The sequence below is a fragment of the Sciurus carolinensis genome, chromosome 1 (genome assembly GCF_902686445.1).
Source record: "Sciurus carolinensis chromosome 1, mSciCar1.2, whole genome shotgun sequence".
NCBI lineage: Eukaryota > Metazoa > Chordata > Mammalia > Rodentia > Sciuridae > Sciurus > Sciurus carolinensis.
In genome coordinates, this window is record NC_062213.1 from 20,491,809 (window position 1) to 20,729,141 (window position 237,333).

Below are 237,333 nucleotides of genomic sequence, written 5' to 3' on the forward strand. Positions count from 1 at the left end.
AGTTCTGCCTCACTTGAAGTTCAGAGTTATGGAGTTTGCTGATCATGGACTAAACCTCTGAAACCTGAATCAAAATTAACTTTTTCTCCTTTAAATTTTCTTATCAGGTCTTTGGTCATAAAACAAAAAGTTAATAAAACACTTTCTGTCCTATGGCTCTACCCTCCTACAAGATCTTGAAGTCTTCTATATGCAGGTGTCAATGGGAAATGTCTCAACTTTCTCCATTTAGAGGACATTTACCAATTTCACTGTTGAGAACATGGCATGCAGGCATTTGGAAAAGAATCTAATTTGTAACCCAGAAATTTGGCAGTGGCTAGCCATTCTGACACAGCAGCCAATATAAAATTCTCTGTGACTTGAACATAAGTCTCTTTGCTCATACCCAAGTTAGGGAGATGAGAATCCAGACTTTCACTGAGTTGAGGAAAGAATGTAGGGACAGCAGCTTCAAGCTAATAGAGGTCCCTAGCAAGTAACAAATCAGGCAATTGCTTTTAAACACATTAGCAGTACCTGCTTTGATAGGCATAGTATCTATCTTTTTTTTTAAGAGTTAATGCTCAGATTCAGAAATGATGTACAAGCTACAATCTTCTTAGTACCCAGAATGTCTGAGTTGAGCTGTCTAGACAGGTGACAGCAGAAACTGTCTGCCTATTTCCACACTGCCATGCTGGTCAATGAATGGGCTGCTGAGTTAATGGTCATTTTTAATCACTCCCCATCCTTGAAAGCTATCTTCAGTATGCAGTTTAGACCCAGTTCCTTCAGAAAGCATTTGCAGAAATGGACAATGCGTAGCTGTTTCAGGAGAAGAAAAGTAAACTTCCCCAATATACCAGCAAACTGCCATGGCTACCTGTCGCCACCCTCGGCAACAATTGCGCAGGTATTCATCGGAGGGATCTGGAAATAAACTATTTTTCCTATATTCACTAATTTATAGAGGAAGAGAGACTTTAAGAGAAAGATAGGCTTTACTTAGAGGAAGAGAAACTTTGCTTATCAGGAAGAGAGAGTTTGCTTAGAGGAAGAGAGACTTTGCTTAGAGGAAGAGAAACTTTGCTTATCAGGAAGAGAAACTTTGCTTAGAGAGAAAGTTTTAGAGAAAGAGGCTTCTATGCTTATCAGAGATCTATTTATTCTTAAAGTTCTGCTGCTTCTTGAAGGTGCGTCCTGCATCCTGTGAACTAAAGGTGCATGCTAGGAGTATGTGCTAAAGGTGCACTGCTTCTCTCTGCTTGCCACTGCCCCTACTCGCTGCTTCTTTTCTTCTTGCCACTTTTCTCTGCCTACTGCTGCTCCTACTGTCGCACCCCCACCCACCGCCCGCTTATATTCCCTCCCCGCGGAGGGCGGGGCCACGCCAGTTGCGATCAGGCGAGGAGCCAGCTGCCCCATCACTGCAAGGGTTAAAACGAGCAGGCCCGAGCGCGCGCTGGGGAACACCTGTGCACACGTTGTGTGCGTGGACTTAACTGAATATGGCCAGTGATAAATCACCTGAGTGTGCTTATGTTAATTAACCTCCTCACTGCCGATGTGAGCATGGCACAGTCCCCAACAATTCCCCCTTCTTTATATAAAATGAAAAGAAAGCTGGCAGGGCTCGTGTCTGTCTTAGGTTGTCCACGGCAGAGGAACATCCTTACCCGTCATTGGACAATGAGGCTCTAGCCCTCATTTCCTGTCTTAGGTTGGTATGAGCTCCCCATGAATCTTACCCGTCTTTGACTACCGATCCAGCATACTAAGCCATATACTGGGAGATTGTTCTGCTTCAAGGGCGGCCATGGCCTGTTTTATGGTGACATAAGCCTGTTGAGGCATTTGTAGATGTAAGATAGAATTAACACAAGCATACCCAAGCCTATTAGTGTAAAACCTAAAAATCCCCAAAATTTGGTGCCAAATTGTGCTGAAAAAACAATCGTTTCACCCTCTCTACATTTTTCAATATTAACTCCACTAACTTTCTGATCAGTGCACTTCCCTTTACTTATAAACCCTCCTTAAAGGTGAGGTACCAACATGAAGAATTAAAAAGTGAGTTACACAGGATGAAAATAAGCAACTTGCTTTACTGAGAGAAAGATGAAAATCATCTGTGTGGCTAAATCAGCTTATGAGGGGCTATGGGTCCAACCAATTCCAATTTGGGAATTGCCTGAGTGCTGCAATCACTATCAGCAAAAAGATCTGTTACTCCTTAAACTCTACAAGGGCTATGACAGCTGCTTCCATTTTATGAGCCTTGAGTTGAAGAGTCCTATGCCTTGTTTCTTAAATGATTTGGTAACATCTTGCCCTCAACATCAATAATTTGCACTCGTTAACCCAATGTTTTCCTTTTCTGCACTTTCGGCAAAGACTTGGGGCATAAGGTGTAACAGATTTTACTATAGTTATCTCTTATCTTTTGTTAGGGCATTGTCTCTTTGCTGCTGTATATCTGTGCATACACTCCAGGATCATATTGATTTTGAGTATCATATTAGCCTTCTATTAGCATATCAACATTTCTACCTTGCTACTGCGTTTCTGCAAGCAGTTTCAACAGCTATTTCTTGCCACTGAGCTCTCCAATTAGACATTGTCCTCCAGAAAACACTGCTCTGCATACCTGTTTCCAATCAGTCTTAACTGCCTCTTTAAAGTTTTTCTAATGGTTGATGGTATCTCTATTTTGGTCCTCAAATACGAGCAGGTTCTACAAATTTTGAAGCTCTTTGTATTAGGTTTAGCTTTCTCCTACCTTTTCCCCTTGTTCTTAAGTTTTCACTAGCACTTGGTTATTCCTTTGGGGGGTTCTTTGTATTAGATTTAGCTCTCTCCTTTTTCCCTTGTTCTTAAATTTTCTGAGTAATTATTTTCTAGGTTTTACTACCACTCAATCCTTCCTCGCTTTGGTCTCTTTAAGAGTTCTTTTCTGTTGCTACTAGATCCTGTTTATGAAGATCCCCCTGTGGCACACTGAGCAGCTTTTCTTCTATAAACCCTGGGCTTATTTCTGCTAGAGTTTGAACATATGATCATGCAGTGGTTTCCTTATTTTCTAATTCTTCCCCAGTGTTTCTTTCCTCCCCAGAACTTTCCTGTTTTTGGTTACCCCAGCTAACTTCCTTCTTAATCTCTCCCAGGACTTTTCTCCTTCTTGTAATATATTTTTCATGCCTCCTTTTTGAATTATCCTTTCAGACTGATTTCATGATATTTCTGAACCCATCTTTTACTGTACAAAGGCCACACTAACAGCAGTACGAACAAACAAGACTAAATACACATACTCCGGAGCTCCTTTATCATCCTCTTTATATTTCATCACCTGGCCAGCTATCCTGAGTGCCTAACTGCCTTAGAAAGACAGGGCCTCAGCTTACCTGAGTTCCTAACAGCCCCAGGGACAGGGGTTAACTGCCCTAGAGACAGGGTCTCAGCTTACCTAAGCGCCTAACTGCCTCAGAGAGAGACAGGGCCTCAGCTTACCTCGCTACTGAGAGCAAGACTCTTGAATTTGACAAACACAAACAACACAAAATACACGCATTTGCACTTCACTGTCGTGTCCTTTGTGACCTTTAGTTTTTGATTGACCCTATTTCTTTTTACTATCCCTTGCCCTTAAACTGCTCTGGCCAGAAACTCCTGTGAGGTTCCTACTTTCCCTGCCATACCTATTCCCGGAGGCGGATTTCGAATTTTCCCTTGCCCTATTCCTGTGAGGCTCCTCAGTTTACTTTCCCCACCGCTCTGATTTCCTTTTTTCCCTTTCCCCATATGCTCCCCATCCCTGTAGGGGCCACCATTTGCCGCCGCCCATGGCAACAATTGTGCAGGTATTTATCGGAGGGGCCTGGAAATAAACTATTTTTTCTATATTCACTAATTTAATCAGGCGAGGAGCCAGCTGCCCTATCACGGCAAGGGTTAAAATGAGCAGGCCCGAGCAGGCCCGAGCAGGCGCGCTCGGGAACACCTGTGCCCGCATTGTGCGCGTGGACTTAACTGAATACAGCCAGTGATAAATCACCTGAGTGTGCTTATGTTAATTAACCTCCTCACTGCCGATGTGAGCATGGTACAGCCCCCAACAGCTACCTGCACAACTAGCTTTTGAATTGTATCCATGTTCTAGCTATTTTGTTGCTCCAAGTCTCCAGAGTTGTGGCCCTCTGCTGTGTGATAAGACTTGCTCACATTCGAGAGTGGAAGCAACGATAAGACCTGAAGCCAGACTCCATGAACACCAGCAGGCAGTCAGAGACGATGGAGATGTAGTTAGCAGGACTTCTATTGTGGTATCCAAATCTGATACTGGAATATTCATAAAAAGAACTTTGTGAAGTCCAATCCTTTTAGGCTCCAGACTTCTCAGTTCAAAGCATAACATAAATGTGCATTTGAAAATAAGACAGGTGAAGTGAAAACACATGAATTTTTGAAAAACTAAATTCTCTTCGACATGTCTACTCAGTAATTGAGCACTTTTAAACATTAATGATTTCTCATGGTGAAAGCCAAGCCAATTAATGATTTTATGACATGATTTTTAAAGTATAATTAGTATGCAATTTTATCAGGATTCACTGAATTTGGGCCAGATGACAGGACACTGAAAATCAGAGAAAAATGTCTTCTGTAATTATAAATCTTTTTTCTCACTCTTATTTTTGCTTTGTTACCATACAGAATTCATTTTAGAGTTTAGAAAATGTTTTTACTGCTCTGGATTCCATTATAAAATGTCTTTTAAGTTAGGCTAATAAAGTAGGATTTTACTAGATTGGTCATGGATTTTTTAATCAATAAAATGAAATGAAACAAAGAAACAAACAGTGAAATATGGTTACTCATGTCAGCATGTGTTTCTCATTGCATAGTAAGATAGAGAAAAATCAAACCACCAGCAGCATTTATGCATTTACAAACGCTACCAAAATAAGCAAATCATTCCACTGCTCCATGTAGTACATTTAGCCCCTTTTAGTCTGCTTTTCATATGAACATTTATGTTTTAAAAGATAGTAGGCAATGACCATTTTTCTTCACTTATTCTGTATCATTAATTATGATAATATAAAGTTAATAGATTTTTTTGTAAAGGATTTTATTCTAAAATCTTTTGTGAAATCTTCTGATTTTTCCAGTAGGGTTGGGCTTCTGAGAGCACACACTTGTTGTAAAATATTTTTCAAACAATATAGAATATTAAATATTAACAGTTAAGGGAGATTAACACTTTCAAAAGTAGACATTTCACACAATCCCAAAATTGGTAGGTAACCACCATTAAGTATTTGGAGTTTATTCATCTCAACTTTCAATATGGAGAGAAGAACAAAATAATAAATAAATATGCATACTCTCCTGACACTTGCTCTTTCATTTAATAATGTATTTAAATATTTTGTCATCCAAGTTTCTAATGTTATTTCATCAAATGATATAAAAATTACTGCAAGTATTTTCATTTACTTGATTATTGGTAATATTGTTATTCCACAGAGTGTGGAAAAATCAGGACTTTTGGGGAAAGGAATTCTCTAAACTCTGAGTTTGTCTGGCAAAAATGAACACTTTTCACCAGTGTTTTCAATGCCACATCAAATTAGAATAAAACGTTATGATTTCTTTTTAAACTAAATATTTTGGTTCAGACCTTGGAAACCTCCATCCTGCATTTGAGCAACACTTCTTGGTGGGGACAGGCCCAAAGGGAATAAGCCCTGACTGGCTGTCATAGCCTAATGAGTCATCCCAAATGCTTTATTTTTTTTTAAAGTCTCTATCTCTGCTAATAATGCACTTACTCTGCAAAAAGCAGAAAAACCCTCATAGATAATATTCCATTCTATAAAACAATTCTCTCTCCCTGATCAAATTTCAATCTCACTTGGTGAAGTTACCATTCACTCAATCTCCCAAACTTGAAATCTTGGAACCATTCTTACATTCTACTCCACATCCCATTACTCTGTATCAGTCACCAAATCCTGCCCATAGTTCTTCCTCAACAGTCTTGAGACTGGCTTCCTCTTGTTCCACCACTGCACTGCCGAGGGTGAGGACCCTCATCTGCAGATCCATAGTACCAGGCACCATACTATATAGAGAGAAGGGCTCATAAACTTTGGAAACAAACCAAACAATTAAAATTCCTGCTTTGCCTCTTCTGTGTATGTGTGTAAACTGAGCTGTTACTTCCTTTCCATATCCCAACATTTGTGATAAAGCAAGACTTACCTTAATATGTGAGACTCAACTTATGTAAAGTGCCAAAAATAGAATCTAGCACAGGTCTTCATTAAACGTTTTTTCTAAACCTATCTTGTATGCCAATCAAAATCGTACTCCCAAATAATAATTACAATTAGGTCACTTATCTGCTTAAAAATACACACTGACTTACTGTTGCCTTCAGGTATAAATCTGAACATTTGGAATGGGAGAGAAAATCTTCCAGTATCTGGTCCAAGCTATTTCCAGCAAGTTAGGAACTCCTATGATATATTATTTTTTCTCTTCTCCAGAATCTCAAGTCATGACTGAACCCACATCGGGTGTTATTAAAAGTCTAATGGATGGATACATACAGGTATGGAAGACAAATAAATCTGTGAACACATGAATGAATAAATTTATGGGAAGACAAGATTTAAATGCTTCCTTCACATTCTGATATATTTAATAGCTATGAATTTGCAAGCTTCTATAGAAGTTGATCTTTTACTTCCAGATGTTTTTCCTGTCTTCCAAATTTTGTTCCTTATAACTAGAGAAAATCGTGCTTGATAGAAGCAAAGTATATGATCTGGCTTGGATTATGGATGAAAATATTCTGTGATGAGATACTTAATAGGACTCTCCAAACATTTATGCAGAATTGTCAAGCAACAAGCACACTCTGAGCATTCTCAGACATATTAAAGATTGCACACTAGATAGGAGCCCAGGGGTTAAAGAATTAGCTAGCGAGGAAAAGTCTGGGGCCATGGTTGTCAAGGTGGTCATGGTGGGGCTTAGGAAAGGCATCACGCAGGAAGGGGAGCCTCGGGAGTGTCTTGAAGGTTGTGTGTGTCATTGAAATGAGGTGAGGCAGAGAAGGGCTTTCCTGCAGAAGAAAAGCATGACAAGGTTACAGAAACAAGACAGAGCATGATTTTAGGGTTAGCAACTGGTTCAACATGACTGTGACTTGTAAAATATGTGGTTGAGATATAAACTTAAATGTACTTAATTAAAAAGTATGAGTAACCAAGTTGGAGAATTTGTGTAAATACAAATGAAAGAGGAACTGTAGAAAGTGAGAAATCCCTGCCTCTGGTGATCACTCATTCCACCTCTACCCTATGGTCTTGAGCCTTCAAGTACTACCCAAAACTGTTTTATTGCTCTTCACCCTGAATTCTTTACCAAGCGCCAACTTGCCTATTTGACACCTCCCACAGAACTTATCTCTTAAACTCTTCAACCTCCTTGCCCCACATTTGTAATTCCCAGAGGGATCAGTTTCTCTCCATGCACCTTGTCATTTATGCTAAAAAGCTGGGTTATCTAGGTACATTCCAAGTCTCCACTTCTAGTTGATTCATAGCTGTGCTCCCACTGATTTACACAGTCCTCATTGTCTATCCCTGGGCCACCACAGTGCTGTCACTGATGTGTTCTCATCTACTAGGATCCCATCCATCCCATTCTTCACCACACAATTAGAATGATCTCAAAATAGTGTTTCTTGAGCTGAGATTCCCTGATCTCCTGAGGTGCTTGGTTGGAAAATAAAAGAAAAAGCAAATAATCTGTTCTTAACTCAGACAACTGAAAAAGAACTTTGGGAATTCTTCAGAGTCTAGGAATCTGCACATGAGTAAGCTTTTGACGACTCCTCTTAGCCATTAAAATTGAAGTCACCAATATGTGAGGCTGAGTATACTAGAGTGGTTATCTGCAGTCAGAATTCCTAGATTTGACTACAAACTGTGAGACTTCAAGTAATTTAACCCGTCTGTGCTTCTGTCTCTCACTGGGAAAATTAAGATAATAATGAACTAGGTCTTGGGCTATTGAAAGGTTCAAATGAGGTAAAATAGAAGTGGGAGTTTTTATGGCTTCTCACCAGTATTTCTGGTTCCCTTTTGCTTTGTAGCAATGGGAAGATTGACTTCTCCACTTCTGTGACAGTAAGTGTGTCATGAGGTTTCCTTGGGCCAAGGACACATGAATGGGAGCAAACTACATTACTTCTGAGAGAAGCCTGGGGAGATGATTCTCCACGTTCCTCCTCTATTGCCAAGGTAGTCATGGAAGTGCATGTCCCAGACAGAAGCAGTGGGGAACACTGAACCAAGACAGCTGCTCTGATCTCCTGTGTGAGGAAGAAATAATGTGTATTGTCCTGAGATTTGAGGGATGGTTGTTGACCTGGCCCAACTTTATAAGTGAGACAATTTTGAAGTCTTTGGAGTGGGCCTGGCCTACGGTACTGCCAATGACGGTTTTTGAACAGAAGTCCAACAGTGTGGCTGCAACAGTGGAAGAGATCCTTTGCCTCCACTAACTTCAAACATACCCAAGATCCCGTCACTGTTGACAACCCTTCAGTGGCTTCTAATGGATTTAAAATGAAACCCAAATCATAAACACCCTGTGCTCTTCTCCAGCCTCAGCCTGGCCCCTCTTCCGTTCACTCTCCTGCCACCAGCCTTCTCTAAGTTCCCTGCATATGGAAGCACCTCCTCAACTGAGGACAAGCCAAGGGCCAGAAGTCTCCTCCACACCTTCCCTTACCTTCACAGTTCCACTTAAATATCAGCCCCTCAGAAGGGCATGTGGTATCCACCCAATTAGAGTTGCCCCTTATTTCCCTTCCTTCTTTCTGCCTTGGCATCTTCTCTGTGTCTTTCACATAATTTATAATGATCTATAATTAATTTTGCTTCTCTGTCCCAACATCTTGGTCTTTCTCCAGCATCAAAAAGGAAGCTGCATTAGGTCGCAGTGCACATCTCTCTTGTTCATGGTTTTATCCCCATAAAAACAGTCTCTGGTGCACAGCAATATTAGATATAGGATTGGGTAGGGCAGAAAATTAGAAAAGGGAGCAGGAGAGAGGGCTGTCCTGGAAGGAAGTTAGGGCCTTTCTGAGCATAGAATGACTCTAAAATACTCTAAAATGGCTATTCCCAAAAGACATGGAGAGTCTCTAACAACAGTGATGAAAATTTTGAAGAGTAATGTCTTTTTCCTGTGAAATGATGCCTTCTTACTTTAAGAAAACAATATAAGCTATGAATTAAGACATAATTCTTGCCAAAATAAGCAAGTCAATAAAAATGTATTTCAAAATCAGTTTTTATTATAGACAACGCATTGTAAACACAAATCCAGAATATGAGTTGCACCTTTTATTTTGAACATTTCACTCAATAAAAATCTGATATACTGGGTCCAAGCGATGACACATTCCAAATTAATGAAACTTTCCTGTAGCTTAAGTAAACAAATTTAGATCACCACGAGAAATCAAAGCCAAATGTATTTGTACAACTCGAGAATGATGTGAAGAGATTAGAACCTCCAGTGGTTTAAATTTCATCACTTATGACAAACTAGAGAGTCTTTGGAGTGACACAATATTAAACTATTTGTTTACAAGGACACCCTAAAATATATAGACTGTCCTACTCTATACTCACTCATTAGGTGTCATAGATAGAAATCTGAAACATAGGCTGTGGAGTGACTAATCCCACACCCAGGAATTTATGTTGGAAGAGTTCTCTCAGAGGATTCTGGGTCAGGCTGTTTTGATTGGCCTCATGCAACCTTTCCTTCCCCCTCATTGGTCCTGCTTGCTAATGTGGATTCATACGCCATAATGGAAAGAAAATGGCTATTGGTTTTTTACTTATTATCTATTTTCATCTCCTGCAAAGACTCCAAAAAACTATTTACCTGGATCCCCAAAGGCACACAGACCCCAAATATTGAACCCTTTGGAATGCAGAGGTCTTCTACCCCGCTGTGGGTGGTGGTGGGAGTAAAAGATCAGGAGACACCATCCTTCTAATGAGTCTTTTCCCAACCCAGAAGAAACACAGCTTCTGGTTTTAAATGACCCCATTCCAGCTCCTTAAAAGAATCAGTTACCAGGGAGATGTTACAGAGGAGAGAGCATACATAGTCATGGTTCTCTTTCATTTCCATTTTCAACTAGCAAATAAAAGAACTCAAATCTTCCTCAAATACTTAGATTTTTTTTCCCTCATAAGAAAAAGATAGGTTCAGTTGAGGACTAGAGTCTCTTAGATTAAATCCATTTCCACTCTGTCTTCTAGAGTTTTTCAGGTTTTTTTCAAAACTGGAAGAGAGAGGGCTCCCTTGGTCAAACGTGGCTAAATGTCGACTTAGCAGCACTCACACATTACCACTGCCTTGACTGTCTCTTTGTCTTACATCCACTGCTTCTTCTGTTAAGCTTCCAGGGCAGAATGAACGAATGAAGGAGCAAGAGCTGGAAAGTGCACCTAAAGCAGGGCAGCTCTTGTCCTTTGGGTGGCTGGACTCAACTAGGGCCATGAAAGTTTAAGGTGACGTTTAGAAAGGCAGTAAAAAGACTCCACGTGCGTTGTTTTAAATTTTTATTTGCTTACAGAAAAGAATAAAAACAGATTTGCAAAAACATATCTGCATATACAAAGTAATCCCTGGAGATAAGGAGAGGCAGGCCCTGGAACATACTGCTCAACAAATCCTTCATCAAAGATAGACTGCTTTCCACTAGAGCTGGTGAAAAGTCATTATTTTACAGAGTCTAAAACCACTGAAAAACTGTTTAAAATGGTCAAATCCATTACAGTTATATTCTAGCATTTATTTTTGGATACCTGTGAAACCAGTCACTGAGTGATCTCAGAGCTGGACAGATCAATTAAGTAAGAGGTAGCTTCACCAACAATGATCCTTCTTCTTATCAGCAAGGTCACTCCCACAGGGCAGGGTAAGTGGCATAATCTGTGAATCTCTTTGAATTCATTCTCTTTGTGCTAGAGCCCCATTTCCCTCCAACTCAATCATACTTCTCTTGCTCACTTTAGAACTTGGGATCATCTCACAGAGAAAAGATTCCAGGATTCAATATACTTTTTCCTAATTCTTCTTTGAGAACTTTTCTCTGAAAAAACAAATTATCTGGCAGGTCATTAAGACAGCCAGGGGAAATTATTTCTATGTTGTCATAGATTAAGGGAATTTTTCCAAAAAATCCGTAATCTTTGTTAATAATAATTCTAATATAAATGCTATCCAAGAAGGAGATTTTGGGATGCAGAAATGAGCCCCTTCCCCAAAGTAGCATACAAACCACTTAACAACATTTTCATGAATAAAGGTCCTTAAGAGGTCTTGCAGTTGGTCTTCAAATATCTCCTGAGGCCATCAGATCCCGGAGCCCCACAGTTCCATGGCTTCCTGCTCATCTTGGACAGGGGTGAATTCAGGCTGATCCGGATGGGAAGCTAAAGAGGAAAAGTGGGGGTGGGGACTTGATAGGACCCAGGAACCATGAACTGATATTCTCCCTTCATAGGGGTCCTTGGAGAGAGAGATTTGGTCAGTAAACTACAGAGATATCCTGCTTGGGTAGAAAGCTATAGCTGCCTAACCCACCACACCTCTTGCACCTTCCCCATGAGGTTTCATTGTTAGTAAAAGGAGGAACAGGAAGATATGTTAGAGAAATTGTTAGAAAACTAGACTCATAGCCAAGTGCTTAAATATTATATGTTTTATTTACAAAAGGAACCCTGAAATGTCACAGAATCATGAACAAAAAATAAATTTTAAAAACCAATCTCATGTTAGAAGTCCATCACCAGGGTGAGTGCGGAGGGGAGGTGGTCAAGGAAGGAAGGGAGAGTGGAGTGGCCAGAGAGAGAGATGCTCATCCATCTTGTGCAGGATCAGGGAAGAGGAGAAGGCACAGTTAAGCAACTTTATTACAGAGCCTTCACACAGAGGAGTTTGGGATGAATCCTTGGTACACAATCATAGACCTCTATCCAGGCTGACCTGAAGCAGGCGGTTTCCATTACAATGGACATATAGGATTTGCTTAAGTTCCAATGTTATCACTCCATCATGTTTGGAGCAGAGAGAGCAAGAGATCTGAAAGTGGGAAGGCAGGGAAGCAAGTAAGGCAGGAAAGGGGAGTGTCCATTATTAGGGGTCAGGGCTTAATGGTGGTGGGCAACAGGACAGTTCTGTATTCACAGCCAAATGCCCAGGCCAATAGAACCAGAGTGGAGGATTTCCATTTTAGTGCTGGTAATCATTGTAAGGAATCAGATCTTAAAAAGGGATGGGGAAATATGAGAGAACGGGGAGGGAAAAGATGAACAGAGAAAAACACATCAGCAAACTTTGACCAATGCCTCTGGCAACTAAGGTTAAATTTCTCCTAAAGCAGAAATTTAAATTCGTTGACTAAGAAGTTTATTTGCCCCAAAGCTATCTCTGAACCTCTCTCTTGAACTGTTAAGAGTAATTATGTCAGAAAGGTCCCCCCTGCTCAGCATGCCAGCATGCACTGCAGATGTTTTTAGGAAGCATAATCTTTCAGAATCTCAGTCTAGTAGTTAGTGATGAGGCTAGGACAGCATGGCCAAATTTGTTTCTTCTTAAGACTATCCTTGGTCACCTAAAATGCATGTGGTAGACAGGATGTCACCTGAAAGAATCTGACAGGCCCTGTTAATTATGGGGGAAGTCATAAGTTTGGGACTTCCCTAAAAATACGAGTAAATTTCTATAGGCTATCATGGTCACACCCCAGCAATAACAGAATGACACCCCTCCAAAATGTTAAATCCTAACCCCCAAATAATCAAATGTGAGGTCAAAGGCTAAGTCTACATAGATCACCATTTGGAAGCAAGGAAGACTTAGATGTGCTGTTATTTTTAATTTCCTCTTAAGGGTTCTATAGAAATACCTGTACAGTAATTGGAACTTTCTAGAACATGCTTCTGAGCTAAGGTAGGATTGTGAGGCGTTCGTGCTCTGTTCCCCTCTCATAACTGTTCTGCTTTTCATAACCCCCTCCCCATTTGGGTCCTAACCATAGTAAACCTGCTCAAAGCCCACAAGAATCTGCCACTTACCTCCCACGCCATAGGCAGAACACGATGATGGGTCACAATATCCAGGCTGGCCAGAAGGACCTTGTGGTCCAGGTACCCCCAGGTGACCTGGTGGACCTCTTGGTCCAGGAGAGCCAGGGGGCCCAGGGCTACCAGGCCGACTCTCCCCCGAAGGTCCTAGGAAGCAGTCACAAATGGAAAGAACAGTTCTTTTACCACAAGAGGGTGAGTTTTGAGATCACCATGAAGTCAACCAATCCTTATAATAAGGAATCTCACACGGTCTTAACAATTGACTTAGCTTCTCCCTACTCTCTCAGTTCTTTTTCCTAAACTGGATTCCCTGGGCGAAGAGCATACAGCTCAGGACTGGAAAGCAAAATGCGCTCTTTTCTGTAGCATTTAGGGCATTAAATGGAAAGGAGCAAGCTACTGTAGTCCCTGTTTTCTCTATGGGGCTTTTGTTTTTCAGTATAGCTCCTTCTGAAGCCAATGTATGGGCACGCACACGTCTGTATGTGCACACACATGATCTCTCGCAAATCTCCACCTCATAATCCAGTTAGAATAGTCATGCAAATTAGTGCTGGCTTGTGGCCCCAGATAATTAAAATAAATTAGTCTAAGTCTGAAAGAAATTACCTGAAGGAATAAAAGTCTGAAATTAGACACAACACACCATCCTAAAATTTCTTTTGGCTATCTTATACCAACTGAGATCTTAGACTGAATGAAAATTGATAGGGGATTAAAATTTTTTGAATTTAAGAAGTTCGTCAGGCTGAATTTTTTGGTTTAGGTTCCTGTTCTTTAGGCTTGGGTTCCAACAAGGTTTAAATTTCTTCAACTAGAAATAAAACTATTCAGTAAGAACTGAAGTGAAAAGTAGGAAGAAGTGTCACCTTGTATTTGAATCATGTGCTTGCTCTCAGATACCTTTAGTTCTGTTCATTCAATGCTCACAATTACCTATTCAGTGCAATGTATGATGCTAGATAAGGTCCCATCCAAATCTCTAGGAACAGAAGTTATTCCTGATGCAATGGACCTGTTGCATCAGGAACATCTTTTAGAAGTCTATTCCCCGCCCAAAAAATGTGTATTCCCAAACATTGTTAGATTGAAAAGAAAAATCAGAACAATTTTGATTCATTGTGGCTATGATTGAGATTGTAAATATATAATAAGAAGCAAAATTATAATTCTAATAGCAGGTCTGATTATCTGGAGACCATTCTGGGAGCATGGGATTTTGCACATAAAACTCTAAATTTCCATGAAACTCATCTGGTGAGACTACCATGGCAGGAGTTACTGCTGCTCATGAAGTTCCCTCATGTTCCTCTAGATTCTATGCCTCCCTGTCAGTGTCTCTGGAGCTGTGTGACTAGTTCCAGCCAGTGATACAGATACATAATATGGCCACTTTCTCACCTGTGATATCAAGTGAATATAAAGATTCATATCTTACAGTTTTTTTTTGTTTTTTGTTTTTTTTTAAATTTAGTAGCAAGACTTACCTGCTGGTCCAGGAGGGCCTCTTGGTCCTTGAGTACCAATGCCTGGATTTCCTTTCTCTCCCTTGATACCAGTTAAACCTTTAAAAAAAAAAAAAAAAAAAAAAGGAAAAATGTTCTTTTTTAAAATCAAATTTTTATAGGTTTCAAAAGTACCTTTCTGATGACAATAGTGAAGTAGGTTAGTTATGGGTATCATAGGACTTTTAAATTAAATGCTGACCCTGGTAGCTTATGCAAAATCACATTACAGTAGGCTGGTTCTGGGTCTGAGTGTGTAGTCTGCATATTGCAAGCAAGTGTCTCTTGCTCCTTCTTCCTGAAATGATCTGGCCTGCCAAGAGCTGGCCTGTGTCTTTGCACGAAGCAGGCCATTCGACGTATGCAGCTGGCACTCCACAAGTAGCACAATAGAAATCACAAGTGGACACATCTAACATTTTCCTTTTGGTCCACCCTGTAATATATCTGCAAAAGGCATGAATTATAATTAGGCAGCAAAGTTCTGAAGAGCGTGAGTTTCCATTAAAAACTTGGAAGCTTCAGGAAAGCCTGTGTTTGATTTGGCTGATTCAGCCCCATAAAAATCTAAACCTATTCGAGTTTCTTTTCCATTGAGCAGAACTCTTATTCCAAGTAATTTATGGTACTATTAACAAACTATACATTTTCACTGGCAGAAAACAAAGAAACACATACTCTGACACCTCATCATCCAAACAGGTCATATCACAAGATCACTGGACAGTGACGGCACCTGTTTGAGTCCTGACCACTATAGTCCATGATGGGATTGCATTAGACTGGAATCAGGTAACCCTATTTCATATCATGGAAGGTCTCTGCTGTTCACATCCCAGAAACAAGAATGCTTTGAAAGAGTAGAATATAGAATCACATCTCTGATTAATTAGACCTACTGACAAAGCCTAGAAGAAAACAGAAATAAATAAAAATAGTCAATTCAATAGATAGCAGTCATGCAGGGAATTTAAAAATTTTTAATTACAAATAATTTTATTTTTTTTACTATAAATATAATTCATATTTACTGTGGACAAATTAGAAGTTACAACAAGTAAGAATTCCAGCACTTCAAAATATGCACTTTCAACATCTTGGTTTATAAGTTCCAGAAAGAAAGGTATTATTGCAATAATTGTTCTGGAAAGAGTTGGTAAAGTAGATATGGAGCAGCTGACAGTTTTCTTTACAATGCACATATAATTATTGCCACTACATTGTGGGCATCTTCTGTGCTCCCAGTAACCACCTTCTGGGATCAAGACAGTGTGGCATCTTTGAAATAAAAATGCCCTCTTCCTTGCTTGCAGTGGTCCAGGCTGGCCCACCACTGCTGGGCTTCCCACAATCCCAGTTCTACTGGGTGATGTTAAGGCCAGTGCCTCAATAAGAGCCCAGGGAAGACCACGCACCTGTGACATCCTGGTAGGGCCCGCCTCTTCTTTTAGGAGCCCATAAGGAAGATGGTAATTTCTCAAAAGTCAAAGTACCTCTCCTTTGAGTTTTAAAAGCACATGCTTAACTCAGACTAGTTACCCTTTAATGCTTGATTGCTAGTCAAGTTGTTCAGACAGCTGCCTGGGTAAGTCCTTGAGGTATTGGTTGAGAAACTGAGCTGATTTTTTCCTGCCGATAGTGTTCCCTCACTTGTCACGCCAGCACCCTAACATGCAACAGGGAATTCAGCAAAATCCCTCTTTTTCTATTAGAATTGGCATTACTTTCCCCATGGGAACTGCTAATTTCAAAAAAATTAAAACATAAGAAAATAAACTGATGACTAACACCAAGCTGCTCCTCATTAACTATGTGGTGACTCAGAAGCCTCTCACAACCTCTCAGTGCCACAATATCATCTGGATTTTCCACCAGTATGAACAGGCAGGCTGCAAGGACAACCAGGAGAGTGGTCTTGGGATCAACCACCAAGTTTCCTGACTTGTAAGAGAGTCTTTGCTGACTTACAAGAAAGCAAAAGGTGGGTAAGGCCCAGAATAGAAAATCTGCTTGTTTTAATTTTCTAATTATGAAGAGAAAAATAAGTGGAATTTGGTACTATCTGTAACACAAGTCAAGTCAAGTAATAAGGAACATCACAAAAATAGTCTAGCTCCTCAAAATGTCTCTGAAAAGGAAAAAAAGATATCTAAAGATATAATTATTTATTAACAGGGAATTTTAGATTTTATAGTCCTTAAATTTATCATGTGTTCCAAATATTTGTTCATGTGTACACATATGAGTCTCATGCCAAAGGAATATTCATGTCCTTGACATGTGAATTTAGCTGTATGTCTGCTTTTGGGAGTTCAATAATTATATTTAAAATCATAAGGATTGAAATTAAAGTCTAGGTTTAAATAATTCAGTACTCCCAAAATAGATGTGGATATATTTTTGATAAGTTTTGTAGGCCCCAACTGAAAGGTAGGAAGTCAAGGGTCCTAAAAGTCAGCCTGTGATTATTCATAAGATGCTTAGGGGCCTCACAGCCTGGACATAAAGTCATTCTTTACACACAAAATAGTCATCGCCCATAATAAATCTCTGTTGCAAGGACCCAAGGTGGGAACCCTAGGTGCCAAGGGGTCACCAGAGCAGGATGCCAGAATCCTTTCCACAAAGGCATTCAGACTCAGGAGACACGTGGACTCCGAGTGCAAGAGGGATTCCCTCCTGAAGCACCCTCTCACCTTGCTTTTCTGCATATGTGCACATTATTCTTCAAGATGCTGTTCCAACCTTCTCTGTGCCCATTATAGGCAGAGACGCAGTGGATTCAAAAGGGCAAGGATTATCTATCTTATTACGGCTCTATCCATAATACTGTATGTGATATGTCACTAACAAATACTTGTTGAGTGAACTAACAAAAGAGTGAATGAATGACTTCTGTTTCCGTGATATCTGAACCTCCTATGGCACCATGTATCTCATTGTATTTCTTACTCATGTCCATCTAGCCTCCAAACCATAAGCCCATTGATGGAGATGCCTTACTTATCTCTCTAGTGTCAGAGTTGAGAAGGATCTCATAATAGGTGGCCCTGTAAACACAGGAAGACTGACTGAATGAAGAGGCCTAGATTAACACTCAGCTGCCCCTCAGAAGCAGGTATAACCTTGGGAGGATCTAGAGACTGAAAGTAAAGCCAGAAAGCACTCCTGGTTATGTGTACACTGCTTTTTAAAAATCAAGTTCCTTGCATGGGGATACTGACTCGAAGGCTTTTTATAGATGAACTTAATTAGTTCTGATTAAATTTAAGATTCTGCCACCTTGAAAAGCAGTGTGGAGATTCCTCAGAAAACTTGGAATGGAACCACCATTTGACCCAGCTATCTCACTCCTCAGTTTATATCCAATGGACTTAAAATCAGCATACTATAGTGACACAGTCACATCAGTGTTTATGGCAGCTCAATTCACAATAGCAAAACTATGAAACCAACCTAGGTGCCCTTCAACAGATGAATGGATAAAGAAAATGTGGTACATATACAGAATGGCATATTACTCAGCCTTAAAGAAGAATGAAATTATGGCATTTGCAGGTAAATGGATGGAACTTTAGAGTACCATGCTATGTGAAATAAGCCAATCCCAAAAAACCAAAGGCCAAATACTTTCTCTGATAAGCAGATGCTGATAGATAGTGGGGGGTGGGTAGAGAAGAATGAAGAAACTTTCTATTGTACAGAGGAGTGGGGTGGGTGGGGAAGGAAAGGACAGTAGATTATGAGACAGACATTATTACTCTATATACAAGTATAAAAAGAATTTTTTAAAAATTTATCACTGTCAAAAAAAGTTAATGACAATAAATAAAGTTTTAAAAAATAAATTTAAGGTTTTGCAATGTTTTATGAGCATAGTTAATATGAATGAAAATCTAATTTACCCCAAGTATAATTTAAACAAGATTAAAATACCCTTGATTTTCTGTAGAGTTATCAAAAATGTTTAGGATTATCAGAGAGAGCACTCCTCTTCCCTGTTCTTCTTTTGTCCCACTCCGCCCCTGCTCTCTCAGTCTCTCATTATTATACTTCTAACAGACTACATTTCAGAGCAGTTTAAGGATTAAAGCAGAAAGGATCACAATATGCAGAGATCCACATGCCCCCTGCCTGCACACAGGCATACACCCCCATTATCGACACCCTCCACTAGAATGGCACATTTGCCAAGTCATTCATTCTTAAGATTCTCATTAGAAGCATTTAAGACTACCCGACTCTCCCTTACCACTAAGCTAACACTGACCCTCCAATATTTTCCAGGAAAGCAGGGATCTGTTTGTCTTAATTCTTCACTCCATCCTCAGGACCAGTCGCCTATCAAGCACTGAAGAAATATCTATCAAACAAATGGATGGGTGGATGGATGGATGCAACATAAAAAGGTCTGGTGGCAGACTTGGGCAAAATATAAAAAGTGACCCATGGTGTACCAGCTATGCCTATAAGCCACTTCACGAGGTTTTGACGTCAGATGCTCTACACGTACAAATTCTGTAAGTTTTCATAGGAACGGAGAGGGCAGGTACTGTCATGAACCCTGAAAGAGAGCCGTGATACAGAGGCCAAGTCACCTGTCCCTAGCCAGGAAGAAACAGAGCCAACATTTCGACCAAGGAAGATCAGCGCCGGCACCTGGTGGTAAGCTCTGTACTCGCTGCCTCTTTGCCAGAGGCTGGGCCTGCGGGCTGCGCTTCTTATCTTGCTTGGTGCCATTGTGGCTTCCTGAGCTGTCAACTTGATCTTCACAGTTCTCTCTGCATTCACACTCAGCAATCAGTCCCGTGTGTGACACCCCATTTCTTCAGCTGCATCCCTGAGTTTGCACACTTGTCCTCAGCTATGATAAAGATCTGGGGTTGAATTTAGGAGGATTTATCCTGCTCACACTGACCACATGTCCTGGGTCTGGCCCCTCGTTGTCTGTTTCCTATTTTCTTTGTCCTGTTGGCCTCCGAGAAGGAAGATCTTACTCATCTCGATGGCCCCCCAGCCATGCCAAGCACTCCAGGCTGAAGTCTCTGCTACTCCGCAGAGCGGTCACTGCTTCCTGATCCCAGGCATTCTGAGGAACTCCCAGGATTTATGCCCAGGCAGAGATGCAAGGCCTTGGGAATGCTTTCATTGTAATTGTACCAAAAAGTCACAGAGACTGTGGAGCAAGGCTTCAGCTGTGTTATATTTGTCTGTTGCCTGGGAAATGCTGGCAATGAATTTCAAGTTCAGTCTGTTCTTCATGCAGTGAATGCTTGAATGCCTACTAGGTACAATGTGCTTAAGGACCTGGTTACAAGGAGGCAAAGGATCTGGACTCAGTTCAGCATGTATTTTATGCCCTTTGCCAAGCTCTGCTCTTTCCACATGTCTGGTCCACAGGACTAGTACCAGCACATAGGGATCCATGCTTTGTACTACAGTGGCCCAGGGTAGAAAATATACAGTTGCTTTAAGTATAAATAAACTCTGATAAAGGTCCCTCCTCCTGTTGCTCTTTTCATATTAACAATTAGCCATGTACTATAATTCAGAGCTGAGCCAGGGAAATATTTAACCACTCTAGACCTTTCAGGCAGAGGGAGTTTCACAGAGACTCAATTAGATGAATAGATGGGTTCCAGAGCCAAATAAAGATGAAGGTTATAAATTAACAATAGCAGGAAGCCCCTATCACCCCTAGGAGGACAGCAGGAACAACAGGATAAAATCATGTGACTTGACTGTAGAGCCCAGGCCTCCTGCTAGGATCCAGAAGCAGAGAGACAGGCTGCCCAATGGAATCAGGAGCCACAGAGGGTTGCAACTGTAAGCTGAGAGGCAGAGAGGCAGGGGTGGGTTGGGGAGAGAGGCCAGGTCATGTCAAGTTTTGGGGGCCAGACTTCAGGGTGTGGATGTGGACCCTTGCCTGCGTGGTCCCCCTTCAACACCCTCTACTTGTTTCATGTTCATAACTGGGTTCTTATGTTCTGAAAGAGGAACCCCAAGTTAGCTAAGTTTCAGGTCCCACGAATCCTGGAATGTGCCCTTCTGGGTGCTACAGAGCAATACAATTAAGGCAGATGGGAGTCCTACAGAGCTCAAGTCATCCTAGAAAACACTGTGCCAGCCCCACAGAAAAACCAGAGGAAAATGTGTCAGATCACGAAGCAGGCCTACTGGGTGGTCAGAAGAACCCACTCACTGTGTCTGAGTCAAGGCAACAGGACAGTGTGCACTTCAGGTTTTTCCATCAGTTTCTATCAGGCAAGACACTATAGGCAGAGGATGCTTTGGTGTCCGTCCACACACTCACTCAAGTTTGGGCAGAGAAAGGGAGACAGCAGGGAGAAGGGAGGCCAGCAGGGGAGAGAAGAAAGAAGATGGGGCACGCAGTGGGTCAACCTACACCAGCCCACTCTTATCTGCAGGCTGACTGTTCACAACTGCAGGCGTGTGGCTGGGGGAAACGGGATTGTGTCAGGCACCAGGAATCCTGGTTTTTGGGTTTTTTTCTTCACTCAACTTGGGCCACTGACCTCCTGGGTACAATAGAATGCAGGCCAAATGCCACTCTATTTCTCTCAGCTCCAAACTCTCGACTCTTTAAATGCCATCTTGTATTACCTACAATGCTGATTATTAAGAAAATTATTCAAAACTAATGGGAAGATGAGTCAATTTCTTTGGTTTAAGAAAATTAACATTTCAGGTTCAGCATGAATATGGAACCAGTGGATGATACTTAAATTACAGGTTGGTCTCGATTCCTTGTAGAACTGAAAAATGAGATGGGGACTAGGATAAGGTCAAGTTCTACAGAGGTTAAAACAAAATGTGTTATGACCAACAGTTCTTCAAAACAAGCAAGAGGGACCCCTTATTTAATAAGCACATCTCATATAGAGGATCCTTCTCATGTTTTTCTAAATTTTCAAAGAATGTCAGAAAAATCAAACTACTTTGCTACATTTGCCTAGTAATTTCATGTCAAAGTTAAACCTAGAGCCATTGAAACTGGAACAGACTAATGCATATATCTCTTCTCTATATGTTTTTCCCACCTTAAAAATGTATTTCAGCATATTTATTTATTATCATATATTTTTTGCTTTGATAGCCAGGTCAAAAAACCCACTGAAAATGGTTTATCACAGATAATATAAACAATTTTAGTTTTATCATATAAACTAGTACATGTTATATTTCTACTGCACTTATAAGAGATGGCCTAGAAGTTCAGAAAATGAAAAATATTCCAATATTTTTTCCATATTTATTACCAGTTCATTATAATTATTCAGAAAGGTGATATTCTTACATTTTAAAAAAGGTGTTCTGTCTCTCTCTTTTGCTAGCCTGCATAACCAGACCTCCTACTTAAACATCTCAGCCTGGTTTTCTGACCACGTGTACATCATGATGATTGGTGACTGCCGGCTCCGAGGACTTGGCAGTACTTGGTTGTTCACACGACATCTCAGGACTCAAGAGCTATAACAATAACATGTGTTTTGGCTCTCATCGAGGCACGAGGGGGAATGAGGAAGAGCGGTAAAGATGCCAGCCAAGAGTAATAAATATCACTTACAATCCATGAAATAACGAATGTATCTCAGGTATTATGAGGAATGAGAGAAGAATATATGATAAACCTGGTCTTTGCAGAAAATGGAGCCTCATTGGTGAAATAGGACGAAGTGAAACCATGAGAGGCCAGTTCAAGAAAGGGAACTCCACGTGGGTGCTAAGTAGCAGCCCCGGATGAATGGGCTGGAATGGGTCCAGAGCTGATTTATCAGATTTCTGTTCATAACTAACATACAGATGATACAGACTCTCTATCCATGGTTTTAATTTCTTTCTTCTTCTTTTTTTTCACTTTACCACTGAGCTATATTCCTAGCCCTTTTAACTTCTTTAGTTTGAAACAGGGTCTCCCAGAGTTGCTGAGACTGACCTTGAACTTAGAATCCTCCCACGCCAGCCTCCTAAATTGCTGGGATTAAGCTACAGGAACAAATTATATTTCCATGGCAAAAAAAAAAAAAAAAGATTTTGATAAATACCAGTTACAGATTTTGGTTATTGTAATAAAGTCAAATTTTACTCATTACAAGGAGTGAAGACAGAATTTGATTTTGTCAACAACTTTCTTCTTTTTTTAATCATTCTTTGTGTTTATTTGGAGAATGATTTTGTCCTGATGACAATGACTCTCACAGACAGGAATATAAAAGATGCCAGTATTCTACAAAAACATTTTTCCAACATATGCTACTTTTTTTTTAGGTGTTTAAACTTGCATCTTATATTTCCCTCTAAACAGTTTACATCTGGCATTGAATTGAAAGCTTAGAGAGAAAAACACACATGGATAGTGAAAACAGGCAGGCACAGGGTAGGTCAAACCTTCCCAAGTCCCCTCATTCTTCAGTGTTCCGGAAGTCACACGTGCAGGGGTCACTCTGATGAACAAAAGCTGCCCCAGCTTGCACTGCAAGGCCAGAAGACCTGGGTGTGATTTAGAGGTAGATGATGGCTTAAATACGTGCTCACAAATTCTTCAGTACACCTCACTCTAAAATGCACAGCACAGCTCCCCTCTACTGAGTGTGGGAGATGCTCAGTGGCTCCCTTCAGACAAATGGAACACAGTGAAAGGAAAGGCCTGTGACTCCTGAGACTAGCTCTGAAAAAACCATTGAGAAAAACAATGACTCCTCCCCCTCCTCCCCCCTCCTCCCCCTCCTGTTCCTCCTCCTCCTCCTCCTCCTCCTCCTCCTCTCCTCCTCCTCCTCCTCCCTTTCAGCACTGGTTCTGAGCAAAGCAGAGTAGAGGGACCCATCTGGAAGCAGAGCCTTTAGCCCCAGTCAAGGCTCTGGTTGGCTACAGCCCTGGATGACTAGACTTCAACTTCATGAAAGACCCTGGGCCCAAAACACCTGAGTAAACTCACATCTCTGACCCACAAAAATGGAGGCCACATACATTCACTGCTTTAAGTCACCAAGTTCCAAGGTAATTTGTTACACAGCAGCAGATTACTAATGCATGAAGTTTCTGCAGCTATGATCAATGTAATGAGTGACTTCACAACTAAGGGGGAAAACCCTAAAAAATGAAAGATGATGTAAATGAGGAAAATGGAAAGAGCATTCGTTGCCAGTGCATTACGGTGAACACAGGTTAGGAAGACCCAGCCCAGCTTCAGAAAAAGGTCTTATCTAAAGGGCATTTGAATTGGACTTACTACATGAGCATTGGAAGAATAAAAGGAAAACACTATCTTTACTTTTCTCTCTAGAAATGAGAGGCTGGGATGGGGCCTCAGGGGAGAAGAAGGAAAATGTATTTCAAACAGCAACGTAAAGAAAGAGCACAAATCAGGCGACTGAATATCAAGCATCGTACAAAATCACAGCAAGACTTACAAATATTAAGTGCCAAGCAGCGAGTCATAATGAAAGCTCTACCCTGCTCTACCTTTAATCAAGCTGACCTGCCCCAATCAAACTATTTTTCCAGGGATAAATCAGGATACGTGGGGCATTAAGAAGTTTACAGAAATGATCCCCCCCGCCATGGCGGCCGTCCTGGCTTGGAGATGATGTGCCTTTATTTTGATTTCTTACTAAATTTTTCTGCTAGATTTATCTCCAGCCCTTCTAGCTCTTAACCACAGGAATATTGAACAGAAGAAACCTACTTCTCTCTCCTAGCTTTAAATCTATCCAGGACTCGGTTTTCTTTCTCTCAGCCCTGTTGTCTGGGTTTCTCATGAGCACAGGCACACAAGGTTAGCTTTAGTGGGGGGTCACAGTTTGCGGCCCCAATGCACCCTGAAAGGGACTGTCACTTATTTATGGCACCAGAGCAAGGCATCTCCTTTTCTACTTGTTTCCCTGGGGCAGCTTTCCTTGCCAATAAGCCTGTGGGTTAAAGAGGCAGAGGAGATCATTTACATTTATTTGCATAATGGCAATCATGCATCTGCCGTATTAGTAGATCTTTGCTGTGAACACAAGAAAGATAAATGCAGACGGCACAGTCTTTATAATGACATTCTGAAGGAGAAACTGAGAAGTTTCTGTTGCTTTCAGGACCAAGTTCAAATTCCTCACCCAGACGTACTGTTGGTTACTTCATGAGGTCACCATCTGCCCCTCTCTTTTCTTGGGTTCTTAGTCTCCTCACTCACTAGGCTTTGTCTGTGCTATTCTGTTTCCTGTTGTTCAAAGCAATGGGTCTTAGTAGGGGCAAATGTCTAGGAGACATTTTTGATACTTTCAGGGGAATTTTTGGATGATGAAATACAGGGCTTTTTGCACTTAAGTAAATAAATTATCAGTACATTGATTTCCTTTTAGTTCCCTTTTATATTAAATAAGAAGACACTTTGTTACTTCAGTATTATTTGTGTGTGTGTGTGTGTGTGTGTGTGGGTGTGTGTGAAGATAGGTTACATTTATTACCTATGAATCTCATTTTGGAAAAGTAAAAGATGTGTCACGAACATTTGTTGTGAAGAGGGGACAACGTGTCAGGTAGGATTGAGAATCATGGCTTTACAAGTTTGAGGCCGTTTCCTACCTCAGGACCTTGGCATGTGATGTTTCCCTGCCTAGAATGCTTCCTTGACTCACTCATTGATATTTCAAATTCCTACCAAACTCTCAGTTATTAGCTAAAATATCACTGACTTTGTAGACTAAGTCAGAGTTTCCTTTGTTCAGATTGTATCCTGCAGTTTTTCTTAGCACTTAACACAACTGAAATAAAATTATTCACATATCATTTGTTTAATATCTGTCTTGCCCATAGTTAGCAAGGTGGCTTGGGAAATGCATGCGCACCTTACCACCATGCTGTCAATACCCAGTACCCTGCCTGACATGTAGTAGATGGTCAGTAAGTACTGGTTGAATAAATGAAAATTCTGAGAAATTAGTATCTAAGCTTAGGGAGTCAAGATCACACAGCTAGTAAGTTGCAGAGTTAGGATCCTAACCCATATGTGACAGAGGCCCCAAACCACATTCTTTTCAAACTATTGTGCTACTCTCAGCTAGTGCAGCATCATGAATAAGAGAGGTGAAATGATTTCTCTTCTAAAAAGGATTGACTTCTACCATTCCAAGTTTCTCTCCAAATCAAATATCCTAATAGAAATCTAAATTCTGGAGTTGGACTCCAAAATGCCAGATTTGTGAGCAATTTCTCTACAGGTAATTCTTCCAGATGGGCTCTATTATGTGGCCTTGAGTATTTGCTAAAATTTTGGGAGAACTGTCAGGTGCCAAATGGTATAACCATGCAAAATGATTTTTATCACATTCATATTTGCTTAATGGATCAGTCACAGATGCCCCAATGCCATCCAAATATAGCAAATCAGAGTGCACAAAGAGCTTGCAAATAGTGCAACCACAACCACCCACCAGGACATTCTGGTCAATCCAACAGTTTGCATGTTTTGAATTTGTGGTTATTAGGAGTCATCCTGAAAGAGGGCTCATCAGACTCTGCACAGCTCTGATCTCTCCTTTATGAAGCTCACTTAACAATTTACAGGCAGAAATAGGGCATAGGAAAGGAAACACAGCCTCAGTTTTCTCACCTAAAGACAGGGCTAATCCCGATCTCATAGATTTTTATGAGGGTTACATAGCATGCTAAGCAACTGACACCCAGTATTTGAACCCTGCCTTATCAAAGACCACAATGGCATCTTCCTCTAAATTCTGAAACCACTTATTTTCTATATAATTCACGTAGCATTTACTATCTCCCATCTTGGACATTCAGAAACATTTCATATTTCTTCCTTATCAAACCACATCTTTTATTTACTTCAAATGAGATAGTATGAGCATAGGATTGAGTCTAATAGTTGGCAGATGCATTTGGTGCCTAATAAGTGAAAGCCACAAATAATGGTATTATCTCACATATGGCCTAGCCAAAAAGCCTTACATAAGCCTTCCATTCAATACATATTTGCTGATTTATTGTACAAAACAAACCAGATATGAATTCCAGCTGTTATGGGTGGACAACCTAAAAATGAGAACCTTTAGTTGCTTGGTGCCTCTGATCCAATAATTTTTGAACAATCATAGAAACCAAAGGAGCTGCATGAAGACAGAAACCAGGAACATTTTCTTATTCTTTTCAAGTCAATATAAAGAAAGTTAATTTTGTGAGCTATAGACCAACAAACTCATTGTCAACTTGGTTAATTTTGGTTCAAGATACTAGTGTGGATGATGAACATTTAAATAAACAGTGTAAGGAAATGAACAGATGAATCATGTGGGAATGATGTGTAGAGTTGGAATTAGAAATGGAGCTGTTCCAGTGGGGTAAAGGAAGGGAACCAGGGAGAGGGAGGAGAGGAGAGAAAGGGGAAATACTGCAGAATGAAATGGACCAAATTACATTATGTGCATGTATGAATATGTCACAACAAATTCACTATGATGCATAATTTTAATGCACCAATAAAAAATAATTTTAAAAAATGGGAATGAAATTATGGCATTTGCCAGTAAGTGGATGGATCTGGAGATTCTTATGCTAAGTGAAATAAGCCAATCCTCCCAAACCAAAGGCTGAATGTTCTCTCTGATATGTGCGTGCTAGCACACAACAAGGGTGGGGGGAGGAGAATAGAAGTTCATTGGATTAGACAAAGGGAAATGAAGAAAGGGAGGGAGGATGGGAATGGGAAAGACAGTGGCATGAATTAGACATAACTTTTCTGTGTTCATATATGAATTCACGACCAGTGTAACTACACATCATGTACAACAAGAATAGAAGCTACACTCCATGTATGTATAATCTGTCAAAATATACGCTACTGCCATGTATAACTAAAAAAAAAACCACAAAAATACAAAAACATTGGTCTGTTATGAAGGAGATCGAGTTAGGATTATCCAAGGCCATGACTGGAGAAGGAGCTGAGGTCAGAAGTGCCAACACTGGATACAAGGAACAATGAAGGAACTTTAGGACTGATCCTACCCTTTTTCTGAATTTTGAGATAACAAAGATCCAGGGATGAAAAACCATACATCTGACAACAATACCAGGTTTAATAGGAAGAAGTAACCAAACAGTAATCCCTGGAGGAACTTAAACTAACATGACAAGAAAAAGCAGGTCAGAAATGGAGCTTCATCACATGGTAATATGCAAATTGGAGCCTCTTACATTCTGAGCACCAGCCATTAGGTAAATCCAAGTTGGAGTTCAAGTTTTAGACAGAAAACTTGACCAGCATGAGCTACAAGGACCCTCTGAGTCCTTCCATTCTAAGGATTATGTACTACAGTCTCAGTGAGAAGATAGCTGAGATTGTTCCACACAAACATATAAACAAGACTTTATTTAAATTAAAGAGCCAAAGGGTTGATGAGGAGAGAAAAATCAGATGGCGCAAAACTCTATTTTCTCTTAGGTAATAAGGAGAGTCATGAAAAGCCATCTGTGTCACATTGCTAAGATGGAAGGGATACCTGTAATTTTTCTTCAGTTCTCTAAATACATTCTTAGGCCATTTCTCTTGTAAAGATGGAGTTAAAGTTATTGCACCACGATAGTGCTTTTCAAACCAAGGTCATAATATTCAAGATCTCCCCTGAAGCTTTGACAGAAAGAAGAAAATAGGAAACAATAATAGAATCTTAGTTCTTTTGCTTTGGTTAAATATGTTTACACGCACGCAGATTCATAAACATTATATTTTTTACTATATATCAAGTTTTTAAAAGTTTGAAAAACAATAGCAGAGAAACCAGCTGGTGCATTTGTGATGAAAAATTGGACAATGCAAACAGTCATGAGCTTCTTCAGGGCAACTAGTGTAACCCATGAAGCCTCAGCAGAAATTAAGGTCCATGTGGGTGTTAAGCTGCACATACAGCCAGACTCCTTTAAATCTGGCTTTCGTACTTCATCGTATTGCCTAGTAATAACACCTGTATTTGCTCATCACAATGGTGTGTCCTTTAAGACTGTTTATATGGCATCATGATAATCATAGTTTACACAGCAGAAAAAAACACGGTCCTGGTTCTTATTTCTAGTCCTGACAAGGGATTGACTTTGAGCCTCTTTTGGCCTCGATGACTTCATCTGCATCCTTTTATGTAAAATGGGAGCATCAAAAGAACAGATGGCTGAAGACCTCTGTTTGTAAAAGTCTATTGTTCCGGCTAAGAGGAAAGACAGATCTTTTTCTCTTTCAATCCTTCCTGGAGTGTTTGAAGCACATGGTGAAGAGCAAAACATCGCTGTGCACCTTGCAGGAATGAAACCCAACTTTCCTGGGAATGAACTGCCCACTGGACACTGGCCTATCAACCCCAACCCACACCCTCTATCGGCGATCAATTAAAATCACAGTCCCCACATTCATCTCTCACTTTCTGTCACCTCTCTGCATCTTAAGGAATACTTACCTACATGTGGGTAAGAAAATCACATCACAGAAATTCCTATTTCCAGTGGTTGTCTGGGCCACTATTTGGGAAGTAGTGTGTGATTTTCTCAGGTATAATCACTCAAGTAATTTCACAGAGCAGGGAAGACTCAGTTTGGTGAGAACAGGGCTGCAACCTCCAAAAGGAACAAAGGCAGCATGTGACTAGCCAGGGGTGACTCAGATGCTGGCTCTGTGCTTTCTGAGTCCCAGCTTCTCCATCAGAGGTGCTCTGCTGACAGAGGTGGCCACCTGCCAGGCTGCCAGATCCTTGGCATGTTGTGAGGGAATTATGCTCTTCTCTAGTGTGCTGATTTTGTGCCCTAACACTAGGGGAAAAAAACCCCTCCATATCTAGATCATAATCAGCAATAATCATCTAGCAAGTGCCTATTAAATGCAAAACATTGTGCAGAGAAATTCACATTTTGTGGGGGGATACCAGAGATTGAACTCAGGGGCACCCAATCACTGAGCTACATCCCCAGCCCTGTTTTGTATCTTATTTAGCTACAGGGTCTCACTGAGTTGCTTAGCACCTCACCATTGCTGAGGCTGGCTTTGAACTCACTATCCTCCTTAGTCACTGGGATTTACAGATGTTTCCCCCAGCAACTCACATTTGACCCCTGCTCAGCAATCTAGCTGTTCATTACCACTGGAAGCGGGGTGCTAGATTAGAAGGAAGAAACAGGAAGTGCAGCAGGTATTCAGGGTGGAGGTCTCCATAGACTGGGGTGATTAAGAAAAGCATGAGACAGGGGTTAAGCTGAGCTGTGAACTAAGAATAAGATGTGTATGAGATAAAGGGAGGAAAGGACTTTTCCCACGGGGAAAGACAATGTTTATGTTATGGTTTGGATGTGAGGTGTCCCCCAAAAGCTCACATGTGAGACAATGCAGGAAGGTTCAGAGGAGAAATGATTGGGTTTAAGGGTCTTAACCCAACCAGTAAATTAATCCTTGATGGGATTAACTGAAGTGGCAGGCTGTAGCTGGAGGAGGTGGGAATTGGACCTGATTATGGGGGAGATATTTTGTGTCTCTTTCTCTCTGCTTCCTGATGACGTGACCTGCTTCCTCTGCCATGCTCTCCCGCCATGATGTTCTGCCTCACCTCCAGCCCTAAGGAATGGAGCCGGCCTTCTCTGGACTAAGACCTCTGAAACCGTGAGCCCTCAAATAAACCTTTCCTCCTTCACAATTGGACTGGTTGGATCTTTTTAGTTGCAGCAGCAAAAAAGCTGACTAAAACTGTGTCCAAAAAAAGCAGAGGCAGAAATGCACAGGGCCTGTGGTGCAAGTCAAAGATGAATGTGAGATACTGTCTTTGTCATCTCCAGTTACATCCCAAATTTTATACAGGGAATTAACTCCACTCCTCCCACAAACACAGGATGACTCTCCGACCAGAGAGGCAACAGTGAGCCTTCCCAGACCTACATCTAGAGATTGTGTCTTAGACCACACTTCCATCTCTTGACGATTTTGCTCATCATTTCTTCAAGGTTAATGTTTTACCCCAACTTCCTACATCCTTTTTCTCTGTTTCTGGAATGATCAATGAATTTTACTAGGTGAAATTCAAACAGAGGAGACTTATTGTTGTGTTTCATAATACTTTTAAGAGCCATCAATGGTAGAAGAGAAGGCAAAGTTGGGATCTCTATTTTACAGAGACTTTAGTGGGAAAGACAAAGCACTGGCCAAGAAACTATTAAATAAGTGTTTCCTCATATTATAGGAAGATCAGCTGTACATGGCATTTAATTTGAAGTTCAGAGCTGCATGTTCCATACAGGGATGTATGAGTCACAAGTCGATATGATTTGGGACTCTTCTCAGGATTGCCACTGGTTTTTGCCCAGTCTGTGCAGTGCACACACACAAAGCACCGTATCTGTGCACAGAGAGAGCTCTCGGCTCACCATAACACACCCAGGATGCCATATCTGCCAAGAATGAGGGAGTGTTTTCTCATTCTTCACCCTTAATTCATCTGTCTAGTGGGGACATCTCTTTTCAGGAACTCAAAAGCCTCTTAGAGGTAAGTTGGGGTTCTGACCCTACTGTCATATAAGCAGATGTGGCTCCTGATGAATGTGTTGTATACTGCTCAAGTTTCTCAATCTTGGGGGCAGATAAATAAGAAAGTGAAGAAGAGATGGGGTAGAATGAATTTAGGCCCATTACTTCAGACTTTATCATCATAAGAGCACCACTATCAGGCTCTGTCATCGTCCCCTTCTCAGGAGAGTTCCCACGTGAACAGTGGCCCAGCTTACCTCGTTCTCCTGGGGATCCTGGCACACCTGCATTTCCTGGGAAGCCTGGTGCACCCGGGGGTCCTTGCTCACCAGGAGTTCCAGGTGAGCCTGGTCTTCCAGGCTCCCCGGGAGGCCCTTGGACGGTCCGGATAGATGAGGAGTGGCTCGGGATCTGGTTGAGGAGGGCTGTGTACCTCGCCATATGACCTGAAGTACGAAGCAAGAAAACAGCACTCAATGAACAATCACAAGAACAGGAGGATGGGGGTACTTTCCATTAAGGCTCCAAATGATTCTATTCAAAACCCACCAAGGGGGAAAAAAAAAAAAAACACCCCAGAATATGTTGATTTCCAACTTAGGATTTTTTACATTTTACTTGGGATGATATTAACGGCTGGACTGTATTCGAGCCACATCTCATGTGTTTGGAATTCCAGAGTGCACGTCAGCATTGCAGCAAGCATCACTGAGCAGAAATCATAAATTTTATCTTCACCCCAACATTTATCTGACCCCTAAACCCTCTCCCAGCTGCCTTTTCCTACAGCGATTCCCCTTCCCCTTGTTATTTGTCTTTTTTCCAGCCCACAAAGCCTGCCCCACCCGCTTGCTCACAAATCCCCAGACAAGTCCTATGTCTCAACTCATCTTGGTTGCCAAGCCTTTTTTTCAGGAAACTTTACTTGGGTCCCAGCTGCAAAAACTCCCACTAGCTTTATATAATAAAAACCTGGCACTCTCTCCCATAGTTCCTTAACCCAGCTGTGCCTGAAAGAATGCATTTTAATAATTAGAATAGATTTGCAAAGCACTTGACACCAGAATGCCTCTTTTCTCCAACATCATCAGGAGATGGGATCGTTGAAGTGATTATTATTCATAGCCTTTTCAAATATTTAAAGCTAAGTAAAAGACAGAAACCACTTTTTGAGGAAGTATTTCTAAAATGTTTTCAATGCCGTCTTAAGCCTTGGACTGTGAGGGCAACTAGGGATCCTCTCCTGGAGACTCAAGGACTTTCTGTAGGCATGCACACTGGCAGCAGGTAAGGGTGCCCACAGCTGCTTTCTCAGCTTCCTTCACTGACAAGGGCTGTCCTTTATCACATCCCCAGCTGTTGTCACTTTGGCCTTGCGCAGTTTCTCGAGTCTTCTTAGCATAATTCTTCTGGTTAATGGAAAACTAAAAAGCAGATGAGTGAGCTTGTAAGAAATTATATACTAACTGATAAATCAAGTTCTGAGTAGGAGCCTAAGAAATAAAATAAGGAACCCAGAGGAAGAAAAAAACCATGTTAAGGAGGATGACTGAATTGCCAGAAATACAGCCTCTGAGTAGTTTGCATACAACCTCTTTGATTTACAGGCTGCGCCAACTGGCAGGGCCTCCCTGTTTTACAGACTTGTTTAAATTTTCTTGTCTAAACTCCCTAACTCTACTTCCTGCAAGTCATTCACAACAATCTGAAAATTCCTAAGGGAGAAAAATCAATTTTAAGCCCTCCATTTTTAAATAATCACATATTATACAAGGCTTCATTTTATTGTGGAATAAGGCAACAAATATTGTGGAATTTTCTTCATGTGTTGGTTAGCAAGTCATATAAGGTTTCTGATTGTAATGGTCTATTCACTTACACTGTATTAATATGAGAAGTCTATAAAATAATGCAGGAAGTGGGATGGTTTTGAATGAATTCTATTCCAGTAGAGACTTAAGTTCAATTTCCTTTTTCTACATTATCGGTTTTAAAGAACCTAATTTGGCACAAAACTATCATTTAATTGGTAAGCTGTCTCTTCGGTATACATTTAGTTTGGGCACTATAATATCAAATCAAATTAAATTAAAACTTAGGGAGCAAGACTGTGTCTGAAGATAGTAGCTTTTGTCCTGGGTTTGCCCTGATATTTTTGTCTTAATGGAAGCTCTTCCAAGCCTGTGCAGAGCTTCATGCCACACCTCCCTCAGGGTGAGATCTCAGAATTCAGGTGGAATTCTGAGACTTCCTTGGACATTTGTAGGGCTCCCCTGGCCTAATTCCCTAACTTTTCTGGATGGAAATAATTATAACCCTGAGGCTGACGAGGTAGCCACTCTGCTAATGTTGGCCCCAGAGAGGAAGGGTGCTCTCCAGGTCGGGTGTAGATGGCAGAGCTAGGTGGGTTTGAAAGGAATCATGTCTTTACTTGAGCTCTGATCTGTCAGTCATGTTAAATCCATATGGGCAAGCCCATTGTTCTTGGACTGATGACACAGGAGTTTGGCTCCTGGACCACGGATGTTGAGTCAAGGGTAGTCTGCAAGGAGATCTTAATGGACCAGTAGTGGCCATCTGAAGCTCACAATGTCTTCATCAACACAAAACTTCAGAGGACTTCTCCTGGGTTCACAGTCACAGGAAAGACAAACTCCGTGTGAACAGCAAGGGGGCACAACCTGGTCAACTATGACACACTTACTCTGGATGAGCTGTTCACATACTTGACGCGCCACTGCCCTCACCATGGCTTGAGACTGCAGGTCACCCTGGATGAGAAAAAAGCACACTTCTAAAGCACAGCCACATGCCAGGTCTACCAGGATATGGATGACTGGACCTACTGTTCCCACCAGGGCTCTCAGGCTCCTAGCAACAGGACAGACTGACCACCATGGTGCATGCAGAGCAGTAGGCTATGTGCACTCAGGGTTCAAGGTTCCCGAGGTCCTTATTAGGTTAAGAAGCTCGACTAAGCATTTTTGGTCCCAGGTTCCAAAAATTTTAATAGTTTAAAACAAACCTATATATATTTAATGCCTCATTTATATGTCTTTAGCGCTCATAAAATACAGCAATTTCTCAAGTAATGGCTCCTTTGATACTAATAACAACTCAGAGGAAAGACGATAAACCCATTTTATAGCTGACCAGCATTAAACACATTTCCCAAGATTCATGGAGGTAATCAGATGAGCCTAAGTCCAGTGCTGTTTCTATTATAGTCAATAATACAATTATATCATCAACTGCACAATTTCTGAAAGAAGCCCCTAAAAACAAACTGATTGAAGTTTGGGGGCCAGTTCTTTGATTCCATGCCTGTTGCTGTCTTCCTGGATGTCAATATTGGACTATCAGGAAAACAGTTCAAAGCTATTACTTGGACTTTGTATATACCTATATTTCTTTGGAAGTTCTTCTGCATCATTATATAATTTCCTTGTCAAATCCACTTTCTGAGTTAAATGAGTTTGATTCTGCCCATTTTATCCTTGAAGAATGGAACCTAACATCATTGAGCAAAAAGGCAACCAGAAATTAGCTCCCCTGACCTCTAGTCCACAGGGCTGTTCCTACTGGGAAATGTGCTAACAGTCAGAAGTAGGGCAGAGGGAGGACGAGGGACTGGTATAATAACAATGAGTAACCACGAAGGTACTACCATCCTTTCAGCCCCTCAGGAAATGGCTGGTTCAACAGCTACAGTCCCAAACAGCCAGGGAAACTTACCCGTTCTCCTCGCTCCCCCTTTGCTCCAGGAAGACCCTACAAAAATGAAAAAAATAATCAAGTTACTTATAATGCTGCACGCAGCTTAAAGTAATGGTAGTGCATCTTTCCTTATTTGATAAAGACATTTTTCTTAGCTTTGACAAAAATAGTTATGTAACATCAAGAATAAAATAGACAGTGACTTATAATCCCATCAAACATAAACATTTACTCCCCAGGCTCTATTTCCAGCAGAGACATGGTATTTTTGGCTATGAAATTGGAGTCATGCAACAGTAATGTTTTGTAACCAACAGATTCACTGAAAAGGTCCTTCACATTTTTCTACATGAAACTTCATATTGAACTCTAAGGAGGTTTTGTAACTGATTTCAGGAATCTCTTCTATTAGTTAAACTGTTTACTTTTAAAGGTGCATCTCCAAAGAGAAAGGAAAAGATCTCTTCTCAACCTGGGAGCTCAAGTTCAAAATGAGAATAGGAAATTCCATGGTCTCTCTCTGCTTTCTATCTAGCACAATGGCACACAATTTTCCCTAATTCTTCATAATACAGGCTCTGTACATGAGTTCTCAGCTGAGTTATTATTTAATAGTGTGGCTTAAGCTACTCTTTGACCCATGAGAAATTTTAAAATTATTGTAAAAAGTTACTGGAAAAATTGTCATTTTCAGTGTTTCTGTTTTACACTTAAAATGCAAAGCAGGTTTCTTCAGGAGGATGTCATTTTTTTTATTATTTGGGAATAGGTACCACAAGAAATAGAAACAAAAAAAAAAAAAAGAAAAAGAAACTGATGAAAAATGCAAAGCGTGTGCTTGAAAGAGAAGTCCAACCTCTACAGATAAAGTAGGTGCTTCTTAGCGCGTGAGCTCCTAGGGCAGTCTGTGCCTGCTGTGGACTTCCCTAGCCTCAGCTCTCAAGACTACCTGATGCATGGCAGGCACTCAAAAATATGTGTTCACCAAATGCATGAATGCTTGAATTTTACTTCAAGTCTGCATATCGAGCCAATTTATGCTTCATTTCAACTACCTTGATTGAAAAAAAAAAAGAGAGAGAGAAAGAAGAAAAATATCTAAGACATACTGCAGTGAGTTTCTAGAGCACTAGAAAAAAGTGTTGATTCTGCTTAAAAAGATATTTAATTTCCACTATAAAAACTTTCTTTTTGCCAAAATAAGATTTACATAGCACTCTCCCCATATCAGCTCAACTTCTTTTTTTGGAAATAAATGTACTGGTTGTGTCCTCTCCCCTTATGCCTTAGGTTTTCACATATGGTAAATCCCCAGAGAGACGGCAGTGTCCACTAGTATAGGTCCAGCTGGAGATTAGAGCTATTTATGTCATCATCAAGTAAATCCTTAACAGAAATAGCATTTCAAGCAACAAATGTAAAACAAGAACAAAAATCAGCAAACAAAAATAAGCAAGCATTCCACATTTTTAATATATTAAGACACCGTACATTCTAGTAATTAATACTTAAGCGACTTTTACTACCTTCCAAGGACAGCTCCAGTGCTTTCAGTTAACCCTTATAACTGTCTTATAAGATTATTCCCTAATCCTTAAAATACTCCCATGAGAGTAACTTATGTGTTCTTTATAGCAGCTGTATGAAAGATTATTTCCATTTTATATATTAGGAAAAGATGCACCATGAACTTCACTATGTACCATGAGATGCACCATGACCTGCCCAAGGTCACATCAGAAGAACATGGAAAAGCAGGAAACGGAGCCCAAATTGTGGGCTTCAGAATCCATGCACTTCAAGCATAAGCGGCACTCTGATGGAAGAAGGCACTAATCAGCACATCTGCTAGTCAGTATCTTCCATTCCAGTGAAGAGGATATTTTCCTAATTAAAATAAAACTAAACTGAAAACAAACAAGCAAACATACCATCCACTGAAACTAATTCCAGGAACTCAGGATTAGGTTTCAGCCTGAGTTATTTTAAAATCTATTTTACCTTGAATATTTCTATTTTAATTTTACCTTGAATATTTTTATTTTTGAATCAACACAACCTTTTGTTATTTCCATTGCTATCATTTATTATGTTGGCTTGTTTGGAAATGTTTCAAATTTAGAGAAAGAAATCACAGTGTCAAGCTGATTGTAAGATCAAGAGCAGCATCAGCTATTGACACTTTCTGGTATAGATGGACAATCCTTATTATTAAGTAGCCAAAGGACACAGTAGGCAGTCTCAATGAAAGATCTTTTTAGTGAAATATCAGTACAGCATGAAATTATTTTTTATTCCAACTTCTCTGACATCTTTCCTTTGATTTTTGCAAGTAAAACAAAAACAAAATAAAAATTCCTGAGCAAGTGAAGGCCCATAACTCCACCAAGGTATGCTTTGAGGGAAAACACACAGTTCCTGTAGATGTAGGCAGGAAAGAGTGGCACATTTTCCTTTAATTTCAGGAACACTTGCAATGTAAAGAAAAGAAAATACAGTAGCTACATTCATAGATTCACAGAATTTTAGCACTGGAAGGAAGAGAAATGATCTCATGGTTCAAGTTCCACATATGAAAAAAGCCTGCTAAACAAAACCAAAATCTCCTAAGCTGGCTTAGAGGTCTTCAGTGACCCCTCATCTGTAAGAATAATCTAATACTCCCCTGAATGTCAAACTAACTAGAACACAAACATACGGACATTCATCTCTCTCTCTCTCTCTCTCTCTCTCTCTCTCTCTCTCTCTCTCTCTCTCTCTCACCCTCTCTCTCCTTTTCTTTTGTAGTGCTGGGGATTTGAACCCAGGGCCTTGTGCTTGTGGGGCAAGCACTCTACCAACCGAGTTATATCCCCAACCCTTCTCTGTATCAGAGTTTGAGCTGAGGTCTAGAAATATGAACATGACAAAATTCCTGTCATTAAGGAGCTATCACTGCTGTGCAGAGACAGACCTCAAAGCTGGAGGAGATACCAAGAGCCTGTGGAGGTGAGGGTGGCTTCCTACAGGGGACACACACACACACACACACACACACACAAAGACAGAGAAGCCGGGGGCTCACCAGGTGGTAACAGGACAGCATCCCAGACAGCAAAAGCATTCCCAAAAGCAAAAAGTTATGGGACACAAAAGCATATATTTGGAGAGCATTCCATAGTTGGGTGTGACTCAACTCCAAATGAAGGGACAATGACAGATTCAGTGGGAAAAGATGGTAAGGGCTGTGGAGAAGACCAGGTGCATGACACTGAACACGTGGGGCCCAGCCTCTGAGGATGGCACCCAGTGAGGAGAGGCGGGCCAGGGAATGGCACTTCAGAGTTGTCCTAAGCAGCTGGGGGATGGACCAGGTCCCATCAGAGCTTCCTCCAATGGACTTGGTGGGAAATGGGAAGAGCCTGAAATAAAACCTTGGAAGCTGTGACGGAGCTAGAGTCAAAAATGACAAGTGCAAACAACAGGGGGCGCCCTGTTTGCCTTGTGTTTTCCTCATCCCCACCTACCTGTCTTTGTGGGTGGGATTCCACCCACATTTCAAGATCCCTGGACACCTGCCGCCGAGGGCAGTCTCCCCTCCCTCTCCCCTCTCTCACTTCTCTCTTTCAATGGAACTTTCATAGACTCCCCCTTGTCTTTCCCTTAAGGTACTTCACCCTTTCTGCCTTGTACTATAGCTTCTTATATAAAACTGTCCTTCTCTCTCTAGACTTTCCACGATTTTTTTCCATGTAGAAAAGTCTTGGTCACCTCTTCTGCCCTTCAAGACTCCTCTGCACCATGTCATCCTGCACACAGTGTACCTACTCATCACATGCTTTAAACGAATGAATTAGGGACCTGATGTTTAGAAAGACCGGGTGATTTGTTTAAGTGATGTACCTCCCATTGTCAGATGGGGTCAAGTTAGATCCACATCTAGAACCCGTGCATCCTGACTTCTAATTACAGAGCTTTTAAAAGATTCGCCTACATTGAGGTCAAGCTAAGCACCTGGCCCCAGCAGCAAGGAACACTTTCTGTCATGGCCCCCATTCTGCAGATGCAGAAAGGCACTAAATTCAAGCCAGTGCTTAAAACTCAGCAACAGTAATGCACATCTGCCCTGGGGAGCCGGCAGCTGGAGGCAGAGTACAGGAAAGCAAACATTTCTGGCACCAACTGTAGGAAGCACGTTGCTATTTTCAGTGGTACAGTCTGTCCCTCTTGGTCTCTTTCCCTCGCCTTCCTAGACAGACGTCCACAGGAAATCAATCAAGGTCTCAGCACCATGACACAGAGCCCGCTTTAACAGTGTTCCAGCCTGGCAGCCAGCAGGCATGTGAGCAATGGCAGCCCCAGGCAGGGGAACGCTGGCTGAAAGGTTCAGAGAACAACTTGCTCCTGACGGGAAATCCTACTATGGATCCTCATCCACTATCTATAGACCAGTTTCCACCTCTGACAATTACTTTTCTGTTGATTTATAACAAAAATGCCACTAACAAATGTTTTATTTATGAGAAAAAATTACAGTGCTGGGCATTGAAATCAGAGGACACTCTACTACTGAGCTACATCCCTAGCCTTTTTTATTGTTTTTAAAATTTTGAGACAGGGTCTCACTAAGTTTCCCAGGCTGTCCTCCAACTTGTGATCCTCCTGCCTCAGCCTTCTGAGTAGCTGGGATTATAGGTGTGTGCCACTATGCCCAACCAGGTTTTCTTTATGCCTCATATTTTGAATCTAATTCTGAACCACAAAAGGTCAGGTGGGTCTGTGAGGTGATAACACACTTATTAACATATTCCAGGTCTTACTCTACCACTCCACATCCCACTAAAATGCCCCTAAAGCACCCAGCTCCTGCTCCTCATTCCTAAGCCCTTTCCTAGTTAATTCCTCTTGCGTCAGGGTCTTTGCTAGCTTAGTTTAGGGAAGTTAGTTCTAGGAGATACCAGTAAGAACAAGAAGATCTCCTGGGGTACAAAGTTTACTATCTAACAAAATTAAAGTGGTGCTTTGGGATTTTCTGGTTGTGCTTCAGAACACCTTGAAGGCTTTGCTAGTCTAATGATTCCTATACCTTTCTTGGACTATACATGAACTGCCTTTGATAATTCTTTGACCAGAACTCCTTGGTTCCTAAGCTGGCTGACAGCTTCTGGTACTCTAGTTCCTGGGAGCAGTTTGTAAAGCATATTGAAACCTGCTTCAGAAAGAACATTTTTAAGTCTTTTTCCTAAAAATGAATAGCCTAGAATCAAATGAAAAGATAAGCTTGTAACGAAAGGATAACAGAGCCAGGAGCATGTGTGTGTGTGTGTGTGTGTGTGTGTGTGTGTGTGTGTGTGTTTTCAAGTGCACACATGTGGGTATCAGTGTATGTTTCTTTGTACAGGATCATGTTTAATAACCTCTTTTTGAATTAAAAATAATAAGATGTCTGAAGATAAAGGAATTCGGTTTTCTTCTGTGACCTGATACTACTTTGAGTTGGAAAAAGGAGATGTAAAAATGTCTTGGACAACAATTCAGTTGGAGTAAGTACACCACTTTGGAAAGTGACCACTAAGGATAGCACTTATTTGTATGTACAAGTTAGGATGTGTCTGCTGAAATCCAGATGCATTTTTCTGTGCATACCTTGTGTGCGTGTGAGTACGTTTCATGTGAATCATAGCCTTCAAAGGTCTCTGAGGATGAAACCATTTTATTGAAATGAATTTCAAGAATAACAGGACTAGCTGGTGGAGAGGGGAAGAGAGACTCCTTCTGAATCAGAGCCAACACTTCTATTAAGTCTTGTTCACCATGGCAGACAGAAAAGGCTCCCCCAAATGTGCACATTTAATTCCTAAACCTGTGAATGTGTCACCTTATGCAGCAAAGGGACTTTGCAAATGGAATTTAATTAAGGATTTAAGGATTACCTGAGAGATGATCTAAGATTATCTGGGTAGGCCAAATGTAATCACAAAGGTCCCTAAAAGCAGGAACCTTTTCTCTGTGATCAGAGGGAGATGTGACTCTGGAGGAAGGATCAGAGAGAGGCAGCTCTGTCAGCTTTGAAGCTGGAAGCGGGCCATATGCCAAGGAATGTGGGCAGTGCTTAGAAGTCAGAAAGTCAAGGAATTAGATTCTTCCCTAGAGCTTCCAGAAAGGAAATACCAGCACCTTGCTTTGAACCCAGTTGAGACCAGGGCCAGACTTGTGACTTAGAGACCAGTAAGACAGTAAATCTGTGTTGTTCCAAGCCATGGAGATTGCAATAATCCATCAAGAATCAATAGAAATCTAACTCATCTCCCCTGTCTAGCCTCATTCATCAGATTTCACTGTGCCACAACCTCTCAGCATATCTGCTACAGTACATGCCTGTATTTCAGTTGCTTTAGTTTATGGACATGGACTCTGTACAACACAGACACTATCAGAGTGATAATACCTATACCTGGAAGGAACTGCTTGCAAGTCACAGGAGATAAGAAGTGTAGCCTCAGAGGACTCAATGCAATAACCTCATTTACAAATAAGGAAACAAACCCAGATGTGTTCACTGGGCTTTCCATCTCCCCCATCCCATCCCCTCATACTGATTACATTTAAACACCAACCTAGGAGTCCAGAAGCACAAAAATGGGAGGTAAGGAATTGGCCATTGTGCTTCCATTTATACCACTGATCATTTATGTGTATGTGTTTTAATGAAAAGCTTGATCTTTCCGGTAGAATTTAGTAAAGCTAAATTTATTCCTACTTTCATTAAACCTTGAATTCCTTGAGCTTTGTGTTTTTTCCCTTGGGAAAAAATTAACACCTAGCTATTGTACCAAATCCTTGCACGGATAACACTGAGTTAACTTAGACAAATACAGAATAACAAGCAATACAAATATCTAAGCAAAATCATGATTGATTATTCCATTAGGATTGTTTAACTTTGACCATGACATATGCACAACTCAAACTTTATTCTAGGAGCTTCTCCAGTTTCCTTTGGGAAATTCCATAGAGTCCAATACTGAATGAATGTTCCTGACCAATGGAAGTGGTGGTAAATTTAAACACATAAATAATGTGGTACAGGATGCGTATCCTGACCAGCTACTACCACATACTCACAGGTGGCCCCAGGGCGCCTTGTGGTCCCATGCTGCCTGTGATCCCTGGGACTCCAGGGGCTCCAGGAATGCCCTAAGAGAAAGGCAGAAAAATGCAACAAAGGTGAGGACTCACACATTCTCATCTCTGATAGCCAACTTTCAAGCAGCAGTAACAAATACATGACAGCCCCCTATCCCTTATCACCAAGGCTTCTGAACTCTGTTCAGAAAAGATGGGAAGATGTTGATTAGGTGTCTACTATTGGCCGGGTATGGTTCTTTCACATTCAAGCCTTACCTGTGTCTAATAAAAACTAACTCAATAAAGGTGGCAAAATGGCTCAGAGATAGAATAATCAAGTCATATAGATATATTATTTTTAAAGGATGCTATAGGGTGAGCTCTATACCAAGGAACAAGTTGTTACATCTTAGCAAAGAAGGCTACTGAGTGAAGGTCTGGCAGAAAGAAAATTCTCAAAAGAAATGAAATGCTTTAAAGAAGAGTATATCCAGTAGTATATCTGGAAATACTTACAATGGGCCCCGGTGGTCCTGGAGGGCCAGAGGAACCATCCTTTCCAGGAAAACCCTGGGGAAAAGAAACACATTGTGTCAACTAAGTGGGTGCTTTACATGACTTTCAGAATAGGTTCACCTAATTCCTTTTAATATCTAGGGTGGACACTGGGGCAACAAATTCTGCTGCTTGCTCTGGACTACCAAGGATTCACTGTTTTCAAACTCTTCATGGGAATTGTTCTTGGCGAGACTTTTGTGTTCATTGGCTCCACAAAATTGTCCAGTGCAAGAATTTCAGGTGTAAAAAATGCCACTTACAAACTTAAACAGGAATTTGTTTCAAGAAAATGTTTTTATTAAACCATGCATAACAAATGAGGAAGGTCAATTCTTTGTAGTTAAAGACCAGACAAAGAGTTGATTAGTGTCTTTCATGACCTAAGGGTCGTAGGCAAGGAATATCTACCAGAAATCTCTATTGCAACAAGAGAATTACAATACTGAAAACTCTGCAACTCCAGGAGCAGATGTAGGGAGAAAATGGGGGCAGGGGAGGCTTTCAGCTACAAGGATAGGATATGGATCTGACATTGAAAAATGTCCATCATCATGGGCTTACAAATGGGGACATGTGTGCTTCCATTCCATGCTGGACGAGAAAGAAAATGATGGATATTCTAAAAGTACCTTCTAAATTAGTGGACGCGCGCGCGCGCGTGTGTGTGTGTGTGTGTGTGTGTGTGTGTGTGCTTTTTATGAGTGTATAAGAGCTGGAATGACTTACTCTTAAATGATTTTAGTTCTTAATTATGACTGCTGGACTTTCCAATGCAGTTACCATAAGATGAGATCTTCTATTTAAATTTTGTAATACGTTCATAACATTTTGTTCAAAATACCACCTCCTACTAGAAGGAATGATAGACTTTTCACTATGGGACTTGTCTTCTGTTGGAATCATCATTACACATGTCATATCAACTCAACCTGACCTTGTCCAGTTTTCCTAATGCCCCTCCCAAACTTCCATTCTGACATTCCTCTGCTCTTTTTATAAGCTGCCCTTTTTCTTTATCTTACTAAGAAAAATGCATATTCTTAGGGCACCCCATCCATATTCTCATTATTTCTCCCACCATGAGATGTCAAGCAGAGGGTAAAGGTGAGGCTGGTAAAAAGAAGTGAAGTGAGGACAGGAGAGGCAGTGAGAGCTAGCATGGAGCAGGGGAGGATGTGGGTGTATGAAAACTGCTGGTTAGCAAAGCCCTTTCATCACTTCCAACCTCAGGCTCATGGCCATCACTCCAGAGAAGGCAGAGGAAGCTAGAGCCCTCCCCCATGCCTGGCTTCCTTGGTCATCCAGGGTACGTTGCTTGGCTAGGTTTTGAAGCCTCCTCACAATTAGGTTGGAGTCACATGCATGAGCTCTGGCCAATAGAAAGGAACCACTTCCAGTTCTGGCCATAAACATTTCCTTGAGTGATTTTCCACTTTCCTTTCTCCTTCTATAGCAAATGTAGAGGTCACATGTTGAAGATAAGTCCTTGAATGACTGTGTGGAGCAGAAAGTGCCCTCCCTTCTCCTCCACCCAGTCTTGATGACAGTACTAGACAGTCAACAAGCAATAAACTTTTATTTTATTTTATTCTATTTGCATTTGTACTACTTAGATTTCAGAGTTATAGTGTTATCCAATATTGATATAAAAGCTAGTGCTATTTTGTTCCTTTTTTACTATCTCTGTTCTTTTGCTATAGTCAAAAATATTAGTAAATCTGAGAAGTCTCCAGGGTTAAGCCTTGATACAGATTAACCTGCCTTGGATCTTCTAATAAACAACAGAAATTAATCTGACCTTAGTGGAAAAAAATAATTTTAAAGTGAGTGTAAATATAGTATGTCCAGGAAGAAAGGCAAATAAAAATCAGAATATGTGAGAGATGAACAGAAACTTAGAACCCATTCTGTCCAACTTCCTCATACTCCATGTAAGAAAACTTGGAGCCAAGAAGAGGTTAGGAAATCTAGCTGGCAAAAAAAAAAAAAAAAAAAAAAAAATCTTTTTGACAATGTATTCCTTTTTATTAGATGAGTTTCTCATAAGAAAAAAAAAGGCCTCTGGACACATATTCAATACATTAAGAAGGCATTATTAAAAGGGCTTCTTTGCTTCCTATCTTGAAAGTTTTCTAGTACCAGATGAGGAGGGATCATGCACCCACATTTTTGAGCCCACACATGACACTCAGTCACCGAGACTGCCCAGCAATCAATCAAAACTGTGGCACAGCTGCAGAAGGGAAAAACTCATATACAAACAGGGACAAACTTATTCACAGAGGGAAGAGAGCCATGACAGATTTCCTTAAAAGAAGACTGCAGAAAATTGCATTGTTCCAAGGAAGATGTACAGGAAATAACACATTGACACTCCTCTCCCCATCATGTGGGAAGGAGTTTAAAAAAGCAACATCCCTCTGTGCTCCCATCTATCATGACACTCTAAGCACACTGCTGTTAACAGGTTTCAATTCACCTGATTTACAGACCCTGCATTTTTCACCTGGAAGGGAAGATGATGCAATGTCTTCTTACATAGGAGCTTAATTTGGAGGAGGAGGAAGAGCTAGTATTTTAATGTGAACAAACTGAGCTTAGAAAAGATGTCTGCTCTGTGTTCTCCCACCTCGGCATCCCCAGAAGCTGAAATTTCTACTTCCTATTTTTTAGGGCAGAAATTATGTGTTATTCTTTCTTAACATTCATAACACCTTCCTAGCACACTTTTGGCATAAAATAGGTACTAATAAATGTTTAATGTGAATAAAATTGAAGTTCCTTGAAGAAGTGTTCTGCTTATCATGTTGAATAAATAAATGTTACTTGAGATATAATGAGTCTGGAAATACATAGGGCTGGGGGAAATGCAGGCATAAATCCTCCTTGATCTTGAACCCTCAACAAGCATGTAGGAAAGATATCAGGAATCATCTGCACTCAGAAGCCAAAATTCCATTTCAGTAAAATCTTAGGGGCAGTTTCCAAGGAGACATGGATTCTTGTGTAGCTGATTTTTTGCAGGAGTGTTCTTGGGAGAAACCTGTAACATAGTGAAGAAAGCAGGAGAGGACAGAAGAATCTAAGTGGAGAAGTGAATTATTTCAAGTTTGGTCTCAGTCCTATGCCATGAGAAGCTCTGGAGTGTGAATTACACATCAGAGCTGACCCATGGAAAGTCACTTCCAGGGACCAATACGGCATTTCCAAGGGTGATTCTTTTGGGAAGGGGACAATTGATAGTAATGAACACCCACAGAAGCTAGGGGTTGCTGCCAGATAAAGGGGATCTCATCAGAGTATCGACATCATCCACTATAGTTTATTTTATTCTGGCGCTTTCCTTCTTGGACCATCAGAAACAACTGAACATTATTAGATATAAAAGTTCAAGAATAAAGTTGTTCTTAAGGCTACTGTGCATTACCTGTTTTCATCAACCCAATTTAAAATTTATGTGTTATAAAATGTCATAATTGAGAGCATGTGAGCCTTAATGCTACAATCAAAGCCATTTTTTTCCAAAATTCTCCCTTTTCCCAAAAAAAAAACAAGGCTCATATTTTGCATCTTATAACATAAATCAACTTCTTAATTTCTGGATCATACCAGTAAGTTTACCTTTGAAATATTTGTCTCTATAAGCCAAATTTGTCTCATTACTCAGAAATGCTTGCAGAACTACTTCATCCTGGGTATTCTGCTAGGTTTTGGGTTAATGACAATAAATAAGACACTCACTTCTCCAGGAGCACACAGTTTTGCAAACAAACGATGAACAGAAACCCACAAGGTGATATGACAGTAGACTAGAGAGTTCCACAGAAACATATGGGAAGAGCGCATAACCCAGACTTGGGGATGCAGTGTTCACAGAAAATGTGGCATTTAAGTCAACTGGCTCAGGATGGCTTGAGGGTGTCCCCAAAATGCATGTTCTGGGCAAAAGGACCTTTGAAAGAGGTGCCCTTGTGACTGGATTAATGCTGTTGTCACGGGAATAGTCTTGTTAGAAAACCAGGTTTGACTGTGTCCTGCTCTCTTGCTCCCTACGTGATGCCTTCTGCCATGTTATGACACAGCAAGAAGACCCTCACCAGATTCAGCCCCTCAGTCTTGGACTTCCTAGTCCCCAGCACCATGGCCCAACACATTTTGCTCTTTGTACATCCCCTAGTCTTGAGTGTTTGCTAAAGCAGTACAGAATGGACAAAGACCTGCTCATTGCATGGGTCTCCCCCCTCATGTACCACTGAGTTCCTGCAGTGCAGCCCACGCTGGGCCACTGGGTCAACTCCTTCTTGGGCTCAGGCCCGCTTTCTCACCTCTTCATCCCTGAGTCAGCAGCAATAGCAGAAGTTTTCATATGAAAGCAACAAACGTGATGAAAAGAAAATTTTGGTAAAATATGTGCATTTTTCAAATATATGTACATTTTATAAGGAAAAATAAATGGCAAATTCAAGTTTTATGACATAGTAGAATTGCAACCAAAGTATATCAAATGTTTTTGAACCATTAACAGGTAAAAATGTATTCAGATTTCCCCCAAACTTTCCTTTATCTATAAAATTTCCTTTTCACATCAGGAAGCAGTCTGAGAAATGTGTTTATGGAATTAGTATCCTCATAAAAAGCAGAAATCCTTAATTAACACAGAACGAATATTAGGAAATAGAAACTTCATAAGCATACTATGGGAATGCACTTAAGCTGACAAATATGTATTTTTAAAATGCATGAAATCAGCCACACACAGGGATGTTTTATAACACTAACAGCTCCAGGAATTTTTTTCACTTTTTGGAATTCCCACCTCAAAATATTAATATACACCCACAGCCCACATTAAAAATAAGTCTCCTATAAAAACTTGAAAGGATTTTTATAATTTATTTTTTAAAACATTTGGCTATGAGTAAATTAGTTATGTTTGGCTGCAATTTATCAGCAAAACAAAATTTACCTATAATTTACTTTCAAAATCACTAATGTTCTAATAAACACTAATGGTACCTATGGCTGAAATTGGCAAGGTGGTGTTTTATGGAATTAAATGTGTATTGATTCCCATTTTCAGTTTTTCTTTTCCAGACTCTAGGGCAAATATATATGCTTTTTTCCAAGTTTCAAAAAAAAAAAATAGGCTTTTTTTTGTAGGCTCTTGGAAAGTTTGTGGTTTGGGGGTTCTATGCCTACAGCATCTAAAAGATAAAACCCACCTGCCCACAACTAGTGTTGCAACTGAGATGGAAGTCAGAAGTCAGCACACTTATGTCTATGGTATTAGAAATAGCAGGCAGAACTCCTGACTCAATATTGGTATTCATCACCATCGCCTTCTCTGAAGTCGACAATGGTAGGTTGTGGATATTAACCTCGACATTCTGGAACAGGGTCAGTTGTGAAGGTCCTTCAACTGGCGGAGTGCGATCTGCAAGCAGCTGGAATCTGAAGAGTTGGTGGAAAGGGGCCAGACTTGAGCAGTGAGGGCTACAGAAATGCTTGAAGAAACCCCTGATGCCTAACTGCAAAACTGTGACATGACTGTGTACTGCTGTGAGCAGACCAGGGTGGCAGTCAGCTAGCAGAAGTGAGCCTGCTACTTGTAGCACAGGATTAAAACCAACACCAGATTAAGAGGCTGAGCAGCAAACAGGCAGAGCCTATAAACACTGACCCAGACCAGAGATCCAGGATTGACCCTTATGTATGATACCATGTTGGGTCTCTTTGGGAAATTTGCAGTGACACAAAGACACACCCATTAAACATGTATGTATAGGGTACATGTGTATGTATGTATATTTTAATATGTGATATTTATATATAATTTAAATAGATAAATAAAATATAAACATATATTTTCAGCAATCAGTAGTGATGGCCTTGGAGAATTAAAGCTAAATTAAAACACAAACATCAACTATATTCCACCAAAGAAATTACTTTGACAAACAATGGGCCTTATACAATGTACTAGCCAGCAATTCTAAAACCTAGTTATCAGAATCATTCCGTTCTTTTAAAAATATCCATTCCTAAGTCATGCCTAAGACCTTCTCTATCTGAATCTTTGAGGATGAAGTCCAGGAATCTGTATATTAAACAAAACATAACATAACATAGCAAGCTGCTGACTTAAGTGGTAGAATTGCTGATTTCCAAATATAAAATATCTGGCCTGGCCTTGGAGAACAGCATTACGACCAGAACACACAGTAGATGTTGTTATTTCTGCTATACCTATGACCCAATAGAAGTATCTCTTTTATTCATATTTTATTGGTGTATTATAGTTTTACATAATAATGGATTCATCGTCACATATCCATACATGCATACAACATAACAAATGCAAAATCATTGCCCCTCCCTTCTTTAGGTCCCTTTCCTCTTACTCTGTCACTCTCCCTTTGATTTACATTAGTCCTGCCCACTCCATCTTTCTTTTTCCACCCTAGCTTCTACATATGAGAGAAAATAGATGACTCTTGACTTGCTGAGTTTGACTTATTTTTGCTTAACATAATGTTTTCACATTCCATCCATTTTTCAGGAAATGGCATAATTTCATTCACCTTTAGGCTGAATAGAACTTTATTATGTGTGTGTGTGTGTATATGTGTGTGTGTGTGTGTGTGTGTGTGTGTGCACATTTTCTTTATCCATTCATACACTGATGGTCTTTAAGGTTGGTTCCACACTTTGGCTATAGTAAATTGTGCTGCTGTAAAAATAGGTACACATATATTGCTATAATATGTTGATTTTAATTCTTTAAGATATTAAAGAATTTAATGGTCTTTTGGGAAAACTTCATAATGATTTCCATAATGATCATACTAATTTACAATCTCACCAAGAGAGTAAAATGTTCCTTTTTCTCCATATCCTCTTCAACATTTATTATTGTTTTATTCTTGATGGTTGACATTCTGACTGGAATGAGATGAAATCTCAATAGTCTTGATTTGCATTTCCCTAATTGCTAATGATATTGAACTTTTTCATATATTTCTTGTACATTCGTATTTCCTCTTTTGAGAAGTGTATGTTTAGTTCATTTTCCCATTTAAAAATTGTGGTGTGTGTGTGTGTGTGTGTGTGTGTGTGTGTGTGTCTTAAGTTTAAATTCTTTATGTACTCTGGACATTAATCATCTGTCAGAAGAGTAGCTAGGCAAAGATTTTCTCCTATTCTGTAGGTTCTCTCTTCACATTCTTAATTATTTTCTTTGCTGTGCAGAAGTTTTTCAATTTGATGCCATCCCATTTATTAACTCTTAGAATTATTTCCTGAGTTTTAGGGATCTTATTAAGAAAACTGTTGCCTACACCTATATGTTGGGGTTTTGCTCCTACATTTTCTTATGGGAGTTGCCTAAGTTTCTAGTCTAATTTCTTCATCTTTGATCCATTTTGAGTTGACTTTTGTGCAGGGTGAGAGATAAGTATCTAGTCTCATTTTTCTATGTATGAATAAACAGTTTTCCCAGCACCATTTCTTAAAAAGTCTGTTTTCTTTCCAAAGTATGTTTTGGGCTCCTGTGTTAAGGATCAGATGACAAGGATCAGTTGTGTTTTTGTCTCTGTGTCTTCTACTCTCTGCCTATGTTCTATATATCTGTTTTTATGTCAGTACCATGCAATTTTTGTTACTTTAGCTTTGTAGTATAATTTGAAGTCAGGTGTTGTGATATCTTCAGCATTGCTTTTTTTGGCTTAGAATTTATTTTGCTATTCTGGGTCTTTTGTACTTCCAAATAAATTTTAGGACTTCTGTCCTTTTTTCCAGTTCTGTGAAGAATGTCATTGATGGAGAGTGCATTGAATCTGTATATTGCTTTCGGTAGTTAGGCCATTTTAACAATATTAGTTCTGCCTGTTTATGAACATGGGAGGTCTTTCCATCTTGTGTCTTCTTAAATTTATTTCTTCAACTTTCTTTAGTTTTCATTGTAGAGGTCTTTCACCTCCTTAGTTAGACTTACTTCCAGGGTTTTTGTTGCTTTATTTTGTTTTGTTTGAGGTTATTGGGAATGGAGTTGTTTTCCTGATATTTTATTTTGGTATATATTTTGATATATATTTATTATTGGTACATAGGAAAGCAGTTGATTTTGTAACCTGCTACTTCACTGTCTTTGTTTATTAACTCCATCAGTCTTCTGGTGGAGATTTTTAGATCATCTAAGTATAGGGTCATATCATCTGCAAACATTGATAATTTGACTTATTTTCCATTTTTATCCTTCTTATTTCCTTCTCTTGCCTATTTGCTCTGGATAGAATTTCTAGTACTATGTTGAATAGGAATGACGAGAATAGATATTCTTGTCTTATTCCAGATTTTAAAGGGAATGATTTCAACTTTTTCCCATTCACTATGATGTTGGCCTTGGGCTTTTTGTATATAACTTTTATGATGTTGAAGTAGGTTCTTTATATCACTAGTTTCTTCAGTTTTTCTTTTTAAAATCATGAATGGGTGCTGAATTTTGTCAAAGGCTTTCTCTGCATCAATTGAGATGACATGTGATTTTGTCCTTAATTCTATTTTTGTGGTGAATTACATTTATTGATTGAATATATTAAACTACCCTTGCAACCCTGTAATACAACTTGTTCATGAAGTACTATCGTCTTAATATGCTGTTGAATATAATTTTCTAATATTTTATTGAGGATTGTTGCATCTAAGCTCATCAGGGATATTGGTCTTTAGTTTTCTTGATGAGTCTTAATTTGGTTTGGCAATGAGAGTTATATGGGCTTCAAAGAATGAATTTTGAAGTGTTCCATCATTTTCTATTTCATGGAATCATCAGGAGCATTGGCATTAGTTCTTTTTTAAAGACCTTGTAGAATTCAGATGAGAATACATCTGGTCTTGGGTTTTTCTTTTTTGGAAGGCTTTTTATTGTTGCTTCTTTCTCACTGCTAGTTATTGGTCTGTTTAGGTTTTCTATGTCCTCTTGACTCAAATTTGGCTGGTCACACATATCCATTTCCTCTTGATTTTCCAATTTGTTAGAGTATAAGTTTTCAAAATAGTCCCTAATGATCCTTTGGATTTCCGTTATGTCTGTAGTGATTTCTCCATTTTTCATCTCTAATTTCAGTAGAAGGATCTCTAAAGCTAGTGAGAACATGGAACTAGAGGTTCTAGTAGCTATGCCCTTCTCAGATGTATACAAATATGCTCCTATCCAGGTAAAAGTACAAAGTAATAAAAAAAAACTGTGTTTTTATTGGTGAAGCATCAATTTCTACTTAAGAAAGTTGTACAAACATAATTCTGTGGAAAGAAACAGTGTGATGTTGGAGTCAGAGAGATGAATTAAAATTCTGACTCTGACACTTCCTAGCTGTGAGGCATTGTCCAGTTCCTTCAACTTTCTTAGTTTCAGGTTCTTTCTGTACAGTAGGGATAACAGTGACTAGTGTTTGTGGTTATCCTGAGCATTGATGGACATAACTCTTGCAAAGCACTTGCATATATTCAATACTTAATGGTCAATATCCTGAGAATTTAATGAACATAACTCTTGCAAAGCACTTGCACATATTCAATAATAACAGTTGCTGTTTTTATTAAAATAATCTGTCAAGTCCCAATTGCATATACTATTACTGCTGCTGACTGACGCAGTATTTTCCTGGGATTTTATGAATGTCCATCTAGACTCACAAAGAAAAAAATTAAGTAGTACAATTTTTGTGATAGTATCTTACATTTTCCTTTCTGAAGGAGGAAGATGCTCAAGGGGATAATAATCATGAATCTTAGTATTTCACAAAATATCCTGATATCCTGTGATGAATCTTTCATCACTGTCTAACACTTATGATAGGAATGAAATCCAAAGAGTTGACTCAAGTTCAATTTCTCAAGTGCATTTTAAGTCCAACTCACTTTTAATGTAATGGGACATTCAGTACAATATGGCCTCTGTGTACATCAAACCCACATAATTAGGAAGCATGTTTCAAGTGTCATTTCAAGACAGAATCCAAGAATATATTTTAAAAAACCAAACTTGCATTTCTTCAGACGTTTTGTATTTTCTTTACAAACTTCTAAGACCTCTTAAAATATCAAGTATAGGCATTATAAAATGTCCTGGCTCTCTAGGTTTACCATGAAAACACTGCTAATATTACCTAAAATCACATTTTATATGGAAATGCTTTATATACATTAATCTTCACAATAACCCTATAGAGTCAAATATTATTTTTTCTGTTTAGGGCTAATGAAAGTGTCTTGGAAACAGTAAGTAACTGGTCCAGTGTCATGAGCCAGCATTTAAGCCCAGGTCTGGCTAGGAGTAAAGTCTAAGCCATCCCCCACGGGGCTATCCTGCTCCTCGGTAACCTCACAAGTTCTGCAGCATCCAGAAGCAGAACACTTTCCACAGTATTTCATCTTTTATAGATGCGGAAGGCAGGCTGTGGTTATGGCACAGGTATGCAGGGAGCAGTCACCAGGGGGCAAAGAAGCACCCGAATGAAGCTTACTTGTTAAGTTAGAAGCTAGCACCCTGTGCACAAGGGAAGGACTACTACCTTCCAGGTGCCATAAAAACATATTTGTTCCTCACTTTTACTTCTCTTCTCTCTAACTTTTTAAAGAAAATTTTTGGAATTGGAAATTATAAACATAATTTTAAAATTTCTATTTAGATTACTGGCCAGAAAATTGGTAATCTTGGAGGAAGTAAACTTCAGAACTAGAAAAGAGATTGGTTTTTAATTTTCATTTATTTTTTTACAGTTATCTATCTATCTACCTATGTATGTATGTATGTATGTATGTATCTATCTATCTATCTATCTATCTATCTATCTATCTTGTCTGTTCTTTCTGGTTTCCCTATGGGCCATCTGGATGCCTAAGGTGGAGGCTGAAAAGTCTACCACATACCAGAGGAACTCAGAAGTCACCAGAGAGGCCCTGAGCTCACAGATACTAAGACAGAGGGAAAGGATATTAAAGGGAAATGACAAGATTTACAGCAGAAAAGAAAGATAAGATCAGAATGTTTTTAGTTGCGATAACTCGGAATGAACACTAGACACAGAACTGCATTTAGAAGTTAAATGTGAACTTGCACTGTTCTTTTCAGTGTGGCCTGGATGGTGCTTTTCTGGCTTCCCAGCCAGAGGCGGAAACTTGCTGGGTGAAGAGGTCCAGCTTGTGCTGGACTTGCTTATGGCCTCAAGCCCGGAGTTGAATAAGAGCTGACTCTTAGAGTCCAAGATTCCCCTTGGGAAAAGCCAGAATAAGCTAGAAATATTCAAAGAGGAGATGTTTCATCGTCTCTTTTTTATTATTTGTTAAGACCTCCCACCTTTCAGGTAAATTCCGGGGTAACACTGCTACCCACTTCAGAAAGGAGGTGCTCACTTTTTCCAGGTTACCAGTCAGGGCGATGGTGGGAGGCTTGGACCCTGAGTTTCTGCCATCAGCAAGAGAAGGAAAAGATTGAAAAGAAAGATTGTGCAGTGAGGAATGGCCCCACCACCGTGCAGAAACCTCTCTCACTGACTCTCCAGACTCTCCAAGGAGCTAGAAGCACTCACTGGATGTCACCAGGAGTCCTGTGCAGCTCTCTCCTTCTGTGCCTAGGGTAGGCCTTGCTCACTCAGGATTAGGGGAAATTAAGTACTGCTCAGTGATTGAAGTTTTGGCAGTGAAGGAGAAAAACAGATTTGCTTCCTGATTCCTTGGAGAGTCAAGCTGTCCTTGGAAATTTTCTGGAAAGTACTTTGCAGAAGCAAGACTTGTCATTCTGCTAGTGCTCAGTCTGTCACATGTCACGGTTCCTGCTGTTGTGCTTAGAGGTGTAAGGCAGGAGAGTAACCCCAAGGTGTTTATTCTTAGTACTCTAAGCAGCCTGACCTGTCCCTTCAGCAGAGGACATCTTCTGAGTGGTTCTCATCTAAGCTTTGTTCACACCCATTAAAGCTGACCCCAAGCCTTCTGCCTTACAACCCTGCTCAGTATCTATCTCATTATTTTAGACTTTTACTATACTTAAGCCCTTTGATTACTTGACTAAACAAGACTAACTAAGAATGTTTTCACCCTGTCTTTCATCATTCCTTCTTCATGATCTCTGAGAAGACCCATTTGTTTTCTTGGCCCACGGGAAGAGTCATGCTCTAGACCCAACCCCATCCTCCCATCTCCTCCAAGTAGCTGGTCTACAAATTGCTTCCTTTAACTACTGAAATGATCTCTTCTTCTCTATTCTCTACACTCAGTAATGAGCAACTCTTTGCAGGCTGACTGTAGTCAATGGCACATTATGTGTGCTCAGTTAAGATATAAAGCTAACTGAAAATTATGTGTGGTCCAAGTAGAGTTGCCATGTTGCAAGTTCCAGTGTCCCATTTTGTGGGGATTACATCCCCTTGAGTTGTATACCAGAATGGTGTTACCCTCAAATATATCTTTGAAACAATCACCAGCAGATTACACAATGTATTTTAAAAATATGGCCCTATAATAAATGAATATCCTCTGAAAATCAGATTTAAAAAGGAAACCCATTCCTATCCAAGTTTTCAAAGTAGAAATTAGACACACCCTCAAAGTTTTACTTCCAAATTGAGGAAGGGAGGAAAATAAAATCCAAGTAAAGATATCTTATCACTTTATTACAGTTCTAAGACTTTTAGTCCTATAGGAGAACACAACATGTTTAGAGGAATAGCAAAAATATTTATTAAAAACTCTGTGCTGATATATTGGTTTTAAAAGAAAGAATTCTAAAACCAAATGATTCAAACACTAATCCAACATGTTTGACTTGGGAATTCTTTGCCAAGACTGGACTCTACACATAGATAAATCAAACAAACTCACTCAACCAAATCTTTGGACTTGCCATTTCCAGACCTTCAGGAATCACGAAGGAATCTAGGTGTGTAACCACACAGGATCTTAACCGAAACCCTGTGCCAAGGCGTATAAATACTTCTAGACACTCCCTCCACATGTGCAAGAGCCCTGCATAAATCTGACTTTCACAGAATGCCTTCTTTAGACATTCATTTAAACATGTTTCACATGCTAATTCCACTGGATGAGCAGAGACTACTCAAAGATTTCAGATAAATAAAAGTTTCATATTAAAAAAAAAAAAAAACAGAAGGGACTTAAGAGCCTACACTGACATTTCATGAGGAGACAGGAATCAATCTCCAGATTCTTGAGCAGCATAGTTGCCCTGATCTAAAGGCAGGCTTTGATCAGAGAAGTGAGTCTTCCTACCAACTATTTGCTAGTCTCAGAAGTTGAACTGAAACCCCAGTGAACACCAAATGTGTTGTCCTTTGTTGGAGAGGCTCTAAGAGGTTGCCATTCTCTATAATTCAGTCTTGACAGAAACTGTGGAGCTATTGAAACATGTGTAAACATGTGACAGATTAAGATGGTCCTTCTCTCCCTTGCTGAAAATTTAATGACTTGTTTTACATAAATCCTTAGCAAAATAGATGCTTAAAGTGAATTTGTGTTTACCTCTCCAGCTTCATCTCTTGACAGACTCCTTATATCTAAACATGTGCAAGTCGATCTGCAGTCACATTCAGCTATGGGCAATGTTGGGAATGCTTCACCTTCTCCTCACCTCCGTCCTAGTCTGCACTGTTTCCTCTGTTTCCAAGTTTTCCTTTCCTCACCACCTGACCACCTTCTGTCTTTCAATCAAGACTCAGCTTAGATGGCGCCTCCTATGGGAAGCCTCCCTTGACCAAGTCTGGCCTAGTTATGGATAATCATGGATTCTTTGTGTCTTCATAGGTCCTAACCCCATCATAGCATATGATATAATTTCTTATGTAGTTGCATTTCCTGCCAATATGCTATGTACTCTTTGAGAACAAGAACCTCAAGCCTGGCTCTGGGCACATTTGTTGACTATGCAAGCATCAAATGTTAACCCCTTTCCTGACCATTTTCATACCTTATTTTACTGCTGTCCACTTGAACAGATCAAAAGAACAGATAATTTAAGTACACTAAATAAATGGAGATTTCCTTATAATCCATATTCCTTACATTTCAGTGAATGATTATTGATTTCCTTTAGGTTGATGCCTTAAGGATTTGACAGAATTGAAAAAATCTATTAAATCAGTGAATGAAATTCAGTGCAAACTATGCTCAAGTTTGGGAGCATTCAGAAAAGGGTGTTGCTAATTTGGGAAAGCTTGATGGAAGTAATGGACATAGAAGGCCTTAGTGAAGGAAAACGGATGCACAGTAGGTAGAATATAGATTGACAGGAGAAAACCAAAAACAAAACCTGGATTGACTTCCTTACATAAGAACCTGCCAGCAGTAGAGCAACTTGGGAGAAGTCACCTTTGCTAAGAACCAACCTTAGGCAAATTCTTACCCTCTGGCCTGGTGAGCCATCACGTCCAGGTGAACCCACGCTTCCTGGGATACCCTAGGTAGAACGTGGGCAGAAGAGTCAGATTTACAGCATGAGTTACCCTAGCACCCAGCTTCCATGAAATGGAATAAGGCCTCCAAACAAATCTATGAGCAAAAAGAGGAGCCCTTGGTGACTTAGAATTCTACCCAGAACTTATTCCCCAGAAAGAAGTGTCCCCACCAAGGGTCCACTTTGAGAGCACCACCAATGGCTCTCAGAAGGGGCTTAATGTAAATGAGCACTAGTCAACATCTTTGATATGGGAACCACCATCAAGGTCACAGGTGACTTCAGAAGCCCTGGCCTTTCCTCCTTGGCAAAGTTCTAGACCTGAGAGCAACAGAATACAAACACAAAATACCTGTGGACCGGGAAGGCCAGTGTCTCCTTTCTCTCCTTTTTCACCTGGCATCCCCTGAATAGCCGGAAGCACAAGGAGTTAGTCTTGTCTTTTCCTCCCTCACAGTTGGAATATTTTCAATATTAAACTGCTTTCATGCTAACATCCAAATAGTATATTTCACTGCTCACATATGGTAGGGCATCTATGTAAACCTTTCTATTGAGCTGAACATTTATACACAAGAATAGCTTCCACACAGAATGTACAGTCCCATATGGTTAAGCTGAGACTGTAAATATATGAAGGGGAATGTTGAATATTTCAATATGATTTGTAGTTTATATTTTAAGATCTCATATCTATTTAGATTTGGATTTGGCTAGAAAAGCACAAGCATGGAAATGTAAAAACAGAACCTGGCAGATATAGTAAGACCACAACAAATATTTACTATTAATATTAATGATTATACAAATTAGCATATGAATACTTTCTAAAGTATGAAAACAACACTGTAGGGTAAAACTTTTCAGCTAGGGAGACACAAAAAGAGACTGCTAAAAACTGTGCCTCAACTATTAATTAGAGATTAGTTTTAGTCTTCAAATCTAGATTCCTATAGTAAGATTAAGGAAGATCAGTGGACAGAATTACATGTGTTATTCAATGGTATAAAATAGCTTCTTAAATAAAAGCAGCTGTATAATATATACCATCTAAAATGTAAAACTCTGAATGGATTGCACTTTGATGCCAGTTGAGATAAAGATCATAATTAAATGGTTTTCATGAATCTTCATCCACAATTACTACAAATCAATAACAGATGCTTACATTTGTATGACATTTGTTACTTTCTGGTTGTTATCACATCCACTAAGAATTTAGTCAAGCAAGCAACATACATACATTAAACCCTGGTTTTCCTTTGTGGACAAAATGCTTGTAGACATAGGTATTCATGGCATGTGTACCTATTTGTTAAAAGACGCCCATCACTGAGCAAAAAATTGACTGTAGGCATAACTAACGAAGGAACTCTGGGTCAACTATTATTTTCAAAGGGACTGAGGATCATCATTAAAGTACAGAAGACAAAATTTCATTCTTTGTAACTTCACGGAAAAGTGATGACAACAAAACCCATTTGAATATTTGCACACAACTCACGGGCATTCCTTGAATGGACAGACCACTTGGTCCCTGGGGCCCAGGGGGACCCTGAGGTCCTGGAGGGCCTGTTTCACCCCGAGGGCCATCTGGTCCCTGGAAGGCAAGAGAGAAAAGTCATCCTAGAAGTATCTTAGATCCTCTGATACCTAAAAGGGATTTCTGCTTACAGCACTTACAATTTATCTCTTTATATAATTTTCCCAAGATATAAAATACTCATAAGAGAATGAAAAACAAAGACCAAATGATTTACCTTCCAGGCAAAATGTCATCAGCACACCATAAAAATAAACACAAGGGGCTGCTGCAACTTCATTCATTTATTTATTTGCCTCCACAAATGAGATCGCTGTGCCAATTATGGCATAATTATGATGAGAGTAACCAGACCCCCCACACTCCATAACAAACTCCACAGGGCAAGAGCTCCAGGACCAGCCTCCTTGGCTGCGAAGCTTCCGCTTCCAGGTGAAGCAGGGAGGTTGCTCCCCATCCACCTCACCCCCGTCCACTCCCCTCAGGGCGCTCCTCTGCACCAGGATTTTGCACCTACCTCTGTTTTCTTCCTCATTCTGATTCTACCATCAATGTCCACAAAGGACCCAAGGCTCAAGATTGTTTCATTTCCTTTCTTTTCAAGATCAGGCATCTTTTTCACTTCAGCAACCCTTACTTCTGTAAGTTAGGACCTTGGGGTTTAAACTGCACCGTCTTTATAACTCAGACCCAGAAAAATCTTCTTATCCTCAACCTCATCTTCTTCCTTATCTCACTCTGTGACTCTACCTAAAGCTATTCTTTTATTAAATTCAGACCCCCAAGATGAGTGTATCTTATTTTTTAATTGGAATATTATAATTGTACATATTAATAGGGTACCTGAAATGTTTTGGTGCTATGTAAAGTTCAAATCAGGGTAAGCATAGCTATCTCCTCAATACCTATCATTTCATCATGGTGAAAACAGTCAAATGTATAACTATTGTTATATATAGTCACCCTACTGTGCAACAGAACTTGCTTTTCCTGTCTAACTGTAACTGAGTAGCTGTTGACCAATCTTTCCCCATTTTCCCTCCTCAGTACTCTGCTCACACCTTAGTAACCAATATTTTACTCTCACCTGCCCGGATTATTTCATTTAACCTAATGAACTCCAGTGTTCCATCTACACTGTCATCAATGAGAGGCTCCTACCCACTTTTGTGGTAGAATGGCACCCCATGATGTATAAGTACCACATAGTCTTTATCCGTTCATCAGTTGATGGACACTTGGGTTCCATTTCTTTGCTACTTGGGTATCATCTTAAATGTGAGATTAGTGAATCTATGGCTCATAATACAAAATAAAAAGCACAGTGGATAAATATTGAGTGCAGAATGAGTTTTGTTAAGATTCAGGAACATGGGGATAAACACAAGGAGATGCCCAGTGGTCTGGGAGTCAGGCAAGATCTGAGCTGGAATGGATTTTGGAGTAGCTAAAGGTCTGTTTACGGTAAGGCTACTATGGAGAACATGTTGATAGAGTGAAAGAGCAAACGGATGAAAATTATGTAGAAGGGAGGGGAGGAGAAGCCTGGGAAAGAATCTGGAAGGAGAAAGCCTAAAATTAGGAGAAGAATGAAAATTGCGTGGTGCAGAAAAGTCCCAAGCAGGAAAAGATTCAAAGAGAGATGTGTCCGAGCAAGTCAATCACTGTACAGATCTTAAGTGACATAAGACTCAAAGGATAGCCTATTGATCTGGTAACAAGTGGGTCATTTGTGACTTTAATGAGAGCAATTTCACAAGACCCTTAGTGGATCAGAATTCATATGTGGGTTAGAATTATTTGGAAAGTGAAGATATGGACACACTGAATGATAACTATTATTACATGGTTTAAGAGAAATGAATCTGGATTTTAAAAAATAGACTGGAGGAGAAAGGAGGTGACATGAATATTACTTAATATTTATAATAGTTTAGCAATATATTGCTTGACTATTATTAAGGGATGGAGAATAAAAATATGGCAGAAAGAAGGTGGTCCAACCCATTCTATAAAATATGAGACAAAATTGACCAGAATATACCAGCAGCAAGGTTGCTTTGGGCTTCCAAATTTCTACTATTTGCTGCAACAAAATAAAAAAGAATACATATTGGGCCTTTCCACATTGAAGGTAAAGGCTATCTGTTCCAACACTGTCCACACTGGTGGATATGTGGTCATTCTCTGTCCAGTAAGATTTTTCTAAAACCCTCTACATTCTAGTATCTGTGATTTGTCAAAATTGTCATAAAGAGATAACCGTATCAGTAGAAGTCCTATGGGAATGAATTATAGGAGGAAACAGGTGGATCACCAAACATCTACAGGTAATTTATCTTCATGATTGGAACCACTGTCCAGTGAAAGTCTAGAAAATTAATGAAATGGGGCTGAGAGAGGTGTTGGGAGGAAGAAGCCAGAATCCATAAGAGCTCACCTGCCTGGGGGATTCTAGCCCTGCCTGGGGGTGAAACAGAGGAAGATCCACAGGCATCCTTGTTTGAGAAGAGGCCTCCAACCATGGACCTTTCTTACAGTACCATAAGCAATGGTACCAGGTTAGACTATTGGCCTATCTCCGACAGTGAAACAAAAAGGGAAACATCGTATGATGTGAGCTTTCAATTGTCTAGGAACTTATCAATTATTTCAATTTACTTCATTTATTTCTTTTTTATCCCCACATTTTCTCCTACCTTGCTGCATCTGTTTCCAATTTATAGTAAAAAATATTTGTAATGTTCTTTTCTCTATGAATAAATGTTACGTAAATTTAATAAGTTACCATATTGAAGCAGTAAATCAAGCAAGATGGATGAAGAAGAGATCATGTGGTACAACATCACGAAAATGAGATGGGAAGTCAAATTAAAAAGGACCTTCAATGTCATGCCAAAGAGGGTGCATTGTATCCTCAAGATAATCACACATGACTACAGGTTTTTAAAGAGAATGATAAGATCCAGCATAGACTTAAGGGAAATTAATCTGGGGGCAGATGTGAAGAATCAATCAGAAAGTCAAGCCACTGGAGACATGAGACCAGTTAGAAGATTTGCCAAAAGGCAAAGAGAAGAGGATGAGACCTGAAATCAATTAGTGGTTGGGCTTCTGCCAGTCCTTAGGACGCCTTTGTGCAAAACAGAAAAACATGTTTCTTGACATGGTTTGGCATGGCCTGGTCCTTTTGGTTGGTGCTTTTGTACAGTGTACAACCTGAACCACCACACTTAGTGACCTTGGGAAAGTAAGAGGAAAATAAAGCTGTGTATTTGATACACACAGTGGCAAAGGAGGAGGAGGAATCTAAGACCTGAGAAATTATCTGAAAGGGAATGATGTCAAATTGTGATTCTGCACAACTCCTCTTAAGATACATTTTTGTTATAAATGGATGAAGACACAAATGTTCCAGACAGAGAACTGCCTTGTAGATTAGACCACTCAGAACATGAACACTCTTATTTTTTGACTCAGAGATGATTCATTTCACTGAATTATTAAATATTTTTATTAAAAAGCACAAGACTTACAAAATAAGAAAAAGGGACTAGATGCAACTTTCATAAAAATACAGAGAGCTTTAGATCATACAGATAAATTGGCTCATACTTAACTCCAAACAATGGCGAGTTCAGGCAGGGGGAGAAGGGAGAGGGGAGAAGGTGGGAGACAGAGAGGTGTCACACATTACCTTTGGGCCCTGTTCACCTTGTTGGCCCTTTGGTCCTCGGAGTCCTGGACCACCCTGGCAAACAGATGTTAAGTATTAGCTCAAAGAAAAATCTCAAAACAGTATATTTCATTCATTTTTCTTAATAATATGGGATTATGTCATTATTATTTTATATAAAGCCCACACATTGTGTACGGGTATATGTTCATCATGCTCTATAACTGGAGCTCTGCCACCCAGCTCCAGTCCTCCCTGCGGATGATTTCATAGTTTGAGGAAACTTTCTATGCCAAATCCTTCTAAATCCTGGAAAATTATAGGTTTATTTATTTAGCGCTTATATGAGACTACTGTTACTCGTGAATAAAAAGAGTAGGATATTTGTGGGTCTGAAATTATGTATGCTCTATACTACAACTCTGAGATTAAATTCTTCAATTAAATTGTAAAAAGTCCATGAAAGTATCAATAATTTAATTTTCTTCACTTACACAGAAAATAAAGACAATTAGATTAGTTGTTTCTGAAACTTTAGTCATTTGCAGTTGTTCCAAGATTTTTGACTTATTAATGAACCACCTAAACTATTTACCAGTTTATTTATATAGATACATATCTACCTATGTAATATATGTATGTATATTATTTGTATATATGCTTATGTGTCTAAACGTATGAATAAATGTGTGTATAAAGCCTCTGAATATTTTGACTACTACCTTTAAATAAATTTATTTTAAAATCAAATATGATATTAGAGTAAATGGAAAAAAGTATCACTTGCTAAACATAAATAAATATAGTATAAGTGGTGTTATTAAATCGAGCTAGATTTTGCTGCTATTGAAGTCTGAGCCAAGAGTTTGTTCTTTGATAAAAGGGAGGTGATTGTATTAAAAGATCCATGTGAAACCAGACAGAATTTCTCATTTCACTTGAACAGAAGGATTGACAGATCATTTAAGACAGGATAACTTTCGCCGTGGGTAATTTCAAGATATTTCATGCAATGTCCAGGATTACTGAAGGTAGTTCTGTACCGCATCAGCAGAACACCCAAGCTGCCTGGGAACACCCTGCTCCAGGTGATCTCAAGACCTCTCTCTGCTCTTTTCAACCACTTAAGTCCACTTCTCCTCCTCAACATCAGTTGATTGCTCATTTTCAAGATATGTCAAACATAAAACTTCATTCATTATATGTATATGTGTATCTACAGCAAATGCTTTCCCTGGTATTACTGTGGTATTATTTAATGTGTACAATTTAAACATATAATGTCACACTTTTTATGTAGGTTTGAATTTTTTAACTATGTTTTAGAGTTTTTTATGCATTATATCATATAAATATCTAACTCGTTCTTCTTAACCCCTGTATATAATCATTGTACAATCATTGTATAACATTGTACAAATGTTAAAACATGTAATAGTTTATCTAGCCATTCTTTCATTATTTGAGTTACATAGTTTCCCTCTCCTCCCAGTTTTTTACTATTTAAACAATGTTTCTCAGAAGAAGATACCAAGAAGTAAAATTGTAGGTGAAGCTTGATGGATATGAAGATATATTATTAAACTGTATTCTGAAATAGCAGTATCAGTTTTTGCATCTACTGATAGTTTAAGGGGATCCCTGTTTCCTTAAATCTTAACCAACAATGAAGAGTATCAAACTTTACATTTTAAACAACCAAATTAGTAAAAAAAGAAATCTTATTCTTATTCTCATTTTTGCTTTCCAGAAGTCTGCTCAGTGATTACATATCTTTTCATAACATTTTTCCATCTGAATTTTATCCTCACAGTGACTACCTGCTTATACACTTTACCTTTTTATTGGGTTACCTGCACTTTGCTCTTTCATGTGTAGAAATTCTTCATATATCTGAACACTACACCTGTGTTTAAATATGAGATACACATGTGTGCACAGGCACATGTACATGTGTTGTGTAGACACGTGCCTGTGTTATTTATGTGGTAAATGTTTTTACTCAGTACCAAACACTGTTGGATGGTTTTGAAAGAGCCTTTCCTGATCCTCTTTCCCCTTTTTTGCCTGTTACTAGAAAGACTAAAAAAGACACATTTGCTTTCTCAGTTTTCTTTGCAAGCAGAAGGATGGTCACATTCAATGGCTTTGTCTAATTGGACGAAGAAGCCAAGTGCAGGCAGTGGTATGGAAGCTGGCACACGCCAGGTCCTGCAGAAGTTGAGGAGCTTTTCTTGTTTGGGGTCATTTACCTCCAAACCTTTTGCTGAGCAAATGACAAATGCTGTATTAGCTATCTTGTTCACACCACTACATTTATCAAAATTTCTATTCCTTGCAGTGAAATACATGCCAATTAACATAAACATTTATCACAATTCTTAAATTTTGCATCATAACTGGTTGGTTTGGCCTGAAGGTTTTATCCAAATGTGACTGTCTCTTGATATTTATGCCAGAGGTATCTTTTCTCAAAACCAGGGAGAATTTTATACTCCTAGCTTATTTTCTACCTTATCCCTAACCCTAATCTTGACATTGAACACATGACAAGAATTCATTAAGTATTTGTGGATGAAAACATCCACCCTTTTAGTAAGAAAGGGCTAGTCTAGGCAAAGGGAATGCCATTTTCCACCATGCCTTCCTATAGATGTTTTGGTTTAATGGACACATCGTACTTCTGTGCCCAAATTCTTGATTGAGAACATAATCAAACCATGTTCAATTCATCAGATGGGATTTATTAAATATTTACGTATCTGATCTTAAGTGATTTATTATTCTTTAATCAAAACATCTGAAAGTTTCAATTGCTTTTCTCTTATTTTATTACTTTTTTTTCTCAAGTCAGAGTTCCTTTTTCACTTCTCTGTTGCTACTTTCTCATTTGACTCTTAGGTCATAAATATTTCACAACTTGTTGCAGCAGTAGTACAAAGGGAAACTTGAAATCCCTCCAGGTACAGATGCTTATTTAATACTGGTTAAAATAAAATATGCATTCTTATAATTAAGAACTGAATCCTTAAGTGCCAAGAGTAGAGAAGAAATAAAAAAACTACAGCAGACATGAGCACTGAGATTGCCCTCAGGGAGGATAGAGAAGAAGGTCCAGGCATGCAGCAGAGCTGGGTTTTAGAGCCCACACAAGGCACCGAAATGGGAATTTGGGTCTATGATGGGTGGGGGAAGAGCTGAATGGGAAATGTGTTTTTAAAACTGAGAAACTTGAAAGGCTATGTTCTGCATGAGTTGGGAATAGCAATGGGACACTGTCAAATAGATGATCAAATGTTCTTTTTAGAGTAGCAATGGGAGCAGTGCAAAAATCTCTGTAATAATAACATATTGCAACCTGAAATCATCAAACTGTCTGCTGACAACATTCTGGATGCTCTCAGAAACCAACAAAAAAATTCAAGTGAACAAAACTAAGAATTTTCTACCAATAGTTTCTCTCTGAAGACAGATCCAAAAGATATAATTGAGATAAAGAAAAGTAATACCAGCAGAAATTGTAAAAAAAAAAAAAAGTTAAATAATGTAGACAAGTCTTAATTAATTTGTAATAAGCAACAATAATAATTTAGATGTCTAATTGAGATAGCAATACTAAAATATTGGATCATAAAACAATATGAAAAAAGCATTAAAATAATGGATAGCAAAATGATATAAATTACAGAGAGGATGATCCAAGATGAAAGAATTCCAAGGATATCATATTGGTTTAAAAGAGTCTATAAATATTCTTTTAAACTCATTAAGTACTCCTGCTAAAATTTCTAGGCTAATGATTAATATGACAGATATAACACATAATTTTCTAATTTAGTGGACTGTAAAGAAAAAAATTGAGAATTTCAAAAATGTAGGTAAAATCTCAATCATTTATGTTAGTTTAGACTGAAAATTTTAAAAGTTCCTTCTAGAGAAATCATGGGTAAAAGAAGGGACAAAGAAAAATATAAACACAATAACAGCAATATTAAATTTCTCCACATTAGAATTAAAAATTGTACAGAATACAAATTTTCATAATCAGCCACATGTAAATCAGAGACCTAGAAAAGGTATTTGTAAACCCTATTTTTAGGAAAAAAATTTGTGTTTGGAACACTTAAAAAAAAAACTTTCATTGGAAAATAACAATGTAGCACATCGGAAAACTAAAAATGTCTTAAATAGGTATCTCTACAAGAAGAAATTTAAATGGTTTATAGATAAAATGAAAAATTATTCCATCTCATTAGCACTGAGGGAAAGTCACACTTAACATAACAATGACATTTGAAATAAGAAAAAACTTGTCTGACAAAACCAGCCAGAGCGGTGAGGATGCAGGGAAACCAGACCTCTACCATGGACTTCTGAGAGGGAAGTTAGGACTGCTCTGGAAGAGCAATTTGGGGCTTCTTATGAGGTTGAAGATGCATCCTTCTTATTCTCCAACAAGTCCGAACCTAAGTGCTCTTTCCAGAGCGCTCACATGTGTGCAAGATCTACAAACATGCTCACTGTACCATATCTGCACTAGGGTAATATTCTACTGCAATGAGTCAATAAAATGGAGTTTATAGAGTGGGATGCCTGACAGCAGGTCAACTGATGAACTAAAAAAAAAAAAAATGATAAATATTGACTGAGATACATTTCAGATGAGATCAGGCTTGTTCAGGGTGGTATGGCCATAGACATAAGCAAGATAAATTTCAAACACATACTTCGGTGAAATAAAAAAGTCCACCCTGATAACATTTATGTAAATCTCTAACAAGTTACTACAATATGTGATATATTTTAGAAATGTTTACTTATACAGTAGGAGTACAAAAACATTTCTAGTAATGAAACTGTCAGTGCTAAGAGAAGGAAAGAAAAGGGAGGTGGGAAGAGAAGCAATAGAGCTAAGGTTTCAGATATATAGGTAACTTACTGCAACCTGAAACCACAGAGTGATCTGAACAAACAAAAGCAGAATGATTAATCTTGCAGGTGGGTACAAAAGTACCTATTAAGTTATTTTAAAATATACTTCATTTATTAGGTTCACAAAAAACTGAACAACCCCATATAACCCCCCTTCTTCATAAACTAAAAATACATGTGGATTTTCTCTGGAAAAAAAAATGTGCTCTCTGGCATATATATAGGTGTGATGAACAAATTTTGGCCACAAATTAGTAAACTTCTAATGTTCTAATGAAAAGCATTCAGCACTTTCCGTGTTTTTTGTATGCCTAATAATTATTGATTCCCACACTGTAACATTGGAGTCTATAGATTCTGACAAATGTTATACTCTAATAAACTGTAAAATAATATTGCTTCATATTGTCCTGAAATCTTAAGGAAAATTTGGCACAGAGTTGAAAATAAATCTTTGTTTCCATCTGTAGATTAAATACAACACTTGATGTTTGATTAGCATTTTATAATGCACAGAGTACATACATACAGATTATCTTGTATATTTCTTATAATACCAGTTAAAGAGGTGGATATTATTTTATACTTGTGAAAATAGGAATACAGGTGGTTCAGTGACTTATGATTTAAATTTAATGCTTCTACCACTACTCCACTTCTTTGAGAGTCTTAAAAAAAAAAAAAAAAAAAAACAGTGTTTGGGTTCTACATCCAGGGTTGAAAAAACATTCTATGTGCCAGAGAGATAAGACGAACTTTTGAGATATATTTCAGATGCATTCAGCAGGATTTCTTCCCTTTTGCTCAGTTCAGGAATCATGGTACACATGGTGAAGTCAACCAGAGGGAACCTGCCTGCTACAAGTCAGTTGACAGTTGGGCTACCTGCTGTACGTGAGCTTACTGTGACAGGCCACCTCTGGCAATCAACATGTAAGGGCAGGTCACACATGAGCACACTTTCCTGCAAGGCTGGGGTTTCTTCATTTGCATCTTCTCCCAATTATCTATGTCTTTCTGCTTGATACTTAGTCATTTCCTGACCACAGAGCAGATATATCATTCTCATCTTAAAGAAACACCAATAAACCCAATTTAGCAGGTGAGAAATAGAATGAGCATTAAACATAATACAAAAAGTTTATCATAGTAAATGCAGAGACCTAGAGAGTGCAGTTATTTACATTTTCTATTTTACAAAAATATTTTCTCTCTATTGCTCCCCTTCCTTCCTTCCTTCCTTCCTTCCTTCCTTTCTGTAGGAAGTTTATTATAGCAGGAAGTTCATTCTCAGATGGGTCTATTTCCTGGTGAATGAAAAATCACCCCTTCACATATAAATTTTGATATAGAATGGACGAAAGGGAAGGTATGCAAATCCTACAGGAACAAGTAAAGGCCCAAGAACTGAAACACTCATACTAAAGATAAGTCACCGTAGCTTAAAGGAAAGATGCTGAACATTCATTGACTTGGATTTGAAGTCTAGCTTCTCCAAGTGGCGTTCTTTAGCAGAGTTACTAAACCACTCTGTATCTCAGTTTACTCATATGATTAAGTTGATAAACAGTCAGGTAGTATATTAGTCAGCAGTGAGCTGCTAATATTATTAAAAACATCTGAGGCCAAATTAGCAAGACTTACTGGTGGCCCAGCTGGTCCCAGAGCCACTTCGTTGGTTTCAGAACAGGAGCAGGAATGTGGGAGGTCTGGACAGGACTCCTCATCCCTCTGAGGAGAAAATAGATAGCATAATTGTTAACAAGACAGTCTAAACAAATGACTCTGTTAACCCAAAGAAAACACTTTAAGGCATTTTTTAAAATTTTTAAGCACGCACTTGGCCAGAAAGGCAGTGATCACACCGTTTCTGTTTAAAAAAAAAAAAAAAAAAAAACAGCATGAGGGCCTAGTGAATCATTGACAATCACCACTGTGAAAGGATTTCTAAAGCTGGCTTGAGAATCCAAGGGAAGAAAGTGAGTCAGAAGTGGATTCAAACTATTCCTGGTACTCTCTAGTTCACTTGGAATAATAGTACTCCATGAACTGAAAACTTCCTTTAAGCTACAATATTTTTCCACTTCAAAGGATAAATGAAAACTTGTTAGAAAACTCAATCAAAACAGTCACATCTGTACTAAACCAAACAAAGAAATAAAACAGTGTTTAAACACATCATCAATTCCCCGGGACAATTTCATCGACTGCTTACATTCTTTGGCTGAATGTAAGAAAAACATGTCATGGACTTCAATCTTTGGGATAGGCAGCCATTTTTCTTCTCTCTTGGAGAATTTTGTTGCCACTTGACCCTTTAGGATAGATTGGTGACATCGGGCTCAATGTATCTAAACCTGTTATGGAATGTAGAGAAAGAGCACCTGGGAACAGTTATTGGACAACTGGTAAATATCCTGTTGGGAGAAGTCACCAAAATGAACTCAGCATTGGGTTAAGAAACTATTGAACTTCATAAAGTCCATTAGTCCCTTTAGATAGAGAAAAAATGAGCTTTACTATTTAAGACTTTGGGGCAGTAAGGTTAGAGGAGAGTACAAATTACCAACATAAAATAATTTGAGTCTTTAAAATATTCATGACAAAAGCCAAAAAATGTTGAACGAATGACCTGTGTATGCTGAATACACTTTTCTCTGAATGGTTGATTATAGGCAAAGATTTCAGTTCACACTACCTGCTAAGTATCTCTAGTCTGATATCTGGTGAGTCAAACTAAAATACGAGATTAACTCTTCTGAAGTATCCCCAGATAAGGCAACCAGCAGCCCATGGGACCACTCAATGATGGTTCTGCCATGATTGCTGACTGCACCTTCACCTGTGTCTTCCTACTATGCAATTTATACATCTTCAGTGATAGAAGTAAAAAGAAAAACAGTTAGGGCTGGTCCTTCCTGGGAGAAGTGGTAATCTCATTTTTGCTTGATACACCATTAGATTCTGAATGATTCCTCTTCCATTTTCCAATCTAACTGCTCTTAACATCAAGGTGTCTGATTTAATTCCTCACTAGAGTGTATTAGAAACTTACTTTGGTGAAGAAAGAATGAGTTATTTCCTTTTCAAACACAGGCTGCCATGAATTTATTCCCTGATCTGGAATATAATCTTATAAAATAGAATCTTCAGATTTCATGAATGCCTATCCATGCTTGTTCTACAAATTGAATTATTAGTAGAAGCAAGTTTAATTTTTAGTAGACTAATAATTCTATCTCACCCTGAGGATCCTAAGAATCTATCTATTTTTATACATAAAACTATGTCCCCATATATGAATAATAAAAAAGGTTTAGTTTACTAGTGACATCACATGGGTTATATAGATTATAACTATAACTCCAAAAATGTGTATCAGGATGCCCTGGTACTATATTAAGTTCACAGGGTTGCAGTGAATGCTTTAAAAATCCATGGGAAACAGCAATATTTGGTACCCATTGGAATTCATGTGAATGACTACTTAAAGGTAGTTCATGGATTCAATCATGTATTTTAAACACTTTTTAATATTCTGTATTTACTGGATTCTTTAGTAGTTGCTATGATGAAAAGCAGGTACTATGGGAAAAAGTAATGTGGAAGAAGCAGCAAGGGAGATGCTTTACCTGTTTCTAAGATAGGAAGATACTGGAATCCTTGAGGTACGCACATTCCATTGGGAAATAATTGTAGTTATTTAAGAATAAAATACCACTATCAATTTTCTTTTCAATTCATGTGTATTATTTTTACATGATAATTGAGTTGTTAGGAAATAGTAAGATGTTTAGAGCTAATTATTTCATAAATGCAACTGTCAGATATTTCCTTTGACCTGGGGTACCATGAAAAAATCTGAGATGTCAGGGGCTCTGTGAAGCAGTAAACCTGGAAACAGTGGACCACGTGTCAACAGTAGCCCCAGGTTGTGCAGTTCATGCCATCTTGGTGATTTCTTATTTTTTGTCTCCTCCTTAACCACTCCCTAATTTTGATTATCATCACAATGAATTATTTATGAGTGCTGAGAAATAGCGTCTCATTTTCAGAAAAACAAAAATTAACATGATTTTTTAAAAAATTTCAATAAAGATGAAAGAATTCTTACCAGGCCTGGAAGTTCACAGCATTTGTCCCTATTGGCCCATGATGTGGAGCAAATGATGTCAAACATCTGTAACTGGAACTACAATTTAAAAAGGAAATGGTCATTCAATAAAACAGATGTAGATAAATGGTGATCTTGTAATAATTTCATGTTATACACTGACATATTGCATAACAGCAATACACTTGTAAAAAAAAGTATATTGAAATCCAACAATATCAAACTAATTTTGTTCTTTAAATACAATGATATATGATTTTGTCTCAAATTATTCCAACCACCATTCAAACCAGCTTACTTATCACAACTTCCTCCTCCCACTTCCACCTCGAGTAAGCTGAGCTCCTCTGTGAAATCCTTCCTTGTGAAGACCATGGCAGCCACTTGCCACCTTACAGTGCAATTATTCATGTTGCCTCCTCCTTAGACTCAAGGGGCAGGAAAACACTCATTTTTGTACCAAGTATCATATGAGGCACATAATAAGCATTCAGGAAAGTCTTTTGAATTAATTCTTCATTCTTTTGTGCATATACTCGGCAAATTTTCTTCAGTGCCTAATGTAAACCAGATATGACGTAGCCTTTTAAGATATAAAAATGGGGGAAATAATACCAGCTCTGCCCCAGAAGAATTTACAGAGAGTGAGAGATCAGTGCATAAATACTATATAAGAACATTGTTAGGAACCACAACAGATTCATACTTGGTATTGTGAGAATGTGAGCTAAGTATATTTTTACTTAAGCCATTGATCATGCTGGAAACATTTAGAAGTCCTTCTTCATTCATGTATATTGGTAATAATGTATATGTTGAAATACACAGAAACATCTCTATAATATCATTAAGTGCTAACACTATCTTAATGACCCAACCATTTCTAATTTATTCCTTTCTATATCATTTCCAAATACTGAAAGTGTCATCAATTACACTGCAGGGATAGACATGAAACTCTTTTCATTTTAAACCTACAACCTTCCTTTGGCTGGTGATGTTTTCAGCCAAGACTGGAAACTTCCAGTGCCTTATTTTCATCTATGAAGTGCTATTCCTCCCATTCCAAGAGCCCTCTAGATGAAAACAGAATGTCCCACAGATAACACCATGGAGCAGGTTACTAAAAATGCGTGCAGTATCACTAGAGAGCCAATTCCCACAGTAAAGAAAATGAAATCAGGCTTTCTGTCATTAAGCACAAGAGTAACTATGTGATTTATTGCAAAGTTTTATTCTAACCAATCATCAAAGTGAGCCTTTGTTTGGAAGCAGATAGATGAATTGTACTTTCTTGATTCTGTGAACATCTAATGCACTCTTTGCTGAAATATCTGCAGTGTTTACTGCCTTTTTTGTTTGTTTGTTTGTTTCCTAGATGGCTTGACCCCTACTCTCCTAAGAAGGGAGTACATGAGCCACTACAGTAAAACTATAAAATAAAACTATGACCAATAAAAAAATCAAGTTTTTAAAATTAAAACATTTCACAAAGTATGCTATAATTGAATGCTATAAAAAAGAACAGTAATAAATATTTCAAGAAGCACAGGGATCGGGAACCTATGGAACTAACTGCTGGGTCTAGTCACTGATTTTTCCACTGACAACCTGAGCTATTCTGAAGAAATTATTTTGTCTTGGACTCAGTTTTTCATCTGAAAAAGTAGTGTAGTAATACAGCTTGAGCCACTGCTAACTTGAAAAATCTCAAATCTCAAACTTTTTAAGTGCCAATGTGATGTCACAAGTGGGAAATTCAACACCTGACTTCACAGAGAGGGTCTCAGTCAAAGTGCCAATATAATAGAGATAGTGTATAAAATTACTTTTGGGGCTATGTGTATAAAGTAAACATGAAACAAATGAATAAATTAATAAACAAATTTCATATCTAGACTTGGATAGTCTCTCTAAAATATCCCAAGAAGTGTATTCAAACATTTCAAAATCTGAACAAATTCAAAATCTGAAACACTTCTGGTTCTGAGTATTTCCAATGGGGAATACTCTACCTATAATAGCTATCCTTATGTTTCTTGTGAAGAATAAGTGAGTTAGCAAAGAGAAATATCTAGAATGGTGTTTGGAATGTAATTGTCATAAATAATAAATATTAGCTTAAGTTCTATTAAGTGTATATATATGTGTATGGTACATTTATATACACTTCTAGGACAGACATGAAAGTCTTTTCATTTTAAACCTACAACCTTCCTTCAGCAGGTGATGTTTATATATATATATATATATATATATATATATATATATATATACACACATATATAAAATACAGAGGCCAAAAATATATATACATAATCAAAATGAGTGACAGTATTGAGGACAGAAATATAATAGTTGTATGTTTCCACAATATTGTCTGCTAAATATTCTGATTGAGAAAAATCTTAGCAATAATAACCATAGCAACCAACACTTGTTGAAAGCCTACTCTGTGTAAACATTGTGTTTTTATGGTTTAATCCTCAAATCATCACTGTGAGGTATGTTAATATTAATGTCCCTTCTGTAGAACAGGACTTAGGATGAAAAAGCTTAAATAATTAAACCACATGTTGAAAGCTCAGTTCTGGTTGGGATTTTAACAGTACAACCAATGTGTGGTTTAAACTATGTGTGGTTTATTTTGCAAAAAATTAATCTTTGCTCTGTTTAAAATGCATATAGCCCAGTCCAATTTTACAATGCCATTTCATCTGGAGACATTTATTAATGGGTCCCATTATGAGAGCATTTGATAGTGTCAGCTAAGTCAGCAAATCATTCATCCATTAAGAAATTTTCCACTTCTGAACAGAGACCCCAGTGTAAAAACATTTTCGTAAATGGAAAGGCTGACTTCAAGCAAAGGTCTTTCATTAGCCTCAGTGTGCACCAGGCTTTCTTGAAGTTTTTCAAATAAATATTCACCACCTAGTCATCTGACAGAGCATAATGCCTACATATAAACCTTTCACAAGGCTTCCGCCCTATGAAGTTCCTGGGATTGCTATGAGTTCAATTCATTTATTCTAGGGGTTGAGTGCCTACTAAGTGTCCAATGAAATTGCTATCATTTGAGGAATGCTATTATGTGGGCTGTCTTTTCTTTTGCAAGTTAGATGAAATCAGCAGCTTTTTCTTTGAGGACAACAAATTTATTCATAATTGTTTTACATTTGTAATAGTTTAGATTCCTGAACCAGTATTTAGGAACTTCTTTTCCAAGACACATTTCTGGGGATTAATTAAAAAACAAAAAACAAAACCCTCTGACTTCTATTCCAAAGCAAAAACATACACATGTGTACAAACTATACAGGAGATAGAATACAGAAATAACATATCAAAGTATCTCCATATTTGAGGGCCTTTTTTTTTTTGAGGGCTTTTTAAAGGCATGACCATGTGGCTCAAAATAAATCATGCTTCAGGCAAATCATGCACGATGCAACATCTTTTTTTACTTTAGTGACTTTTTCTTTTGTAACTAATTGAATACAAAAAAAGATATAGCTATGCCAAAAGAAGAAAGAAAAAAAGAGAAAGAGACACAAAACCTCTGCCTTTCACTTTTTAAAATCTCTTTCAAGGGAATACTTAGTCAATTACAAATACTCGTTTTTCATCGTTGGACATTTTTGTCTGTGTGTTGCACAAAAGGCAAGTCATTTGGGGTCAAATGTTAACATGGAAATAAGATTAAAATATTTTTCAGCAGTTGAGTCATTTTGATCTGTGAATGGGAATTAAAATGTACTTCTGGCTCCACTTTCCACTCAGCACCAGATTTTATCTTCTGATCTTTTTCTAGCACAATACAACTAAGTTTATGATTCGAAGCTAAGCTATACCTGAATTCATAAAAATAGAGAGTTTTCCATGGCACAAAAATACTATAGAAACTACCAGGAACTAAGTCACCTTCTGTTTTTAATTTGGTGTCTAACTTTGGTTGACTCCATTCCAAAACCAAGAAGTACTGAGCACATAGCATTTGTCAGCTGTTGAACTGAGTGTTTTAACTTGTTCTCAATTGATTAAGTTTTAGTAAAACTATGAGGGTTCTCAATTAAATTAGGAAATGAAAGTTAACAACTGTTATACTTGTTGGTAGGAATTAAAATGTTTATAGACACACTATGGATAAAGTTTGGATCACATTTATTTTCAAGGTTGTAATTCAAATAATGATGAGTTTTTGAACCTGTCAATGGATGAACAAGCATGTGATCACAGGTACAGACCAGACGGCCTTCTCAGTCTAAAGTTCTGTGGAATCCAAATCTGATCCCAGTGGGAAAAGGAATGGAATGGAAGGCAGGTGACCTCGTGGATGTCAGATAGTCTCCTATTTCATTTTTCTCACGTTTTGAAAGAAGACCCTCCCTATGTTCTTCAAGCCTTCAATTTTTAGACTGAGGACAATATAAGTATCTCTTCCTAGGATTATTAGAGGATTAAATTGATAAACTCAGAAAAATATACATTATGTAGTCCACAGTAGGCATATGTATTAGCTGCCATTACTATTTTAAGGATTTAAAGAGATAATTCATGTGAAAATATTCACACTATCTTTTTTATAATTTAACATTTGCTTTTTATAGAGTTACTGGCTAGTCCTCTATTGATTTCTACATAAAAGATTCAACTCAGTAAATAAAATTACAGATGACTCCATGACATAAATATATTTCTTTTATAGGGATAGCAGAGAGTTGAATAAATTTCAATTGAATAATCACCTGTTAGTTTTGAAAAAGTAGAAGAGCGACTCTAAAAAACATGTTCTATGTTTTAAAAATTCTAGAAACATCTCATTAGGTATCAGGAAAGGTAGAGGAAACTTCTTAGGAGGAAAACAATTGGAAAGAAGAGGCACAATTGTCAAGTGTCTTTCCACTTATGTTTTGACAGATAAATTCAGCCTGCCTATTAATTTAGTCCCAGGAGAGAATACTGCCAACTATAAAATCTTGCATGGTTGAGTACAAGTTGTTTTTATTAAGAATGTGAGTAACTTATGCAGTAGTTATTGTATCCCCAAATCCATTCATCTACCTTCCACTCAACTATGGTTTTAACTTAAGATACTCTCTTTAAAGATGGAATCTTTAGATTCTCCCACCAGGGGCTGGGGAGATAGCTCAGTCGGTAGAGTGTTTGCCTTGCAAGCACAAAGCCCTGGGTTCGATCCCCAGCACTGCAAAAAAAAAAAAAAAAAAAAAAAAAAAGAAAAAAAAATAGATTCTCCCACCATCTGGCACTTATTGAGTCATTTTTTTTTAATTTGGCAGCTAATGTTAACCTGTGAGCTACTATTCTCTCATACAATAAATATATTCCTGGAATAATCTAAAATTTGTGTTATAAATTCCCTTTTGACTGTTATTGAAATACAGATGTATATCAAGATGTATACATTTCTAAATTGAAACAGAAAACCAGAGTTTCCGTGACAATTAAGTCATACCCCAAAATGTAAGTCTGAGTTTCCAACCACATTCTTGAGATCTAACCTAATACCATCCATTTCAATATAATCAAATTCTTTTATAAGTGGGCAAGCTGAAAATCTGTTTAGTAATCCTTTGTGGACTTCTAGATTCTAACAAAAGCTGTGACTTTTTCCTACCAGCTTTACAATGAACTCTTTAGTCATCAACTTCTATAAATTCCCCTTTGTCTACACTAGCTAGAAGTCATCATAGAGGGTGCTCTGTTTAACTGCATTTCTTTCATGGCCCAAAGTAAAGATTGATCATCAGTAAACCTGAAACCTACAAGCATTTTGCTTTCAGAAACTGATTCTTTGATTTTCATTGGTCATACATTTGGAATACAAATATTACATATAGTGAATCTGAAATCCAATTATTGTCATTGTTATTTAAAAAACTGCAATTATAAAGTATGAATTATGATTAAGAGAATGTGCTACATATTACTGGATTGCTATCATTGTCACACATGGGATAAAATATAGACATAACAAAATTCTACAAAAAAACTGGATACTATCCAAACAACTTTCTATTTAATTTCTATCAAGTGTTTCTTGAATACTTAGTCTGTTACAGGAATTTACTAGATACTGTAATATAGGGTAGATCGGGGTGGTTTTAAAGGAAGACCAAGTCATGATTTCTCTTTTGGGGAATTTGTATTCTGGCTAGAGGGGTGAAATGAGGATTATGAAAGAACATAAAATATATATGATTATCAATAAAGGAGTTTTAAACAAGCAGTCGATGTCTACAACAGATGGGATAGATGATGGAGAAGGCCTTAATGACTTCATTCATTAGTAAGGTAAGAGCTTCTTGTCTTTGAATGCCTACTAAGTGTCAGGAACTTCATAATAGCACTCAGTGATTTGAACCTAGAATCTGATATACTTAAACTTGTTTCTGACCCTTATCTGACCATCCATTCATCCTTCTGATGATCTATCTATACATCCATTTTTCCATACAAGATAATTCTTATAAATTCCTGTGTATATCTTACATTAAGCAGAAGTTGATGTGTTTCTTAATCAGTATGAAATATCACACAGTAAAAGGACAAAAGTCCATAATATCAGGTAAGCAGTCTTAACATCCCTCACCATAACTGAAAACAAGATGGCCTTCCATTGGTTTTACATTCTCTTTCCAAACATCTAAACCATAGTTCCCCAAGGCAAAGTAAAAACAAAGGGATTTTAAAGGTACTTCAAAACTAAGTGTTAAACTAATCAGTGTGCATCTACTCTCAAGGTCCTAAAGTGTCAATGAAAGGTATCATGGTAGTTCAGTGAAAAAGAGTGGTAGACAATTTGAACTAAGTTGTTCAACAAGTTACAGCATCTACACTGGAAGCACAGATTGCACAAAGAGAAATGCCACAAAGTAGCACAGTGCCTCCCGATAAGTCACTCTTCACTCAAGGATTGTTTCCTGGTACAGAAAGTGAACAGACTATAATTAAAATTGCATTCCTTAAAGGGGCCATTGGAGAGTGAAGGTACATGCCACCTCATGTCCCCTCCCAATCAGCATGAGTCTGTTACAATCTTATTTATTTCCTTGACATAGCACAAAACTTCATTTGTACAAGGTTATCATCAGTTTAAAAAGACTTTGAGAACTACCAGATCTTTCTAAATTTCCATATACCTGGCTAATTCTACAGATCTATGAAAGTGGAAGACAATAGTAATGATTCACAATTATCTTAATTATTCTATTACATGGAAGTGAAGCCTAAATTAAAATAGTAGGAATTGTTTATAATAAAACATACCTTTCTAATTATAGAATGATCCAAATCACAAAATGATGCTAATTAGCTGTGAATGCATGGTGTTAAAACAAAGACCTGTATAAGCTGCTCTTTTATATGGGTAATAAGCGAATGGAATGTGATTTCTTTGCCAATTGGCAGTCTCCCAAAGTTAAGCTCCATTTTGTATGATGAAAATATTATCCTAAAATGATACTGTTATACAAATAACTATTGCTGATTAAAGGGTAAACTTCACATTAGCGATAGCAAAATTTTAATTTTAAAATGTCCAAATCTAAACCAAACTAGATACCTATACCAATGTCCTATGTGTAATATTCAAAATTTTGTATGGATTTATATTTCTTATGTAAATAAGGTTCTTTTACAATTTTGAGTCCCAATAGAAAAACTGCTTGTGCCATAATTCAGATGGTGAATATTATACTATCTGAATTTCAAATTGCCTTAAGAAAATAAACTAGTCAAGTTCCAGGAACACTTTTCTTATAATAGAGCAGAATCCTACTGCCAGGAGCTTTGTTGTTTGTTTGTTTGTTTGTTTGTTTCAATTTGTCCTTTCTAGATACACATGGCAGTAGACTTCCAGGAGCTTTGAAGGTACATATTTTGGTTCACTTAAAGAGTTCCTTATCTATTTATCCATCCACCCATCCAGTCATCCCTTCACCAAACTTTCCCTCTGTAAAATAGCTAAATGTATGGCAATTGGGGTTTTCCCTACAACAGTAACACAATTTTGTTTTTCATCTACTTACTGGTGCAGAATTTCCACTAGGTCCTCTGGATCTAACCATTCTCCCTAGGACTTCTACTCCATCAGATGTGATATTTGCCGATGCATTTATTGCCTTCTCACCTACTTGCTTGCAGTCCACAACCACTTTGGCCAAAGTCTTGCTGACAACAACGTGTAGCTAAAGTAGGAAAAGTCAAGACATCTTAGGAGGTAAGATGAAGATACAAGAGGCAGTATCAACCAAACCCATATAACTGTATGGTTCACCCTAAAATAGTATGAAGGAGAACAGAAGGAATTCTGTCACCAGGCATTTTTTTTTTTTCATAAGAGAATATTTTTCCTTTTACCACCTCCATGATTCCTTCACAATTAGGAACCGCCTCCATTCTTATTTAATTAACTGTCTTTTTTTCAAAACACTTTGAAAGGATCTACCTTTTAAGATCTAGTCTTACTCTAAAGCAACATCATCTTTCAAATCACAAAATTATTATTTAGTTATATATATATATATATATTCTAGATGTATATTAAAATAAGCACTACCTTACTAAAATTAAAAGACGCTTGTAATTTACTACCTAAAGTTACCAAAGGTACCAGCAGCAGCTGTGAAACCACACTAAGTATTTATTTAAATAAGGATAGGAAAGGCAAGCTAGATTCCAATGGGATGGGGGGATGCTTCCTAATGACTCCAGGCCCAAATGAAATCAAACCTTTTGACTTAATGTCTGATATACTTTTCTCAAACTCTCAGGAATCTGTAGGAAATATTTTCAGGAGTGTACACATTCTTTGTGAGAAATTTGAAAAACTCGTGTTATCATTCAGGTCATAGACAAAGGTAAGTTCATCTTTGAACATTGTAACCAAGTTCTGTTATAAAATCTCCATGCTTATAAACACATTTTGATTTATATGGCATTTCCTTCATGAGTGGTACTTGTTTGTGGCAGGCTTATAAATGAAACAGTGAAATTAATAAGGAAATAATGACTTTACTGCAAATGAAAGCAAAATGAAGTTTGAATAGTTGTTTTAAGGCAAGGTACCCTGGTAGCTCAATAAAAAAGAGTATTGGACAAAATAAACCAAAGTCTGAGAGTTCTAGCAGCTAATAGTACATTCACAAAGAAGCAGAGGTTGGATGTCAGTGGAATAATATCATCCTTTCTATTAAAATAATATTACTTTTAAGTTTACTGGTTGTATTCAACTTTTTTTTGTTGTTTTATTGTTACATGAGCACATGAATTTGTACCAATAATTATCTAATGTTTTATTTAAACCGTATCAGGATTAAAATAACAGTGGGGTTCCTGGGAATCTTTCTTTCAAAAAGGAGTTAACCTTTATTCAAGTGAGAAACACCGCTGCAGGACACCCCGCCACCCCCCTGCTTCTGACCAGCATTATAGTTGTGATCATTTAGCAAGGCAGAACCGGGCTCCTGGGTGGTTTTGAACCTTGGAGTACTTTTCATTATTATAAAACCCAGAAGTTTTTATTCTAGGTGTTAGTAAACCTGGGATATAATACCCAGACTTTAAGAATGGTTAATTTGTGGGAAGATTATTCACATGTTAACAACAATGACAATAAATCTTTTAAGAATAAAATTATGGCATTTACCAGTAAATGGATGGAATTGGAGGATATCATGCTAAGTGAAATAAGCCAATCCCCAAAATCCAAAGGCCAAATGCTTTCTCTGATTTGTAGATGCTAACTCAAAACAGGGGAGGGGAATAATAGAAATAGATTGGACTGGACAGGGGTTAACAGAGGGAGGGGAGGAAGGAGGGAAAGAGGAAGGACAGTAGAACTAATTGGTCATAACTTTTCTAGTCTTGTATTTGTGTACATGTCCAGGGTAACTCCACATTATATATGACCACAGAGTGGGTACCTAATAAACATGTTATACTTTTTGTATGTATATTCTGCCAAAATAAATTAATTCTACTGTTGTGTAGAACTAAAAATAAAAAAAAATCAACAAATCTTTTACTTTACAAAAGGAGCCATGGAAACAATTTCAAAAAAATATTTTGCTTCTTTGGATGTACTTATTTGAAGAGACCCTGGGGCCACACTTCATATTCAAAGCGTGAAAAACAGAGCCAATTAAAAAACAGTGAGAAAAAACATTGCCAAAAATTTTGATAATTATTGAAGCTGAGTGATGGGTAAATAGGTAGTCACTGTATTTTCTATTTTATATGTGAAAATTCTGTAATCAAAATACATTATTCATTTTTGTAAAAAAAATCAATGAGAAATGAAGGTATGTATTCACCCATAATGCAAGTTTATGAACAAGCCAAAGCTCTAAAAAATGAATTTGCATGGAAAGTTTTTATTATTAAATCTATTATTAAGCAGTGTATTACATGATGAACCTTTCCTTTCCACTCTTTTTTTCCTCCTCCTCCTCTCTTCCTCCTCTTTCTCTTTTCTTATTTGGCTGTTTGACTTTATTAACAAAGTGAAAGTGTTTCTTCATATAATTTTTTAAAAACTTGAAGGTTTATAAATTTAGAACCAATTTTTAGTGAACCTTACTTCTAGGTCTTTGAGCTCTGGTAAGGTAAATAAAGCTTGACATTCACCTAAGATTCATAAAGTATTCTTTGGAAGAAGAAATGCAAGTTCATGCCAAAACCACAGGGTAAGATGACAATGTTTCTTTTAACACTCATGAAATTCAAATGCTTTCATCTCCCCTACAATTTTTCTTGACTGTTTTGCAACAGACTCTGCATAACAAAGAAAAGAATCATGAAGACCTTGATGAGTAAATGATATTAAACCCAAGGAGCTGCTAATGGGACCATTTTGAACCATGAAATAATAAATTTCCCCAGGGTCTAATGTGCTTTTCTGATATTTTAGTCCTATCAAACATGAAAAAGTAAGTTTGCTTCTGCAGTGGCTTTTATGTAATTATGTAGTATGGGATTATGACATTCAAACCCACAGAGAGCAGCAACATTGTGTAAATTAGATAAATTTGAGCAAATGCTAAGAACAGTTCTAGCACAAGTGCCACGTTATTAAAATAAGAGTAAGTAAAGTAAAGTTTGACAAAAATTTTCACCTGGGTGACTTTTACAATGGCAGCAATTGATTCTCCCTGTACATATGTAACAATGCCACAGAATCAGTTATCTGTAGCTTCATTCTCTAAGATGGTTGGTTGATTATACCTTTACACCTTTCTACATCACATCCTGTGTAGCAACAGTCTGTTTAATAATACAGTGCCCTCCCCTACATTGTTCCTCAAAGGCAGAACCTGGACCACTTCTACAAATATTTCCTGGAATTCGTGCTAAAAATGAATGTTTCAGGGTCACATCTCAAAAATACCCAATCAGAATCTCTGGGCATTGGTAACAAGCACTGAAGGTGGCAACTCTTACTCCAGTTGAAACTTGAGATACAAACATCAAAGTCTATAGCAGCTCAATTCACAATAGCCAAGCTATGGAACCGATCTAGGTGCCCTACAACAGAAGAATGGAGAAAAAAAAATGTGGTATATATACATAATGGAATATTACTCAGTATAAAGAAGAATGAAACTATGGCATTTGCTGGTAAATGGATGGAACTGGAGAATATCATGCTTAGTGAAATAAGCCAATCCCAAAAAACCCAAAGGCCAAATGTTTCTCTGATAGGTGGATGCTAATCCACAACAAGGGAGGGTAGGGAGGGGCAGATTAGAAGTTCTTTGGATTAGGCAAAGAGGAATGAAAGGAAGGGAGGGTAATGGGAATAGGAAAGACAGTAGAACAGTAGAATGATCAGACTTTACTTTCCTATGCTCATATATGAATACACAATCAGTGACACTGTACATTATGTAAAACCACGAAAATGGGATCTTAATTAGAATAAATTGTATTCCATGTATGTATAATATGTCAAAATACATTCTACTGTCATGTTTACCTAAAAAGAACAAATAAAAAAGAAAATAAATAAAATAGAAAAAAAGTTTCATGGATTTTTAAAAAATATATCTCTGTTGCTTTTCCCAACAGCAAATAGAATAAAAAACATACACATACAAAGCCCTACTAACCTTGTGAAAACTTCCATAGAAAATTTTCCTAATTTCAGGTCCTTCAAAAGTAACAGTTTGAAATTCCCCACTCTGGTCATAGTTGAAATAAGTTAGGGTTTTCCCACCATCTATTCAAATGAAGAAAAATTTAAAAAATTTAGACAGAATTAAAATTAGTGAAGACTTTTTTTTCTAAAATACAAAATATAAAAGACTGAAAGTAATGCATCCATTATTTTGAGACCATGTTTAAAGCAAAACAACCGGTCAAGAAATGACTGACAGCTCTCAGGCTTTCAGCTGTCTAAACTGACTAACTGCGGTAATGATGGGGAGGCAAGGAACCTACACATGCTTCTTTTTTACTTCCTTGCCCACACTCTCATCCCCATCACTCCCTTCACACCGGTCCAAAGCTTGAAGTGGAAGTGGACAGCAGGAAGAATAAAGTTTACCCAATCTTGGGAAGGAGAAATTAGACTCTTTGTCTTATTAACCCACTGTGTCAACCAACTTTGCCCAGGACAGATACATCATTTATTATGAACAAACACATAAAAACTTCCCTAATCTTGAAGGAATATTTTTAAATAGTAAAGTATTCCCCACTAATACATTCTTACATTGCAATTTAATTCTTCATTCTGCTTCCAAAGAGACAAGCTAGCCTTAATAATGTTAAGAGACTTCTTTAAGTGCATGATATATATGGAGTTAGTGACTTACACCCTTGTAAGTCTATACTTTTCCTTTTTTTACAATGTCAATGCAAAATGGTTTTACCATCTCCTAATTAGCTGTTAATTCCTTTCCATATACTGAAAAGTTCATTAACAAATATGAGTTGGAAATAAGCCTAAAATGCTCTCCTCATCCACTGTTTTAGTTAGTACTAAGCAATACCCTCCAATTTTTGGTCCCTAACTTCAATTCTAATCTTAATATTTAGAAAACTGAGTGATGTTAACCTCAGTCATCTGTTAAGTGATCATCACCTGTAACATTCCAGAGCATGGTACTCAAGAGTTTCCTTCACTGGTTCCTCTTCAACTCTCTAACCTACAAACACTGGAGTTTCCTAGTCCCTAGATCTCTTCTCTTCTCTTTCTAGAGTCACCTTCTCAATGATCTAAGCTAGTGTCATGGCTTATATATCTCTGTCCCAGAATTCTCCCCAAATATCATGCTGCCAATCTAATATCTGCTCTGAGATATCTAATAGGCATTTCATATTTATCATATCCATGTCCAAAAAATGAACTTCTGGTCCCACCTCTCCCAATGGACCCCCCCACCCACCATCAGCTTTTCTCTTTCTAAAGTAATATTTATTATCTCAGTAAAAAGTTTTCCAAAAAAAAAATTTTAAATAATAACTGTCTTCACCTTGCTCACTATTGTATCCTAGAACTAGTTCTGCCACAAAGTAGGAACTCAAGAAATATTTGTTGAAAGAATGAGTAGATAAATGAATGAATCAACTGTTACCTAATTCATGTTGAGTATTTAAACATTTCATAAGCAAGTTATTTTGCAATATACATGAAACAGGCAAGATGGCATGCCCCATACATTACTCACACATGTATGCTCAAATGTTATGTACATAAATATACTTACTGTCTAAAATAATCCCAACCAGTGGATCAGAATTTTTATTTAAAATCTCCCAAAGAGCAAATGGTTCTTCTGGAGTGTCAGGAAGAACCCGAAACAGAAAACTGATGGTGTAGTCAGAAGGCAATCCTTCTGGGTGCAAATACCTGAAAGTGTAAAGAGAATAAAGATTTAATCTATCTCTGATTATCAAGTAAACCCATTTTCATTAGGCATGCTGCCATGAGCTGAGAAGCTTTACTCCACCATGTTCTGCCACAGTGCTGTTTCTGGTAGCATCAGCCAACCACGGACTGAGACTTCTAAAATTGCAAGCCAATAAATCTTTCCTCCTTTAGGTTGCCCTTGTCAGGTATTTTGGTCACAGCAATGAAAAGGTGACTAATACACAGGCATCTCTTTTCACTGACCAGTTTACACATAAGGACCAGGACCTTGCATCCCAGTGGGAGATAACTCTGAAGGATCATCCCATGTCCAGAACTCCTCTGGATACTCAGCTGAGAATTGCATTGATATTTTTGCTTCACAGCTTGATGACTCCTGCTTCCCTGTCCTGCTTTCTGCTGTTTCTTTTCACAAGAACACACTGTCATTCATCACCTTACACACTAATCTCATCTCCTGGGAATCTGCTTCCCGGGGAATCAATCCTCTACAAAATCGTCTCTAGCAACTAAGCACATACTTATTGACTTTTAATCTTCCCTCAAGCAAAAAAGAAAGGAAGAAAATATCCCCACATGCAATAGGAACTCCATAATGGTTATTAATTGAATAAATAAAGTTATGAATACCTGGGGATTTAGCACAAGTTTGAAAATGAACACTAAGTCTACAGAGAAAGAAAGAAATGTTTCATTCAATCATTTATTTATGTATTAGTTAATCCATTTATTTATTCATTAAGTATTTGGGGCTTGGGAGATAGATCAGTGGGTAGAGTGCTTGCCTTGCATGCACAAGGCCCTGGGTTCAATCCCCAGCACTGCAAAAAATAAATAAATAAAAAATAAATAAATAAATATTTGGCTGCCTACTGGATGTCAGTTATGTTCTCATTAGTGAATAAAACTGACAAAGATGCCTATTCTTATAGCACTCAAATTCTAGTAGGGATGATGATACACTACGTTAGAAGGAAATAAGTTCCATTAAAAGACAAATAAAATACCAGAGCATCTTAATATAGACTGGGGCAATTGGAGGAGGATTATGTAACCATTTTAATCCTAAAGTAATCAGGGTTGGTTCACTGAAAAGCTTAAGTTTGAGCAAAGTTTCATTGAAAAGGTTATGTTTGAGCAAAATGAAACAAGACAATTAGCCAGGTAGGTAATTGAAGGAAGGCCATTTCCGGCAGAGGAAATGGCCAATGGAAGGATACCAATATGGGATGTGCCTGGTGTGTTTTGGGAATGACAAGGAAGCCAGTGTTGCTGGAGAAGACTGAAAGAGATAGGAGGTGTAAGGTCTTGTAATAAGGTAGGGCCTTTCAGGAGCTCTGATGTTTTCTGTAAGGGAAATAGGAAATCAGAAGATTTAGAGTGACGTGCTCTGACTTAACATTTTAAAAAAATCATTCTAACTGCTACTTGAAGAATAGAATCCAAGGGGGCCAGGGTAGAAGCCAGAGGACCAATTAAGGGGCTGTTGCAGTGACAAGGAAGAGACAATGGTGGCTCAGATTGAGGTGACAGCGTGGAGGTTGTAAGAAGGAGCAAACAAGAGAATTTCCTAGGAGAAGAGATGGGGGGCTTGACAGAAAGAGAGGAGCCAGGCTCTTTTTCCAAAGAAACTAGTTTAATTGCAGAAGGAAAAAAAAAATAGGAAATGAAGTCAGTACTGGAGGGGAGTCAGGAATGTAGACCAGATGAAGCTTTGAAATAAATGATCAGAGGTGAGATGATGAGATTATGAGAGATGTGACCTAAATGGTGGATTAACCCACTGAAGGCTTAACTGGGTGGTAATCGTAAGCAGGTCGGGTGTGACTGGAGGGAGTCTGTCGGTGGAGGTGCACCTCTGGGGTTTATCTTCCGACCCTGGCACCTCTCTCTCTCTCTCTCTGCTTCCTGGCAATCATGAGAAGCTTTCCTCTGCTGCACCCTTTCACCATGATGTTCTGCCTCACCTCAGGGCCAGAGCTATGGAGTTGACCATCTACAGACTGAACCTCTGAAACCGTGAGCCAAAATAAACCTTCTTTCCTCTAAATTGTTCTCATTGGGTATTTTGGTCCCAGCAACGTAAAGCTGACTAATACGTGTGCTGACAAGTCAGGTGAGATAAGTGTTGAGAACTGATGATGGGAAGTGGAGGCCCTTGCTGAGCCATGAGCAATTTCAGTGGAAACAGCAGAGGGATTTTCTTTAGCAATTCTCATTTATCTCAAGCTGCCAAGGTCTACTCGCTTTAATATTCAACACTAGACAAATGTGGGGAAAAAAACCTGACAAGAGAGAGCAGTAGATTTTAGACTTATATAAAACCACATGTAGTCTATAGGTCAAAGTCATTTCTAACATCTTGTAGAAAATAGAACCCTTTCCTATAACAATCAATATTTTAAATTAGTAGAAGAGGTCTACTTAATTCAAATATTATTCCCCATAATAGGGTACAATAAAATAATTTGAAGAGTACTAAAATAGGGTTTAACAAAAGATATTTTAGAAGAAAATTTAAAAGCACTTATTTTAAATAAATTGGAAAGAAAAATTTAATGATCAAATGTAATCTCTCTTACTATTTTATGTCCATGCATGTAGTACACATCAGAATTTGAATACTCCAAAAATGTTTCACATGAAATACTAATGGCATTTTGAGAAAAACAAATCCTGCTTTGGAATTTAAATAATAGATGACATCTTGAGAAGTAGATGAACTCTTAAACCAAGAAATCCCTAAAATAAAACCTAGGGGAACTGTGGAATCTACCAAATTGCTGTAAATAGCCCTGTGTCCCTACATGCACTGTCTTCTGCAAAGAGGCTGAAGAGTGTGGTTTTTATATAAACCTAACTTTACTCTCAGTGCTCTAGGGTTGTTACTGCAACTTCTCAAGGATAGAAACCATCTGAATCATGACACCATCATGTAATGATTCAGGTCTTGGGCTCTGGAACCTGACTACTGGGAGCAAAACCCAGCATCAATCTTACACTGTGATTTCACTCACACCATTAGCTTCTTGGTGCTTCCATTTCATCATTTGTAAAAATGAAGTAGTAGTTGCATCTACTTCATAGAGTTGTTTGGAGGCTTGAGTGAATTAGCATATGTATATACTTAGGAATACACCAGGTATATTGTACCGTATAAATATCAACTATTTTATATATTTTCTCAGATGGATAGATGCTAGATTTCAGCAAGCATTATACATGAGTCAGATGTTTTTACACAGAGAAATGTGAATATCATCTCTTCAAAACCTTATAAAAAATCCTACCAGGAAGTATCACAGCATTTCTAACTGACATTGTTTTCATTCTGAGATATAATAAACAGAAACATACTTTGTTGGCTGGGATACCAGGGCATCTTTGTGGAGTTGGTAACAGGGATACACATTGAAGGTACCAGGCTCCATAGAAACCCCTTCCACTGATGAGAAATCCTTTTCAACCAAACCAAACATTTCCATCATTTTAAATCCTAAGGAGTAAAAAATAACCAAGAGAGAGTGAGGGAGAAAGAGAATAAGAAGAAATAAGTATTAAAGAAATTTCAAATTTCAAGTTTTTTTCTATGAGGGCGTTTTTAAAAAATCCAAAAACAGAAACCTAAACTCCAAATGGGAATTATTTAATACATTAGCACTTTTAAAATTTTTGATAACACATACCTGCAAGATCAACACCATCCTTGTGCACTATTGGGCAGGCTGGAAAACAAAGTAAGCAATATAAAATCAAATTTAGATATTTTCCAAACATACTCTTTCCTCGTTTTAAGAAGAGGAAACTAATATAACCTTTCTGGAAGTGTATGTGGAAGAACTCCAAATCAGATGTGGCTAAGGTTTTCTCTGGTTTTGTAAAGTCCCCTTTTAAAACCAAAGGGTCGCAGCTCCCTTTCTGACTTCTAGGTCCATTAAAATCAACGACTGTGCTTGAGAACTTGTGTGGGAACATGTCTCACTCCTAATATGTTGCTCTCATCAGCAGTTCATTAACACACTTTTGAAAACTATTTCCTATAGTGGCTTTTAAACATAGATTCTCATCTGCCTAAGGAAGATCTTTATCAACCTAAAACTCTATAAACAGAGGAGAGGGGAGGTTTTCCCATATGCTCAAAACCATAAAATTTAATGTCTTTCTAACAAACAGTTCTGGAAGTTAATGTTTCCCTCAGTTCAAGATGGGACTCATTACTTAACCAGTATTAAATATTTATTTCAGACCTTAAACAACATGAGTAAGTACAAATTCCAAAGAACTAACTTGCTGATGCAGTCTCACAGACAAAAGTAATTAATTCATCTTCGATTTTCTTAAAGGCGTCAAAGTCATCCACAAAGAAGACGTGGCGTGAACTGGGCTTACTGCCAATGCTAACCAACTCTGAGTAATCTGCATCAGCCACACCAATTGCAAAAATGTTGTAGCCTGTGGCAGAAGGAAAACAGATTTTTGATTATTTTAAATTACCCAAAATACAAAACAAGAATTCAAACATCCAAATGTTTAAAATATGTTTATTTAGGAAGGCCATTGGGGGTGCATAATTTATTCTTTACATTTCATCAGAATTCTGCATGCACATATTTCATTAAGTGATAATCATTCCATCATTCCCTAAAGAAACTTTCCATTTTAAAGAAATTCAATAATAAGGTCAATGTTCCAATTAGTACTTAAGACAAAATAGTTCCCATTTGAGTAACATCTGTATGGCTGCTTATTTTTTAACAGTTATCTTAACATTCATGGGATGAGGTGTATTTGAAACAGAAAAATTGAATTTATCTCAGTGTTTTCTTCAGAAGTAGAAACTAAGATAAGCCTACCAGCTCTGGACCTGTCATCATGTAAAGGTTGGCAAATAAATGTTAAACTCCTAACTGTCAGCCATACTTTATGTCATTGAGTCTTCACAAGGGTCCTGTGAGGCTCTCCATTTTACAGATTAAGAGGCTGAGGAATTTCTGTCATGTGGTTCCCTCTCTGGCCTTTTACAATGGTCCTTTTCATAGTATTGCACTTATTTGTTGGAGCTCCTTATCCAGGGCATCCTGACATAACAAATGTATTAGAGACAGTTACAAATGCTCTCTAGTAAGAGAGTATAATTGAAATTTGCAAAGCAGAAGATATTTTAAAAATCACATTGTCTGGGAGGGGTGGAAGGGGAGAAAAAAATAACAGAATGAATCAAACACCATTACCCTATGTAAAATATGATTACACAAATGACATGCCTCTACTTCATGTACAAACAGAGAAATAAGTTGTACCCCATTTGTTTACAATAAAAAAAAATCACATTGTCCAGTTAATGAAGAGTTGGAAACATTTAAGTAAAACTGATGTAGCCTATAGATTTGGGTTTAGCAAAAACAATGCTAACATGATTATTGGCATGGCCACTTTTGTTTACATAAACTTACCATCTGATTGCATCTCCCTGGAGATTTTGTTTACATCATCTTGTGACCTTCCATCCGTTATCACCACAATAACTTTCGGGATGCCTCTTCGTGTACCTGATTCTACGGTAAACAGGTTATCTCGAACATGCTTAATTGCTTTTCCTGAAACAAAGGAAGGCAACTGTTCAATTTCACTCCTTCTCATTTTTGTTTTATTGGAGGGACAAAGTTCTTAAATCATGAAAAAAAATTTTTTTTAAATTCTTATACCTCAAAAAAAAAAAAAGGTCATTTCAGTAGTTACCAAGAACTAATTATTTTGAGCTTTAGCTGGGCTTTTTTTGGTCTTACCTGTCTTTGTATTTCCTCCTTTGTATGAAATGTGTTTAATTGCATCAAGAAGAGTCTCTTTGGTTTTATAGGCATTTAGTTTAAATTCTGTTCTGGGGTCATCTGTGAACTGAACCATGGCCACCTAGAGAGAGACAAGAAGGTAAGAAGGTACATTCATTTTTACACATGTGTAGACTTCCACTGGGTCAGAGAACACATGGTAGCATGGAATTAGCTATGATTTTCTTTATCTTGGTATGGGGGACTGAACCCAGACCCAGAGGTGCTTTACCAAAAGGGTACATCCCGAACACTTTTTTTTTTTTTTTACTTTTAGATAGGTTCTTACTAAATTGTCTTGCTGAGGCTGGAATTGAATCTGTAATTCTCCTTCCTCAATCTCCCAAATCCCTGGAATTACAGGCAGGAGCCACCCATACCCAGCTATCACCTATAATTTTAACCTCTTCCCTAACCCATTCCACATCCTTCTTGGATTAAATTTTCATCCTAGCTACATTTCAAATTTGAAGACAAACTAAACAGTCTCTTCTGAGTACTTTTCAAGAACTAATTTTTAAAAAATTTTTTCTGAACTCTGGAAAACCTTTACCACCTCTTTCACAAGTGAAAAATGGTGTCCTAAACCTGGTAACTGAACAGATGTCAGAGAATACGAGCTGAATTCTTTACAAGGGTTTCCTTATGAAGCAAACCTACAAAGTAATTGTTACTACTCTACCAACTTGATAGATGAGGAATTTGAAGCACATGAAGTCAAACGATTTGCACAAGCTCACGAAGAATTAGTGCAAGATCACTGACAAAGTTGATAGGTGAAGTCAGGCATTTCAAAATCTGTAACCCTAACCACTATAATATAAGCCTTCCTAGTTTCATTTCCTATAACTTGCTTTTGTTCCTGTGGAACTTTCAGATCATTTTTAATTACTTTTCAGAGTTGCAAACTGTAAATGTTGTTGAATGAATAAATTAGAATCATGTTTTGATCTAGAGTGATGTGTAAACCTAACTGCTCCGTTCAAGATTTTAATGTCCTTAAGGGCAGGGAAAATATTGTGTGTAACATTAAAGGAGACACTCTCCTAGAATACAAAAGAAAACATGTCCTGACAAGTCCTGTCTTAATTTGCTGAATTTAAGAGCTGTGAAGGATTAGCATCTTCTTGTTATAGTTGTTTACACATATTCCCTGACAAATAATCAGAGTAAGAGCTTAAGAAATAATTGTTGAATGCATAAAATGAATTAGTGGTTGGTCCGTCAACTCTACCTGAGTTCCATCTGCTCCGATCTTGTCCAGGGCTCCAACAGTGCTATACAGGAAGTTGATGATCTTATTGAAATTATCGTCACCAATGCTCCAGGACCCATCCACCATCAACACCAAGTCCGCCTTGGCAGATTTACAGACTGATGATCAAGAATACATTTTGAATCAGAGTTAAAATCAAAATATAGCAGCTATGTGCCAGTAAAAAAAAAAAAAAAAAGATAATGGTTTGCCCTCTAGTATTTATAGCTCGTTCTCAAAACAGAGGTTTAAATCTGTCAAGGTCCATCTTCTGCTCTCTTGCTCATCAAGCTTCTGCACATCATTTCTCTGTTATAACCAAAGGTCCCATTTGCAACTAAAAAGTTTCCACTGGGCACATGGAAACGGGGAGAAAAGAAGTCCACCAATCTAGGCCCCAAAGAATGAAAATGAGGATAGAGGAGAACGTGGGACTAAAGGGACTCAGAGACTGAAGTATCAGCAAACGAGGTCCCCTGCCTACAGACTAGAAGGAAGGCAAGCCACCACTCTTGCTTTGTCCTCCACTTCTTGAGTCAATAAGTTAGTGTCAGAGAGGTCGAAGTACAGAAGGAGGCATGTGATACAATGGAAGCTGATTAACCTACCATTCAATGTACATTTCCATTGAGACCATAAGCAAACATTAATTTCAGCCTGGTTCAAAAAATCTTTCTAGGGCTGGGGTTGTGGCTCAGTGGTAGAGCACTTGCTTGGCGTGTGTGAGGCCCTGGGTTTGAGCCTCAGCACCGCATATAAATAAATATATAACATAAAAGACCCATTGACAACTAAAAAAATAGTTTAAAAAAAGGACTGTATGATTCCTTTAAAAAAAAAAAATCTTTCTATGCCCTTCTACCACACATTGATACATGTCAAGAAATGTACAATGAGCTGGGTGCGGTGGCGTGCATCTGTGATCCCAGGGGCTGGGGAGGCTGAGATGGGAGGATCACAAGTTTGAAGCCAGCCTCAGCAAAACAAGGCTCTAAGCAACTCAGTGGGACTCTGTCTCTAAATAAATATAAAATAGGGCTGGGGGTGTTGTTCAGTGGTCAGTGCCTCTGAGTTCAATCCTGGTACCCCCACCCCCTCCCCCCCACACACAAAAAAGAAATGTACAATGGTGCTAGCAAGGGAAGCTCCTATCAGTAGGTATTAGGAATATCAACCAACAAGCCAAAAGCAAAACCAAAACCCTTGCATAATACCAATAAAAACCTAATCCATTAAAAGCATTCTTTCAAAGCCTTTTTTTTTTTTTAAATCATAGGCCGTTTTGGATCATGTATGCTCCTCTATCCCTTTATTAGTGTAGATCCTTGTGGTTCACTCTGTTTTATGATGCAGTAAACAATTTGCTCTTCAATAATATGTCTTTTAATGTTACGCCAGTTGCACATGGTATTCTATGAGATAATAGGGCCTTCTCCTTTCCTTAAAAGAACAACATACAGCTTCTATCTTATTAAATGCAACTTTATTCCCTTACAACTATTTATAGTGTAAAATAAACCATATCCAAGTGAGTTAATACAGGAAGGACAGTAGGAACTGGTGGGGTTGCTGTCATGAGTTCTGTGATTTATAAGATTTTATAAATTTGTAGTTTGTATTTAAAGTTGAAATAATCACAAGATTTGTTAATTTTCACCTTTAAAATAGGAGTAAAATCTAAGAATTCACTAATGAAGCACTTAAAGAGAGAAAATAAATCAACATTCATGAAGAAATGATCTCAAGGACAGGAGATGTGTTTTTAATTTTTTAAAACTTTTTTCTACTTTTCAATGTTTAATAAGTTCAGTATTACTTTAATAACAAAAATGTACAGACTTTTAAATTAAATACATTCAGGACAAATACAGCTTAAAATGAATAGTACATTTAAGTTGCAAAAAGTTCTATCACTAAAACCATCATGATGAAAAATTCAAGACTAATGTTTCTACTTTGTCAGTCCTTTCGTCTACCGACCTTTCCCAATCACTTATCTTCAAGGAAAATTTTTGATTATTTATTGAATGATGTCCATGCTCAGATATATATAAAAATGATTTTCTGACCTCTGAATATTCTGTAGTATCTACACCAGAAATGCTTAATTAGTAAATTATTCATTAGGATTCCGTCTTCAGTTCCAAGCATGAGAATAATCATAGATACTGAGATTAAAGGTTAGATGTGAAGATGGAAAAAGAAAAAGGCATCTCCAGAGAGAGAGAGCAACATTAAAAGATGCAGGACAGCTGGGCATGGTGGTGCATGTCTGTAATTCCAGCAATTTAGGAGGCTGAAGAAGGAGGGTTTCGAGTTTAAATCTAGCCTCAGCGACTTAGTGAGGCCCTAAGCAACTCAGTGAGACCCTGTCTCTAAATAAACTACAAAAAAGACTGGGGATATAGCTCAGCAATTGAGTGCCCCAGGGTTCAATCCCCAATAATGAAAACAACAACAAAAAAGATGCTGGATAGCATAAGTCATACACAGGAAGCCCTGAGTCGTACATAAATAACCTCGTTGGGAAATGATGCCGCACAGTTGGTGCCCAGTGAAGACTCTGCCTGCTGTGCCAAGACAGATGCTGAGATTTATTAGAATTGCTCATTGTCCCTTTAACTCCCCGACCCTTCCAGTCTGTGTAGCATAGGACCCCACTGACTTTAAGCTCCTGTACCATTGGAACAATTTATTTTTCACTGTATTCCTGGCACGTAACAGCACTTTAAAACGAGTGCTGAATACAACCTTCCAATTACATGTTCTTTCTCCTCTCCTCACTCTGCTTCATCCTCCCAATTCCACCAAAGTTCTCTTCCTTAAACAAGGATTTTTATCAGGTCACCCTCCTGTTTGCTTAAGCAAACTTCTCATGGCATGCTAGTTCCCATGGGATGAAGCCCACCTCTTTATTCCGGCACACAAACCACTTCTTACTCCACACCCTCTCTTGTTTTCTGTGTCACACTAAAGCATTAACAGTTCCCCAACCACTTGAAGCATGTGGATCGCTCTCTGACCTTATTCATCCCACTATCTATTGCTTAAGCTTGTTCTTCAAATGTAGATCAAATTCCTCCTCCTTTATGAGTCATTACCTGAATCAGTATTAATTATTTTCATTCCTGGGCTACCACAGTATAGTCTATTCTATAACTCGTATCCTTGACTGGTAATTACCTATGAAAGCACCTATTTCTCTTATTATACTGAAAATAAACAGAGGTCAATTGTGCTTTTTTTATTGTGTTCCCTGTGCCTACTAGCTTTGAGAATTAACAGTAGGGAATAAATATCCATTAGTGGAATGAAACAAATTAATCATCACTGCTTTTTTAAAAAAGATTACCTTAATAACTCCAGGAAAAGGTGCCGAGGAACTGTTGTAGTAAGGACAGAAGAACAATTGCAGCAAGGACAGAAGAACAATTGGGAGAGGTATTTCAGAGATAAACTGGAAAGCCATTCCTCTTGACTTCACAATAATAAAGTAGATTTTCACTTACAAAGTGTATAACTGTTCTTCCTTGGTGCTATTTGCTACTCTGATATTTTTAGTGAAACCCATATTAAGCAATTTGGTTTTGTGTATTATTTATTATTAAATGGCTACTTTAAAAGAAAGTCATACCATAGTTTGACAAGCATTCATATTAAGGGGAAAATCAGGTACATACTAAATAGCTTATGTTACTAGCCTGGGTTTTTTAAAGTGAATGAACAATAAAAGAAGCAGAACTCCTAAGCAGGAGTACATTGGCCATGTATTATTTTCTTACCTTCTTTTGCAGGTGGAATGGTTGGAGGAAAGGTTGGCGGTTGTGTGGGAAGTGACACTGTGGAAGAAGGAAGGATATCAGTCAGTCACCCCATCTGCATGGAAGATGGGGAGTGGCAGAGTAGTCATTATTCAGGGGCGTCAATGATTTTGACAACTGTCTTTGAGAATTTAATGTCTCCTATAAATCAGCCACAGCCTGTGAACAGACTCCATCCATCCTCTCAACCTCAGACCAAAGGCCTGACATGCCTTTTGTCACAATTCAGCTTACCCAGCAGGAGTCAATGCAATCAAACTGTCAACTACAAAGTGGTCTGCATGCTGATTTAAGGCAGGAATCCTGCCAACCCATTTCAGAGTTAGTCTTTGGCTGCTTTCACACATAATTAACTTCATTTCTATTCCACCTAAGGACTGACCATTCATTCTTGTTCCATGGCACTTCCCGCCCCCATTCCCACCCTGTTTCCCTCATGATGTTCATTTCCAGTGGAATCTGATTCATCCTCCAGTCTGCTCAGCCTGAATCTGGAACATGTCTTTCAATTTTGAGGACAAAATGTAAACACCAAGAAGCTCCTGTGTGTTCAGATCTTTTCAACCTGGTCATGTGGGATAAGAATTCTAGATACTATGCAGAGGTGTAGTTTGGCTAAGTTACCTGGGGACATTTAGATTAGAGGAGCAACTCATGAAAGTTCACGTGGCAAAGTACCAAAAAGTCAGGGAGCCATTAGGTAAATATTAAATATTATTTTAGTGTGTCTTCATTTCTATTCTTATCTGACACTAAAGATTTAAGAAAAACTGAGTAATTCTTTTTATTATCCCAATTTGTATTTGGGAAAACCCTCTAAAAATCATAGTCATTCACAAAGGGGATGTCCGGTCTCAAGAGACAGTAAAAAACAAATAGTTGGAAGGATTTAAGGTCTGGCAGAATGATAATTTGCCTGAAATGTAATAAAGGGAATTCCTTCATTGGCAGGAAGGTTGGAAGAAATGAATTTTAAGGTGTCTTCCAATTCTAACATTCAATAAAATAAAATTATTTTAATCAAATGATTCAACATTAAAGGAATGCAGTAACAATACATTACTGATCTGGAAAAATGTCCAAATTAATTATTATATGAAATAATGCAAGTCATAGAATAACATGGGGTGATCTCATTTGTGAAAAAAATAACAGAATTCTCAAAGGAAACAACAGTTGTAGAAATGTATTTCCAGAAAGCAAGAATGGAGAAAGAGGGAAATCAACAATATACTTTATCCTCTTCTATTATGCAATTATGGATAGATGTATCACTGATGTTTTTCAAGGTGGCTTTTTTGAAACTACAAAGTCCAAAAATAACAAAAAATAAATTTTTTTATCATTTAAACTAGGATTGTAAAACTTTCTTGAAAGCACTAAAAAAAAAAAAAAAAAAAAGCTTCTGAAGTCAGATTTATGCATCTTAAAATCTGTGGAAGTAGAAAATCATCTTTAAAATGTGCCTCCTTTTTAATGTCAAAATTTGAGGCATATCCCAAAATCAGTCAACAAATCAACAACCAAATCAATGGGAGGCTATGGCAGCTATATCAATATCTTGGGCAGAACATTTGGCCAAAGGCCTTCCTGGGTAAGAACCACAGTGCTGGTGACACACATCTATATTCTATGTGTGGCATACAGATGGCTGCTGTCTTCAAGTATAAGGGACCGTCACATGGTAGAGGGAACTGTCTTGGTTTCCATTGCTTCAAAAGCCTGGACTGGAGCCAAAGGGTAGAAGCTACAATGAGACAGATGTGTCCAACATCAGGAGAACATTAACATCAAACGAGCTATCCAAATTGGAATGAACCTAGGCTGACAGTTAACAGTCATGGGATAAGGTTAGGGGAAGTTGAAGTGGCCCAGGGAACCCAAACTGAAATGTTTGAGAATAAAAACGAACAAAGAACTTAGCCTATAAGCCTGCTGTATATGCACTAGAGACAGTAGTTAGTTGGTTCCAGCACCATGAGGATACATGGGCTCTCTGCTCTAAGATGTTCTGGGTTTTCAAAAAATAAAATATGTCTGGTAGTGAGATCTAGCACCATGGCAGTCAGTGTGTGACTTCTGAATAGATAATTATGGTAATGATAAAAAGTTCTTGTTCAATGAGATACAGTTGGAAAGCTCTCCAATAGATATTCTTTATATTGGATCTTTCCTGCCACCACTGGAGGTAAGAGAGTAGATATTTAACTTATATTGACCAGCAAATCAGCTCAGTGGTCTTGAATTGCCAAGGTCTCGATGCTAGAAAGGGGCAGAAGAAGAGACCCAATCAGCTGTTTGACTTTAAATCTTGTGCAATATCAAAGCTCTATTAATTTAAAAATTAAGTGGTATCCATTCACAAAATAGAATTCTCAATGGAATATTACTCCGCAATGAAGAATGATAAAATTATGGCATTTGTAGGCAAATGGACGAAATTGGAGAATATCATGCTAAGTGAGATAAGCCAATCTCAAAAAACTAAAGGACGAATGATCTCGCTGATAAGCGGATGAGGACATATAATGGGGGGTGAGAGGGGTTAGCATTAGGTTTAGGGTTAGGTTTAGGGTTAGGGATAAGGAGAGCCGTAAGAATGAAGGACAGAAGGACTATATAGAGGGAAAAGTGGGGTGGGAGGGGTGGGGGGGAAGGGAAAAAAAAATAAACATCATTGCCCTATGTAAACGTATGATTACACAAATGGTATGCCTTGACTCTATGTACAAATAGAGAAACAACATGTATCCCATTTGTATACAATTAAAAAAAAATAAATATATATAAAAAAAAAAGAAACGACTGGTAAATTCTACAACATGAATAAGTCTAAGATAGATGCTAAGTGAAAAATGTACATATACCACAGTTTCTTTATCCATTCATCTGTTGAAGGGCATCTAGGTTGGTTCCACAATCCAACTTTTGTGAACTGAGCTGCTATAAACATTGATGTGGCTGTGTTACTGTAGTATGCTGATTTTAGGTCCTTTGGGTATAAACCGAGGAGTGGGATAACTGGGTCAAAAGGTGGGTCCATTCCAAGTTTTCTGAGGAGTCTCCACACTGCCTTCCAGAGTGGCTGCACCAATTTGCAACTCTACCAGCAATGTATGAGTGTGCCTTTTCCTGACATCCATGCCAACGTCTATTATTGTTTGTGTTCTTGATAATCACCATTCTAATTGGAGTAAGATGAAATCTTAGAGTTGTTTTAATTTACATTTCTCTAATTACTGGAGATGTTGAACACTTTTTCATATATTTATTAATCACCTGTATATCTTCTTCTGTATAGTATCTGTTCAGTTTCTTGGCCCATTTATTGGTTGGGTTCTTCATAGTTTTGGTGTAAAGTTTTGTAAATTCTTTATAAATTTTGGAGATAAGTGCTCTATCTGAAGTGCATGTGGAAAAGATTTTCTTCCACTCTGTGGGCTCTCTTTTCATATTATTGATTGTATCCCTTTGCTGAGAAAAAGCTTTTTAGTTTGAGTCCATCCCACTTATTGATTCTTGCTTTGATTTCTTGTGGTTTAGGAGTCTTGTTAAGGAAGGCTGATCCTAAGCCAACATAATGAAGATTCCGGCCTACTTTGTCTTCTTACCGTTCAACAGATGAATGGATAAAGAAACTGTGGTATATATACACAATGGAATATAATTCAGCCATAAAGAATAATTTTATGGCATTTGCAAATAAATAGATGGAATTGGAGAATATCATGCTAAGTGAAATAAACCAATCCCAAAAAACCAAAGGCTGAATGTTTTCCCTGATAAGTGGATGATGATATATAATGGGGGTGGGGAGTGGGGGGTGAGAGAAGAATGGAAGAACTTTAGATCATGTAAAGAGAAACGAGAGGGAGAGGGTTATGAAAAGTGGTGGAATGAGACAGATATCATTACCCTATGTACATATATGATTACACAAATGGTATGAATCTACATCATGTACAACCATAGAAACAAAGTGATGTACCCCATTTGTGTACAATGAATCAAAATGCAGTCTGCAAAAAATAAAAAATAAATAAATAAGTTTAAAAAAAGAAAAATATAAGATGCAGAAAATTACCTATATTTTACTTTATATGCAATCCCCACAAAAGGCAAATATATGATAAAATAAAGAAGATTGCCTGGAGCTGAGGGTGGGAGCAGGGAAAGACTGTACGTGGACAGAAAATATTTCTATGGATTGGAATCCTTCTAAAATTGGATTGTAATAATGGCTACACAACTCTTTAAATGTACTAAAATTCATTGAACTGTACACCTAAAATGTCACTTATATTTTATGATATGTAAATTATACCTCAAAATACACATGCAATTGAAAATATTATATCAGTGTTATGAAATGAAGTCTCTATACAAAGAAAATGAGATGACTCAATTAATTATATTTTCACCTTCTGCTTTTTAATGTCACACACTGATAATGATTTCTTTCTGTAGGTCAGAGAGGCTGAAAAATCCATAGATGGTGGGAGTGCTTCATAAACACCATGGATATGCTAGATGGGCTACCACGAAAGCCCATCTCCCACCAAGTTTAAGACACTGAGTTAGACACACGTGTCCCCTAGAATTCAATAAAATTGAAAACATTTTAATTTTTGTGGCCTCCAGGTCAGGAACTCTTTATTAAAAGTCATTCCAAGAGGTTGACACCCTCCTTTGGAACATGTAAAAAGTGCTTTGTTTAATTTTATACGTTGCCTTTCCCTTTGGTGCATCAGATCTGCTGCCAACTTGAAAAAAACACAAGATCCTCTTAAGCAAGCAATAACTCGAGGGTCAGCCAGTTGGAACAGCTTGGCTCCATCCCCACCCTCGTGGCGGGGTAACGGGGCATTGTTTAAATGTCAGGACCCAGTCCTTAAACTTCATTTTCTGCTCCGCACACCACAGACGTGCCTTATGGAAAAGGATCACAACATCGGTCATTGTGTCAAGCACTTTGCCATCAAGTGGCTTTTGCAGTCCTTTGTGGAACATATGTGGAGAATGGGGGAAGAAATATACCGGTGACATCAGTGGGCCATATGCAAAGAATTCTGGGGTTAGAAAAGAGGAACAAAACTTGGGTTACATGTATTCCTGGGCAGGGATAGCTTCTATTTTTCTAAATGGAACAAGGTTTTAGATCCAAAACAGGATGCCTAGAATCGTGTTGGTTCACACTGAGGGGAATCCAAAGACAGGCCACCAGACTTACGTGTTTTTTCCACTATGCTCACGCTTGGTCCCTCCATCTCCTGGAGCTTGGTGTAAACACTGATTTTATATTCCGAATCAGGCTGAAGTCCATAGAAGCAATGCCTGTTTGTGCCCCCTCCTACAGTAGATTCTTGCTTTTGTGTATCTATAATAAAAACAAAGCAAAACATATATATATATAAACATTTTTTTCAAAAGCCATCCGTAGATGATTTGCTTCCATAATGTTTAATATGCATGATATCAAAAATATCCAGCATGAATTACACTTGTGTGAAGTTTTGAATCTTTTTCTAAATATTTTATATATCCACTGGGGTTTTCCATCAAAAATCACATTTTATATGTACAAAAATAAAACTTAAAAGATGCCTGGGCTGGGATTGTGGCTCAGGGGTGGAGTCCTTGCCTGGCATGTGTGAGGCACTGGGTTCAATTCTTGGCACCACACATAAGTAAGTGAATAAAATAAAGGTCCATCAACAACTAAAAATACATATAAAATTTTAAAGAAAAAGATTCCTGAGGTCAGCCCTCTACCCTCTAGTGAATGAAGAACTATTAATATACATAATTATATGCATACATTGCATACAACTTAATTGATCTGCTACATGGGATGGATATGAGTATATTCATTGTTTAAAATCTGAACTCCCTTTTTTTCAACATGATTCTTCAGAACAGTAATGTGATCATAAAATGACATTAAAGGACACATACTTTTAACTCCTTATAACTTACTACCATTCGATAGGGTATCCTTCTAGGCAGTAGCCTAAGATGTGGGTAATGGAGTTATACATTTTAAAGTTCTAGGCAGTTCTCAGGCTTTCAGTCTAGGAGGTGGGCTTTCAGGCTCTCAAAAATCTTATCCAAATCCCAGCAGCTAAGGGGGGCTGAGGCTGGAGGATCATGAGTTCAAAGCCAGCCTCAGCAAAAGTGAGACACTAAGCAACTCAGTGAGACCCTGTTTCTAAATAAAATACAAAATAGGGCTGGGGTTGTGGCTCAGTGGCTGAGTGTCCTCGAGTTCAATCACCAGTACTAAAACAAACAAACAAACAACAACAAAAAAAATCTTTTCCAAAGCTGCCTAAAATACAAGCAAGAGCCGGAAACTGACATAGGAAAATGAAGGAGTCCCCAGACTGCCTAGTTTCCTCTCTCTCTCTCTGTCTTGATTTTTAGTGGACATCCATGCTTTCTTTCCATCATAAAGTAGACTCTTAGAGAGCTCTGAGGGGCTTCTACAAAGTCCCTGTACGCACTCTGAAAATTCTTTTCTATTCTTTTAAAATCTTAATTGAGGAAACAGGACATGGTACTTAAGTGGCTTAAGGCCAGACATACTTCAGAGCTGCCTCCCACTTCCTGGTTACCAGGTCCTTTTAGTTCTACCAAGAAGTAATGTCACATCATGGCACCTTCTGCCACCTTCTCCACCATGAGGCACAAAGAACTGGAGGCTCCACTCACTGTTAGCACCTTTCATCATCCCTGCATCCACAGCAAGTTGCTATGCTTCTCCTGAAAGAATCCGGGTTGGTCTTTGGGGCCTGAGCCTGAGGACGTTGGATTAATTGTGTTTATTCCTTGAGCGCTTATCAAACCAGGTTCTGTGCTCGGTATTAATGATAAGAGCAACCACAAAGATAAACAGAGGCACCATTTAATGAGTGCTTATCATGTACTAAGCAATAGTGTAAGGACTTTATTTGTATTAACTCATTTGGTCCTTACAATATTTATAATTATCCCCAATTTAAAGACATGAAATTGGAGGCCAGAAAAGTTAGTAATTTTCCCAGTTCATAATTAATTCAGTAGAAGTGAGAGCTGCATTCAGTACTCTAAAATCCAGTGTCAGAGGGTATTGCTTTCATTTCCACTGAAGTATCATAAAAAAATGTAAATTAAATGGGTAGATTTTTCACAATGAAACCCTTGAGAAAGCTCTACGTGCATGTTAAATGCGCAAATACAACAGCTGGAGATCAGGCGACTGGGCCTCGGGACTCAGTCTTTTATCACTCATTTGGACATGGTTTACTCTGGTGGTTCTACTTACTGAAAAGTTTCATATACAGTTTCTTCTAGGCATAGTGTTTATTTTTGTCCATAATGGAATAACTAGCTGAAAGGAAGAATCACTGCTGCCTTGAAAGAACAATTATTCAAGTCTCTTTCTAGAGTGATTTTTCTTTTTTTTTTTTTTGTACTGGGGATTTAACCTTACCACTGAGTCACATCCCAAGCCCTTTTTATTTTTTATGTTGAGACAGGGTTTCACTAAGTTGCTTAGGGCTTCACTAAGTTGCTCAAGCTGGCCTTGAACTTGTGATCCTCCTGCCTCAGACTCCAGTCACTGGGATTATAGACATGTGCCACCTCACCCAATTAGAATGATCTTTTGATACACAGTGTTTAATCAACACCTTATAAAGCTTTATTTCCACGAATTTAAAAACACTCTCAAAACCACATTGGTTAAATACACTAGACATATATTTAATGGTTAAAAAGAAATATCCACTCCTCCAAAATTTTATTTGCAGAAGAATTATTGAAATAAAATACAGAAAATCTAAATGCAGACTTGTTGCTTTAAGTGCATATTGTGAAATTGTCAAATGATTTTTGTTTGTTCAGAAAGTATAATACTAGATGAACATCCACCTATATTTTAATGTATAGATATTGGTACAAAGCAGATGTGTATTTCAATATGTATATATTGGAATAAACATGATACATGTCATTTTAAATTTTGTCTATGGAAAAATCCTGACCTTTAAAAATCTAATTACATTAAATCTATTTCATGAATGAAATTCAAATTTTTTTCCTTATATATTGTGAATATTACAGGTTTCCAGAAGTAAATTTTATAATGCAACCTTTATTAACTTGTTTATAATAAAACATTGTCTACCCCAGTTTTTAAATGTTATAAAAATGATGAAATAAAAACTGTTAAGGCGTTTATGAGATTATATTATTATTCTGAAGGAAATCTGAGAGTAAAATTTAGAAAATCCAGTGCTCTGCTTTGCTGAAGTCCAAGTTCAGTCTGTGGTTCCCAAGCTTGGAAACCCATAATAACTCTTTCTTTCTTACCCTTAAGCACCTTTTGGAGTTTTCTGGAAGCCCCTGTGAGCCACCCAGAATACAAACACTTCCTGAATCCTATGCATGGATTATGTTAATCTATGTCCACAAAAGTTTTCCAAGAACTCTCCAAGGAGTCAATTCTACAAATGTGCTTTTCTGCCATTTCCTATTTCTTATAGATATCAATGTACTTGAAAGACCTTTAAAAACAGAATATTAATGGGCTTTACTGCTAAAAATAATAAATCTATAAGCCACTGGAAAACTGGAACAGGCACTATAAAATCAATGGCAAATAATATCAGTTTGATTCCCAATACTAACAAAGAGAGGTTCCATGAAGAGAACCCTATCCATGCTGCTTTTGGCATGTGCAATTCAAGTCCAGTGGCTTTTCTTTAAAGGAAAATAAAACCTAAACTGCTCAGATGATGACTAATTTCTTCAACTCCTTATGCCAAAAGCAGAAAATTAATTTATGTTTTGAAACATGGGAAAAAACTCTGTCTATATTTTCTTCTATTCATTTCTATGACACAGCGATAAATACTACCTCTGAATTATCATCATGTTGATACTGATGCACCAACTTGACTCCCCAAAATGTAACCAGAACCGTTGCTGAGAGCCATGAAGGATATTTGGAATGCAGGCTGGCATTTTATGAGATGAATACTCCCACTGCCCAAGTCTCTCAAATACCCGGCTCCCAAATCATAATGTCACTGTTTCAAAAAAGTACTGAGAATAAGTTTTGTTTCACATGATCTTTTTTTCCTGGGTCTCGCCTTTGGAAAGACAGGCTCTTCATTACAAGACCTCTCCATCCTTATTAGTGGATGCTACTGCAAAATTGACATTTCAAGGAAATAAATACAAGTAAAACAGCTTCTGAACTCTTTTCTGAGTAAGCTACAAAGAAGTTCACCAAGTTGTGGGGATTAGGGAGGGAACACAGTATTGGGGCCTTTGAGGCATATAAATACATGAACTTGAAAGTGCTAAGTCAACTCAAAAACAGATGGAGAGAGGGACTGAGCCCCAGAGCACCCACCAAATTAATGGGATTTCTCATGGGGTTGTGAGTTACCAAGTCCAACCAAAAGCCTTTTACTTAATCTGTCCTAGAATTACCCAAAAGTCTATAATTGAATTTGGCAAGTAGATGACTGCCAGATTTTATTTCAGTACCTTCTGAGAGGACCTGGTCATTCTGGTAATCTTTTTCTTTTTCCTCTTGGCCCTAAAAATGCTGTAATATTTACATAAGTAGAGGACATCTGCAGTTTCTGCCTGTCTTGCATTTAATCCCCCTTTCTTTGGATCCATTCCTGTCCACTCTTGGTCTGTATGATTTGGAGAGGACTAAAGTCCACCCCACCCCTCTTTACCACCACCACCAGATACAGGGTGGAAAGCAACCAGGACCAACCAAGTCAGTTTATTTCATGCCTGTGAATTCAATGACAGATTTGGGGCATGTGACCTACACCAGGCCAATATGACTCAGTTCCTGGACTTCTGTTGGAAATATTGAGAAAGAGAATTTGGGAAGATGTAATTCTGGAACTTACTGGGGCCCACACAGAGCCTGACTGAGAAAGAAGGCAGAGAAAAGGATGGAGCAAGACTTTATAACATGTCAACCACACGAATGAACCCTAATTAGAGTGCGTCATGGTCCATGTATGTACAATATGTTGAAATACACTCTATTCTCATGTATATCTAAAAAAGAACAAATAAAAAATTTCAAAAAGATTTCATCTTGATGACTCTGAAGGCCTAGATAAAGACATGCCTGGTTTTGGATACTTCTAGACTTCTCAATATACAAGCCAAAAATTTGACCCTTTTGCTTAAGTGCCTTTTATCTGGTTTTCTATAAATAAAATTAACAAATGTGAATGACACAGCCCAGAGACCTTATTGACAAAAGCAATGTGCAGATAATTGCCTTAGTTAATGACTTCAAATGAAGTAATTTTTAGAGAAACTGAAGCCCATAGAAAAGAGTTGACCAGCAGTTGTGGTTACAGCAGAGAATTCTCTACACTGACTTCATGAAAAAAAAAAAAAGAAAAAGAAAAAAGAAAAAATGTACACATGATCAGGCCATGAGAAAAAAATTATCCATTAAATTGAAGGAAGCTGTTGGAGACCTTCAGAAATAGGTCAACCTGGAGTAAAAACTTTTCTCCAACACCTGGAGGAATTGGGTCCCATTAACCCATAGTACCTCCTCTGGCTCGGGTAGAAGAATAACAAAGTCTCTACAGAGGCAGCACATGTAGTCAATGAAAGGCATCACAGAGCCAGAACTCCTGGGCTGTGGGACTCATCTGCCCTTGGAAGAAGGGACATCGTGAGATGTCACAAGTCCCCCAGAGACAGTGAATCAAAATGGCGGTCACATTTCTCTGTAAAGAAGCTAATTCTTCCCCACTCCCAAGTAGAAACACTATTCCTTGATCTAAACTGTATACATTAACATCTACATGTTCCCTCCTGCCACCCCCATGTTCATACATCCACCAATGTTCCTCTTTGAAGCTGTAGATTTAGAATCTGTGGCTGATAAGTACTATTCAGTTAGACAACTGGGAGAATGAGGCACAGGCTAATTTTGCTCATAAATCTCTCAGCTATAAATGTTGCTGAGAAGTAAATTGAACAGCACTTTTGCACACTCTTATTCAATTGAGACTGTAGAGACTCAGCTGAAAGTTCTCTGGCAGCCTGAACATGATACTGAGGGAGCACAAGCTAACTTAACTGGAAGATTAAAACAATACATATATGGACTCAGCTTTTGGCCAGCAAAGATGTTGGCTCCAGAAATAACTTATTGTGGTTTTGGATTACCAGATCAACATTATCACACACATTAATCATATCCTCTGATAAAGAATCACAATGCTGCTTGCAAATATGCCACATTAAAATCACTGAATTAAAAAATACATACATATGTTACCCGTTCCATTGATAAAGGTAGTTTCAATACATCAACCTATATAGTTAAAAATTTTGATGAAAAACAATGAATATCTGCAGGAGTTATGTTTCCTCCATTTCAACTTTTTAAATCATGTAAAATGATAAAGTATTAAGGGATGGTTTGGGACTGTGATTATTCTGCTTAGTATTTTTTAAAAGCTTAACAAACACTATTAACTGTCAACCCTTATATATCAAAGTGTGACATATAAAGATAAATGAAATATGATTTGAGATTTTTGGTAGTTGTTCATCAAATAGTTGTATATCTTTCATCTACTTCTGGCTAAGCATTCCATAAATCAGATTTAATGCACCACAAAATTCTTGTCTTCTCCTTTCTTTCCTCACTGTCTAGCCCATATTAAACCACTCCCATAAGCAGAGCCAGCGACAGGCTTAGACACATGGAATCAAGGAAGTGGGGGCACAACAAAGCTATTGAGACAATATCTGGGCTGAGACCAACAGGAAATTCTTCTAGAATGTTCTTCCTACTTCAGCTTGTATTCTGTTTCCAATGACCTCAGTGCTCTTCTGAATTGTCTTCCCCTTTATAGGTTGGTTCAAAAGTGGGACTTGTAGATTTTTTAATGTCATTATAGTGAGAGATAAGGGCTAGTAAACCCAGTCTTATCTGAACCTGAACAAATCAACTCCTTCTGTTTTTTAGAAGTGGGAAAACCAATGTCATTTGTCCAGAAAGAACAGGCTACCTTTTCAACAACTTTGCTATCAAGTTTGGAACATAAAAAAAAAAAAAAAAAAATTTCATCTGGAATTCTCTAGTGTCTTCTATAATCCCCACAAAATAACAAGACATTTCTACAGTTTTTACAAATCAAATTAATTTTCATTATTTCACTTTGAATACTATTCATGCTAATACCATGAAAACAGGGTTAGCAGCCCTCGCCATCCAGTTTGGGGGAATCAGACTTTGGTTGCTCTTTTGTCAGTGTTTCTAAGGAAGAACAGTTTCTAGTGTTTCAACTTTAGGATTACGTTCTGAAGACCTGATATCCTTCAGTACTAGGATACTTGTTCATACCCCTTCAGAAAGGGAGTGTGTTGATCATCAATTATCTCAAAAGAAAAAGAAACTAAGAAAAACATTAAACGCAAGGCTGGTCTCCATGGAGTGAATAGCGAGACTATAGCACCAGGCAGCTTTAACAGTTGGCTATTTGTTTCTATATCTCACGTGCTTCCTGTGTGCACCTGATTGACACAGATCAGCAAATACCCTCATACCCATGGACAGCTGAGAAAAATGGAGGTGCAGAGAGGGCAAGGGACGACATGCTGGTCAGTCTGCCCACATGCTGCATGGCTGACCACCACACAAACAGATCCTCAAGAGGACTGTCATCTCAGGTACCATGCGTGCTGCTCACAGTGATCTGCATGGAACCAAGTTCACAAGTACTCCATGACAGTGTGTGTGAGGGGCTGTACTCACCCTGGAGGGGTTCTAGAACTATCCTGTAGGCCGTGGCGTGACGATGCACCTGCCACCGAGCACAGAGGCTGGTCATTTCAATCTGGGTGACTTGGAGATTGGTCACTCCCAAGAACACTACAATGAAATAGAAAGATAATTGTGTCACACTGCAGATGATGCCACAAATGTCCCCAAGATTAAAGATATTTATAGTAAAATTATTTTTTTTAATTTATTTTAATCGTAAACAAATGGGATACATCTTGTTTCTCTGTTTGTAAATTAAGTAGAGGCATACCATTTGTGTAATCTTACATTTACATCGAGTAATGGTGTTTGATTCATTCTGTTATTTTTTCCTTCTCCCCCCACCCCTCCCACTCCTCTTTTCCCTCTATACAGTCCTCCTTCCTCCATTCTTGCCTCCCTCCCACCCACCCCCATTATGTGTCATCATCCGCTTATCAGCGAGATCATTTGTCCTTTGGTTTTTTGACATGGCTTATATCTCACTTAGCATGATATTCTCCAATTTCATCCATTTACCTGCAAATGCCATAATTTTATTATTCTTTATGACTGAGTAATATTCCATTGTATATATATACCACAGTTTCTTTATCCATTCATCAACTGAAGGGCATCTAGGTTGGTTCCACAATCTGGCTATTGTGAATTGAGCAGCTATGAACATTGATGTGGCTGCATCACTGTAGTATGCTGATTTTAAGTCCTTTGGGTATAGGCCAAGGAGTAGGATAGCTGGGTCAAACGGTGGTTCCATTCCAAGTTTTCTAAGGAATCTCCACACTGCTTTCCAGAGTGGCTGCACTAATTTGCAACCCCCCCAGCAATGTATGAGTGTACCTTTTTTCCCACATCCTCTCCAACACCTATTGTTGCTTGTATTCTTGATAATGGCCATTCTAACTAGCTCTATCCTGAAGTGGGAAATCTATCAACTCACAATAAGTTAGTGCATAAAAGATAAATATGCTATAACTTGAGAAAACAAGCTGCAAAACATTATGAATAGTACAGTTTGTCTGGTATTTGTAAATGAAAAGGAAAACATACATTCACAGGAAAAAGGCCAAATACTATGGGGGTTAGAGTTCTGGGTGGTTTCTGATCTTCTTCCTTCTTTCTTTATTTTGTATGTTTTCTACACATTCCACAATTAACATGTAATGCTTTTCTAATAAAAATGTAGATACAATATGCGTTTATCAACCAGTGAAAATAGCCATGACTTAAATAAAAGGGAAAAATAAAATAGACACAATGGAACTGTTACACAAACAGTCAATTTCACAAGGATTGGCCTTCAAAAACAGATCTGAGATCATGCAGTACTTGTCTTTCTGTGCCTGGCTTATTTCACCCAGCCTAATGTGGCAAATGATGGGATTTTATCATTTGTAATGGCTGAATAATATTTCATTGTGATCTCACTCATATGTGGAATCTGACAAGGTTGAGCTCAAGAAGTAGAGGAGAGGGGTGGGTCAAAGAGGCTGGAGAGATGAGGAGCAATGGGAGAGCTTGGTCAATGGGGACTAAGTTACACTTAGATTGGAAGAGTAAATCCTAGTGTGAGCACAGGAGGTAGGATGACTATAGCTAATACTAATGCATCACATATTTCAAAATATGCGAAGAGAGGATTAGAAGAGAGGATTTTGAATGTTACCACCACAAAGAAATGATATTTAAGGTGGTAGATCACTAATTACCCTGATTTGATCTTTACAAAGACTGCTAGTATTGAAATAGTGCATTATACCCCATAAACATGGGCAGTGATTATTTGCCAATCAAAAACAAAAGCAAAACAAAATGTGAATGAGAAAGAACACATTTTTGAAAAATTTTAAATGGAAGAACTTACACATATAATACAACTTGCTTAAAAACATAGATTCTTATTACTCTTAGAACACTGATATGCAAAAGTGATTATTTTGGCAATCCATACAAATACTGTTTCTCTAGGACAAGATAAGAGTAGGCATCTTGGTTTATCATTTAGATCTAAACAGAAAATTTTAGTACTGTTTACTTTCCTAAATGGTCTAGACTACTTCCATCCATATCATTTTCTCTGACTTCTCCCTCTCTTAGCTAACTCATACAATAAAATTACCTTGTAATTATCTTTTTCAAGATGATAAATTAATCATAATTTATATCTGAATATTGTTACTTCCTGGAAAGATTTTTTCTAAAGCCAACTAAACTAGTACTCTCCCTGCACCACAAAGGGAAATTAATAATGGTTTCTACATTAATTTCTAAAAAAAATAAAATTTACTTATGTGCCATTATGTGAGGTTTTGTTTTTGCTGCTGTTGTTGTTAGGGAGGAAGATAATAAATAATAAGCCTATTTAATTCTTACTTTAAGGACAAGAATATACCATACTTTAACACTCCTGGTTTTTCACAATAAGTTTGGAATATTCAAAGTGTTTATTAAGGGAGAGAAAGGGGAAGGGAAAGAAAAAAGAGGGAGTCACAGAAAGGAGGACAGAATGAGAGAAGAAAGAATAGGGAGAAACCCAGGGAAAAAATCACAGACACAGAGGAAGTGACACAAAGAGGGTAATCCAAGGAGGAAAGTAAACCAGAGAAGGAGCGAGGTGAGAAAGATTGGACAGACGCACAGCAGATTCGATGCTGGGCTGACAGAGGATTGCGTGCTGTTATAGAACAACACAAAAATATAGAGAGGTTTATGTCAGGGCCCAGAATATGTCACTTCAACAGCCAAGTTCAAGATCAGCATCACAGACCAAAGGCTTCCCAGACCTTTTGAATACAGAGACCATTTGAGGTTGAACTTTATTCAGCATCTAGCCTGTAAGACCTCAAGATATTCCACAAGGAGAATTAAGGAAGTCCCCTTTAAAGAAGGGTTGTCCTCTCTGAAATCCAGGGAGGCTGGGGTCTGGTTTAACAGAGGCCCGTTCTCGTTTGACATTGTCTATCAGGTAAGTTATCTTGATTAGGGATGAGGGTAGGTTCTGTGTCTGGCGTCTAAAGCACAATTATCACAATCATAAGAGTGGCTGCTTCCAGCGCCTGCCATTGTAAGCACACCTCATCTCCTTCATCTTCGCCATACACTGCAAGATGGTCATTGTCTTCCTTTTAGAGTTGAGCAAGCTCGGACTCAGAGAAGGTAAGTAATGTGCCCAAGACCACAGCTAACAGGCAGCACACTTAAGGGCTATTCTCTTGATTCTGCCGTGACTATCCATTCTCAAGGATGGAGCAAGTGCTGTCCACAGCACTCGGGTTATTTTAATCAGCATGCAGTTGAACCTTCTGTAAGGCGATCATTTCTGTGTTACTTTTAATGTGTGATTTAAAATACCGATAATCTGTTTAGAGTAAATATATGGATCCTGAAAAGTATTTAGGTCGAAAACTTTAAGTTGATTTAAAAGAAATGTATTCCCCAGATGGTGTGGTGGTAGAACACACTTGAGGAATATGGACCGTACATGCTGGAATTTGGAAAATACTGCATATTCCATGGGTGTCTGTTGTGCTGTGTGCCAACCGAGAAGTCCCAGACAGTGTGCAGACAGCATAAAATCCCATAAAAGAGAAAGAAGTTCTTAGAGTGGAGCGGCATGTACTTTTAATAGATGGTGTATGGGGGCGGGGGGAGCAGGGGCTGGAAGGGGAATGGCTTTGAAAAAAAGCAAAATTTCCCTGGCCCAACGCTGACTGGCATTGGCCATGCCGGGTTACTTGCTGTTTGGAAAATTTCATTTATTTTGAAAAATGCCAGCAAAGACTTTCCAGAAGGAAATCCTATCTGCCATCATGGAGCCAGTTCGAAAGCCAGGTGCTGACATCCAGTCTGCCAAGCAGGACTGGGAACTCCCCTGAGGAAAGAGTAGACCTCTCTTTCCAGGAAACACCATCCAGAAAGGACAACACCGAGGAAAAGAGAAACCAACCGCCATGCCGAAGCAGGGGTTGGGTTACGAGCAGCTGAGCCCCACGCGGGGCCCAGGCGAGCGGAGGGACACCAGCCTTACGTGTCTTCACCAGGCCTGTCAGCGCGTCACTGAAGCCCGCCGCCTGGGAGGCGAATATCTTCACGTTGTAGTCCATTCCGCTGAGGAGGTTGGTGATAAGGATGGTGTTAATGTCGGCGCCCACGAAAGTCTCCAGGGTTGGGCCAGGAACTGAAGGAGAAAGAGTAGATCTTTCAGCTACAACAGAATGTGGGAAATGCAAGAATCCCTGGAGTGAGTTGTACTCAGCTGCTTTCAGTTGCCCAGGTTTATCCAGCAAGCGGACAGCAGGGCTGAGTTTTGAACCCAGTATATCTAGTTCTAACACCTGTATCTGACCATAGCTGGAGGTTATTTTAAGGCATCTTGTTCTTTTTCCCTTATAGATGTTCCCTTTGTGCTTACTCAAAACAAGTGAATCCTTGTTGGGAGGTCCTTGCCCAGTTGAAGAAAACATTCTCAATTTCTCAGATACCCAACTTTGTCCTCAGCAAGCACCCCAGTGGCAGGAGCAGCTGATTTTGCACACCAGACCAGACCCTGCCACGTGGGAGACCAGTATGAAGGTGGATGCTACAGTTTCATTTACCCCTCATAGTATTTCCAAATCCTGGACAGATGAAGCTTTTATTCCAAGGCCCTGGATCAGCTGGCTTCAGGCTTTTATAACTTCAACTCTGTTTCAACTCAGTTACTGGCTGGTGTCTGATTTCACATTAAAATCATTTTTTGCTTTTACACAAATTTATTGTGTGCTGCATCTTCCCATATGTGCCTATCCTTTAAGAGCTTTGAGTGAGAGCAAATTCCTAAAATACTCATCACATTCCTCCATGAAGCCCCTTCCAACAATATGTTCATGTGTTTGTTTGTGTGTGTTAACTCAGTGGCTATTTTCCCATGCCCCATATGTGCAGGTCAAATGGCCACGTACAATTCTCCCACTAAGCCTGGACAGGATTTCTCAACCTCAGTACTATTGACACTTGGACTAGATGCTTCTTTATTTGGGAGCAGAGAGTACTGTGAGGGTAGAATGTTTAGCAGTACCTACCAAATGCCAGTAGCACATCCCTATACCCCCAGCCATGATGATCAAAAATGCCCCCACTGGGGGCAAATTGCATCAATCGAGAACCACCAATCAAAACCAAACGTATTTGTACTCAGAAAACCTGATAAATATTTATAAAATGATCCAAAGAATAAGTTGGGAAAGATACCTTGCAAATTAACACAGGCTTCTAGCCTAAAGCAAAGAGCGAGAGAAAGAGAGGGAGACCCAAAGAATCAATATGAAGCAGGCCAGTATATGAACATTATAGCCTTTCTACTTTATTTTCATTGATCATAAAAGTGCTTGTCTGGAGAAACTTGAGGTGAGACCATTTTAGTTGTATAGGCCCCATGACTATAGCTCCTTATAATTCGTTGAACATAACAGAAGAGGTTGAAAATTAATACAGGGGCCAGAGCAACATCTCAGGTTAATCTCACCATTATATCAATACTCATGGAGTGTTCAAAGGCAGAAAGCATTTTGTAATAGCTCAAAGAATGTTTCCAAAATATTCCTGCCAAGTTAAGAATAATTGGAGAAACACTTTCTGCTGATCAACCAGAGTTCTGAAGGCCCAGGTCTAGAAAATTGGAAAAAATCTTTATAATAGGCTTTCAGTTTCCAGCTTAAACTTCCCTGAACATGCTCAATGTACAGAGATGACACTGAATGGTGGTCACGGTCTCCTGTTCACAGGCAGATGGGTAAGGGCACAATCTCCCCCTATTTGCCTCATTCTTCTGCCTTCAAGATATAATGATGTAGGAGGCAGAGGGCAGGGCAATCTAGCAGTTGGCTCAGAGACTGCTGTCAAAGCATCTCTCTGCTTTGATGAGTTTTATCCCCCTACTTTCCAGAATAAGAAGACTGAGAATTTGATCAATGATATTCTTCCAACTAATCTGAGACAGAAGAAAAAAAATCAAAATTAGAGATTTCAAATGTTTAGAGCTTTCACATCCATCGATCCATAAAGCTTCCTATTCCTAGAGAATGAAGGTTTCTTAGGCCTCTTCCTTGTCTAGGCTGTGAGTAGGTCAGGTGTACATCATTACTGTGCCAGGTAGCTTTCTGTGAGGTTATAGCTTCACCCTTCCGATAATATCTGCCTAAACACTGCCCATGTTAGAAAAAGCTTTATTTCTGAAAAACAGGTAAGAGGTTCTTCCTACTTATTTTTTAAAAATATTTTTAGTTTTAGATGGACACGATACCTTTATTCATTTATTAATTTATTTACGTGGCTGAGAATCGAACCCAGTGCCTTTTCTGGCTGAAAACTGGAGTTAGGCAAGTACTCTACCACTGAGCCACAAACCCAGCCCATATTCCTAATTCTTTAAAACATAAAATCAAGCGGTTATAGAAACAGAACCAAAAAAATTATCTTAAAATATACTTTAGATCCCTGCTCCTGGGGCTGAGCATTACTTACCACTGACAGGTTTGTAGACAATCCTATAGCCTTTCACAGGGGCAGATGGAGGATCCCACGTGATGCGCAACCGGTTATACCATTCTTCTGAGACCCTTAAGTTTTGGGGACCAGAGGAAGGCACTGAACAGGAAAGAAAAGGAGAAACAGAAATTCAGTGAAGTTTCCTTCTTTAGGACCTATGCTGTTGTCAACAAAAACTAAGATATCATCCCACAGGGTTAAAGACACAAGGGCGAAGGGTCAAAACACACTGGCAGGAAGCCTTTGAATCTGCGGTTGCTTTAAATATTAAATATATGGAAAATCACTTTTGTGAGGAAACAGTTCTGTCTGAAATTCAGAAATTCATTCAATATCATGCCGGTTCCCTTTTCCTCAGTTAATCTGAAGTAAAATCAAGTTGGAGAGTGTTATTAAAATTTACTATCTACACAGTGCTCTCTGCTCCACATATATCAAAATGATATTGAGGATGCTGCTCACACAATGTAAATAATTATTATTCTTGGAGGCAAAAGTCTGATGATTTCTTTGTTTTACTATTCATATTGCCTACATTGTTTGAAATTCTCTATCATTGTTTATCAATTTTTATAAGTCATAAGTGCAGGAGCTCTAATATGCATCTTGATAGTATATTATTTCATTGTTGATAGAACATAATTGTTGTACTGACTACTCTTAAAATATGTGGACCATTTACTCACACTCTGAAATAATTTTACTATCAAGAAATTGCTACATGTAATGGTACTTTTGTAATGAGATTTAAGTCATGTTTCTACAGTAATTGTCTATTTTAGTCTTTATTTGTGAGGTAAATACGGCTTGATTTGTCTTTTTTTAATTTTAAATTTTATTTGTTCTAATTAGTTGTACATGACAGTAGAATACATTTAGACATTTTGACAGATCACACATAAATAGAGTGCAATCTCTCATTTTTCTGATTGTTGTTTAAGTCTGTGGGTTCCAAATATTTATTTAGCAGCAAAATACAAAAACATAGTAAAAATCCCAATGTGTAGGTCAAATGCAGATGTCACTATAGGGCATCTTGACACATATGACATATCCAGTGTAGATGATGGATATCCACACTGTGGGTACAACGTAACCAGTGGAGACAATGCACCCAATGATCCAATGTAGGAGACCAAATCCAGATGCTGGTCCTGGCAAAAGTGGAGAGCCATTACTGCTCTCCTCTTCCCATTGCCCTCTCTCCTTCCACATGACCCCTCAGGGGAAATAAATACAGAAGGTCACAACACTCTAGGTGATCTTTAGCAAAATACGCCCGGTTGGATGAAGTCTAGGTGGAGGCACAAAGCACAGACACAGGGATGAGGGACAGATGCTAATGCTGTTAAGTGGGGCGGTGATAGCTATTTGCCCAGCTGAGTAGAACGAGGACTCTGGGCTGAAGAATTTTAATGACTTGCAGAGACTCGGTTAGAAAAAAAGCCACACTCAGGTGCTCCAGGCACAGAATTCAGTCTCTGACAGGACTCTGCACTTGATCCTGTGTAACTACTTAGTATTCATGATGGACTAAAGATGGTCATAGATTTTTTTTGATCCTCTTTCCATTGAGAAGTGGAGGCCACAGCTCTCTCTTTGGATCTGGGAGGGCTTTATGACTACCTTGACCAATACACTGCAATGCAAGTGACACTTGTTCCAGGCAGTCACTTGAACTAGTCCAGCAGTCTCCACTTCCTGCCTCTTGGATATCTTGTTCTTAGAGTCCTGAGTTGCCATTTAGGAAAGATGGCCATTTTGGTGGAAGAACCACATGGAGAGGCTCTGACACTATTGGAGAGAGAGAACTGAGTGGAGTTGTCCCCACTAAGATGCTAGGTTAATAAGTAAAGTTGTCATGGACCTTCCAGACCAATGCATCCACCAAGTGAATACCACTGGGTGATGTTAATTGATACTTGTGGAGCTGCCTAATTTCCTAATTCATACAATTAATTATCAAAAGGTCACTGTTGGAAACCATCATGCCCTACATTAGTCTTCATGCAAGTATAGATATTCACTACAGTGATGGAGACAACCAAGACTTGGGAGTATTTTAACCAAGAGTTTTCACACCCATTCCTCATTTAATTATTAGGGTCAATTCATCTCAACTACTTCACGATGTCTCCTCCATGCCATACACGGTTGTGGAAGCTTCACAGGCAGAAGTGAAAGGCATGGATGAGCTCCGAGGCTCTCGTGATGCCTGCCTTCCAGAGATGGGAGGTGGACAGTGAAGAAATCCATGAACAAAACAGAGAACACGAGGCAGTAACTAGTGCCATGGCATGATTGAAAAAAAAAGGCCAACAACAACAACAACAACAAAAAAAAAAAACCCAGGACAACATCACAGAGTGGAAACTAGTTTGCATGGAATGTTCCAGAAAGGCTGGGGCAGGGATGGGGGCAGGTTTGATATTGAACTGAAAGCAGGTTCGATATTGAACTGAAACCATAGTGAAAAGGTAAAAGCAGACTTGGCAATTTCTGGGAAAGGATGCTCCACAGGGAAGGACTGACTAGTTACAGCCTAACACTGGAACAGCATAGAGTCCAAGGCCGGGCAGGAAGTGGGCTAGAGCTTGGACTTGTGAGGAGGTGAGATCAAAGAGATGGGCAGGATCCAGCCCATACAGGTGTGTAGAGCCATGGGAAGGACAGTGGATTTATCCTGAGAACAGTGGGTGAATGAGAGTACATTTTGGTGAATCCTCAGGGCTTGTGATGAGTCAGATGCTGAAGGACAAAGATTGTTTTTCAAGTCTTAGTTTTCATAGAAAAGAAAACTTAAGCCCAGAGCTGTTGAGCAACTTGCCCAATGCAAGACAGCTTGTGTGTGAAGACGAGATTCAAACGCAGATTTTCTGTTTCCCAATCACTTTTGCTCTTCTCATTTCACTATACTGTGTCTCTCAGGGTTCATTAACATTTCCAATGTATGAGTCGGTTCATATCTAAAAGGAGAAAACTTCACTTACAGGTTCTTCCAGGGGCAGAGACGCTGACACCTTCTCCGTCAGTGTAGATAGGAGTCACTGTGACCTTGTACTCAGTATCCGGAAGGAGAGGCTTCAGAAGGAGGTTGTTCTGGCTCCCGGGCACCATAACCTGAACAGAAAAGCAGAGACCATTGTCCTAGTAAGACATCCTGTTCCCACTGACCTACTAATGGAGACATTTAGAAATCATCAGAGACTGTAGACACTCTGAGATTGTCAGAGCAGGGGACATGCTGAGGGCATGGTGGAAAAAGAAAGGGCGTGCGTGCAAGAGCATTTCTGTGACATTCCCCTTCCCAGTTACCTTTAGTCTACACCCACAGATACAGAAGGTTCAAACTCAAAGCTCTTAAGCTCTAAGGAATATTCTTCTCTCAACATCTCAGCATTTGTGGTCTTCAGAAGACAGAATAATGGCCTATTTGCCTAGCAGGTGTTTATGGATTAGGAGTGTTCCTTTTATAACTCAGGCTGCTGCTTATCGGTTTGGGTTCAACTTAAGTATCCTCTTGCAAATTCAGCCTCCCCTGCTTTCCTGCTTCAGAGATAACCTGACCCCAGCATTTTGTTCTTTCAATTAGAAAGAATGGATGCTAGCCAAGAGCAACAGAGCCATGCATGGGAGCCAAGTTTTCCAAGTTGAAACATATTTACCAGCAACACTAAAAAATGCTGCAACGTTTTTTATTTCCAAAGGGAGTCGTCTTCCTCAATCTGCAATCACGATCCCTCTGTCTCTAAGAAGGTGCCAAAAACAGAAATGCAGCACCAGGGTCAACTGCTGAAGTGTGAGTGCAACATACCATGGAGCACAGCAGTGCAAACCTGGCATCCCTAAGAACCTAGTGTGGGCCAGAAAACCCACATGTGCTCAATGCCGAAACTACAAAACTTGCAGCCTGCGCTCTAATAGTTAGATGCTGGCACATCTCTGGACCATTTAAGGAAAATAATCAGGCCTGGAAAAAATGCTAAGATGTAAGAACTAACCCAAATGGGTTGAAGGGAGTCACAAGACCAGAACAGCTGGAGAGACTTTTCCATTCAAGGGCTGGGTGAAATGCCAGCAGGCAAAGGGCGGTGCTGTCTACTTCTGGATGAAGGAAGGAACCTATAAATCATGGAATAAGCCTTAGAAAGCCTCCAGTTGAACCCAGAAAGCAGCTGTTGCTAAGATATTGCTAAGCTCTAAAAAGCAATGTTTTTAATATGAAAAGGGAAGTCTGAATTAGGTGATTTTATATTAGATTAATATAAATCCATTCCTCATAGGAAGGGGCATTGAAAGGTACCAAGTTGCATTGATGTGTGTATGTGGGGTTCTGGGAAGGAGCAATGAAAAAGAGGGGCTCTGCTTTATTCTAAAGTCAGACAACCCTGGCATTAAGGACTTTAAGGAAGAATTGTGACTGTGGTGCCCTGACTTGTATTACTCTGTCAGTGTAACTTCCTTAGGGGTGTTTCTCTTAAATATAACTCTTTTGGAGCACAGAGCCAGGGCTTTCATTCCAAGCTGTCTGTCTAGCAAACCACCCATGTGGATGCTCCTTAAATAAGGTCATCTTTCATACTGAAAAACACATGACCTTGCAACCAATCAAGTTCAGCCTGTGGTGTATTGAAAAGTGGTGTGATGGTTTTGGAGAACTTATCTAGCTTGCCAGGAAGTAGCTGCTGTGACTTATAACAATAGCTCTCACTTACCTACCTAGAAACATATGCTATTCAAGAATTTGAATACAGTTATTCACGTAATCTTTATCACCACCTTTGGAGGTAAGGGGTGTCATTACATTCATTTACATAAGGGGAAACTGAAGCCCACCCAGTCAAACTGAAATGCCAGGATCTAGTCCACACCTTGCTTCAGTCTTGGCTCCCTACTCCACACAAGGCTATTGCTTTAAACTTTTTACCCTCATGATATTCATTCCTAACAGTAAAATGGAAATTTCTGGAGTATGCACATTTCTTCCTGTTTGGCCTCTGCTTGTTTAGGCAAAGTGGAGTTATATATATATATATGCCTGTACTAACAATAAGTGTGGCAGGTCATAGCAGATGGTGGTTTTGTTTCTAAAACTAATCTATAAAAGATGCTCATAGTTAAACATAATGAAAACATTACAGTAAACTTCATGTTTTTCATTTTTGCAGAAATGCAACTTCATTTCTGGTTCCATTACTACGCAAATTTCTTTAGAGCAGCCTGGACCACAGGCAGCAAGTTGTTGCCTGAGGTAGAAAGAGAATCCCCTATATCTCACTGTTGTCCCACCTTACAAAGTTGTGTTTTTAGACAATGGTTCTCCAACTCCCTGTGATTAAAGACTAAGAGGTAATGGTGGTATTGTTGTTTTAATTCCAATCCACTGTAGACCAATATCTGTATAAAATACACTGACACCAATTTGCTAGAAAAGTGATCATGATTTTGTTCTTGGATTGTTGCAGCAATATCAAATGGCTATCCACATTTTTAAAAACTTAACCTTAAATCTGGACTTATCATGTAGGAAACCAAGCCCCATTTTGAGTAGTTCAACTCAAGAAAATGCCTTACAACTGAGAATTCAGGTCACAGTTAATGCTTTTGACACCTAGGCTCTACAGAGTCCAGTATCAAGACCAGTTTTTTTTTTTTTTAAATAAATAAATAAGAGCTCTCCCTGCTCTAACACAATTGAGGCAATGTCACAGTCACTTCTTCCAATTTCAAAGCAGAGTTGAAAGTCAATCCTTATGAAATATTGGCAGGCAGTTTTATTTCTAAGAGTTCAAATTTTTTTCTTGAAAGTATCCAGTAGATTTGATTACACCTAGAAAGTGTATAAATAATTTATATATCTTAACTGGTAAATTTAATTACCCTGTTTTCTTTGGTTTGCAATACTATATACCGGTATTATTCTCCAAAACTCTTATTCTTTCCTCATATAATCATTGTTTATAGTTAAGGAAAATTTGGAAACCTGTTAAGAGTCATGCCTCTTCACTGGACCCATTTCCTTTTGCTTTCATAATATGTGTTAGTCATCTGTCTTTCCCTGCAGTCACCATTAGTTGAAGATACCATTTGGTCTGTGGACCTTTGGCATAGCTCCACATCTGATGGTCCTACCTTAGCTTCATAATCTCAACTTAGATGCACCCCACTTTCTATTTCTAGTAATAATACTAATACATTTATATAGCACTAACACTTGAAGAAACATAAGTTCTTGATTGATCCTCAGGTGAGACCCTAATTAAGAAAGTGCGTGTAAGTTGTCTGTGCAAATCCAGTGTAATTAAAATGCACCAACGAGATGGATGTTTAACGAATTCTACAGTACATTTTTTAATACAGCAAAAGCAAAATACAAAAACAAATACATCTGCATAGTAAATAACCACTACCAAATGTATCAATATTTTTCATTTTTATTAAAGGTTTGTTTAACTGGTGCAGACTAACACTTTGATCGTTTTCCCCCTTCATGAAGGTGTCCAAGTGTTTCAAAAATAAACAGAACTAAATGAAAGAAACTAGCAAAGGGAAAATCATCTAGAAACAACCCAAAGTAAATATTATTATTATTTTACCTTGGCTTGTGTAGCTCACAAGTGCATGTGTGAGATTAAATTGTTATTGTTTCCCAATTAGGAGGAATAATTCACCAAGAAGCTAATGTGTTTCTTGGAAAGAGTAAGAAAAATCCACAAAAACAAAACAAAACAAAACAAAAAAAATAGCCCATAGGCTGGGAAGTTTCTATGGCTCTCCCTCTTAGGAACTGAACTATGATAGGAGAACAATGATAGGAAAAATAAAACACTCCAAATTATAACATTAACTGCCATACTTAGGTACATGTTTTAAAATGTACTTAAGTCATGAATCATTTGAAATGTATGATGAGAGTGGATTTTCTTTGTGTCCATTAACTTTCCACAAGTACCCCCAGACCAATTTCATGGATCTTCTGGCTTAGACAGGGTTCTTGTTGAGGTCACCATTGTGCCCTATAAGGTTTCCTCTATCTGTTAGAGTGCTCTCCTGAAAGAATTTTGAGCTCAAATAATTGTTTACATATCCACATAAATAAAAATGATTTTCCAACCAAGATTTTTTAAGTAAGAAAGGGAATGAAAGAATAATGCTATTCTTGAGCAGTGATGGATTTTGAAAATTTCTTTCTTAGAGTGTCAAAAACAATGCAGCACAGGACCAAAAGTTCAATTAATGAAGCTCACTAAATCATATTGCATGATGAAAAAGACAAACTTCTTCTGGCTGAAAACTGGAGCTATCTGGTTCCTAGACCCACATCTACAGAACAATTTCAAGTTAAGTACTATGACATAAATTAAGAAAACATGGGGAGGCCAAGATAAAGAGGGTGACAGGTTTACCATATAAAAAAAAAGAAATAAAGATAGATCAACTTAAAGAAAACACAACATATAAAAATCTAAATCCCTGAGGAGAGACACCCAAGATTAAGAATATACAAGAAATGACTGTAAATCTGCTTGAAATGAATTGGTATCAATAAAATAAAAAGTAACTATTTGTTAAACAGATGACATTTTGTTAGAAATACATCAACTAAGAAAGAAGACCGTTCATGTGCATTTTGTTTTAAAAGTTTTTTATCAGATTGCCAAGGGCAAAAAAGTTAAATTCCTGTCTTACATTTTATCTACCTATCTACCTACAGATATAAGTATGTGATGGGCCTTTTATGACCCAATTTTGGTGTTCTAAGTAGTCAAGGCAGCAGAAGCAATGTTAGAAACAAGATTCAGAGGTTTTATAGTTCCATTGTATATGGAACAAATTTTGAAGATAGAAAGGTTATCAGGAAACCAGCAGTAAAGTTTGGGTTGACAAAGAACATTAGTTTCTGGAGATGGTAGAGTCACCAAGCAATGAGCAGTAAATCTTGCATTAGTTCCTGGAGATTGCCTCATTAGTTCTGTTAGGAAAGTCTGTGGAGTTTCTATTTAGCTGTATTTATACAGACCGTTCCTACCACTTCTTCTGCAGGGTCCCCTTGCGCTGTCAGGTAGGTCACCCTAAACTGCTCCACATTGCTGTCAGAAATGTCCCATTTTACCCGCAGACTAGAAGTGGTTTCATCATCTACAACCAGGTTTCTGATTCCTGTCTGGAAAGCTGGAATAAACACAAGGGAGGATTAAAGAATTTTCAACCGGTTGTATTCCAAAATGAGCCATGGAGATTATTTGTGGAGTGGCAAAGAGCATCATTTAAGACAGCTCTATGATACAGATCCACATGAAGCAAGAACAGCTGCACTTCAGTGGTTAATGGGAAGTCAAGATACCTACAGGTACAAAGGAGCATGGGTTTAGAGACATGTACAAGGTGAGGTCACGGACTACTCCCGATTATCAGCCCTGCATACACACTGTTCAGTAGACCCTGGGGTAATCTCCTGGACTAAAAATTCAGCCCATGAGCCCAAAGGGAAGCATGGTCATAAGCAAGTCACACGACTGCTGTGTTGGAGAAGTGGTTAAGTGGAATCAGATCTCATCACCCTTCATGTGCAATCAACATCCAACACACATTCCATCTACGTGTCCCCCAATTCTGTTTTAACACTTGTCACTCAAGAACAACTCTTCCACCCAGGGTGCCTCTATCCTTTCAGTTCACGCAGTTATTATCTTTTTTTCTCTGACATTTGTCCAAACTCCCCCACCAGTGTTCTCATCTCTGGTGGTGCCTGCTCCTTCATTTGTCCAATTGCTTTTCTCCTTTCTCCCTTCTACCCTGACTGCCTTTCTTCCTGTCCATCTCTACTGCATCTTCTTTCTCTTCATTCATTCACTCACTCATTCTGAAAACGTTCATTGCATTCCTCCAGTGTGTCCGACTGCGTTAGGTCTTTGAGATACACAGTGACATAACCTTGACAAAAGCAGTGAGAATGTCGCAGAGGAGGTAAAAGATGGACATTTACATGGCAAAACTAGGGCAGGATACCAAGTAGTGGGGATGGGAGAGAAGTCCTCAATTCAGGACAAGGAATTCTGGATGACAGGAAAAAATGGGGAAAGAGTAGGAAATACAGTTGAGGACAGGAACGGAAGCAGGAACTATCAGGAAAGATCTTGGATGAGGGCTCAGTAGAGATTAGTTGAAGAGGAAATGAATGAATGAGTGAATGAATGGGTAATGGTGAACCACTGACATGAATTTATATGTCACCTATTCAACTCTGACAACTAGGTGGGAGGTGTATTGCCATGGAGATAGAGTTAAGCTGGGAGAGGAAATAGCTGGTGGAGGAAGAACAATAGACCAGCCAAAAATCAGTTACCCACAAAAATGCACGAAACCATGACATGCATAATTCTCAACAGAGCAATAGGACGTGCCTTAGAGATTAAAAGGAGGGCAAAGACCCCCAGGGATGTTACTACATTTACATGCTCCATAAGGTGAATGGGAATCTAAGACAAAGATGGAAAAGGCAGAGATGTAGCAGTGAAGCTGGTGGACTAAATGGCTGGAGTTAAACAGTAAAGAAAATATTGAGAGTTGGAGTGGCGTGACATGTGAACTGGTTTGCCAGAGAAGAAAAGGAGCAGCAACTCTTTCCCAATTATAAAATAAATTAAACTGGGAAATGTAACTTCTGTGTGGGAAAATGGGCTCCTGTGAGTCCTTACCTGAAGTCACAGGTCTGGTAGGTTCTATGGTTGTGGCTGCTTCTGTCCAAAAACTATCAACTAAAAAACAAACAAACAAAAATTCATTATTTTAAAATTTTGTAATGATAATACCTCGATAAATTTGCAAAAATCACTTAATAGCTTTTGAAGAAAATTTCATCTCCATTATCTTACTTTCTTCCCACAAGAAGCTTGACTACGGTTGGAAGACAAGAAAAGTGAGTTCAAGTAAAGCAGGCACATCTGTTCCATGAATAAGGAAACCAAAGCCCAAAGAGGCTGGTTTTGCATCACAGATACCAGACTTCATATAAACATCAGAGTTACATCCACAAAATTATGAAACCTCCCAATTATTTTGAAATAGAGGCATAGCCATGATAATTAAAGGAAATTAAACAGTGTTGCGAGACCAAGTTGTGAAAAGGTTGCCAAACAAGACCACCAAGGAGAGCAATGTGCTCAGGCAAGAAGTGCACTGTCTCTTTCCTGTATCCTCCCTGGGTCTACCGAGGAATGGAGCATCAAGGAGGAGCTTTGCACTCAAGCAGATCAACACACCCCTCCACCAGGGGCTGGGATACTGGCTTCCAGGTCTCCACAGCTCTAGGAATTGCCTGGCTAAGGTTCAGTGCAACACCAGTGACTGGTGATATGGGGGTACAAAGGCCCAGCTCCTCTGCCACAATTTGGGGCAATTCAAAAGAGCGATTCCAACCTTAGAGCTGCTAACAGAATTAGCAGAGGGCTCAGTTTCAGCTTCTCCCTATTCCCTATCTGACAGTTTTCAGTTTCTTACATAAGTGTCTCCTAACTGCCCTCTTCAATAAACCCTCTGGATGCAATTTTCTGTCTCAAAATCTGATTCCAGAAAACCCTGTCTAAGATAATTTAATATGCAGTTAATACCTCACATTTTTAAAACGAAGGAATAAATCAATCAATGAGTGAATTTTGTACAAAACTCTTGGAACCATGATCAACTTGGAAAATTCCAGAAACTCTTGGACCTGTTAACCATAGGTATATTTATTTGCCAATTTCTTCATTTAAAAATTATTCCATCCTTTCTTCTACCCACCCACCCATTCACTCATGCATCCATCCAATGAATATTTATTGCACAGGGAAAACAAACCAACTATTGTGCTAAGTATGGAGAATATAATAATGTACAAGACAGATATGATCCCTGTCCCCATGGTGATGAGAATTTAGGATGTTAAGATTCTTCACATGTCAGTTTCATGGAAGGTAGAGATATATGGAGAATTCTGAAGAACAAAGAATAATTGAAGTCTATGTAGTCAGGGACAAGGCTGACGGAGGGGGAGCTGGGCGGAGTGAAGGGAGGGCCAGTGTGGATAGTGGGGGCTGCTGAAGTCTGACTTGCCCAGAACAAGACTTACGTGTGGTCCCAACAGCAGTCACCACCTCACTCTCACTTCCATCGTCAAGTACGGCCAACAGTGAGACTTCATATTCAGTGCCAGGTTCCAGACCCTCAATAACGTATGAGTCCTGCTCTTCCTTTAGGTCAACCTGAAAAGTAGATGGCCTTCAGTAATCAGGTTTAGTTGAATTACAAAGAGGGAAAAGAAACTTTTTTTTAAAAAGGGAAAAGGAAAAATGTCATTCTGAGTGTAATCAAGAAAGACTGAAGCATAACGAACGCCAAGGCTTCTGAAATCAACTTTAAAGTCCAACTAGAGACCTTATTTCTTTCAATTCCCTCACTAAATAAATTATTCCTATTACAAAGGTGGTACTCTGAAGTTTTATTGCATGGTATGTATGAGAGTAAAAGAATCTAAAAATACATAAGATACATAACTGAAGCCCTGGTGACAATGCATTTGAGTCTTAGAAAAATAATATGATTTGACCTTTATGAAACACCATGCCTTGCACAATATTAAAGACTTCTGGAATTCCTAATCTACTTTAAAATTGAAGAACAACTCCAGTGCAGCAGAGAACATGCTCCAGATCAATTTTCATCATTTTCAGATGACTTACCTCTTCGGTCTTCCCGCCATAGACTGGAATCCACATCAACTTGTGTTGCCCTTCCTCAGCAGAGAGGGGATGCCACGTCACTCGAAAGCTGTCTGTCTTCACCTCATCAATTTCCAAGTATTGCTGGGCTGGAACTTCCTCTGTAAGCACAGGGAGATTTTGTTAGGGAAATGAAAGGGCAAGAAAGCCAAAACTCAAGCAGCTCCCAGGGGCTGTGGGAAGAAAAGACTCCATGAGGAATCTTTGGCTTTTGGAAAACCACAGAAGAAGGAGAGGCAGCACCCATCAGTCCAGTGGGGCATTAAATTACTATTCCAGCATCTGCCAACAGCATAATTAAGAAAACCATGGAAATAACAAAATTTTAACTTTTCTCCCAGTAATTCCAGAACTCTTAGTTTATTTGTTTCTTTTAAGTGTGAAAAAATTAAAATGCCATATTCTTAATTTATAAAGATATTATCTTCCCTGCATTTTGAGGAAATTAACAAAACGGTGCCCCAGAGATTGGAGAAGTGCTCCCTTTTAGGTTTTTTGCTTCAGTGGTTAGATCATTCGCTGGAACTAAATTCTGGGAAAGAACCTTCGTCCTTCTAATGTGTACACAGGGATGTCATCAGAAGTGAAATGTGATGTCTCAGACCTTCCAGTGCATTGCAGCTTACACACTTTGGGGATGTACAGTGAAAGCAAAACATCCAACTACACCCAAAATAAAATTCCAAGTCATTGGTTTTAGTATTTCAAATGAGGGATTTTGAAACTCTAATAGGACATGAGGAAAATTCCAACCAGAGTTGACCTCACAAGACTTTGTGAAATTATTGCATCTTTCTGTAAACATTTCTAAATCAATACTCTCGTTTCTCTCTAAACTACCTGTCTTTTCATCAATAGAGAACTAAATTTGTTTCTGAGTGCAATTGACAAAATCAGAAGGCAAACAACACAACTGTAGCACCAAGAGGCAAAAAGTTTTATGTTCGTTGGGCAACTACTGGGTAAATATGGAAAAGGAAAATAATGTATGCATGCCTTCTATTGAAGTATAGTATTTAAAACATTCTTTGTTGTATTAAGATTTTTAGGTTCCGTGAAAACACAAAAATAGCTGTAATGATGCATTAGGTTAAGTAATAAGAAATTTCCATTTTTCATTGGCCAAAAATGATCCGATATCAATATTTGGAAGTGCAACTTAAGACACACACATGAATGGAAGAAGGAAGCAAAAAGTTTACATCAATGAAGAAAAGAAAAAGGTGTGAGGTTAGAATAAGAACAATGTACATGCTTTTTAAAACTTAGCTATTCTGAAGGTAGATCAACTTCTCTCTCTTTTCCTTGCTCAGGTTTGAAACCATTAGTCAGTACATATGTTAGTTATGAAATTGTTCATTTGTTAATAATACTTTAAAAAAATTAAAATGCCATATCTTTAAAATCACAAGTGAAGAAGCTGCTTCAGGTTTTGATTTCTACCTGGTTACTTCTGCAAACCTTCCAAACCCGAAGGAGGCTTACCTGTGGTGAAAACTCCAACCAGAGGCAAAGACTGCCCTTCCTCATAGATGGAGAAAATGGCAACGGAATACTCTGTGAGGGGCGTCAGACCTTTCAGAGGGAACGTAGTGATCGGATCGACCTCAACCTGCAGACAAGAATCATCACAGTAGTTGCAGCCGATTCATTTTATTATTGTCTGTGGTTTACTTGGCAGACAGCGGGGCCATAAAATAGTTCAAAAAACCTACTGAATTATAAGACCAGTCAGTTTATATATACACTATTCTAACTTTACACCCTTAAATAGAATTTGTGCCAGTTAATTCCCAGGACAATTTTGAAACCAATATCATTTCCATTCCTGGAGGATATTAAGTGCACACAACCTAAGAAGCTGATATAAATACGTGTGATGTTTCCAGATGGATCAACTAGAGCAGCCAGCTTTGGGTTCACTCCTGGGCTCTGCTGGGTAATGTACAGTAACTCCCGTAAGAACCACACAGGAAGCCAACCAGGCAGAGGGAGAATCAGGGGAGCATTAACACTAAAAGCAGTAAAAACTGGAGAATATTTGAAATATCCTTTTATCTCTCACAGAAAGACCTATTTTGGTAAATATCTATGAATCTCTTTGGGATACATAAGGGATGAAGTCCTGAGGTTAAGGACCAAGGGTGTAAGAAGAGGGGAGGGTTAGAATAAAGATGACATATAATGGAGATGGGGGTTGGGGTGAGAGAATAATGGGGGAATTTTACATAGAGGGAAATGAGAGGGACGGGGGCATGAAAGATGGTGGAATGACAGACATCATTACCCTATGTACATGTGATTACATGAATGGTGTGAATCTACATTGTGCACAACCATAGAAATGAAAAGATGTACCCCATTTGTGTACAATGAATCAAAATGCAGTCTGTAAAAAATTTTTAAAAATAGATATTGAGGAAACAAAACATAAAGAGGAGATGATAGGAGGATCTCTACAGCAGAGTCCTAATCAAAGTCACCCTTGAGAAGAAAGAAAGAAGAGCCCACCTACTTTCATCACCAAGAGGCTGGGTCTTGGGCTGCCGAGGAGCACAGGATGGGACCATGCTGTGGAACCTACCCAGGACTTTACACACCTTCTCACAAAGCTTACAATAACTTAAAATAAGGTACCTTAGCTCTGGTGATATTCTAGAAAATTGAAACAATGGTCATATTTATCTGAGAGTAGACTTCAAAATTAGGTTCCACTTAGAATGATTCCAAGGGACACTGTTGAGCAACACCAATAAGAGCAATGTCAATGAAGTCTCTAGTTTCAGTGCTGTCAATGACTAACCTTGATGCCAACCAAGGTTGGCACCCTTTGGGTTTGCTCATGGCAATCAAAACAACCTTTGCCCACTTGAACCTTCACTGGCTAACCATTGCCTCCAAAATCAAATTCAAGCGCCCTGACTTTGGGTTTGGATGTCCTCTCAGCCTTGCAGAATCTGGGGCACAAGTCCTCTCTGCCATGATCCTAATGACCCACTGGGTTCCAGCCATAGCAGCTGATGTGATGTTCTCAACCTTCCTACCTCAGGGCCTTTGCACAAGCAATTCATTTTGTCTGTGACCCTCTTACTCAGTTTTTTTCAAAATTAGTTCTTCCTCATCTGGCAGACTGCCCCTAAATATGACCTCCTCAGAGGGTTTAGGTTTCTGTTTCCATATTTCTCAGATGGTTATTCTCTAACACTGCACTTTTTTTTTCCTCCCTGACACAAATAACATTTGAAAGCATTTTATCATCTTTTTTATTTAATGTCTGTCTCCTGCTGAGCCCCTTGTGGGCAGGGCCTCATTTAATTTCTTTGCCACTGTATGTTTAATTATATTTTTTTAATGAATAAAATGAGTAAATGAAAATGAAGATAAGAGGCTCCAAAGAGCTTCTTATAAAGAGATAAGAAAAGGTTTCTCTAAATTCAGAGTTAGTCCAGAGACCACTGAGGAATCAACTGTAGGTCCAAAAAGGTACTGACCTGGAGAGCGGAGCTTCCATTTTGTGGAACTAGAACCCTGAGACACTCTGCTAGAAAGCCAGTCACTCCTACCTTCCGGGTCACCCCAGTTGAGATACCAGACTGGAGAGATGTCATCTTGACAGTTCCAGCCCCCAATCCAGAGGGATTCAAGGGTCACCTCAGCTGACACCACAGAGTGGAGACCAGCAGTCCCTGCTGAGCTCTGCCACACAGCATGACCATAGGCTGCAGTTTAAACTGAGTTTCCGTCATGTAGCAATAGTTCACTGAAAATATGCATTATCTTCTCCTGAACCAGGGATCAATAACTTTATAGCTCATTCTTAGCAATTAGTGTTCGCCCCAGTCTGTTATTATCTGCATGCTTTACATGCACAGATGCACTTGACCCTGATCACAGGCTGCGGGGTCACTGACTGTCACCCCCAATTTGAAGATGGGAAAAGTGAGTAAGGATCCTGTCTCAGAGGGAACCAGCTAGGGCTGAGGACTTAAACCCAGGTGTTCCCCACTCTAAATCCTATTCTCCTTTTACAGTATGGTTTTATTATTTAAACCCGCAGAGAACACAAATCCTTATTCAAAATACGAGTTCCAGACATTTTCCAAAATTCTATTTAGATATTGCTTTCTACTGCTTCGACTCATCACAGCTAAGATATATTGAGCACTGAGTGTCAAGAACTTGACACATTATTTTATTTAGAGTTTCCTCCAACATATAAGAATGGTTTTCCAAAGAGGAACCTGAGGTTCAAAGAGTTAACTGAATTAATAGTTATAAAACTATTAAATGGAATTCCCTTAGTCCTTGACTACAAATTTCTAAGTATCAAATCTGAGACAAATAGGAAGGAAAATACATCCATCATACACAAAAGCTGTTAAAATCAAATCTTTTAGGTATACTGAGAGACTAAAAGGGGGAAAAAATGTGTATCAGTATGCACCTTTTATTATACTTACATTTATATAGTCTATTATATAGATGGTCTATTTAAAAGGATCTAATTTATTTAATAAAGCATTTTATTTGATATTGAATAGACTATTCTATACAATTCAATCATTGATTATTTCATAAAGACTTGGTATCATTTTTATTAATTATAATGTTAGGTTTTAAAATATTGGTTCTGGAACTGGTTTTGCTGGTGGTGTTTTAAAGATGTAAGAGAAGAATCTGAAGAGGTGATAACAACCATGATCTCACTTTTTTGCAACTATTTTTGAGAATAATTTTCCAAGTTCAGCTAAAATCTTAACTTCAGCCTAACTTGGGCAGGATGAAGAGTCCTCAGGGAGCAGTGAGGGACTTGGGTTGCTCTCTGGGCTGTGCAACCCAGTCATTGCTGGCAGGCACCAGACCCTCAAGGGTCTAAAAACTGTGGCTTTACATTTGTACATTTCTGGTGGAGTTGCAAATTGGTACAGCCACTCTGGAAAGCAGTGTGGAGATTCCTAAGAAAACTTGGAATGGACCCACCATTTGACCCAGCTATCTTGCTCCTCGGTTTATACCCAAAGGACAGTAAAGCAGCCACATCAATGCTTACAGTAGTTCAATTCACAGAGTGGGAGAAAATCTTTGCCACTCATACTTCAGATAGAGCACTAATCTCCAGAATCTATAAAGAACTCAAAAAACTCTACACCAAGAATGCAAATAATCCAATCGACAAATGGGCTAAGGAAATGAATAAACACTTCACAGAAGAAGATCTACAAGCAATCAACAAACATATGGAAAAATGTTCAACATCTCTAGTAATAAGAGAAATGCAAATCAAAACCACCCTAAGATTCCATCTCACCCCAATTAGAATGGTGATTATCAAGAATACAAGCAACAACAGGTGTTGGCGAGGATGTGGGGAGAAAGGTACACTCATACATTGCTGGTGGGGTTGCAAATTAGTGCAGCCACTCTGGAAAGCAGTGTGGAGACTCCTTAGAAAACTTGGAATGGAACCACCATTTGACCCAGCTATCCCACTCCTTGGCCTATACCCAAAGGACTTAAAATCAGCATACTACAGAGATACAGCCACATCAATGTTCATAGCTGCTCAGTTCACAATAGCCAAATTGTGGAACCAACCTAGATGTCCTTCAATTGATGAATGGATAAAGAAACTGTGGTATGTATATACAATGGAATATTACTCAGCCATAAAGAATGATAAAATTATGGCATTTGCAGGCAAATGGATGAAATTGGAGAATATCATGCTAAGTGAGATAAGCCAATCTCAAAAAACCAAAGGATGAATGATATTGCTAATAAGTGGATGATGACACATAATGGGGGGTGGGAGGGGTTAGTGTTAGGGTTAGAGTTAGGGTTAGGGAGGGGGGCAAGAATGGAGGAAGGAAGGACTGTATAGAGGGAAAAGAGGGGTGGGAGGGGTGGGGGGAAATGGAAAAATAACAGAATGAATCAAACAACATTACCCTATGTAAATTTATGATTACACAAATGGTATGCCTTTACGCCATGTACAAATAGAGAAACAACATGTATCCCATTTGTTTACAATAAAAAAAAAAAAAGATTCTCTCCAGAACACTTAGTTACAGGCTCGTGGTAAACACCCAAGTGGTAGCTGCCATGATCAGCAGCACTATCCTCACCATCATCATCATCATCGGTTTATGCGTCCTGGTTTACTTTTCTTTCCCCGTCTCCAAAAAGTTGGGGAGGGGGACAATACAGAAAAGAGAGAGAGGGAAGAAGAGAAAGTGAAGGAGGAAAGGTGAGAGGAAGGGGAAGGGAGACAGGGAAGGTAGAGGAGTTGGAAGTAAAGCAGAGAAATATTAACTGCATTTAAAATAAAGCTTTCATGTTATCTTCAAAGTAGATTTGAGTTGGAACTTTCTAAAGTTCATTCCAGAATGTTTTGGGGGAATTTCCTAAATTCCCAATTGTTGCATTATTTAAACATAGAAGCATAAATTCATAGAAATTAAACAAAACTGCTAGAAATATTCACTCTTAAAAATCACATATTCTCAAGTCAGGTAAAATAATACTGCATTTAAGTAAAAGGCACTTATCCAGCAATGTTGGATCTCAACTGCATGATTAAAATTCAAGAAATAAGGGCTGGGCAGGGTGGTGCACTCCTCAGTGCCTTGGGAGGTTGAGGCAGGAGGATCACAAGTTCAAAGCCAGCCTCAGCAATTAGGGAGGCCCTAAGGAACTTAGTGAGACCCTGTCTCTAAAATAAAATACAAAAAAGGGTTGGGGATGTGGTTCAGTATTTAAGCATCCTTGGGTTTAATGACCAGTACCAAAAAATAAAATAAAATAAAATAAAGAAATAAGAAAACACAGGCACCAGTCAAAACAAATGTTAAAAAATACACACATTTATGCAATTCTATTAAAATAAAATTTTCTCAGATCTTCATTCAGAGCCCATTGATTCATATTGTAAATTCAATTTTAACATAGTTTTCTAATTTCCCAGAAAAACACAAATTAGAGACACAAATTAGAGATAGCAAATGCTAAAGGCATGCCTAAGGTTGAACGGAACTACAAAAAAAAAAAAAAAAAACAAGCAAACATTCTCAACAATATATTGTTTGGGGCTATTCTCTGCAAAGATAAAAAAAAATACAAAATTCTAGATGAGGTCCTAACTGCTAGTAGGGTCTGAATCTTTGTGCCCCCTCCCAAATTGGTGTATTAATATTAAGAGGTAGGGCCTTTCAGAGGTAATTAAGTCATGAGGAATTAGCACCCTTGTTAGAGAGATCTATGGGATTGTCTGCTCCCTCCGCCATATGAGAACGCAGGTAGTGTCCATGATGAGCAATATGCCCTCACCAGACACTGAATCTGCTGGTGCCTAGATCTTGGGCTTCCCAGCTGCCAGAGCTATGAATTGTCAATGTCTGTTCATAAGTTACCCAGTCTAAGCAATTTGCTATAGCAGCTTGAATGTTCAAAGACAACATTCTTTTTTCATTATATACTTATGTTACATATAACAGAGCCATAAATATAGCCTGCCTATGTGCAAGTGTAGTTCTATTTTATTAAAAGTTATTACTAAAGAAGCATACCAGGAACATGCATTGATTGGTGAATATAGCTGTCATGTTATTTTGTTTGTTCAATTTTTAATTGGTAAATTTTATATAAAAATAGAAGTCTGTCTTATCTCTTCAAGAGTCCTGTGATCTGGCAGCTCCCTGGACACTAGGAGCTGAGACTCGATGCATCTTGAATGGCACATACTCTTCAAAGTCCACTGTCTATTATCATTTATCACTGGTCTCAAATTGCCCAGTAGAGAATTTCTCCTACATCTATGTCCCCAAAATGGGAAGGCAAAATATACCATAAGTTAACTTCATGTTTCAGGAAAAACAGGTGAGAGTGTGTTTCTTTGCAGGTGTATCTGTTTCTGCGCATTTATTATTATTTCTACTCATTTACATTATCCACCTGATCCTCCTACAGGATTAAGTTTGCAACTCTTGGGAAAGTGGTTTCTTTATTACTGGTGAAAAAGAGACACTATCACTCAGTGATTTTATTTTAATCTTTTACTGCTCCAGGTTCCTGTCTTCAAAAACAAAGCAACTAGTCCCAGTGACCCCAGACTCATCAGAATTATTTACTCTCAGGATTTATGCAGGTTTAATGAGAGATGTTGAGTTGTATTTCTGTAGGTTTTAAATGTGCATTTACGAACCATCCATTATATATGTTATACTTCCCTTGTAAAGGTACATTCTGTAAACTATTGCTTAGATTTAATTGTAAGAAAAATTTTGTCCCTATATATGAAAATACTTGCTTTATTTGGTGAGAAAATACAAGTGATGCAATCCAACATATTTTTCTCTTCATCCTAGCTTCCTGGACCAAGATGAGGAAAAATAAAATAAAAATAACCTTGCTATCTTACCAAAACATATTTCCAAGGAAAGAATTTCTGAAAGTATTAGTCATTGCATGCATGATTCTGCTTCTTCATGAGTTTAATAAGTTCTATTATTTGAAAGCATCTTTCTACACAAAAGTAGAATTATTCATCTTTTTAATTTTGTCTCATCTAATGAGGCTCAGTTTAATCAAAAGCAGAGATAAATTGGATGAGGTTGACATTGTTTCTAGTCTGATATTTCCATGAAAGTATACACTTCCCAGCCCCACCCACCGTGGTAGACAGCAGTTTCCCAAGATGGTCACGTGTACATCTCCCAGCCTACATGTTCCTCTTGTGTGACTGACAAGTCTCCAGTGGTAGGTGGGATCTGCTTCTCTGCCTTGTATACAGGCAGGAGCTTGTGACATCTCCTATTGGCAGACTGTGGTGGAGGTAAGATCAAATGACTTCTGAGCCCAGGTCATTGTAACCTCCACTTACCACACTCTCTCCTTAGACAGGTGTTGTGGGCTTCCAGGCCAACTCCCCAGAAGCTGCATGCTAGAAGCAGCATGTGAAAACTTTACTTAGAGACACAAAGTTTAACTCCAGCTATTCCAGTCTTCCCAGAGTACCAGGCATATGAACTCACAATAGCTAAGCTATGGAGTCAACCTAGGCATCCTTCAACAGATGAATGGATAAAGAAAATGTGGTACATATACACAAAGGAGTATTACTGAGCTATAAAGAATAATGACTTTATAAAATTTGCCAGTAAATGGATGGATCTGGAGACTACCATGCTAAGTGAAATAAGCCAGTCCCCAAAAGTCAAAGGTTGAATGTTTTGGCTCATATGTGGAAACTAACCCACAATAAGGAGGGAGGAGAAGAATGGCTGTTCAGTAGATTAGACAAAGGGGAATGAAGAGAAGGGAGGGAGGAGAGGAAAAGGAAAGACAGTGGAATGAATTCAAAATAATTTTCCTTTGTACATATATGAATATACCATAGTGAATCCCACCATCAAGTATATCTACAAGAATGGGGTCCTAATTAAAATAATATATTCCATGCTTGTATAATTATATCAAAATAAATTCTATTGTCATGTACAACTAAAAATAACAAAGAAAAGAAAGGAGCCATTGAGGTGAAACCAGCTCCTGCCAGCATCGTGCCTTAACTATACATGTGACGCTCCAGCCAGAACTGCACAGGTGAGCCCCAATTCCTGACCCACAGCAACTACGAGAGAATATAATTAGTATTGTTTTAAGTCACTAGGCTTTGAATATGCACTTAGAACTACACACAATGACCTAAAAAATACACATCCTGTTCGAAACTCACCTCATTGATTTCAGTCCCATCTGCACTGGTATACAAAATCCGGTAACCATGAATCTTTCCTGATGTTGGTTCCCAGGTCAATCGAGCACTATTAGAGCCAATATTGGAGATTCTCAGGTTTCTTGGTGGAGACAAAGGCACTTCACAATAAATGGAACAGAAAATAATGAGAATTTTAAATAATATAAAAAAGAAATTGCATCTTTGACTTCTGAACTATTTCTTATGAAAAATGTCACCATGATAAAAACTTATAATCCAAAATAACCAATGAATTGTCTAATTAGCAAATAAAAAGTTTTCCTGATAGAGAAAAACTGCAGTAATAAGATACACCCCCCAAAAAAAATATAAGATGTAAGTAATATTTTGTAGCTTTTTCCTCTGGTCAGGCTAGTGTAAAATCAGAATCCTGATGGATTAAAAACAAGAACACTGAAATCAAATCTTAGCTATTTCACTCCACTATCATGTGACTCTGGCAAAGCCACTTTGCCTCTCAGCTCCATGCTTCCAACGTGTTAAAGGAGGAAGAGCCACCTGCCATTTCCACGTGGGTGCCTGTTAGGCCTCTCCAACTAATATCAACACCTGGCCCACTGACCCAAACTTCTCCCTCTGTCTTTCCTTCTGAGCAAATGGAAACATTACACTTCCTGTCACTCAGACCCAAACCCTTGGGGTCCTTCTGGATTCCTTTTTCTCTCAAAACCCACTTTTAACCCACCATCAGTTCCTCCCAGATTAAGACCATCTCTCCACGACTCGCACTGGTACCGACTGGATGGACGCCGCGCCCCGCTCCTGGCTTGGTGATCTCCGGAATCTCTAACTGCTCACCCTTAGCGCCGGTGAATCTCTATGCCATAGACGTTTGCTCCTCTCTGCTAATCTGCCCAAATGGCTGCCCACTCCTTAGTTCTTCCAGTGGCTGTTCTGCCCCTACTTAACTGGCCCACTGCCATCTTGCTGCTGTCTCTCCCACCATCCTGCCCTTGGCTCATGCCACTTGCTGCGACCCTCCCTCTCTGGTGCAGGGACCTCCAGGCACGCTCAGACAGGCCTCTGCGCTTCAGTCCGCTACGAGGCTCTTCCCCAGGTACCTGCGGGGCTGCGAGCCTCACCTCCTTCAGGCCTGGACATATGCCTCCTTCGTTATGAGTCTTTCCCTGGTCCTCTCGTGTAAGATAACTCCTCCACCCCAAGGGTCCCCTAGCGATTTTCTTGCTTTATGCCTTTCACCACCCATTTTGGGTTGATTGTCTCTCTCTCCCCTAATGTATTGAAACCTCAGGGGATTGAGGAATTTGGTTTAATTTTGTCCCCATCTCTGTCTCCAGTATAGAATATACTTGATAAATACTCAAGGAATCAATGAATAATTACCTGCCCTGGACAATCACATTGCTTTTGTGACACTAAATAAAAATGAACAGTCTCTTACTCTGTTGTTACTGTAAAATTATTTAAAGAGGTATTTCTGCAGATTCCTGTCAGTTCCATAGATTTGTTAATTTCTTCAAGGAGCCCCTTCTGATTCAACAGACTGAAAATTGTCCATAATTTCTAGAGTTTCATGAGACTTAAAGTACAGATTTATAGTATCAATAATTGTTACCGTTTATTGAGTACTCTCCATGGGTGTGACATATAACATATGCTATCCCACTAAATCCTTACATTAGACTGCAAGGATGAAGTTGTAATTATCCCCATTATGTTGATAAAAAAACTGAGGTAGTTTGGTCAAAATCACTGTTACTAGAACAGAAGAACAATAAGTTTAACCCAGGAAGTTGATTCCAGAGCTGGTGATATTAACCAGTATGCTAGCTAACTTCCCCCACCCTCTCTCTGTCTCTCTCATTCCACAATTTCCAACAGTGCTGTTAGAGCAAAAATCTTGAAAACAAATTTGCCAATTACTGGCCATAGCCACAGGCATAATACTCCCTAACCTAAAGGCCAATTCTTTCATGAATTCAGAACATACTGATTCTCTGCCGATAAAGAGCTTATAGGAGTTAGTGACCTTCTTAATACTTAAGGAGCTAGAGGGAAAGTATAGGAAAGAGAAAAGCAACCTAACAAGTATTCTGCACATTTAGCTCTACATTTTTCTGTAATTCAGTTATATTTGGAAGTATGACAGAGCAAAGTCCAGTTTCCTTAATGAGTGAAAATGTCAGTCTCAGGGATTGGTACCCAGAACATCACCTGTAGTACCTCTTTTTTTTTTTTTTTTAATCAACTGCTAATCCTAAGAATAGTACATGATTTTTAAACTTTATAAATAAATGAACATTTTGAGTTAGAGAAGAAAGACTTTTCTTTCAGACAGTATCCCAAAATTCACTTAAGTCAAGTGGTAATACTGGATACTTTCTAGTAAGATTCATTTCTTTTCTTCCATTCCAGTTTTGTTTGTCTACTGTTTTAATTACTTGGTCTTTCTCTGAAGTGTGAGAACAATACAGCTTCAATTAACAAAGAATGGAGGCGTGAAGACTTCTTTCCTTAGTGTTAAGCTTCAGTTATGTATTTGCCAGGTAGAATCTGGAAGGTACTATAGAAAGTTGTTACTCATCTCTTCCCAAAGCTCAGAGTGGTGGGAAAGTCCTCTGAACTTTCCTATGTTTCCAAAGATCATGAATAGAGTCACACTTTTAGTAGTCTACAGGAAAACATATTAATAAACCAGGATAGTATTTCACCTATTGACATATTTTTAAAATATAGATAATGTATACATTTCCTAAAATTTTTATGAAGTCCCTGTATTTAGTCAAAATTAGCTATAGGACTGGGGATGTGGCTCAGTGATAGAGCACTTGCCTAGCATGTCCAATACAGGGTATGATCCCCAACATGGCAAAAATCAACCAAACAAAAAGTCAATATTAGCCTTGCCAAAAATTTTTTTAGTCCATGAAACAAATATAATAATAGGCTCAGATAAAAGGATAGCAAAGATTTTTTAGAAAAAAATTATTCATCTTGATGAGTGGAAAACAAACATTGAGTAATTATGTGCTAAGTGCTTTCACATGTAGCTATGTATTTAATCTCATATCAACCACATGTTGTAAGATATTGTCCTTTTAATAGTTACAATACTTGCCCATTGTCACCCAGATAAAATGACCTGAGCTGAGATTCCCATCCCAGCTGCTATGATCCTAAGCCCTTACAGAGCTCTTCCTTCTCCATCCAAATGGAGCAATTGAATTCAGACAGAGACACAGTTGGAATTATTTGGAGGATGCTCTTACATTCATATTCCTCATTATAATGCAGGACAGAAGAAATGCACTTCCTTCCCCTAAATAAAACGTGCATTTTTCTATATTATAATAGGTTTCTAAAAGATTTCAACCTTAAACTGGTATTTCCAATCCTAACATTTATTTGGACTTTATCACCATATTTCATCTGAATGACTGAAATGCTCACATGTTGTTTCTTGTCCTGTAGCAGGATCACTGGCCTCTTCTCCAAACATAGCATAAACTGTGACTGTGTATTCGGTATTGGGGACCAACCCGCTCAACTCAATGTCTGTGTGGGTCTCTCCAATTTTCATCTGAAAAGAACACACATAATTAGATCATTGGCCGATGGGTTTATTCCTCCTGAACCAAGTGGCACTTTCAAACAAAGGTGAGACTTTGTGGAGTAAGACCCTGTGTCTCCACACAACCTCTTCGTCAGACAGGTTTCTGTCTTCAATTTTTAATTGTTTTGCATTTTATATTGGGAACACATAATATGGAACTACACAGAATTGAATGTACCCATGCATGCTGAATTAGGATAACTCTTTGCATCTGGATAAATGGCAATTGCAACCAGAATAACAATGTTGGATGTTTAGGCCCCAGAATAGTGTGGGTGGAACTGAGTCAGAAATATTCTGTAGAGATATGAACCCAGGCCAGCCTGCTAGAGGCAGTGCTAAGTGGGCATCTGTCACTACTTGCTAATTCTAACCAGCGTTTTGGCTGGATGCCCAGTTTTTGCTTCAAGCTCAATTGAGCTGGGCTAGTTTTACCACCCCATTCAACAGGGGGCCTATCCGGTTGGATTGCAGGTCCCTTCTAGTGTTCTGAAATGATAAGCCTACCTTGATACTTGAATTAACAATTTGCTTCTTGATTCTGAGATACTATTTCTAACCTTTGGAGTTGGTCAACTAGCCAATAATCTCAGTTGTGCAACAACTGAGAGCCAATCGTGTAACAGGTTAGTTTTATGCTTGGAAAGGATGAAGAAAATCTCCATAAACTGTCTCCAGTCCCACAACTACAAGTGTTACTGACAAGTTAGATTTTTAAACTTTGAAATATTGCATCATATAACATGAGTATATAGAAAATAATATAACATATCCCTATATTTCCCTTACTCAAATTTAATATGAAAATTTTTTCATATGTTTCATATCTTACTTTAGAAAGAATTAATATATTCAGATAAAACAGAAGTTCATTCTCATTCTTTTGATTCACCACCTCTACCCTAATATTGATATACATCTTACTGCTTCATATTTTAATTTTGTACATATATGTATAAAATCTGTTACTAATCTTTGGTCCTATACATTTAACAAAATACACAAATGAGATGCTATCAACATAATCTTTTTATAATTTGTTCTTCTTTCTTCTGTCCATAAAATGTTTCAAGATTCATGCATATTGATACACAGGGACAAGTTTACATGATTAGTTCTCTTCTGAGAGTCTTTTCTATAAATATATCACTGTTTTCCATTCCTCTGCTGATGTTATGCTAGTTGCTTGCAGTGTTTGTCCTGACCAAGTAGCCTCATTGAAAAATCCCTTTCAAAATGTTTCCCTAGGATACATATCTAAACAGTATGTATCTTCAGCATCATGATGAATCTCAAGGTATTCTCCAAAGCAGCTGCAGCGGCTTCCATGCCTGCAGCAGTGGAGGTGTGACTGTCCCCCACGTACTCACTGCTGAATGCTATTATCAGACTCAAAAAATTTCACTAATCTGTTGGTAGGAATCACTTTAGTTAGAAATCAGTATTTCCTTCAGTTATTATTTTCCTGTTTTCTAGTGTGGCTCAGCATCTTTCCAGGATCATTTGTAACTTTTTCTTCTATCAAAACAATCAAGATCAACTTGACATCTGAATGGAAAAAAGCTTTATTAGCCTTAGAAATAAGAGAATGCAGGTCACCAATGCTCTGTTCTTGATACTCAGATTCACCATAGCTTTCACTGATGTTTGCTGATTGCAGTCAGCAGAGGCAGGTTTTAAACAATGTTAGAGAACCAAGTTCTAAACTGCCTCTCTTCTCCACTCCACAACCTGGTCAAGATACTTTATCTTTTTCTCATGAATGTTCGCATTCTAACAATTGCCCCCTGTACATTTAAAACGAGTACTGAGTATTGAAAGAAATAATTTGAAAATCAAATATTCATGATTTAAAATAAATGCAAAAATTCATATCAATGAGATGTTTTTGTCTATGTCTCAAATTAGTAAAAAATATCAGTACTCATGGGTGAAATAACCATTTATGAACTGTATATGATAAAAGAAATTATATACACTTCCTCTAGAACCATCTGGTAATATCTAGAATAAGCTTTAATAATTTGCATACTCCTTTCACTAAAGAAACCCCATTTCTGGGAATTTATCCCAAGGAAATAACTGGACAATCATGCAAAAATACCCAGTAAGAATGTTAAGAATTTCAAGCATAGTTTATACAAGTTACCCTTTATGTCCAATAATATGAGTTTAAATACAACCTATACAAACCAACAGTGGAAAACTATACTACAAAATGACTATGTAAAATAGTCTTTAATGGTACAGACAGATATTCACAATAAATGAGATGAAAATGGCAGGCTATAAAACAGCCTTCATCTGTTGTATTAAAAATGCATTCATGGGGCTGGGGAGATAGCTCAGTCGGTAGAGTGCTTGCCTTGCAAGCACAAGGCCCTGGGTTCGATCCCCAGCACCGCAGGAAAAAAAAAATGCATTCACGCCAGGAGTGGCGGCACAGGCCTGTCATCCCAGTGACTCAGGAGGCTGAGGGAAGACAATCATGAGTTCAAACGCAGCCTCAGCAACTTAGCAGGGAACTGAGCAATTCATGGAGACCCTGTCTTTAGATAAAATACCAAAAAGGGCTGGGGATGTTGCTCAGTGGTTAAGCGCCCCAGGGTTCAATCCCTAGTCCCCCCTTCAAAAAAAAAAAATCATTCATAAAGACTGTTAGCTAAAGGTTACTAAATCATTATCTTTAGGTGGTAGGATTATAAATGATTTTTTTTCTTGTCAATCTGAATTTTCTACATACTATTCATTCAATTTTTACATTTTATATATATATATATATATATATATATGTACATGTGTGTGTGTGTGTGTGTGAGAGAGAGAGATATAGATATATACGTCTTTAAAAAGTCAAAGACTCTTAGGAGTGCAGTAGGGTGCAGAGAGTTACCTCTTTTTCATCCCCAGCCAGGCCCTCTGTGAGAGGAGCGTAGAGGATCAGGTATCCTGTGGCCCCAGGAACTGCATCCCATCTGACTCGCAGACTATTTTCAGTCACATCATACAGTTCAAGGTCAGAAGCCATGGGTAAAGCAACTGCAAGAGGAAATTCATTTTAATGTTCAGTCATTTATAAGTGTCCTTGAGAAAAATGGAACAACCAAGAAACAAAGTTGGCCATGTTTAAGGGGGAGGCAGAAAGGGATTAGGATAAATTGCAAGTTCCTAGCTTAATGCAAATGAAAAACAGGAAACATTGTTTACAAATATAATTCTAGATCCTTCAAAATGTGACCCTGCCTGCTCTTCTCATACATAGGCACACTCAAGACTTTTCTTACACTTGCAGACTTCTGTTGGTGTGTCTAAAAGACTTCATTGCACGAGTATGTTTATACGTCCTTGGTTTGCACGCCCACTCCTTACTACACAAAAATATCCTTGAGAGTAAGGATGGTCACTCAAATGTTTCTGCAAAGTCAAGGCATTAACACCCACCTCACAGATTCTTGTCAGTCATAAATCCAAAAATGTATAGAGAATGACTACCATAGTGCCTGGAATATTGTTCTCAGTGTTTTTTAAATTGTTATTGCTCTTTCAGAGGTAGATATTCTGAGACAAAAGTTTCATAGTGTCTAACACGTAGTAGAAACTCATTATTTGAAATTATGAAAAGAATGGTTGATCTTTTCAAAAGCGGTTCTCTCTCCCCATGATTCTCTGAGTGTGTGTGTGTGTATGTGTGTGTGTGTGTGTTGTTTATGTGTTATCATGATCATACCCAGGGACGGAATTGCTAGCATTCAGAAGCTGATTTTAATTACAATCATATGAACAATGAAGAGACATGCAGCAAAATCTTCTTGATTGTCTACTGGACACAAGAGCTACAGAGCTCTTGCTCATCTCCTACTGACAAATTCTAACACAGTTCCTGGCTCATAAGAGGCATTTACTGACTATCTGATTAATAAGCAATGAGTGATTCTGCACCCTTTACCACCACGGTTGCTCTCTCCTAAACGTTCTAGAGATTGATAACACCCATTTCCACATGGAGCACTGAAAATCAGCAGCTACAGCATGGGACCTGCACCACGTGAGGCGTGAGTACTATCTCCTAGGAATTTGCCTTAGGATGTATATCAGTACAACCAGAGCAACCCGATTTAGGAAGTGCCACCTAAGCAGACTGCCCAAGTCAGAAGTGGTGTAGAATTAAATACGTACGTGTGGTTTCCGTTCCTCGTAGGCCTTCACTAGCCGTGTGAGCATATATTGCAAATACTGCTACTTGATATTCAGTTAAAGACATCAAGTTTTTCAACACCGTGGAAGATATGCTTCCATCCACCAGCACCTGTGTGAAGAAGGGTTTGAGGAATGAGTATGGAACATGCATATGCAGAACTAGGCAAAAGTTTCCCCAGCACGAACATTTCATTTGCTATTTTATTATTTGCGCCACATCCTCCTTTCTCATGGCTACCAATTCTCCTTGAATGGCCACATAAAGTGATGTGTCTTTTATGGAATGCAGCCAAAGGCATTTATTCATTCTTATCTAGTGGAAATTGTGTCATTCCTGAGATAATCATTATCCTACTCGTGTCCGTTTCATAATAGTAGACAAATGATTTTTTTCCTTGGAAATCTGGGGAGCATCTGAAAGGTTTATTAGTCATAAAAGAGAACGATTAAAAAAAGAATGATTGGAAGCACTCTGATTTTTTTTGTCCAACTGATTAAAAACTCCATGATTTACTTCTTATTTTTAATACTTGAAAGGAAAAATATTCACAAATTCTGCCATAATAATAGTAATACAGAAGAAAATTGTGAAACAGGCCGAGGTCAATCAGAGGTTAGAACAACAAAAGGAAATGGGGATTTCATCAGGTTTTAATTGATTCCCTGTGAACAGATGTATCAAAAGTGGGGACTGGGAAGGACCAAATCATCTGGCAAAAGGTGTTCTCTTCTGTGTTGGCCAAACCCTGAAAGATGCTGCCTGCAGCTGCTTTATTATGACTTTTCAATTGCACTAATCTTTACAAATATTCAGGAAACTTCAAACCCTGGAGGACTTGTCCATCATATCTCCACATAATTTGAAACACACAGACTTCACTAAGACAGAAATCTCACCACTCCCAAGTAGAAAAAAAAAATGAATAAATATCAAAACAGGTCCTGACCAGATAATTGGCTACTGATAACTTTTGCTTTAGAACTCACTAACTTTAAGAAGAAAAATAAGCTAAGTTAGACACGCAGACCTGATCAGTCCTGAGAGTTATTTGATGGAGGGACAAGAGAAGACGATGCAACCACCATTATTCAGAGAGATGGAAGAATAATATAAACACACAGAAATGTATTTCAAATGATTTAAAATACATGTGGCAGAATCATCTCTCATATACACATTGGTCTTATTCTCATTATTATGGAAGACTTCAGAGAATTAAAAGTATCATTTAAAAACACTGTCTCCTTCTTACCTCTTGTGGTTTTCCACCTCTGGTGGGATAATACACAACTCTGTATTTTTCCACTTTTCCTGGGGCATGAGTCCAGTTAACCATAAAGCTTCTGGCAGTGACTTCAGAAGTAATCAACTCTGTAGGTGGTCCAATGGTGGCGAGGGCTGAGGCTAAAGTGAAGAAATATATCAAATAAAACTTTTTCCCAAAGTTATCCCTGTAAACCTAACAAATTTCATTAGTCAGAAGTGACTATTGCTTTTATACTACCTCTTAGATTTTTTTTTCTCTAGGTAAGTTTATTCAATTATTAATGTCTGGAATAGTTCATTTAAGCATTTTAGTGTCCATTAGATACCATGCACAATGCTAAGTTCTAGGGTACAAACTTAAATAAGACATAGCCCTTAACTCCCAGGAATGTTCTTACAGGCATTTAAAAACTTTGTTAAAAAACAATAAAAATAAACATTAATTGAGCATGTGTGCAATCTAAATATATTCTGAATTCTTTATAAGTATTATCTCATTTCATGAGTAGCTAGTAATATCATTCACTTTTTGTAGGTGAAAAAACTAAGACACAATAAAACTAATGAATTTGAAGAAGGTCTCACCAGTAGTAAGTCTGAAAGATGAGATTGACATCTAGGTTTCCTGACAGAGCATGTGGTTTTTAGAATCAGATAGTATAGGCTCCATAATAAAGGCTTCAACAAATGTCCGGTATAAAAATTTAAAAAGAAGACAAAACAACTAATACACGTTGGATGCTCACTGAGTCAAAATACCGTCTAAGCCTTTTTTGTATGTTATATACGTGTTAAAACAAATAGTTCTATAAAGACATTGGAAGTGTAAAATTCAAATGGAGAAGGAATAAAAGGTGGAAACGAGAATAAAGAGTTTGGGTTTTAGGATTTCTCAACCTTTAGAAGCATTTATCCAAGGGACTTTAATAACCACAAAAATAGGGAAAATTTTTGAACATTAAGTATGACCTGAACTGTACTGCATGCTTTATTGTCAACCACATGTAAACTTCTTTTGTGTGAGAGAGAAGCTAGGATCTAAACAAGTCTCACTCTGAAGCCCAGAGAAGTTTGTTCAGGATCCTACTGTCTGGATACCCAACCCAATCCCAAGAGATCTGACCCGGAGAAAATGAGATGATGGAAGAAAGAATGACGTGAGCCAAATGGATTCATGTCACACTCCTGGATACAATAGAGGCAGGAAACAAAATCAGACTCCAAGACTTCAACATTGCCCCCTCTTCCCAGATCACAAAAGCCAAGTACGACCTGCAGGTCAATGATACCGTGAGGAGTGTTAAAAATCCGTGATGAATTTGTTCCTGGGAAGACAGAGCAGATGTAATTTTCTCTATTTCTCCTTCTGAGTATAATTAAAAATTCTGGAAATTATATGAAAGACCAGCAGAAGAAGACACTGAAATTAGAAGGAAGGAGGCCGGGAAGGGGGAGACTGTAGGACTCAAATAATATCCCAGTGGTGAGTTTCCTGTTTCTTTTTTATTCACATATTCCAGACATGGAACTAAAGTATCTGGCAACCTAGAAGCATCAAAAGATAAAGACGAAAGAAAGATGTTGCAACAAAACCTTCTCTCCCTCGCCAGAAGGCCAGGAAAAAGCCAACCTCTCAAGACAGAAAATTTTTAGGCATTAACTGCTCTATTCCAGAAAACACAACAGAAAAAGCTGTGGTCCACACCACCCGTGACAGCAAAGGCTAAACAGGAAGTCAGTACTTCTACCCTTTCTTGGCAATAATCAACATCACCTCATCCCTTCACCCCAGTAAGCGTGGTCCAGGGAGTAATAAATCCTTCCTATCTCATACCCACCGTGACATCAGTGGAGACCACACTAAAGGCCAGCCTGGTCTTCTAACCAGGGCCACTTCTTCACTCTGTGAGAGTGTCAGGGAAGACCCAGTGGTGACTCAGAGCTTCCACCACTGTTCGGCAGTAAGGAGGTCCTTTCATAGCAGTGTTTGTTGGTGGAGGCTATCTGGGGACCAGTAATGAGGGATTCCTACTCCTCTATTAGGGTGGTATGAGTGGAAGGCTAGTTAAAGGAGACCAAGTCAGGAAACTGGACTTCTACCCCTACCTAGTAAGAGTGAAGCAGTACCCCTACCTCCCTTGCCAGCATAATACCAGAGAAAACCAGATAAATCAGAGTACAGTCAATGCACAATTACAAACACAATGGAAACAAATGGAAAAATTAAAACTCTCAACAAAGAAATAGAAAGTCTTAGCAAAAAGTAAACAATATAAAAAGAAACCAAGTCAAAATTTTAGAAATAAAAAATATAACAACCAACATTTAAAAAAAAATAACTTAGTGAACTCAACAGCAGAATGGAGTAGACAGAGGAAGAATCTGTAAACTTGATTGATAGAATGACCTGATCTGAACGTTTAGAGGAAGAGTAGACTTAAAACATTAACAGCCTTAAAGACAAGTGGGACTATAATGAAATACCTATGATTCATATCAGAGTTCCACAAGGAAAAGAGTCAGGGCTGAAAAAGCACTTGAAGAAATAATACCCCTCCAACACCCCCAATTTGGCATATCACACAAACCACAGGTTCAAGAAAATGTACCCCCAAACAAGACAGACTCAGAAATTCATACTAAGAAATATCACAGTAAAAATTCTGAAAACTAAACTCAAAGAGAAAAATCTTGAAAGCAATGTGAGAGAAATGACACCTTACCTAGAGAAGGAAGATCATTTGAAATGACACATTTCTCATCAGAAACCGGAAGGAAGAGGCACAACACTTCTCAAGTATTGAGAAAAAAGAACTATCAAACCAGCTCTCTATACTGAGCAAAATATCTGAAATTAGGAGAAAACCAAGGCATTCTCACACGGAAGAAATTTAAGAGAATTTTTCATTAATGGACAATTTATCCCAACAGACATATTCTAAAAGAATGGCTAAAGAAAGTTGTCTAAACAGAAAGAAAATAATTGAAAAAGAAGGAAACCTAGATCCTCAAGATGGAAGTAAAATAACAGAAAGTATAAAAATAAGGAAATATAATATATTTTACTAAATTATTGGGTTTTCTAAATTATGTTTGATGACTGTAGCAGAAAATATAAACTTTCTGATATGGTTCTCTGTGGGTACAGAAATATTTAAGACAATTATATGATACACAGATGTGGGGATAAAAGGACTTGAAAGAAGGTAAGGTTTCTACACCTATACCAGAAAAGGAAAGGAAACAAGGACAATTACTATAGGACCTATAGACATCAAAGGAATAATAAGAGAATACTATGAAGAACTCTACACTCATTAATCCTACAAGCCCGATGAAAGGGATTAATTCCTTGAAAATCAGAAACTTTCCTTCTACAATGGAGAATAAAGCAAAGATGTTTGCTCACAACTGTTATTTTCAACTTAGTATGGGAAATTATTATAGCAACTGCAATAAGGCAAGAAAAGGAAATAAATGTTATAGAGGTCAAAGGAAATAAAAGTTATGGCAAACAAACTTCCATATTTGCAGATGATTTTATACATAGAAACTCTCCAAAATTTAGATAAAACTTCTAATTAAAAAGTACAAATCAGAAGAGCATAGTATACAAAAATCAAGTTTATTTCTACTTATAATCAATAAACGTGTGGACACTGAAATTAAAAATACAACCAAAATCACTCAAATAAAATTAAATTCTTAGGTGGACTTCTAACAAAACCTATATATGACATAAGTATATGATACACCTAAGTCCTGAGAATCATAAAAAGCTGATAAAAGAAATCCAAGAATGTCTAATTAAATAAAGAGACAGAATGGTTTATGGGTTGGATGAGTCAACAAACTAAAAATGCTTCTTCTCCCCATGTTGATATTTGGTGACTGATATTTGATAATTGATCTTTGATTTATTGCAATTCCTATTGAAATCTTAGTAAGATTTATTCGTAAAGATTATTCTAATATATAATGGGAAGGCAAAAGAACCAGAAGGGTAAAAATGGTCTTTAAAAAGAATAATCAAGTGGGAGAAGTCAATTCTACCCAATTTCAATATTTACTATGTAGCTATAGTCATTCAAGATGGTATCGGAAGAGGATTAGACAAGTAGACTTAATGGAACAGAGCAGAGAACTGTGAAATATACCCACATAAATTATGCCTACCTGATCCTTGACACACAAAAGTAGTTCAACTTGAAAATGGACCAAAGACGTGAAGAGACATTTTACCAATGAGTACATACACACAGAGAAGTAAGTATGCAAGAAGATGTTCTTTAGCTATGAGGGAAATGAAAATGGAAACCATAGTGTTGCACCACGGCACAGCTATCAGAATGACTGACATTTTAAAAATAGTAGCCATAACAAATGTGTGGCAATACACAGAAAGAAACTGGGTCACTCATACACGGCTAGGGGGAGCAAAAATGCTGCAGCCATTCTGCAAATAGTTTGGCAGTTTCTTAATGAAAACTAAACTAAATATGCAAGTAGGAAATGGTCCAGCCATTGTACTCCTGGGCATTATTCCAGAGAAACAAAAAACTTATGTTCATGCAAGGAACCAATATATACAAGTAAATAAAGAGACACAATGTATTCATGGATTGGATGAGTCACAAACCCATACACATTCACAGCAGCTTTATGCACAGTAGCTAAAAGCTGGAAAGAATCCAAAAGTTCTTCAGTGCGAGAGTAATCAAACAAACTGTGACACATCCATACCATAGAATATGAGGCTGCAACATAAAGGAAAGGGTTGTTGACACATGTAACAACTTGGATAAATCTCCAGGGAAATATACTGCATTAAAAAAAAAAAAGCCAAAGCCAAAAGATTATATATTGCATAATTCCACTTACCTAATTTTTGAAATGAAAGAAAATCAGAGATGGAGAACAGATTAGTGGTTGTCGGGGTTTGGGGAGAGAGTTTGGGAAGGACATTAGTCAGGATAGTTGTAAATGGGCAACAGGAGTCGTGCTTGCTGTGACGGAAATGTTCTGTACTTAGACTGCACCAAGGCCAAGATCCCGCTTGTGATATGGTGCCACGGTTTTGTAAGGTACTACTATTGGGGGAAACTGGTAAAAATACTCTATGTATTACTTCTTGCAACTGTGTGTGAATGCACAATTATCACAAGATTTAGTTTAATTTTTAAAATATGGTGGTCTAAAAAAATTAAATTAGAAAACCATGATGGATGGGCTAGGGTTGTGGTTCAGTGCTAGAGTGCTTGCCTAGCATGTGTGAGGCACTGAGTTCGAATCTCAGCACCACATAAAAAAATATATAAATAAAGAGATCATGTCCATCTACAACTAAAAATATCAAAAAAAAAAAAAAAAGAAAAGAAAAGAAAAAAGAAAACCATGATAGTCTAAATGGAACACTATGGAGAAAAAAAATCTAGTGGTTAAAGCGTTCCTCCATCACCCCCACAAAGTCTGCCAAGATGCTCCCCTTTTACTCTGATGGTGTACGAGAAAAAGGAGTCTTAGGAACGTTGACATTAGGAATAGCAAGAATTTTTATAGTCCATGGAGACTTGGTGCTTGGTGCCACCCACATCCGGGGACTCGCCTTTAATCTCCCGGTCCTGTTCTTCCACCCTGGAGCACACGGTCCTGGTCAGGCTCTCCACCACCGTGTGCATCAGATCGAATTCGGCCACGTTGTACACGTGCGTGCTGTCTGGTTCGGAGGCGATCTCCTGCAGCTCATTCTCATCAGCGTTTTTCACCCCTGGCATGGAACACAACAGGGACATTGGTGACACTCACGCCTCATTGGAAAAGCAACTGCAGTGGGCTTGACCTGTTCAGCCATTCTCCACTGCTGCTTGGTTATTCATTTTGATAAATAATGAGATTTTTTTTGAAAATTAACCCTAACCCTAACACATGCATGCTAAGTGTGGTGTGGCACACCTAGAGTCTCAGTGACTTGGAAGGCTGAGGTGGGAAAATTCTCTTGAGCCCAGGAGTTTGAGGTCAGCCTGGGCAACATAGGGAGGCCCCCCTACTCCTGCCCATCTCAAAAGAATGAATGATTAATGATTAAATTATTAAATAAAGACATAATAAAGATATACACATGAAATAAATTGACAAAAAGAAAAAGATACCTAAATCTTCTATTTCATAACAGGAAATAATAGCTCTGATTCTAACAAAGTATGTATATAGAAAGAAAATAAACAAGACAGGGCCAGAGCAAGAATATGGATTGTTGACAAAATGAAAGCTATTATGTGCCTGTGTCCTGATAAATGGCAGCTGGGACTTCTATCTCAGTTTCTGATGGTTACACTTCCCCTGCTGATAGACCTGCCGTCTTGGATTTGGTGGAAAGCATCTGCTACTTTAAAGAGTCATGTTTCATGTCAGATAGTTTTTGAAAAGTCAGCTTCAGAAGCCTTTTGCGCAGTACATCCTAGCAGGGAGACCACTTAATGAAATGAACTTCTGTTGGCATGAATAATGCAGAAACAGCAATAATTAAACCAGGACTCTATACTATCAAAGATTTTGGTTTAAGTTTGTGTGAAATAAGGTGACTTAAATTGAGAGATATTCCTAGAATGCAAATCACATATATTTAAAATTATTATTATTATATAGAGTGAGCCAAAAGAAAGCCAGGGAGAATTTGTTTCTAGAATACACAAATACAATTTGCACCCGAATAACCGCTGAAATTTTCCTGGTGCCAAAAGGAAGTTGCTTTCCTTCCACAATATCTATTGAATTCCGTTATCGCAGGCCAAGCAAAATCCTGATTCTCTGTGACTTAGCAGGGAATAAGAAGGACAGAAAGCAGTGGACACTAACACTTGAAGAATGTGCCCAGAGCACTGTGGCATTTTATGTATATTAATGTGTTGAACCCTTAAACCAAAGCTAAAGCTGTGAGTTTATACTATTGTTTCTGCCACCTTCCAGATGAATAAATATGCACAGAGAGGTTAATTTGCTTGCTCAAGGATACACAGCTAGTGAGTGTATATCTTGGATTTTATTAGAAGAGTGTATGCTAAAATTAGTCAACTTTTACCATTGAAATTTGTGGTAGGAAAAGAGAGGGCCAAGGTTAGGTTTTATGGGTCTTAAGGTAGATTTCTCTTCCTCAAACCAGCAGATATGGAGGGTCTCTTTATAAGTCCCTACCATTTCAATCATCTGGAGGTATTAAAAGAAGGTACTTTGGAAGCAAGGAAAAGAAATGACCTGGAGCAACATTTATTATTTCTTAGATGCCTGGCCGTGCCAATTAACTTAGCTGTCAATCTCTACATATTGAGTAACAAAGCATTAGTTGTCTCTGAACTTTTCTCTTTAGGAGGATTTAAGATAATAAATACAGCAGACATCCAGGTAATTTCCAGAGCAAAAAAAAATCCATGTCATATCTGGATGAATTCACTTAAAAGTTTTCTTTAAAAACTCATCCATTCATTATTAACAAGAGCTGAGAATGGAGGGTAAACACACAAGATAATCCCCCATTAGTTTAAGTCTTCTGTAGAGATTTCCTTTATTGGATGAAGGGATAAGAAAATAAAAAATAAATCTCTGATGTTTCCTGCCTAAGGATTTCTTTTAAAATGCACATATGATTCAATGTTAATTGAGTGAACACCAAAGCAATCAGCTTAGTGCCAATGATGCTTTCTCATGACACTCGATTGAAACTGACAAGTTTGAACTCTCAAGAATATTCTAAGAAACACAGCCTGAAATTAATCAATCTTCCTTTCTGAATAAAAGTTTGCCTGTTACAACTGCATGGAAAGGAGAGGAAATGGTCATTACAACTTTGAAGGAATTTATTTTGTAAGCATTTTGCTTTGCTCATCTCTGCGCCCCAGCACACACCACAAAGCATTCCAAAATTCACATTTTGAGCAACTATCAAATAATGGGTTAAAGGAAATATTACTTTCATTGATAACTCTGAAAGATGCTTTGTGTAACTTCAGGGTGACAAATGTTAATGCCAAGAAAGTTTGAATTAATTCCCAGGACCGAATTTCACATTTATCTTAAGGATGAAAGTTATCATATAGTTAAAAATCACTTAGATTATTGTCCACTTCAGTTCCATAAGTGTGCTGGTAAATATGGCAAATATTTAGCAGTTATCTTCCTGCCTGAGTTTGCAATGTTTGCCAACGGCTGCAGTATAAATACCTAACTGACTTATTTCAAACTATCCATGTGAGGTCACAAGATGCAGATGTGGGAAAAGATGTGCACAATTGACTCTTGCAAACTGGTCTGAGCTGGGCCCTGCATGCCACTGAGCTATAACACCACCTTCCCCTCCACAAATACAAACACATATAAAATAAGTTTATAATTTACTAAAACAAGTTTGAATACAAAATATTCTTTTTCCCCCTAGATTTCTTTTATTCTTTGTTCTATGAATGGAAAATATACCATGATAACTGTATTACTACAGGATAAGATGCCTCACTTATTTGCATAAAAATAATATGCTTCTCTTATAGGTATCTTTCATGAGTATTTGGATTCGTTTTGGAGCATTTGGATTTTTAATACTAAGGGTGATATTGCTATCTTAGAAATCTTTGGGCCTTCAAATCATTCCATAAGCATTTACTGGACACTTGTTTTGTGTCAAGCACTGGATTAGGTGATAGGAATGAAGAAGATGCAATCTTCCCCTGTAAGGAACTCATTGTGTAGAAATTTTGTAGAGATAAGAACAAAAAAGAGAGGAAAGAACACAGTTTCTACAGCTTCTGCAGCTGTTCTCAGACTGTTCTTGGCTGGACACTAGTGAAAAATAGGTCCTGAAAAAAATGACTAACCAGAAACATGCTCTAATGAAATAAAATGCATTAAATAGGGAAACTTTTAGGATCTTTCTCAGAGAGAACCTTACCAACACACACAGAGAAGAGATGCCAGTGGGTTTACCCGTAGTTCTTAACCCTGGAGGATGCTTTCAAGGTACAGATATTTAAAGTACAGATTTCTAGGCCCTTTCTTCCTGGACATTTCAATTTAATAGGACTAGAACAGGACCTGGAATCAGTATTTTTTATGCCACACCCAGGATGTCTCTCCTAATTGATATATAACTCCAAATGGAGAGTATTATCTTCTGATAGGAACACCTCATGCACAAATATCTAACAAAAAAGTCCTATAATTATTTATAACTATAATGCATCAATAAAAATGTGGAAAGAGAAAAAAAGAAATATCTCATAGAAAATTCATAAAGAGAAGACTGAACCACATTCTTGATAAATGCAAGGAGATAAATGCATCATAATTCAACTAAAGATTATAGCAAACTGAATAAGTGAATAAAACATAATGAAATGAACAATTTATAACAAATTATTTTAAATGTCTGTGAAGCCCAGTTGAGGCATTTGCTATAACATTTTTATTTATATTTCATTATTGTTAAGGAGTCAGTCAGGTTTTTTTTTTTTTGGCTTAGAAAATTGTTGGTTTCTGCTAAATAAAAGACTTTCCTTTATCAATAAAAAAAGTAAACATTTTAATCAAGAGCAAAGTTGCATCATGTAACTATTTTGCAGCTATTCTGAAAGTATGTCATATATATATATATATATATATATATATATCCTTTTCTATAATAATGATACAGGGATAGTATTTTTTACTTTTATTACATTTATTAAAACAGCTTAATTGCACAAATTAATGGGTTTCACACCACATTTCCATATGGAAGATATCATGCTTTGGTCATATCTACACTCCCTTTTACAGGGTTAGTTTCAAACCAGTAATACTGCATATCTCAATTCCAGGCTTTCTTTAAATAGCAGCAGGACATTAATTCCTTGAAAATAATAAGTTGGTTTTGCTCTATACAATTAGAAAAGAGATAAACTGACCCTAAAGAGAATATCCTAACTAATTAATAGGTAACAGACATGTACTTGACCTTTCATGTCAACTTCATGCCTTTCATTGTTCTGGTCGATATCCCATCTAGAGATCCTGTCACTGTGTGATACATGACAGTTGGCAACACTCTGATTTTAAATGCAAGGAGTTGGGCTCCGAGAACAGCTGGCCGTGAGAACCAGGACTAGAAAGCCCTGGAGTTGATGGCTTTCCAGGAACTGACCCTTGCACTGCATACCCAATGAAGCAGTGGGTGTCTGTCCCCAGGGGAAGAGCACATACCTATGGCAAACAGTTCTACGCCGGACTCACGAAGGTTTCTAGATGGTGGAATAATATCATCTTGGGATTTTCCATCTGTGATTAAGATGCCAATTTTGGAAACTCCAGTCCTTGATCCTGCTTCTGGTTTAAAACTGTTTTCAAAAATGTAGCTCAAAGCAAGACCTGAGAAGAAAATAAAGAAAAGTAAACACAAAGCTACCATCTCTAATAAAAAGCCTTCTGATTGTGAAGAATGTAACTACATGATGCATAACTTATTGAGCTAAAAGAGTTTTTATTAGATGAGAACCTTTATTTTCCAAATGACTTGTGCTTGACAGCTCTGAAGAAAAACTAAAATCTATCAGAGTAAAGGTACTAAAATAATTGAATATCACATCTTTGAGATGACAATAGATGATTATACATCCTTAACTGACCATTGACATAGAATGATACACTTCATTTATTTGAATGATAACAAAATACTTCTCTTACATGTGTCTTTCATGTGCATTTGGATTTTTAGTACGAAGTGTATTGTTGCTATCTTAGAATGCCTTTAGACTATCAAATCATTGCACAACCATTTGCTGGAGGCTTGTTCTGTGTCGAGCACTAAGGATAGGAATGAAAAATGAAGGTGACACCTGACCTGCTTCTGGTCAACAGCTACGTTCAAAAAGTAGTTCAAAGCAAGAACTGAGAGGAAAATGAGGAAAGATAAATGCAAACCAAACATCCTAATGGTTTCATCCCCAGATGAGAGGAATGCAAAGGGAAGATTCCTGGCCTCTGCCTACCTCTGTGGGCTTTCACAATATTTTACTTCATAGCTGTAGATGCAAAGATCCTGAATTCATGCCAACAGATGCTAACAGAACTTGTGTTCAATAAAACCTAAGTATTTATAATTTATGATGAAACAATAACTCCCACACATTAGTGACTGTCCCAAATATTATCAACTACACTTTGAATTTCGTTCATGATATTTTAAAGAACTAAAAATTCTCTTTCCTTCTCTTTCTTCCTTCCTTTCTCTCTCTCTCTCTCTCTTCCTCTCTCCCTCTCTTTCTCTCCCCCCCGCTCTCTCTCAGTAGGGGGAACAGATCTAAAATCATATTTATACTCCTACCTTTTGAGATAATTTCCATCCAGAAAGAAATAAGAAATCCTGCAATATCATTACAGCATTTGTCCTTAATAAATTTTCACAGTATTATCAAAAATTCTGCTGAATTTTGCATCCAAATAGCAAGGCAATTATCAAAATTTCAGTGGTTTACCAAGAAGTCAGTAAGAGAATCTTCATCATTGAAGTTGAGCATCTGTGTCATGGTTCAGGCAGTAACTTGTACTAGGGTTAAAATAAGTGAGAACAGACCTAGAGGTGCAGCTAAGTGGTAGAGCACTTACCTGATATGCACGAAGCCCTAGGTTCAGTCCCAGCCCTCACAAAAAAAGTAACAATAATAATAATAAACACAAACCATTTGGCTAATTGTAATGCCAATATTATTACATTAATCATTTTTCAAAAATACTAGTGAGCCAAAAATCTATAAATATTTTCTCGATAACTACTGATTGCAGAATAGGGGCCAAAAAAAGTACCTTCTTTAAAAACAAGATAGAAATTTGTTTTAAGTGACAGGACGAATATACATGAAAAGAGAGGGAAAAAAGGAAAATGAACTAATAAAGGTGAGAAGGCTGCTGACCTGGGTGATTGTTTTGTTTTCTTCTAGCCCAAGCAACCCCTTCCTGGGACATGAAGTTCCTATAGCAGAACAAATGAGTAGTCTGGAGTTTGACTCTTCATGCTGAGTTTAGGTAAAAAGCTATCTAAGGATTGTAGGTGCTACTTGGTTAACAAAACAGTATGCTAACTCATTATAAGTAGCAAAATACGATAGTATGTCTATTCTTTGGAAAGATACACTGCTTAAAATGTGGACTGAGCAAAACATACCTGTTAGGGTATTCCCTCCCTTGTATGGAAGGTTCCGGACAGCTTCAATTACTTCATCTTTTGTGTTAAAGGCATTCAAGTGCCATTCTATCCTGGGGTCACCACTATACTGTGCAAGACCTGGAAAAGATGAGAAATCCCACAAACAATGATATGTTACTCAAGAATATCATAGACTAACCACTCAAGAAACCATAATGCATGAGGGCCTAATGTTGTAACTTTTTTTTTCTTTGCTTGACTATATACTTTCATAAAGAGTCCCTGACATCAATTAAAGATATTAAGTTGACATATGCAGGGTTGGAGGTAGTGTACAAATTTTCTAATCCTTTAGAAGTTGGCACCTAATTAGGTGTTTGGCACTTAAAAGAAAAAAACATTGGTCACATATGTAGATAAAAGGTCTAGATTTATTTGTTGATGTTAAATCTCAAAGCAATGATTTTCCTCAATTGCTATTTAAAAGTGAAATTATGAGACTTTATATTATAATAATGTTATTTTATTACTTACAATATTACTCAAAGATTTATAATTGTTTTTTATCTTGGCTAGCATTAACTTAGCAAAGATTATCTTGTACAATAAAACTGTTTCCAATTTTTTTTAATTCAACATTTCCCTGGATTCAGCTATTTTTTCTTTTAAATAAAGACTGCTATGTGACAAAATCATAAACAGGTTATAACTTTGAAGTTTTATTATTATTATTATTATTATTAACAGAGAAGATTTTGACTTTTCAGAAAATTAAAATGTACTCAATAATTAATTTAATGATGTTGCCACAGTAAAAATTAGTTAAGAATAAATTTTTATTGATCCAAACATGGATCAATATATCAGTATAGTTGCTACTGTAATTCTAAAAGGCAGTTGTAGAGTTTCCCAGTTGTTTTACATTGACAGCTGACTATTGTCAGTAACAGGAGATATACCAATTCGTGTCTTCTCTGAGCCCACATTGAATGCTGTAACCAGGTTTTCCAAGAAAAGCCGAACCAGTCTGAAGTTGAATCTTCCAATACTCCAAGAACCATCAACCAGGATTACAATATCAGCAATTGCTGGAGTTTCACAGAAAAATTTCACTTCTGTGAAGCAAACACCAGAAAAGCACACGTGTTACTGTTGGAACCTCTAAAAGACTTACTTTTAATGTCTCTCAAATAACAGTATTAAGAATACAATAAAGTTCCCATTAAAGCAGTCATCTTTTTATAACCCTGCCCTTAGATGCATTCTTACTTGGAAAAAATTGTGGTAACGATTGGCAGCAGAATCAGTGTTCTGGAAATAGTTAGCAGAATACTGGCAGGTTCCTGCCAACCTGGCAACTCATCCTTCTGAGTGTTTTAGAAAGTAGTGTCTGTACGAAATCATCCAGCTTTGGGCTTTGGCCTGCAGATTCTTTCCAGGAAAGGTCTTAGCAACACCAGTGTAGGTCAGTCAGCCGAGATGGGAAGATGGCCAGGAAGCCAAAGGGCGGCTCTCCTAGTTGGGTAAGTCTATGCTGGAGGAAGTGATAGGAAAGAGAAACAGGGGCTTCCCGAATTCAAGGAAAAGTGAAGGCCAAGTATTTAATCTAAGAAAGGTACACAGACCTCTGCTAAAGTAGAAAGCTTTTTGGGAAAAAGAAAATTGGAAAATGACCCAAGAATTTCCTCTAATTAAAAAAAAAAAAATTGTATATTGTCCATGCAAGATTTTCTCCTCGATAATCATCTAAGTAATGGACTTTTTAAATGACTCTTAGGACTCCAGATAATGATCCAGAAAAGGATGCCCAGTGATTGGAGTGGTACTACATAAGCTTGACCATCACAGAAGGTCCCCCACCCACAGGACTCCTGGGAGACGAGAGTCCAGCCAGGTTTTTGCCACAAGGAACAGGCTGCTGGGGAAAGGTCAGGCTTGTGCTTGACTAACTGAAAACCACCACTTCTGCTCACAGAGCGCCAGCATACTGGAATATTCTTGAAGTGTTGTACAACTCCTTTAATATGTCATGGTATTTTTAGTGCCTTTAGGAGCATTGCTTCATACTCTAGTCTTTGCTTCCAAAGGAGTTGCTTGACTTTGCTGCAATTTCATATCAGGAGAGGAGATTGTGCTTTGTGTGTATGTGTGTGAGTGTGCACAGGTGTGCATGTGTGTTCATCCACTTTACCTTTTAAAGGACCAGAAAATCCCTACTTAGTTTCCTCAGTATATATACAAAGGACTTAAAATCAGCATACTACAGTGATGCAGCCACATCAATGTTTATAACAGTTGAATTCACAATAGCTAAGCTATACAGCCAACATAGGGGCCCTTCAACAAATGAATGGATAATGAAAATATGGTATATATACAGAATGGAATATGACTCAGCAATAAAGAAGAATTACTTTATGAAAATTGCCAGTAAATGGATGGATCTAGAGACTATTATACTAACTGATGTAAGCCAGTCCCAAAAAACTGATGGTCAAGTGTTTTCTCTGATATGTGGAAGCTAATCGACAATAAGGGGGTGGGGATAGAAGTTCATTGGATGAGACAAAAAGGAATGAAGGGAAAGGAGGGAGGACATGAAAAGGAAAGACAGTGGAATGAATCTGACATAATTATTCTATGTACAAAAATGAATACACCACAGTGGATTCCACCATTGTGTACATCCATAAGAATGGGGTCCTCATTAGAGTAAGAGAAAGTCTGTGATTGTATACTTATATCAAAATGGATTGTACTGTCATAACTAAAAGAACCAATAAAAAAAAGAAATCCAGTGTTATACCCCACTGGAAGATGGGCATTACTCCCAAATTTCAAACTGCACTTGTTAAAAGCTATAGTTTATCATGTGTGTCCTGCTAATTAAATTTATAGTACATAAAAAGACAATCAAACAATATTTAAAATATAATTTATATGTTGAAAATCAAAAGAGATGTGTTCACAAATAAAACAAATATGTTTATAACCCAAAGAAAAATAGCTGAACTATTATGGCTGGGATAAGTAGCTTTAATATGCCTTTGCACCTACCACACCATGTTGGCTTAAAGGGTCTTGATCTTTTTCCAGAAATAAATATGCATGAAACATCTAGATACTTTTACCAGATGGGGGCAGGAAATGTATTTGCCAATGAAATGCTCCAATCTCCTTATGGAGTTCAACAGTACATCTCAATCCAAAAGTTTATAGTTAATATTTTTTGGCAATAAATTCCCCTTCTATAATAGAAGAAAGCTACCAGCTTTGTATCTGGGAGTCAGCCCTACTGTAACAAACCAAGAAAAGTCTAAAATGGAATACTTCCATGAATCATGGGATAGAAATTAATGTGGGTTTTGGACATAAGCAGGGAAAATTGAGGTCTGATTAAGCTTCAAGGACCCATTTCTCTTGGTTTTTTCCTGGGGAAAGACTACTCCCAAATGAAGAGTAGTTCTCTTCCAAAACTGCTAGGAACACTTACATGATTGTTAGGGAACAATGCAGAAAAGATCTCAGAAAGGAACACTTTCAGTTTATGTAGAAGACATTTTTGAAAATTACTTCCAATAAGAAAGTCATAAGTGACTCAGAGATATAAATAAGATCTAGCCCAAATAATATATAAAATCAATTGACTATAAAACAAAAGATTATAGCTTTAATGATTCTAAAATTTTAAAAGTTGTTCATCAAAAACACCTTAAAATAAAAAAGATAAATTCAACTGAAAAAAATACCTGAATAATATGTAAAACCAAAAAGGAATTTATATCAAAAACCATGAACAAATTTTATAGAGAATAGGAAATATGGTCAATAAATGAATGAAGAGGGTTTTCAAGATGGCAGAATAGAAAAGATCACTTTCCTGGCTGCTCATGGCATGAAGTCAAGAAAGCAGAGAAGCCAACTTCTCAGCAAGGTGGGTGAACAAAAAAAGTAGAGGGGGGATTTTTCTGGAATTTAATACTGGACATTCAGAGCAGATCAGAGACTCAGAAGGTTGGATATAATAAAATTAATGAAACAAGGAAGCAATCCCCAGCACTACAGCTGCTGCCACAGTTAGAGGCACCAGCCAGAGTGGTCCCTCTGTGAGCAAAGTGAAGGAATAAGGGAATTCAAGGAATCCTATTTTTTAGGAGGCCTGAGGCACATCTGGGTAAGGAAAGTCTAGTGATCAAAGACAATGCCTGACTAAACTGAAAGGCACACTGCACGATATCCTCGTGTGGGGGAAAATATCCCCATTTCTACTGGCTGTATGTGGAGGACAGAGGAAGGAACCATTTTGTAGCCACTGTGTGGGGGCCAGAAACTGGGAGAGCCAATTCCTGGTGAACCCGAGTTTGGCCCCATGATCAGGCCTGGCAAACCCACACTGTACAACATAGGACATGCCTAAGTAGCCAAGAGAAAATCAAATGGAGAGAGGTTTACACAGGGGACAACTGGTCATGGAAACCCACCTGGCTTTCCCCTCCTCCTCTAACCTGGCTGCTTGCAGGAGCAGCTGGTCAAGAATTTGAAAGGGCAGGGGTGGAAGAGATTGAGTTTAGAGACCAGGAAGCAGGGTCCACAGGTGACCTAATGGACTAAGAATTGGCTCCTCCACCATACCAGTAGAACCGAGGAGGTGATCCTTGGGGTGCAGTCCTCCAGTGTGCACTGACAACTGCTGGACCATGGAGATGTGTGGATTTAAAATCTCCAGACCAATTGGCATTCCTTGAAGAACGTGTAGCCCACCTAAGCCTAAACCCTGCCTCCAGGAGTTCCATTTACAGGATTACCTCTCTCACTCCTAAAACCCCACCCTGAGGGTGGAGCCGGCATCACAATCCCGGGCACCTCATCTAACACTGCTGAGAAAAGAAGCTGAGAATCCTTTGAACTCCAATGGAAAAAATTCTTTAACTTTTCATCAAGGTTATTTTTTTTCCTTTTTCTTTTCTCTGTTTAATCATGACCTTAATGATTCATGGCAATTTACACATATTTACATTTGGTGGTTTTTTTTTTTCTTCTTCTCACTTCTAGAATTTTTGAAGCCAGTTATTTTTATGGATCAACTTTTTGAGGACTAGGAAGTTTGATTAGTATATTTCAGTTTTCTTGAATTCTATTATTTTTATTTTTATTTTTAAAATGTTTCTATATTTTTTCTTCTCATTTATCTCTTTCCCTTCATTCTCTCTTTTCTGTTGTTAACAATCAATCTCTATTGTTCTTTCACTCTTCCTTTATTTTTTACTTCTATCTTCTCTCCTCCTCACTCATAATCATCACATCCTACACCACTTCTGTTCCCTCCCTGTCCATCATTCAAAATTATCAATCCATTTGTGAATTTCCTGTTTTTAGCAATAACTGATATCATTTCTGCTAATTGTGATAATTATGATTATAGGCATCATAGTTGGAGTAGGAACTATTTGGATGAATGTTGTATATTGTTTGTATTGGTTGTAATTATTTGTCTCTCCCTATACAGCGAAGTCCTGGAAACTTTCAGAGATATGATAAGTCCACAGGGTAGACTCTCTACTGCCTCAGGTCCATACTGTTAGATGGGTAGACACACAAACAACATGAAACATCAAGGAAACAAATCTCCCAAACAAACCAAGTTACTTCAATAACAGACTCCATTTACATAACAGTAGGAGAAATGTCAGAGAAGTTTAGAATGTACATACATAAACTGATCTTTGAGGTAAAAGACAATGTAAGGAGTGAAATCAGAAAGAAAATAAAGGAAGTAAAAGAACACTTCAATAAAGAGATAGAGATTCTGAAAAGAAATAAAGCAGAAATCCTTAAAATGAAGGAATCAATAAACAAAATTTAAAATTCAATAGAAAGCATCACCGATAAGACTAGACCACTTGGAATACACAGTTTCAGGCAATGAAGACAAAATATATAATCTTGAAAATAAAGTTGGCCATAGAGAAAAGATGTAAAGAGACCATGAACAGAACTTCCAAGAACTATGGGATAACATGAAAAGACCAATTAAGATTTATCAGAATAGATGAAGGATTGTAGATATAAACCAAAGGAATGTACAATCTTATCAATGAAATAATATCAGAAAAATTCCCATTCCTAAGGAATGAAATTGAAAGTCAAATACAGGAAGTTTACAGGACCCCCAAATATACAAAATTACAACAGACCCACATGAAGCACATTATTATAAAAATGCCTAACATACCAAACAAGAATAGAATTTCAAAGACAGCCAGAGAAAAATGACAGGTCACATTTAGAAGGAAACAATCCAGATCTCAGTTGATTTTTCAACCCAGGCCCTCAAAGTTAGGAGGTCTTGGAATAATATATACCAAGCTCTGAAAGAAAATGGATGCCAACCAAAAATACTATACTCAGCAAAATTAAGCTTCAGAATTGATGATTAAAAAAAATCTTCCATGATTAAAAAAAGTTTAAAAAATTCACAACTAAAAAGCCTACACTGTAAAACATACTCAATAAAATATTTCATGAAGACATGAAAAATATAAGTGAAACCAACAAAGGGAGGAACTACACTAAAAGAATAGTCAGTCAAAGGAGAAACTAATTTAAATTAAAAACCAGAAATAAATCAAAATGACAGGGAATAAAAATCATGTCTTGATAATAACATTGAATGTAAATGGCCTAAACTCATCAATCAAAAGACATAGACTGGTAGATTGGATTAAAAAAATCTGTTTCCAAGAGACTCACTTCATAGACAAAGACATCCCCAGGTAAAAGGATGTGAAAAGACATATGCACATGAATCTTGTAAACAAGTAGGGGTTTCTATCCTCATAACATCGGATAAAGTGGACTTCAAGTCAAAGTTAATCAGAAGGGACAAAGAAAGACATTTCTTATTGCTTAAAGGAATTATACATCAACAAGACATAACAATCATAAATATTTATGCCACTCAAAATGGAGCATCTATGTACATCAAACAAATCCTTCTCAATTTCAATAATTAAATAAACCACAACCAAATAATACTGGGTAACTATACCACACCTCTATTACCACTGAATAGATCCTCCAAACAAAAACTAAATAAAGAAGCTACAGAACTAAAAAAACACAATTAATAATTTAGACTTAATAGACATATGTAGAATATTTCATTCATCAATAACTGAATATACTTTCTTCTCAGCAGTACATGGATCCTTCTTTCAAATAGGCCATCTTATAGGCCACAAATCAACTGTTAGCAAATAGGAAAAATAATGGAAATAATACTTTACATTCTATCAGATCATAATGGAATGAAGTTAGAAATCAACAATAAAATAAAAAATAGGAGCTATTATAACAACTGGAGACTAAATAATACCTGTTGAATGACAAATGGATAGCAGAAGAAATCAGGGATGAAACAAAAAAGTACTTAGAGGTAAATAAGAATAGTAATACAATATATCAAAATCTCTAGGACACCACCATGGCAGTTCTAATAGGAAAGTTAATTGCATTGAACTCATTCATTAAAAGAATGCAAAGGCAACAAATAAATAATCTAACATCTAAAAGTCCTAGAAAAAGAAGAACAAATCAACACCAAAGGCAGTAGAAGACAGGAAATAACTAAAATCAGAGCTGAAAGCAATGAAATTGAAACAAAAAAATCCAAAAAACTGACAAAACAAAAAAGTTGGTTCTTTGAGAAAATAAATAAAATTGATAAGCCCTTAGCCACATTAATGAAGAGAATGAGAAAAAGAGAAAATTCAAATTACTAAAATTTGTGATGAAAAGGAAATATCACAACAGATACTATTGAAATACAGATGATAATCGGAACTACTTTGAAAATTTATATTGTAATAAAACAGAAAATCGTGAATACATTGACAAATTTGTAGACATATGACCTACCCAAATTGAATCAGGACAATATAAAAAATTTAAACAGATCAATTTCAAGCAATGAATTTGAAAATGCCATCAAAAGGCTACCAACCAAGAAAAGCCCAGGATCAGATGGATTCTCAGCCTAGTCCTACCAAACCTTCAAAGAACACCAAACCTCCTCAGATTATTCCATGAAATAGAAAAGGAGGGAACCCTTCCAAACTCATTCTATGAAACTAGTATCACCCTGATAACAAAACCAGACAAGCACACATCAAGCAAAGAAAATTTCAGACCAATATCCCTGATGAACACAGATGCAATAATTCTTAATAAAATACTAGCAAACTGCATACAAAAAACATATTTAAAAAATAGTGCACCATGATCAAGTAGGGTTCATTCAAGGAATGCAAGGTTGGTTCAACATACAGAAATTCATAAATGTAATCCATCACATCAATAGACTTAAAGACAAAAATCACATAGTTAGCTCAATAGATGCAGAAAAGGCATTTGACAAAATACAGCACCCCTTCATGTTCAAAACACTAGAAAAAATAGGGATAGTAGGAACATACCTCAATATTATAAAAACTTTTATGCTAAACCCAATTGAGAGCAATCCTTCTAAAAACTGGAACAAGACAGGTATGTCCTTTTTCACTACTTCTATTCAACATAGTCCTTGAAACTCTAACCAGAGCAATTAGGCAAAAGAAAGAAATTAAAGGGATAAGAATAGGAAAAGAAGAACTTAAACTATCCCCATTTGCATCTGACATGATTCTATATTTAGAAGACCCAAAAAAACTCCACCAGAAAACTTATAGAACTCATAGATGAATTCACCAAAGGAGCAAGATAAAAAGTTAACACCTATAAATCAATTGTGTTCCTATACACTAATGGTGAATCAGTTGAAAGAGAAATTAGGAAAACTATTCCATTCACAATAGCCTCAAAAAAAATATATCTATGAATCAATCCAATAAAAGAGGTGAAAGACCTCTACAATGAAAACTGCAGAACTCTAAAGAAAGATAAATCAACCCCATCAAAAAAAAAATGCTTCTATTCTGGGAAAGCTCATATGAAGAAGATGAAAAGACAAGCTACAGTTTGAGAGCAATATTTGCAACCAACATCCAAAGAGGATTAGTATCAAAAATACATAAAGAATTCTCAAAACTCCTCAGAAAAGAAAAATCCAATTAGAATGGACAAAGGATATAAATGGACTTTTATACACAAGGATGTACAGATAGTAAATAAGCACATAAAAAATGTTCAATATAATAAGCCATCAGGGAAATGCAAATTAAACCCACAAAAAGACATCACTATGTAGCCATAAGAATGGTTAAAATAAAAAATAATGACCACCATGAATATTGGTGCATATGTGCAGCAACTGGTTCACTGATAGATCTCTGATGAGAATATATGATAGTACACTACTCTGAAAAACAGTTTGACAATTTCTTAAGACACTACACATGCAAATACCATAGATCTAATAATTACAACCTGAGATATTTATGTCCAAAAAGGAAAACCGATGTGTACACACACTCACACTCAAATGGCGCATCAACTTTCAAAGTACCTTTATTTGCAATAGTCAAAAGCTGGCATCGATCCAGATGTCCTTCAACAAATGAATGATTAAACATTCACACTACAGAATACTCCTCAATGATAAAAGGAACAAGGTATTAATACACACAACAACTTGGATGACTCTCCAGGGAATTATCCTGAGACAAAAAGCCAATCCCCAAAGATTACATATTGTATGATCCCACTTACTTAACATTATAAAAGTGAGAAAGTTTTAGAAATTAGGGACAGATTTGTGGTTGCCAAGGGTTAGGGATGAGCAGTGGGTCTGTGGAAAGAAGGGAGGTATGGTTATAAAAGAAGGAAGCAGAGCATCTTTATGTTGATGTCACTGCTGAGCATACTGGCTACAGATGTGTGTGCACAAGCATAAACATATGATCTAATCATCCAGAACTAAATACATGCACTCATGTACATGCACTCATGTACATGCATGCACACGCACACACACACACACACACACACACACACACACAAGAGAAGACAAGTGGAAGTGGGGAGTCTGACCAAGTCAGTGGGCTGCACCAATGTTGGTGTGATAGTTTGACATTGTCCTATAATTTTGCAATTTTGCAAAATACTACCAAAATACTTCTGGGTAAAAACATACCTAGGATATTTCTACATCATTATTTGCAGCTTCATGTGAACCTATAATTATCTCACCAAATAGTCCATTTTAAAACATAAATAATAAGCATTATCAATTATTAAAAAGTAACAAAATAGTAAGTCTAATAACCCTAAGTGCAGGAACAACTGATGGCGCCTGAGGATCTCTTGTACATTTTGGGTGAAAATGTAATGTGTTGTAAATTCTTTGGCGCATTTTTGGCATTTCCTTCTAAAGTTGAATATTCAACCAACCTTATCACCCAGAAATTCCACAGTTAAGTCTATAACAAGGGAAATTCTTTTGCACATACAATAGGAGGCAAGTAGATGGAGTTTAACAGTAGCACTGTTCACAGCAGCAGGAAGCTGGAAACAGCTCAAATACCATTAATTTGAGATAGCATCATTAATTATGGCATTGAATGGAATGTACTACGACAGCAAAATTAAATGAGGTATTTCACTGAAATGCAGCAAGGTGAAGGAACCTCAGCAACATATTGGCATTTGGGAAAAAGCAATATTTGGTGGGGGGAAAAAGTAGGTACAAGAACATTACATTTCAGTGCAATGGTAGACCTAGGTAAAAAGGAAAGCAAGGGACCAGGGAAGGCGGGATCCAAGGTGAACTGTTTGGATTAGGGGACCACAGATTTGGGGTGGTGCCAACACCATGTGGATAGATATGGGTGGTGGTCAACATCTGAGATCTCAGGGGAGAAAGGGTGGGGTGCTTATTATGCTACACACACACAAATACCCAAACTAACTAAAAGTGAAGTAACCCCATCTGGTATGCAGAAGATACTATCTAGGAAGATACTTTCATGTTTATGTCACACGATGCAAGCACCAAAAATCCTAAACGCAAACTATAACTCAACACATTGTATTTGAAATTGAGACTGGTGCCCTGTTTCCTAAGACCAGCATCTATTATGTCAGACTAGCATCTGTTACCTCAGCATCCTTAAAAACATGCTCTTTGAAAGGACTTCAGAAGTCAAAATCTATTATTGGTTTTGCATTCTGAAGTAAGTACACACTCACAAGGGAACTATGAAAACATTTTTTTCCAAATGTCCTAAATCCAGGTTATTAGTTCTAAGATACATCCTAATACAAGGAACCCTAGTGGCTATTTTCCACGGTAGCAAGCACAAATTCAATGCATAGGTCTTCAGGCTGGTTTAGTCGGGGTGAACCTGCCCATAGATGAGGTGCCACAATTGTCCTGTTAGCAGGTTTGCCTTTGCCAGAGGCATCCAGATGTCCAAATACTTGGGACAAAGAACTTTAAAGCTGCTAAGATCAATTTCTGTAATTACAAATCTCAAACACAATTCCAACTGCTGTAGTGAATATTTTGAGAAATATATTTAAACTCTTGTCTTATTAAAATTGGCCCAGATTCAAAACTGAAGAAAAATACTATCGGCTTTCACTGGCAAACACCTTATCCATCTCACTATTCATTTAGGAAAAGAGGCCAATCAAAAAGAAAACAGCAGGAGCGAGTCAGACATGGTGGTGCACGTCTGTAATCTCAGCGATTTGGGAGGCTGAGGCCCGAGGACTGCAAGTTGAAAGCCACCCTCAGCAACTTAGTGAGGCCCCAAGTAGCTCAGTGAAATTCTGTCTCTACAAAAAATATTTTTAAAGGGCTGGGATGTGGCCCAGTGGTTAAGTGCCCCTGGATTCCATCTCAAGGAAGGAAGGAAGGAAGGAAGGAAGGAAGGAAGGAAGGAAGGAAAGAAGGAAGGAAGGAGGGAAGGAAGGAAGGAAGAAGTAAGGAAGGAAGGAAGGAAGGAGGGAAGGAAGGAAAAGAGAAAGAAAGAAAAAGAGAGAGAGAAGGAGAGAGAGAGAGAGAGAAAGAAAGAGAGAGAGAGAAAGAAAGAAAGAAAGAAAGAAAGAAAGAAAGAAAGAAAGAAAGAAAAAGATTTAGACCTGTGATCCATTTCCTAAGCAACTTAGTGAGAACCTGTTTCAAAATAAATAGAAAGGGCTGGGGATGTAACTCAGTGGTAAAGTGCCCATGGGTTTAATCCTAGGAAGGAAGGGAGGAAGGGAGGGAGGAGGGGAGAGGAGGGAAGGAGAGGGGAAGAAGGAGTGAGCTTCTAATATAAAGCAGTGTCTCTGCAGAGCTTGCTCTGCCGTGTCTGCAGTAGATAAGTCCTGTCTGCAAACATCTCCAACGGTCTGTACAGAACTGGTTTTCCCGTCTAAAGGTATGCACTTGGAGATGAAATAGCCTGTGAACAGTGTCCTTTTACTGATAATTTCATAGTAATTTAATTGTGCTGTTAACATCATGAGCAACTAAATCCATGTCTGTTAACTTGAGATTGGACGACTTTCCTGGATGAAATTAATTTTATATACATGCTTACTATGTGCCAAGAGCCCTGTCCTAGGCAACAGGGCCAAGTTCTCTCCTATGGGTCGCTTAAATTCTCGATAAATTATCAGCTTCCACTGGCAAACACCTTACCCACTCACTATTCATTAAGGGAAAGAGGCCCGTCAAAAAGAAAACAGCAAGAACGAGCCAGACATGGTGGTATACACGCCTGTAATCCCAGCGACTTGGGAGGCCGAGGCAGGAGGATTGCGAGTTGAAAGCCAGCCTCAGCAACTTACCGAGGCCCTATATTAAGTGAGGACTATATTAAGACAGAAATTCAGATTTTTTAAGGGACCTCTAAAAATAAAATCTTACTATCTTGTAAAGAGTAACTGCATGTGAGGGCAGGGGTTGTTATTTTAATGAAAATGGTATAAAATTACCATATTAAAAGTCTTCCTTCTAAGTCATATTATTTCTTTTGTCTTCATGGAATTCAGATTAAAGATCGAGTTTGGGTTTATGTAGAAATGTTTCTAGTGTATTTATGGAGGAAAAAATATTCACCAATAGAAGTTAAGGAAAATACAAAAAAGGACTTATAGGAGTTACAGGACATTTTTCTGCCAGGCAAACTCCTAATCATCCTTCAAAACCCAGGTCACCCTTCACCAATTCCATGAATCTTTTCCCACAGTCCCCAGACAGGACTCTACCTACTCTTATTTACTTCCTCTGCATTTTTACACAGTTTGCAGTACTAGTTCCACTGGAATATTGCACTATGCTAATGTTTCTATCTCCCTGACTAGACCGGGAACACCTTAAGAAGTAAGGAATTTTATGCACTACCTCTTCAGACCCTTTGGGCTGCTCAGCTCTTGGTACATAGTGTATCAGCAAATGTGAACTAAATCTAATTATGTTCTTAAAAAAATTATCCTTTCACATAATTCATATGTTAAGCATTAGAGAAATGAACCGTGATGGTTCAATTCAATGTGGTCTCTCCTCCTACCCTGCTAGGCAACTACACCAAGAAAGTAGGCTACAGTTATTTAGAGATCAGGGAGGTTTTATCAGAGTTGTTATCTTCCTTGATACTTTCCCAATGCTAGCCGCTAAGCTGAATGAAAGGAGAATGAGTACTATTTTTACTCACACTGTCTTAATATGCAGTCAGGAAACCTCATAATGATTTCACCACAACTAGTCTAGGATTCATTTAGTGGTTTTGAATTATTTTTTTCTATGCCACTAGCAAAATATCTAGCAAGGCCATTCATTAACCAAGACATTTGAAGAAAAAAAATTGTGGTTATAGAACAATTTTTCACTTAAGTCTCCTGTGAGGTTGAAATCAAGTTTCCTAACCCAAAGAAAAAGAAAACCCCTAAGAATTTGGTGCACTAGAACTCTTGGAAGCTCACTGTTACCAAGCCATGATTGGCTCCAGCCATCTCACTGAAGACACATTTTTCAAAAAGAGTTAAGATCATTTTATATTTGTCAAGAGCCCAAATTGTTCTAAAAGAGTTTTCTGATACATTGACACATTCTGTTTCTCATAGCATTCTCCTAAGGAACTCATTTTTTGGAAAATGAAACTGAAGTTCAGAGAGGTCCAGTGATGGACTCACTAGCAGAGCTAGGACTGGGCACCAGGTCTTCCAAATGTTTGGTCCAATCTGCCCTTTCCAATGCACTGTGCTTTCTTTACCACAGTCGTCCTCACAGAAGGCAGCATGAATGGTCACTGTCATATGAAATAGCATTGGAAATTGCCTATCTAGAGGATATGGAGCCAGGGGTTCATTTCAGCTGTGCTTGGAGTTCAACTTCACCAAAATGAGCTTGGTGCTCATTTAACCCCATGTTGGTGGGGATGTACCTTTCCAAGCATCCCTGATCGATGACTTACCCTAATGTGAAACAACTCTCCCCAACATTCTATTCCTTTACCTGGTTCTATTTTTCTTCCTAGAAATGTACTATAAAACTTGGTGGTTCATTTCTTGTGTTGACTTGATTGGGCCATAGGTACCTACACGGTTTACCAAACATCATTCTAGATGTGTCTGTAAAGGTGTTTCTGGATGAGCAGCAAAGCAGAATGCCCTCTCTACTGTGGGTGGGACTCACCAACTCAACTCAACACTTCAACAGAGCAAAAAGGATAAGGGACAGGGTCAGAACTGTCTGCCTGGCTCCTGGAGACAGACACCAGTCTTTTCCTGCCTGCAGACCTCACCTGAAGCATCAGCTCTTCCTTGGTGTCAAGCATGCTGGCTTCTGAATGGGAACCTCTGGGCCTCCAGCTTCAGGTTTACACTGAAACTACACCATTGGCTCTCCAGGTTGCAGCTGAGGATTCCTCAGCTTCCGCCATCATGTGATCCAATTCTGTATCATCGATCTCTTTCTACCTACCTGTCTTTTCCATGTATGCCCAATATTAATCATATAATGAGGTGTTCTCTCACTTCATTTAGGAGGAAAGGCAAGGTAACCAGAGAGATTAAAATTGTGTCCACTGTCACACACTGAGCAAGTAGAAACGCCAAATCCAACTCCAGGACTGACTTGCAAAGCCTGAACTGTTTAGCTGTTGTGCTGTTCGGGTCCTATCACAAAAGAGAAGCCTTAGGAAGGGGAGAAGGGAGAAAAGAGGGAAGGAGAACGAAAAAGGGAGAAAAGAAAGAGGGAGGGAAAGATTGCCACGCCTTGGAATTAAAGACAGCATGAAACCAAATCCACGGCCATTTGTCCTATGTTCAACCTGGGATGAGTAACGCCAGGACAACTCACAGCAGCGTGAAGCTGGATCGCTGCCCTGCAGCAGGAAGAGTGTCCGGCCCTCACTCAGAGCCCCGCCTCTTCACAGTAACCGGCCATCCCATGAACACCCCATTCATCGCATTTCTTCTGTGCTCTAAACCGTAAGGATCTGGGGGAAGATGTGACAGCTGTCTTCAAATATCGAAAGGCTGTCACACAGAAGAGGGATTAGGAAGGTTCTGTGTGCCCACAAGGCATGATGCCCCAGGTGACAGGTTTCCTCTCAACTACGGATGTCTGCTTGGGGAAACACTGAGATGCTGTTCCTGAGAGCAGGTGCGGGACCTCCGTGATGGAAGGCTCAGATTCAAGCCCGCTCACCTGGCTCAGCGGCGGGGCTCTCAAAGGGGCTGCCAGTCCCCGTGTTGAAGATTCCTTCCTCCCTGCCCCACCTACCGAACTAAACCTGAACTATCCGTCGTGCTTTTGAACTCTTTCCTGAATTCAACTCCACTTGACTCATCCACGTTCATTTTTCTCTTTGTCCCAAGATAATTACCCTTGTTTTCCCAACAACATGCTCGCCTCTGAGCCGTGTGTCTCAATTTCCATCCTCCTCATCTCTTACCTGTCCTCTCCAAAATCTACCTGTGCAAGAAAACTGTAATAGATTTCACTTCTTGTGAATTATGTGGGCCTTCTTAAATACTTTTACAGAAAGTTCGCTTTAGAATTTTGTATCGTCACCTGGGTATTTCCTGGTTTTCTAAAGTTTGTATCAAGCCCAAAGAGACTACTTTGTCCAATCACCTCTATTTTAAAATGAAATTTGCTCCACTTTAGAAGTCCGCAGATGACATTCCCATTTATTTGCAGTCTGCATATTGTACTATATGATTTGAATGATTTGATTATATTTTTATTTTGGTTGTTGAAGGAGATTTTAGGTGCTTTTCTGCAAAAATCCAACAATTCAGTCATCCCTGTTACAACAAATTATTAACAAACAGATTCTACTATTTTGCAATTTCTGAAGCCAAAACACCTGCTCAGTTTGATGCAACCAACCCAAAGGTATAGAGACAAGATGTTCAATAAAAAGTCCTTCAACAAGAAGATAGTTACCAATTGACAAGCTCCAGGATTCCTGAGAGATAGATTATGCCAAAATCAACATAGTCATAAAATATCTGTTTTTTTTTTTTTAATGATGCTTTCAAAAATGAAGACATTTGATGGAGTCGGGAGTGTAGTTTAGTGGTAGAGCACTTTTCTAGATTGCATAAAACCCTGGTTTGATCCCCAGCACCATGGAGGAGGAGAGGAATTGAAAATTTGTTTCAGATAGAAAACTCCTGGGGGCTTCAGGATCACCTTAGGAACATTGCCTGGAAACAGTCCACCCCAGAAGAGGGCCAGGTTAGGTGACAGAAAAGCAAGAGGGGGAACTGAAACCCAAGTGAGACCCTAGATCCAACAAGGCTGCAAATGGAATCATGTGCTGCATAATGACAATCATTAATGATAATCAGTCAATAAGAGACCACAGGCGATGGTTCTCCCACAGGACTAGAGTGAAGCTGCAAAGTTCCTAATGACATCATAGCCATCATAATGTCACAGCCCAGCTCATTGTTTCACGTGTTTGCGGTGGTGCTGATGTGAACAAGCCTAGTGCACCCTGGGTCATATAAAAGCACATACAGTCACATGTACATACAGCACTTGACAATGGTTGGGTGACTGACCAGGCCACCCACTCAGTATAAGTGCACTCCCTATGGTGGGACAATGACCAAATTACCCAATGACACTTTTCCCAGACATAACTATTAAGCAAGACAGAACTATTCATGGACCTTTTTGTGCTTAAACTAGCTGGAATGTGTTTCAGCTGAAGCCAAAAGATTCCTGACTAAAATGTCAACTAGAATTGTTCAGTGAAGGCAGATCAGAAACATAAGGGAAACTAAGTCAAAAGAAGAAAAGAAACGAATCTCACACAGATTTTGGGAACTAAAAGGATTTCAGTTAGCTCTGTGAAGACACCTGTGCAAACAGGGTGAATTCCAAATTTTATATTTACATTTAGGTGACACATGAAATACGCTATGGGCTAGGAGTATTCCCACTGGAAGGAACTCCTGTCCTTTTTTATCTCTGCTGTCATGGTTTTATATAAGTCGATTGACATCACTTTTTAAAAACAGTGGTTTTACTGGGCATGGTGGTACTCACCTATAATCCCAGAGATTTGGAAAGCTGAGGCAGGAGGATCACCATTAAAAAAAAAAAAAAAAGTGGGGCTGGGGATATAGCTCAGTTGGTAGAGTGTTTGTCTAGCAAGCACAAGGCCCTGAGTTCAATCCCAAGCACTGCAAAAAAAAAAAGAAAGGGGCTGGGGATTTAGCTCAGTAGTTAGGTGCCCCTGGGTTCAATCCCTGGTACTGAAAATAAATAAACAAATGAAATAAAAAGAATGGTTTTATTTAATATCACAAGGTACTGAAGAACAGATCATTGCAGTTAGCTAAATCTCCATCAATTGAAAATGGGTTCAACAAGTCCTTTTCTTCCTACTTGATTACCTTTCCTCCTTCAAACTCTTTCTTTGTCTTTGGTGTCCTACCACCTCAACAACTTGATACTGAGTGAGATCATCTTTTAACATACACTCTTCTTTTGGTCCCTTTTAAAATCTATCACTATCCTTTGTTATAGTCTTTTATTCTTTCTTCTACGTTTTGAATAATTCTATTACTTATTAACAACATTGTTGTTTATTATACAATCTTTAGGTAATAGTTCTATAATTGAAACTCATGAAATCCCGAGACCACCCAGTATGTGCCTTCTGACTCTTACTCAGAGCATGATTTATTTCTGTGTTTTGAAATACTGGATTATGAATCTTCTTCACACATTTTATATCTGTGTAATCTTTAGAATTTGAGCTGAGCTCATGTGCCTGAAATCTGATTTTGTGTTTGCTTCTGCCAGGCATCCAAGGCTTTTAGCAGCTCTGAGCACTTTTTATATTAATTTCTTGAATGGGAGGATCCCAGAGCATGTGAGCAGTGTAATTCTAATGCTGAAACTGTGTGTGGCCAAGGTCTGTGGTGACACACTCTCAGGGACCTTTTCCCTAATGCCTGGTCCAGGCGCAAATGCAGGGTTTCCTCATATTCCCCTGGACTGATTAGCAACGCTGCTCTAGTCCACCCTAGTGTTGAGCAGGAAGGCTGCAGCAAGTGTCTAGATAACAATAACTATGATAACCGTGAGAATAGGAGAGGACAAGAAGAGGAAGAAGAAAAGGAAGAATGAGGAAGAGGAGGAGAAGAGGAGGAAGGGGGGAATCCCTACAGAGATACTCCATGAGCCAGGCATCCTTCGACACCTTTTAATGCATGAATCCCATCCCACAGCTTAACCCCAATGTCCCATTTATGAGCAGAATCAGTCCCTTGCCTCTGGCCCCAGAAGTGGAGTCAGGAACAAACTGGCATTAACTTATAAAACCCACCTATCCCCCTGTACTTTAGCTGATCTTCTGATCCTTGCCTAACTGAAATTTAAATCTCCATCAGCTGAACTCACAGCCCTGGGTTTGGCAGATCTGAGACCTAAGAAAACCTAACAGAAAAGGAAATAAAATTTTAAATCAGTCTCTGAACTATGAGTCAAGGACCATGAAGTGTTTACAGGAGATCAGTGATCCCAGTAAGTGAAAAATCCACCTTGAGGATAACCATGTGTCCTGGTTGCACTCAGCCATACGACTGTGCATACTACAAAACTGGCTCTTCACCAAGACAGGGCACGGGGTACCTGTGTTGAGCTGCCACTGGGCCATATTAAGCTCCATCAGGGTAGAATTTGGTGACAATGCTTGCCACATATCCCTAACCACTATTTCAGGACACAGGACTAGGAAAATGATCAAACCTTCACTATGCAGTCATTGTTAAATCAATGTGAAAGATTAGCTACGATGGCATTAACTCATGCAAAATGCACACTCTAAACCACAAATGCTTATGTGGCACTTACTATGTTCCAGGTACTTTACATATATTAATTCATTTGATCCTCATAAGTAACTCCAGGGAGTTCTCTAGTTTCAGGTAAAAAATAAAATAAAATAAAATAAAATAAAATGTGGGCATATAAAAAGTAGAATCCTTTGAAGGTATATAAATGAGAGTACATCCTATGCAGTTTTTACTGAAAACAACAAAAAGACATGCTGTCCTTGGAATAGCACTTAATCACTCAGTTTAGTGAAGAGTTCTATTCCACAATATCCAAAAGTTTTAAACATCCTAAGGAAAACAATCAGCAACCTTATTTTAAAAAGGGCAAGACAGAAAATATTTTAGTCTTTTCAGGCCATATGATCTCTGCCGGAACTTCTCGACTCTGATATTGTGGGAAAGCAGCCACAGACAATATGTAAAGGAATGAGCAGAGCTGTGTTCCAACAAATCTTCCTGAAAAAAAATAGAGGACTGGACTTGGCCCGTGGGGCCATGGTTTGCTGACTTCTGGAAAGAATAACAAGCTCATCTCAGACTTTTCCCCTAGAAAGTGAGAGCTCTAGGACCCACCCTTGTCTGTGCTAGAGAGAACTTAAGAGAGAGAAAATGAGAATCAGTGATCATAACTGAAAAGCAATTAAGAGAAAAGAGAAAGAAAGAAGGAAAGAAAGAAAGAAAATCCATGCTACTTCTATCTGTCTCATAATCTTTTTTAATCGGGCTCCGCGTTCTTATGCAAAACTCCAAAAATAACTAGAAAAAGCTGTTTGGACACAATGAAGGAATAGCCATCATGCAAATGTGCCAATATTATGCTCAAAGGCAAATTCCACTTTTGTTTGCAAGCTAGTTTTAGATTATTGAAGAAACATGTACAGCAGATTAAAAACAAGTAACTAACTGCACCGTAACTTCTGGGAAGGATCTTCGTTCTTTGCATTTAAACTAAAATTCTAAAATATGTTAACTATGCCTGATTATATCTGAGCCACTATCAAAGTAGTCTCTTGTACCAGAAAATTATAGATCGTGGGCAAACAATGAGCAGTGCAGTTAGAAGTGAATCGTGAGGCTAATTCAGCATGGAGGAAGACTTACGCTAAGTCCTGCTTGAAAGACCTGCATGGGGAGGGTCTCTTTGTCTCTAGTAGCCTCCATTAGTGCTCCCCCCTCAACTCCTTGTAAGCTCTAAGCTGGCCTGGATTGCCACTGTTTATAACTCACTTTTTAAGACAATTCTCACACAACCAGGCCCCTCAACATCCTCACTGTGCACCATACATCTCATGAGGGTCCTCAATATTCCTTCCCACAAACCTCCTGAAAGTTCTTGCTCTCACCCAGGTCCTCATCACTACAACAGAGACCTGGAAACTGCACCTGCCTAAAAGTGGACTCAGGAAAGACCCCTCCATGAACATGTCTTGGAGGAAGCTCATGCACTATGCATGGCTGTTCCTTCTCCAGGTGACCATGAGCATTTACTAGAACATAGGACAATTTTACCCTCACTTTTCTATTGTCTACTTTCTCATTTTTAATTCATATCTCTCAATCTTGAGTTTTGGAAGGGCAGAAGGAAGGTGAATTAGAGAAGAGAATAGAGAAGTTTGGCCAGTATAGGTCTATATAGCTACCGCTAATAAATTCTGGGGCCAAACTCTAAATCTATAGAAAAAAATCGGACTTCATCTCAAATGTTCACTAAGCACTACGTGCCAAAAATGCTACTCCAGACCTCAGCTGAGAACTTACATACACAATCTTACATGAAAACTATTAACAAATCTGTTTATACAAAAGGAAACACAGAAAAGATAAGTCCAAAATTAATGAGTTAGGGGTTGGAGTGCAGCACAGAGGTACAACACTTAGCATACTCAAGACCCTGGGTTCAATCCCCAACACTGTCAAAAATTAAATTAAAAATAAAAGAAAGAAATGAGTGTGGCTATTTAGAGTGAGTGAAGTTGGGAAGAAGAAAGAGGGGAGTAATACTTCCTTCTATTTCCTTTTTGTGAAAAATTTTTACTTTTGGAATCACAGCAATGTTTTGCATACCTACAAATTAACCTGACTCTATTAAATATAAAGAATAAAAACAGTGACGAGGGAAGAAAAGAACTAATCCAAGCTCTGTGTGAATCTAGATTCATATACCCCAGTCTAAAGGCAAAGACTGAACTCCAGTTTTAGATTTGTCAGTTTTGGAGTATGCATGAATTAGCCATTCTAAACCTAGTTCTATGAATGAGGATGTAAGGAGTTGCCTTCAGGAGACAGGAGCCATGTTTCTTGGTCTCTTGAAATTGGAGTTATAAATATGGAAGGAGAGTGGACTAGAATAAACCATGTGGTATGGGTTTAAAAGAGACATAAGATACAACAGATCTGAAGATAGATAATAGAAGCACTGAAAAATGTTGCATTGTTGGGAAACTAAAGATATGGATGAATTTTAAGCTAATCTTAGGTTTCGTATGCATGTTAACTTTTTAATTACAATAAGAAAATACAAAAGGCATGAATACCTTCCAAGGATTTAAAGAAAAAATAAAGTTGAATGAATTTAAGTAAAGCATAAAGGAGGGGGAAAAAGATAGGAATAATGTGGGATAATAGCACGAAATAAATGGTAAGCCCAAAATTATCAGTAACTTCAACCAAGCGAATTAAAGTTATCAAGTAAATACAGAGATCGTCAAATAGAATATTTAAATGCAACTAAATCTTCTTCACACAATTATTCACCTTGAATCTGAGAACACAAATAGAGTGATAGTTAAAGAACAGAAAATGGATGTATTTTTTGGGTACTAAACAAAATAAAGGTGTTATGCCTACATTAGTGTTAGACAAAATAGACTTTGAGGCAAACATTGAAGTACTAAGAACAAAAGAAATCTTTACAAAATAATAAAGATAAAAATTCACTAACTTATTGCATATTCATGTATCATTGTAAGTATTGAAAGTAAAATTGCAAGAGTTACACATGTAAATGGACAAAAATTAGTGATGGAGACTAAAACACATTTTTCTCAAGGACATGTGGAATGGTTTTCAAAATTGACAACATCTAAGTAATAAAATGTTTAACAATTGACCACATCTAAAATAATAAAATGTCTCAACAAATTTCAAAGAACGTTCCTATACATCATATTCTCTAACCACAATGCAATAAAATTAGACATCAATAACAAATAAATGTTTAAAATCTTCATATGTTGAGAAATTAATAACATATTTCAAGTAATTTGTGAATCAAAAAGACAATGTAATACAAATTAGAAAACAATAATTCTATATATCAAAATCTATGTGATACAGCTCAAGCAGATGTTATATATTTATACACTTAAAGCACATATAATAGAAAAGAAGAAAGACCAAAAATTGATGAGATAAGTATCCAATTCAGGATGTTAGGAAAGGAAATGATATTAAAGAATAAAGCAAGCCAGGCATGGTGGCACATGGCTGTAATCCCAGTTATGTGGGAGGCTGAGGTAGGATGATCACAAGTGCAAAGTTAGTCTCAGTAATTTTCATGACACTCAGCAACTTAGGGAGACCTTGTCTCAAAATAAAAAATAAAAAGGACTGGGAATGTACCTCAGTGGTAAAGCATCCCTGGGTTCAACCCCCAACACAAAGGAAGAAAAAGAAAGTAGATGCAAAAAGTTGTAAACTAGTGACACTCCAGGAGAAGATATTTGCAAATATATTGCAATATAACAGAAAAGGGTTTATATCCAAAATATTTAGAAAGCTTCCAAATAGTCATTTGTTCAAGTGCTTGGAATAATTTTATCTTGTAAAAACATTACAGAATGGAACTGAAAGGCCAAATTAAGTACATTCTATTTCATTACAGAAAATTAACAGTGCAAAATATTTAAAAGTGCCAATAAGAAAACAATGCCAGACATTGACAAGTGACAAAAAATAATAATACTAGATATATAACTTCTGGTGTTAACTAGAAAACATTTTAAAAGCTACCTCATCACAAATATTGTTTGCCACCACTCATTTAGAAAAGACAACACAAATCTGAATACATATAATAATAAATGTTGGCAAGGGTGTGGGGGTAAAAGTATACTCATACACTGTTGAATGCAAATTAATACGACCACTCTGGAAAGTAGTATGGAGATTCCTCAAAAACACTAGGAATGGAACCACCATATGACACAGTTACCCCACTCCTTGGTATGTATCCAAGAGATCTAAAATCAACCTACTATATGAATATAGTTACATCAATGTTTGTAGCAGCACAATTCACAATGGACAAATTATGGAACCAACCTAGGCGCTCTTCAAAAGATGAATGGGTAAAGAAAGTGTGGCACATACACACAATGGAGTATTAATCAGGCATAAAGAAGAATGAAATTATGACATTTGCTAGTAAATGGATGGAACTAGAGGACATCATGCTAAGTGAAAGAAGCCAAATCCGAAAGTCAAGGGTTGAATATTTTCTCTTATATGTGGAAGTTAGTTCAAAATAAGGGGGAAAAGAGGTGTGTGTGTGTGTGTGTGTGTGTGTGTGTGTGTGTAGGGAATTCCATGAAAATAGAAGGGAGTCAGTGGAGCAGAAGAAGGGGATTGAAGGAGAAGGAGGATGGAAAGAGTAAGGGAAGGATGCAACTGGTCAAACTATCCTATGTACATATATGAATACACCACAGTAAATTTCACCTTCATGTAGGTCTATAATGCACTAATTAAAAAAAAAACTGTAAATAAATAGAATACCAATGGAGTAGAGAAAGGGAACGGGGGGAGGGAGGAAGGGAGGGAAAGGGGCAGTAAAGGGAACAGAAAGGGAATAAATTATATCCCATGCATTTATGATTATGTCAGAATGAACCCCAGTGTTATGCAAAACTAAAATGCACTAAAAATTTTAATTAAAAAAAGATAATACAAAACAAAAATGAACAGGGAAAAAACACTAATGATTACTAAAATAAAAAAATGAATGCTCAGTTTTACTAGTAATCAGAGAAATGCAAATTAATTAGATATTTTTGGGGAAAAATTCAAAATATTGAGTATTTCAAATGTTAGAAATAAGCACTATCATATACTGTTGGTAGAAATACAAATTATTGAAAAAAATAAGATAATTTGGTACGCTCTAAATTTGGCAGTATACAATTTGAAAATCCTTTAGCCCTGCAGTACCAGGTAGCAATATGCTCACTGCAGTATGTTTATGATAGAATTAGAAAATACCTAAATGCCCATCCATAGGGGAATAAGCAGTACATTTTATAGTCTATTTCACAGAGACTATCTGTCCATTTTTTTTAAATGAGGTCGACTAGCTGGGTGATGTGGTGAATGCTTGTAATTCCCAGCAGCTCAGGAGGCTGAGGTAGGAGGATGAAGAGTTCAAAGTCAGTCTCAGCAAAAACAAGGTACTGAGCAACTCTGTGAGAACCTGTCTCTAAATAAAATATGAATAGGGCTGGGGATGTGGCTCAGTGATCAAGTGCCCCTGGGTTCAATCCCTGGTATCCACCCCCCACCAAAAAAAGAAATAGACTAAGAATAAAACCTAACGTATTCAAGGTGGGCATCATTCTATTTTATGCATATTGACATGATTTACCCTAAAGAACTCCATAAGGTGAGTCCTGTTCCCATTGTGCAGATGAGGAATTAGAGACAGAGCAATTTGGCTAACTAGTGTAAGATCACTCAAGCTAAAAAGTGGCCACAGCAGGCTTGTTGCATTCAGGAGGCAAATGGGAGCGGCCCGCAAAGCTTACCACTGCCTTGCCTGCCTCCTCTATGGAGGAACAGGGAAGGCGACTAAGGGAAACAGCAAGGTACAGAATAAGGAGCAGAATGTGAAGGTTGCGCAAGTATGAATATGAATTCATAGAGAGGTAATCGGAGGGTCACACACCCAAGTGTTGACTGTCATCAGGTAGGGGAAGGAAGAGGGGAATGAAAGGCTCCCAGGACAATTTTCATAGTAGATTATACACTTTTCTGCTGCCACTGACAACCATGCATGTGTGTAGAATCTGTATCAAAACAACCAACTCCCCAAAGGTACTAATCAAAAAAATAAAGTCCGACCTGGTGAAGATGGTTTAGTCCCATTTCCTTTGTCCACAACCTTGCCTCTGGGCTTTGTTGGATCCTTTCTTTTTTCTAAATCTTTAACTGGAAGAAAAGTAGAAATACAGATACATGTTAAGGTCTAAAAGAAAATATTCAATAAGTTTTTACTAAAACCCATGAAAACCCTTAAAGGATTAACAGAAATCAGCTCCATGGCACAAGCACATCCCCAAATATTAGAACTGTTGGGTTTTCTCAAGCTTGTCAGGAGAAGATGCAGAAAGCACTTCAGGAATTTGGGTAGAGTACCAACTACGGGCAGAGGTATCAAATAAATTTCACCCTTTGTACCTGCTGCAAAATTGGTCTGATGATTCCCATCTCATACACAAGGCAATAAGACACCAGGAGGTCAAAACATACCTCATAAAGCCAGTGGTTGCTGCCTAGGATTTATGCCCTATCTTCGTGTCCCTGGACTTGGCCTCTGAGCTTGACGCCTTTTCTAGAAAGATATTAGCCACGCATAGTTTCCTTTGAAACTGCTCTGTCTACAACAGGACATGAAGAACCTCATAACAGTTTCCTTTCAAACATCAAATTTAAAATGTTTCTCTATTAATAAATGGTAGTGTTTCTTGTCACATTAATAGGAAATAGAGACCAGAAATGACCTTGGGCCCTTTAATACCCTCATACCAACTTAATACTGTTAGCTTAACTTTCTACTGTATTCTCTGCTTAAAATCCACAGCAGCTTTCCTGCCATTGCTTGGAAGCTTAAACAGTTGGAGGCATTCAAGACCACCCCCAAATGGCAAGCTTTTGCACAAACACAAAGCCTGTGACTGTGCAGGAGCAAGCCAACAGCAAGATGCTCCGTTTAACTGCACATTCACCTCACGACATCGGCACACGTATGACCGGCAGGCTACATGGGGAAAACCATGGTTCCTGCCACCCTTCCTCACTGACTTCTCCAGGATGTAGTTCCATCGCTCCTGTCCTTCTCAGAACCTCACCTCTTTCTTTTCTCTGGCTCCCATGCCTTTGCTGTAAGGGTTTGAGACTTGTCATCCTCCAAAAACTTTTCACTTTTGACTCTATTATTCCTATCTTTGAAAACCTTCCTTGGCCTTCTGGTACCCAGAGATGAAATTCCAAGATTAAAAAAAAAAAATTTTAAATAAGAATACTTTGATCATGCTAGTCCAACTGACCTTACTTTTTTACATTCACTTTAGAGATCATATTTTGGCTTCTTTGTAAGCAGTGGCACTTTGGGGCACCCCTTTTGTTATGGTTTAGATAGGAGGTGTCCCCCAAAAGCTCATATATGAGACAATGCAAGAAAGCTCAGAGGTGAAATGACCCAATCCCTGTGTTAATCCACTGATAGGATTAAACAGGTGGTAACTGTAGGCACCTTGGGTGTGGCTGGAAAAGGTGGATCCCTGGGGGCGGGCCCTTGGGTTTATACTTTGTCCTTGTTGAGCAGAGTTCTCTCTCTGCTTCCTGGTGCCGTGTCCCCAGCTGCTTTTCTCCACTCACACTCCTCCACCACGATCTTCTGCCTCACCTCAGGTCCCACGGACCGAAGTCGGCCCTCTGTGGATTGAGACCTCTGAAACCATGAGCCGCCAGATAAACTTTTCCTCCTTTAAAATTGTTCTTGTCAGATCCTTCCGTCATAGCAGCAAAAAAGCTGATGAAACCAGCTTTTTCTTAAAAAGCTTTTTCTCAGCTTTTACAAAGGCGTTCATTATCCTGGCTTTCTCCTATTCCTCTAATCCCTCCTTCATATTCTCATTCTTTGGATCCTTTTTTACTTTATTCCTGAAAAATGATCATCTATAAAAGCTACCTTGCGTCTCTGTAGACTCCGCCTGTAATTTCAATATCCCACAACTTAATTTCTCATCCTCCCATGGATAATTTCCAAATCTAGATCTTCAACCCCAACCACACAGGGACTTTAGCCCCAGACTGTTTACATTTTCTAAAAGAATATATGTTGGCAACTTTGATATAAGAAAAATTGTGCTGACCCAGGCTAGAGGTAGAAATAGATCTGAGTAAGAATAATAATTCCAGAGGTGGAAGTTTGGAAAATTTTCACTGGAAAAGTGATATTTAAGTCAGACTTAAAAGATGGGCCGAATTTTGCAGGCAGAGATCAGCAAAAGATCATTCCAAAAAGGAAAAATGGTCGCTGAAAAGAAAGTTTGTCATGATAGACCACAACCCCAATTATGGATAAAAAATAAAAAATAAGTCACTTTGAAAGTCAGGCCACTGGGTCACCTAGAAGATGCAACAGATATTACACATTGAGCTGCTATCTTGTTCACATAAGGACACAATCAGCTAGAAAACTGTTGTGAACAAACAGTAACCACTATGTCTTACTATGTGCTGAAGTTAATCTGCACATTACATACATGTCATCATTCCCATTTGCAGATGAGGAAACCGAGGCTGTAAGTGATTGTTATGTGTGGCAGGTTTGGACTCCTAATATATAGCAGTTGGACATGCCCTTCTTTTTTTAAAATCCAATATTTCTTAGACTTCCCTATATATCAAAAAGAAGATAGTTCATAAAGAATCCAAAACCCTGCTTTAACTGTAAACCTATACCCATAAAGTTTTGTCTTGACCACAATTTTCCTGGATCCAGCTATGTTTTCAAGCCATGGAGACCAGACTTCAGCTCCATCTTGCAGGGAGCAAGAGTATAACTGACATGCAACATTAAAAAGGAAGACATGCCAAAAAAAAGTTAACTGCATTTCTTTCTAGAAACTGTTTTTTAAGTCAAACTAATCCCTCTATCTTGCCAGTAAAAATAACATAGCAAAAAAAAAAGTTTGCATAAAATTTTTCTAGCTGACCAATTAGATCTTTGCTACGATTATTCCACAGAGCTAATCAAGCTGTAAACAAATGAATTTCTTTTTAAGTGCTTTGAATAAGTAGCTACTGAGAAAGTTTTTTAAGAACCTTTGTTTCTTCTGCTGCTCAGTTGGTGGAATATTTGAAATATTCAGTTGCAAAACCTTTAGACTCAAGGAAAATGAACCGTTTCACCTTTTACTGCTTCTCATAGACTTTAAATTATTTCAATCACTTATGTAGAGATATAAGATGCCAAAAACTGAAGTGCAATGCCAATAAAAGGAGACAGAGGCTGATTTATATTTAAAATAATATCAAAACCTTTTCCAGAGCTTGTGGACAATAAAAGTCTCAAAAGAATATAATATTTATAACATCCATGTCCTGCTGACAGGTAGACATATCAAATGTCTTTGTTCACGTTTCAAGAAGTAGCAGGTTAACAAAGTTTTGTTTGATTTTATTTTAATTTTTTTAAAGTCACAAAATGGTCACACAGAACATAACTCAGGGAAGGAAGAAAATAGGAAATATGTAGGAAACCCAGACAGAACATTGCTATACAGAGTTCCAGATTCTGTGGCCTCCCAAATGTGTGGATTAATCTTATAGCAAAATTGAAAAAAACTTCTGTTTAATATAAGTAAAACCTATTTTAAATAATACCTATTATTTGCTTCAAAGCAATAAGTAAGGGGGTGTGGCAGTATATATGAAATAGGACTGGCTGTGAGTGGCTAATTGTTAAAGCTGGATGATGGAAACTTAAGGGTTTGTTATACCACTTGGTTGATTTGGGTTATTATGTTTTAAATTGCCCATTAGTGATAAAGTAACAGAAAGTCAACCCGGACAGGTTTCTTCTGTTTGTACTCACAATAAAAAATTTTTGCATTTCACATTTGAAAGATCAGTTCTGGGAAGAGGACCTGTCTGGTAACTAGAATGTACAGTCCATAGAAGCAAGGATTCATTATGTGTCCAGTACTAACATGCCTGATACATGGTAGACATGTAGTACATATCTTTAATTTATAAAAAGGAATGAATAAATGAATGAATGCCTCCTGAGAGTCAGAACAATCAGGACCTGTGTGGACTAATTTTAAACTCAATATTAGGAAAAGCTTTCTAATAGAACTGTACAGACCTGGACTGGGCTACTTCAGAGCTTTCTCCCCCAATGACAACATCCCCTGCACACTCTATGTTTGCTGGATGATACTACAGAGGAGATATAGACATCGTTGTGTGGTTTTTCAGTATTTATTGAACACCTATTATGCCATGCATATGATATGCAGTTGCAATATAATGAAAAATAGAAGGAATCAAACCTCTGACTTTTCAAACCATACAGGCTTGTTTGTCAGGGACACAGAAAAATAAAAAGGCCATTGCAATGTGGTGTCATTTCAACCAGAAGGGAAGCTCTGGATACCAAGAAAGTATATAGGAGAGATGTCTAAGTAAGTCTCAGAAAACAATGTCAGGAAGGGCATTTGGAAACTAAAACTTGAAGAATAGGTAGGAATTCAACAAAATAAAAAAATGGAAGGGAAAGGATAGGAGGAATTCATGTAAGTTTGAATTGAAGGTCTTTTAAGATCTCTGAAAATCTGTTTATAAAAACCCTACATTTTTAATCACTCAGAAGATATATCACAGACTCAAATCCAATGCTGGAACAGAGCCCCATGGTGCTTCTTTAAGACCTATAAATACATACTTCTGAATTGGCCTTGAGCTGGTTTGCTTTCTTTGTCTTTATGGTATGCAATAAGTTGAACTGTATAATTCTGCTCTGGCATAAGACCTTGAATAATTGCTTTAGTTGCGGTGTTCTGGAGATTCAATTGATTGGTTTTTCCTCCTATAATAAAACAGAAAGATAAACAGTTCTACATAAGGTTAGCTATGTGCATTCTGAAATAATAAAACAAGATTTTAAAAGGTTAAGATACTTTTAAAATTCATTTTCACTGTTCACATTTAGAGTGTATAGCATAATGTTTTGATGTACATTGAAAAGTAAAGGCATTTAAAAAGTACATATCATAAATAGTACGTGTATATAGCACTTAATTGTAATGAAACTTTCTCATTTTCAGCTGTATTCTTTTTTACTAGGAAACTTGGACAATTGACTAAATTAGATAAAGGCACATTAATAAAAATCTTCCATCATAACATACAATTATTTGTATTCTCTAGGGAGAGTCATGATACAAAGGCAGGAGACATCAGGCCCTCAACAGCAGATATACTCTTCAAGAAAAAGAGTTCCACTTAAAAGTGAAGAGGGATCTATGAGCAAGCTGAACATAATTATCCACACTGGAATTTTTCCTATGGCCTCTCTAAGGAATTCAAAGCATCCTCAAAACATGAACAATTTAATTATCTTAAATCTAGCCACCACTGGCTCAGGATGCTGAAGAAACCCTACATTGCCTGACCACTTAAAAGTTTCTGGTATGGATTACTGCATCTGAGAAAAGGGAAATTAATTTAAAACTGTTCCTCTACTGGTAACAGCAAGAGGGTTCTGAAAATAGTCTAATTAATCAAAAGTAATATAGATTATAATATATTTTAATCATATTCTAATAAAATTAATGTCATTAAGTTTGAAAAATTATTTGCTGTTATTATTCATGCTGCTTGCTACTAGAATGGAAAGCTGGGTCTTTCTCTTGCCAAAGCCCATCTCTTTAAATGCATTTGCATCCAAGATGTTAAATCTGGTTCACAAACTTCTATCACTTAAAATTCTTCTATTATAAAATGCACCAAAAATAAATTTTCATAAGCTTTGAGAAAAACAAAAAGTTCCTTGGAAAACCCTGTATATTACAGTCGTCTGTTAAGAGGTACATAGTATATTATTTTAATAAAGGCTTTGAGGATCTTTCAATTAAAAAGCTTTAAACTCTGTCTAAATTGGCATTTCCTATTTATTTGATCATTAAACTATTTGGTTGCATAAGGGTTATTAGCATCCTGCAGAATACCATGGAATATTCTTTGAGAAAGACTGGCATAAACAATACTTGGACTATGTCTCTTAGTGCTTACAGCATTGTGTATCTAGATTTATTTATTGCAGTTTTATTTATTATGTCTAATTGAGTAGATACCAGTATCAAGACTGTTTGATTGGCTTGAGGCACTGCAATAAGAACTTTTGCAAAGTAAACCCAACATTCATCAAGAAATAATTTGCTTTCACTCCAATTTTTATTTTTATTTTTATTTCACCATGGGTGTTTAAGCAAGAGCTGGGCACAAACATTTTTGGGTGCACAGTTTCAGAGGGGTGCACAGTGCACAGTTGAAGGTTCAGGCTGTGGTTTGGCTCAGAAGCCACCCAAGTCACTTCTAAGACTATATGGTTCCTCATTACATTCCAAAATCTGACATAGGGAATTCTCAAAAGTGCCATAAATTAGTATCTTCTATATTGACTTTTGGATGGAATCATAATGATGTTCAAGAATCTCTTAAATTTTAAACTTTCCATGTTATCTTATTTTTTTAAAACCAACTATTTCTAAAAGTCAAAAAAATTCAAAAATGAGGCATATTCCAAAATGCAGTGTCTGACCCAGCCTTGAGAATCCAGTGAACCACTTTTCTAGGCCAACACAGGAAAAGTTTGCGTCTGCTGTCATCCAACTGGAAGTCATTCTAATGAACCTATGAGAGGTATTTCTTAATTTTAAAAAATTGTTCTTTTTAGTGACCACGCCAGAAGCCAGGTGTTTCAGTGGTTAGTTTTGTTTCTCCTATTTAATACATATAGGAATTGCCTGAGGACTCTTAAAATTCAGATGCTGATTCAAGAGTTTGGAGTTGGGACCTAATCTTTTGCATTTCTTTTTTTTTTTTTTTTTCTCATTTCCAGTTGATCATTTTTATTTTTTAAAAGTGTCAGTTGCTTTTAGAGGATTCCAGGAAACCAACAAATCGTTTTGAAAAGTGGTAAGTAAAGGAAAGATTTAAGCGTTTGTTTTACCATTTATATATGAACCTTAGAGTAATCAAATAATTGATGAAATCAAGATTCTCTTTATACAATTACTCCAGCCAAAACATAAAGAAGAAATGATAGAAATTAAATTTCACTGCCCTAAAGAATTTGGGGCATTAGACAATTATGATTAATGGCTGATAATACCACAAAACCGACATCATTGTAAACCTCCTGATCAAAGTGCACAATATCATCTCTAATCTTGCCAAAAAATTCTTTTGCATTTCTAACAAGCTCCCATGCCAGTACTGCGCGTCCCCAAATCTACCTTCTTCAATTGCAAGCTCATGAAGCCTCCACTAGAAGGGCACTAACATTGCCTGGCGTTCTGCAGACAAAACGGAGGCGCTGAGAGATTAAATACCTGTCCTGAATCACACTACTTTAAAATGACAGAAACAGGGTTTGAACTAAAAAGTCCAGTTGTTGATTCCTTCTTCATCTCCAGGACACCCATGCAAATCCCCCACATACCCTCTCTTCAGTTTATTTATTTATTTGTTTATTTTTGTGGTGCTGGGGATTTGAACCCAGGGCCTTGTGCTTGCAAGGCAAGCACTCTACCAATTGAGCTATATCCCCAACCCTCTCTCTTCAGTTTATTATATTTGTATAACAGAAGTATAAAATGAGAAAGAAAAATTCAACTGAAATTTATTTGAAACTTTTTACCTATTACTTATATTCATGATCGATAAATTTGTTCAATTTAGATTTTTCCTGCTTTATCACTTACTTTTACAATGTCTACTTAGCCTTTACAGTTATAAGGTGTAATTTCTGAATAATATTCTATCAAGTTAATTGATTATAATGCATTTAAATAGTCCTGACAACCAGGCGCATTGTACTTTTGAAACATCACTGGACCAAAAGTATTTATTTTATGTTTGAACAGAGACTCTTCCATGGTCTGGAAATTTGACCTGAAGAGAATTACAGAGAGTTCAAGATCACTTTTTTATACTTTGGAGAACATAACTTCTTTGATTAGAGGGTAAGATTTCCAGCGCAAAAGATTAAATAAAACAAACAGCTTTCAAATGACCCTAAAGCAACACTTGGTACTCCACACTTCTAACTTCCTATGCAAAAGAAGGTACTAATGCTCGATTGTTTTTACCTGAAGTTGGAGTCACAAGTAGTTTGTATCCACCAAATTTCCCTCTTGGAGCCTTCCATGAAATCTGTATACTGTCCTGAGATAATACATTATACCTTAACCGTGTGGGCGGAGCCACTGAAAAGGAAGAACAAAATGGTTTAAACATGGAAACACTCACACTTCATTTGTTAAACTGAAAAAAGTCAAAGTAACTATCAAAGTACACATGCTTCATCAGCCTCAAAATATGCTCTTTCTACAACCCTATTAATGAACTGATTGCTTTGTAAAATAAGGCAAATGGAAGGGCATTTGTTTTTTACTCAACAGACACCCATTTGTCAACTATGATTGACCTTATGACAAAGAACTAAGGTTTGGTGTTAGACTTTAATTCTCTACCCTAGTTTAATCATTGAAGCCAATTTTGTAAAATGCCTCTATTATGTTATAAGGATGAATTTTCGTACTTGGAACCTGTGAGCATTTATAGTCTTCTCTACTGGGACCACTATATGCATACCTCTTGGTTTCTCCCTATGGTAATACAATATTTTTGATGATATGATATTTGAGAAGGATATCAGAACATATTATGGTAATAAGATATTCACTTAAAACATGAGAAAGAGATCTTAAAGGCATTCAGGATCAAATAAAAGGTATTTGTTTTGTAAACTTGGATCAACTCTTCAAGCATAGCTGGCTTACACCTGTCAAATTCGTAGGACATAGGTCATGATTCATCCCAGAATATTTAATAATCAGATCATAAACCTGTGTAGCTCTGTTCACTTTTTGGGTAAGTCATTCAAACTTCAAAACACATTTTTAGCACCCTCCACAAATGTTCCAGAATTTCAAAAGAAGCATTTTAGTAAGAGGGTTTTTATTATACAATATCTAAAATATCTAGTTTTTTTTAAAAAAGAAAAGTTAATAAATAACAGGAAAGTCAGCATTCATTACCCACTTTTATGCCCAGCTTTTTTTCTTACTTTAGGAAACAGAGTATAGCAAGCATTATATAAAGTATGTATGTGGCATAATACGGGGCTTATACATTAATGTGATTCCTGGTTCCATCACTTATTACCTAAATAATATTAAGAAAGTTATCATATTTTTCCATAGCATCAGCTTCCTAGTTTTAGAAAAGGTGACAGCAATACTATCTGCAAAGGTAAGATAACTTTACACAGGCTAATGGGTATAATGCACTCTAATAGGTGGGCAATAAATATCTGTTCCCCTTCCCCCTTACTTCATCTAACTTTGAGCTCAAAAATCCTCAAACATTCTTTGAGTTTATTTAAACCCTCACAAAAATATATTGCTATCCTAATTCTGTGGATAAAAGAACCAAGGGGTACCCAGGAGACTTGCTCAAGTCATATACTAGTGAAGGACAATTATTGACCCCAGATGAAGCACATACCCTATTTGATTGGAAGAAGATTCATGCTAAGTTACCCTTCATTGAGCTGATGCATGAAGAATTAACTACTCTACAAACTATTCACTAACTAATGTCAGTAAGCACTGAAAGACACAATTGTAAGAGTAGTATTCATTTTATAGTTGTTCCTTACTACCCATAAGTAAAGAATGCTAGTCATGTGGAACAAACACATTAGCTTTCCATTCTCAGTTTGATAATGAATGGAAGAAAGAATTTACCTTGCATTGGTTAATGGGAAAGTAGGAACTTTTTATTGGTTCTTTTTAGTTTTATGTGATAGTAGGATACATTTTGACATAATTATACAAACATGGAATATATCTTGTTCTAATTCACATTCCAGTACCCCTCCTTCCCTCTCCCACCCCCTGCTCCTTTCCTTCTTATGGCCAGAAAGTATGAATTTATCATAATAACAACTATTTTCAAATGGAAGTGGTAAGTGGCTAAATCTAACATTAGAATGAATGGAAAAACTGTTACTATCTTGCTCAATCTTCAACTTGAAAAGAAAACCTATGGATAGATAGGTTCTTAATACTTGTGAGAGAAAATTAAAAATAAGAATTAAAAAAATTAAATACTGGATCCAAGTTTCTGGGACATATCATTGGCCAAGTTTTACATTGAATGTGCAGTTGAAAGAAAAACAGCATGCCTGAGAACCATTATGTGGAAAAGCACATCAGATGGGGCTTCAATCTAGGTGGTTCCAAGAGGGTCAACTGATTCTACCAGTACCCAGGTACACTGAGAACTCCCAGAGAGCAGAGGAATTCAAATCTGTAGAGCTGTTCCCATGTAGGCTACTATTTTAACTCTACTATTCTTTCTGAGTTAATAGCCATCAACATCTAAACCCAAACCAAAAAATAATGAGGACATCATAGACCATGCTCAGATAATGCAGATACTGCTCTAGAAATCAGAAGAACCTTGGCTTCCATGGAATTGCTCAAGGAAACAAAGTCTGGGGCAAATGCAAAAACCAGATCCAACAATAGTCAACATGTTCTTAATTTACAAATGATTCATATGACTCTAGATGCATCTAGAGTCATAGCAAAAAGCAACACCACTGTGACCTCTTATCAACATAGCACATTTAATGTCTATAAGAACATAGATACTCTCATAATCGCTAAAAGAAAATTGCAGTTAGACACAAAGTTCACAGTCCCTTTAAGTTTTCACATTTGGGGGAAAAAAACATTGAAAGGAAGAAATGCTAGTTAAGAAAGAAAGAGGCATGAGGTCACAGTTGTGGATTTCAAAGTTAGCCTTTTTCCCCTTCTGGAAGGCACTAGGACCTGAGCCAAAAGCAAGGGCAGCAACATTGACAGAAACACTGTTAATGTCATGGAGAAATAATTGCTCTTATCTCATGGAACAAAAATTTGTATATAGTTAATACCAGACCCATGACTTTTTTTTTTCTTTTTGCAAGCACAAAGGAAGAACTTTCTATTCCATCTACATTGTACTTAACTTCCAGTAATAATTACAAATGCTTGCCTGAACTTGATTCAAAAGTCAACTTGTGTCAGTTCATGTCCTTATCTTTTCAAAAAAAAATTAAGTGTATAGTTATATTTCTGGCACACCCAGGAACCTAGAGGTAGCTGACAAACTCATTCTTTGCAGGGGGAAGCAAGGCTTCCTATGTGGGGTTAGGCCCAATGGAACACTTGTGAATACAAGAACTTCACCCCAAAAGGGCAGGAGGACCATCCAAATCATCTTCTCTACTGTAGGGTTAGTCTTGTTGCTAAAAGTATAAGGTTTGTTTGTTTGCTGTATTGTGTCATGGTTTGTTTCAGAGGGAACATTTTCTTTAAAGTCAAAGCATTTCACTGAGATCTTTCCCTTAGGAGCACAAAGGCAGGAGAGGCATTTTATGTCATTCCAATGAAGAGAAGTATTTGGTAATTTTTTCTAAGGGGTCTAAAACAAACAAACAAAAAAAAAACCCTTATTTTTTTATGTCGCTTAATTTTTCTGTTACATACATTGCCCAAATATTTTATAAATAGGAGTCATTAAATTTTGAGAGACATTCTTTTAATCATGTTGGAATCTAATATGTTATAATTTCATGATCCATTACAAAGATGCTGAAATGAGCTGGAAGGAAAATACTCTCAACTTCCAAATATGTTTGACTGCTAATAACAGCATAAATACATGTGAAATGTGTGAACACAGAGTTCTTTATAAAGTGACATCTAGCCTCCATAAAAAGTCTCCAATTTCATATGCCTTGAGGTTTTTAAATGACAGTTACTTTACCTTCTCTGGTTCCGTCTTTTAATCATCCAAAACAAATATTGCTAAAACCTATGCATATTTACTGTAAAATTCTGAGAAAGTGTTGATACCACCATTCTGTCATTGCTAAACACATCTTTTCCCTACAGTCAAACACCTTACTTTTTCTGCATACCAGTTCATTTAACAACTTGTCTTGTAAAGCAGATGCTGAAATAATCCAGGTAAAAATAATTCTTCAAGCCAATGTGGGTTGGTAGTCTCTGGAGGGGGAAAGATTTTTATGAACTATTACATGAAGAGACCAAGTGACAAGGTACATTCTGTTGATCAACAATTTAAGAGGGAATTAATTTCCTGTATGCCTTTTTAATGTTAACTGTATTAGTTCCTACTGCTGCTATAACAAAATTTACAGTCTTAGCGGCTTAAAACAACAGATACTTATTATCTAATAGCTTTGGGGATCTGAAAGGGGACCTGAAATCTAAAAGGTGTATCCTGGGCTAAAATCAAGGTGTCAATAGGCATATTCCTTTTTCAAGTCTCTAGGGGAGAATCAATTTTCTAGCCTTTTCCAACTAGAGGTCACACACATTCCTTGGCTTATGGCCCCCAAATGGCAGTAATTAAATCTTTCTAGCATGGCATCCCAGACATTGTATCCTCTGCCTCCCTCTTCCATATTTAATGTACTTGTAATTAAATTGGAGCCACTCAGATAATTCAGAATAATCTCTGTAATTTTAAAGTGAGAAAATTATCAAACTGCATTCAATCCAACATGTTAATTCCCCTTTGACATATGTTATAACATGTTCATAGTTTCTAGAAATCAGGAAGTGAATGGTTTTATGGGCACATTTATTCTGCCTACCATGACCTGTTTTTCTATTTTGTTCATAAACATGACTTTTAACATGCCTATATGAATGAAATTTATGTTAACATAGCTAACTCACAGGAACTCACTACTATATTTGCTTCAGAAGGAGAAAACAAATCCAATAAGGCAATTCATATTCTTTATTCCTTGCTCAAAATCAATCATGTAACTAAGAGGTTTCATGGTAAAAATAAGATGAGTTTTCTCAAAGATCTTGTGTATTTTCCTAAACACTAAAGCCAACTGTATATAAAGTGTTTCTTTCTGGGATTTCCTTCAGCATGTAGCCACCATCTTCCTTCTTGAAAGTTTTTCCACCTTCACTCCTAGGCCACTGCATTCTCCTGACTCTCCTGATAGTTGAATTTTGTTTGTTTTGCACACTTTGAATTGTCATTTTCTTCTGCTAAACTCTTAACTGCTAATGCTCTACAGATTTCACACTCCTTCTTCCCATGAGCTGTCCCTTTCTAACTCTTCCTCAAAGGTCTCTCTCAGCTAATTCCCAGATACAATGCAATTCAAATACAATCTTCTGTCCCAATCTCCTCCTCTTAAACTCCTCACCAAGTGCCTACCTGTCCTCTCTACCTGAATGTCCCCTAAACACCTTCGGCTTCATATATTTGTCTAGGGTTGAATTCATTGTTCCCCCTTCAAATACCTGCTTCATTTATTAATCTCTTCAACAAATGTCTATTATGACTGAAGTGATCATTCTGTACTGGAGATAAAGACACCAAAGAGAGCACACTGCCTATAATGAGGTACAATAAACCATCATCAAGCAAATAAACAGAAGTAGTAATAACACAGGGGTTGAAATGAAAGGCCCTATCCACTCAGGTCCCTAGCAAGAGGTTTCAGACTCAGACTCATTGCTGATGTTTCCCTCTTCTGTACCTGTCTCCATATTAATCATTTAATCTTAAATGATTCTTGAATCCATTCTCTTCTTTCTAGTCACATCACCTAACTCAGATTCTCCATGCCAATTTCATTAACAATTTTATATCTCTTAATGGTCTAACTTCTCTGCCTTATTCCATCTCTCAAACCCATATGTCTCAAATAGAAGTAGTACTGTTAATATTGTTATCAAAGTGTTTATCTTAAAAAATAGAATTGTTCAAAATCTTCCATAACCTGGCTTCCATCTCTCTTTCCCCCTTCATCTTTTGCCACAACCGCACACAATTTATACTGCAATTTATCTGCTTATATGTTTGCTTCCCTAGTGGACAGTAAGCTGCTAAAGGTAAAATAAATAAATAAATAAAATCCTAGTTGGCACTATATCTTGAACTAGACATAGAATGTGCGCATACGTGTTGTTTTAAATTGACTAACAATGTATAACTGGTAGAGGCCATCCTTGGAAATATCCCAGAAGAGCTCTAAATGATCAGTTACTCCATAATCGACCATTGCTGAACTAAACTGGTCTAAGAAGACAAACCTGAAAAGCTGAGTGATGTGCCTATGCTTTGTTCCTCAAGGCCTGGCTCTCACATCCTTGAGTTTAGAGAGTGAGTTATCTATGATTCCCAACATTGATTCTCCAATCACCACTGCTGAAAATATTCTTTCACCAATGTAAACAAGGAAAGCAGAATTTGTCTACCTAATTTCCCACTGTGTGCAAAATGAAGTTGAAAATATGGTCATAAACCCAGGTTGTGTAAAAGTTTTTTGAATTTGCAGAGTTTAGGTCTATTCCTTTCCAAACAGATGGCCTCACCTTAAGGAAGTAGGGTGTGGTGGTTCATGCATTTGACTTTTCAACAACACTCAACTCCAAACATTAGATATTAACATTCCTAAAAGCACCTTATCACATTTATATTTCCTCACTCTGTGATGAAAGACATAAATTTTATCACCAACACTTCAGTCTCTGCAGGATTACCATATTTGTCCAGTAATGTCACTACACACTCATGTATATTGTGCACTTACTTGGTATTAGCACGATTTTTCTGTAAAGGTCCAGAGAGTAAATATATTTGGCTTTGAGGGACATACAGTCTGTCATGACTACTCAACTCTGCCATCATAGCATGAAAGCAGCCACAGAGAATGTTTAAACAAATATGCATGGCGGTGATCCCATAAACTTGATTCATTAAAACCGGTAGTGGGCCAAGTCTATATTTTCTTAACCACAGATTTATGTTATAAAATAAGATTGAAATAAAAAATAAAAGCCAAGAACCCAGTAATACAAAGAGTAGATTTCACAAAGTTCAATTAAAACAAAGCTAGCAATCATCACAAATGTCAGCAGCCTTTAAACTATGTGCTCCACTTTCAAGGAAAAGAACAAATTTAAGGACCAGGTTGAATGGGTACAAATATTTCAAAGACACTTTATAGGGGAATAAAGTATAATTAGGAAATGGACACATGCATATTATAGTTCTTTATTAAGAGAAATTATATTGTAATGTACAAATTTGATTTTCACTGATTAAACTTTTTTTTAAAAAATTTTAGTTGTTGATGGACCTTTAGACTTTATTTATTTATATGCAATGCTGAGAATCAAACCCAGTGTCTCACACATGCTAGGCAAGCACCTTACAACTGAGCTACAACCCCAGCCCTTCACTGATTAAAATTTGCATTGCCTTTTCAGAAGGAGCTACTTAACCAACTGCCTCAAAATTAATATGCTCAGTTAACTGGTGAGGTTGTAACACTCATCAAAGTTATGGTACCTTTCTACAGTGCAGTCAGTAAAACTGAGTCAACATATTGACCTTCCTAGAAACACCATTAAACCAATGAAGTACAATTGGGATAAATAAGATTAAAACAATAATCAGAACCAAGAGAGCTAGACTCTCGGGCCCTACTGCTTCTATTAAAATTTTCAATTACCTTGACCCTGGACGATAATGCAGAAATATGCAATTGCCAAAAAAGCCGGAATCAGCCAGTACCGCATCTTGCACTGAAAAATCTTCATTTTTTCTGCCTTTTACATGGGGTGTAGCAGCTGCCTGTAAACAGAGAGCACAGGGATGTTTTTTAGAAAACTGAAAGTAAGTATATATGGTCATCTAGAACAGGCAAATAAGCCAACATGGATTGGTTTTGTCAGGAAATAATTAAAATCCCTAGAACATTGTGTATGACAGTCTAAAATATAAACCAATGAAAGAAAGTTTTTTTAGAGGCTGCTGAAAATGGAGCGAGTCATCTGAAGCATTTGGGAGAGTGGTTCAGAATGTGCTTTGTGACGCTTCTCTGAGGACATAAATTACATAGCGAATCTCCCAAAGGGATAAATTCCATCGGTTTACCTGAAGTGAGCATTATAACCCATCACAACGTCTTTTCCAGTCACATACACCTCCCGTATTTATCACATAAGGTTGAGACACCTACTGTTACCTTGAATTGCCTACCAAGTACAAATATACAGGACCTTCCTACTAGTGATCAAGGGTATTTGACAGCCCATTCTGTGCTCTATTATATTGATGGGTTTTCTCTTCATTCAGTTGAATTATCTCTAATCTTTTAGTCTTTTCTCAGAGTTCTTTATTTTCTAATATGTGAATCTAAAACTCTTGCAAATTTTTCTTTTTCCTTAGAATATCAGTGAAAGGGAGCTACCAAAAGAGAGAGAGAGAGAAAGATAAAAGGAAAAGGAGACAAGGGAATAAAGAAGGAAGAAAGTAAAGGAAGGAAAAAGAAAAAGAGAGGAAGGAGAGGGCGAGAGAAGGAGAGAGGCAGAAAGGGACACCATTTGCTATTAATTTAAAAGGTCCACCCACACACTGCAATTCTATTTCAGGTCATGATGGACGAGAAATTCTGAGTTCTGTTCATAGAGGTTGAGAAGATGTACTTAGAATATATGAAAGAGGGTTCAACATCTCTAGTAATTAGAGAAATGCAAATTAAAACAACTCTAAGATTTCATCTTTCTCTAATTAGAATGGGTATTATCAAGAACACACGCACTAATAGATGTTTGCATGGATGTGGGGAAAAAGGAACACTCATACATTGCTGGTAGAATTGCAAATTGGTGCAGCCACTCTGGAAAGCAGTGTGGAGATTCCTCAGAAAACTTGGAATGGACCCACCTTTTAACCCAGTTATCCCACTCCTCAGTTTATACCCAAAGGACTTAAAATCAGCATACTACAGTAACACAGCCACATCAATGCTTATAGCAGCTCAATTCACAATAGCTAAGCTATGGAACTAACCTAGATGCCCTTCAAAAGATGAATGGATAAAGAAACTGTGGTATATATACACAATGGTATATCATTCAGCCATAAAGAAGAATGATATTATGGCATTTGCAGATAAATGGATGGAATTGGAGAATATCATACTAAGTGAAAAAAGCCAAGCCCCCAAAACCAAAGACCGAATGTTTTCCCAGATAAGTGGATGATGATACATAATGGGGGGAGTTAAGAGAAGAATGGAGGAATTTTAGATTATGTAGAGGGAAATGAGAGGGGGAGGGTTGGGGTTATGAAAGATGGTGGGATGAGACAGACATCATTACCCTATATACATGTATGATAACACAAATGGTATGAATCTGCATCATGCACAACCATAGAAACAAAAAGTTGTACCCCATTTGTGTACAATAAATCAAAATGCAGTCTGTAAAAAATAAAAAACAAATAAATAAAAAAGAAAAAATATGAACACTAAACAAAGTTTTAACACTGATTAAGAATTGGTTTCTATTTGTTCAATGAATTGATATAATAAAGAATAGTATGACTATAATGTCAAAGACCTCAGAAAGTCTAAAATAGAAACATTTGCCAGAAGTTTGTCATAACTAATACAACAGAATTGTTGATGTTACATTAAAAGTAAATGAACCCAAAGGGGGAAGAAAAATAAAGACATACTTAGAATCATCATTATATTCAGAGAGGGCTCAATGCATTTTTAGAAATTTTTTTTAGCTGACAATGGATCTTTCATTTCATTTATTTATATGTGGTGCTGAGAATCGAACCCAGGGCCTCACACATGCCAGGCAAGTGCTCTACCCCTGAGCCACAGCCCATCCCCTCAATACATTTTATGCCGAATAAGGAACAGTGAACTATTTGGGATGAACCATGGGGAAAATTCTGCTCAGTTTTCAGTATAAGGAAAACCTACACATCTCCCGATAAATATGTCTTAAAATGTAATCTAATAATATGGTGGTCTTGAAATTAGCATGTTCCTTTCTTATAGTCAAAAATTTGAGGTCAAATTCATAGTCACCTCTACTAACTTTATAGGACCAGATACATTTCCTTTTTCCTTTTTTTTTTTTTTTTTTTGGTACCAGAGATTGAAGCCAGGGGTGTTTAACCACTGAGCCACATCCCCAATCATTTTTTATATTTTATTTAGAGACAAGGTCTCGCTGAGTTGATAAGTGACTCACTAATCTGCTGAGGCTGGCTTTGAACTCTAGATCCTCCTACCTCAGCCTACTGAGTTACTTGGATTACAGATGTGAAATAACACGCCCCCTGGACCAGATACATTTTCTATGCATTTGTTTTACTTATTGCTTTATTATTTTCCTGCCAAACTTCCCCTTATACCAGGATTTCTTTAAAAATTCCATATTGCTTATTTAATCTCAAATATTTTTTGAAATCGCTATTATGCTACTTCTCCCAGTCCCGGATGTTATTCTTTTGAGGGATGCTGCACTGGCCCACTCTTTGAAACAAGTTTATAATCTAGTAAGGCACATATCAACTATGTTTTAGGTTGGAGCCCAGCATGGGAAATAAATTTTAAACAATGCTTGTTTCCATCCTTTCTGTCCATACAGTGTAACGGAAAACTTTCACCAAGCAGGATGCTGGGTTCTGCAGGAGTCCTAGTCCTTTTCCATTCTGTGAATGGAATGGGTGGGGAAGATTAGTACAGTGTCATGTAGCAGCTGTAGATGCTAAAGCCTCTGATGGCCCCTTAGAGGAGCCATCTAAGTTAAATCTGGCCTCTGCCATTCTTGGGGACACTTGGACCTGACCTTGATAGTGACAGTCATGCATGGCCTTGAGGTTCAGCTCAGTATTTCCAGGTCAGGAAGTGCCAGGGTAACTTTGGATCTAGTTAGGGGTAAGCTGAGGATTCCTTCCTTTTCTTTGTAAAACCAAGGTTCTCCTCCTGCTTTCCTGGCTTCTTCTACCTCCCTCCTGTTCCAGGGCCTTGTAGCTAAGTGTCTTTTCATCAGAGAGCTGGGAATTTTAGGAGATAAATTCCTGTTTGGAACACTTTGTTTCAGAAGGGTTTTTTAGGATTCCATTCCAGTGCAGTAGTTGCAAAATGGGCATTGCTCCTGAAATTCCAAATGCAGTCTTCCCTGTATTTATTTGATTCCAAAGGCGATTTAGGGTCCAGTACTGATGCCAGGGTCATCAACAAATCTAAAGTGACAAATCTAAGGTAACTGTTTCCTGAAAACTTCCCATAATGAATGCATTCCTTGGTGATCCTGAAAGAAGGATCACTGAGGAGGGAGTTGACCAGGACCAGTTTAGCTGTCTCCCATTGGGCCTCTCTGTACTCAACTTAAGCAGCACTGAATGTTGCCAAAATAGCTTCTCCACAGGAGGATTGCATAACTCACAAAAGAGGTCCAGGAGATGGCCTCAGTTTTAGCCTTCACTTGGGAACATTGCCCTTTGCCGCTGCTTGCTTTACCCAAATTCCCGTTAACATTGACATAACATCCAAAGCTTTGAAGACAAGAGCTGGGTCCCTGTGGGGTGAGACTTGGACAAGGATATGTCTCAGGGATTCCAAGGTTCTGTTCATCAGTGAGAGCCTCCTGCACAGAGTGTTCTGATGCCTGAACTCTTAGTCCTAGGTTGAATTCATGCAGCCCAGTAATACACCAGATTGCCATAGAATCTCTTTCAACAACTACCAATTAGACATTCCTGGAGTCAGAAGCCACCTCTAAAAACCTCCTTCCTCTCTTATACTCATTGTATCAATGTATTATCATTTTTATATGATGTTGAATTCATATAGCTAATTTATGAATGTATATTAATAACCAATAATGACTCAGTTTTCTTTAAAATTTTGGTGTCCAGATGTTTCTAGCTTCAAAAAGTAAATTAAATTTTTCTATATTTTCAGTGCTTTGCAATAGTTTGCAAAAGTTTGTTTGAGATTTATCCATGAAAATCTATAAATATCAGGAATGAGACCATCAAACGGACCTGTTTCACTTTTTGATGCTGATTCTTATACAACTTTTTCAATTTTTTGTTGCTGTTTATAGATTTACATAGGTTTTCTACTTCTTGTTTCTAGTTTGGATATTTTCCCATTAAATTATTCTTTTTATTTGGATTTTCATATTTATTAACATGTAGTTATATTATCTCTCAAGTTAAAATGTTTCTTTTCTATTTATAGCTATATTGTGTGTATTACATTGGTGTGTTTCAGATTTCTCTCTTCCCTCCTAAATAAATAAGGTACAGATTTGTCCAATTTGAAATATTTTAGAACAACTATTTTGCTAAATTATCAGTATTATTTTTGTTTACCAAAAATTTGCATTTATCACTCATAGTTGCTTTCTTATGTTTATCTGAATTTCTTTTTTCGGCTTTTGTTGTTTTCTTATTATTGCTGTGCAATGAATATACCAAAACAATTTTATGAACTTTCAAAGAAATATGATTTGTATGCTTAAGCCTAATACTCAGGCTTTATTTCAGAATAATATAGTATATAGAGAGTAATAAATGAATTGTATTCCCCTTAAGCAATCATTCATAAAGAAATTTGAAAAGAATAGGCAACATATTAAGTGACTAATATCTATAAGGCATTTTAACTGATTTAATTTATTACTGATTAGCAAACCAATTATTTATTAGGACACAAAAGACATGGGATAAATAGTGTAGAAGTTTTGATAAAACACTGGACAAAAAGCCCTGGAACATACATAGAACCCTTACTCTATAGAGACAGGTAAATCAAGCTTAGTGGATTGTCCAGAGGGGTGCGAGCAACAGGAAGGCACGAATACAGGGGGTCTGAAAAGATACAGCAGCCAGGTTCAGCCCTAGAAAATCAATGCATCAGTAAAGGTGCTAGTCACACAGGTAGAGATCCCATACATCCAAAGAAAAACATAGCAGTAGAACCACTTTCTCAACTCAAATGAAGTGTTCTTTCTGTAAGTTTCTGTCTCCAGTGATATAACCAGAGGGGTCAGCCAGAACAAGGCATGAGACAAAAGGTAAAGAAATAGGCCACATTTCTGTTTCGGGCATGCACTTTAAGTTCAGGACACTTCACTGACTCAGGCCTATAATCCCAGTGGTTTGGGAGGCTGAGGCAGGAGGATCATGAGTTCAAAGCCAGTCTCAGCAACTTAGCAAGGCCCTAAGCAACTTAGCAAGACCCTGCCTCAAAATAAAACATAGAACGGGCTGAGAATGTTACTCAGTGGTTAATCACTCAAGGGTTCACTCCTTGATACCAAAAATTAAAAAAAAAAAAAATCAGGGCACATATAAGACATCACATGATACTATTTTAAAAGGTCATTTTCAAGTCATAGTCAGGTGAAGCTTTTCTCTGTTCTCATCAAAGCACTGAAATACCTGTGTGTAGATGTTTCAAAGAAATAATTAACATATAACACTGGAAGCTAATCTGCTTTTGTGTGTTTAACTAGTTAACTGAATGACTAAATCAATGCTACATTAGTCTTGGCAACATTTTTGGAAACTAAGTATTATTTACATGGAAAAAATTGTAGGCAGAGCCTATCTTTAAATTCTTCTCTTTTTTGTTGTTTATTTTAAATTAGGATGAGCAATAGCATATTGGAAAAAGTGGAATTTTAGCTTCCCAAGCTTTTCTGCCAAGTCCCCAAACTTTTGGACTGAAAAGTAGGGGCAAGAAAAATCCCAATTTCTACTAAAGTGCCATGAGATATTTTAACATTTACCAAAATGTCAAAGTCTAATTTGTTGGAACTGTTCCCAAAAGCCTGTACAAAACAAGAAATACTGCCTTGATGGTTTTTTCCCTGGGTTTTAATATATATTTATTTATTTATTTAACTTGAAAACATCATGCTAGAAATGGTTATTTAGGTCTGAGCTCAGAAGGTATAAACTGAATTTGGGGAGAGTTGATAATATGTAGTATAAGATATCACAAATGAAAAATAAGCCACAGACTGGTATAAATTATTCACAAATTTTGTATCTTTTAAATTACTTACATCCAGAGTAATCAAAACTCCTTACAACTTGAAGAAAACAATCATAATCTTAAAATCAGTAACTTAAAACTAGCTTCATCAGTGCTAAATTGTTCCTCCTCTACTTTGTAGGTTTGGTGTCTGCTAATTCCATTTGTGTTAGCTAGGTTTTATAAGGAGCAAAGACCTTGAGTACAGGCATTAGTCAGTGATCCCAGGCACCCAAAAATCTCCCAGCACAGTCAGTTTTATCAAAATGCATTAAAATATTTCTTCTAAAGGTTTTGTAAACCTCTCTCTCTCTCATACCCTACCCCCAAGATTTATATACATGTATACATACAAACCTTGGGCAACATTCTATTCAATTACTATGACTTCCCAAAACAAGCTATAAATGTAAACAAACTTGCCATTAGTTATCTGGCATATGCCCATCCAGAAACCCTATACCCTGAGAGGTTTTTAGTATTGGAATCTTCATTCCAGCAATAACTTATCGAGAACCTTATCATATAACCAAAACATTGCACTTGGTACTAAAGATGACACAAAACTTTAATGCCATGAGTTCCCTTTAGGGAGCACACTCACACCTTAATTGAGAAGAAAGACTATAAGCAAACACATTGAAAAACTAAATGAAGTAAGAAGGAAATATAATGGAAAGTTAGTACAAGATGGTATGAATGGAAAAACGGGAGTTAGGAGGACAGTTCTGGCAGTAATCTGCTGGGGTCCTTAACTAACTAACTGGTTTAACTACTCTATGATTGTTTATTAGTGAAATATAGAAGATAATATCTATCTTTAAGATGATTTGATAGAAGAGCACTCAAAAAGTTCTAATTAGTAGCATGTCAGCAACAGGCTGCAGGAACACAAAAGAAAGGGGAATAATCATAGCCAATGGATTTGTTAGCTGGCAGATGCTAAAAAAGGAAGGAGAGGAAGAACAAGTCTTTTTATTCCTCCATCATATTAAGGTTGTGGGACTTACTTGGCAGAAAGGCTTAAACAGAAACTGAAGATTCAGATGAGTACAGACACAACAATTATTTGCATGAGTGACTTGCTTTAGATTTTTTGAAATACATTCCTACCCATTTTTATCACTCTACAGAGGAGAGTTCTATAGAGATTTAAAATAATCAACTGTATGAAAATGTGAGAAAACTGACTTAAGAGCAATACACTGACTTAGAAAAAGACTTAGCAGTTAGTTGACAGGTTCATGCAAAGAAAGTTTGAAGGAAAGGTAATAATTAAGTAGGCTTCAAACCTAGGAAAACTAAGAATCAGAGATACATAATAGACATCTTCATATATGTGAAGAGCTTTCATTCAAAAGATAAAATTGGTTTCTTTTGTGCAACTTTTGAAAACAAAACTTGGATCAGTGGTCTGATCCAAATCCAAATTCTAATTCTAATGATAAAAGTAGTTTGTTTATTTGTTTACTGGTACTGGGGATTGAATCCAGGGGTGCTCTACCACTGAGCTAAACCCCAGTCCTTTTTTATTTTGAGACAGTGTCTCCCTAAGTTGCTGAGGCTGGGCTTGAACTTGTAATCCTCCTGCCTCAGCCTCCTGTGTTGCTGGAACTACAGGGATGTGCCACTGTGCTGGGTTTATTTTCTTTTACTATAAGTTTGGGGACATAAGATGGGTAAGTTTTTATCCATAAAAGATGTTATCCAATTTGGGGCAGTGATCATATGGCCTCTAAATTGCCTTCCCCAACTAATATTAATATTTTAATATTCACTTTATGGAAGAACTTTACAGTCAATTGATAATCTAGGTCATACAGCATTAAAAATTCAAAAACAAAAACAGTTACAACAACAACAAATAGGCCCAATATATCACCCCAGTAAATAAAACATTTTAGGTATTCCTTATTTCTTCTCTACACTGAAAATACCATCCTCCTCACAGACAGAATCATAAAGAGCATTTTCAGGATTAGCTAATGAGGTCTCCTTAAAAATAAGCCCTGGAACCAGTAAAGTACAGGAAGGGGAACAGGGAAAGGAGGAGGGGAGAGAAGAGAAAGGGGAAGTACCAGGGAATGAAATTGACCACATTATATTATGTGCATGTATAAATATGCTACAATGAATTCCAATATTATGTATAATTATCATGTATCAATAAAAAATTTTTAAATAAGCACTGATGAAAATCAATATTACCAATCTGGAAATGTCATGATAATGACATAGAAAAAAATGCCAAATTAGGAAGGAATAAAGAAAATCTACTCCTATTACTGTCAGCTTAGCAGTTAGTCTGTCTCTTCATGAGGAAACTCTCCCCTTTGCATGACGTGGCTCCTTACATCTTTTCCCTGTACCCAGGCAAAAGGCACAGCAACCTTATTAGGGTGAAAAGTTCAGAAATGCCAGAGAGATGGAAATGAGAAGGGAAATGTCATAAAAGAGTGAGCCACAGTGCGGGAGGGGGCAAAAACTGCATAAAACCCCCTCAAACCCTGGACATTGCAGAATGACAAAGGGTCAGTTAATCAGAACAACTTAATCATAAATGCATATGCACTTAATAATAGAAATATATGAAGCCAAAACTGATCAGAATAAAGAATTCATGAGGAGAACTGGAGGTTTAATACTCCTCTGAGGAATTAAACAGATAGGCAAAATATTAGTAAAAATTTGAACAACTCCGTCAACTATTTGATATTTATTGAATACTACTATATCTACCCAACTGCAAAATGTACATTTTTTTCAAGTGTACCAAGAAAAAATAGCCAAATAGGCCAGATGCTGTACCAAAAAAATGAAGCACAATAAATTTCAAGAAACTGAAACCTTACAAAGTATGTTTTCTGACAAAAGAATTAAATTTAAAATAATTATTAATCAAGAACCTTTATAAATTCAAAATACTTGGGAATTTAACAACATGGTTCTCGATAATGCATGGGTTGAAGAGGAAATAACTGGAAATTTTAACATATTTCAAAAGGAATGAAAATTTAAAGAAAATTCATAAAATTTTGTGAAATGCAATTAAGGAATTAGAGAAATCAATAATTTTAAATGTTTATATAAAAAAGAAGATTTGAAATCAACACTCTAGCTTTCCATTTGAAGACTCCAAAAAAGAAGAGTAATTAAATCAAAATTAAATCGATGAAGGCTATTAAGAAAAAGCAAAAATTAATGAAATATAAAACTAATTGAAAATTAACAAAGTCAAAATTTGCTTTTTCAAAACATCAATAAAAATTATAAACCTTTAGAAAGTGTGCTCAAGAAACAAACATAGAAAACACAATCAACAATTCAAGTAATAAAAGAGAATATCATTACTTATTTCATAAACTGTTGATTTTTTAAAAGGGTAACATACTAATAAGTGTATGACTATAAATCCAACAATTTAGTTTACTAGGAAAAAAATGTTGAAAACTCAATTTGCTGAAAGAGATACATGAAGAAATGGAAAATCCAAGCAGTCCTATATCTATTAAGAAGATTGAATTTTTATTAAAATTATTCTCACAAAGAAAGTTATAGCCCCAGATAACTTTACTAGTAAATTCTATGAAATATTTAGGGAAGACATAACACCAATCCTATTCTTTCAGAAAACAGAGGTAAAGGCTAATATAACCTATCAAAACCAAACATCACTATATAAAATCAAAATCATGCAAAATATCCCTCATAACTATAGATACAAACTCCTTCACAAAAGGAATGTTATTCTCAAATAATGTTCAACAATATATAAAAATAATAATAATGATGACCAAGTGGGGTTTATTTTCAGAAATGTAAAATTTGATTTAATATTTTAAAATCAATATCCGTATCATGTTGACAGACAAAAAACTATCATCTCAATAGATACAGAAAAATGATTTGAGAAAAAGCAATACCCATTCAAAATTAAAAAGAAATTCAGTACTCTAAGAATAAAAGAGCCTTTTTCAATATGATAAGGGAATCTATGAAAAACTCACCCCTAATATTATATTTAATGGTGAAATAATGAATTCCATCTTCTTCAGATGAAGAAGAGACAAGGATGTTAACTATTTCAATTTCCACTGAACATTGTACTAGAGGTTTGAGCCAGTGCAATAAGACAAGAAAAAATATATATAAAAGAGTGAGAAGAGGGGGGTTTCAAGATGGCGGACTAGGGGGCGGCTGCATTTCACGTTGCTCCAGGACGCAAGATTCAAAAGAGGAGATAGTGAGAGACTTGGGACCAACTCAAAGCCGCTGGGTGAGTCTCTCCCATTGGGGAGGTGTCCCGGATGGGGCGGTAGCCCTGGAACGCAGGGAACTTTGTGAAGTAGAGTTGCTCAGCGAGACGCCCCTCCCGCTGCTGGAGCGGTAAACACAGACAACTGGTATCATCGTAGAGGAGGCGGCTCAGCACAGCGCTTGGACTCGGAGCAACCACTGGGCTCCGGGCGGCTGCCTGAGGAGGAGCTGCGTGGCGAGCTGTTTAGACCCAGAACGACCGCTTCTGAACACCGGGTGGTTGCCCGGAGGAAGAGGAGAAGTGCGGCAGGTCGCTTGGTCTAGGAGTGACTGCATCAGAGCCACAGGCGGCTGCCTGAGGAGGAGCTGCGTGGCGAGCTGTTTAGACCCAGAACGACCGCTTCTGAACACCGGGTGGTTGCCCGGAGGAAGAGGAGAAGTGCGGCAGGTCGCTTGGTCTAGGAGTGACTGCATCAGAGCCACAGGCGGCTGCCTGAGGAGGAGCTGCGTGGCGAGCTGTTTAGACCCAGAACGACCGCTTCTGAACACCGGGTGGTTGCCCGGAGGAAGAGGAGAAGTGCGGCAGGTCGCTTGGTCTAGGAGTGACTGCATCAGAGCCACAGGCGGTTGCCAGAGGAGGCGAGTGGTGAGTTGATTGGACTAAAAGCGACCGATCCTGAACACCGGTGGCCTGCCTGGAGGAGGAGCGTGGTGGGTCACTTGGTCTCGGAGTCACCGCTCCTGAACACCCGGGGGGCTACCCCGAGGAGGAGGAGGAGGAACAGGGCGGGTCACTTGGACTTGGAGTGACTGCCTAGGGCTACGGGCGGTTGGCGGGAGGAGGAGACACGAAGTGAATTGCTTGGGCTCCTAGTGACTACGTCGGAAACCCGGCCACTGTCCGGAGGAGGAGGTGTGTGGCGGGTCTCTGGGTCTTGGAGCTATTGTATGGGGCTCCAGGTGGCGGCTCAGAGGAGGGGCCGCATAGCCAGGCGATTAGGTGCAGAGCAGGGTCCCAGGAGCTAGGTGGCTTCTTGCTGGAAGAGCCGCACAGAGACACGCCTGGAGCGGAGCGAAGTTTCCAGGACTGCGGGTGGATTCTCTGGGAGAGGCAGACTAAGGAGACTCGCCTGCGAAGGGTGAGGCTCCCAGGCCCAGGAGGTAGGTACGGGCCCCTGGGAAAGTTGCAGAGGAAGACAGCCCAGCCCAGGCGGTAGTTGTAGATGGAGGGGAACCTCTAGGAGGGGAACTGATCAGCAAGACGGCCCCACTGAGTGAGTCTTCCCTACCGGGTGAGGTTTTCCCACAGGGACGGTAAAACCAGAGACACAGGCACAAACAAGCCTTGCCTCAGCCCGCAGTCTAGTTCCCATTGGATGACCATTGGTCAACAAGTGGAGGCACCTCTGCCCACTAGCAGGGAATATACGCCACCTGAGGGTCACCACCCCTAGAGAGGCAGCTTCTTCGTGGAGCTCCGCATTATCAACTTCCTTCAAGACTGCAGGCTACTAAAGGATAAGAGGGGATATACTAGCAATCTTCAGGGACATTATAAGTCGATAGAGGAAATCTGCAATATCTTAATGACCCACTGATTCCTGAACAATATGAGAAAACAAGGGAAGAAAATGCCCCAAACAAATCTAGATGTTACATCAATAAAATCCAACGACAGCATGGCAGAAGAAATGACAGAAAGGGAGTTCAGAATGTACATAATTAAAATGATTAGGGAAGCAAATGATGAGATGAAAGAGCAAATGCAGGCATTGAATGATGAGATGAAAGAGCAAATGCAGGCATTGAATGATGAGATGAAAGAGCAAATGCAGGCATTGAATGATAGCACCAATCAACAGTTAAAAGAGCAAATACAGGAAGCAAAAGATCATTTCAATAAAGAGTTAGAGATATTGAAAAAAAAACAAACAGAAATCCTTGAAATGAAGGAAACAATAAACCAAATTAAGAACTCCATAGAAAGCATAACCAATAGGATAGAACACCTGGAAGACAGAACTTCAGATATTGAAGACAAAATATTTAATCTCGAAAGCAAAGTTGAACAAACAGAGAAGATGGTAAGAAATCATAAACAGAATCTGCAAGAACTATGGGGATATCATGAAAAGGCCAAATTTGAGAATTATTGGGATTGAGGAAGGCTTAGAGAAACAAACCAAAGGAATGAACAATCTATTCAATGAAATAATATCAGAAAATTTCCCAAATCTGAAGAATGAAATGGAAAATCAAGTCCAAGAGGCTTATAGGACTCCAAATACACAAAATTACAACAGACCCACACCAAGGCACAGTATAATGAAAATACCTAACATACAAAATAAAGACAGAATTTTAAAGACTGTGAGAGAAAAGAACCAAATTACATTCAGGGGGAAACCAATACGGATATCAGCAGATTTTTCAATCCAGACCCTAAAAGCTAGAAGGGCCTGGAACAACATTTTTCAAGCTCTGAAAGAAAATGGATGCCAACCAAGAATCTTATACCCAGCAAAACTTACCTTCAAATTTGACGATGAAATAAAATCATTCCATGATAAACAAAAGCTAAAAGAATTTACAAAAAGAAAGCCAGCATTACAGAACATTCTCAGCAAAATAGTCCATGAAGAAGAGATAAAAAACAAAGAAGCATATCAGCAAAGGGAGGAATTACCCTAAAGGAACTGTCAAATAAAGGAGGAATCAAGATGTGTCAAAAAATAAATAAATAAATAAATAAAATTTTAAATATGAACCAAATGACGGGGAATACAAATCATATCTCAATAATAACCCTGAATGTTAATGGCCTGAATTCATCAATCAAAAGACATAGACTGGCAGATTGGATTAAAAAGAAAGATCCAACAATATGTTGCCTGCAAGAGACTCACCTCATAGAAAGAGATACCCATAGACTAAATGTGAAAGGATGGGGAAAAACATACCATGCACATGGACTCAGCAAAAAAGCTGGAGTATCCATCCTCATTTCAGATAATGTGGACTTCAAGCCAAAGTTAGTCAGAAGGGATAAAGAAGGACATTTCATACTGCTTAAGGGAAGCATAAATCAGCAAGATATAACAATCATAAACATCTATGCCGCAAACAGTGGCTCATCCATGTATGTTAAACAAATCCTTCTCAATTTTAGAAACCAAATAGACCATAACACAATAATACTAGGTGATTTTAACACTCCTCTCTCACCACTGGACAGATCTTCCAAACAAAAATTGAACAAAGAAACCATAGATCTCAATAACACAATCAATAATTTAGACTTAACAGACATTTATAGAATATACCATCCAACCAAGAGCGAATACACTTTCTTCTCAGCAGCACATGGATCCTTCTCTAAAATAGACCATATAGTATGCCACAAAGCTAATGTCAGCAAATACAAGAAGATAGAGACACTACCTTGTATTCTATCAGATCATAATGGATTGAAGTTAGAAATAAATGAAAGAGTAAAAAACAGAAACTACTCCAACACCTGGAGATTAAACAATATGCTATTATATGATGAATGGATAACAGAAGATATTAGGAAGGAAATTAAAAAATTCTTAGAGGTAAATGAGAACAAAGAAACATCATATCAAAATCTCTGGGACACTATGAAAGCAGTACTTAGAGGAAGATTTATTTCATGGAGCGCATTTAATAAAAGAAGTAAAACTCAAAAAATAAACGACCTAACACTACAGCTCAAAGCCCTAGAAAAAGAAGAACAGACCAACACCAAAAGTAGTAAAGACAGGAAATAGTTAAACTCAGAGCTGAAATCAACGAAATTGAAACAAAAGAAACAATACAAAAAATTGACAAAATAAATAGTTGGTTCTTCAAAAAAATAAACAAAATTGATAAACCTTTAGCCACACTAACAAAGAGAAGACAAGAGAAAACCCAAATCACTAAAATTTGGAATGAACAAGGAAATATCACAACAGACATGATTGAAATACAAAACATAATTAGAAGCTATTTTGAAAATCTATACTCCAACAAAATAGAAAATCTCCAAGACATCAACAGGTTTCTAGAGACATATGAATTGCCTAAACTGAACGAGGAGGACATACACAACTTAAATAAACCAATTTCAAGCAATAAAATAGAAGAAGTCATCAAAAGCCTACCAACAAAGAAAAGTCCAGGACAAGATGGGTTCTCAGCCAAGTTCTACAAAACCTTTAAAGAAGAGCTCATTCCAATACTTCTCAAAGTATTCCATAAAATAGAAGAGGAGGGAACCCTCCCAAACTCATTCTATGAAGCCAATATTACCCTGATACCTAAACCAGACAGAGACACATCGAGGAAAGAAAATTTCAGACCAATATCCTTAATGAACATCGACGCAAAAATTCTCAACAAAATTTTAGCAAATCGCATACAAAAACATATTAAAAAGATAGTGCACCATGATCAAGTGGGTTTCATCCCAGGGATGCAAGGTTGGTTCAACATCAGGAAATCAATAAATGTCATTCACCATATCAATAGACTTGAAGTCAAGAATCACATGATTATTTCGATAGATGCAGAAAAAGCATTTGATAAAATACAGCACCCCTTCATGCTCAAAACACTAGAAAAAATAGGATAGTGGGAACATTCCTTAACAATGTAAAGGTCATCTACGCTAAGCCCATGGCTAATATCATTCTAAATGGTGAAAAACTGAAAGCATTCCCTCTAAAAACTGGAACAAGGCAGGGATGCCCTCTTTCACCACTTCTATTCAATATCGTCCTTGAAACTCTAGCCAGAGCAATTAGACAGACCAAAGAAATTAAAGGGATACGAATAGGAAAAGAAGAACTCAAACCATCCCTATTTGCTGATGATATGATGGTATACTTAGAGGAACCAGGAAATTCCACCAGAAAACTTTTAGAACTCATAAGTGAATTCAGTAAAGTAGCGGGATATAAGATCAATGCACATAAATCTAAGGCATTTTTATACATAAGCAATGAATCTTCAGAAAGAGAAATCAGGAAAACTACCCCATTCACAATAGCTTTGAAAAAAATAAAATACTTGGGAATCAATCTCACAAAAGAGGTGAAAGACCTCTACAATGAGAACTACAGAACACTAAAGAAAGAAATTAAAGAAAACCTTAGAAGATGGAAAGATCTCCCATGTTCTTGGATAGGAAGAATTAATATTGTCAAAATGGCCATACTACCTAAAGTGCTATACAGATTCAATGCAATTCCAATTAAAATCCCAATGATGTACCTTACAGAAATAGAGGGAGCAATTATGAAATTCATCTGGAAGAATTAAAAACCCAGAATAGCTAAAGCAATCCTTGGCAGAAAGAGTGAAGCAGGGGGTATCGCAATACCAGATCTTCAACTCTACTTCAAAGCAATAGTAACAAAAACGGCATGGTATTGGTACCAAAATAGAAAGGTGGATCAATGGTACAGAATAGAGGACACGGACACAAACCCAAATAAATACAATTTTCTCATACTAGACAAAGGGGCCAAAAATATGCAATGGAGAAAAGATAGCCTCTTCAACAAATGGTGCTGGGAGAATTGGAAGTCCATATGCAACAGAATGAAACTAAACCCATATCTCTCACCATGCACGAAACTAAACTCAAAATGGATCAAGGATCTTGGAATCAGACCAGAGACCTTGCATCTTATAGAAGAAAAAGTAGGTCCAGAGCTTCAACATGTCAGCTTAGGACCAGACTTCCTCAACAGGACTCCAATAGCACAAGAAATAAAAGCAAGAATTAATAACTGGGATAGATTCAAACTAAAAAGCTTTCTCTCAGCAAAGGAAACTATCAGCAATGCGAAGAAAGAGCCTACGGAGTGGGAGAAAATCTTTGCCAATCATACTTCAGATAGAGCACTAATCTCCAGAATCTATAAAGAACTCAAAAAACTCTACACCAAGAATGCAAATAATCCAATCGACAAATGGGCTAAGGAAATGAATAGACACTTCACAGAAGAAGATCTACAAGCAATCAACAAACATATGGAAAAATGTTCAACATCTCTAGTAATACGAGAAATGCAAATCAAAACCACCCTAAGATTCCATCTCATCCCAATTAGAATGGCGACTATCAAGAATACAAGCAACAACAGGTGTTGGTGAGGATGTGGGGAGAAAGGTACACTCTTACATTGCTGGTGGGGCTGCAAATTAGTGCAGCCACTCTGGAAAGCAGTGTGGAGACTCCTTAGAAAACTTGGAATGGAACCACCATTTGACCCAGCTATCCCACTCCTTGGCCTATACCCAAAGGACTTAAAATCAGCATATTACAGAGATACAGCCACATCAATGTTCATAGCTGCTCAGTTCACAATAGCCAGATTGTGGAACCAACCTAGATGTCCTTCAATTGATGAATGGATAAAGAAAATGTGGTATATATATACAATGGAATATTACTCAGCCATAAAGAATGATAAAATTATGGCATTTGCAGGCAAATGGATGAAACTGGAGAATATCATGCTAAGTGAGATAAACCAATCTCAAAAAACCAATGGACAAATGATATCGCTAATAAGTGGATGATGACACATAATGGGGGGTGGGAGGGGTTAGTGTTAGGGTTAGAGTTAGGGTTAGGGAGGGGGGCAAGAATGGAGGGAGGAAGGACTGTATAGAGGGAAAAGAGGGGTGGGAGGGGTGGGGGGGAAGGGGAAAAAATAGAATGAATCAAACAACATTACCCTATGTAAATTTATGATTACACAAATGGCATGCCTTTACGCCATGTACAAACAGAGAAACAACATGTATCCCATTTGTTTACAATAATAAAAAAAAAGAGTGAGAAGAAAAAAGTAAAAGTGTCTTTATTCACAATTAACATGATTTTTTACAAGGAAAATCCTAAAAAAACTACCAAAAAATTTAAAACCTATTTGATCTAATAGTAAATTTAGAAAGGTTGAAGGACATAGATGGTCAAAAGTCAATTCTATTTCTATATAATAGCCCAAAACAAATAGAACTATAGCATTTCCCCATATTTTCTCTTATTATTCTTATGTTTTCAATTTTCATACTTAAATCTTTAGTTACTAAAATTCATTATGATGCAAATATAAAGGTTTTAACTTTTCCCCCCCTTGGTGTCTAGCCAGTTACTCCCATACCAATTATGGACAAATCTGTCTTTTGTATACACATTAGAAATATTATATCTTATTTTCTATTGATTTGTCCATTCATGAGGGACTACCAAATAATTATAAATATCAACATTTTATGATGTGTTTTACTATCTCCTTTTAAACATTCTTTCTGACTATTCTTGTCTGGTTACCCAAATTCCTCAAAATTGGGATTATGGTAAATTAGATCAATTTAAATATGGTGACTTTTAAATAATATTCCATCCATCAAGGTGGATATTTATTCTGTTTATTCAAGTCATTTTCATTTCCTCACAGGTATTTTATGTAGTTTGTCATATAAATTTATCAAATAAATTTATTTCTAGATATTTTTTATTTTTATTTCTTATGTAAATGGGTTTTTATTTTATTTTATTTTTCTAACCAGGGGATTGAGTCCAGGGATAGTCAACCACTGAGCCACATCTCCATTCCTTTTTTATTTTTTTATTTTGAGACAGGGTTTCGCTAAGTTGCTTAGGGTCTCACTAAGTTGCTGAGGCTGGCTTTGAACTTGTGATCCTCCTGCCTCAGTCTCCTGCGCCACTGTTTGTGGGATGAATAGATTTTTCTTTAGCTATTTTTTTCAAACAAGTTGTTGCTTAATAAAACTTTATTTTAATATTAGTTTTGTAATCTATCATTTTATTAAAGATTTTTAGTATTGATAATAGCTTAACCTTTTTTCCAAAGTCTCAAAGTTTATAACAGTTCACTTCCTCAACTTTTTCTGCAAATGATGGCTTTCCTATACATTCCAAATTTCCTGCCTTGGCTACTTTGCCAAAGTATTAATAGTGGACATCTTATCTTGTTCTATCTTTTCATAGACATGCTTCTTTTACATGACTTTGGTTTTAATAATATGTGGATACACAGGCAGGTAAAAAACATGCATATACACTGTTATAAATTTATCATGTTAAGTAAAGAGCCATCTGCGTAGATCTTACTGAGTTATCAATCTGACAAAATGCTAAATTTTTGTAGAGGGCTACACAGAAAGGATTACATTATTTTTTTCTTTAACCTCCTACAACAATGAATTATATTAATTAATTTCTAATACTGACTTTCATTGGACACTTAATCATTGTGGATCATTCTTTTGATGTATTACTAGGTTCTCTTTGTTAATCTGCTATTAATAACTATACTGACTGACCAGTAAGTGAGATTAGCCTATAGCTTCCTTTTTAATTATACTGTCAAGTTTTTATATTAGTTTTATTTTTATGGTTTTACAAAAAATTTCAGTCTTCCTTCTTTCTACCTACCATACAATGCAATGGTTGTAATAACAAGACATTGGCATTATTGGTTTTTCACATTTTTGTTAGCATGCTGTTGCAAAACCATGGGATTAGTACTTTGGGGGAGATGAAGTTTTATAGCTTTTTCATGTTTGTGCCTTTTTATTTATAATTTCTGTATAAATTAGGGTAAATCTTAGTGATTTATATTCTGTTTAAAAATAATCATTTTATCCAGATTTTATAATTTACTGGCATATAACTATTTAATTACCAAAGTTTTAATTTCCTGTAATTTTGTGATTGTTTTCCAGTCTCATTTCTTATCTTGGGTATTGGGGCTCATCTTGTTTTGCTTTTTAAAAGACAAAAGGCTCAAATTCATGGTAATTTTTGCACAAGACAGAAACATCAAAAAGGAAGAGAAAGGAAATAGTGAAGTGGTAGTGAGAGAAAGGAGAAGAGAAAGGGAAGTGATAAAGAAGAGGATACGAGGCAGAAGAAACACAGAAAGACAGAAGGATAAAGACAGAAGGATGCAGGCCACTGTCCCCTCAACAGGCATTACTGCAAAAAGCCAGTCTCTAAACTGTTGCTAGTACAGTGAGATAAGGTGCTTATTCCAAAAATAAATTGAAAAATTGCCCTGTTTCTTTCATCAGGAAAGCTTTGCCATGGAAAAATACCTCAGCTGAAACCACAGTGTACTTAGCAATCTATTTGATTTGCATCCTGACACAATTTTATCACCTCAGGAGCTGGAAGCAATTCCTGGTGGGCACCAACTAGCAGGAGCATCAACCAAGCCTCCAACAAATGCATCTGTCCTTCCTCCCACTGGGACTCTCCAGTAAACTTCATGGCCATGGTAATTGCTCTTACTGTCTGGGTATGGGATACTACAATACCTCCAGATGGGCAGTTTAACCCATAATTAAACAAATTCTCATATGCAAGGAGCAACCAATGGATAATGAGTTAAATATCAATGTTTGGATGCTCAGGGCTGATGCCCATATGGTCCAAAGCTGAAGTACTGCACAATTTGTACTTGGTTTAGGGTAACGATGCTTGAAATTGTCAGCCACTCTGCTTGCTGGCGTGTGCCTCCATGCAGAGCTGTGCTACCCAGGGAAAAGGGTGCTGTTTTCTTCTCCGGAGGGCATAGACCCAGAGGGGCTGACTTTTTTAAATGACATTAATGCTATTAAGTCAGCAGTCCTATGAGTTACTCAAATGCATGACATTTAACTGTACATTAGCTTCAGAAATGCATCTGCTCCAACAGTCTCAAACTAGATATTCTAAATTCCATGTGATAGGAGCCAGAGCTGTTCCAAAAATATGGCAAATTGGACTGACAGTTCCTTGACACAGGAATGTTCCATCATCTGGCTCCTATCCATACTCCCTCACCCTTTCTGTTTTTAAGGACTGACATAGCTTCTCTTTTAAAGAATGGAATATTATTTTTAACCACAATCTCTTATAGTCAGTATAAAAGGTAGCTGTGCATCTCTTAGACATCCTTTCCTGCAGGAAGGATTCCCTGATTTTCCACTTTTATGATCAAATGTTTTGTTTTGGTTTGGTTTGGTTCCTATAGGAATAATCTTTATTTCTCATTCTGTAGCACTTAATACTCTACTCTAGCTGGTTATATTCATTTCTACTTAACAAAGTACATTACCCACTGCTCTATTTTGAATGTTTAGCACAATGCCAGTACATGACAGAAGGCCAGACTGGGGGGTGCAGGAAAAGCAGAGCAAAAAATCAGCAGTAGAATATCATTTTGGAGATCGATTTAGTGTTCTTCTCTTTGCAAAAGCAGAGACAGAAAGTCATCCAGGAACAGAGCTTCGACCCATTAAGGCTCCCCTGACTGCCCCTAGACAGATGTGTCCTAAGACATTCTGACAGAATTGGCCAAGTCCAGCCTCTCTCTGGACCAGTTTTCATAAGCAATTCCTGGGGTCGGGGGAAAGAGATCAAACACTGCTCCCTAAAACTCAAAGTTACAAAAAACCCACCCGGGGAGCTCCAACAAAGGCCCATGGGTAGAAAGTGCGACAGGTACACTGGTAAAACGTGACCTTGAGGAAACGGGGACTCAGCTCTAAATCTTAGCTCAGACACACAACCCTTTCAACTTCCCATACACTCTCCCTTCTATTCACTATCCCCACAAAACAAGAGAGCCAGGAAAGAAAATAGTGAAAAGAAATTTTAAGCGAAAAGAAAAAAAGAAGCAAGAGAAAAGAGAAATCATTGTTGTCTTCCAGGCTCTGGACTAAATCACCTTAAACAACCCTATAAAATGGCTATTGTTATCCCAGTTTTCCAGATGGGAAAATTAAAGCTAGAGATGTAAAGGAACATGCGCAGGAGCACAGAGGCAGCAAGCCCGCATCTCCCTCATCTCGGTCTGCCTTCCATGCTCTGCTCCAGCTCCTAGAGTGTGTGGCCTCAGTCACATCATTCCCAAGTCACTTGCAGTCACAAGTGACTCCCCAGCAGGGAAGCTGTTCAAGAAAGTGTCCAATGTGATCTGAGTTCAAATTCCATATGGACTTTTCTTAATCATCTTAACCTTAATCCCACAAAAAATAGTTTAGTTCCATGAGGCTCAGTGGTTTCATCACTAAAGGAGAAACAGTTATTTCTCCAAGTTCAGGAAAGACAAGTAAGTTTCTAAAAGAAAAAAGGGCAGATGCCTAACAAATAACTTTGTCAATACTTCTGCTCTTTGGGATCATGTGTACCCCAAACGCCCATGAGTTAAAGGCTTGGTCCTCAGGGCATATTATTGGAAAGTGGTGGAAACTTTAGGAGGAGGAGCACAGTGCAAGGTCTTTAGGTCATTGGGGTATGCCCTTGAAGGCGATTGTGAGAGCATAGACCCCCTCCTCTCTTTCTCTCTCTTTTAACTCCCAGACCTGTGATTTTCCTTCACTATATGCTCCCACCTTGACATACTGCCTCATTTCAGGATCAAAAGAACAGGGCCAGTTGTTCATAGGCTAGAACCCCCAAAACTATAAACCACTATAAACATTTTCTCTACTATAAGTTCATTATCTCAGCCATTTTGTTACAGTGATAGAAAGCTGAGTAACACAATTTCTAACACACATTCACACAGACACACACACATGCACACACACACACACACACACACACACACACACACACATATACCTGTCACCCCCACAGAAACAGGAAACAGTTTACACTCAAAGTTCAAAGAAACTAGATACCTGCCACTTTTTATTTACTTATAGAAGGAGTAAAGGAGAATGATTATTTTCCTGACTTCCAGCACTATCTGGAAGCAAATCTCTCAAGAAGAAAGTTTATTTTTGTCAATTCTCTTTAAACCCCCCCACTTCCCACTCCACTGCCAATTCCCCTGGGGGAATCATCTTATGTCTCATTTACCAATAACTTTGTTCTCAACAACTGCCATAATCCCAAATAATTTGTTAGCCCCATATTGTTTAAATAGCAATGCCTCAGCCTGCAGCAATTCAAGGCAGCTCTTGTCTCTTTAAAGGAATCTTAGTTTATACTGCATCAGCCAGGAAAAGAGCAGTCATTTGGCTGAATTCGGATAAGACTGATGGCAAACGTGGTTCTAGTCACATCGCTGCAGAGACTGTTCACTGAAAATAAGCAAAAGACCTTTGTGTTTTACTAGGTGACCCTGGGAAATATTTTAGGTCCAAAGGGAGAACACCCCAAGGGGTCTTTCTTCACAGGCTGAGGTCTCTCCTTAGTCCCCCTTAAATCATATCAGTTTGCTCAACCATTCTTAAGGCTGACCCTGGCTGATTCTGAAAAGCATGGAAGGCCCCAAGCATTTTCTGAAATCCTCAGCTGGACTGTTAGCAGTAGGATAAGGGCCAAAGAACTCCTCCCATCAATCCTGAAGCCTGGGACCCATCCAGAACTGCTCCAGGAATCCTGACAGGTTCCAAGGAATCCTGCCCAGGGAATTACTAAGAGGCCTTGCCATTGTGGCTCCTCCTTTCAAAGGGACCTGCAGGAGGTCAGGGCTTCAGTGGAGGCTCAGGTCTATTCTGGCTCCAGCCTCCTCAGCAGGAGGGGGTGCCCAATATTATGGAGAGTGTAAAATACATCCTATGCATCATGGATGAAGCCTGAAAATATCTTGCTAGTCGAAAGACTCAGTCACAAATAACACATATTATATAGTCCCATTCATATGAAAACCATAAGCCAGGGTGGCATGTTGGGAAGAATTGTGGAGTCACTGCTCACTCCACAGTTATAGGCATTTTACTACAGGTATATAATCCTACATCAAGTTCAACTATAGGCATATAATCCTGCTAATAGGTATTTATTTAGGGGTGCTAAAATGTTCTTAAATTATGATGATAGTTGCCCAATATACTAAGAGTCAAATAGACTAAAAACCAAACCAGTGCACTGTACAATTTAATGGGCAAATTGTTTGGTATGGGAATTAATTCTCATAAAAGATGTTTTTAAAACAAAATTACCCCAAAGTTTGTCTTACAACAAGCAAGCCACTGAATCCTTGTTCATAGGAGATCCATGTAAATTGCTCTTTTGAGCAACCAGAACTCCAAATTTCATTCATTCATGCATTCATTCTTCATTGACCAGCGAGCTCTCTGCCTGCGGCACTAAACTACCTTGTCATCAGTCGAACACCCAACCTCCTTATTGCACGAAGCTTAAGCCTGTTTACTGAACTGAACTGGCATGTGGCCTCTTTACCATGCTGCAAATGTCAAGTGGCCTCCTGGTCATCTGACGATGAGAGGTCCTATGCTTCTATGGAGGGAGGATCAGGAAAACTCATTTTCAAGTCTGCTCTCCACAGAGCCACCAAAGTCCCTTAATCCTCTTTTTTTCCGCCCCACCCTCACTCCTTTAGCTGCCACCAGCAGAGGACTCTCCAAAAGTTACAGAAGGGAGTCCAAAACTTTCCGAAGGAATGGAACTGTCAACAGTAACCCCCCAGAAACTATGTTCAGGGGAAATACAGGCCCCGTGAGAGCTACACACAAGCTTCATTCGGACCCATTCCCTAAGCCAGCTCCAAAGTCAGCTGAGCAACCACAGAATTCTGTGATCTCAGATTTGCAGGCAACCTCCAGGTCCTAGTCGGTGACTAAGGTTACTCTAATGACCCACGCTGCTCCTCTTGACCGAGCCGTTGCCCTGTTCTGCCTGAACTGTATGCACTGTGCTCTGAACTCCAGGTTCTGAGGATGCCTCTCCGCCCAGGTGCTGCGTACTAAAGGACATAAAGTAGGAAGGGATCCAGAGGAATGACAGAAAAGAAGTGAGGATGAAGAAGCTAGGAGGAGAGGATCCTCCAACATCAGAGCATGGAGGTGAACTCAGAGCCCCAGCCTCCTGGATTCAGACACAATGCAAAGCATAGGAAGCGTCCGGGGTTCCTGCAGCAGAGACTTGGAGGAGCGCGTTAGCGCCACCATCCTCTACCAATGCGCTCTGCCCGGTTGCTCCCCTTAGCGCCCAGCGCCTGTTCCTCCGCTACCCAAATTTGTGACAGTGCATTAGATGGTTGGGTGAGCTTTGTCTCCCACGATCTCCATAGGCTGCTCTCCCAAGCGACACCAAATACAATCTAAGTAAGAACAGTGTGTTCACTATGCACACACAACTCTTCAAGACAAATCCCTAAGCCCCTTGCCTGCTAGTCGCCTTTACAAAACCCTTTTGAAACACTGGACTCCACCTTCCTGCAGCCAAATCCCGCTTCTTCCAGCCTCGCGCTCCCGGCACGCAAGCACAGAGGAAGCACCCAGGAGCCACAGTATCTCCACTGTCGCTGCACCCCCATCACGCAGTGCCACCCATCTTGCTGCCCAGAGAGCCTGGCGAAGAGGCATCTGGGTGCACGTTCTTATCCCACCACAAAGATCCCCACGCCATCCTGGGAGCGCGCGTTCAGAGAAGGTACAGGCAATTGCACTGCGTCTGCAGGTGGCTCGCTTTCTCCACTTTTCCTTTCCTGCGAAAATACTTTTCCCAAACCAAGCCAAAGAAGAGCAGAGAAAGACCTCACCTGTGAAAGGCAAGCTTCCAGCCCAGGCTGGGAACCTCTTGGCAACTAGGGAAGACCCGCCGCGAGTTGGTTCCCAGCGGCGCACTGTCCTTGTTTGCTTCCCTGCCCTTTAAAATAATAATAATAATAATTTTTTTCTATTAGCCTTTCTCACTCTCCTTGTCGCTTTCTCTCTCCCCGGCTCCCACTCCTGGCCGCCCGGAGGTGCCTCCGCCTCTGCAGCGCTTCCCTCCCGCTGTGCGCCCAGGCAGATAAGAGAAAAAGGAAGGGCTCTGGGCAGCCAATTATAAAGCGGACGGTGGCCTTGGGGGCGGGAGGTGAGGAGGTGGGAGGCAGGCCCAAGCCCCCAGCGTCCCCCACTTTCTCTCCTCCTCTCCCGCATCCCCGCCCCACAAGAGAAGCAGAGCAGCCAGACCCATGCCACACACCCTCTCTCCTCAAGACCTGGCGGCCGCCCCAGGTACGCACCGCAGCTGTGTGTAGTGCACCAGGAGCAAGCCACTTTCTCCCCTCCACCGGGACAGAAGCTACAGCAAATCTCCTAAAACAGACCCCCTGAGCGCTCTGGAAGGCCTTGTGCCCTCCTGTTTCCAGGTGCTATGAGTCCACTTCTCCCCTCCCAAAGACCCGCCTTTCCTTCGCCTTAAAGACTACGTGCCTATAAAGGCCCCCTTAGGTCTTTCCTATTCTTCCGAACAAGTCCAAGTGGGGTATAAACGCCAAAGCAATGACTGTCAAACTTTAACATACAGAAGAATCATCTGGGGGTATTAAATTGCCATTTTTGTTGGTAATAAAAAGACGAATAGCGACAGGTTCATGTGGTTGCACCACTCGCAGAGATTCTGGTTGACAGGGACTGCGTTTATCAAACACCTGGTGGTTCTGGTTCTGATCCATGCGGATCATCCTTTGGGAGGTTCTACCCTGAGACGTGAATAATCAACCAGAGGAGCTCTAGAGCCAGGCGCTGCTTCCCTAGGGCCCTCTTAAGAAGTCATCTTTCCATTTTTTTGAACCCTACTTAACAAATCCCATGCATCCAATTCTTTACATCATAAACTGTGGTTCACTCACAAATGTTTGAGGAGTTGCGTAGAAACAGAATTTACCAAGACCCTATTTTTGTGAGAAATTACTTTCTTGCCTTGGAAAACTGAAAAGACAGTATATCATCACCAGCCTTTGGCGGCTGGTGAAAAAGAAGAGAAAGGGCAAGGGGTACCCTTAGAAAGCCCTGGAACCTGCCTCCATCATGCTCAGCTGAGAATCCAGCAGAAAGGGGCTGTAACGTTTGACACCCTGCAAGGTGATCTTTCCCGCACTCCAACCATCCAAACTGCAGAGAGCCGCCTCCTCTGCGTTCCTCCAATTTGAGGGTTTGCACCCCTGCCCATGCTCTTGAACTTCACCTTCAGTGGTGCGGTTGGAGTGGAAAGGGCGGGCTTCAACTCCCGCCACCGCCCTGCGTCCCTTGGTCGGGGTGGAAATTGGCTTCTGCTCAACCACAGGGCGCGGCCTCAGTAAGGCGCCGTTCTGCTTCCGCGCTTCACTGAACGCCTTTCTGTGGGGTCAGACGGCCCGCGCAGCCTTTTACAACAGCAGCGCCCACCAAGGACTCTCGACGCAGTCCTGCCAGAGCGACGACAGCGCCACCTGGTGTCTGCGCGGGATTCGGAATAGGGCGGGAACTAGAAAGATGCCTAGCAACTCACGCCATAGACAAGTAGCATTCCCTAAATGGAGTTTTTATTCCTGGAGACAGTTACTACTTTGGTTAGCTCTCCCCCAACACACACACAAGTGCTTATTCTATTCCCCACTTAACTAACGAAAATTTGCTCTTATGCTCTTCATTCTTACCAAGATGCTGATGACTGGTACCGACTTTTCTGGTAATTCCCTTGGGGGAGATAGTTGTACGTTAGCACAGGTTGAAGGTAAAAGACGAAGGGGGAGCACAATTGCTTAATTACAGAAAATGGAGAAAAGAAGATTGATTACCTGATGGTTTTAAAACAAAATACATGCGCAAAATTCCATAATCAACAAGAAAGCATGTTTGTTAAATTAAAAAAACTTACATGACTTGTATTGACTTAGTGACATAAAATCTTATTTTTTAAAAAATTGAATTCATCCTTCCTTTATCTCTTTAACTTTTTAGTAAATAAATGTTAGTTAACGTTAGCTCCACTTAGTTGGTTTCGATCGGTTTTCCATATAGTTTCGGTGGTGTGTAAATTTCCAGTCCTTGGAGGAGTGTTTAATCAACATTTATCTTAAAGTCTTTCCTCAGAGTCTGCTTCTGAGGGGTGCTGAATCATAGCACCAAGACCAGAAGATACTGCACAAATATTTCTCCTTTCTATCTAAGAATTCCAGTTTCCCACAGCTGAGTCTCATCCTGAGTTTGTAACATGACTATAATCCTATTTCTCTCCAAGGACATTCTCTCTCTCTCTCTCTCTCTCTCTCTCTCTCTCTCTCTCTCTCTCTCTCTCTCTCTCTCTCATACACACACACACACACACACACACACACACACACACTCCTCTTAGTCCCCTGAAATCTTGCAGGAAGTCTTTGGACTCAAACCTAAATTGAAAGACTATCCTTTGCCTGTTTTCTCCCTACTAAAGGTATTTTGCCTCTTTAACCCTAACTCCTCATATGTAAGAAGAGGGTAGTTAATTAAATCTTAGGGGATTGTCACTGAATTCAATGACAGGGATTTATGGAAACTACATTACTCAAATGGTACTCTACCCCTTCTGCCCATTGCATGTGGCTATACTCTCTTCAGCAGTTCCTTCTGATTCTCTCTTCAATGTAGTGTGTGTGTGTGTGTGTGTGTGTGTGTGTGTGTGTGTTGCTTGGTATCCAACCCAGGGCCTCTTTGGAAAGCATTCTACCACTGGCTAAAACCCAGCCTCTCAATGCTTCTTACGAGAAGTGCTGCTGGCATTTTGGGCAGGACAGCAGGACTACTGCCCCAAACTCTGTAGAACATTTATCATTCCTAGTCCCATAGGCCAAACTCCAGTTGCATCCACCCTATCTCCTAGTCATAATGAAAACCAATTATACCATCACATCTCAAGCATGTAGCAAACCACAGTGCCCAGCTGAATGAATTATTTGCAGTTCCACCTCAATGCCTCTGTCAGTCAGCTGTGATCCCCTCAAGCCCAGCATCCCTTCCCCCTTCATATGCAATCAGAAGATAAGAACCAGGCTATGACCAATCACCAGGGCCCAAGGCTATGACCAATCACCAGGGCCCAAGTCCCCAATCCCTGTTCTGGGGTTCCCCCCTCAATGTTAACTTCTTGCTCCTGCCACGCTTGCATTTGCCTTGATCTTGCAGCAGCATAGCTGGTAACAGTTAACTTCAGGACCCTGCCCCAAATTCAAGGATCCATGTTCTTTCTAATTGATGGATGCCCCTGCCATAGTAGCTGTTCAACACTTTGTATCTCACCCTAGAGTGAGATATGAAAAGCTCTACATTCCTTTGGAAGTTGCCTCCACTCCATTGGATACAGTTTCAGGGATGTTGGGGGGTGGCTACTATTTGGGGTGCTGATGCCCTGTTTCCCCCAGCCAAGTGTAGGCATAAGCTGTAAACCAAGCCAACCAAATACTCTCCTCCCTCCCTCAAATATGAATATTAAGTGGTGGGAAGCAAGGGTAGAAAAACATGTTAGCTGAACTTTTATCTCAACTCATCCTAACAGTGAGACCGGAAGGAATGATAGCTCCCTACTCTCAGGTGCTGCTCTTGCATCTGGTAGGAGCACTCCAAAGTAGCTTACAGGTTGTTAAAATATCGAAATGCTTCCAGGCCAGTTGGTGGATAGCTGCTGGTTCACAACCCTGAATATCCTCTCTATTATCACCTTCCTGGGACCACTACCTGGGTTTTTCTTTGACCCAACAGGTCCTCAGATCAGCTGAGGGCCTCTAGCTCCCTGCTAAAGTCTGGCTGTAGGCATTCATGCTGATTGAATGAGTCCATGTTCCATCCTGGTTGCTCAATCTCTGGGATACCAGTGCTGCCCAAGCTCCTGAACACCTGGCTCCTGTCCTTTGTGAAGTTTGGCTCTCAGTTCCATGGGCAACCCTACTTACGCCAGGTTTGATTTCCCCTCCCCCTTTTGCTAATGGGAGAAATTCACCCAAGTCATCCTTTACTTTCCCAGTCCTGAAGCTAGGACAAAGGACTTGTCCAAGTTTCCCCAGAAATCAACATGAGAATGCAGAAGTCTTAGCTCCCAGGTCAGAGCTCTTCCTCCTATAGTGTGCCAATGGCTTTCCAAATTACATAAGTGATGTCTATACAGGATTTTTGTTTTGCAAAGTGTGGTGGTGAAGTACATTACTCTATTTTATTACATTAGCTCTGCAAGGTAAGAATCATTCCAGAGGTTCAAACCATGTTGTCTTATTCTTTCCTTAATGTACTAGAGTTCTCTTCTCATAATTGCCCTTCCTGGTCTTGGACCAGTGATTTAAGACATTCTTCATTTCTTGAGCTCCATGGCCCACATCAAAGCCATGACTTTGACAGCTGCCAAGTTTTTCGTGTGTGACAGCATTCTGTCAGTGTGTGCATGTTGCATAAAAGGTTCTATTCATACCATAATAGTGCTGGCACAGGCCAGTGATTACATACGTGCCAAACCTCTTGTGCTTTACAATGAAGAATCTGAGATCCAATCACTGTCCAAATCCCCCCACCAAAAGTCAGTGGCAGATATTGCTAGATTTCATATCACCTAAAAAAGCAAGACTCTTTCATGTAACAATAATACCCTGAAAAGAAGGACTCATACATGGGAGAGCTCACATGGGTTATTTCAGCTTTCTACTATTTTATGAAAATAATTCACACATGTAATTTTTAAAGTCAAGTAATACTGAAAATTTGCAAAATGTAAATACTATCTTCCTCTCCAAATGTAACAAATTTTTACTTTTAGCGGGTTTTTTACTGACATTTTCAAGTATCTGTACTTCTAAATAACATGCATGTGCTCTTATGTATCATTAATCAATTTTTAACATCATCCATGTTTTTTCTATTATGATGGAAGAGGATATTCTCTTACGCCTCCATCCGCTCTTCTATTTTCCCCATGTGACTGGATTACAAGTTGGGTAAAATACATGTTCAGAGTTTCCACTTATATGCTATGTAAATATCATTTACATAAGAACATCATAATGTATTATGATTAGTTTCCCTTTATACTTTCAGTTTTCCCAAAGTTACCTTAGCAAAAACTCGGGGGCACTCGACCACTGAGCCACATCCCCAGCCCTATTTTGTGTTGTATTTAGAGACAGGGTCTCACTGAGTTGCTTAGCACCTCGCTTTTACTGAGGCTGGCTTTGAACTCACCATCCTCCTGTCTCAGCCGCCCAAGCCACTGGGATTGTAGGCATGCACCACTGAGCCCGGGAATTTTCTTTTTCTTTTTTGCCATTTCCTCCTACTGTTTCTGCTAACATCTCAGTACAATGATCCATAAGATTACTTGGACCAGGGATATGTTCTCAGCCATTTCTTCTTTTCTGGGCAGAGTTCCTCTTAGAACAGTTATATCCTGGCCTTTGGTTTTCTGCTATACTTAACATTCCCTCTGCCTTTCTCCAAGATTGTATTCCTTATTTCCTGGATATAACTCCTTTTTCTTTCTTAGTATATCCCTTTGATTTGGTTGAGTACATTCTCCAGGAATTTCTTTGATTTAAAAGATAGTTCAACAAGTATCACATCATTTTCTGGTACCAGCTACATGAAGGGACCCAAAGACATGTGTTTTGAGTTTCTCCAATGAAATGTGGCCTCTTAAGTTTGTTTTCACACAAAGCTGATCTCATTGCACAATAATAAATACATTTGACCTTAGAAATCTAGCAGCAATGTAACCATACACTTCCTTAATAACTAAAATAAAAAATTTTTAAAAAAGTTCATAGTAGCAGGCATAGTGACAGCTCTCAACAGCCTGTCTCTTTTGTCGAGCTGCTTCAATATGAATGGCTGCTGTCTTCGTCAGTTTGGGTGACTATAACAGATGCCATCGACTGGACGGCTGAAATATCAGAACAGTTACTTTGCACAGTCTACAGGTTGGGAAAGACTAAGGTCAAGGCCGCTGCAGATTCTGTATCTGCATATTGGTTTGCAGATGATTATTGTCTCATGTCCTCACATGGTGGAGGGAGAGGAAGATCACCCCTCTTGCACACAAACCCACTCAGGAAGGCTCCACCCACATAATCTAATCTTCCAAAAGTCCCACCTTCAAATACCATCAGATATGGGATTGGGGCTTAAACATGTGAATGGGGGACACAAACATCCAGTTCATAGCCATCGACGACCATCTTGAAGCAGTCATCATTCCGTGAATTCTCTCTATTTTTCTCATGTGCTATATGCCCTGCTTTCAATTATTTTGTCTTCCAAGTTCCTGTTTCACCCCCTCATTTTGAATAAGAACATTCCCTGTGGTATCTTATGGTAGGTGCCTGATGAAGTGGACTTAATTTTTCAGGCCTTGTATGTATCTTGCCCTCACATCTCATTGCCAACTTAACAGGGCATGGAATTCTGGCTTAGAAGTAATTTTCCTTTAAATTTTGAAGACTTTTTGCTCCTTTATTTCTTGTTTCCAGCATTGCTGCTGTGATTCAGAAGCCATTGTGACTTTTGGGCCTCCTTGAGTGAACGTTCTTCCCGCCAATCTTTTCACTCTGGAATATTGTAGAAGCTTCTTTTGGTTTCCTGTTTTGAAATTTCTCAGTGATGTGCTTTAATGTGAGTGTAGTTTCATCAATTATACTATTCATTACATACACCTTTTCAGTATGGAACTTCATACCCTTTGGTTCTGGAAAAGTCTCTGTAAGCATTTAACTAATGAAATCCTCCCCTCTGTTTCTCTGTTCCCTTTGTCTGGATTTCCTTTTTCAGCTAATAAACCTCTGAGAATGATTATATATATATATATATATATATATATATATACATATATATATGTATATATAATTTTTTTTTACCTTTTCCTCACTGTTTCTCTTTGTCTTTTTGTTCTCCTTTCTGGATTTTTTTTTTTTTATTGTATACAAATGGGATACATGTTGCTTTCTGGATTTTGTCACCGGGTATTTAAATTTTATTTTAATCTCTAGTTTCTGCTATCATATTTTTATTTTTAAGAATTATTTGTGTTCTTTTACTGTTTTTCAAATAGCATCCTATTTGCTGTTCACATGTGCAATTTTTCTGAAGATATTAATGAAAAATTTTTTTTCCTTAGACTTTCTGCATAAACTATTTTCCCAAAGGAATCTTTCTTAGTTTGGGATTCTATCTTCCATAGAAACTTTACTGAGATTTCTACTATTCCTCGGTGGATCTGCTTATTATTAAGTATGAAAAAGTACATATGATTCAGAAAACAGTGAACATGTGTAGTGAGAAAGATTGAGAAATGTTAACAATTGATGAATCGATGTGAAAATTCTATGGGTTTTCTTCATAGTAATCTTTCAACTTTTCTGTAGATTTATTTCTCAAACAGCTTCTACTTAATCCTCCTTGTTTTACCACCCATCCTTTTTATCCCAGAGCTATGGATGTTTGTGTCTTCTCCAAATTTGTCAAGTCCTAACCACCAAAATAATGCTATTGGGAAGAGGTGCCTTCGGGAGGAATTAGGTTTAGATGAGGTCACAAGGTCGAGCCCCATGATGAGACCAAGGCCCTTTTAAAAAAGAGGAGACCAGGTTCATTCTCTCTCTCTCTCTCTCTCTCTCTCTCTCTCTCTCTCTCTCACACACACACACACACACACACACACACACACACACTTCTGATAGAGTAAGAAGGTAATCATCTGCAAACCAGGAAACAGGCCCTCACCAGACACTGAATCACCAGTACCTTGGTCTTGGACTTCCCAGTTCTAGAACTGCAAGAAATAAACATTGGTTGATGAAATTGCTTGGTCTACAGTGTTTTATTATTGCAGCCTGAACTGGCTAAAATATTCAGTAAAATTGCTCTTTTGGACACTGCCTTTCGAAGAATCTGTGATGTAGACGGAGCAGTTTCTCAGCTTCTCCTACTCCACTGCTCCTTAGAATTAGATTTTCTAGTATCAGTCACCACTCACCCATTCCTTTTATTGCGTTGATATCATCTTCCCTCTTGTTACCTCTATCACGCAAAGGCAGAGGGTTTGGAGGAGGAGACTATGAGATGTGTGTGGTCAAGTTACCACCTCAGCTAAGAAACACCTCAGAAGGTCTCTGGGGTGGAACTTCTATACTCTCCATTTGCAGAAGCAGAAACTAAGATAGAAAGAGGAGTTTACCATGGAGTTAGTAAGTCAAAGAGATACAACTCAAACCCAGGTCTCCCTGTCATCAAAGCCAATATCCTTATCACTGTGCTAATATATCTTCCTTGTTAACATTTTTCTAATCAACTTAAATTCATGTGGACTGCTTTTTTCTGTCAATTGAGGAGAATTGACTATTCTGAGGAAATCATAATAATGATAACCCAAAGAGCTCAATAGAAACTAATGACAAGGATAAAGCACTGTTTCCTGTTGCCTGTCTCCTAATGGACAAGCTAGGCTGCTGGAGGAAAAGAATAAATTAAATGCATTTACCTTGAACCAAAAACTACAGATTATTCCCTCCCATTTTTGCTCCTGCTCTCATAGATGGCACGGTCCATGAATATCCACCAGGACTAAATTCAGGCTTCTGGTGAGACTTCCTCTGAAACCTCACACCCCAAAGAAAATTCCAGATAATATGTAGCCACCAAGATACACCCACCAAGAACAAAACGATAAACACTACTAACAGGAGCGAGACTTGAAACCAAATCTGCACTATATATATACCCCAATACCTTTTTATGAGGTCCTGATACATGTGTGATTTTAAAATTTAGTCTTAAGCTGGGCATAGTGGTGTAAGCCTATAATCCCAGCTACTCCAGAGGCTGAGGCAGGAAGATCATGATTTTGAGGCCAGCCTCAGAAACTTAGTGAGGCCCCATCTCAAAATAAAAAATCAAAAGAACTGGGGCCGTAGCTCAGTGGTAGAGCACTCCTGAGTTCAATCCCTGGTACCAAAAAAATTACTCTTATAAATGATACATATGGATATACCAGAAATAAAGTATAAAAATATCTGCAAACATTGGATCCTAAATGTTCAGACAATAATAATGAAAATTTATGTATTCTGATTAATTTGTAACATATGTACTTGTATACATGTGCTCATTTCAACCAAAAATGCACATCAGTGAACAGTAGGGTTACATATCACCATAATAGAGTTTTAATAGCTTTAATATTTGTTTTTCTAGCAGCACTTAAGTTAATGTGGCTCTGCAAAAGTCTATAATTTATGCTATATTGCTGTACTGAATTTTCCCTAATACTAGATTTTGTATTATTTAAAGCTGAAAAAGTGATGCTGTTATGAAAAATGTCAATAAAGAATATCAGCAAGACAGTGCCCTGCTTATAGTAGGGTTTCAGCAAAGGCTTGCCTAGCTAAACGTATTTCAATGGAAATCAGAAGAGGGAATCCCAAGAATTCAGGAAGTCTTTGTACTTTGGTTTTTACTGTGTAGAAACCATCAATTATAAGCCTTCTTTAGAGAAGCAGATGTGCTAATCGCATCTCCAACATAGAACCCTGCTCATAATAGGGGCTTGCTAAATGTTTACTACACTGAATTGGATGAAATTAATCAGCTATAGCTCTTTGATTCTTCCCATGTGGTCGTCATCAGTTGTAAGTCATCTATCTAAATCCATATGTGTAACACATGCGGGTTAACTAAGAGGGCAGGTGGCTGTAGACTCAGGAGCCATACACTTGTTTATATAGTCGTTCAACCAGGAAATACTTATCCATCCACCACCTTTGCCCTACCTGGTGAGATTTGAGGCAACAGGGACACACAGTAAAGATGTTCCCTCTCTCTTGGAGTTTGCTCATAGGGGAGGCTGACAGAAAACACATAACAAATAAATACACAGGTCAACTTCACTGGTAAGGGGTGGAAAGAAAAATAAGACTAGGAGGTGAACATGGATACAAACTGCTCTGGCACATGGGATGGTGAGGGTGAGCAGAAATCAGATGTAGGCAGGATCCTGGGAACTAACAGAAGGAAGGAAAAAGGAACCACAAATGCAAAGTCTTTGGGATGAGAGAAGGTCTAGGAGGCACGAGAGGCTTAAGAGGAGTCAGCAAGAGGGCGGTGGCTACAGAATGAGGTCAGAGCGGAAGCTGGCTCCAGATGCTGTAAATACCGTGGCTAAATCCAGAGATTGTAGACAAAGACTTGGGATTTTTGCTCTGTGCAAGAAAGGGAGTTCTAAACAGAACAATGATATGGTCTGATTTAACTATCAGGAGGATCATTCAAGCATTCAGATCTGACTTCCTCATGTTTTCTTCTTATGAAAATCTTGTTTGAGGGAGTGATAATTGTAGGAATAATTTTTATGATCTGGCTATTTTGCTTTCAACTCTTTGTGAAATAAACTTTCATACATGATCCTCATCATGAACCTGTGGGTACAGGAAGAGCACTTAGTTTCATCCATTTAGAGAAAAAAGAGGCAGAAAGAAGGATGTCTCGTGATCATGTGGCAGATTCCAAGAAGCATCACCTCACCAGTATGGGGGTCAATTTGCAAAAGAATTAATGGACTGACTTTCTCAAATGGCACGAAACATTCAGAGGAGGTTTCAGGTCCACAAAGGGTTAGATGAATTCCTTGCCCAGAGGTATTCTGCACAGCACCTTCGCCTTGAACAGAGGAGCACATGCTGACGAACCCTCAGTTCATTTCAAACCTCCTGGAAAGCGAACTTGCCAAGTCTGACCTGTCAACACTTGTGATAATGAAGTAATTCATGAGACAGCCTGTGATGAGAGGATTGAACAGGGTTTGAAACTCTTTTCTTACTACACAGGACAAAAATGCAATTTCAACTGAGAGGTTTCAATGATCAAAACAAATGAATCTGTCTGATCATTGAAATGAATACATGCAGGGTAGTTGAGATAACTACTGGGTGCTGTTAATATTCATTTGTAATGCTGTAATAACATTCAGTTATTATATTGAGGACCTAAACCCAACCACACCTTGGATGCTTCCAAAAGATGTTCTCTTTAAAAATTATAAATGTGGTTTATATATTTACACAATTGAACTTCACAATTTAAATGACTGCTGGCCATTACCATGTCTGAAAGAAAGGAATAGAGCTTAATGACCTTACGCTGTCTTTTCTTTTTTGTATAATTTTATGATGTATGCAAGTGGGATTTTCCTGGAGTCTCAAGTGTATTTTTTTGTTGTTATTTTTACAAACTTTATTTTATAACAGCAGCTGCTTTCACATACAGTGGATCTGGCTCGAGTGGCATTTTCTTGCACATTTGCCCAAAAAACTGTCTTATGATGTCCTCAGAGCTCACGATCTTCTGGTTTTCCTACTACATATTCACACTAAATTTTTTTATATACTCCTCTGCTCCATTCTGGGAAGACCCATTAATAAGATGGACTCTAAAAGAGTGGGGGAAAAAAGCTGTAAGATTCTTCATCTGGAGTTAGTTAAGTTTCCTATAATGAGGTAGTGGAGAAAGAACAAGAGAGAATTCCAGCCAGAAGACACTCCCACTAAAAAATAGAATGGTCCTCTGGAAAGCACCTGGGAGACCGATGACCTCCTCTGTTCTCTGCTTCCAGGCAAGACATCATCTGAGCCTTTCCAACTTCTCAGACTTCTGGAAGACTCCAAAGAGAGAGCCGCATCCTCTGCTCCCTTTCCAGCTCCTTACTAGGGAAAGCTTTCCATTTCTAGAAATCAAAGAGCCCTACAGAAGATAGAAGCCTATACCCAACTGAGTTTTACCCAGTGGCATAAAAATAAAAAATACATGCTTTTACAGGTACAAAAAAGGAGCTTGAAGTCAAAGCTGATAAATCATAAAAGATACAATTGAAAAGACAGCTGGGCATGGTTGGTACATGCCTATCGTCAAAACAGTGATTTGGGAAACTGAGGCATGAATAAGTAGACAAACTAGTGGTAGAAGGAAAGCACAAATATATATGGAAATCTAATGTATGATAAAGTTGGCATCTTCATTTACTGGGAACAACATGGGCTTTTTAGTAAATTGGGTTAGGATGAGAGGAAAGCCATTAGGAGATGACATTGTATCCCTACCTCACACTTTACCAAAGGAAATTTAAAAAATAAATGAGAAAATTAATTATAAAAATTAAGTCATGCAAATGCCAAGAGAAAACAGATAAATTCCTTGGAAATCTGGTGAAGGAAGACTTTATAAATATGTCTATGAATCCAGATATGATGAAAGATTCATGAATCCAATTATATAAAAATTCATTTTTTAAAAAAAGAAGCTTGACATGGCACAAAACAATAATCTTAGACAAGGACAAAAGACAAAGTGGGAGAAAAGCTTTCTTTATTGCAGCTAAGGAACTGATATTCATTTACCGGCAAATGATATCATTTCATTCTTCATTATGACTGAGTAAAGCTCAAATGTGTATATATACCATATTTTTTAATCCAACCTTCTATTGAGAAACAACTAGGCTGGTTCCCTAATTTGCTATTATGAGTTGTGCCTCTGTAAACATTGGTGTGCATGTATCACCAAAGTATGCTGATTTTAGTTCTTTGGGATAAATAACCAGGAGTGGGATATCTGGGTCTTATGGTGGATCCAAACCTAGTCTTTTGAGGAATCTCCATGCTTCTCCAAAGTTACTAATTTGTAGTCCTATGTGATAGAATTCTGTGCATCTTTTGAAAAAATCATTATTGATTTTAAATAACTTTCAGAATATATTTTTAAATAAACAGGCAAAATACAGAAGAGTAGGTATATAATAATACTACCTTTTCTAAAAGAAAAGAGGAGAAATAATAGGTGTATGGTGGAGGCA

General features: G+C 38.2%; 1 protein-coding gene across 4 annotated transcripts; it reads right to left on the reverse strand.

Moving 5' to 3' along the window:
* Positions 1–10,633: 10,633 nt before the first annotated feature.
* Positions 10,634–224,512, reverse strand: Col14a1 (collagen type XIV alpha 1 chain). 4 transcript variants are annotated; one of them, XM_047519065.1, is made up of 48 exons: positions 224,276–224,512; positions 199,122–199,243; positions 191,641–191,757; positions 188,211–188,354; positions 183,599–183,685; positions 159,151–159,306; positions 158,210–158,329; positions 156,253–156,417; positions 151,634–151,795; positions 146,015–146,166; positions 144,741–144,870; positions 143,458–143,603; positions 140,402–140,531; positions 136,949–137,088; positions 128,698–128,824; positions 127,174–127,313; positions 126,564–126,696; positions 125,152–125,211; positions 123,483–123,625; positions 118,444–118,573; positions 115,430–115,552; positions 112,956–113,105; positions 108,920–109,036; positions 101,342–101,488; positions 96,073–96,129; positions 92,270–92,409; positions 90,994–91,117; positions 90,661–90,804; positions 89,495–89,659; positions 88,894–88,932; positions 88,565–88,703; positions 85,044–85,186; positions 83,442–83,551; positions 79,362–79,520; positions 71,311–71,388; positions 68,841–68,927; positions 62,286–62,339; positions 58,550–58,645; positions 57,398–57,451; positions 56,995–57,048; positions 42,540–42,593; positions 42,021–42,092; positions 34,935–34,970; positions 33,904–33,970; positions 31,457–31,645; positions 14,666–14,743; positions 13,167–13,322; positions 10,634–11,522 (listed from the first exon to the last, which is right to left on the reverse strand). In XM_047519065.1, exons 2-48 carry the CDS (start codon positions 199,207–199,209, stop codon positions 11,443–11,445), a joined length of 5,382 nt encoding a protein of 1,793 aa, XP_047375021.1. In that variant the 5' UTR covers positions 199,210–199,243; positions 224,276–224,512; the 3' UTR covers positions 10,634–11,442. The 4 variants fall into 4 exon arrangements, with proteins under 4 accessions (XP_047375021.1, XP_047375014.1, XP_047375037.1 ...); XM_047519058.1 differs by having other exon boundaries at positions 123,474–123,625; XM_047519081.1 differs by having other exon boundaries at positions 11,463–11,598; positions 123,474–123,625.
* Between the last annotated feature and the right edge of the window lie 12,821 nt (positions 224,513–237,333).

Bases quoted from the DNA above. Each gene is read 5' to 3' on its own strand.
- Col14a1 (XM_047519058.1), bottom strand. From the start codon at position 199,209: ATGAAGATTTTTCAGTGCAAGATGCGGTACTGGCTGATTCCGGCTTTT. The intron at 83,552-85,043 runs GTAAGTATATTT...TCATTTGAATAG, and splicing joins GGTTGGGATTATTTTAGACA to ATGGTGGGAAAACCCTAACT. The intron at 58,646-62,285 runs GTAATGTGTGAC...CTTGCCTTCCAG, and splicing joins AAGGTGAACAGGGCCCAAAG to GGACCAGATGGCCCTCGGGG.